The sequence below is a fragment of the Typopeltis vanoorti genome, chromosome 7, assembly GCF_054136105.1.
Source record: "Typopeltis vanoorti isolate ZY-2024b chromosome 7, IOZ_Tvanoo_1.0, whole genome shotgun sequence".
Taxonomy (NCBI): Eukaryota; Metazoa; Arthropoda; class Arachnida; order Uropygi; family Thelyphonidae; genus Typopeltis; species Typopeltis vanoorti.
Window position 1 is genome coordinate 216,294 of NC_143555.1, and position 288,358 is coordinate 504,651.

The window sequence follows — 288,358 nt, forward strand, 5'->3', positions numbered from 1 at the left end:
AGCAGGTGCTAGAACATTAAAGTTATAATGAAGAACTGAAACTTCTTCCAAATATGAATTTTTTTGGTAACTTCATATCTTATAATATTCTGGTCACTTATAACTAGGATAGGTAAATTGAATTAATGTGTGTCCCTTCGATCACTATGAATCATGGTATTTCATAAGTTCATATCCTGATATATGGTATTTCAGGTGTATTTAATGTAGCTTAGTCCCCATAAAAATAATACATTATAAAAAAGTATTTTATACAACATTTTAGCAGTGCATTATACAAAAGAGCTCTTTGGCATAATCTGCATATGCTAAGATTAGTCACATAAGCAATTACATTTAAATTCATTTATTTAATCACAGTACACAAGCATATTTACATACATCATAACATAAAATTAAAATCTTTTTGATATCTTCAGAAATCTTTTAAACAAAGCATGTGGAGTTTCAATCACAGGAATGCAAGGATGAAATCCTGAATAACAAGAAAAATAAGCAAAACATTTAATGATAACTTGGAAATTTTACTTCAAACCAATCATTTTTTTAAAACAATAGTATTTCATACCTAATTTTTTAAATTAAAATTGTGCAAAATAAGTTTTTTTTTAAATTTTAATTACAGAAAAAAAAAAAAAACGAGAAATTTTACATATCTATACAGATGGCAAAACATCCTTAATAAACTAAAACATTCACTGCTGATGTAGTTTTTTTTATTTTTATTTAGACTGAATTAAGAAATTGGTCTTCCAGAGACCAGGTAAGAGGTTTTGGTGTAAAAGAGCAGAAAAAAAAATGGAAGTAACCAAAATGAATGTGTTAATAAAATTATCAAGATAACACTTGGGAAAAAAAGAAAATATCATATCATGAAAATGGCTAAACATTCTGGAAGTGAAAAGCTTAGATATGAGAAAAGAATATCAGAAAAGTAAATTGGAAAAAGCTAACAGTGATATAAAAATCAAATATAATACTCAGGGTGTTGAAATAATGAAATATTGGAAGGGGAAGAAAAACTAATTAACTTATTAGAAAAAATTAAAGTAAGTAACAACTCCCATAGCATGTCAGATGAATCATATAGTGAGAATGAGAATATGGCACATTTAGCTAGATATTGTTATAGAAGGAAAAGGTTAGAATACGAGAATGGTGTGAAAAGTTCTAATGATGAAAAAACGATTTTATAATTTCAAAATTACATTTTCAACATAATCTCCCTTAAGACTAATGCATTTATTCCAGCGATGCTCCAGCACCATTATCCCATCCCTGTAGTAGTTCTCAGGAAGGTCTACAAAATAACCCTCTACAGCTTCAATCACCTCTTAATTCGAAGAAAATGCTGACCAACGAGGAAGAGTTTTAGTTTTGGGAAGAAATAAAAGTCAAAGGGAGCGAAATCTGGAGAATAGGGTGGATGTTCCAACAATTCATAGTGCAGATCCCTTAATTTTCCCACTGCCAAAACACCTTAGTGGGTAGGTGCATTGTCCTGATAAAAGATGATTTTTTTTTCTACAAACCAGGACTTTTCTCATCAATTTTTTCATCTAGTCTGGTTAAAAATGATGGAATGATATTCCCCCGTTATTGTTTTACCCTTTTCAAGATAATTAATAAACAAAATGACTTTAGCATCCCAAAACACCGATGCCATGACCTTTCCTGCTGATGCTTAAAAATTACAGAATTATTATTATTATTATTATTAAACAAGACCTCATGGAGTCAAAGACTCATCTAGGAGGTCCTTTTATCTCACACATATCTCATCATACCGGGTTTTAACACATTCAAACTCCCTGCAGACACCACACTCTCAGGCAAGGCATTCCAATCATTCACAACTCTGCACGAAAAAAACCTGCCTCTCACTCCGCTACTCACACCCTCTTTATACAGTTTCCAGGTATGACCTCTGGTTCTCCCCTGATTTCCCACTATTCTCTGTAGAACTTCTCCACCTTTGATCCTATAACAACCCCTTACCAACTTGTAGGTCTCTATCATATCTCCCCTCTTCCTTCTCTCCACTAGACTCTACAAATTACATCTTTTCAATCTTTCCTCATACTTGACATTCCAGAGGTCAGAGACTACCTTAGTCAGTTGCCTTTGGACCCTTTCCAACATCTCTTCATCCTTCTGAAAATCAGGTGTCCATGTGTGGCCTAATCAAAGCCTTATACAATGGAACAAGAATCTCCCTACTTCTACACATTAGTGTCCTCCTCATCATTCCAAGAAGTCTTTGTGTTGTCTTCACAGTTTTGGCGATGTGTCCCCTAAATTTTAGATCCCTATCCACTATCACCCCCAGATCTCTTATTTCCTCTATTTCCAACAATATATTCTCACCAAGCATAAATTCTGCATCCCATCTTTGTTTTCCAAATTTTAAAACCTTACATTTTGCAACATTGAACTCACATCCCCATTTGCTTGCCCAATCACTCAATTTATTCAAGTCTTCTTCCAAGGCCACAACATCTTCGCTACTCTTTATGGTTCGTCCCAACTTTGCATCATCTGCAAACAACTGAATATCTCCATCCAAATCTTCGCCAATATCATTAATATACAAGTTAAATAGTAATGGCCCTAAAACAGATCCCTGAGGCACTCCACTAGTGACTTTCCTTTTCCTGGATATTGCACCCCCATACACAACTTGTTGATACCTATCAGATAGCCAGTCTCCAATCCAATGCACTAATCTAATATCCAACCCCATCTGCTCTAGTTTGACTGTCAACTTATCATGAGGTACTCTATCAAAAGCTTTTGCAAAGTGCAAGTATATTACTGTGTATCCTTCTCCTCTGTCCAAAGCAGCAGTCACTTTATTGTAATAAGTAAGTAGATTACTAAAACACGACCTCCCTTTAGCAAATCCATGCTGTCCATCAAAGATTATACCATTGTTGTCAACCCAACTCTGGATCCTAGTTCTCACAAGCTTCTCCAACAACTTAACCACAACACCTGACACACAGATAGGCCTATAGTTTGATGCTTGAGTTCGATCACCTCCTTTATGAAGTGGCACAATCTTGCCCTCCTTCCACTCTTTAGGGATTTGACCAAGTGCAAGACTCGTATTAAAAAAATATGTCAAGGCAGGTGTCAACTCTCTGGCACATTCCTTCAGAATACGCGGTGATATATTATCAAGTCCCACAGCCTTATTTACATCTAGTTTACTCAACTCCCCAAACACCTCTTCCTCACTTACAGTCAGTCTCTCCTCCCCATCATCAACTGCTCTTAATCTCTCCATGAAGTCACATTCACAAGATTGAAAGATCTTTATGAACTGTTCATTAAGTATCTCCACCACACATTCTGCAACAGCTGTCGTTATACCATTTCCTCCAATCAATGTCATCCTTCCATAATCATTCTTTCTTTTGCTGGCTACATATCGAAAGAACTCCCTAGGATTCTTTTTAGCTTCATTAGCTAACTGCTGTTCATACCTCTCTTTAGCTACTCTCACCAACCAAGTCACTCTCCTTGCCTGGTCTTTGTAGAACTCATGAAATTGGTTACTTCCACTTCTCTTATGCTGCCTCCACAATGCCCTTTTTCTCTGTATTGCATGCTTAATCTCTTTATTCATCCATCTCACACCTAACTTATTTAACCTTCTCACCCGTGGTATACATTTAGACATTGCATCCACTAAATATTTTTTGAAAATCCCCCAAGCTGCATTGATCTCTTTTCCAGCTAACTCCTCATTCCATGCTACACCTGCAAGCTGTCTCCTGAGCTCTTCATAATCACCCCCTTGTAGTTCCACATATACCCTTTTTTCATAGGGGTCCTTGCACTGCTGGCAACCACCCAAGTAATCACCTCATGGTCACTTTCACCAATTGGTGGATGATTTGATACCTCATTGATAATTACATCCTCCGATGAGATGACCAAATCCAAGACCCTTAATCCTCTTGTGCCCTCTGTTACATACTGTCTGAGGTAGTTATCCCTCAAAAACTCAAGAAACTCATTTTCTTTACTTCCAGTTGCTATCTCTTCATTCCAGTCTATATTGCCATAATTAAAATCACCCATAATAATCACCCTTTTCTTATTTGCTTGGCTTATTTGACTATACATTTCACTATCACCTCCACCATACACATTACCAGGTCTATAACAACATCCCACCAAGCATTTGATTCGATTCACCTCTATCTCACACCATGCTGCCTCAAACCACTGGCCCTATTTCCCTCTTGCATTTCTACCTTGTATGGACATAACTCTTTCTCTATCATCAATAGCACTCCCCCCTCCCTTTTTACCCCATCTATCCTCACAAAACACATCATACCTTTCCATCTCTATTCCTGTCAGGATGTCGTTCTCATCTAACCATGTCTCACTTATTCCTACAATCTCTGGGTGCACAGACGCAATTAGTGCAACCATTTCATCCGCCTTGTTTCTTATACTTCTAGCATTGGTATACAAACACAACAACTCATTTCTGGATCTACAGCTAGTTCCACTGATACCACTCACTCGATGTGATCTCTCCATGCTGGACTGGGGCCATTTCCCTTTCTGCTTCTTCATTTTAGAACCCTTTGCAATTCCATCTGTTTCCTTTTGATCCCTGATCATCCCATTACTTTCCTGCCTACACATTCTCTCACCTCCTCTTGGAGCATCCACCTTTCTCACGCTGTGTATCCCTGTCCAGCCTGAGCCTCGCCGTTTCCCTGCTCCTCTTGCACACCCATTCTCTCATTTTCTATACTCATACCACTCACTTCCACATTCATTTCCACTCCTTCAATCTCTCCTGCTTACGCTCCTGCTCTTCCACATCACTCCCCTCTCGATCTGATTCATTCTCTCTATTCACTTCTCTACTTTCCAGCAGCAGTCTCTCCAAGCGACTCACACCATAACCACTCAAATGCAGTCCATCGCTCCCATACAGCTCACTTCGTCCCTCAAACTCATTCCACACATTAACAAACTGTACTCCCATCTCCTCACACATTTCAGCCAGAATATCATTCATAATACTTGCTCTCCGCCTCATTTCACACCAATCATACCTAGGCAACACACTGACCACCCTTCCTGTCACACTATTCTCCTTTATCTTTCCAAGCAGTCTCCTGACATTCATTTTGACATGCTCTTTGTTCTCTCTCAAATCATTCGTACCAATTAATACAATTAACGCTTTTGCTCATTTCCGCCTCATATTCAATGCCTCAATCACTCTACTCATTTTACCGCCTGGAAAACATACCTTGTGCATTTTATCCTCTAGCACACCTTTAATAATGGAGTCGCCATACAACGCCACTCGCTCATCTTTTGTTATCTCTTTCATGCCATCATGATTTATTTTAATAGTTTTGACCTGAATTCTCTTAATTTCATTCCGCATCCATTTCATTTCTTGCTTCATCCAATCCAGTTCACCTTCTGAACCTCGCGACACATTCACTCTATCATTAAATCTTTCTAACTTTCTAACTCTCGACCCCCTCTTCTCACTTTCCCTCTTATTCATCCTTCTTTGTTTCCGTACTTTCGGTCCAACATACGTCCAACTTTCACTATCATTCTTCTCACTTTCACTCTCACATATCTTTCTCTGTTTCCGTACCTTCGGACTAACATGCGTCCAACTTTCACTATCATTCTTCTCACTTTTACTCTCATTCATCTTTCTTTGGTTCAGTACTTTCGCCATCAGTCATTCTTTTTTCGCTATCATTCATTCTTTCGATTTTTTTTACTTGCGAATTCTGCACCACGCCATTTCTACTTTCATTCGTTCTCTCAATTTGGTTTCATTCCGCCTCACTTTCGTGCCTTTTAACATCCGTTACGGTTGTCAAATCGCTCTTTTTCTTTTTTCCTGATTTTTTAACATTTTTCCGCCTGTCTTTCTCGCCATCCTCCTCTTTCAAACGTGCACTCACGACACAATCGGTACTAGCACTTTCTGTCATCAACTTCATATTCGCATTCATCAATTCCTTGTTCAGGTCACATTTCGCACACACCCTTCTTCCATCCGCACTAAACATCCACAACTCATTTATGTAGTCGAAGGAATACATATAACAGACCTCACACTTAACGAACCGACTGAAATCCAAATTAAAATCATGGAATGACAATGCCGCCGCCATTTTTTTTTTCTCTGCAGGTTACTAGGTCTAATATTAACGTTTTCGTATTTAGTTTAAGCAAGAAAAAAACCCCACACTAATAATATCGGTAGCGTACAACGTTTACAGCCGCTCTTACTTAAACAATTACACATATATACTTAATTATTCCTAGTAAAACTTACTGAATCAGGAGCTCTTGAAAACACGTTCGTTGCGCTTGACCCACTGAATTAGAAGCAGAGTTATCAAATACGTTAAATGAAGAATTGCTACAAGCGATTATTAGTGTCTCAAAAAATTCGGGGATCAAAGCATTTGATAAAAGTAATATTAATCTACATAAAAAATACCTTAATTTGTTAAATCGATCTAAGAAAAATACCAACAAATTACCGACCAAAAAATAGGTTGTCAACTTATCTAACCATCCACTAACAGAAGATGAATTAAATGTTCTAGCAAGAGGTCATGTTTCCCATTTCACCTAAATGCTTTCCATATTTAGATTTTATATATAACATTGAAAGACACATCGCCCATCTTTTTGATACCAAATAATTTGATACCAAACCTTCCAACTTAAATATCCCACCATCAGAATTGAAAGCTCTTACCTCCTTAAAACATAATCATCACCAGATCTAACAAGGGAAATACCACTGTGGTTCTAGATACCAATTCATATGACCGAAAAATGAATTTACTACTCCGAGATCAAAAGACTTATGCTAAATTTGATTATGATCCTACAAAAACACAGCTGAAAAAACTGAACAAGTGACTTAATGAAACCAGTTCCTTAGATGAAGAAACAATAAAAAACTCAGGACATACCATGCTGGGCCTCCTTTTATCTAACCTTCTCCATCCTCCTATAGGCCACTCAGCCTCGTCAATTAAAAATTCCACAGGTTTTCATGCAAAAAGAAAAGGCATTTAACTGTTGGAAACTGACATGCTAATTAACTTTGACATTGTCTCTCTCTACACTAATATTCCCCATAAGGAAACGGTAGACTTGTTAATGCAAAAATTTCATCATCATCAAATTCCTGCCATGTACCCTCAAGGGGTGCACAGGATATGACAGTACTACATGAAAAAATTACATCATTACTAACTTCCTATCTACAATTTTCCTCCAAATCAGTGTTACGTGTCAAGACTTCAACATTATCAGATCTTATATTTCTATTGTCTAAGGCACTTTGAACCGTATCAATCCACCTATATCTTGGTCTTCCTCTGGGTCGTTTTCCTGCCAACCTGGCAGAGAACACTTGTTTTGCTAATCTTTCTTCTCCCATTCTATTTAAGTGACCATACCACCTGAGATTAGCTCTGCTAATGCATTCCTGGATGCTGACAATGTCAAGTTCTTTCCTAATATCCTCATTTTTAATATGATATTGCCATTGATGCCATCTGTTCACGCCTCTAATCTTTCTCAGGACTCTCATATCTGCGGTCTCTAGTCTTTGGTCAAGTGTTTTACTTCTGATCCAGTTCTCAGATCCATAAGTTAAAACTGGTTTGAACACTGTCTTGTATACAGCTAATTTAGTGTTCCGACTAATTTCTTTCTTATCCCATATGAATTTATTCAATTGACTTCCCACCATACCAGCTTTGCTGATTCTGTTGTCTATTTCTATATTTAATTTACCATCTTCAGTAAAAATCATGCCTAAGTAGCTGAAATGTTTTACTTGTTCCACAGGTTCTCCATTCACAACACAGTTGACATTTTCAATGTCTTTGTCTTTTTAATGCTGACCTTCATACCATATCTATTACAACAGCTATTCAATTTAGTCAGAGAATCTTGCAGACTTGTAGCCAATTTATTTAGAAGTATAACATCATCTGCATAAAGCAAAGAGCTGACATTAACATCTCCAATTTTGATATCAGGTTTAATACCACATTCCTTCATAATGTGATCCATATAGATAATGAATAACAGAGGGGATAATGTACATCCTTGTCTCACACCAGATTTAACATTAAACCATCTTCCTGTACTCGAAGAATACCTTGAAGAAAAAATTTCCACGTTTACACCCGAACCAAAAATTTGGCTACAATATGTCAACGACATCTTTGCTGTCTGGGATCATTCCAAACAAGAACTACACCTGTTTCTAGATAAAATAAACCTTCTTCATCCTCACATCAAATTTACGCTAGAAAAAGAATCTCCATAGGCATCTCCTTTCTCGATTTACACATCCAAAGAAAAGAATATGGTTCCATCTCCACTTGTCTATTGCAAGCCAACATTTTCAGGTCGCTACGTTCACAATTCTTCTGCTCATCATCCAACTCAAAAATTTGGCATTATATCATTAGTAACCATACCATGCAGATTCTGCTCCTCTGAAGAATCTCTAAAACAAGAATTGGAAATAATAAAAAATACAGCCATGCTAAATGGATACAATCTTAAAACAACTCAAAAAATCATCAGTCACTTCCCCACACATCAACGTAGACAATAACAAGCACATAGGATTCCTGTACTTAATGTCAAAAGCATCTCCAAACATCTTTCAAAAATTATGAAGAAATACAAACTTACTACTATCTACAAACCCATCAACCAGATCTATAACTTGTTACCTTCTCTTAAAGACAAACTCTCACCTCTGATGCTAACTGGCATGTACAAGGTTCCATGTTCCTGTAAATTGTCTTAATATGGACAGACAGGTAGATCTGTTCATAAACACATTTCAGAGAAATCAAGACCACATCTATCTTATCAAGCCGCAGAAATCTGGCATCGCTTAACACGGGGTTGAAACCTAAACCATAGGATCCATTGAGAAAAGACCAAACTGCTACATAGATCTTTATATAAAAATGAACGTTTACATAAAGAAAGTGCTGAAACTGTACTTCACAGACCAAATCTAAACTGTAATGACGTTCTTGCTATTCCTAAAGTATGGGAAATTGTCATATATAAAAATTAATTTAATAAATTTTGTATGCTATCTTATTTTAATGCAATTTTTTTCCCTCCAGATATATATTTTAATGTAATTCTATAACATGCTACTGCACGCATATTTGGATTCATTGTAATCATGCGCCCTAACTGTATGTTATTCCTAGTATTGTTTGAATTAACTATACTGATAATGTCCTAAAATACTTAGGATGAAATATTTACTTATTAAAGGTTATTATGTGTGTTTGTTTAATGATGTTGTTGTCAAGCTTAATTTATTTTTGTAACCAAATAATAACAGGACTCTAGAACTGATGTAGTAAGGTTTTTGTTTTCACCAGAGGTCAGGCCAGTAGTTTTAATGGTTGATCAAATCTATGTAACTATAGCATACCATGTAGATTGCAGAGCGGCTTGTTTCTTTATATATATATGTATACTCCAGATGACGACCTTAATGTGAAGGAATAAATGTAGAGTGATTATTTTGGTTTATATTAAATGAAGTTTTACTCTAACATGGTAGTTGTTTCCATAATGCCAGCTTGGTTGGCCAAGCAGTTAGGATATCTGCTCTCCAGCCAAAACGCTGCAGGTTCGAATCCTGCCATGGGCATGGATGTTTGTGATTGTCTCTGGAAATACTAGCGGTGCTGGTAGATGGCGTTGGTGCAGTTACAGTTAGTTGTAGTTCGTAGATTGAATGGTGGTGACAGAGAGATGTAGAGTAAGTGTCCTCCCTCGATGAGTCTTTGGACTCCCTGGAAGTGTCATGTAATAATAATTTTTATAATGAATTCTGATCATCGTGTAACCATGAAAGGGGAAAAAAAATTTAAAAAAAAAAGAAAAATGGAAATATTTTCAAATATTTATTAAAATTAAAAAGTAAAATATAAATTTTGATGAATAGAAAGTGTCCCAGTGGAAATAAAACAGTATTCAACTGATTTTATTTGTTTATCATCTCAATTTGGAAAGTTGGAAGTAAATGGAGAAGAAAGGCCCAAGACAGGAATAGCTGGATTCTAAGACCTGCAGTCATGGAGAAATCCTGACTGAAATCACAGGTCGAACAAGGTATCTCAATTTGCAACAATTTATTTGGTCGTTTTTTGCAGTTACATGGATGAATTAAAGGACTAACTTTTCCTCCTTTTTTTGATCTACTATCATTTATTTATTTTTACTTAGCTATCAAGTTGTAAGTGAAATATAAAAATTGTATACTATGACAAATTACATAATGAAGGTTTGTACCTTCATTGTGTAATTTTTTTTGTTTGCAATTCCATTTTTGACAGGAAATCATTTTTTTACATGCTATGGCGCCATTTTGAAGAAGAAAAAAAAAAAACTGAGGGTAAAAAATTTTCTTTGGAAATTATCAATACCATAAACGTAAGTAATAAAAATACAGTACATCTGAAATCACTGCATCAATTTTATAATGAGTGAAAAATAACACATACCACCAGCAGCAACACGATGAATGCCAACATCGTTACATCTGTTAAGCACATTACCAGTTTCGATCAGAGTATCAACCTGAATAAAATTTAATCATTCATTACTTACAGCAGTAAAAGTTCTGTACATAATACTCACTAAAATACAGTCAAATTTTATGTAAACAAAAAAATTATCTCTGAATTTAAATTTGTGATATTAAGCTTAGCATGCGAAGAAGAAGAGTTCTTTGGTTATAAAATGTATTCTTTTTGTTGTGTCCCCTTTTCTTAAATTTTATTGATATATGTACTATACGTTGGGTCCTTCCTAAGGAGTCATGTGGTATCTCTAAAACACAAAGAAATTTGCCTCAGGGTCGAGCCAAAACCAGCATGGCAAAGTCTTTGAAATCTCACTTCTCTTAAAGCATTAGGAATATTTATATTTTTATGCTGTGCCACCTAAGCTATTAGATTAAGCTAAACATGTCTTAATCAGGAAATGATCTCAAAGGTGTACTATAATGACTAATGATTTGCAATTGTGGCCTATAACACAATCTAATTTCTCTCGCTTAGATTCGTATATTTTTGCAAGTGGTGCATCGGATTCTAATACTCAGACACTCGGATTAAAGATAGCAAAGGTTTATTTGACACATTAATACAATTTACAATACAAAGAAATGCAATCCAAAACTTTAATGTTAATCAGAGAAAATTATAGGTATCCTTATTAAGTAAGGACACCAAGAAGCACATCAATATGTCATTTTACAAACAAACAAAACCAGACTCCAATATTCACATTAATCTTCATATCATATCACATTACTCAGCTTAACCTTCTTAATACTTTCAAAGACATTCACATTAGTTTGCCGGTATAGGAGTTGCCTCAATATGTGTTCTAATATTAAGGTGCTACAGTCCTGTCTTAATTATATGAAAGTCCTTAATCTCATTTATAACATCTTAATTTTCTTATACACATTATATAGACAAAGAATTTTCAATGTTAACGTACACACTGATTCTCCATACTTGTTCCTTCAACTTCTTTAGTCGGTGCTGTGGCATGGATTTCTCCAATCAAAGGCAAGTCCACACGATCCCAGCATAACTAGCCCAATCCAGATTTAACGATAGCGTAAGGCAATTCCGCTTCCACGAGGTTTGTTGCCAAGATGATAAGCCCCTTTCCATGGATTACACATCGGTCGAACGGAGATGTGTTCTTTCATCGTACAATTAGGAGCGCCTGATCCTTCCAGCTCATAAGCAGTATATCCTAATACCGCCCTCGGGATTCCTAACAGAACTCTTTGCTGATCCTTCATCCAAGCATTCCTGAACAGAGACGCACCTCCATGCAACCGTCTACCCACCAGAATACACGAGACTCCCAGCCAGGAGAGAAGAGAAAAAAGCCTTGTGTGAGGGGGAGGGGTTCCTCACCCTTTTACATCATCTTCCCTATCGGCAATCACCGTAACTCACATAGCTGACCCAACGTGTATATTTTGTGCAACGTGGGTCTCGTTTTGTATCTTTTGTTTTTTCTGACCACTCGCTTCTGCACATGCCATGGGCACACGACTGCCTGGGGACAACTTTCTTTCCTTCAGCATGCCTGCGCACTTTGAACTTTCGTTCACAGCAGCTTAATGCAAGTCATACTACAAAAACATGTATTATCAATTCTAGCAAAATAATATTAATTTATAACGTATCACTGGCATTATATAATCAAGTAAGTATTCCTTCCTTGAAATATTCACAATCTTTTTCCTTTATAATAACGTAACCTATATTTTACCAGTTGCAAACAGCACATACCTAGAAGCAAGTATATTTCCTACAAGGTTGTTCCTGTTAAACGATGATAAAATTAGAATTCTTAGGAATCTCAATTTATCAAAGTTTAACATTATATACATCCTCTTGCCGTCATCACTGGGATCTGCAAATTACATACACACACAAATATATATATTATCATTATTATCTGACATCACTCTCCTTGAGACTACCTCCCATTCAAGAAGATTAGACTTGTATTTAGTGTTGAATAATAATAAAATATTCAACTTAGTGTTGAATATTTTAACCTTCTTTTCCATGATTGTCATTACCTGAATAGGCAACATGCAGGAGTAGCCTTAGTATTCAACACTAAATACGAGGCTAATCTTCATGAATGGCAGTCAGTCTCAAGTAGAGTGAGGGAGGCCAAATATTGGGGAACTGGACAATGAGACTTATTTGTGCCTATGGTCCCACAGAAGGTTCTACTAAGGTAGAAGTGGAGCAATATTTTAAGGCTTTGGAGAAAGCATCTGACACAATGAAAAAGCAAAAGTTGGTCCTTGTTGGGGATCTAAATAGCTAAGCAGGAAAGGATTGTCAGACATAAAAAAATATATTTGGAATATTTGGAGAAAAGAGCAAAGCTAATAACAATGGCAAATACTTATTGGATTTCTGCTCAGGACATGGACTGGTTATTTTACACAATGTTCCAACATAAAAATATAAAAATGTGCACAAATGGAGAGAAGAGGCAAGGAATAAGAAAAGTCTCATTGACTATGTTATTTTTGATAGTGATGTTTTCTGCCTGGTGCAGGATACCAGCGTACAGAAGATTTGAAATTGGAAGTGATTACCATTTAGTCTTGAGCAGGATAAAATTGAATTTCATATTGAAAAGAAGAATATTATTATTATTATTATTCAGGCCTCCATGGAGTCAAAAGACTCACTGTGGTAGGTCCTTCTTAAGAAACACAAAGTATATTAAGACTCATTGTGGGGAAGACCCCCCCCCAAGAAACACAAAGTCTACCATACCGCTCCTTGAACTCATTGACCATTCTCGCTCTCACCACTCCATCAGGCAATGCATTCCATGGTTCAACCATCCTCCATGCAAAGAAACCATTCCTCACCCTCTTGCTCACAGTTTCTGTTTGTAACTTCCAGGGATGGCCTCTTGTCATCACTCCTTCCCGCTGTTCAACTAAGCGAAAGACCTCCCCAGTGTCAGCTCTATAACCACCTCTCAACAGTTTAAAAGTCTCATCACCTCTATCACCTCTACTTCTATCCACCAAACTCTGCAGTCCACATTCCCTCAGCCGATCCTCATAACTATCATTGTACAGTCCTGAAACCATCTTTGTTATCTGCGTTTGAACCCTTTCCACAGTTAATTTATCCCCTTCAAATCCTGGGGCCCAAATCTGAGAACAATAGTCCAAGTGTGGACTGATCAGGGACTTATACAATGGAATGATAACTGTTTTATCTCTGCAGGTCAGTGTCCTTCTCATTATTGCAGCAATCCTCTGTGTTGCCTTCGCGACCTTTGCAATATGTCCCCTAAGTTTCAGGTTTCTATCAATCATCAAACCCAGATCTTTTGTCTCCCCTACTTCCACCAGTATAACTCCTCCCATAGAGTATCGATGTTTCCCAAACCTCAAAACCTTACATTTTGCTGCATTAAACCAACGCCCCCATTCATTTGTCCATCTATCTAGGTTATTCAAATCCTCTTGCAGTGCTGCTGCATCTGCACTATTACTAATAATCCTACCAGCTTCTCATCATCTGCAAACAACTGAATATCCACTTGCAATCCACTGACAATGTCATTGATATAAAGGTTAAACAATATAGATCCCAGTACTGAGCCCTGTGGGACTCCACTTGTAACCCTCTGTTTCTTTGAAACTGCCCCACCATATACAACTCTCTGATATCTATCGGACAGCCAATCCTCAATCCAGTTGACCAATCTGACTACCAGACCAATGTGCTGCAACTTATATATTAGCTTATCATGTGGCACCGTGTCAAATGCCTTCGCTGAGTCTAAGAAAATGGCAGTATATGCCTTTCCCTCATCTAATGCTCTTGTAACTTTATCGTAAAAGGCTAGCATATTGCTAAAACAAGAGCGCCCCTGCACAAATCCATGTAGACTCTCACAGATAACATTACCCTCATCTGCCCAGTGCTGTATACGGTCCTTCACTACTTTCTTCACTAACTACTGATGACACACGAACTGGTCTATAATTACACACTTCCAGTTTGCTACCACCCTTATGCAATGGCACTATCTTACCTTCCTTCCATTACATGGGCACCTTTCCAACAGCCAAACTTTCATTGAAAAGCCAGGTTAAAGGCACTGTCAGTTCCCTAGCACATATTCTCAAAACTCATTGTGAAATACCATCCAGTCCCACAGTTTACTGACATCCAGAGCACTCAGTATTTGAAACACACACTCTCCTCCTGTACCTCTAAACCTTGAACCTGCTCTATCCCTCTAGCATTAAAACTGACTCCTCCAGGATGAAATACTCCAATAAAGTGTTTCATTGAACAATTCTACTATGTCCTCTGCATTAGTCACTCTATTCTCATTTTTATCCCACAATATCATTCTTCCACAGTCATTTCTCCTCCTACTGGCTATATATCTAAAAAATTCCCTAGGATTTTCTTTGGATCTTAGGGCTAATCTCCTCTCATATTCCAGTTTCGTCTTCTTTACCATACTAGTCACTCTTCTGGCCTGTGTCTTATACTCTTCATGCATCTTCTCTTCTCCCGTCTCCTTATATCTCTTCACAGTTCTTTTTTGCAATTCCTGTTTAATATTGTTTGTCATCCAATTTACTCCAAATTGTGTCCTCTTGTTCACTCCTGGTATACAACTTACCATTGCTGCTAGCAAATATTCTTTCATAATTTCCCAGGCATTAATGATATCCCGGCCTTCCAATTCCTCCCTCCATGAAACTTCCCCAAGTTGACATCTTAGACTATTATAATCACCTGCTGTATAATTCCACATATGTAAGAAAGTTTTAAAGCGAATAAAAGTTAAGCAGCTCTCAGAGGTGAACTGTACACTAAAATACACAAAGATTATTGAAGAAAAAATGAAAGAGTTTGAGAACAGGAACCAAACCTTGAAGATTCAGTGGCAAGCCTTGAAGAAAACCCTGATTGCTTCAGACAGAGAGGCATGTGGTGAGGCTGTCTGCAAGGATAGAAAAATCAGAACTCCATGGTGGACAGAGGAAGTTAAAGAGGCAGTGAAGGAAAAGAAGAAAGTATATCAAAAGTTCCTCACAAATAAGTCAGCTTGTGCTCTTAGAGAATACAGAGACAAATGTAACAAAGTTAATCACTGTGTTAAAACTAGCCAAACAAAAGTCATGGGAGGACTTTGGCAAGAACATAGAAAATAAATATCAAGAAGGTGGTAAGATATTCTGGAGGTTGTTGAAGAAACTCAGAAATATAGGAAAGAATGTTGTAAAAGGAATTAGAGATGATAAAGGTAACATGAAATTTACTTAGAAAAATTGCTAAATGAAACACAGTGATCACAGGACAGTGGTAAAAAAAACACTGCCTAGGCATGCAGTCAGGAATACATATCCATACTTGAAGTAGAAAAAGCCATCAAAAGCCTCAAATGTGGAAAAGCAGCAGGAGTAGATGATAATTAACCAGAAATGCTCAAGCATGGAGGTAGAAAAGTCTTACAGTGGCTGCACTGAACTGCATAGTACAGAAGGCCTGGACAATGGGACGAATTCCAGATGATTGGAGTATATAAAAGGGAAATAAAACTGAATGCAAGAATTAGAGGTATTTCTATACTGAGTGTTCCTGGTAAGATATATGCACGTATACCTGATAAACAGTTGAGAAGAATTGTGGAAGAGATGCTTGGTGAAGAACAAGCTGGATTCAGGCCAAATAGAGGCTGTCACGATCAGATTTTCACTTTACAACAGATAGTTGAGAAATCATGGGAATGTAACAAAGATCTGTATTTAAGTTTTGTAGATCTGGAAAAGGCATCTATTCAATACGCTACAGTTATATGGTGTCAATGGGACACTATATCAAGTAACACTTACTCTTTATTTGAGTTGTAATTCAACATTCTTCAGTAATTCTTCAGCAGTTCTAACTGAAGAAAGTACAGGAAGGGGGTTTAATGTTAAATATGGTGTCACAAAGGATGAACATTACCCCACTGTTATTCATTATCTATATACCGTATTTTCCGGTGTATACGATGCTCCTATTTATAAGATGCACCCAAGAAATTTAATACAATTTTCTGGAAAAAACCTAAACTTTACCTAAACCAAAACAATGCTCACAGGCTACTTTGACTGCATGTGTACGATTCATTTTTGTTGAAATGGCAATGCCATTTTGCCGATTTTTTTGCACCCATTTCAAAACTTCAGTCTCTAGTTCTGGCCACTTCGCAATTTTTCCACGTTCCGCGCACTTTTCATTATGCAAATTGTACAAAACCACACCAAGTTCTAATCATTTTTTTCTGTAGGTGGAGGTGCAAAATGTCTTTCAGCTTCCCTATTCCTATGTTCTTCTGCATATTTTACAACCTGTAATTTGTAATTGAAGTATATGAATGCTGCCTGTTTTTTTCCATCACTAAAACCTACAGGGAAATATCAAACTGAACACAAAAAATCTCAACACGTCAACTCAATACTGATAAACATCGGTAACTGATTACTCAGATAAGATATTATGAAACTTGAATAGGGACTCCCCATTCTTAGCCAATGACGTGCTAGAAGTCACGTGAAGGTCATGCATCAATTTGATTGCACCATTAACTGCCTACAAAGATCTTGGAACATAAGAGGGAGTGCATATGATTTTGAAAAGAGGAAACAATCTTTACCTTCAGTATATAAGACACACTCCATTTTTAAGATGAATTTTTAAGGTAAAAATGTGCGTCGTATACACTGGAAAATATGGTAGATCATATTATAAAGGAGACTGGTATTAAACCTGATATCCAAATTGGAGATGTTAATCTTAGCTCTTTGCTTCATGCAGATGATGTTATACTTGTAAATAAATTCACTACAAGTATGTAAGATTCTGTGAGTAAATTGAATAACTGTTGTAATAGATATGGTATGAAGTCAGCATTAAAAAGACAAAGACAATGAAGATAAGCAGAAACATTGAAAATATCAACTGCATTATGAATGGAGAACCTATAGAACAAGTAAAACATTTCAGCTACTTAGGCACGATTTTTAGTGAAGATGGTAAATTAAATATGGAAATAGGCAACAGAATCAACAAAGCTGATATGGTAGGAAGTCAACTGAATAAATTTATATGGAATAAGAGAGAAATTAGCCAAAACACTAAATTAGCTTAGTCTATACAAGATAGTATTCAAGCCAATTTTTTAACTTATGGTTCTGAGCTGAGTCAGAAGTAAAACACTTGACCAAACTAGAGACCGCAGATATGAGAGTCCTGAGATAGATTATGGGCATGAACAGATGGCATCAATTGCAATATCATATTAACACGTTCGCTGCCACGCTACTTCGGCTTGGTCTGTTCCCCTACGCCGAGCAATTTCACTTCTTCAAGGTCAGTACGATAATCTCGTTACCAGAGGTAAGCGTCCTACGAGTATACTCGTAGTTGGCTTGTACTGAGCATATACAGTCTATGAGAATACACGCTTTTGATGCTAGCCCCACAAGCCGAGCATTTTCACTTCTTCAAGGTCACTACAATAATCTCGTTCCTCGCGGTAAGCGTCATACGAGCATACTCGTAGCTGGCTTGTGAAGCAGGTTTACCCACTACGAGTATACTCGTAGTTGGCAGCGAACGTGTTAAAAACGAGGATATTAGGAAAGAACTTGACATTGTCAGCATCCAGGAATGTATTAGCAGAGAAAATCTCAGGTGGTATGGTCACTTAAACAGAATGGAAGAGGAAGGATAAGTAAAACAATTGTTCTCTGCCAGGTTGGCAGGAAAAAGACCCAGAGGAAGACAAGATATTGGTGGATTGATACAGTAAAAAGTGCCTTCGAAGATAGAAATATAAGATCTGATAATGTCAGTGTGTTTACACGTAACAGACTGATTTAGAGGAAAATTATAGATAGGAAGTTAGTAATGATGTAATTTTTCATGTAGTACTATCATATCCTGTACACCCCTTGAGGGTATATATCAGGAATTTGATGATGATTATTATCTGACACCTCCAGGGAGTCAAGGACTCATTGAGGGAGGCTAAAAAATCACCCAAACCAGCTGTCATATTGCAAAATCTGTCATATGTAAATTATCGTGTTCGCTTTTACATGTTTTTTTAAGAGGAACGCACTTAAAGAAATGTTATTTTGTCTATAATAATCTTGTAATAAAATAACCATGAACTTTTGTTAAAATAATGTGGCCCATGACATCACCATATAATGCTGTTAACTCATGTTGAATTAGTAAGTCTAATTCAGAATAAGAATTATACTTACTAATGTCTAATTCATACAGAGTCTAATTCTAAGAATAGTGAAGAATTCTAAGAATAGTGAAGAATTCTAAGAATTGCCATATATGGCAATTTATAAGGCAAGACATCGAGAAGGACTGTCTTAGGGTTCTAAATCTTCTCTTACCAGGGTCCACCACCACATTAGGTCTGTTGTCGGTCATCAAAAGAGAAGCGATGTTTGTCTTAGAGTTTTCACCTTGTCTTTCCTGGGTCTGCCACCACGTAAGGTCCGTTGTCAGTAATTGAAAGAGAAGTGTCTTAAGTCTTAGGTTCGGAATCTTCTACCTGGGCCTACTGCCAACGTGAGGTCCATTGTCAGTAATCAGGAGAGAAGTGTCATTGGTATTAAACGTTCTCAATGTCTTACTTATGTCCGCCAACGTGAGAAGTACTGTATTGATCGTTGGAAAGAGCTGCACATTGATGCCATGTTAAGGGTCCTATAGGGCATGACATCACCATATAATGCTGTTAACTCATGTCAAATTAGTAAGTCTAATTCAGAATAAGAATTATACTTACTAATGTCTAATTCATACAGAGTCTAATCCTAAGAATAGTGAAGAATTCTAAGAATTGCCATATATGGCAATTTATAAGGCAAGACATCGAGAAGGACTGTCTTAGGGTTCTAAATCTTCTCTTACCAGGGTCCACCACCACATTAGGCCTGTTGTCGGTCATCGAAAGAGAAGCAATGTTTGTCTTAGAGTTTTCACCTTGTCTTTCCTGGGTCTGCCACCACATAAGGTCCGTTGTCAGTAATTGAAAGAGAAGTGTCTTAAGTCTTAGGTTCGGAATCTTCTACCTGGGCCTACTGCCCACGTGAGGTCCATTGTCAGTAATCAGGAGAGAAGTGTCATTGGTGTTAAAAGTTCTCAATGTCTTACTTGTGTCTGCCAACGTGAGAAGTACTGTATTATTGATCGTTGAAAAGAGCTGCACACTGATGCCATGTTAAGGGTCCTATAGGGCATGGAATAATTGACAACTCAGATAAAGAAGAAATTTGGCTAGAAATCAATAACAAGCCAGCAAAAGGAAAGAAGGACAAAAGGGAGAGCACCTGCATGTGAACAAAAAATTCATGTAAGAGGCAGTGCTGAATTGGAATTGAAAGTACTTATATATGTGTGATAATTCCAAACAAGATTGTACATCAAGAGTATCTGTTTATGGGAACAATACGATTATGTAAATTGATGTTGAAATAAGCCTACTCCAGGTATGTTTTATTGTCAGTTTGTGTATATATGACTGACAGGATATTCTAAATCGTGGTTTAGCTTTAAGGAAGTAAATTGGAACTAAGTGTGAATTAGGAATAACTGAAAATAACAAAGAATTGTAATAACTGCATATATATGTTAATGTGAATCAAACTGTAAATATTCCTCCTCTTTGATATAATTAAATGCTTTTTGAACAACACGTTGGACTGATTCTGTCAATGACTATTCTAAAAATTTCGAACCTGCTTAAAGTAGTTTATGTGATCAATTAAACCATGACTAATTTAAGATAAGGATTAGTATAAGTGGGGAATACAAACAATATCTGCTCTATCTTTAGTTTAATCTCACGCTTAATACATAGCCTAACCTGCACAGTTGTAAAGCAAACAAATTTGTTAGACTATAAAGCCTGAGAAATAAGACTGAGTAGAAATAAACAAGAGCCTCCATAGCGCAGTCATCATAGACTAAGCCCTTTGGTCAGAAAGACTTGGGTTCGATTCCCACCAGTGAAGTGAGGAACCTTTATCTGGTCTCTTTTGACGAAAGGTGAATTAGCCAGTCTCATATGTAAGTTGGGGGAGGACCCCAGAAACTCAGGTTTTTCGTCCCCCAGACCAGGCAAACCGTTCCCGTTAACACACATCTACAGACATAGAACACACTGGGAGGCACAGAGCTAACCACCTTATCCTTGAGACGGCTGTGGTTGCAAGAATAAGAAACCTTGATAGAGTAAAATGTAGAAAAGGAGGATTAAGAAAGAAAGAAAAAAATGGTGGCAGTCGACCATTTACAATTCGCGAAGTTTCAAGTACAGAAAATAAAGACAAAGCAGGGTAATATAAAACTGGAATTCCCTTAAATTCATTCACACTAGATGCCCTCACTACTCCTAAAGGCAAGTTATTCCACTCACTTACTGCTCTCTAAGAGAAAAACCTAGCCCTTTCTTGACTGTGAACAAACTTAACTTTCATGGATGCCCTAAGTTCTCTCCTCACCTTACATATAACAAAAAATTTCATCAGATGATATCCTATAACACCCATTCAAAAGTTTATAGACATCATATAATCCCTCTCTCTCCTGTTAACCAGAGTGTGCAATCCACATACTAACAATCTGTCTTCAATCTAAATCCCATAATCCTGATATAATCTTTGTAACTCTTCTTTGCACCCTTTCCACAGCTTCATTATCCCCCCTGGGAATCAGGGAGACCAAATTTATGCACAGTAATGCAGGTGTGGTCTCATCAAAGCCTTATAAAGAGGCAAAATGAATTCCTTATCTTCTCAAGGTTCGCTTCAACATCACAATTATCCTGAGTTGTATTTGCAACTTTTACTATGTGACCTTTGAACCTCAAATTCCTGTCCCAATATGTCAAGATCCCTTGCCTCCTCAGTTGCTTGTAGCATAACAACCCTGCTAATATAATATGCCATTGGAATGCTCATGCCAAAGTACTTTACACTTAGACTTTACAAAAAACTTTACATTTACTAATATTAACCTTCCGACCGGCTGAGGTGGATGAAATATCCAGCCCACCATAGCATTCTGCATGGATCAAAACTTCATTGGCATTGTACCTTTCATCATGCCATTACCTCCCTCTGCCGTTAATTCCTTTATGGCTATTTAAAGCCATTTGTGGATTAACTGTAAGTGCCTGACTAACAGTTTGTGTCACCTGTCTTTACACACACACACTGTTTTACTTGGAATTTTCTTTACTGTCCTAAAATATTTGACTTTTTTGCCTCTAAAATGATTTATTGTGTTTCTTCCCAAAAATTGAAATGAATTTCACATGTGCGAAAATAATCAATCTTGATATGACCATCAATCAGCCTTTGCAATGAATCTGTTTAGTAGTAGCAAATTTGCTGTATTATAAATTTATTCTTCAAATCACTGCAACAGAACAGTTGCACTGGTTGTTCCAATATAGAAACAACTTTTTTCGCAAATTTTCAGATGTTTTGCATTGAACATATTATGTCACATATTTATATTTTTAAATAATATTTATTGAAATAAATATGACCTTTTGCTTTCTTTCCTAGCAAAATACCGTTATATGGATTATCACATTTCAGTTCTAGAAACAAATTTTTTTTTTGTTTTATGAACAACAAACAATGTTATATTGCATAACTCAGTTTCCGATTGTGAATCTTTTTAGTATCAAAAATTTATATCCAATGATGTTTTAGCAGGGATTGTTCGCCTTTTTTTTTTTTTTTTGTAGGATGCACATTTCTATAATATCCAGTGCGTAACCACCGTAGATATGTTGAAAATATAATATGAAGGCTATCGTATACAGAATAATTCAAAATTCATGCTCATTTTGAAGATTTGCTCATGCTTACCCCCCCATCCTCTCTTGGAATTCAATTACATAACCACTCTACCACTCTAAATTTCAACAGGTTTGAAAACGTTTCTAGACAGTATTCAAAATCTATTACTTCATTTTACCATTTTGACAAAAGAAATAAGACAATAATATTGTTGTACCCTGAAAAAAGCTAATTCTGTACTATTTCTTTGCAATCTAAAACCAGCTGTTCTACTGTCTGCTGAAATGATTTCAAATTTTAGAAATACTATGCTATATTTTCACCACATAAAATTGTTTATATGCATACCACACACAAAAAAAAGTTCAGTAGTATTATTTTGGTTTCTTTTTCTTAAAATAATCTAAATATTTTTACTTCTACTTATGCTTCTGGTTGCTATTTCTGAAGTAATCTACGTCTTAGAAATACTTGTAGTAATCCTCTTAGCTGGAGGGAAGAGTAAAGGCTTAGATTACTCCCAGTGCTATTGAGGAAGAAAATTGAGAACGCTTAGCTAGAAGGGACACTAAAGTGCTTCAAGCTATAGTACAAGATACATCAAGAATGTCGTGTTTCATTTTCAATTGTTGATTAGTAGACATCCTAACAGAAAAAAATACAGATTTCTTTTATAGGCTGATACAGTATTTATGCTGAAATAAGTTCTTAATTTATAATGATCAGTTTCATTTTTATTATCGAAAAAATATAAATTATTTCATATAATTAACTTGAAAAAGAGGACTTGAATTATTTTTAAAGAAAAGAAACATATACTTCACATAATCTTATTTCTTGGGGAGTGAAGGAAGGTTATATTGAAGACTTATTCAATTTGCAGATATTTCAGAGAATTTATTTTATAAATCTTTCGCAAGACAACTGTTATGAACGTAAATCACTTGGGGAACATGCCCATTGATTATAGTGCAAATAGTAGCAAAGATTATAGTGTAAATATAAACAAAAACAGGCTAAAATATAGCCATTAATTATATTAGTAGCAAAGGTTTAGCTATTTCAATAATGCCACGTATCTAAACTAGAAGAAAATGTCGTTATATCTGCTGATGTTAGAATTCTTACATAAATAATTTTTCTGGCATGAATTCTCTATCAGCTATAATGTAATCAATCTACAGATTTCTGCCCTCTTGTATTCTACCATCTTATACACAGTGATTTCTTCTTTGTACTACAAGAAAAAAATCAGATAACACAAGAAAAATATGGAGTATTTTCTTTTTCACTGGGTGAATTTACAATGTTCTCTCTTTGTGATTTGAAAAGAAAGTACAAATGAATTTATTTTCTTACTATTCTTGCAAGTATTACAAGCGTGGCATTTTACCATTTTCCTTCCACACGAGAAAAAGAAATATGACAATAATATTGTTGATTCTGTCAAACTTTTGTAGTAGAAATTTTTAATACAAAACTTTGTAATTTATATATATATATAAAGCAAAAATATTGCTTATTATAAAATTGGAGCATAATATCTGAACTAGCAGAAAATATATACATATCAATTTAAATCATAACTATTAATTTTATTTTTTGTAACGACCAATTATAAAGGGAAACCAAGAAGGTGAAAGTGGAAAGAATAGTAGATTACAATATAAAGAAAAAAATTTAGTGATATGTTTAAAGAATTTCATAAAGCAATCTCTATAAAGCAAAGTCGCTCAAGCAGGTCCTTCAGGAAATCTGTGAAGTATTCTTCGAATCATGATTTTGAACAAAAATATAACATAATCACACAATATAATATAACGCAATGTCAGCAGCCGGTTTTTTTAAACAATATTTCAAATAATTATTGTAAATTAATTTCTTCGAGAACAAAGAAAATGTTTTGTGGAGTAAGTGATTAGAAAAATTTAGCAAAAAAATTAAAAATTATATTGGTTCTGGAAGGTAATGCAATATTTAAGTGAAGAAATTAGGCAAGGATCTATATTTTGTCCAGGCATTAAAATTGTATCGTACAATAAAAAGAGAAAATAAAAATAATTTCTATATTTTTAGTTTATCCAACATAACTAAAATGCAGTTACCCAGCATAGATCAAGGAACTGCATTTCTTGTTATGGGTAACTGAGTCACAGCTATGAGCCTGAGATAATCTGATTAAGTACTCTCTTCAGCCTGAGGGATTATCACACCTTCTAATGGACATGCTGGCTGAATTGTACTTCTTATCCACGTTCTTTCAACAGATAGCATGCATCGTATCCAGATTTTGCTGGACGTCTATAGACGTCCTAGCCGGTTGGGAGGTTAAACTGACAGCCATTTTTGTGTGCCCAACTTTCCAGCCTATTCAAATCATTTTGTAAGTGCTAAATATCAATAGCATCCCTGATTGCCTGTCTATTTTTGCATCGTCAGCAAACAATTGCACATCTGATAGTAGAACTTGGCTGATGTCATTAATGTATAGATTGAACAATAATGGCGTAAGGACTGAACCCTGAGGTACACCACTGGTCACCTTAAATCTGGCAGATTCACACACATTGTATACCACTTTTTGATATCTGTCTGTCAACCATCCCATGATCCAAGAGAAGAGTTTATATTCCAATTCCATATTCTCCAAAGTTTATGCAACAACCTTTTGTGTGGTATCCTGTTAGAAAAATCCAACATTACCATGGCATATCCCTTCCATTTATCCAAACTCGTACATAACATTGTCTCAAAATATGAGCAAATTGCTAAAACCTGAACTTTCTTTAGTAAACTATGCTGCTTCTTGCAGAGTATATCTTGTTTGTCTACCCATTTTTGTATGTGAGTTCTTACCAACTTCTCTAAAATCTTCACTACCAACACTAGAGATACTGATAGGTCGTTAGTTAGACACGGGTTTTTGCACCACCCTTGTACAATGGAACTATCATACATTACTTCCATTCCTGTCATTTTATTCCTGAGCTGAGACTCAAGTTATACAAACACATGAAAATTCGAGCCAATTCGGCTGAACATTCCTTTAGAAAATTGGCTGATCCATTTGTCCCTATAGACAAATTCTTATCCAGGTTATGCAATAACTTTTTAACCTCATTTTCATGAACCTCTAAGTCTTCATCATCTTAGCAAAAGTGAGCACTCATTAACTGAACAATCTCATCTTCTGACACTAGAGTACCATCTGCATTCAGTAAAGTTATTCATCCACGTTCATTCTTTCTTTTGCTTGTGGTATAACAATAAAATTCTTTTAGACTGCCTTTAGCTTGCATGGCCAATTTGTTTTCATACTCTAATTTAGCTTTCAGCATAATGGGGCGCTAGTGGGACAAGCGCTGCAGACACGATTTGAAGAGCTCCTGATTCAGATAAGTTTTACTAGGAATAATTAAGTATATATGTGTAATTGTTTAAGTAAGAGAGGCTGTAAACATTGTATGCTACCGATATAATTAGTGTCGGGGTTTTTTCTTGCCAAAACTACATTACGAAATCGTTATTATTAGACCTAGTAACTTGCAGAGAAAAAAAAATGGCGGCGGCATTGTCATTCCATGATTTTAATTTAGATTTCAGTCGTTTCGTTAAGTGTGAGGTCTGTTATATGTATTCCTTCGATTACATAAATGATTTGTGGATGTTTAGTGCAGATGGAAGAAGCGTGTGTGCGAAGTGTGACCTGAACGAAGAACTGATGAATGCGAATATGAAATTGATGACAGAAAGTGCTAGTACCGATTGTGTCATGAGTGCACGTTTGAAAGAGAAGGATGGTGAGAAAGAGAGGCAAAAAAATTTTAAAAAATCAAGAAAAAAGAAAAAGAGTGATTTGACAACCGTAACGGATGTTAAAAGGGACGAAAGTGAGGCGAAAAGAAACGAAATTGAGAGAACGAATGAAAGTAGAAATGGCTTGATGCAGAAATCGCAAGAATAAATGATGGCGAAAGTTGGACGCATGTTGGAACGAAAGTACTGAACCAAAGAAAGATAAATGAGAGTGAAAGTGAGAAGAATGATAGTGAAAGTTGGACGTATGTTGGACCGAAAGTATGGAAACAAAGAAGAATGAATGAGAGGGAAAGTGAGAAGAGGGGGTCGAGAGTTAGAAAGTTAGAAAGATTTAATGATAGAGAGAATGTGTCGCGAGGTTCGGAAGGTGAATTGGATTGGATGAAGCAAGAAATGAAATGGATGCGGAATGAAATTAAGAGAATTCAGGTCAAAACTATTAAAATAAATCATGATGGCATGAAAGAATTAACAAAAGATGAGCGAGTGGCGTTGTATGGCGATTCCATTATTAAAGGTGTGCTAGAGGATAAAATGCACAAGGTATGTTTTCCAGGTAGTAAAATGAGTAGAGTGATTGAGGCATTGAATATGAGGCGGGAGCGAGCAAAAGAGTTAATTGTATTAAATGGTACAAATGATTTGAGAAAGAACAAAGAGCATGTCAAAATGAATGTCAGGAGACTGCTTGGAAAGATAAAAGCGAATAGTGTGACAGGAAGGGTAGTCAGTGTGTTGCCTAGGTATGATTGTGGTGAAATGAGGCGGAGAGCAAGGATTATGAATGATATTCTGGCTGAAATGTGTGAGGAGATGGGAGTACAGTTTGTTAATGTGTGGAATGAGTTTGAGGGACGAAGTGAGCTGTATGGGAGCGATGGACTGCATTTGAGTGGTTATGGTGTGAGTCGCTTGGAGAGACTGCTGCTGGAAAGTAGAGAAGTGAATAGAGAGAATGAATCAGATCGAGAGGGGAGTGATGTGGAAGAGCAGGAGAGTAAGACAGGAGAGATTGAAGAAGTGGAAATGAATGGGGAAGTGAGTGGCATGAGTATAGAAAATGAGAGAATGGGTATGCAAGAGGAGCAGGGAAATGGGAAGGCTCAGGGTGGACAGGGGTACACAGCGTGAAAGAGGTGGATGCTGCAAGAGGAGGTGAGAGCATGTGTAGCCAGGAAAGTAATGGGATGACCAGGGATCAAGAGGAAACAGATGGAATTGCAAAGGGTTCTAAAATGAAGAAGCAGAAAGGGAAATGGCCCCAGTGCAACATGGAGAGATCACATCGAGTGAGTGGTATCAGTGGAACTAGCTGTAGATCCAGAAATGAGTTGTGTTTGTATACCAATGCTAGAAGTATAAGAAACAAGGCGGATGAAATGGTTGCACTAATTGCGTCTGTGCACCCAGAGATTGTAGGAATAAGTGAGACATGGTTAGATGAGAACGACATCCTGACAGGAATAGAGATGGAAAGGTATGATGTGTTTTGTGAGGATAGATGGGGTAAAAAGGGAGGGGGGAGTGCTATTGATGATAGAGAAAGAGTTATGTCCATACAAGGTAGAAATGCAAGAGGGAAATAGGGCCAGTGGTTTGAGGCAGCATGGTGTGAGATAGAGGTGAATCGAATCAAATGCTTGGTGGGATGTTGTTATAGACCTGGTAATGTGTATGGTGGAGGTGATAGTGAAATGTATAGTCAAATAAGCCAAGCAAATAAGAAAAGGGTGATCATTATGGGTGATTTTAATTATGGCAATATAGACTGGAATGAAGAGATAGCAACTGGAAGTAAAGAAAATGAGTTTCTTGAGTTTTTGAGGGATAACAGAGGGCACACGAGGATTAAGGGTCTTGGATTTGGTCATCTCATTGGAGGATGTAATTATCGATGAGGTGTCAAATCATCCACCAATTGGTGAAAGTGACCATGAAGTGATTACCTGGTTGGTTGCCAGCAGTGCAAGGACCCCTGTGAAAAAAGGGTATATGTGGAACTACAAGGGGGTGATTATGAAGAGCTCAGGAGACAGCTTGCAGGTGAAGCATGGAATGAGGAGTTAGCTGGAAAAGAGATCAATGCAGCTTGGGAGATTTTCAAAAACTATTTAGTAGATGCAACGTCTAAATGTATACCATGGGTGAGAAGGTTAAATAAGGTAGGTGTGAGATGGATGAATAAACAGATTAAGCATGCAATACAGAGAAAAAGGGCATTGTGGAGGCAGCATAAGAGAAGTGGAAGTAACCAATTTCATTAGGTCTACAAAGACCAGGCAAGGAGGGTGACTTGGTTGGTGATTACTAGAGTAGCTAAAGAGAGGTATGAACAGTTAGCTAACGAAGCCAAAAAGAATCCTAGGGAGTTCTTTCGACATGTAGCCAGCAAAAGAAAGAATGATTATGGAAGGATGAAGACAGCTGTTGCAGAATGTGTGGTGGAGATACTTAATGAGCAGTTCATAAAGATCTTTCAATCTTGTGAAAGTGACTTCAAGGAGAGATTAAGAACAGTTGATGATGGGGAGGATACTGTTAATGAGCAAGAGGTGTTTGGGGAGTTGAGTAAACTAGATGTAAATAAGGCTGTGGGACTTGATAATATATCACCGCGTATTCTGAAGGAATGTGCCAGAGAGTTGACACCTGCCTTGATATTTTTTTAATACGAGTCTTGCACTTGGTCAAGTTCCTAAAGAGTGGAAGGAGGGCAAGATTGTGTCACTTCATAAAGGAGGTGATCGAACTCAAGCATCAAACTATAGGCCTATCTGTGTGTCAGGTGTTGTGGCCAAGTAGTTGGAGAAGCTTGTAAGAACTAGGATCCAGAGTTGGGTTGACAACAGTGGTATAATCTTTGATGGACAGCATGGATTTGCTAAAGGTAGGTCATGTTTTAGTAATCTACTTACTTATTAAAATAAAGTGACTGCTTCCTTGGACAGAGGAGAAGGATACAGAGTAATATACTTGGATTTCGCAAACGTTTTTGATAGAGTACCTCATGATAAGTTGACAGTCAAACTAGAGCAGATGGGGTTGGATAATAGATTAGTGCATTGGATTGGAGACTAGCTATCTGATAGGTATCAACAAGTTGTGTATGGGGAAAAGGAAAGTCACTAGTGGAGTGCCTCAGGGGTCTGTTTTAGGGCCATTACTATATAACTTGTATATTAATGATATTGGTGAAGATTTGGATGGAGATATTCAGTTGTTTGCAGATGATGCAAAGTTGGAACAAACCATAAAGAGTAGTGAAGATGTTGTGGCCTTGCAAGAAGACTTGAATAAATTGAGTGATTGGGGGCAAATGGGGTTCAATGTTGCAAAATGTAAGGTTTTAAAATTTGCAAAACAAAGATGGGATGCAGAATTTATGCTTCGTGAGATTATATTGTTGGAAGTAGAGGAAATAAGAGATCTGGGGGTGATAGTGGATAAGGATCTAAAATTTAGGGGACACATCGCCAAAATTGTGAAGACAACACAAAGACTTCTGGGAATGATGCGGAGGACACTGATGTGTAGAAGTAGGGAGATTCTTATTCCATTGTATAAGGTTTTGATTATGCCACAGATGGACTATTGTGCCCAGATTTGGTCACCTGGTTTTTAGAAGGACAAAGAGATGTTGGAAAGGGTCCAAAGGCGACTGACTAAGGTAGTTTCTGACCTCTGGAATGTCGAGTATGAGGAAAGATCGAAAAGATGTAATTTGTAGAGTCTAGTGGAGAGAAGGAAGAGGGGAGATATGATAGAGACCTACAAGTTGGTAAGGGTTTGTTATAGGATCACTGGTGGAGAAGTTCTACAGAGAATAGTGGGAGATCAGGGGAGAACCAGAAGTCATCCCTGGAAACTGTATAAAGAGGGTGTGAGTAGGGGAGTGAGAGACAGGTTTTTTTCATGCAGAGTTGTGAGTGATTGGAATGCCTTGCTTGAGAGTGTGGTGTCTGCAAGCAGTTTGAATATGTTTAAGACATGGTATGATGAGATGTGTGTGAGATAAACGGACCTTCTAGATGAGTCTTTGACTCCATGAGGTCTTGTTTAATAATAATAATAATAATACCTGTTAATATTCTGGCCTGAGCTTTACATATTTCATAACTCTTATTCTTTCCACATCTTCCTGTGGATCTCTTGCTTAATAAGGTTGTTGTACAACCCATTTCGCTCCCAACCTATTTATTCTTCAAACACTAGGGATACATTCAGATACCACCTCATTTAAGCACTTTTTCAAAGATTCCCACGCATTGCAGACATTTTTTCCCATTCAGTAACTGTTACCATGGGACCAAAGGTAGTATTTTCCTAAGTTGATCATAATTTCTAGCTTTGTAGTTCAACATGTAACCCATTTTAACCAGAGCATCAATACAATTAGATACTTCCCAAGAAAGCTCAGCATGATCACTGTCACCAATTGGTGGTAAAATAGCTATATTCTTAACAGAGATCCCTTCTGATGCTATCAGCAAATCCAACACTCATTGACCTCGAGTTCATTCTTTCACATGCTGCTTGAGAAAGTTGCCTCGCAACAATTCAATAAATTCCTCTTTGTTATCGTGAGATTTCTCTTCTGCCCAATCAATATTTTGAAAGTTAAAGTCAACCGTGAATGAGTTCAAGGCAAGATATGATAGATACTGTGTGAATGTTGAATAGTTGTTTCAGACATGATGTTAGGGCCTCCCTCGATGAGTCTGTCGACTCCTTGGAGTTTACCGGAACAATAATATTAATAATAATTTGTTGAGTAGCCCATTTTTAACCTCTACCTCTTCATCATCTTTGCAAAGTGAGCACTCATTAACTGAACAATCTCATCTTCTAACACTAGAGTACCATCTGCATTCAGCAAAGTTATTCTTCTACATTCATTCTTTCTTTCGCTTGTGGCATAACAATAAAATTCTTTTGGATTGCCTTTAGCTTGCATGGCCAATTTCTTTTCATACTTGAATTTAGCTTTCGGCATAATATCCGTTACTTTTCTGGCCTGGTATCATGTAATCATCAAAAAGGTCCTTTTTTGGACCTTTTTTGGAACAACTTATAGTTGACAATTCGAGGTGATAGAGGTGAGACCATAGCAATATCATATATTTGATAGAAAAACATTCCTTTCCAAGTGAAGCATGAAGATTTTAGGTATTGAGAAAGACATGTGATGTCCGAACAAAACAGATTTAAGTATATCTAGTATATCTATTAATTCTTTAATAGAAACAGTGGTAAATAACAAAACTACATGTAAACTAGCTAATATATCTGATGGGGAAATTCAATTGTTTGGAAGATTATCTATAAAATGCTTAATGATCAGTGGTGCCTAAGGTCAAAGGTGTATAACTGGGAGAAGATCCCCACATAGCCTTTTAAGGAATGCAGAGATCTGACCAGTGCTTCTAACCAAATGTACAATTCTCACCTTCTAGCAGTGTACTCTGTTAGGTATCTACTCAGATACTGAACAAATGAGGATGAGCATGCAATTGGGGATTTAGCCAACTAAATTGTATTCTTATTGGATTAAACCAGAATGCAAAATGATGGTACAACATGACAGATTATGATGCATGCTGAGACATCACCCAGTTATAATCGCCAGCTTTGTAGTTTTGCATAAATCCTTTCTTGACTGAAATTTTCACATGTTGAGCAACCTCCCAGGACAAGACTGCATGGTCACTTTCCCTGATCGGAGGTGGAGTTGCTACCGCATTTATAGATAGATCGTTAGATGCTATTACTAGATTCTACATTCAAACCCCTGGTCCCCTCCAACTGCTGTTTCAGATAATTATCCTTTAGTAACTGTATAAATTCCATTTCCATGTGCCCTTTCCTCCTTCCAATCTATATCACCATAGCTGAAGTCTCCATTGATAATTGTTTGGTTTGCACTCATTGTGCTAATGCATGTGGTCCACATCTTTTTCTGGGCCTCCCCCTAGGTCTATAGCAGCAATCAACAATATATTTTGTCATAGTGACCTCTATCTCACACCAGACAGCCTCAAATGAACCATTTCCATTAGATCTATAGTCTTCCTTAACTTCTGTGTTTGTTGATTGAAGTTCTCCAGCTATCCTTAATAATACCCCTTCTTCTGTCTTCTCTGAAAATACAATATCCATTACATTCTACTTCTGTTACTATACGATTCTCTGACAACCAGGTCTCACTGATGTCAATAACTTTTGGCCAAGTTGAACTGACCAATTCTATAAACTTCTCTCCTTTATTTCTGATGCTTTGGACATTCATATACATGCATTTCACTGGGAATGTGCATTTCACTGGGAAAGTTAATGTTACATTTCACATGTAACAGTAACTGTGGGTTCCCCTTGGAACCCACAGTTACTGTTACATAATCAATGCCTGCCCATTTGAAACATGGGAAACTGCATCCAATTCTTCATAATCATTCCTGCACTCATCTATCCCAGGGATTGCTAGACACATGCTTGATTTCCTCCCCCCCCCATAATATCTAAAGTTCTCCTGGTTTTGCACTTCCAATCTCTCACTGAACAACATTTTCTCTAAGCACCTAACACCCAAACAATTTAAGCACAGTCCATCAAAATAAACTTCAAAACATATTTAATCAGTTCCTCCAAAACAGCTACTCAAACAAAAAAAAAAAAGATACTAAAGAAATTTTATTTTCTGACAAACCATCCCATAATAACCCAGAAATCCATTACAAAGGCATGGTATCCATACCATATGTTGGCAATGCCTCAAGAAAAATAGCCAAAATATTAAAGCTAGTCAACATCAGAACAGCCTTTTAAGCTAGTCAACATCAGAACAGCCTTTTAAGCTAGTCAACACCATACAAAGCTTTCTAAGCTCCCCTAAAGAAAAAGTTTAAACATCCAGGCATATACAAGAATGTGTGTTTTTAAGGAAAGATGTACACAGGTCAAACAGGGAGAAGTTTCAAAATCAGCAACAAAGAATATATTGGCAATGTTCAAAATGAAAGGGAAGAAAAAGTTATTTGGAGACTGGAGAAGTGTTGAATGAAGTGAAAGTGGATGTGCAAAATCAGGGAAACTCGAGATTTTAGGGGTGTGTGTGTGGGGGGGGGGGAGAGGCTGTTGAGTGGATATGCAGATATCAGTGAGTCTATTGAATATAAGAATGCCTAAGTACTACTGGCAACTGACCAAATGGGGTAGTTAGTATAAGTGTCAGGATAGTGGTGGGGGCCTAAGGGGCTTTTGCACTTTATATACACCAATGCCAGGAGCATTCGAAACAAGCAGGAGAAATTTTTGGCATTGGTTGGCTCATCCTGACCAAAGGTTATTGGCATTAGTGAGACATGGCTAACAGAAGATGATATAATTAGTGGGAAAGAATATGAAGGATATAATGTGTTCAGGGAAGATAGAGAGAAAAGAATGGGGGGAGGAGTGTTATTGATAATAACCAATGAACTGCAACCAAAGAGTAGAAGTTCAACTGCAGGCCAGTGAAAATAGCGCATTTGAGGGTATCTGGTGTGTGAGTGAGGCCAGCAGAACAAAATATACAGTTGGATGCTGAAATAGACCAGGAGATGGAAAAGATGGAGATAGTATGTATCACCAAATAGACGCAGTGAGTGGAAGAGAGGTAATTAGGATGGGTGATTTCAAATATGGGAACAGAGAGTGCAAGAAGGAGAAGACACACGGGAGGAAGGAGATAGAATTTATGCAATTACTAAGGGATAATTATCTGAGACAGCATGTGATAGAATACGTTGTATACTAGTGGTTCGAGTGCTCAATCTGGTAATTGCATCTTAGCATTTATTATAACGAATATCACCATGTTTTCACCAATTGGTAAGAGTGATCATGTCTTGACCTGGGAGATGGCTACATGTGTGGAATTTTCCATTAATATGGGGTGTATATGGATTTACAGGGCTGGTAAGTATGACAAGCATAGGAGATTGCTTGGATCAGTGCCATAGCATGTAAAAACTGCAAGGGCTGATAGTGCACTGGAAGTGGTAAAGGAATGTTTGAGGGAAGTAATGACAGACTGCACACCTATAGTCAAGAGAGTAAATCAAATGGGAGTTAAATGGATGAATATCATCCGTTAAGCCAAAGCTGCAAAAATATGAAACAACTGTTGAGGGGATTTAAGGAGAAAGGTAACCAGCAGGCACATGAACAGCATGAGGCACAGACCAGAAGGGTAACTAGTGTGGTAAGAAAGGCAAAAGCAGAGTATGAAAGGAAATTAGCAATGCAGGCTAAAGATAATTCCAAACAGTTCTTTCGATATGCTGCAGGTAAAAGAAAGAAAGAATATTTATGGTATGGTGTGAAGGGCAGGTCAAACATCAATAACTTGCTCATATTTTATAATACAGTGACAGCTGAGTTGGATAAAGGTAATGCGTTTACAGTGATACTGATGAACTTTGCAAAAGCCTTTGACAAGATACCACAGGAAATTCTAATCAGCAAACTGCAGCACATAGGGATGGATATAAGGTTAGAGAGGTGGAGAGGAAGGTGGTTGATGGACAGATATCAGAGAGTAGTTTATTCAGGAATAAAGTCCAAAATAAGGCCTGTGATTAGTGCTGTGCCACAGAGTTCTGTTCTTGGAATGCAACTGTTTAATTTGTTCATTAATGATATAGGAAAGGATATGAGAGGAACATTTTAGTTATTTGCTGATGATGCAAAGTTGGGTAGAACTATAGTTAATACAGATTATGTCAAAATTTTTCAGGATGATTTGGATAGATTGGCTGATTGAGAAAAGGAGAATGGATGGCAGCTTAATGTGGCAAAATTCATAACCAAAATTCTAAGGTTATGAATATTGGAGCGAAAAGATTACCAGTGGTATACCATATCGGTGGAACAGTACTCCAGGAAATTGATGAAGCCAGATACTTGGGAGTGTTAGTGGATATGGAGTGACCCTTGATAAGATTCGATCTTGACTACTGCATGCAGATCTGGTATCTAGGGTTTCTTGGTGATGAGAAGGAGGTGGAGAGGATCCAGAGGTGAGTGAAAAAGATGGTAGCAGGTCGAATGAACCTTAAAAGAACATATTGAAGATTTGTGGGTAACAGAAACTGGTTGATAGGCAGAAAAGGGGTGAATTTATTTGAGACATACAAATTACTAAAGGACTTTTACAAGATTAATTCAGAGGAAATTTTTAGAACAGGTCTGGTGGTGGGGGGAGAACTAGGAGCCATGGAAACTAAGGATGCAGTTAGCAAGGGTGTTAGAATGAGGTTTTTTGCTTCGAGAGATGTGAATGAGTGGAAAAGGTTGCCAGACTCTGTTTGTGAATGAGTTCAAAACAAAGTATGGTAGATACTGCACAAATATAGGATAGTTTTTTACATATTGTTTAGGACCTCCCTTGATGAGTCTAAGGACTCCTTGAAGTACCTCATAATAATAATAATAAAAAGGGGACTTGTTGCACACATCCCCAAAGAACATCACACAAAAAATTGGTAATAATTCTCCATGTCCTACTTAGAAGAGAATTACTTCAACAGGTTGTTCAAGGTCCTTCGAGGTGATTCACTTAAAAGGCACCGAGTAAAAACCAAGGAATGATATTTCATGATACTTGGAAGTCATTAATTACTACGTGAAACACTGAAGAACTGTCTTATGCCAGCAATCATACACAAAGTTTATACAACAATGTTTAGCAACCTCTTTAAAAGTTGTTACTTGTAAAGACAGTGAAGTGTTAGGAAATACTACTAATATAAATAAAAAAACATCATCATCATGAAATTCCTGACATTTACCCTCACAGGATGTACAGGATATGATAGTACCATGAAAAATTTACATTATTACTAACTTCCTATCCACAATATTCCTCCAAATCAATCAGTTACCTGTCAAGGCACCAACATTGTCAGATCCTATATTTCTATCTTCTAAGGCACTTTTTACATTATCGATCAACCTATATCTTGGTTTTCCTGTGGGTCTTTTTCCTAGCAACCTGGCAGAGAACACTTGTTTTGCTAATCTTTCCTCTCCCATTCTGTTTAAGTGACCATACCACTTGAGATTAGCTCTGCTAACACATTCACGGATGCTAACAATGTCAAGTTCTTTCCTAACATCCTCATTTAATATGATATTGCCATCTGTTCACGTGTCTAATCTTTCTCAGGACTCTCATATCTGCAGTCTCTAGTCTTTGGTCAGGTGTTTTACTTCTAACCCAGCTCTCAGATCCATAAGTTAAAATTGGTTTGAACACTGTCTTGTATACAGCTAATCTAATTTAGTGTTTTGACTAATTTGTCTGTTATTCCATATAAATTTATTCAGTTGACTTCCTACCATACTCTTTGTTGATTCTGTTGTTTATTTCCATATTTAATTTACCATCTTCACTGAAAATCGTGTCTAAAGTAGCTGAAACATTTTACTTGTTTCACAGGTTCTCCGTTCAAAACGCATTTGACATTTTCAACGATTCTGCCTATTTTCATTGTTTTTGTCTTTTTTTATTGCTGACCTCCATACCATATCTATTACAATAGTTATTCAATTTAGTCAAGGAATATTGCAGACTTGTAGCGGATTTATTTAGAAGTATAATCGTCTGCATAAAGCAAAGAGCTGACATTAACCTCCAATTTTGATATCATGTTTAATACCACTTTCCTTCATAATGTGATCCATATAGATAATGAATAACAGAGAGGATAATGTACATCCTTGTCTCAATACCAGATTTAACATTAAACCATCTTCCTGTACTTCCTTCAATTCTAACTGCTGACTTACAACTCAAATAAAGACTAAGTATTGCTTGATATAATGCCCCATTGACACCATATAACTGTAGCATATTGAATAGCTTTTCTCTTGGCACTTTGTCATATGCTTTTTCCAGATCTACAAAACTTAAATACAGATCTTTGTTATATTCCCATGACTTCTTAACAATTTGTCATAAAGTGAAAATCTGATCCTGACAGCCTCTATTTGGCCTTAATCCAGCTTGTTCTTCACCAAGATTCTCTTCCACAATCCTTCTCAAACTTTTCTCAAGTATACTAGCATATATCTTACCAGAACACCCAATAGAGAAATACTTCTGTAATTCTCACATTCAGTTTTATTTCCCTTTTTATATATGGATGCTATGAGAGCCCATAGTACCCATATATAAAATATATATAATAAAAACCCATATTGGGGAGGATTAGCTGTATTCTCGTACTAGGATCTTGGCTGATAGCCACCAGTCATGCTTGTAGCATGTCGAGCACAGTTAAGCCTGGATGTTAGAACGATAGATTTCTGTGGTGGGCTGGCAACCTACAACATAGTCAAAAACATTGATGGAACTGATACAGATGGCAGTGCCAATATTTTAGTGAAGTCTGGAGGGCCATACACAGGAAGTCTTAGTATCAGGCCAGCATGGGAGATTAAGCCACAACCCCTCCACCACAATGCTAATAAGAGGAAGAATAAAGAAAGGACGTAAAGTCCATGGCCAGAATGGACAAACATTGGATGCGACTAAATTTCCCTCACTATATGACCACTCTGACAGAAACCATTTATGGAGACCAGAGCGTGATGCAGTGGGGAAGCTTTCCCAAATAATAAGCAATGCTGGAATAGCCCAAAGAATTCATAAATATAAGAGTAATCAATATAATCCACTTTTCTTCTATATAGGAACATTTAATTCTTGAACACTTAAAGAAGAGGAAGACTTTATCAGCTTACAGTAATAACTAAAACATATTAAATGGTACATCTTAGGTTTAAGTGAGGTTCACAGGCAAGATGAACCTTTAATAAAACTAAAAATGGAGACTATTTATACTATTATGGGAAAATTAAAGGACAATACAGAGTTGGATTTCTAATTTAGAAAACAATTGCACACCTTATAGAAGAATCTAATTATACAGATGAAAGAATAATAGAAATCACACTTAAAATCAGGATCATTCAAATATATGCTCCCATCTCATTCCACACTGATGAAGAGATAGAAGCATTTTATAACTCATTGCAGCACACTCTAGACAAAAAAAGAAACAGCAATCAAAACCTTACTATAGTAATGGGTGATTTTAACACCAAAGTAGGTCATCCCATTCACCAAATAGACACAATAGGACTACATGTACATGGTACAAGCAGCAACTCAGGAATGGTACTTACAGAATTCTCTATTAGTAACAAGCTTTATATTATGAATATATTTTTTAAGAGAGCCCTCAAATGAAAATGGACACAGAGAAATCCAAATGGAGAAATTAAAAATGAAATAGATTATATACTGTGTAATAATAAATAAATAGTTCAAAAATACCTCAGTAATAAATCAAGTAAAAACAGGAAGGGACCACTGACTGATGAGAGCCAAAATTAAAATAAACCCCAAATTGAAAAGAATAAAATTGCTAAGCAACAAAAAAAACAAGAAGTTTTGACTTAAAACCTATTGAAAACAAGAAGGATTATGAGTAATTATATTAATGCAATAAAGCACTCCAGAATCAGGGAGTTACTGGAGAATATATGGACCTCCTCCAGAAAATATACTACACTGCAACAGCAACAATCCAACTTTCCATGAGTAGCAATAAAATATCAATTGAAAAAGGTGTCTGACAAGGAGGCTTTCTATCACCCCAAAATCTTTACAGCAGTCCTTCAAGAAATATTTAATAATATAAACTGGACAAACCTTGGCATAAAAATTAACAACAGAAACTTAACACACCTAAGATATGCAGATGATATCATAATTTTTGCAAGCACTCCAGAAGACCTCAATATAATGATACAGGATCTATATCATGAAAGCAGAAAAGTTGGTCTAAAAATAAAACAGAGAAAAAACTAAAATCATGTTTATTCATTTTGTAACACCAAAAAAACATAATAATAGAAAACAATTTCTTGGAAAGAGTCTCTTACATAATTAGGTCATCTTATTGATCTAAACTGTGGACTTCAAAAAGAAATAAATAGGAGATTTCAACTTCCCTGTGGTGCATTCAGAAAATTGAAAAGCAATTTTAAACAATGATGTCTCACTCGGTTTAAAACGGAAGACATTTAGCCAGTGTATACTTCTGGTCATCACATATGGCTGTGAAACTTGGTTGCTAACAAAAGCACTAGAAAATAAAATAACAATAACTCAAAGAAAAATGGAGAGGTTGATGCTAGGCATCACATTAAAAGATAAGAAGCAAACACACTTGGATAAGAAGCCTGACTCACATCACTGACACCAATCTTCACCATAAGCAACTAAAATGGAAATGGCCAGACATCTATCCAGAAGAGAAGATGAGTGATGAACCACCATACTAATGAACTGGATTCCAAAAGAAGATGGAGTGATGAACTGTTGAACTTTGTTGGGAAATATTGATAAACCATTGCCAAGAACAGAGAAAAGGGAAAGAATTGGAGGAGGCCTTCGTCAGAGTCATCTTCTTTTCAACCATTTTCTGTCCAGCAGTGGACAGAAAATGGTTGAAAAGAAGATGACTATGAGAGTTCTACTCCAATCATTTGGAATTCGTACCTCGCTCCAGGCTCTGAATGTAGTGCAGCCATTGAAAGACTTTTGTACCTCCATACTTGAGCATTTCTAGTCGGATATCATTTACTCTGCTGCCTTTCCACATTTCAGGCCTTTGATAGTTTTGTCTACTTTGAGATTGGATACGTATTCCTGACTGCATGCCTGTTGAGTGCTTTTTTATCACTATGCTATCACTGCTTGTTTCATTTATCAATTTTTCGAAGTAATTACTCCATACTTCTAGGATATCTTTTCTCGTGTTTTCATGACACCTTTATCATCTCTAATTCCTTTTACAGCACTCTTTCCTCCATTTCTGAGCTTCTTCAACAACCTCCAGAATATCTTGCCACCTTCTTGATATTCATTTTCAATGTTCTTATGAAAGTCTTCCCATGACTTCTGTTTAGCTAGTTTTACTATAATAAATTCCCTAAGTACTTGACCGTTCTCTCACTTTCAGGCAACATCATTCAAACTTGGCATACAAACTAAGGACATGTAATAATATCTTACAGAGACTCTGTGGTACTACCTGGAGTTGAAGACCTCTACTCTTTGGACAACAGCCCTTGCTTTGGTATTCTCAAGTGCTGAATACTGTGTTCCTGTGTGGCTAAATAGTCCTCACACGAGGATTATCGATTCTCAATTGAATAATACCTTAAGATTAATTACAGGCTCTATTATAGCGACTCCAACATATTGGTCACCTCTTTTAGCAGGTATTATCCCTACAGAACTATGTAGATTGAATTCTTTAGTGTATGAATTTAAAAAAATTGCTGGTAATCCGAACCTACCTATTCATCAGGATCTCCCAACTCTTAACATCAATAGATTGAAATCTCGTCATCCATCACTATGAGCAGCAGAACTAGTGCTAAATAATTTTAATCTTTTATCAAAATGGGAGGAAACATGGAAGGAAAATATGAAAGAACATTTGCATAAATCTTTAAAGGTGATCAAATCATTACAGGATCGGATCTACCTCGTGAAACCTGGACAGTACTAAATAGGATTCGGACAAACCATGGCCTGTGTGCAGATACTCTCTATAAATGGAACAGACAAACTTCTCCAGAATGTGACTGTGGTGCTCCACGACAGATTATGCAACATATTGTAAAAGAATGCACCTTCTGTGCTTATTAGAATGACTGGAATGACTTTTTAAAAGTGGCTCCTGAAGCTGTGACCTGGATTATGAACTTAGATCTGAATTTATAATGATATGTTTTTTTTCCTTATTATAACATATTAAGACTTTTACTTTTAACTCTTATTTTATTTTTCCAACTCCTTGGATTAGATCTACGTTTTCCTTCAAAGTTTTTAACTTATAATATATTTTAAATTCTTCAATCCTGTTAATATATAATGACATCATGATTCTCTTTTAACATCATGTTTGTGCCATGAGCAATGTATGTATGTAGCTAGTTTTACACAGTGTTTAGCTTTCTTACATTTGTATCTGTATTCTTTAAGAGATCAAGCTGACTTATTTGCCAGGAACTTTTGATATGCTTTCTTCTTTCCCTTCACTGCATCTAACTTCCTATGTCCACTATGGAGTTGTGATTTTTCTATCCTTGCAGACAACCTCACCACATACCTCTCTGGCTGAATCAATCAATATTTTCTTCAAGGCTTGCCAATGAATCTCCGAGATTTGACTCCTGTTCTCAAACTCTCATTTTTTCTTGAATAATGTTTGTATATTTTAGTCTACAGTTAACATCTGAGAGCTGCTCAACTTTTATCCACTTTAAAACTTTCTTACATGTTCTTCTTTTCCATATGAAATTCAATTTTATCCTGCTCAAGACTAAATGGTGATCACTTCCAGTTTCAAATCCTCTGTACACTCTAGTGTCCTACACCAGAGAGAAAGCATCACTATCAACAATAACATAATCAATGACAATTTTCTTATTCCTTGTGTCTTCTCTCCATGTGAATTTGTGCACATATATAAAAAAAAACATAAAAAAAAAAGTTAAAACCTGATTATCTATTATTGAAGCAAATCTGTTCATAGTGAATCTCAGACAAATATCTAACAAACTTCTCATCTTCTCCCTTAATTCCATCCACCTCTATTGTTTGTAAACAACCTCTAACTCTTTAAGAAAGATATCAATAGGCTATTTCTTTCTTCTTAATCGCTTACCCACACATGGCAATGTAGTGTTACAAGTCCTGCTAACTTTCATGTGTGAGTTATCATTAAAGTAACAAATCAGTTAGAACTGAATGAGATACAGGGTTTATTCATAGAATCAGATGTAAGACACTGATGAATATTATCTCAGCTGATGTTGTTTATAATCTATACATGGATTTCATTTATGAAGGAAAGAAGCATTAAGTCTAATATCAAAATTGAAGATGTTAATCTGAGTTCTTTATTTTATGCATATTATACTTTTAAATAAGTTTGGAGGAAGTTCTAACTATATTGAATAACTACTGAAACAAATTTGGCATGAAAATCTGCAATAAAAAGAACAAAGATTGTGAAAGTGGCAGAACACCGAAAACATTTCCAATATTTAGGCACCATATTTTAGTGAAGATAGCAATTAAATATAAAAACAGACAAAGAATAAGCTTATTTGGAACAATATAGAAATAAGTCACAACACCTAAGCTGCATAAAGACAACTTATGAATCTGAGAACTTGGTTAGAAATAAAACAGTTGATTTAAAACTAGAGATCAGATAGGAGAGTTCTGAGAAAATTTAGGATAGTGAACAGATTTCACGAATGGCAGAATCATATTAAAAATGAAGATATTAGGAAGAACCTGACATTGTTAATGTACAAAAATATATACTCTCAGGTGATATAGTCACTTAAACAGAACAGGAAAGGAATGGTTAACAAAATATAAGTAAGGAATAGGTGTTTGATGCCAGGAAAAAACTCAGAGGATGACCAAGATATATTATTATTATTATGGGCATCTTCATAGAGTCAGTAGACCCAAATTATCAAAACAATATCTGTCATATCTCTTCTTGAATTCATTTACAGACGAACTCACAACTGAGACAGGCAATGCATTCCACTCATTTGCCACCCTCCAGGCAAAAAACCTTGTTCTCACACCCTTGTTAACCAAACTTTTCCTTAATTTCCAGGGATGACCTCTTTTCTTCCATCACTATTACACAGCTGAAACATTACCCTGCCTTTTAGTAATTTAAATGTTTCTATCAAATCCCCTCTTCTCCACCTATTAACCAACCTCTGCAATCCACAAGCTCTCAATCTATCAATGTAGGGAGCATTTTTTACATCACTCACCAACTTCCTCATCTCCAAGGAATCCAGATGACCAGACCTGAGCACAGTAATCCAAATGTGCAAGTATCAATGCTTTATAAAGGAAAATAATAACCTCTTTATCTCTGGATGTTAGTGTGTTCCTCAATAACCAAGTAATCCTATGTGCAATCTTGGACAACTTAGTAATGTGTCCCCTGAACTTCATCTCCCTATCCACCAACACCCCTAAGTCTCCAGTCTCATCAATCTCTTGGGGATACCATTCCATCTATGTAGTACACAGTTGGTAATCTTTTAATCCCAAAATGCATAACTTTCCACATCGAACAATCCATAACCTTTTGCCCATTTCGCCAGCTTATTTAAATCATCCTGCAAACTCTCAACATCAGCTTGATTTTTTATTGCATTACCCAACTTTGCATCATCGGCAGACAACTGAATATTAAGCCATTTCCTACATCATTTATGTACAAATTAAACAACAATGACCCAAGCACAGAGCCCCTGAGGCACACTACTGGTCACCTGCCCCATCCTGTTCTCTGCTCCTCCATATACCACCTTCTGGTATCTCTCCATGAGCAATTCTCCTATCCATATCACCAGTTTAGTATCCATCCCCATCCGTTTCAATTTGCACAACGTGGGGTATTCCATGGGGTATTCTGTCAAATGCCTTAGTAAAAATCCAGACGTACCACTGCGTAGCTATTTCCTTTGTCCAAGATGTCATTCTATTATAAAAAGTTAATAAATTGCTAAGGCAGGATCGACCTTTAACAAAACCATGTTGGCCCCCTATAGAATATCATATCCTGTCCACCAATTCTTGAATTTTGTCTTTAATCAACTTTTTCAATACTCCTGCCAATCCTGAGATAGTGATTGGTCTGTAATTAACTACCACAGTTTTACAGCCACCTTTATGCAGAGGAACTACTTTGCCTTCCTTCCACTCCCTAGGGACCACACCAGAGTTCAAACTTAAGTTAAATAACCAAGTAAGAGACATTGACAATTCCTTTGCACATTCATGCAACATCTGAGCTGATATTCCATCTAAACCTACAGCAGTGCTTGCATTTAAATTTTGCAATATACTAAGTACTTCTGATTTAACTTCAATTCTCACATTAGTTACTGCTACAGGTCCAGAGATATCCTCACTTGGGTGACAGATTTTTGAAAAGTGATCACTCAGTAACTCTACTATTACATTTGAATTTGTCACCTCAATACCATCAACACCCACTAAAGTTATCCTTCTGAAGTCATTCTTCCTTTTACTTGCCACATAGCGGAAGAACTCTTTGGGATTACCCTTGATCTCCTTCGCTAAGGTCTTCTTATAATCTGATTTAGCTCATTGTACTGCTCGTGGATGTACTGATCGCCTTTCTCCTTGTAAATTCTCCATAACATTTTCTTTTTCTGCAGATCAAGCTTGATACTACTACTCATCCATCTAACGCCTACCTTGTTTGTCTTCCTGACCATGGGGACACAATCTGATATTGCCTTCCTCAGATACCCACTGATTTTATCCCTTGCACTGCTAACATATTTCCACTGCAATATGTTTTGCCATGGGACAGCTGCAAGCTCACTCCGAAGCTTGTTATAATTGTCTAATAGTTCCTTATAAACCCTTTCTTAAGAGAGAGAGATCCACAAACTTTGCAACATCCCAAGTCAACACCACATGATCGCTCTAACCAATTGGAGGTAACGAGGACACCTAATGCATATATCCTCTGAACCAATGACCAGGTCCAACACTCTCACATTCAGTTATGTGCTGTTTCAAGTAATTATGTCATAGAAGATGTATGAATTCCGTTTCCTTTTTGCCACGTGATATTTCCTCCTTCCAATTTATATCACCATAATTAAAATCCCCCATGATAATCACTAACCCTGCACTCATTGCACTAATTTGCTGACATGAATCCAATATCACCCCCTGTACCCCGTGGCCTATAACAGCAACCAACTGCATATTTGGTTGCATTGGTCACTATTTCACACCAGGACCACCTCAAATGAACTATCATTCACATGTCTATCATCTTGATATACTACTTTCTTTGGCTGCACCTCATCAGCTATCATCAACAGTACTCCTCCCCCAGTTCTATCTTCTCTATCCTCCCTGGAAATACTGTACCCATCACATTAAATTCCAGTGACCACATCTTCTGTTGACAGCCATGCTTCACTAATGCGTAGAACTTTTGGTGAGATTGCACTGACTAATGCCAAAAATTCTTCCCTCTTATTTCAAATGCTTCTTGCATTAGCATAAAAAAATTGCCGATCCCCTTTGTTCTTATACCAGCTTTACAATTACTGCTTAAGTTTCTCCCTCTTACACCCAACCTTTTCCATTTTAGTTTCCCTGCCCAATTACTTCAACTTGTTCAGAAAACAGTAACTTCTTCAATCGCTTATGACCTTCCATGTTCAGACGGAAGGTCCAGACCTCTTTTTTTGCACATTCTTGCAATCATATGATTCATTATCATCGCTCGTCTACTTAACTCATAATTGTCAAAACGAGGCTGCACACACACACTATCTTCCCATTCAGGGCCAGCAGAAGCGCGCATTCAGAGCATGCGGGAACCTCTATGAAGGGCGCACTGCCGCCGGGGTATAGTTCATAAGTTCATTTTTAAGAAACAAAATTTTTATCATAAAAACAAAAAATTCTTAGAATGATCAATATTAAAATAAGGCCAGATACACCGAATAAAAATTAAAAAAAAATTGTATGTTTACAATTTTACATTGTTGCCTGCAGAATGTTGTGTCTACTGCAGTCTATCTAAAGTGAAACTGTGAACAGTTTTTATGCACAGAAATGAATTTTCATACAAAACATTTGCTACTAGTAAATTTTCATACAAAACATTTGCTAGGTAACCAGTCATATGATATGACTGGTTACCTAGCAACAACAGCCTACTGACAGTAGTGCAGTGGGAACTATTATTTCGTCTCTGTGTGGTGTAATAATTTCTTTTGAGTATAAAATAGAAATGGAATCAAAAATTAAAAAAAAAAAGTTATCTGGGGCACAAAATCATAAGTGTCACACTGCGAAAGAAGCAGATATTAAGAAACAAACTGGGGGCTCTTAATAAATTTGTTAAACTATTCTGATTCAGATTGTAACCAACTCAATACATCTGAAATCAGAGTTGACGAACCATGCACATCATCCAGTTTGCATGAAAGTACTATTGAACAAGACAACAAGACGCATGATTTAAGTGAAAAACAGGAGAAGATTTAGTTGTAGTTGACCACGACACTAACATATTGTTATTCTCTGTAAATTTAGAAGATCCAGGTGAATGGGGAAATATTGATGAAAAATTAAGAGTTGTTTTAATTGAAATGGGGCCTGTTCAAAAGAAAAATATAATATATCCCAGAGATACATACGGTCGAAAATTTGGCGAAACATATTATAAGAGAAAAATGGAAAACGAGGAGCTCATGCCAAGAACATGGCTCATTTATTTTGGAACTTTAAATTCTGTTTTTTGCTTTTGTTGCAAACTTTTCGCACCTACTGAATCAAGTAGTCTTGTGGAAGGTTATAGCGATTGGAGAAATGTAAAGTACAACTTTGCATAGACATGAGACTAGTTTAACTCGCATGAAAAATTTCTTAAAATGGAAGGAACTCGATAAAAATTTAAAACACAAAACTATTGATTACCAGACTCAAAACATGTATGAAATGGAAAAGGAACATTGGACGAGTGTTTTAGAATGCTTGATTGTAATTATAAAATTGCTTGGTGGCCAAAATTTAGCTTTTCCAGATCATCTGATAAATTATATGAAAGGAATAACGACAATTTTTTAAAATTAGTCAAACTGTTTGCAAAGTTTGATCCCGTTATGGAAAATCATGTTGAAAGGGCCCTACAACAAAACAGTAGAGTACACTACTTGAGTAAAGACAATCAAAATGAAATATGGAAACTTTAAGTAACACAATCAGGAATAGAATTTTATTATCAATCAGAAAATCTTAAATATTATTCCATAATTTTAGACTGCACACCTGATGCAAATAAAACAGAACAAATGACCACTATTATTCGCTTTGTTTCCTGTGACAATGGAATTGTCAAGATCAGGGAAAACTTTTTAGGTTTTGCAGATATATCAGATTCCACAGGACATGGTTTATGTGCAACAATAATGGAACAACTGGAAAAATGGAACATTCCCATTGAAGACATGCAAGGTCAAGGGTATGACAATGGGGCAAATATGAAAGGGAAAAAATGTGGGCTCCAAAATTGGCTTTTGAACAAAAATCCTAGAGCTTTTTTACGTACCATGTGCTGCTCATACTCTAAATTTAATCATTAACAATGTAGCCAAAGCAAATGCAGATACCATTAGTTTCTTTGCAATTATTCAAGAAATATACAATTTCTTTTCATTCTCTCACAAACGTTGGGAAATCCTTTTAAAGTTCGTAAAAAATTTGACATTGAAACAGCCATCAGAAATCTGATGGGAAAGTAAAATTAATGCAATCCGCCCTCTACGATATCAGTTAGGAGAAATTTACGATGCACTTTTTGAAATTTTAAATAATGAAAATTTTAATAAAGAAACTCAGCATGAAGCACAAACATTATGTTCTAAAATAAAGGACCACAAATTTATTTGCTCTCTTATAACTTGGTATGATTTACTTAATAGAATAAACCTTGTGAGTGAAATGCTTCAAGACAAAAATATGAACATTACACTTGCTTTAGTATCAAAAACTTTAAAATATTCTTACAAGAGTATCAAACAGATACAAATTTTAAAGAAGTTCTAAAAATGGTAAAAGAACTAACTGAATGAAGAGGTAAATGGAGAACGAGAATTTAAAACTGGTACGGAAATTCGATAACAAAAGTAGACACGACAATATGACTACGAGCATCATGACGAAACGCCACAATCGCCAGAAGATAAATTTAGTGTGAATGTGTTTTATACACTTCTAGCCATTGCAATGTGTTCATGAATAGAACATTTTGAACAACTAAAAACATATTATGATAATTTCAATTTCTTGGATAGATTACTATAAATTTCTGGGATATTTTTCGGAAGGATAATTTAAATATTCAAAACCCTTTCAGTATTCTTAATTTTATTGTGTCCAATAATTTATCTTTCCCTAACTTATCAATTCTTTAAGAATACTATTAACCTTACCTGTTACTGTAGTGAGCAGTGAACGTTCCTTTTCCAAGTTGAAATTGATTAAAACCCTTAAGAACAAGTATGTCACAAAAAAGCTTGTTAATTTGCAGTGGCATTAATAGCTATTGAAAATGATATAGGGGAGCTAACGGGTCAAAGCTGTATAACTGACAGGTGATCTCCACATAGCCTTTAAAGGAATGCGGAGAACCGACCAGGGCTTCTGACCTAATGTCCAATCCTAACCTTCTCATGGTGCACGCTGTTGGGTATCTACTTAGATACTCAAAGAACGAGGATGGGCTGGCAATTTGGGATTTAGCCGAACAAATTGTATTCTTATTGGCTTAAACCAATATAGAAAATGATGGTACAACATGACAAAATTACATGCTGGCTGGGCCATCGAAGGTTAAACAAAGCCCCCGCTGTTTTCCCCAGGGAATCACGGCAAACAGCAAAAAAGTCAGCTACTGGAACAAATCTGAAAGCACACCCCAACTTAACATCACCAGGGTTAAAGATCGGTACAAGCAACATAAGAAGCCTGAATGGCAAAGAAATGGAGCTAGCTGAGGAATTAGATAAGTACCAGATCGACATAATAGGGGTGACTGAAACAAAAAAGACAAAATCTGGTGAGATCTTTCTGAACAATAAATACAAAATGTTATATTCAGGAAATGACAATCAAGGAAAAGAAGGAGTAGCCATAGTATTCAACACAAAACACGAAGCTAATCTTCTTGAATGGCAGGCAGTCTCAAGAAGAGTGATGTGGGCAAATATCAGAATGGGGAATTGGACAATGAGAAGATTCAGTGGCAAGTCTTGAAGAAAACCCTGATTGATTCAGCCAGAGGTTGTCTGCAAGGATAGAAAAATCAGAACTCCGTGGTGAACACAGGAAGTTAAAGAGGCAGTGAAGGAAAAGAAAGTATATCAAAAGTTCCTCGCAAATAAGTCAGCTTGTGCTCTTAGAGAATACAGAGACAAATGTAAGGAAGCTAAACAATGTTTAAAACTAGCTAAACAAAAGTCATGGGAGGACTTTGGCAAGAATATAGAAAATAAATATCAAGAAGGTGGTAAGATATTCTGGAGGTTGTTCAAGAAACTTAGAAATGGAGAAAAGAGTGCTGTAAAAGGAGTTAGAGATAATAAGGGTTACATGAAAACAGAAGAAAAATATATCCTTGATGTATGGAGTAATAACTTCGAAAAATTGCTAAATAAAACAAGCAGTGATAGTACAGTGATAAAAACACTCGACAGGCATACAGTCAGGAATACATATCCATACTTTGAGGTGGAAAAACCCATCAAAGGATTGAAATGTGGAAAGGCAGCAGGAGTAGATGATATTCGACCAGAAATGCTGAAATATGGTGGTATAAAAATCTTAGAATGGCTGCACTGCATAGTTCAGAAAGCCTGGACAGATGGACGAATTCCCGATGACTAGAGTAGAGCTCTAATAGTACCCATATATAAAAAGGGAAATAAAAACTGAATCTGAGAATTACAGAGATATTTCCCCACTGAGTATTCCTGCCAAGATCTATGCAAGCATACTTGAGAAATGGTTCAGAAGAATTGTGGAAGAAAAGCTTGGTGAAGAACAAGCTGGATTCAGGTCAAATAGAGGCTGTCAGGATGAGATCTTCACTTTACGACAAATAGTGGAGAAATCATGGGAATATAACAAAGATCTGTATTTAAGTTTTGTTGATTTGCAAAAGGCATATGACAAGGTGCCAATAGAGAAGCTATTGAATACGTTACAGCATATGGTGTCAATGGAGCATTATATCAAGCAATACTTAGTTCTTATTTGAGTTGTAAGTGAGCAGTTAAAATTGAAGGAAGTATATTATCCCCTCTGTTATTCATTATCTATATGGATCACATTATGAAGGAAAGTGGTATTAAACACGATATCAAAATTGGAGATGTTAATGTCAGCTCTTTGCTTTATGCGGACGATGTTATACTTCTAAATAAATCTGCTACAAGTCTGCAAGATTCCTAGATTGATGACTAAATGACTAAATTTTTTAACTGTTGTAATAGATATGGTATGGAGGTCAGCATTAAAAAGAAAAAGACAATGAAAATAGGTAGATTTGCTGAAAATGTCAACTGTGTTGTGAACGGGGAACCTGTGGAACGAGTAAAACATTTCAGCTACTTAGGCACGATTTTTAGTGAAGATGGTAAATTAAATATGGAAATAGACAACAGAATCAACGAAGCTGGTATGGTAGGAAGTCAATTGAATAAATTCATATGGAATAAGTGAGAACTTAGTCGGAACACTAAATTAGCTGTATACAAGACAGTGTTCAAACCAGTTTTAACTTATTGATCTGAGAGCTGGGTCAGAAGTAAAACACTTGCCCAAAGACTACAGACCACAGATATGAGTCCTGAGAAAGATTATAGGCATGAACAGATGGAATCAATGGCAATATCATATTAAAAACGAGGATACTAGCAAAGAACTTGACATTGTTGGCATCCAGGAATGCATTAGCAGAACTAATCTCAGGTGGTATGATCACTTCAACAGAATGGGCAAGGAAAGATTAGCAAAACAAGTGTTCTCTGCTAGGTTTGTAGGAAAACGACCCAGAGTAAGACCAAAATATAGGTGGATGAAACGGTACAGTGTGCCCGAGATGAAAGAAATATAAGATCTGATAATGATAATATTGGAGTCTTGACAAGTAACAGACTGATCTGGAAAAAAATTGTAGATAGGAAGTTAATAATGATGTAAATTTTTCATGTAGCACTATCATGTTCTGTGCATCCCTTGAGGGTACATGTCAGGAATTTGATGATGATGATGATGAAAATGATATATGTGCAGAATTAAACGTTAAGACCATTATTTCTAATTCTGTGATTATGAAATCAAGAACCCTAAAATTTTAATTTAAAAAATTTCAAGTATATTTATGTAATTTAATTTATTTTCTGTTATTCTGTAAAGATTGTATTTTTTGAATACTTATATTAAATGTTCTAATTATTTCTGAATTCTTTTCTTATTTTCTCATCTATCTTGAGTTTCTTTTATTTTCCTAAAAGATAGTTCCACTTATAAAAATTAAGAAATTTTTACAAGTTACTAAGAATTTAGTAATTGTTAAATGCAAGAATTTTTTAAACTTTAGTTCAAATAAATTTTAACTTTAATTAAAATTCATTCTAATTTTGTTAGTGATTCAGGTTGGTGAGAAGGCTATAATCCCTGTATTATTATATTCAATGATTAAAGTGAAGTGGCTTTATCAAAATTTGCTTTAACTTTTGAGAATTTTTTGAATATTCCGGTGTTTAATGATTATCCTGCCTAGTCAACACCCCTTTGATTTTAGTTCGGTGAATTTAGTAAACCAACGTGTGGCTGTTCTGTCCAAATTTATTTAAGAAATTTCAAATAATTAAAATTTTTATTGTCGTAAAAGAACCACACACACGCCCAGATCATTACAGGGTTGCTTAGATAGAAATTGCATGCGGGGCGACAAAGACCCTAGCTCCGGCACTGCTCCCATTGACACTTTTCTTCTTCACAATATCTAGCAATGGTCTTAAATCTTTTGCTACCCGATTTATACTACCACTCAGGTCATTTCCTTTTTGCCACGTGATATTTCCTCCTTCCAATTTATATCACCATAATTAAAATCCCCATGATAATCACTAACCCTGCACTCATTGCAATAATTTGCTGATGCATGAATAACTATCATCTTTTCTGCATCATGCCCTCTCTTTATTGCTAAAGCCACTCTCTATTGTTCCACCAGCCAAACACTCCTCAAGCATATGTGCTCCATACCCTTAATCATAGAATCACCATATATTTTACCACTCATAACTTCATTCAAGTCCAAACAAGCGTCACTCACGGCCTCATTTTCTACGCTATTCACCATGACTCTCTCATTTTCATTACTCAACGCTCTTTTACTTACTTCCTCACTTTCATGACATCTCATTTCTTCTAGACCTCTTGTGCTTTCATTCTGTTGACACCCAATAACTCCCATACTATTATTTACTTTCTCAATCACCAAAGACTCTCCCATACTTAATCCTGTTCTAGTTACTTCAGCGAAAGTAATCTCCATAGTCCTAATTTCTCTATTCAAATATATTTAACTCAGTTTTAATTTCCAGAACCTCCTTACTGAGCACTTCCAATTCCTCTTGCAGAAGATGGTCACTTTTCGTTTTCAGGAACTCCTGCCGAAGTTCTTCCACAACGGTCACGACGTCTGCTTCCATTCCAAATCGTTCCAGCCTATCCTGACACTTCTCACATAGGTTGATGTTTTTATTCTTCTCATTTAGCCAAACAGTCTACAGATCCTTCACATTCTTTGGCGCATATATGTAGCAGTTTCTGTAGCACAGCCAGTGCAAAAAATCCAACGCAGAGCCCGATTTTCGTATAGAAGCACTCCTAGGAGCAGTTGATGTACATCTTTTGTTGGATGCCATCTTTAGACATTGAAGTAGTGAAACAAACAGCAACAAAAACACGGTATATACCACAGAGTTTCAAACAATAACACTGCTGAAGGACACTTGTATCCAAGCACAACTGCAGCACAATTCGAGACAAAAAGCCACACTGTGTTGTTTCAAGGATACTTGTGACATTAGACTGAATGATATAATCACGTAATCAAAAGAAAGATATATCTGGTTAAATAAATATCTTTCTTGTGATTACGTGATTATATCATTAAGCCACACTATACTTTACTTTAAAATCATGTTTTCCAGCACAACTCAACACGACCTCCACATTCACTAGCGACACTAGTGCCACCCCAAATATGTGAACCAATAGTTACAATCATTTTGGAAGACTGAAATATTAGATCTGACAATAGTGAGTCATTAATGATAAGACTAATTTGGAGGATAAACTGCCAGTTGGATATTAGTAATGTGAATTTTTCATGTAGTACTATCATAGTATCTTGTAAATCCAACAAGTGTACATATCAGGAATTTCATAATAATTTATACAGTCGACTCGTCCTGTAGCAGATGTTATAACTTCCAGCACAGGTTACAGACTCACAGAACAATATTATTCTAAAAGAAATTCACTAGTGCAAGCCGTTGTTGCATTCATTGATTTCTTCCTTATGAATTTCCTAAATTCATAAGGAAGGTATTATACTCTTGTATTATACTCTTCATTTTCACTGAAAGATTTATTAGACTAATGAAAAATAAAATTTTCATACCGATCCAAGCCTAGGAATAATGGTTTTCGAATAAGTTCATGGAATATGAGAAGCTTGTACAGAGTTGAAGCATTTCAAGAAATTATGCATGAATTAAATATATCTAAAATGGAGTAGAAAGTAATACAGAGACACAATGGACAGGAGAAAATAATATGAAGATAATATGAGTAAACCTTTTACTACTTTTTGGTGGAAACAACTCTGAAAAACATGAATTTGGAACAGATTTATGACACATCTACAGGAGGTACAGAAAAGGAAATAAAAGATGAATTCTATGAAAAACTGGAACTAATCCTTAAAAAAAATTCCACATCAGGATATAATCATTTTATTAAGAAATTTCAATGTAAAAATTGGACTGTACCACACACTCAATGCTATGTTTATGAGGAAGAAGATACATAAACAACATGGAAATCTAATTGACATACATCTAATTACGTTTCAAAAGAGCTGAGTGTGATAGCAACCATTTTCTAATTGGTGCTCTTCTTAAGGTTAAAATAAACAGTAGATATTTTTCAGCACATGCAAATCAACGGGATACAATATTAACAAACGAGATAAAACAGAAGACAGAAGAGAAGAAAAAAAAGAGAGAGAGGAGTGCGAATTAAAACAGAAACTGAAAAATATGCAGCTGGAAAATAATTAAAGCATCTGTAATGGTATCAAGGTTAGCATAAATAATAGCAGAAAACTCAATTGGAATTCAAAGTAAAATACAGCATAAAAAATGGTTTAATGAAGAATGTGAACTAGCAGTAAAGAAAAAATAAAAAAGATAAAAGCATTTGGCTTGATAGCCCAACTGATATTAAAGCTGCTCAGAGATACAAGATAGCAAGGAAGACAAAATAATCAGACAACAGAAAATAAGCTTTTTTTTTTTTTTGTGAACAGATTGAAAAAATCCAGAAGTAGTTTACACTAAATAATCCTAAATTTTTTTTCCATAAAATCAAAATATATAAAAAAACAGATCCACATATGAAAACAAAATGTGGATCATCAGCAATAGCAATGGAGAAATACTAGCTACTAGAGATGAAATAGCAGGTGAAGACCGTACTTTAACAAACTCCGAAATTGCGATAAATTTTGATGAAAAACTAGGATTACAAATCAATCAGGATAAAACTAAATATTTAAAAGTATGCAAAAATTCTAATCAAAGGAAAATTAACCAGTTTCCCCTTGATAACCTGAAATTTAAAATTGCTGTTTCCTTAAAATAACTTGGATCATTATAAGAGAATATATAAACTGGGTTTAATAGGCAAAAGATTTTGATACAGAAATGTCAGCCTACTAGTTTTGCAAGCCTTAAATTACAACTAATACATAACCAAAAATATCAATTTGATATCATTACACGAACGTGTGAAGCGTGTATGTTAGCAGTTGGCCAGTCATTTTAAGCAGGTGTGTCCTATAAACTGGCTGTGAAGTTGAACTCTGATATGCTGAGCAATCTTATGAATGATTTCCAGATGTCACCTAGGGTCATCCCTTGGTTTCTGTTTAGGTTACCTCTTGAGCGGATCACTACTGCAGCTTCTTTTACTAAGTGGTAGGTTTAGTCATCTTCTATGTATGGCATAGTACTTTTATCTCATTCAATATTCAAGTTCACCTTAGAACTCTAAAAATGAAGGAAAATTATCTTTTTTAGACATGTTAATCAAAAAACAAATGTATAACAGCATTTGGTCTAAATGCATACTGCAATCTGACTCACACAAGCCGTTACCTGCATTTCGCCTCTTTGCACCACATTTCACAAAAGTTAAGCATTATACATATGCTAAAAAACAGAGCAGTCTATATCATAAGAGATGGCAGAATTTTAACAGACAAATTAGATCTTAGATCTATTAAACCCAGTTTATATCATCTTATAATATATAGTGGTCGAAAAAACACCTTGGAACATTGATTACTTGAAATAATAAAAGAAGTCCAGAAATAAAAGCTAGAATAAATGCCTCCAATAAATCTCCTCATTCACCATCTTCCAAAATTCTATCAAGCAGAGTTAAAACAGAAATATACAAGACAAACATTAGACTTATTGTTTTATATAGTGCAGAAACCTGAAGCATAACAAAACAAGATGCAAAAGCTTTGCAGATCTTTGAAAATAAAACCCTCAGAAAAAGTCTAAGGAAGACTTGCAAGATACAACAAAACAGGTGAATGGAGAAGACATAATCAAGAACTATATGAACTCTACAGATCCCCACTTCAAGCTGATGAAATTAGAGCTTACAGATTGAGATGGCTTCGACATGTGAAAATTATGGATGAGGAGAGAGAATGGCTAAACAAGCATTCCAGATGAAGCTTGATGGAAAGTGAACTAGAGGTAGATTGGCTATGCTGGGAATCTAGGACTAAAATGAAAGAGCTCAAGACAGAAAGGAATGAAAGAATTTGGTATATGCAGCAAAGAACCTCAGCGGTTTAGCAAGCTAAAGAAGAAGAATGAAAATTCAAATTCATAATATGAATCTTTAACAAACAAAACATTTAGTCAAAGTGAAATTAAGTCTCATTTACACCTTTAGATAGTGTAATGCAGCGTGCTTGAAAATCGAAATTTTCAGACATTCTGATTTTATATAATTTTCTACTGAGGTAAACGAAAGAGTTTAAAAAAATTCAAGTGAGTTATGTTATTTTAAAAGCTGGCTGCTATTATTACACCTTAAAAAATTGTGTGAATTATTGTTGAAAATGACAGTACCTAATCCATGCTGATCATATAAAATATTATGACTAATTAAGAAACTTCATGCTTGTTCCAAACATTTTTTCAAGAATCTACCTGCAACTGCACATTAGTCTTTATTTTCAAAACATCTTTCAGCATTTTACAGTAATCCACTCCGGTTTCTTCATCTTTTACAGGAAATTCATCAATTTCATTATCACTATATTTAGAATTAGAAAAAGCCATTATGCTCAGATAAAGGGGAAAAAAATATTAAGAAACTGAATGAGCATAGTCATCTTAGAGTACAAGAATAAATATGCTTCATAGATATTAGTTTGATATAATAAAACTGCTGCTTCAAAATAAGAATACAATAAGCATTTTTTTTTTATTTCAATCTCAAAAGACATATTTTTAACGGAAATAAAACTGCCTAAATAACCAAAACTGAAATGACCAAAATATTTGTCCCCAGCAGTATGTAGAGGATTTTTGTAAGACAATGGAGGATTTTTGTGTGTGTGTGTGTGTGTGTGGTGGGGGGGGGGGATTTTCCTCAAGATAAGCAGTAACTTTTTTTTGTACTGGAATCCATAAATATGCTATGATTTAGTAACAAAAATTCAATATTACAAATTTTAGTAGAGAGTTAAACATCCTTTTATTTTGAAAGATAGTATCCATTAAGTGACACTATTTAAGATATCTTAAAATTCCTTTTGGAGTATGGCATTATTCAGAAAAAAAAAAAAAGGCTCTAATTCTTGCTACGTCATTATATGTGCATATATACCACAATCTGCACATATGTGCAGGATGTGGTATAACTGAATGTTTGAGTATTTCTTTGTGTTATGGGGGGGGGAGGGTCTGCAGATAGTGACTGAATGAGAGAGACACCTCTGGGAATCTAGGGAGCAACTATCTGAGAAAGGTAAGTAAAGGTTGTTCTCAATTTCTACTGTAAAAATTTTTACTCTAGAGTTTAAGCTGGTTAGTTGTATTAATAATGTATCTAATGTGTTTTGGTTGTGTGACATATTTTAAAGGGAAGGAGCTCAGTACATCTTCTTCTTTAAATTCTTTATAAGAAGCAATTCTGAAGTTAGTAAGAGAAGATGAAAGCAGATATCCCCATCATATCTTTCATTTGGAAGTAGATTTTTTTTTATACCACTTGACTGCATTACTAGTTTCAACAGTGTAATGGTGTAGGGTACGAAACTATAGTACATTTGTACCGTGGGTGGGCTGAGGATATTTTCCCTGCCATTTTTATCAATTTACATATACATACACACACACATATATGATTACTCAGAGTGCATGTATAGTCTTACAATATCCCTGTAAAACTGTCTTCAAAATCTTTTACTAAGCAAGAAATGTTCAGTTAGTTCTAAAATACATGGGCATCCTATAATTGTAAGCATCTCATCTGGATGTGTCTTAAGCGTGTAGAAAAATACTTGAATTGTTACAAAAATAAATAAACATTCTTAAATTTCATGTTCCTATTCCATATCCACCTTACCACACTTTTGCCAAATATTAATAGCTCAACACCCAGCAATGAAATTCATCTCCTACCTAAAGACAATCACAAACATCCATGTCCACAGTGGGATTCAAACCCTCAACCTGTTGGTTGGAGAGCAGGTACACTGACCACTTGGCCAACCGAGACAGAACTGACCACTTCTTGTAGTTCATCTGCCGAGTTGCCTAAAAGGAAAAAAAAATCTAGGAGACTGCTATATATAGTTTAGATAAAACAGTATCTCTTTGTATCCTCCCTCCATTTTTAAATCAGGAATTTCTCCTTATTTCATAAATGCAGTTGCATTTATATACATGACTAAATATAAAATTATTTCAACTGATTTTTGTGTTTTTAATAATTTGTCTTATTAGATAAGATATCATCAACAGTGGTGCATGTTTTCTCTCTCTCTCTCTCTCTCTCTCCTGAATCATGCTTGGATTCAGAAAATCTACTAAAAGGTTTGAATTTTTTTAGTTTTCATTTCTCTTGTTAATGCTTGGAAATAGATTAATAGATTAAGTTTTTAACATATAACAGAGCTACTACTTGTACTAACTTATCTGACTAATTTATATATATATATATATATATATATATATATATATATATATATATATATTGAAGAAGTTATTGTTTTCTGAACAGGTTGAAGTTATTGGGCAGGGAAACTAATATTGAAAAGGTTGAGTGTAAGAGAGAGAAACTTTAGCACTGATTGTGTATTTATTGATCCTTATAGGCTGAATAAATTGCAGAAGAGAGGGGATAAAAATCGGCATAGGACTACGGTAGTTAATGACTTATATATCAGTTCTAAAGCCGGTACAAGATCTAGAGGGAATCTGCAATTTTTGTATACCAATGCTAGAAGCATTCGAAATAAGAGAGAAGAATTTTTGGCATTAGTCAGTGAAATCTCACCAAAAGTTGTAGGCATTAGTGAAACTTGGCTGTCAGCAGAAGATGTGGTCACTGGAATTGAATGTGATGGGTACACTATTTTCAGGGAGGATAGAGAAGATAGAACAGGGGGAGGAGTACTGTTGATGATAGCTGATGTGTTGCAGCCAAAGAAAGTAGTATATCATGATGATAGACATGTGGATAAGAGTTCATTTGAGGCAGTCTGGTGCGAAATAGCGACCAACGCAACCAAATATACAGTTGGATGCTGCTATAGGCCAGGGAGTACGGGGGGAGATATTGAATTCATGCATCAGCAACTTAGTGCAATGATTGAAGGCTTGGTGATTATTATGGGGGATTTTAATTACGGTGATATCAATTGGAAGGAGGAAATATCACGTAGCAAAAAGGAAATGGAATTCATACATCTTCTACGAGATAATTACTTGAAACAGCACGTAACTGAAGGGACACGTGGTGTGAGAGTGTTGGACCTGGTTATTGGTTCAGAGGTTATATGCATAAGTAAGGTGTCCTCGTTACCTCCAGTTGGTGAAAGCGATCATGTGGTATTGACTTGGGAGGTTGCAAAATCTGTGGATTTTTCTATTAAGAAGGGGTATGTACGGAACTACAGGTTAGGCAATTATAACAAGCTTCGGAGTGAGCTTGCAGCCATCCCATGGCAGAACATATTGCAAGGGAAAGATGTTAGCAGTGCTTGGGATAAAATCAGCAGGTATCTGAGGAAAGCAATATCAGATTGTGTCCCCATGGTTAGGAGGTCAAACAAGGCAGGCATTAGATGGATGAGCAGTAGTATCAAGCTTGAACTGCAAAAAAAGAAAATGTTATGGAGAATTTACAAGGAGAAAGGCGATCAGGACACCCATGAGCAGTACAAGGCTCAAGCTAGGAAAGTTACCAGCATAGTAAGAAAAGCTAAATCAGATTATGAGAAGACCTTAGCCAAAGAGATCAAGGGTAATCCCAAAGAGTTCTTCCGCTATGTGGCAAGTAAGAGGAAGAATGACTTCGGAAGGATAACCTTAGTGGGTGCTGATGGTATTGAGGTGACAAAATCAGATGTAATAGTCGAGTTACTGAGTGATCACTTTTCAAAAGTCTATCACCCAAGTGAGGATATCTCTATACCTACAGCAATACCTAATGTGAGAATTGAAGCTAAAGAATCAGAGGTATTAAATATATTGCAAAACTTAAATGCAAACACTGCGGTAGGCTTAGATGGAATATCAGCTCGGGTGTTGCGTGAATGTGCAAATGAATTGTCAACCCCTCTCACCTGGATATTTAACTTAAGTTTGAACTCTGGTATGGTCCCTAGGGAGTGGAAGTTAGGCAAAGTGGTTCCTTTGCATAAGGGTGGCTCTAAAACTGCGGTATTGAATTACAGACCAATCACCATCTCAGGAGTAGTGGTAAAAGTATTGGAAAAGTTGGTTAAAGACAAAATTCAAGAATGGGTGGATCAGGAAATGATACTCTATAGAGGCCAACATGGTTTTGTTAAAGGTAGATCCTGCCTTAGCAATCTATTAACTATTCATAATAGAATAACATCTGAGTTGGACAAAGGAACTGGCTACACAGTGGTACTTCTGGATTTTGCTAAGGCTTTTGACAGGATACCCCATAGAACACTGTTACGCAAATTGGAGCAGATGGGAATGGATATTAAATTGGTGATATGGATAGGAGAATGGCTCAGGGAGAGATACCATAAGGTGGTGTATGGAGGAGCCGAGTCCAGAATGAGGCAGGTGACCAGTGGTGTGCCTCAGGGCTCTGTGCTTGGGCCAATGTTGTTTTAATTTGTATATAAATGATATAGGAAACGGCTTAAAGGGAGATATTCAGTTGTTTGCTGATGATGCAAAGTTGTGTAGTGCAATAAAAAATCAAGCTGATGTTGAAAGTTTGCAGGAGGATTTAAATAAGCTGGTAAAATGGGCAAAAGAAAATGGATGTCAGTTCAATGTGGAAAAGTGTAAAGTCATGCATTTTGGGATTAAAAGATTACCAGCTGTGTACTACATCGATGGAAAGGTACTCCAAGAGATTGATGAGGCTAGGGACTTAGGGGTATTGGTAGATAGGGAGATGAAGTTCAGAGGACACATTGCTAAGGTGTCCAAGATTGCACATAGGATTACTTGGTTGTTGAGGAACACACTGACATCCAGAGATAAAGAGGTTATTATTCCCCTTTATAAAGCATTGATACTTCCACATTTGGATTACTGTGCTCAGGTCTGGTCACCTGGATTCCTTGGAGATGAGGAGGCTGTGGAGAGGGTTCAGAGAAGAGTGACCAAGTTGGTGAGTGATATAAAAAATGCTCCCTACATTGATAGATTGAGAGCTTGTGGATTGCAGAGATTGGTTGATAGGCGAAGAAAAGGGGATATGATAGAAACATTCAAATTACTAAAAGGTTTTTATAGGATTGATGCAGGGGAAATGTTTCAGCTGTGTGAAAGTGATGGAAGAACAAGAGGTCATCTCTGGAAATTAAAGAAGAGTGTGGTTAACAAAGGTGTCAGAACAAGGTTTTTTGCCTGGAGGGTGGTGAATGAGTGGAATTCATTGCCTGACTTAGTTGTGAGCTCTTCGTCTGTAAATGAATGCAAGAAGAGATATGACAGATATTGTTTTGCTAGTTTGGGTCTCCCGCGATGAGTCTACTGACTCCATGGAGATACCCGTAATAATAATAATAATAATAATATATATATATACATATACTATATAAATACAAAATCACTAGTTCACTATTCCTGTTATTTACTATAGTGCAAAGTCAGCTGTATATATATATATATATATATACAGCTGACTTTGCACTATAGTAAATTACAGGAATAGTGAGCTAGTGATTTTTCCTGTTTAGAATAGAACTGTACTTACATGCGAGTTAGTTATAATGATGCAGGTACTGTATGCCCACAGATGCAAGACCCTTCGATACTTCTGCGCATGTCAGAAGAAAGAAAATCCATTCCAATATTAGGGTAATCAATGTGTTTTGTGGGAGGAGTTTATTACTATAATACATTGGAAACTAAAATACGTTGGAATATTTACGTATAAAGTAAGTGATTTTGCATGCTGGTGATCAATTTGCACATCCTTTATCTTTCTCCCCCTTTAGCATGAACTGACTATTCTTGGCACATTCCCAACCCCAGTTCTATGAACTGTTGGCATACAACAATTATAAGTATCAACCAAATAGAGAATTACTTTTATTATCAAAATACGTGTAGCAGTAGTGTACTTTTTTTTTTTTTTTTTTTGGATTGCTGGCAATCCATATAGAAATGTGCGATAATGACAGCTCCACACCCATATATCAGTGAAAACGTTAGTTCTGAACAATAAAATTAAGAAAACATTTTCTATTATGATAAAAAAATTGATCCACATTTTGGAAAATGAGAAAGTTCATAAGACACGACTGAAAAGCAATAGACAAATTTTAAAAATGATATATAATAAGTTGCAAAACCGTTTTGAGTGCTAAAAAATAATAATAATAAAAAATAAAATAAAATAAAATAACTGGTTATCAGACAAGACCTGGAAACTCATACAAAAAAAATCATAAAGCTAAAATGTTTGAAAACCCTAAAACCTCAGAAATAAATTCATTTGTGCAGTTAGAGAGACAGTTAAGAGATCTGCAAGGGGAGATAAGAGGAATTATGTGAATAGTTTGGCAGAAGAAGCACAAAAGGCTGCAACATTAGGACATATTGGAAGGCTGAACGAGATGACAAGGAAAATATACTCTGAAGGAAACAAACAAGTAAGTGCTATAAGGGATAAAGATGGTTTGCTGCTAATTGAAGAGGATATGACTGTTAGAAGATGGAAAGAATGCTAATGAAATTTTTAACGTAGAAATCAACATAAATGACATGATTAGAAGTTCAATACCTCCTGTGAGCATAATTTAAATATTACATTAGAACCAATATCTAAACATGAAATAATGAACATAAGAGAGAAGATAAAAAGTAGAAAAGGATTGGGACAATGATGATAGAGTAATAGAAATGCTTAACACAACTAAAGAAATTGTTGTTGATAAATTGAAACTGATCTTTTAACAATGTGCTAGAGACTGAAAATATACCTAAACAGTGGAAAGAATCAATGATAATTATAATCCTAAAGAAAGGAGATCTCACTAGATATGCAAATTTGAGAGAAATTATTCTACTGTCAGTACCTGCAGAATTTTTCTGTAAAATATTTATAAAAAAGGATCAAAATGAAGCAGAGAAAATATTAAAGCATGAACAAGCTGGGTTTAAAACAGGTGGGAGAACTATGCATCACATTTTTACTTAAAAAAACATCATGTGCCTGCTAGTCACCCTTCTCCTTGAATTCCCTCTACATTTTTTTATTTTTTTTGTAGAACCAGCTTGATGATGGTATTCATCCATATAACTCCCACTTGATTAATTCTCCTACATCTAGGTATGCAGTCTACTATTACTTCCCTCAAACACATCTTCACCATTTTCATGCACTATCAACACTCATATCACCTCACCTTCTATCAGCCTTTGCAGTTTCACATGTCATGGGGACTGATCCAAGCAATATCCTAACCCCATCGTCTAATTCCACATATACTCCCTCTTAATTGAAATGCATGTTGTGTGATTTGGATTAGGGATATTACAGCAAATGATATGCAATCATTAGCCTCTAGATAGAAGTAGCCCAGTCGTGAAGATTACTATTATTATTCAGGCCTCCATGCAGTCAAAAGACTCATCGCAGGAGGGGGGCCTTCCTAGAAAACACCAAGTCTATCAAGACTCATCATATGAGGTCTCTCCTAGGAAACACAAAGTCTATCATACCCCTCCTTAAACTCATTGACCGTTCTTGCTCTCACCACTCCATCAGGCAATGCATTCCATGGTTCAACCACCCTCCACGCAAAGAAACCACTCCTCACCCTCTTGCTCACAGTTTTCCGTTTGTAACTTCCAGGGATGGTCACTTGTTATCACTCCTTCTTGCTGTTCAATCAAGGAAAAGAACTCCCCAGTGTCAACCTTGTAACCACCTCTCAACTGTTTAAAAGTCTCAATCATATCATCTCTCCTTCTATCCACCAAATTGCAGTCGACATTCCCTCAACTGATAATCATAATTAACACTGCACAGTCCTGAATCAATCTTTGTTATCTGCCTTTGTAACCATTCCATAGTTAATTTATCCCTTTCATATCCTAGGGACCAAATAAGTGTGGTCTGATCAGGGTCTTATACAACGGAATGACAACTCTTATCTCTGCAGGTCAGCGACCTTCTCATTATTTCAGCAATCTTCTGTGTTACCTTCACCACCTTTGCAATATGTCCTCTAAATTTCAGGTTTCTATCAACCATCAACCCCAAATCTCTTATCTCCCCTACTTCCTCCAGTATAGCTCCAATAGAGTATGCAGCATCCCATCTATGTGTCCCAAACCTCATGACCTTACATTTTGCAGCATTAAACGGATATCCCCATTCGTTTGCCCATCTGTCATCCTCTTGCAGGGCTACCACAACTGCACTATTAATAATAACCCTTCCCAGCTTCACATCTGCGAACAACTGAATATCCCCCCTGCAATCCACTGACAACGTCATTGATATAAAGGTTAAACAATATAGGTCCCAGTACGTTCCCTGGGACCCCACTTGTAACCCTCTGCCTCCTTGAAACTACCACACCATACACAACTGTGATATGGTTGATATCTGATATCGGACAGTCAATCCTGAATCCAGTTGACCAACCTGACTTCCAAATCCATGTGCAGAAACTTCAATATCAGCTTATGTGCCACCCTGTCAAATGGCTTCGCTAAATCCAAGAAAATGGCCTTTACCTCATCTACTGCTCTTATAACTTTATCATAAAAGGCTAGCATATTACTACAACAAGAGTGCCCCTTCACAAATCCATGTTGACTCTCACAGATAACATTACCCTTATCTGCCAATTCTGTATACGATCCCTCACTAATTTCTCCAAGATCTTAACAACTGCTGATGACACACAAACTGGCCAATAATTAGACACTACCAGTCTTCTACCGCCCTTATGCAATGGCACTATCTTACCTTCCTTCCATTCCCTGCGCACCTTTCCCATAGCCGGACTTTCAGTGAAAAGCCAGGTCAAAGGAGCTGTCAGTTCTTTAGCACATTCTCTCAAAACTCTGGTGAAATACCATCCAGTCCCACAACTTTACTCATATTCAGAGTACTCAGTATTTGGAACACTCTCTCCTCCTGCACTTCTAAACCTTCAACCTGCCCTGTCCCTCTAGTATTAAAATTTACTCCTCCAAGATAAAATACTCCAATAAAGCGTTCGTTGAACAATTCCACTATGTCCTCTGCATCAGTTTTCCCATATTCCCATTTTTATATCATTCTTCCACAATCATTTCTCCTCCTACTGGCCACATAGCTAAAAAATTCCCTAGGATTTTCTTTAGATCTTAGGGCCATTCTCTTCTCATATTCCAGTTTCGCCTTCCTTACCTTACTAGTCACTCTCCTGGCCTGTGTCTTATTTTCTTCATGCATCTCCTCTTCTCCTGTTTAATTCCTGTTTAATATTGTTTGTCATCCACTTTTCTCCAAATTGTGCCCTCTTCTTCACTTGTGGTATACAGTTTACTTTTGCTGCTAACAAATATTCTTTCACAATTTCCCAAGCACTAATGATATCGCAGCCTTCCAATTTCTCCCTCCATGAAACTTCCCCAAGTTGGCGTCTAAGACTATTATAATCACCTGTCTTATAATTCCACATACGTTCCTGTCTCTTTGATACTCCTGCATGTCTATTCATCTCCTAAGTCAAAACCACATGGTCACTCTCTCCAACTGGTGGGAGAGATGTCATCTCAGTTATTATGAACTCTTCTGATGCTATGAAAAAAACTTTGTTCCATCTATTACATGTTGCCTAAGACATTTGTCCCTCGAGAATTCTAGACATTCTATTCCCTTATTGCTATATGCATCTTCCTCTCCACAATTTATACTGCTGTAGTTAAAATCTCCCATAACAATCATTCTTCTTGCACTTGCCAAGCTTAACTGTCTAAATATCTCCTGGTCCCCACCCTCTGTGCTCCTTGGTTTGTAGCAATAGACCACTAAATATCCCGTCTTGCCTATCTCTACCTCACTCCATATGCTTCCAAAATCATTAGTGTCACTGCCTTCCAAACCTGCCGAAAAATGCTGTACCCTGCTACTTCTATTCCTGTTATTGTACCCTCTTCTGTCAACCACGTCTCGGTGATCCCAATAATCTTTGGCCAGGTTGATGCTATCAGTACCACCAATTCTTCTCCTTTATTCCTGATACTCCTGGCATTAGTATAAAGCATAAAAATGCCACTATTTCTATACCTAGCATTATCCCCTCTGGCTTCCACTGGGCTCAGAATTACCTGATGTCATCCCCCCCCCCCTGCTCCCAAGTACCCATTCCCACAAGAGGCCACCTCTGCTACCATCCACCCTGGGCATTCTAGTTTCCCTGCACTGACACACCGACTCATTCGGAACAGCAATCTCTCTCTCCAGATGCCTATGTCTTTCCTCATTCAAATGCAAGCGGTCTCTCGCATACAATTCCTTTCTGTCCTCAAACACCCTCCAAGCATCCACATATTCCAATCCTCTCTTCTGACACATTCTTCTAGCTATTATGTTATTGAATATTACTGCTCTTCTGCTCAGCTCGTCACTATCATACCTAGGCAACACACACACACTATCTTTCCTCTCTGCATCTTCTTTTGTACAACCTCAAGCAAGAATCTATTTCTCACTGCCCAATTTACATTACCTCTCAAGTCATTTGTTCCTACCATCACAATCATCTCATCCACCCTGTCACCTCTCTCTTAACTGCCATAGTCACACTTTCTATCGTTCCTCCAGGCAAACACTCTTCACACATCCTATCTTGAACCCCCCCCCCCCCACAGATCATTGAGTCCCCATACATTACACCTCTTACCACTCTGTTCCTCGATTGCTCACATGCACTCTCTCTCCTCTAACACTTTCTCTCTGTGTTTCCCTACTTACCGGCCTTCTGACATCGCTATCCCTGGTTCCAGTGCTCCCTTGCATTCTTCTCATTCCCTCTCTCCTACTGTTTCCATTCTCTCTCTCTTCCACTGTTCCTATTCTCTCCTCTTCTACCATTCCCATAACTCTCTCCGATTCCCTCTCTACCACTTATCCTATTCTCTCCTCTTCTATCATTCCCATAACTCTCTCTCTCTCTCTCTCTCTCACTCCTACTCTGATCTGCCTTGCATTCATTTCATCTCATTTTCTACATATTCCACCTGCTCTTTCAGCTCATTTGTCTATCTCTGCATGTCAGCCACTTTTATTTGCCATTCATTCCCCCACAATTGAGACCATCTCCGAAAACTTCAATCATTTCATACTCCCCACTCTCATTATTTTATTCATATTTCTCTTGCCATTCTCGCCCTCTATCACATCACTCATCTCTCTATGTGGAGAATCTCCTGCCCCTGACTCAATGAGGTCAGTTATAGTCATCTCTAACTCACAAAGTTCCTCCCATTGCCTGCATTTTGCACATATACGTACTTCCCCTTCTCTCACCTGTCATATATACAACCACCAGGATGCATACATTCCACAAGTCCCGCATACTACAAAATCCTGCATGATATCACGCGAAATGGAGTCCTTAAATGGGGAAGGACTTGGTGATATGACATTTGCAATTTTAACTGCCACTATTATTCAAAATAATGTCGAGGAACTATTATAACTAAATGCTAAGTAAGTATAAGGGGGTATAACTATATAAGTATAAACATGAACTAAGATAGTTCATGTACAAACTTTGTTTGCTTACACTTGGACAAAGGATTAAATCAAGAATATAATTTCTTGGCATCTTTAATTTATAGTTTAACCAAATGAAAAACTTTCAATAGTAATATCAAGTAGAGTCAATTTAGGAAATAACCAACCTTCGATTATCAAGATAGCACAAACTGCTGACCCACCAAGGTTGGTTAACTGCAGATTACTATATTTTCATGGATAATGTTCTGCTGAACTGATCAACACTGATCCTCCATTTTCTATAAAACCATAAGAACATGAGAGGCTGCAAGTCGATATCTGTTTACTGTCCAGCTTTAACCTACAGAACCAACTTATTATCTTCCTCTTTCATTCCAGTTACCACTGTTCATTGTAACAGCCTCCCTCACTATATCTTCTCTAAAGATTACAACTTTCAGGTGTTCAAGAAACACATTGAGAACCTTCTGTCTTCCTATTTTCTTGCCTACACACAGCATTAATTCAGTGTAAGTTTTACAGCCTTCGGTTGATTCATGGAAAAGTCTTCATGAGAAAATTGAAATAATATTTTAGTGATACGCATACAGGAAAAACTAATACAATAAATATTTTTAAAAATATTGTTTCCTTCTGTAAAAAAAAAATCAGCTAATGCCTTTTTATTCCTGTATGGGAGTAGGCGAGGCTGTTTGCCCTATCTCACTTTTGAAGACTGAGTGGGCAGTTCAATCTCCACTGGCAGCCAATCAGAGATAGCTGGCCCAAGGCTATCACTAATTAAGCAGCATGCAGTGAAGAGAGAATAAGTTCCATCTGTAAGTTTTCTGGCACATTATTTACATCAGCATCCATCAGACGAGCAAATATAACAAATGTGGAGTCTGTTTTTGAAATCGGCAAACCTTGTATCAAATTGCTCTATTAGTGCTTCAGTCCATCTCCATAACAATTATAAGAGATATTTTTGTGAGTTGCTAGAGTAGGAAAATTATAACAATTTTTAGCTCTTATCCGACTTTCCAAAAATCTTAGTTTATTAAAAAAAAGCTGACATGTCCATGCAGTTCATGAACCAATTGTCCTTGTTTTTGCACTTTAAGATTCAGTTCATTTAGGTATCTGGTGACATCTACAAGGAATGCTAAATCACACACCAACTCATCATCTTTTATTTGATTAATTGTGCTTCCTTTTATGTCCATAAAATCTGCAATGTCTTGTATCAGATCATAAAATCATTCTAATATTTTACCTTTACTCAACCACCTCACTTCACAATAATAAGACACAACTTCATGATCCGAAAATAGGTCTGCCAAATACTCCTTAAATTGGCGGTCATTAAGTGCATGTGACTTAATAAAGTTAATACTGGCTACTACAACTTCCATAACATTTGTGAATTTAATCGATTTTGCACACAGATTTTGTTGGTGGATAATGCAGTGAAAATTTGTTAAATTTTCCGGATGGATCTGTACTTCTATTGCTCTTTCATGAACTATTCCAATAAATCCTTTCTGTGCACCAACCATTGCAGGGGCTGCATCAGTGCATGTGCCAGATAGTGAACTCCATTTAAGCTCAAATCTCTCGAAGACTGTGTTGACTGCTTCAAATATATCTTCACTGGTAGTTGTTCCTTTTAACGGTTGAAGCGCCAATAATTCTTCTGTGATGTTGAAATCCACATCAACTCCTCGAATAAATATTGTTAGTTGTGCATCGGAGGCATCGGTGCTGCCATCCAAAGCAATTGAAAATGCTTCCAATCTAGCAATCTTCTCTTTTAAACTTTTTTTCATATCATCAGCCATAATTTCTATCCATCGGACAACAGTACATCTCGACAAAGGAATATTCTAGAAGTCTTTTTTCTTTTCAGAACATATTATACTTGCAACATCCAGCAGACATTCTTTGATAAATTCTCCTTCACCAAATGACTTAGAATGCTTAGTGATTTTTTCGCTTAGCTTACCACAAAGCTGGCTTTGACAATAATGTGGTGCTACGTTCTTTGCTTGTTGAACATTTGCTGCTGGGTATCCAAGTTCTTCAAATTCTGTATTTCATCTTTTAATAGTTGTCCATCAATTTTTGGGTGATCCGCATGTCTAGAAGTAAAGTGTCTCTTCAAGTTGTATTCTTTGTTGACGGATACAGATTTGTTGCACAGCAAACATACAGGCAAACCTTTATTCAGAATAAAATAATAAAATCCGTCCAGTTGTCTTGAAATTGATGATTCTCTGCATCTTCTTTTATTTTTTGCAATAACCCCTGACATTGTCCCAATTTATAAGCGATATTCAGAAATGTCAAACAAAACTGTCTTCTACACTGCAGGCACTGAACAGAACACAACATCAACACAGGCATTGAACAGAACATAACATTAATGCAGGCACTGAACAAAACACAACACCAACGCAAGTACCGAACTGACATGTTGTAACACGTTCAAACACGCTGCTAGTCAAAGTGAGAAAGAGACCTTGATGGGAGAAAAACGGTGTTTTTGCACAAGTCATATGATGTCAGCTTAATCTGAGTTAGTAGAACACAACATGTTTTTTCCCACCATTAATTAGACAAACTTTGCTGAAATGGCTGGATCAAAAGTAGAGGGCCGGATCTGGCCCACGGGTTGCCCATTATGTGCTTTAACAGTTACTTTTGTCAGTTTCATTCGCAGGATGACCACAAAATTATATTTCAATATGTAATTATTAATGCAAGGTAATATAAAGAGTACACAGTATAACAAAACAGAAAAATAAAAAAAATGTTTAATCTGGCCATTTAAATTTTCAACAATAGCTAATAATTTTTCCATGTCATAAATAGTGCCAGAACATTTTTTTTTAAAAAATCAGTTTTGACTTTAAAGAGTGAGATCCTTTCACACGTTTTTATTTGGAGCAGCATTCTTCACAGTGTCCGTACAGTTAGCCTAGTGGTTTGTCCTTCGCAACCATGTGCCTGGGGAAGAAGTGTCTTAGGTTCAATTGCCGTCGCTGATGTGAGAAGCTGAAGGATCTTCCGCAGCCATAGTCAAGTTAGCCGGTCTTGGAAGCAGGTAGTAGGGTTTTTTTCCCCTGCTGCCCGCAGCAGGCAAACGGCCCTGTGAACACACAGGGATACAGACAGGAATACTTAGAGGCATAGGGGGGGGGGAGTGACCATTCTATCCTCGTACTTCTTCGGTTACGAAATCCAAGCATGTTTGGAAGGTTGTGGGCCTTTAAAGGTCTGTTAAAGCCATAGGGATAGTATTCTTCACAGTGGTATTCACCGTTGATGATGCAAGATATGATCAAATCCTATGACAATTAAGCTTTGTTCACCCACACATTTCTTTATAATTTTCATTTCAATTCTAGATCAATTTTGGTGGGTTTAACTATGTGTTCATTTTTCCACTTTTTTGTTTTCATTGGGGAACCAGGGCAAACAGCGCAAAGTCAGATACTAGAACAAATCCCAACTCATCAGCAGAGTTCAAAATTGGTATTATCAAGATAAGGCAGCCTAAAATGCCAGTAGGCACAGAAAGACTTGATGATGACTATCAACATAAGAAGCATCAAGAAAAAAGAAATGATACTAGCAGAAGAATTGAATAAGTACCAGATTAACATAACAGGTGTGACTGAAACAAAGAAGACAAAAACAGGCGGGATATCTTTCTAAGTGACAAATATAAAATGTTATGGTCAGGCAATAACAATCAGTAAAAAGAGGATATAGTTATAGTATAGTATGAGGATAATCTTCTTGATTATCCTCAACATTGGGCAAATATCAGATGGGAAACTGGAAAATGAGACTTATTTGTGCTTATGGTCTTGCTCCAACAGTAGGTTCTACCAAGGAAAAATAGGGGAATTTTTTGAGGCATTAGAGAAGGTGGCTGGCACAATGAAAAATGAAAAGTTGGTCCTTGTTGCAGATCTAAACAGCTGAGTAGGAAATGATTATCACACATAGAAATGTTTTGGGAAAATTTGAGAAAAGCACAAAGCTAATAATAATAATAATAATAATAATAATAATAATAATGGTAAATGCCCGCAGATTTGTGTTCAGGGCGTAGATTAGTTATTACTAATACCATGTTCCAACATAAAAATGTGCACAAATTCACATGGAGAGGAGATGCAAGAAATAAAGAGTCTCACTGAGTTTTAACTATTTTTATCAGTTTTAACTATTTCTATAGTTAAAACTGATTTTTTACACAACGTTTCCACAGGGATATCACCAGAACATAATTTCTTAACAGTTTTGGAAGGTTTTGCCAGTCCTAAACCCTTTTAAATAAAGATGCGTGATATTTTCCCTATTGACTTTTCACCTGTTACATGTACCAGTGATCATCCATACTAGTATCATATCTTTTGTTTTTTACTTCTGTTACCAAATGCTGTATCTATAAAATCCGTACTTGGTTAGGACGTTGTTAGGGCCCCAAAAATGTTTGAGGATGAAGAATTCATGATCAAGGAGTTTTTGGTTCAGCACCAGAGCTCCCTACCCACCACAGAAACACACATGAATGCCCACTGATTGGCAAGCAATTACTGCACTTGGGAGTGGAATGCTAGTGCTACCATGGACACTATACCAGCACAACAACAAGCATTCGACCCCCAACCCCAGACCGGGGTGAGAGACTTACAACACTGCTGATCCTAGCAGATGAGTCCACTAGCCGAATGATCCTGGCTGGGCCATCCAAGACCACCTGTCCTGCCAAAGAAGAGGCCAAAATAGTGCAAGACCACCAGGATCACTCTTCCCCCTTTTTGGATGTTAACATGTTGCACCACACGGCAACAAGGTGTCAGATCCCAGTGATGGTGGTCTTGAAGAAAGGATATTAAAAAAAAAGACTCAGAAGAAAAAGAGCAAAGAATATGGGAAGGAAAAGTAAAGAAACAGAAAAGGGCCAGTGCTGTCACTGAGAGAGGCTCATGTTTGGACTGGTGCATCTAAAGCAGCCTCTAAGAATTCTTGACTGTAGACAGAAAATGGGCAATCTACTTAATATGTGACTCTTCTTTCACAGATATCCTGCAGTTACTTTCTCATAAGTGCTCTGTTTCTGCATTGTACTTTTTTTAAAGGTACTTTCAGGGAAACTGCTCAACTGAACTGGTCCCTACCATTTCAGTTTCTAATCATGTAAGAACTAGAGCAGCTACTGATCAACATCAGAACTAATGTTGCATCTTCTTCTTCCCTCTTGAATCCATCTCTATTCTTTGGAACAGCTTCTCTGAATTGTTTTGGATCTGTTTTTCTGAAGCAAATAAAATAAAATAAAATAATGGCTGTGCACTTCACAACCATTTGCCTTGGGAAGGAGTGTCCTAGGTTCAATTCCCGTCGGTGACGCGAGGAGCTGAAGGATCTTCCTCAGCCATAGCCAAGTTAGCCGGTCTTGGGCATGGACAGTAGGGTTTTTTCCCCAGTTTATCCTGTGGGTTTTCATCCCACAAAGCTGGCAAACCGGCCTCGAGAACTCAACATTACAGACATAGGGGTAGGGCTGACGACCTTATCCTGTGAATGGTTTGAGGTCCAATGATTAATAAACCCTCAACATCACAAAGTAAAAGAGGGAAAAGGAGGATGAGATGAGATAAAATAAAACTTCTCAAAAAACTTATTAAAAGATTAATTCATTCTCCTTAACCTCTTCCCCACGCATGGACTGTTGTTGGCTTCTCGTGTTTGGAAATACTTGTGTGTGGAAAACTTCGTGTGTGAAAAGCATGAAATAACTACCATAAAAGGATACTGTTTTTGCCAAACTCTTTGGAAATGGATCCCATCATCATCAGAAGGCAAGTTTGAACTGACCAGTGGAAGCTATAATACTGCACTACATCTGTCCATAATCGTGAATATAAAGAAAAGGACTAATTAATGAATATACCATGGACTAGAAATATTATTCAATGAATCTTTTTTGTTTTATAACTTGACAGAATGTGTCATTCATTTCTTGCTTGCATTAGTTTTTCTTCCTAGATATTACAGCTGAGAAGAAATAATTATATACATCTTAGACAAATAAATTTCCATACATTATCAGATGTAATTTGAAATTTGGTATTTTATATTTTTAAATGAAAATACAAATAAATTATGTTAGAAATTATTTTAATTAGAAAATATATAGAAACTGGACCTGTTGGATTATGTGTAAGTGATGTGACTGGCATGTACACACTCGCTAATCAGTCAGCCACATCAGTTCTCTTTGATTCATATGGCATGTGCAGTGTAAGCTGTTGCAAATTATTTAGATTTTCTATGCCATTATAATGCTAAAAGTAAAGCAATATTTCAAAATAAAAGTTCAGAAGAGTATGGTTGACAAATTATTTATTAAAAGAATGGTTATAAGAAGTATATCACAATCTTAGTAAATCTTATTGCAAAAATGTAATGAATCATATGAAATCCAATGAACACATTAAATAATCATGACACTTTGCATCCAGTTACTGAGGATGTTCAGAAGGGTAATAAAATTTTTGAATCAAGTACTGCCAATAAAGCAGAGCTTCTAGATGATCTCACTCAATTCTTATAAAATCAATTCCAGGTAAACTGATGCTTCTAACTACTAAAGTTGATCCTCTTACTTTGAATATGGAATTTCTAGATCCAAAGCCTTATTTGGAATATGGATTTGGATCTAGAAATTCCATATTCAAATTTTATCATATCCTTTTAATCAAAGAATTAAAAGGATATGATAAAATTACAAAAGGATGAAAGAAGATTTTTAAGAAAAAGATGTCAAAATTTTATTTAGGCTTTATTTAAACTAAGTCAAGACTAGAGCCTCTTTAGCTCAGTTGGTTTTGACGGAGACTTTTGGTTTGAAATTTCAATTGGCAACCCTGATTTCACCTTCCACATAAAAAGAGGAATAAAACATACTATCTGATTTGCTAATCAGCCAATTTTGTTTATACAAGCTCAAGCTTGTATAGCATACACATTTTCTCTTGAAACAAGATCTGTAATGATATTCTTCTTCTTAGCCTTTCTTTGTCCAGTGTAAGACATAGGTCCTCCTCCCCTCAACTTCTTCCATTTTTTCCTCTCTTTTGTGCCCGAAAACCATTTCACTCCTCTCCATGTCTGGATATCATCTCTCCATCTACTTCTTTTCCTTCCACTCTTGCTTGGTTGCCATTGGAAAATTATCAATCTTGTCCACCCTTCATTTCTCATTCTCCCTACAAGACCAGTCCATCTCCATTTTGAATTTATCACTTCTATTATATCTCTTACTCCTGTTTGTTTTCTTATTTCTTCGTTCTTAATTTTATCTTTTTTTAGTAATTTTCAGCATTCTTCTTTCTAGTTTTCTCTGTGCTATTCTCAGATCTTCACACTGTTTCTCTGTTATGCTGCATGTCTCACCATCATGTTTAAACACAATGGCAGTTCTCCTGTTATATATTCTTTCAGTATATTAAAGGCTGTGTTACCCTGAATGATTCTTCTGTTGATTTTTTTTTGTCTTTCTTTAAAATTTACTGTTTGTTCAAGATAGATATATTTGTCTACTTGATCTATTTCTTTTCTGCCTATAGTTATTTTTTCCTCTTCATTTTCTTTTGTCACATACTTTGTTTTTTTCAATATTTATTTTAAGTCCCATTTTTAGACTTTCACACCATAGGTCCCCCTATGGTGCGAAAGTTTAATTTTTCTCTATTTGAATGAGAAATGTGTCATATGAATAATCTACTCATATGACAAATGAATGATTAGATATTCATTTGCCATAGATAGTAGTTCTTTACACTTTGCAATGAGTACTATGTCACTGGTAAATCTTAGATGGTTGAGGTGCTTCCCATTTATATTAATTCCTTTCTCTTCCCAATAGTGTTTAAACATTTCTTCCAATGTTGCACTGAATAGTTTGGGTGAAAGTGTATCTCCCTGTCTTATTCTTCTCTCTGTATTCGGAATGGTTTTCTTGTAGCTGTTGCTTTTTTGTATAATTTATTTATTAGCTTAATATATTTCTTTTCTATATTCTGTTTTTCCATATTTCAAGAAAAAATTCTTGAAATATGGAGTCAAAACATTTTGTGTAATCTATAAACATCATATGAAGGTCTATTTGGTATTCATTAGTTTTTTTCTGTTAGTTGGTTTATAGTATAAATATGGTCTATTGTAGAAAAGTTTTTTCTAAAACCAGCTCTCTACTGGTTGAGCTTCATCCAAATTTATCATTCATCTATTTAGCAATATTTTTGAAAACAGTTTATATACTTGTGATAATAGCTTATTGGTTGGTAATTATTTATTTCTTCTTTATTTCCTTTTTGGTGGATTAGGCATTGTTGTAAAGGGTGTTTTCATGTTTGATGATGTCATTAAATAACATCCTTTCTTTTAGGCTAACACGGTGATCCAAATGCATTTTTGAAAATTATGGAGACAACTACCGTGTTTGAATAAAAACTTTAGTTTAATATAACTAAAATATGCATTTGACGTTTCGACCTTTATGTCAAGGTCATCTTCTGGAGCATACAACTATACACAGGCAACAAGCTATACTACAATCAAACTGGTTTGTTAAAGACACTGACCAACTGCTACAACACGGTAGTTGTCTCCATCATTAAATAACATATTCAGTTCCTTCCATAATGTCCTTCCTCCTGCCTTTAGATGTTCATCCAGTATCCCATCTTCACCTGGGCTTTTGTTAAATTTCATTTCTGCAATTATTTCTCCACTTCTTCAACCATTATTTCTGGTATTATCTCAGTTTCATTTTCAGTGGGTCAAACACATTAGAATAGAATATTAGCATGGATAAGAGGATAGCTGACTGACAGATATCAAAAAGTGGTATACGTGGTATGTGAGTCTGCAAGATCTAAGGTAACTAGTGGTGTACCACAAGGACAAGTGCTTGGTCCACTGTTATTCAATCTGTACATTAATGATATTCGCAAGGATTTGACAAGCGACATACAGCTATTCACTGATGATGCAAAGATAGGTAGGGTAATCAGAAATGTTGTTGATATGCAGTACTTGCAGAATGATTTGAATAGGCTGGAATTGTGGGCATGGGAAAATGGGTGTCAGTTCAATGTCAGTACATGTAAAGTCATTCACTTAGGCATGATTAGATATCCAATGTCATATTATATTGATGGGATTAGGCTAGAAGAAACCAATGAGGCTAGGGATCTTGAAATGTTAATAGATAGGGATTTGAAGTTCAGGGGTCATGTGGCAAAGATTGCAAATACAACTCAAAAGATAACTGCAATGCTGAAAAACGAATGTTCACACGTAAAGATAAGGATGTTATTTTGCCTCTTTACAAGGCCTTGATAAGACCTCACTTGGACTATTGTGTGCAGATCTGGTCTCTCCTGGTTTCTCTTGTGATTCTGATTTATTGGAGAGAGTACAAAGGAGAGTGTTAAAATGATATCAGGATTGTTGAATACTGATTATGAAGACAGACTGAGAATTTGTAGACTGCAGACACTAGCAAACAGGAGAAAGAGGGGGAAATATGAAGGAGAGTTAAACTTCTGAAAGGGTCATACAGGATTTCAATTGATGAAATTTTTCAATTTATGGAGTGTGAGGAAAGGACGAGAGGGCATCCTTGGTAGCTGAGAATGAAGGCTGCTAAAAACGGGATGAGGACTAGATTTTTCTCTCAGAGGGTGATGCATGATGAGAATAGATTGCCATTGGATGTTGTGAGTGCAAGCAGTGTGAATGAATTCAAGAGTTAGTATGATAGCTGGTATGTGTGTAGTATGTGGCCTCCCTCGATTAGTCTCTGACTTCCTGGAGGTCTCTCTTAATAATAATAACATATTTTCATTATTTCATTTCATTCATACTTTATCTCGTTGTTTTTATTTTTGAGACATGTAAGCCAATTCTTTCCCTTATTAGTTTCCTTTCTTAGTATGATAGGAGCGAATGAGAAAATAATAGTTGATAGTGTGGAAGGTGTGAGTGACTGTGGAAGTTTAGGAGATGGTTTTGTATGGGAGAGTGAATTTAGATTAAGAGTGACTGACCTGCAGAGGGAGACAGATGAGTTGAAAGAGGAGGTGGAATGTCTAGTGAATGAGAGCAGAAGTATGAAAGATAAGATTAGGAGAATGGAAGAGATAAATGCAAGGCAAATCAGAGTAGGAGAGAGAGAGAATTTAAGGAGTATGAGTGAGAGGTATGGGGGTGCTAGAAGAGGAGAGAATGGAAACAGTAGAAGAGACGGAATGAGAGAGAGATATGGAAGTGCTAGAAGAGGAGAGAATGGAAACGGTAGGAGAGATGGAATGAGAGAGAGGTATGGGAATGCTAGAAGACGAGCGAATGGAAACAGTAGTAGGAGAGACAGAATGAGAGAGGGATATGGAAGTGTTAGAAGTGGAGAAAATAAAAACAGTAGGAGAGAGGGAATGAGAGAGATGTATGGGAGTGCTAGAAGAGGAGAGAATGGAAACAGTAGAAGAGAGAGGTATGGGAATGAAAGAAGAGGAGAGAATGGAAACAATAGGAGCGAGGGAATGGTAAGAGGTATAATGTATGGCGACTCAATGATCCGTGGTGTTCAAGATAGGATGCGTGAGGAGTGTTTGCCAGGAGGAACAATAGAAAGGGTGGCTATGGCAATTAAGAGAGGTGAAAGGGTGGATGAGATGATTGTGATGGTAGGAACGAATGACTTGAGTGGTAATGTAAGTCGGGCAGCGAGAGATATGAGATTTTTGCTTGAGACTGTACGGAAGAAGACAGAGAGAGGAAAAATAGTGTGCGTGTTGCCTAGGTATGATAATGATGAGCTGAGCAGAAGAGCGGTGATATTGAATGGCATAATAGCGAGAATGTGTGACAAGAGAGGACTGGTATATGTGGATGCTTGGAGTGCGTTTGAGGAAAGAGAGGAGTTGTATGCGAGAGACCGTTTACATTTGAATGAGGAAGGGCGTAGGCATCTGGAGAGATTGCTGTTCTGAACGAGTCAGTGTGTCCCAGGGAGGATGATAGCAGGGGTGGCCTCTTGTGGGAATGGATACTTGGGAGAAGGGAGACAATGTCAGGTAACACTGAGCCCAGTGGAGTCTAGAAGGGATAAGGCTGGGTATAGAAACAATGGCATTTATATGCTGTATACTAATGCCAGGAGTATCCGGAATAAGGGAGAGGAATTGGTGGCGCAGATAGCATCAGCCTGGCCAAAAATTATTGCGATCACTGAGACGTGGTTGACAGAAGGGAATATAACAACAGGAATAGAAGTCGCTGGGTATAGCATTTTTCGTCAGGATAGGAGGGGAAAGCGTGGTGGTGGGGTGCTGCTTATGATAAGTGATGACCTATGTCCTCTAAGAGTGGAGAATTTGGAAGGAAGTGAGACAAATGATTTTGAGAGCGTATGGTGTGAGCTAGAGGTAGGCAAGACAGGATATTTAGTGGGGTGTTGCTACAGACCCAGGAGCACAGAGGATGGGGACCAGGAGATGTTTAGACAGCTAAGTTTGGCAAGTGCAAGAAGAATGATTGTTATGGGAGATTTTAACTTCAGTAGTATAAATTGGAGAGAGGAACATGCATGTAACAATAGGGGAATGGAATTTCTAGAATTCTTGAGGGACAAATGTCTTAGGCAACATGTAACAGAGGGAACAAGAGGTTCAAAAATTTTGGATTTGGTTATAGCATCAGAAGAGTTGATAATAACTGAGTTGACGTCTCTCCCACCAGTTGGAGAGAGTGACCATATGGTGTTGACATGGAAAATGAATAGACATGCAGGAGTATCAAAGAGACGGGAACTTATGTGGAATTATAAGGCAGGTGATTATAATAGTCTTAGACGTCAACTTCGGGAAGTTTCATGGAGGGAGGAATTGGACGGCCAGGATATCACCAGTGCGTGGGAAATTGTGAAAGAATATTTGTTATCAGCAATGGTAAGTTGTATACCACGAGTGAAGAAGAGGGCGCAATTTGGAGTAAAGTGGATGACAAACAACATTAAACAGGAACTGCATGCGAAAAAGAGGCTATGGAAGAGATATAAGGAGACAGGTGAAGAGAGGATGGGTGAAGAATATAAGACACAGGCCAGAAGAGTGACTCGTGTGGTAAGGAAAGCGAAACTGGAATATGAGAGGAGATTGGCCCTAAGATCCAAAGAAAATCCTAGGGAATTTTTTAGCTATGTGGCCAGTAGGAGGAGAAATGACTGTGGAAGAATGATATTGTGGGATAAAAATGGGAATAGAGTGACTGATGCAGAGGACATAGTGGAATTGTTCAATGAACACTTTATTGGAGTATTTCATCCTAGAGGAGTCAGTTTTAATGCTAGAGGGATAGGACTGGTACGAGGTCTGGAGGTACAGGAGGAGAGTGTGTTTCAGATACTGAGTACTCTGGATGTCAGTAAAGCTGTGGGACTGGATGGTATTTCGCCACGAGTTTTGAGAGAATGTGCTAGCGAATTGACAATACCCTTAACGTGGCTTTACAATGAAAGTCTGGCTTTGGCAAAGGTGCCCAGGGAATGGAAGGAAGGTAAGATAGTGCCATTGCATAAGGGTGGTAACAGACTGGAAGTGTCTAATTATAGGCCAGTCTGTGTGTCATCAGTAGTTGTTAAGATCTTGGAGAAAGTAGTGAGGGACCGTGTACAGCATTGGGCAGATGAGGGTAATGTTATCTGTGAGAATCAACATGGATTTGTGAAAGGACGCTCATGTTTTAGCAATATGCTAGCCTTTTATAATAAAGTTACAAGAGCATTAGATGAGGGAAAGGCATATACTGCAATTTTCTTAGACTTGGCGAAGGCATTTGACAGGGTGCCACATGATAAGCTGATATTTAAGTTGCAGCACATGGGTCTGGATGTCAGATTGGTCAACTGGATTCAGGATTGGCTGTCTGATAGGTATCAGAGAGTTGTGTATGGTGGAGCAGTTTCCAGGAGGCAGAGGGTTACAAGTGGGGTCCCACAGGGCTCAGTACTAGGACCTATATTGTTTAACCTTTATATCAATGACATAGCCAGTGGATTGCAGGGGGATATTCAGTTGTTTGCGGATGATGCGAAGCTGGGAAGGATTATTAGTAATAGCGCAGATGTGGTAGCCCTGCAAGAGGATTTAAATAAGCTAGATAGATGGGCAAATGAATGGGGGTGTCAGTTTAATGCAGCAAAATGTAAGGTCTTGAAGTTTGGGAAACATCGATGGGATGCTGCATACTCTATGGGAGGAGTTATACTGGAGGAAGTAGGGGAGACAAGAGATCTGGGGTTGATGATTGATAGAAACCTGAAGTTTAGGGGACATATTGCAAAGGTGGTGAAGGTAACACAGAGGATTGCTGCTATTATGAGAAGGACACTGACCTGCAGAGATAAGAGGGTTATCATTCCGTTGTATAAGTCTCTGATCAGACCACACTTGGACTATTGTTCTCAGATTTGGTCCCCAGGATTTGAAGGGGATAAATTAACTGTGGAAAGGATACAAAGACGGATGACAAAGATGGTTTCAGGACTGTACAATGATAGCTATGAGGATCGGCTGAGAGAATGTGGACTGCAGAGTTTGGCGGATAGAAGAAGGAGAGGTGATATGATTGAGACTTTTAAACTGTTGAGAGGTGGTTACAGGGTTGACACTGGGGAGTTCTTTCGCTTGGTTGATCAGCGGGAAGGAGTGATGACAAGAGGCCATCCCTGGAAGTTACGAAAGGAAACTGTGAGCAAGAGGGTAAGGAGTGGTTTCTTTGTGTGGAGGGTGGTTGAGCCGTGGAATGCATTGCCTGATGGAGTGGTGGGAGCGAGAACAGTCAGTGACTTTAAAGAGTGGTATGATAAACTTTGTGTTTCTCAGGGGGGGACCTCCCCTCGATGAGTCTTGACAGACTTTATGTCTTAGGAAGGACCTCCCTCGATGAGTCTTTTGACTCCTTGGAGGCCTGAATAATAATAATAATAATAATAATAATAATTACTTTCAATGATTTATTCTTTTCTATCATTTCTTTTACTTTATTGATGTTATAGCATCTGATATCCTGTATTTCGGTTCTCATCAGTTTTTTAAAATTCAAAAAATTCTATTTCTTCCCTAGTACCTCTGTGTCTTTTCCTTCTCTTTTCTTAATTAAGTCTATTTTTCTTAAGTATTTTGACTTAATCTATTAGTTCCTACTTTACTTTTTTGCCATGTTTTTATCATGTTCACATTAGATTTCTCTGTTGATGATATGTTTTCCATTCGTTGTGTAGGATTTTGGTGTTCTTCGTTTGAAACAAGTTTTTCTGTCAAAATCTTTTCAAATTCTTTGTGCTGTGTTCTAATCATTTCATTATCTATTTTAACACCAGTTCTTTTTGTTTCTGTCCTATTTCTTCTATTGTTTAATTTGATTTTAGCCCTGACCATTCTATGGGCACTATCAAAATCTATCTTATTTATTACTGATATATTCTATAGTAATTCTTTTCTGTTACTCAAAATAAGGTCAATTTCATTTTTTGTAGCATCATCAAGGTAACTGCCATGTCCATTTTCATGCCTTTGTCTTTTTATAAAATGTATTCATTATAAATAGACCCCGACTTTCTGCACATCTTACTAGTCTTTCTCTTCTTTCATTTCTATCTCCAATACCAAACTCTACTATACTTGTTTTGTTATTGTCCTTCGTTCCAATCTTATAGTTAAAATCTCCCATTACTATAGTCCATTTATTTATTCTGATTTAATTTTAAACGATCTAATTCTTCATAGAATTTTTCTATCTTCTCTTCCGAATGTCTATAGGTGGGTGCATAAATTTGTATTATTTTTAGGCTATAACTTTACAAACTAGCTATTAGCATATGCATTTCCTATAAACAATCTTCTGCATCCCTACTGGTTTTCAGCTAAAAGATGATCTATTGGACCCAAGTTAACATTTGACATTGACAGAAAGTCATAACAATGCCAAGTACTTCTTTATATTATATAGTTAAAAGTGAAAAAAAAAATAGTCTTTTTTTCATTTAAATATAAAACATACTAAACAAAACACTTCAATTTGAACTTACCCAACAGCAAGCTCCAGATATCTTCTCTGTAATTCTAATATTGAATCCCATTCCGATGATTCCCGTTTCAGTCTAAAATATAAATTGATAGGTATTCCTGAAATACTTTCAGAACTGATAAAAGTGAAAAAGAAATATATAACAGATTTTGAGGTGAGCTATTGAAAAATGGAATTTCAGAAATATGCTAAATATACTTCCTAGAAGTTTTAGAAACATAGGATGTTCTTTCTCAGTGGAGTAAGATAATAATTCCCAGTCATTTATGATTTACATAAAGGTTGCTGTTTTCTTCAGCATGATAAGAAATATCATGCTGAAGAAAATTTTATTAAGACTACTTTGAATAGGCTTTTTCTGAGCTACTTTCTGATGAGATGCTAAATAACCCTAAAATAGTCTATAAGGTATATGGAAATATGACTTCTGAATTACTTCCACCTTAGTATCACCAGCTCTGGGACTGGCTCCCCACTGATGAGACCTCAATAAAGGTCGAAACTGGTCTGGGTAGTGACCCTTCCCATAATGCATAGCATTATACATACCATAAGGATATGTGACTTGCATTATGGGATACTAAGGCAAGTGATGTGAAATTATACCACCGTTCCCACGAGTTTCTCCAGTCCTGAAATTACTTCAGGTGCAAACTTTGTTTGCTCACACTTGGATAAACGATTAAGCCAAATATATAATCTCATCTAAGTATATGATCACTGTCTTTTGGTTTAAGCTAATACAAAGCAGTGTGGTCAGCTAACTCCAAAATTGCTAGCTGATCATCCTTTGATCATTATTTGGAATACCTACTAATGGGGTGCACCATGAGGAGGAGGTGAGGACTGAACATTAGGTCATAAGCTCCAAGAAATCATAACTTAAAAGATTGTGTAGTCATTTCCTCCTGGTTAAGTAGCTCTGAACCCTCCCCCCAATCACCAAAAAAAAATATCCATATAACTTATTAATGTTAAATTTAATCTTAAACTTAATCTTTTATGATTCTAAGTATTTCTTAAGCTACTAGTGCTAGTATATTTTCTACTATAATGTTTGTTTGGAACAACTCTTAAATCACCTCCCCCCCACATACACATACTCAAAAAAGTGAAGCTGTGAGAAGCATAGGCAGGACAAGAAAGATAAGTAGCAAAGGGAGAGATATATAATTAAACACTATCTACTGCACTTTCATAAAACTTAAATTATAGCAAAAAATTCAAATGATAAAAAGGTTTTATACTTCATCAAATTCTTGCCATGTACCCTCAAGGGGTGTACAGAATATGATAGTACTACATGAAAGATTTACATCATTACTAACTTCCTATCTACAATTTTCCTCCAAATCAGTCTGTTACTTGCCAAGACTCCACCATTATCAGATCTTATATTTCTATTGTCTAAGGCACGTTATATAATATCAATCCACCTATATCTTGGTCTTCCTCTGGGTTGTTTTCCTGCCTACCTTGCAGAGAACACTTGTTTTGCTAATCTTTCCTCGCCCATTCTATTTAAGTGACCATACCACCTGAGATTAGCTCTGCTAATGCATTCCTGGATACTGACAATGCCAAGTTCTTTCCTAATATCCTTGTTTTTAATATGATATTGCCATTGATGCCATCTGTTCATGCCCCTAATCTTTCTCAGGACTTTCATATCTGCGGTCTCTAGTCTTTGGTCAAGTGTTTTATTTCTAACTCAGCTCTCAGATCCAAAAGTTAAAACTGGTTTGAACTGTCCTGTATAATCTAATTTAGTGTTCCAACTAATTTCTCTTATATTCCATATGAATTTATTCATTTGACTTCCTACCATACCAGCTTTGTTGATTCTGTTGTCTATTTGCATATTTAATTTACCATCTTCACTAAAAATCGTGCCTAAGTAGCTGAAATATTTTACTTGTTCCACAGGTTCTCCGTTCAAAATGCAGTTGACATTTTCAACGATTCTGCCTATTTTCATTGTTTTTGTCTTTTTATTGCTGACCTCCATACCATATCTATTACAACAGTTATTAAATTTAGTCAAGGAATATTGCAGACTTGTAGTGGATTTATTTAGAAGCATAACATGGTCTGCATAAAACAGAGAGCTCACATTAACCTCCAATTTTGATATCATGTTTAATACCACTTTCCTTCAAAATGTAATCCATATAGATAATGAATAACATAGAGGATAATGTACATCCTTGTCTCAACACCATATTTAACATTAAACCATCTTCCTGTACTTCCTTCAATTCTAACTGCTGACTTACAACTCAAATAAAGACTAAGTATTGCTTGATATAATGCCCCATGGACACCATATAATGGTAGCATATTGAATAGCTTCTCTCTCTTGGCACCTTGTCATATGCCTTTTCCAGATCGACAAAACTTAAGTATAGATTTTTGTTATATTCCCATGCTTTCTCAACTATTTGTCGTAAAGCGAAGATCTGATCCCGACAGCCTCTATTTGGCCTGAATCCAGCTTCGTGTGCAGAGGCTTAAGTGCTGTGAGGACATCATATTGGAGGCTTAATGGATTTTTTACAACACTCAAAAAGAATTAAAATAGAATTTAATACTTCCTATATTTCGTCCTAGTCACTAGGCCATCTACGGGGATTACAAAAACAATTAATGTCATATGCACACACAAATCTTATGATACTGAGCCCAACCACGTGGGTGATACTAAAGTAATACCTAGGCGAAGCGCTCTCTAAGGGTGGTAGTAGGTGGCCTGGAATGTAAGGCGGGATCTCTGGTGATGAGTGTTTCCCAAATCTTCAGAAGCTTGATGCAACCGTATTTATTAAGATTTGGTTGATTTCTGAGAGAGCACTTGTTTTTCTAATCTTTCCTCGCCCATTCTATTTAAGTGACCATACCACCTGAGATTAGCTCTGCTAATGCATTCCTGGATGCTGACAATGTCAAGTTCTTTCCTAATATCCTTGTTTTTAATATGATATTGCCATTGATGCCATCTGTTCATGCCCCTAATCTTTCTCAGGACTTTCATATCTGCGGTCTCTAGTCTTTGGTCAAGTGTTTTACTTCTAACTCAGCTCTCAGATCCAAAAGTTAAAACTGGTTTGAACTGTCCTGTATACAGCTAATTTACTGTTCCAACTAATTTCTCTTATATTCCATATGAATTTATTCAATTGACTTCCTACCATACCAGCTTTGTTGATTCTGTTGTCTATTTCCATATTTAATTTACCATCTTCACTAAAAATCGTGCCTAAGTAGCTGAAATATTTTACTTGTTCTACAGGTTCTCCGTTCAAAATGTAGTTGACATTTTCAAAGATTCTGCCTATTTTCATTGTTTTTGTGTTTTTATTGCTGACCTCCATACCATATCTATTACAACAGTTATTAAATTTAGTCAAGGAATATTGCAGACTTGTAGTGGATATATTTAGAAGCATAACATCGTCTGCATAAAGCAAAGAGCTGACATTAACCTCCAATTTTGATATCATGTTTAATACCACTTTCCTTCATAATGTGATCCATATAGATAATGAATAACAGAGAGGATAATGTACATCCTTGTCTCAACACCAGATTTAACATTAAACCATCTTCCTGTACTTCCTTCAATTCTAACTGCTGACTTACAACTCAAATAAAGACTAAGTATTGCTTGATATAATGCCCCACTGACACCATATAATGGTAGCATATTGAATAGCTTCTCTCTCTTGGCACCTTGTCATATGCCTTTTCCAGATCGACAAAACTTAAGTATAGATTTTTATTATATTCCCATGCTTTCTCAACTATTTGTCGTAAAGCGAAGATCTGATCCCGACAGCCTCTATTTGGCCTGAATCCAGCTTCATGTGCAGAGGCTTAAGCGCTGTGAGGACATCATATTGGAAGCTTAATGGATTTTTTACAACACTCAAAAAGAATTAAAATAGAATTTAATACTTCCTATATTTCGTCCTAGTCACTAGGCCATCTACGGGGATTACAAAAACAATTAATGTCATATGCACACACAAATCTTATGATACTAAGCCCAATCACGTGGGTGATACTAAAGTAATATCTAGGTGGAGCGCTCTCTAAGGGCGGTAGTAGGTGGCCTGGAATGTAAGGTGGGATCTCTGGTGATGAGTGTTTCCCAAATCTTGAGAAGCTTGATGCAACCGTATTTATGAAGATTTGGTTGATTTCTGAGAGCTGCTGCTGCTTCTTTCTTGAATTTGTGTGGTGGAGCATGGTGGTTTTCTTCCATGATACTCTGTGGGTGGTGTCCAAAACATGGTCAGCCAAGCCTGAATGGCCATAGTTGTGTTTACAGATGTAAGACTTGTGTTCCTCCAGGCGGATGGATGCTGATCTGCCTGTCTGTCCAAAGTACGCCAGCTTACAGGAACAGGGTACTTTGTAAACTCCAGGCAGCGAGAGAGGAGGGAGCTGATCTTTCGTAGAATAGATAAGGGTAGCAAGTTTGCGGTAGGGCTTATATGTTGTGTGTAGGTTGTACTTTTTTAGTATCTTGGCTATTTTTTTTTCAAATGTGCCACGGATGTAGGGTATGGTGATAGCATTTTTAAAATCTTGTTGATGAAAAGGATGGGGAATGGGGGAGGAACTGATTATTTTTTTGATACTGTGTTCGCTGTAGGCATTAGAGAGGAAAGTGTTGTGTATGTGGTTAAGCTCAGTAGTAAGGGCGGTTCCACTGGAACAAAGATTGTGGGCTCTCTTAGTAAGAGTTTTGATGATGCCATATTGTTATGAGGGGTGGTGGGAGAGTTTGTGAATGTATCTGCCTGTGTGTGTGTGTGGGTTTTCTGTATACAGTGAAGGCAAGTGTATCATTAGGCAAGCGTGTGACTAAGGTGTCTAGGAAGGGTAAACAGTTGTTCTTTTCCTTTTCCATAGTAAACTGGATTCTTGAATGTAGGATATTAAGATGACTGAGGAAGGAGTCTAACGTGTCTGGGGCATGAGGCCAAATAGAGAACACATCATCTACATATCTTAGCCAGATAGAAGGTTTGAGTGGTGCTGAGTCTATGGCTTGTTTTTCGAAATCTTCCATATAGAAATTGCAAAGGGGGGGACCGCAAACTTGCTACCCTTATCCGTTCTACGAAATATCAGCTCCCTCCTCTCTCGCTGCCTGGAGTTTACAAAGTACCCTGTTCCTGTAAGCTGGCATACTTTGGACAGACAAGCAGATCAGCATCCGTCCACCTGGAGGAACACAAGTCTTACATCTGTCAACACAACTATGGCCATTCAGGCTTGGCTGACCATGTTTTGGACACCACCACCAGAGTATCATGGAAGAAAACCACCATGCTCCACCACAGCAAATTCAAGAAAGAGAGACTTTTCTCAGAAGCAGCAGCAGCTCTCAGAAACCAACCAAATCTTAATAAATACGGTTGCATCAAGCTTCCGAAGATTTGGGATACGCTCATCACCAGAGATCCCACCTTACATTCCACGCCCCCTACTACTGCCCTTAGAGGGCGCTCCACCTAGATAGGACTTTAGTGTCACCCAGGTGGTTGGGCTTAGTATTGTAAGATTTGTTTGTGCATGTTACATTAATTGTTTTTGTAATCCCCGTAGATGTCCTAGTGACTAGGATGAAATATAGGAAGTATTAAGTTCTATTTTAATTCTTTTTGAGTGTTGTAAAAAATCCACTAAGCCTCCAACATGATGAATCCAGCTTGTTCTTCACCAAGCCCTTCTTCCACAATTCTTCTCGTATACTTGCATATATCTTACCAGGAACACTCAGTAATGAAATGCCTCTGTAATTCTCACATTCAGTTTTATTTCCCTTTTAATATATGGGTTCTATGAGAGCTCTACTCCAATCATCATGAATTCGTCCTTCTGTCCAGGCTTTCTGAACTATGCAGCCACTCTAAGACATTTATACCACCATACTTCAGCATTTCTGGCCGAATCTCATCTACTCCTGCTGCCTTTCCACATTTCAGGCCTTTGATGGTTTTTCCTACTTTGTTTTATGCTTTGGTTGTTAAATTAAAAAAAAAAAAAGCCAAATGTTTTCTTTTGCAACTTGTTCTTTTAAAACAAAATAAAATCCCTTCTATGGAATCGCAGTTTATTAACTCGATGACTAGTGCCACACTTTTAATGACTCAGGTGAGGTGCTTTCCCTGTAAGTAATTTATTTATTTATTTTTTTTTTTTTTTTAAGATGAAATTCTTGGATCATTTTTGTAATTGCTTTGGGTGAGTGGATGGGGGTGGGGGAGTAAAGTTGCTTCACAGATTTTTAGAGAGAAAACTAGGAAACTTTCCTATTCTTCTGACATTGTCATCTGTATACAACAAATGGTAAAAAAAAAAAAAAAAAAAAAAAAACATTTGGATGGCTCGTGTTGAGATTCTTTGCAGCCTTCTGAAAGAGGAAGGAATAAGTCATCATTGCCATCTTCAAAAGGAACTTACAAAAAGGCACGTGCATGTAGGCACAACAACACAGTAACTGAAAATGAAGTGAGGAAGCTATTGTTCTCCTAAAAGTCCTGATGGTGCCCTGCCCCATCAGGACTTTTAGGAGTTACTAGCAGATTAAAACCATTTAACTCTATACCCCCCCCCCTTGTATTTATGGACTCCCAAAAATACATAAAAAAATGTGGCATTACGTCCCATAGTGGGTGGCATTGATTCCCCCACATAAAATTAGCTAAACATTTGGTCAAAGTGCTCTCACACAATACTGGCAACACACCATCACACAAAAAACTCAGACCACTTCAAAGCCAGCATAGAAAACCTTGCACTCAAACACACTGACATAATGGTTAGCTTTGAAATCTCCTCCTTATTCACAAATGTCCCACTCAAGGAAACTTTAGAGCTAATCCAAGCTAAATTTCCTCCCGATATCTCAGCCCTATTTCAGTTCACAATGAACTCAGGCTATTCTGATTGGCAGGGAAAATTCTACAAACAGAGGGGGATAGCCATTGGCTCACCACTCTCCCCACCCCTGGCCAATTTCTTTATGGAGAACTTTGAAGAAAAAGCTTTAACCTCTGCCCCTCAAAAACCAACCATATGGCTTTGCTACGTCGATGATGTTTTCGCTATGTGGCCACATAGCTCTGATACACTCCTCTCCTTCTTAACACACTTAAACAACCAACATCAAAAAATCAAGTTCGCTCTGGAAAAAGACAACAGCCTCCCTTTCCTAGACACACTAGTCACCTGCCAGACTGATGGAACCTTGGTTTTCTCAGTTTACAGAAAACCCACTCATACAGGCAGGTACATTTACCAACAATTCCCCCCCCCCCCCCCACACACACACAACAATATGGAGTGGTGAAAGCACTAAACAACAAGGATAAACTAATCTGTTCAAACGACATAGCATTAAACACTGAACTTAATCACATGCTCAACACTTTCTCAGTCAATGGCACCCCCCCCCATAAAATCCAAAAAATATTGAAACCAACAAACCACAATCCCCCCCACCACCACCACCACACCTTCACAACAATCATCATCATCAAATTCCTGCCATGTAACCTCAAGGGGTGTACAGGATATGATAGTACCACATGAAAAAAATTACATCATTACTAACTTCCTATCTACAATTTTCCTCCAAATCAGTCTGTTACTTGTCAAGACTCCAACATTATCAGATCTTATATTTCTATTGTCTAAGGCACTTTGTACCATATCAATCCACCTATATCTTGGTCTTCCTCTGGGTCATTTTGCTAATCTTTACACACCCATTCTGTTTAAATGATCATACCACCTGAGATTAGCTCTGCTAATGCATTCCTGGATACTGACAATGTCAAATCTTTCCTAATATCTTCGTTTTTAATATGATATTGCCATTGATGCCATCTGTTCATGCCTATATTCTTTCTCAGGACTCTCATATCTGTGGTCTCTAGTCTTTGGTCAAGTGTTTTACTTCTGATCCAGCTCTCAGATCCATAAGATAAAACTGGTTTGAACACTGCCTTGTATACAGCTAATTTAGTGTTCCGACTAATTTCTCTCTTATTGCATATGAATGTATTCACTTGACTTCCCACCATATCAGCTTTGCGGATTCTGTTGTCTATTTCTATATTTAATTTACCATCTTCAATAAAAATCGTGCCTAAGTAGCTGAAAGATTTTACTTGTTCCACAGGTTCTCCATTCACAACACAGTTGACATTTTCAATGATTCTGCCTATTTTCATTGTCTTTATTGCTGACCTTCATACTATATCTATTACAACAGCTATTCAATTTAGTCAGAGAATCTTGCAGACTTGTAGCGGATTTATTTAGAAGTATATCATCATCCGCATAAAGCAGAGAGCTGACATTAACATCTTCAATTTTGATATCATTTTTAATACCACTTTCCTTCATAATGTGATCCATATAGATAATGAATAACAGAGGGGAAATGTACATCCTTGTCTCACACCAGATATAACATTAAACCATCTTCCTGTACTTCCTTCAATTCTAACTGCTGACTTACAACTCAAATAAAGAATAAGTATTGCTTGATATAATGCCCCATTGACACCATATAACTGCAGCGTATTGAAATAGCTTCTCTCTTGGCATCTTGTCATATGCCTTCCGTATGAGGCATATGACAAGGTGCCAAGTCAAATCGACAAAACTTAAATACAGATTTATATTCCCATGCTTTCTCGACTATTTGTGATAAAGTGAAGATCTGATCCTGACAGCCTCTATTTGGCCTGAATCCAGGTTGTTCTTCACCAAGCTTTTCTCCCACAATTCTTCTCAACCATTTCTCAAGTATACCTTGTATAGATCTTGCCAGGAACACTCAGTAGGGAAATACCTCTGTAATTCTCACATTAATTTTTTTTTTATTTTCCTTTTTATATATGGGTACTATGTGAGCTCTACTCCAATCTTCGGGAATTCGTTCCTCTCTCCAGGCTTTCTGAACTATGCAGTGCAGCCACTGTAAGACTCTTATACCACAATACCTCAGCATTTCTGGCCAAATATCATCTACTCCTGCTGCCTTTCCACATTTCAAACTTCTGATAGCTTTTTCTACTTCAAGTATGGATATGTATTCGTGATTGCATGCCTGGTCAGTGTTTTTTACCACTGTGCTGTCATCTCTGCTTGTTTCATTTAGCAGTTTTCAAAGTAATTACTCCATACTTCAAGGATATATTTTTCTCCCGTTTTCATGTCACCTTTATCATCTCTAACTCCTTTTACAGCACTCTTTCGTCCATTCCAAAGCTTCTTCAACAACCTCCAGAATATTTTGCCACCTTCTTCATATTTATTTTCTATATTTTTGCCAAAGTCCTCCTATGACTTTTGTTTAGCTAGTTTTACACAGTGTTTAGCATTTTTGCATTTGTCTCTGTATTCTCTAAGAGCACAAGCTGACTTATTTGACAAGAACTTTTGATATGCTTTCTTCTTTTCCTTCACTGTCTCTTTAACTTCCTGTGTCCACCAGGGAGTTCTGATTTTTTTTATCCTTGCACACAACCTCACCACATGCCTCTCTGGCAGAATCAATCAATGTTTTCTTCAGAGTTTGCCACTGAATCTCCAAGGTTTGATTCCTGTTCTTAAACTCTTTAATTTTTTCTTCAATAATCTTTGTGTATTTTAGTCTACAGTTCACATCTGAGAGCTGTTCAACTTTTATTCGCTTTAAAACTTTCTTGCATGTTATTCTTTTCAATATGAAATTCAAAATTTTATCCTGCTCAAGACTAAATAGTGATCACTTCCAATTTCAAATCCTCTGTACACTCTGGTGTCCTGCACCAGGGAGAAAACTACAATAACATAGTCAAGGAGACTTTTCTAATTCCTTGCTTCTTCTCTCCATGTGAATTTCTGCATATTTTTATGTTGGAACATGGTGTTAGTAATAACCAGCCATGTCCTGAGCAGAAATCCAACAGGTATTTGCCATTATTATTAGATTTGCTCTTTTCTCCAAATTTTCCCAAAATATTTTTGTATGTCTCACAATCATTTCCTACTCCGCTATTTAGATCCCCAACAAGGACCAACTTTTCCTTTTTCATTGTGTCAGTTGCTTTTTCTAAAGCCTCAAAAAATTCCTCCACTTCTACCCTAGTAGAACCTTCTGTGGGACCATAGGCACAAATAAGTCTCATTGTCCAGTTCCCCATTCTCATATTTGTCCACATTACTCTACTTGAGAGTGACTGCCATTCAAGAAGATTAACCTCGTATTTTGTATTGAATACTATGGCTACTCCTTCTTTTCCTTAATTGTCATTGCCTGAATATAACATTTTGTATTTATTGCTCAGAAAGATCTCACCAGTTTTGGTCTTTTTTGTTTCAGTCACCCCTATTATGTCAATCTGGTACTTATCTAATTCCTCAGATACCTCCATTTCTTTGCCATTCAGGCTTCTTACGTTGATAGTACCGATCTTTAACTCTGGTGATGTTGAGTTGGGGTTTGTTTTCAGATTTGTTCTAGTAGCTGACTTTTCACTGTTCGCACTAGTTCCCTGGCGAAAACATTGGGGGCCTTGTTTAACCGGGCGAAGCCCCAGCTGACATGAAATTTTGTCATGTTGTACCATCGTTTTTTATTTTGGTTTAACCAATAAGAATACAATTTGGGTGGCTAAATCCCAAATTGCCAGCCCATCCTCGTTCGTTGAGTATCTAAGTAGATACACAACAGGGTGCACCACGAGAAGGTGAGGATTGGACATTAGTTCAGAAGTCCTGGTCGGTCTCCGCATTCCTTTAAAGGCTATGTGGAGGTCTCCTCTCACTTATACAGCTTTGACCGTTAGGCACCCTCCCCTTCACAACAAGGATTACTCTAAATCCATCACCATTCCCTACATACGAGGCACCTTGGAAAACATTACCAAACTCTTAAAAAAATATGACTTGACCTCCTGTTACAGACCATACAGAAAATTGGCATCCCTTATTCGCTCCACTAAAGACCAACCACTTTCCCTAGACCTATCTTCGGTGTATACTAACTCCCTTCCAGCTGTAAACTGTCTTACTTTGGCCAAACAGGCAAGACAGCGAATATCAGAAATTCAGAACACAAGGACTACATCCAGTTTCACAAATACAGCCACTCGGGTCTTGCATACCATGCTCTGGATACACGCCACAGAATACGGTGGAAGAAAGCTACAATAATACACCATAGCAATTTCAAATTCAAAAGACTATTCATGGAATCAGCCTCAGCCCTAAGAAACTCTCCACACCTCAACAAATTTGGTTGCATGAGACTGACCTAAATTTGGGAGGCTTACATCAGCAGACCTTCAGCCCAACAGCCAAGAACAACTACATAGCTGCTGGGAGGCACCATCATGACTTTTAGGAGAACAATAGCTTCCTCACTTTATTCTCAGTTATTGTGTTGTAGTGCCTACGTTCACGTGCCTTTTTTGTAAGTTCCTTTTGAATATGGCAACGTGACGTTGCCGAAATATCGAAATATTTATTAAAGTGTACCGTATATTATCGCGTAGTGATCCACGTGCAATGCGAACTAGAAATTTTGTTTGAAAACTAGCCCTGAAATGCCACGCCCATGTATAATGTGATCTGTTAATCTTGTTCCATAACATTATAAATAATACAATATGAATTAACGAAAGAAATATTTATTTTAAAACAAAATATCAAAATCCTTTAAATTCTTCTTCATCTTTTGAGTCAATCAAACATTTCATTTATAAATTCATCTGTAGGCATTGCGTCATCAGTGTAGCAGTTGTCGTTGCCATGCTCTCCATTTTGCTGTGCGTCATCTTCGCTTTCGTATATGACGTCATCTTTGGATTCACCCATTGAATTACTCATTCCACATTTAAGGAATGAGTGTTGAATCATTTCAGATGGTATCGAATCCAATGCTTCTTTAACACAGCTTGTGACTAGGGTGATCTCAGGCTTCTGAAAATTCCCACCCTTTGTCATCTTCACCAAACCAGATGACATCCATTCTCTCCATTTTTCATGTAAGTGATCTTTAAATGGTTTATTTGAGCTGACAATAAGCAGCTGCAAAACGGAAGTTAGATCAACAGGAAGTTAGCATGCTTTGTTGACATAACAAGCTACCTGGACGTATGTTCCATACTCGATCCAGCCACAATTGTACACCTTCTTCATCCATCTAACCTTTCTGATTGGCACGAACAATTATACCTGGTGGAAATTTCATGTGCTTCGGAATTTTCTTCCTTTTAAATATCACTGTCGGCATTAATTTGGTTCCATCTGCCATGCATGCTAGAACAGTAAAATGTGTTTTTTCATGTCCCGTTGTTTTTATGAAGACACCCTTTTCACCAACTGAGTTTACTGTTCGATTCCCAGGCATATCAAAGTACATGGGCATCACATCCATATTGCCAATTTGGGAAAGTTCATATCCGTAACACTTCTGTAATTTTATGATAAATTTATGGAAGGACTGCACTTTTTCTTCAAGCTGCTTTGGTAACTTCTGCGCAATTTTTGTTCGGTGTCATAATGTTAATGCTTTGCGTTCCATTATGAATGTTCCATAATGGAATGCAAATGCAAATCTGTTGCACCACCCAGCAAATTAAGAAAAAATGAATATCTGGTGTGTCCTTGAATTTACCACTCTTGAGTTGTAGAGCTCGAAAACGAATTGCATTTCTTGTTACTATAATGCAATCTTGTCGTTGCATCAAAATCCGTTCATTTAGCTTTCTGAGTTCTGGAAAGGATGCTACATCTACACGACAGGCAAGGTTCTTTTTGGGGATTTTTTCAAGACTGTCTTTTTGCTTACGCCAAAGTCTAATATTACTCTCTGCTACACAAATTCTCTCATAGCAACACTCTTATTATGTTCTTCTGCAAACTGCATGACATGCAATTTAAATCCTGCTTCAAAAGCTGAACGTTTACATTTCTGTTGGCACAATTTCAGGCTAGGTTTGTTTAATGAATAATATTTTAAATCGTAACTGCGCATAAAGCCATGTAAGTAGCTTAATGTGGAGATACGATGCGCTCAGTTGCCAAATGCAAGTGGGTCAAGTAGATTTGGTTGCATAGGCATTAGGTAGTATATATCGTGTGTGCAAGTCTAATAAGATGTTATATTTTTTAGGATCTGATATAATGCGAACCCCTAACTTTAAGTAGTATTTTTTACCATAAATTTTTTGCATTATACGCGATAATATATGGTAATTTAATTTATATTCTTATATACGTTGTCAATTCCTTAAGTGATTTAAAAATACATAACCAACGTATAAGCTTGTCTACGAGAATTAATGAGATGTAGTGGCTCTAAAGTTAAGCACTGAGCTGATGCATGATCATCAACAAATAGGATAGCATTCTCCTGTGAGTTCTTAGAGTGAACATGTCGCTCTACTGCTCGTGTAAAATAATTCACAAGCAAATCTTGAAAAATTTCACTGGTCACCCAATCTTTTCAATTAACTCTTGATTCACTGGAAGCATAGACAATAACATTCTTTAATACTCTGCAGATTTTCAGAATGACAGATAATGAGTGCCTTCATTTTGCAGGTGCTGAAGGCACTTGATCTCAACATCTATGCTGGACTATTTTTGATGGCTAGTGTCATGGCAACTTCTGTGTTAACAGAAGCTGCCATGATGAGCATGGAAGTAATGAAATCATGGTTGTAATGAGCAAACAGAATGATTTTAATTTACACATATTCCCATACAACTGCTCACTTTTATAATGAGCATACTGCATGGATACACCATATAAATTTGGTAACTATGCAAACTTTCTTAATTGCTCAGGTAGTTCTTGGAATACACAAACCTTGGATTAGACTAAAATGAAAGGAATGATCACCTGAATCGGATTACGAGCCAGTTTATAACCAAATCTTGTCCATGGCGACCAACCCCTCACTACCTACCTCTCCAGCGTCTAGCCTCTGGCCTTCCTCCATCACTACTTTACCTAAACACTGTTATGACTGAAAATCAGTTAAAAATGAACCCTTGCATCAGAAACGTGTCTACTAAAAGAAAGAATCTCTTGGTTTTGCAAAGGTATGAAAGATGTTGAAGCATGTAAAAATTTTTCTTTGTCCCTTCAACAGTATCAACATTGTGGAAGAATAAAAGATGTTTACATATCAGCATTGGAAAACAGCCAACTTAACCGAAACAAAAAAACTTTGAAAAGCATAGAAATGTTGAAGCATTGCTTTAATGGTTCACTACACAAAGTGCTGGATTCTCAATATATGGTCCACTGTTGAAGGCTCAAAAAAAAGTTGCTAAAAAATTTGGATGTACAATTTTATATTTAAGAATGGCTGGCTGAATCTATTTAAAAGCTGACACAAATATGTTATGTTGGTTTATAGAAAGATTAATTGAAATCATGTTTATTATCAATTAGTATTGTTTTTAATTACAGAGAAATAAAAACTGTTTAGGTTTTAAAATTATGGACAAATAAATTGTGTTTAATATTAAGTGCACTGTAGTTTATACAAGCATATTCATATAAATAATATCTAGGTATGCAATTATATTGTTTTCTCTCTCTAATACTTGTTTTTTTTTATCTATTTTTTATTGAGTTATTGAGAATTTAAAAATAAACACAAGGTAGATTAAATTCATCACTGATAGAGTGAGTAATGGTTATAATGGGGAAATTTCAGTCCCCATGGTGCTTGTTTATATAGATTCATTAAATAACAAAGTTCAACTGTATTTCATAATGCATTGTCTTTTAGGCATCTTTTTCCAGAAGAAACCAATTTCATCAAAGTTGAATACTTAGGGAGATGAATAACCTAGATCAAATTCTTCAACCTCTTCCACAAATTTGTTATCTGCATCTTTATCTTTGTATTCTGCCATCCCATGCCTCCTGAATTCTGAGAATTAACTGTTTCCTAAGTCATCCCCAACTAAGTTTAAATTTTAATGTGCAACGTTGTTCTTTTTTTTTTTTTTTAAGGTCAGAAAAGTGTCCTCCTCCTCATAAGTTACTATTGGCAACACACCTATCTTCATCACATCTTTACAAACCACTTTGGCAGTTTCTTTTCAAGAAACAGTAAAATTACCTCCCTTGACTTAACCACTTTTATGGAGCCGTGTGAATACTTTACAATCAAACAGTATTTGATTGTTTCTCATTGTATCTCATTGTCACATGTTAAATCAGCACATGTATCAATCACATGCTCACCTCCTTCAGCTTTTCAATGATACAAAGCTTCTTATTCAAATTCATAAACTTCTGGGCTTCAATTTTGCTTTTGTCTGAAACAGATTCACTAGCATCACTTCTCCTTTATTATGCATCATAACTAGGAAAATGGTTCACCAATTCAAAAAGTTATATTGAATCATTAAGCTTTTATATAGCTATCATAATTATATATGAAAATAATCAAATACAAACAAGATTAAATCATGAGCTATCATATATGAGAGAAATAAACCAAGGGGTCTGACAGGGATGTCCCCTCTCAGCAACTCTTTTTAATATTTACTTAAATGAAATAATAATAAAATGAAATAAAAATTTCCATCAAGGTATTAAACTTTCTCCTACTGTGAACCTAAAAAATAATTACAAATTCTGAAGATAACCTACAGAAAGCTATTTTAGATCTAAATGAGATAGCCAAAGATTATGGTATGATAATTTATATCATGGGCTGGTTGGCCGAGTGGTTAGTGTATCCGCTTTCCAGCCAAAAGGCTGCGGGTTCGAATCCTGCCGTGGGCATGGATGTTTGTGATTGTCTGTGAAAATAATAGTGATGGTGGTGGACAGTAGATGGCGTTAGTGTAGATGATGAGGTTGAGTGATGGAGATGGAGAGTTGTAAAGTAGGTGCCCTCCCTCGATGAGTCTTTGGACTCCTTGGAGTTGTCAAATAATAGTAATAGTAAATAGTAATAATATCAACAGAAAAATCAAAAACTATGGCCTTTAAGGGACAAGATCCAGCAAGAACTAAAATAGTAATAGATAACAAGATCTTAGAACAGGTGAATTCATTTAACTACCTAGGATGTACGATCACGTGAAAATGAAAAAGATATAAACGTAAAAATTGCAAAATATTTAAAAATAACAGGTGTAATTAACTCTATATTTAAACCAAACCTGGTTGAAAAACAAACCAGACTAAAAGTATACAATACATTAGCCCTACCAATCTTATTGTATGGAAGTGAAATCTGGATAACAAAACGAAAGGACAAAGATTAATAACAGCAGAAATGAAGTTTATGAGAAAAACTGCAAAATATACTCTATTTGATCACAAAAGAAATGAAGAAATTATGAAAGAATTAAACCAAGAATCAGTAATAAAAAAAAAATTAAAATATATAAACATAAATGGATGGAACACGTTCAAAGAATGAAAATAGAAAGATTACCAAAACAAGCCATTAGGAAAAAGAAAACCAGGACCTCCTCTTAAAAGATTCAACGATGACTTCTAAGGACGGAACAGGCCACACTTGGCCTAAATCCTTGATATGCATGCTGATGATGACTAAGCTTTTATTATAAATTTATAATAAAGAAATAAAAATTATTGCAATAACTATAGGGGAATTAGTCTGCTAAATGCAGGGTACAAAACATATGCAGAAAAACAGAATGGATTATAAAAAGGCCAATCTTGCAGTGATAAATTTTCACTCTCAAAATATTAATAGAGAAAGCAAAGAGAATTTCAAAAAGAAACACATTTGGCCTTTGTTAATTATGAAAAAGTCTTTGATAAAATTAACAGAGAAAAAGTTTTTTAAAATATTGACTGATCTAAATATAACAACCCAGCTCTTACAGTCTATTCAAGAAATATACACAGCAAATAAAATAGCATTTAAATTAGAACAAAATCAAGATGGAAAGACATATCAAGAGGAGTACAGCAGGGATGTACCCTATCACCTCTGCTTTTTAATATAATTATAACAATCTGGAAACAGCATAACCTATTTTGTATACAAATAAAGATAGTCTCCTGTCCTTTGGCACTAGAAGGGTATCAAATGGGAGGACCTCTGTAACTTCTATTCCTCCTTCCCATGGTCTGAATATTGCTTCAGTTCTTCTGATCCAAACAGAAATCACCCTCACAGAAATGATGGCTTTCATTCCTCATTCCACTCCAAATTCTCAGCCACCATACAAGCCTTGGTTCTCAAAACAGTGTGCCAATGCTGTAAAAGAAAAGCCTCTGCTTACCACGAATAGTTCAAGCCCAAAACTCCAGATGCCTACTCTGCAGCTTGCAACTGTTGTAAAAGAATCATCACCAAGTTCAAGTCAGACTTTCAAAGGATGAAATGCTGCAAACTCACTTCCTGCCCAAATGGCAGTTGCTCCTTCTCATCCCTTGACAAAGCCATTGGGTGCAACTTCTGCTCAACCAGGTTACCACCACTCTTTCACATCCTGATGGTACTGTAGTTACCTCACCTAAAGAGAAGGCCAACATACTGTCGGCCTTCTCTTTAGGTGAATCTCAATAATCTGAACACGAGGCATTTGGTCATGATGATATCCCACCTGTTGTATTCAGGGGCACAAAAATTGTGTCCCAGAACTAATACCTATTACATATCGCTTCTTCAATCTATTCTGTTCAACTGGCATCTACCCCTACAACATGGAAGCAGGTTCACATCCAGTCCATCCCAAAAAAAGGTGATAAAAGTCAACCAACGAATTACCATCGAATTGCTCTCACTTCTGTTCTCTCTAAAATTATGGAGAAGGTCATCAACAACCAACTCCTGAATTACCTAGAGTCATAGTAACTTATCAGTGACCAGAAGTATGGATTCCACCACTTGCAATCTACAGTGATCTTGGTGCTTTCGCCACCCACCTCTGGACTTAAGCCATGGAGAAATTTGAAGAAACTCACGTGGTTGCCCTCGACATTTAAAGGGCATTTCATTGGGTTTGGCACAGGGGCCTACTCAACAAACTGCCATTATATGGTCTGTCTTCCTCACTCTGCAACTAGATCACCAACTTTCTCACTTGGATGTTTTACTTGTCACAATGGATGTTTTACTCTCCTCAGATTTCCCCACCAATGCAGGAGTACCCAAGAGTTCTGTTCTTTAACCCACTCTCTTCCTCTTGTATATAAATGATTCTCTTAGACTTCCAATCCTATCCAGAGCTTTGCTGATGACAGTACACTTCATTCGTCTTTTTATGACAAATCTTGTGGTGTTCAAGTATTTGAATCCTCAAGATCTACCACGAACAGTGACCTGAACTCATCTCTTAACTATTTCCCAGTGGGGCAAGAACAACCTTATAAACTCCAATGCCACCAAAACCCAGTCCTGTCTAATGTCTTGCAAGAAACAGCTCACATCTCTCCCTCTTACCTTCAGTAATACTGAGATATCCAAACAGATTTTTCTTCTTGGACTGATCTGCACCTTCGATCTTTCTTGACACAACCACATTTCAACTATAGCTTCTGTAACCACCAAAAAGCTGTGTACTTTTTTGCACAAGACACTACTTCACACCTTCACAGCTGCTAACTCAATACAAAGCCCAAATCTGCACAGTCATGGAATAATGCTCCCATATTTGGAGTGAAGCACCAAAATCCTCTCTAAGATAGCTCAATTCTATCGAGAAAAAAGCAATCTAGCTAATTAATGATCCCTCTCTCACATATCCAATTCAATCCCACTCTAACAGACGTTTAGTTTCTGCTTTGTGCCTCTTCTACAGATACTTTCATGGAGAGTGCTCTGCTGAATTGGCCACTGTTATTCCTCCACTCTCCTCCAAAATGGAATGGCAACCCATTCCATTCATTCACAATCCTCCATACAAAAAAATCTAGTCGTCACATTCCCACTAACCACACTTTTACTCAACATCAAGGGATGACCTCTTGTTCTGTTCACTCTAGCCAAACACTGAAACAATTCTATTGCATCAATCCTATAAAACACTTTTAGTAACTTAATATTAATAAAGATTATCAGTAAAATCATTAAATGAAATTTAGGAAGAATATAATATGAGAATATCAAAAGTAAAGACGAAAATGGCTTTCAAAGGAGAAAACCCGATAAGAAGTAAAATAATGATAAATAATATTAGACCAAGTAAATACTTTCAAATACTGGAGATGCAACTTATATGAAGAAAGATACTGACATTCAAATATCAAATTTTGTCAAAGTAAAGAATATAAAACAGCATAATAAATAATATATTTAAGCCATCGTTAGTACAATACCACACCAGAATCAGACTTTATAACATACTGTCTAAACTAACTTTATTATATGGAAGAAAACATGCACCATAAAAAATAAGAATGAAAAATGCATTCAAACAGCAGAAATGAAATTTCTCAGAAAAATAGTTGGATATAGCAGCCTTGGTTGGCAGAGTGGTTAGTGTATCCAACTCCCCAACCAAAAGGCTGCAGGTTTGAATCCCACCGTGGGCATGGATGTTTGTTATTGTCTGTGAATATACTAGTGGTGGTCAGGAGTAGATGGCGTTGGTGTAGATGATGAAGGTAGTTGTGGTGGTGGAGACTGAGAGTCATAGAGCAGATGCCTCTCTCAATGAGTCTTTGGACTCCTTGGAGGTGTTAAGTCATAATAATAATACCAAGTGGGACCATAAAACAAATAAAGAAATTTTACAATCCCTGAATATAAAACCAATTAACCACTATATAAATAAATATAAACAAAAATTGTTAAAACATCTAAATCAAGTGCACAATAGCAGACTGTCAAAAATACTATATTTTTGACAGTCTATAGCCAGCCTGGTTGGCCAAGTGGTTAGCATATCCACTCTCCAACCAAAAGGCTGCGGGTTCGAATCGCACCGTGAGCATGGATGTTTGTGATCGTCTGTGAAAATAGTGGTGGTGGTGGTGGCAGATGGTGCTGGTGTAGATGATGAAGGTAGTTGTGGTTAGTGGAGTGGTGAAGACAGTTGTGGAGCAGATGCCCTCCCTGGAGGTGTTATGTAATAATAATAATAATATAAAATAAATGAAAAAAAAAGAATTGGAAGACCAAGAAAGTGATGGCATAATAGTGGAACAGGCCACTTGCAATAAAATCCATGATAGGAAGAACACTAAGTTTTTAACAATAAAAATTGTTTGAACGTTCCAAAATTCCAAAATAAGTCTTTGGCATAGTTGCTGGTTAAAAGCTCATTGTATTCTCGATGATGCCACAGATATAATCAGGAATACAATAAACCTTAACATAAATCCTTAGAGGGTGCTATTGTGGTAGGCAGCCTTGGCTGTTTGAGTGGAAGTCTAAGAATTAACTGTCTCCCAAATCTGGAAGTTTCACACAAACGTATTTATTAAGATTTGATTGGCTTTTTTAAATCTGCTGCTGATTCAAAAAATCTCTCGAGTTTGTACACTGGTGTCCAAAACTTAAGGACAAACACTATTTCTGAAGATTACAATCCCAAATTCAGACAAATCAGCTTGTGGCAATTTGTTAAACTGACAATTTAGTAGAAAGCAGGTACACTTTCAAATTTTTGAATCGCACGTAAAAGGTGCTAAGTGGTAGCATTCGACAGGATAAAAGGCAAAAGGCTGCACCAAGTAAATTGTGTTTGGAGGAAGCTCTTTTCATAAAGGAATAAAGTTGCAAACCTGGATGTCTTGTAATGTTTCAAAAACATCTAGATGGGGAAGAATTATTGTAAATCGCATGGGGAAGAATTATTGTAAAACTTCAAGGCCATAGAATTACTGATATTACCAGAGTTTAGAATCTCACATAGGGTTATATCCAGTTATATCCAGGCTTTGGACAACGTTTCCAACCAATGAAATGTGTTTGAGATGTTTGCTAAGAAGTTGCCCAAGCTCTATCATGGCACTTGAAGACATGTTTGGTTATAACAGCAAAACATAATTGACACACCACAGCAGGTCAGCTTTATTCAAGCACAGATATAGATATCTTGACAAATGTGACAAGAAGTCTACAACTCTGATACTAAGAAATACAGCTACTATATGCTCAAAGGCCTATAGTAGTTTGTATTCCTTTATCTACAGATCATTGTAGAGTATGTTTTCAGTAGTGTTGTATCCATAAAAATTGGACACCAATGGGCTAATGTACTCTTTACAGATGACTCATTTTAGTCTTTCTCCAATTCTATATGACACTTGATCTGGCGTGAAAGTGGTACTGCTTATCATTGCAAGAATGTTCTTGAAGGGGACAGATATGGCAGTGATGGGGTCACAGTGTGGGGGACGCATTGATGGTAAAAAGGGACTATGACTGGTGAATGATATTGCAATCAAGTTCTTCAGCATCATTTGATTGTTTTGTGGTGCTGTAGGTGACAAATTCATTTTTATTGATAACAATGCCACATCACATTGTACACAATCAGTGGAGATGCTTCTGGAGACTGAGGATATTAATCTAATCAAGTGGCCAGCATGCTCCCCAGATCTCAACCCAGACACATTTGGTAAGAAATATAATGCACTGCTACTCGAAATTCCCTTCCAAAAGTCAAACAAAGCCTTATCCTTGCTCTGAAGGAGGAGTAGGCCAGTTTGCCTCAAGAATTACTGAATGATTTTGTGCTAAGAATGGTATGACATTGTGAGTGCTGCATTGCAGTTCAAAGTGGACATGTCTGTGCCATTGTAAACGTGGGGGGGGGTCTTTTATATGCTCTTTAAGCTATACTGCCTTCCGTACTTGCCTTCTCATTCCTTGAACACAGAAAATTTATTTGATATGCTGCTCCACTGATGTCCGTTTTCTAGTAATAACAAGTGGTAAATGCATCCAGTAGTTTTCCCATTACATTCAAATTATCCCTGATTAATTAATATCTGCAGTCGTGGTCTACTATCTATCCTTTACTATCCTTTCTCCTGGGTTCATGCTTATAGGCTTTAATATTTTTTTTCAGAACAGTGCTCAAAGAATTAAATATCAGGCAACACTCTATTAACATTTAAACAACACATTCATTTACCATAAAACAATTTACACTATTATTCATTTAAAGAAAAATTTGCCTTAGTTTAACTTTACATAAAACAATTATGTTAAAATGCACTTTCAATTCGTGAAAATCATGTCACATAAATAATACATATCATTTATGTGACATGTATTATTTATGTGATCAATAAATAATAATCCTTTCCAATATCAAGTTTCTATTCTAAGCAATTATACTATTAACAAACTGTTGCTCCTTAATTGTTATACACACAAGAATATCATTACACATAAAAGTACAATCCCTCTGATACTAAGATAATACTCTAGGCAAGATACACCATTAACAAACAGTTACTCTCTGACTGTTACACAGACAATCTTCTATTACATCTTTAACATTTTAAATCCAACCATTAACTTTGCTCAAATTCTGCAGTTTAATCTTAACAGTTCCCTAATAAAGTTCTCCTATAATTCACAAAACTGAAGAAAAAAAATGAACTCACTTTAGGGCTGCTACCCACTGCGTATTCTCAATCCCTGGCTTCGGATCGAAGTCCTAACCTTTTCTTCCCGTACCAGTTTTTCTCTCTTCTTACACTGGCAATAGAAGAGAGAAAACCTGATACAAATGTAAAAATTTGCTGTAGCTTAATAATGCCAGAAAGCCTTACATCAATTTTTACAGAAGTCAAGCCCTGTAAGGATGTTATAAAAAAAATAACCTGTATATCTATGTAAATTTAAAACAGTTTGTTAATGTAAATAATCCCTATGGAAATGATCTGTACTTGCTGCCCTAAAACAGAAAATATTAGAATGTATTGAACAAAAGCAATATCTTGCCACCAGAAAACTTTGTATGTTAGCTCCGTATAAGGACATAAAATTTTTTTGTGAATTCCACCTGTAAACACTCAAGGTCAGTGTCAGAAGGACCGACAAACTTCAGACACACTTCCACTGCCCAAAACAAATAGGATTAAAGAAGTGTAGAAGAAGATCAAAGAAAGGGTCAGTGTCGAGGAAAGAACAAGGGATTGTACCGAAATATGTGGGGTCTCATGTCTTTGTGCAGGGATCCGAAAGAAGGTGGATAAATGGCATTGGCTGGAAGATCGAGTATCGGTTATACATAGGTCATTATCGGTTATCCGTAGGATGTAAGCCATCGAGGACACGACTTCAAGAGAAGTCATACCAGTGACCTGAAAGAAAGATGAAAGGAACCGATCCACCAGGCAAAGCATTGATCTGATGTCAAACCTTCACCAAGAGCTGTTGTATGGAGAGAGGGAATTTTAGAGCGGGAAGGAATTGCTCCATTAGTTCAATGCGCATGCAAGTACTCCTCAAGTTGTTAATCTTTGCCGGATGTGCAGCGAGGAAATGTGTTGTTTAAATGTTAATAGTGTTGCCTAATATTAAATTCTTTGATGCACTGTTCCAAAAAATTATTAGAGCCTATCAGCGGGAACCCAGGTGAAAGGATAGTAAAGGATAGATAGTAGACCACAACTGCAGATAATAATTAATCAGGCATAATTTGAATGTAATAGGAAAACTACTGGATGCACTTACCACTTCTTATTACTAGAAAACGAACATCAGTGGCGCAGCATATCAAATAAATTTTCTGGTGTACAAGGAATAAGAAGGCAAGTGAGGAAGGCAGTATAGCTTAAAGAGATATTATAAAATAATAAAGATAGAGCGATAGGATAGAAACCAACACGTTTAAAGACATATTCCATACTGAAATGTTTCTCTGCATAGTTATCTGTAAGCACTGAACATTAATTCCTTAACTATGTTCTTAGAAAATTTGTAACTTTTGCCAAAAAATATATTGCAATTTGTATGAAATTTATAACACATTTTTTGTGTAATATAATTCATTAGAATGCTGGCAATAAATTTAAGCCCACATTTGACTGTAATCATGAAATTTTTTTCATATAAAGGTAAAAATATAGTTCATTCTTAGCTTTGGACACCGTATTTGCTTTGGTGAACAGCAGTCTTTTTTCCATTTACAAGCTGTCCAAGGCATGATCAGCTAGACCTGACTCACCATAATTGGTGTTAGTTCTGTCTTGAACAGAAATATATTAACCACCACAATTATGGTCAGTCAGGCCTAAACAACTACGCCTTAGACATTTGCACAGGATTGAATAGAAAAAAGACAACTATACTTCTGTTCATATTTATAAATTTAGGGAGACAAAAAAAAACACGTGTTGAACAGATTATTTTATTAATTAGTGGTACCTTGGTTTGCGAGCATAATTCATTCCAGAAACGTAATCGTAATCCAAAGCACTCGTATATCAAAGCAAATTCCCCCATAAGAAATAATAGAATTTCAGATGATTCGTTCCAAATTTCAAAAATATTCATATAAAAATTATTAATACAAAATACATAAAGTAATCGAATTTATTAATTACATTACAATTACATAGTACAGTAAATACAATTAATTGCACTGGGTAGGATGCCTTTCATTGTCACTAACGGAATCATTGCTGTCTCATCGCAATTAAAAACTTGCTGTGGCTGGTAACACTCAGAAACCACGAGCTTCTGAAACTCGACAAGGATCATCACAGCTGCCTTTGCGTCCGAACTCGCAGCCTCCCCGTGCCTCACAACACTATCGATGCCACTTCTTTCAACCCTTTTCTTCATCGGGGGCATTGTTGTAGTACAGTTAATAAAGAACAGTCACTACATTTGGACACAAAATGAAAAAAATGCTTTATGCACACACACGTGGTCACAACGCTAGCACGAATGTTGGCTATAAGAATGAGATATGCCAACTGAGACCGCACATGCGAGACGATTACCTGCAATCCTGAGCGGCTTTTGATCACATGACGCTCGGCAGGCAAAGCGTATAGGTAATACAGTACTCATATTGCAAGACGTCGCTCATTTATCAAGTTAAAATTTATTAAAAATTTTTGCTCATCTTGCGAAACACTCGCAGACCAAGTTACTTGCAATCCAAGGTACCACTGTACTAATAAAATAAAACCTGACGTTTCAACCTCTGTATCGAGGTCATCATCGGAAGGATACAAGTGTATACGGAACCAATCTACATGCTCTAGCCCTGTATACCAGTAAACTAAATCTATGTAGTGAATTAATCCTCTTCCCTGGCCTGACCTCTCATGATAAAAAACATTAATTAATTAAGTAAATAAAATAACATAAAATGAAAAATAAATAAAAATATAAAAAATTAAAATTAAAATTAAACTAAATAAAAAATAAATACATAAATTAAACAAAAATACAACTACAACATGTATTAATATACTTCTGGATTTGTACAGTTCAGATTGCTATAATATGATTTCCTTCAGTTTGCTGGGATTCTTGTAGTGGGATTTTTCTCATCTTTATACAACTTCCAAGGATGGCCTCTTGTTCTTCCCCTCTTAACATCCACTCTTTTTATAATTCCCTATGTATTAATTTGGTAGAATACCTTATTTACTATGGTATCTGCGACATTACAAGAAATGAGCACACAGAATCCCTTAACTCTAAGGTCTCTATCATATCTCCTCTTTTCTTCCTATCCACCAAACCCTATAATTCACATTCCCTCAACCACTATGCAGAACCAACACTCCATAGCCCCATTATCACTTTGGTCATTCGTCTTTGGATCCTCTATAGTGTTTCTACATCACAATGAAAGTCAGATGGCCAAATCTGAGCACAGTAGTCTATGTGTAGTCTGACCAAAACCTTATATATAGAAGAAACATCACTTCCTTATTTCTACATGTTAATATACTTTTCACTAACATGAAAAGAAAAGAAATTCTCAGTTCATTTCACCTTACCATTACTATCACTACAGTAAAAATGTGCTGGGAGTTTGGTTCTTCTTGTCTGGGGTTGTCCCCATATAGATGTTTAAACTCCCAGCACATTTCTACTGTAGTGATTCCCTTCATCAAGTCAATTTCTTATCAAATAGCCAGAATACTAAAAGCCAACAACATCAGAGTGATGTTGTGGGCTTTTAGTATTCTGGCTCACAACATCAGAGTGATCTTCAAACCAACCACCAGTATCAAACATTTTTTAGGATCACCAAAAGACAAGGTGCCATTCTACAAATATGCAGGAGTATATTACATTCCTTGCTCCTGTGGTCTCGCCTACATTGGACAATCTTCACGGAGTTTGGAGATCAGACACAGAGAGCACGTTGGTGATGTAAACCACAACAGAAGTATTTCTTCCGGCTTAGCACATCATTTCTATACGTCTAACCACACGATAGAGTGGCAAAATAACTCCATCATATTTAGACGACGATTATAGCTATCGTTTATTCAAGGAAGCTACAGTTCATGGAAAAACCTCATCCTCTCTCTAAATCCATCTGAACTGTAGCTAGCTAGTAATCACATTATGCATTTACAACAAACACTCATGCATGATAATGATTAAGAACAATAAGTCCACTCAGTCTCTGTCACGCACAACCTTAGTTACTAGAGTGTTTACAACATTTTTAATGTTCCTTTCAATTTGCATTTACTAGTATTTTTTATACTTTTCCATCAACACCTTGAAAAAGCTAGACAGTTTGCTAGCAAAACTGGTAGGCAAAGAATGTTAAAATATTTGTATATGGTCAGTATTAACGATAAGTTTTTTATGCTTAACTTTCAAACGACCAAATATGTTTAATTTGATTAGTTGTTTTGAAAAGCTAAACCAGATCTTTCTTTTTGGCATCTTTAAAAATGTTTTAACATGCAGATTTCTTCAGAGCACTGTGTAATCAACATAATAAATGCCGCACAAACAGTAAATGTTACAGGTATTTGCATTTCTCATTAAGAATCCAGAAATCTTGTATGGTGCAGTGAAAGTCATTTTTATGTCATGATTTTGTGGAAACCGAGAAATTTTGTCCATAACATTGTGAATGCACCTTTGAGTTATTTGTCAATAATGAACATTAGCTGTTTTGTCAGAAAATTCAAAGAAGCTTCCTAAATCCTAAATGCTATGCACCCTCCCCTCAACAATACGAATCAAGGAATGCACCGAGTTTGTTTGGTTTTCAATCATCGAAAATTCTAACTTTATCATAATACCAGCTAGTACACCTACTTTCACACATTCAGTGTTTATTTTAATTTTCATTTAATTTTTTTTTATTGTTTAATGTGATATATTTTACATTTTTAGCTATTTACTTTTATAATAATAAAAGTAATAATATTTTATAATAATAATAAGCACACGTCTAATGAAGTGTCAGCACAATGAAACTATTCAAGAATTTGTCAATTGTTATATTATTTGTCAATTAGGTTTTATTACATTAGTTCTCATCATGTGGTTATTATACCTGAATTTTGAAAAATGCTTGATGCTATCCAGAAGAGAGCAATCTAGTCAAAATCCCCATCTCTCAGTGATTCACTCTAATCATTTTCTCACAGATGTTCTTTCTTATGCAAAGAACATCTGTGAGTTGACTATCACCATTTTTCCATCTATCTTTCAAGTTTTTTCAAAATTCAATGCTGATTTTTGTGTGGTGAATTAGCACTCTTTAAATACATCCAATTTTAATTTGTTCCTAAAACAAATGAACACAAAAATCCTGTCACAAACTAATACACTACTAGTATAAACGATATATCTGCACCATTTCAGAAATGAACTTTTCTGTTGGTTGTGGTTTTGGAAAGTTATCTTCCTGCATTTTTATACATGGCCCACCATATGGATTGTGTCCACATGAAGATATGTCCAAATTACAGTGCACATGTCACATCTTGCCTGAAAAACCCTTTAGACTATGCAAAATGAAAAATTATAATTAAATTAAATATGATTCTATATAGAACTATTTTTAACATTTGAGAAGAAATCTAAGAGAATAAAATGTCACAATGCATTGCTCCATTTTTTTTTTTCATTTTTCTTTTAAATTACAACTAGATTGTATCTTTCATTATGCAAAAACCAGTAATAATCTTCATTTAAAATAAACTTAATTACACCTACTCAAACACATCACTACACAACAGAGAAACATTGCTGACCTATCAAACATTCACAAGAGCTGTTTAATCAAACAGTTTAGCACCAGTCCTCCATTAGAGTTTTATAATGAACATTGTGTAACATAAATGAAGCAAATTCTGTCTTAATAATTGTTGAATCCAAAGAACTACATATGCAGATCATTTAGCTCACTTATTTGCTGCTTTGCATAAGCTCAAATAAGAATCAAAATGATCTTCAAATCTCTGTCAGATTGAGAGCACAGAAACATTACCTAACTACCGAACATCCACAAGTCATAATTTAATCAATTAGAAATTTATTAGGGAAAAAAAAATTACCTTTCTGCATATGCTTTACATCCAGCTATCTCCAAATCTTCTATAGTAGTGCTGGCAGCACTTTCACAACTAAATTGTAGAATTAATTATAAAACAATATTAAAAAAACATGTAATAAGCAAGTCGGATGTCAATAATATTAGAATAAATATTTTGCTGAAAATATTTCAAGTAGCAGGGATGCACAAGTGTTTTATATGAAAACATTTGGTAATCTTCAAGTTATGGAAAAAAGTTTTCGTGTTAGCAATTATTCACAACTTGAACATATATACACAATGCCACAAAAACAAAATATATAACTCATTTCAAACCACCATCTGAAGATGGTTTGAAAGGAGTTATGAATCTAGGAGTTGTGGAAGCTGAACAGTAAGGTTGGATTTAAAAAAATTACAGCCAATAGTTTTTCATCAAATAATGTCTCTGTAATTTTTGCAAAATTAATGCAGCCATACTTGAAATATGAGTGCTTCATTTTTGCTGCTATTCCAACAGTCTCAGAGTGTAACAAATTCTATGACATACTGTAATTTTCTCCTATTTAATCCTGTGTAATGATGTCCTTTGGATAAAAAGATCTGGGTTTGAATCCTGTCTAGTAAGGAAAGAACCTCTATAAGCACTTTTCAACTGAGGGTGTGCTAGCTGGTCTCAGAGAAGAATGGTAGGGTTTTCCCCTCCTGGAAACTCGGATTTTTCATGCTACAAAAACATACAAATCAGCCAAGAAAATATGCAACCGACAGACACAACGCAGCATACATTAACCACTGTCAGAGCATTAATTAGGTATGTAAGAAACCTAATTAATTTTTAGCTTCTAAAAAACCTACTTTTATATGTAGGGAATTTAAATGCCCAGCATCCTAAAATACACTTCATAAAAAAAAAAAAAATCAAATAACTGTCTGCCCTTTTTAGACACATCAGTTATACATCTTTCGAATGGTTCTTTAACTTTTCTGTTTATAGAAAGGTCAAACATACACATACTTAGACAATATCTTCCAGTGTATATGAGTGTGTAAATAACTACATAAACAATCACACCATTATATTAGGTGCATTATGAATCATAACACACCTAAAACACTAACACAGAGACTAGGTTTAATGATCCAGCATCTACCACAGAAGTGAATTATCTTCATCCCACATTTTCAGCCAATGAAATGGCTCCACGTACAGCCATTATTGGCAAAAAAATAAAATAAAATAAAATGAAATGAAGGGGTAAAAAAAAATTATTCCTGTTCTTGCATAAGACACAAGAACAAAACAAAATCACTGATATCCCTTATATCTGGAGTATATCTGAAAAGTACTAAATAAATATATTCTCCACACCAGACATCAAACTGACAACCCTCCACATAAAGACAAACTTCTGTAACATATCCAGGAGTGCATATATTGGCCTGCACTTGCAGCTTGACCTGGTATCCAAGGATAGGAAGAACTGTAAACTGCCTTGAAGAACATTTGAAATACATTTGATACTCTCATTACAGCAAATCAGAATTGGCAAACCACACTTTGGATATTAAATAGAACAATGCTATTATACAAAGTCTAGCAGAAAAGTAATGAGTTTTTTTTATTGTAACAATTGGCAGCACTGTCAAACCAACAATGATGTGGCATGTTAGAGCGATTTCTGCTCTTTCCATCAGTACTGATTTCTTGTCAGTAGGTTAAACACCTGTCGAATTATTGTTTTTAGTAAGTATGTCTGGCGTGTTCAGCACAAAACTGAAGAAGAAAAATCTTCAATGTTGTGCAATTAAATTTTGTGTTAAACTAAACAGTGCTACTGAAACATTTAATAAAATTAAGTAGGCATATAGTAATGATTCTGTATCACATGCTTAAATGGGACAAGATGTTTCTGAAGGAGAGAGAGAGAAAGCATGAGCAAGTCCAAAACAAAAACCACGATTGTCATCTTTTTTAATAGCCATGGCATGATCCACTAAGAATTTGTATCTCCTGGAGTGAGTGTCAATGAAATTTATCACAGAGAAATCCTTAAATGGTTGCAAAAATGCATCTGAAAAATGGATGTGTTCAGAAATTGTGTTTGACTGGATCTTGCATCATAATAATGTGCCTTCTCATTCTACACTGTCAATATGCAAATATTTAGACAAGTCTAAATACTTGGATATTGACAGTTCAAAAGGGTTCATCTTGTTCTTGAGCTTGAGGAAAGGAAAAACGTCACAAGCTCAAGAACAAGATGAACCCATTTTGATACTATAGAAAACATCCAAAGAGCCATAAATGAGCTAACAGAAGAGATCTTCCAATCAGATGTACTGCATGGAAGTGGAACTGGTGCATTTTGTGCAGGGAAGAGTTAGAGTGACTATGACGTATCAGACAATTAACTGGATATACGATTTTATATAAATTTTGTCTCATTTTTCTGCAAGACCTCGTATACCTGTTTTACATATTATAACACACTAATAGTATCTCCTATATTAAATAGTACAGGAGATACTATTTTTAGAGTCAGCAACAAAAAGGAAGCACTCTTCTCCCCAAACCTTAACAAGTGTGGCTGCATTAATTGGTAAAAATTTGGATTTCAGATAGTTATTTTTAGACAAATTTAAACCTATCAGCTGTAATTATTAGTGTTATTTGAAATCCAGCCCCAGAGGGTGCACAACAGAACTTTAGTTATTTGTGTGTTATAATTTTTAAATCCTTCCATATAAACTAGATTGCTTAGTGTATAGTGACAAATTCTTGTATTTTGAAGATGCTATATTTGAAAGAGGAAATATTAGCAGCTTAATAAATAATCTTATTATGTTATTATGGTGTTGTGAGAATGCCATTAAAATTAATAAGAACATTTAGCAATCTATAATCAATGTGTGCACAGTGAACCTCATTCTTTGAAAAAAGAATACTCATTAGATAAGTACAAACCCATCTGTCATGAAACCACTACTGTCTGGACCTTGAGCATGTAACATCATTAGACAGAGTCATCAATTTGCCAAATGTGGATAAACTATCAGTCCATCACAAACTAAGTTCATATATTAATTTATATACATTAAGAATTTTATTAAAATAGCAATTAACTCCTGACAGTCCAATTTAATTCCACTACTTTTCCTCTGTATAAAACTTCATTTCAAGAGTGAACCATTTTCAGTGGGATCATCTATTACTAACTTCTCAAGCTGGTGATCATGGAAAACAGTGTTCATCATGGAGCCTTCCTTTCTCGTAGTTTTCCTAAAATGCTAACAACTAAGACTACCTCAATTCAGCATACATTATTAGTCAAGTTTTTGTGATACATTATTAATAATTAAGTAACATCATAGGTGGAAGATGAAATTCATCGTTCAGCAAGCCCTGATTATTGGATGCCTCAAGTGGCTCGGATAAAATTCTATGTTTGATATCTAGAGTAAGGTTTCCAAGATTAAGGTAAAAAAATAAATTTAAAATATATACAAAATACTTAAAATATAAATAAAAACCACAGCCTACCTACAGTACCAGTGCATTACAGGTTCACAACCTTTCATGGGAGGGAGTTATATAGAAACAAAATATAAAATAATTGTTTGCAACCTTTATTGTTTTCATTCTCCATGCCACTATGGGTGAGATCTTCAATGCTATATTTAAAACTATATCCAGCACTTTTAATGGTTGCTAAGTCCACAAGAAAAGTATGGGCTCCTATTACAAATTGACATTCACTATATAATCAGCTTGAATTTCTGTGCATACATGCTCAAGTTTGGTTTTGATTTGCAATGAGGTTTTGGCAAGGACTCTTGCCAAAAGGATGCTATGAGGTTTTGGCAAGGACTCTTGGTATAGCAAACACCTTTTTAGGCAACCATTCACTACAGCAAACACCTTTTTAGGCAACCATTCACTACAGCAAACACTATTATAAAGTCACTCACAGTAACAAAGCAATACAGAGTCCTTGCCAAAACCTCACAGCATCCAATTGAGTGAGGTGGGCAAATATCAGAATGAGGAATTAGACAATGAGACTTATTCGTGCCTATGGTTCAAAAGAAGGTTCTACTAAGGAAGAAGTGTAGAAATTTTTTGAGGCATTAGAGAAGGCAGCTGGCACAATGGAAGTGTTGATCCCTGTTAGATATCTAAACAGCAGAGTAGGAAATGATTACCAGAGACAGAGAAATATTTTGAAAAAATTTGGAGAAAACAGAACTAATAATACTGTTGAGTACCTGTTGGATTTCTGTTCAGACCATGGAAGAGTAATTACTAACAACATCTTCTCTCCATGTGAATTTATGCATAAAAATATGCACAAATTCATATGAAGAGAAGATGCAAGTAATAAGAAAGGTCTCACTGACTATGTTATTACTGATAGCATGTTTTCCCACTGGTTGAGGATACAAGAGTAAACAGAGAATTTGATATGGAAGTGATAACCATTTAGTGTTGAGAAGGATAAAATTGAATTGAGAGTTTATTTTTCACTTGGTTAGACTATAATAAGTTTAGTTTAATCCTTTATCCAAGCGTGAGCAAACAAAGTTTGCACCTGAAAGTATCTTCAGGACTTGGGTAAGGTAGTACAATACCAGGCAACTCATTGAAAAGGTGGAGAAAGCTCTCATCACACCTATCTCAGTATCTCTCATAATGCAAAGCACAACTCCTTGCAGATATGTGTAATGCTATGCATTAAAGCAAGGACCACTACCCGTACCGGCTTTGACAGTGGGAGCCAGGCCCAGTAGTGGAGACACCAAGGCAGAAGCAATGAGAGGTCAACCCAAACCTATAGGAGTTGCCAAAGGGTGTACAACCTTATTATTAAATTACTCCGAATTCCACTGACGAGACCTCAATAAAGGTCGAAACCGGTATGGGTAGTGGCCCTTGCCTTAATGCATAGCATTACACATATCTGCAAGCAGATGTGCTTTGCATTATGGGAGATACTAGGATAGGAGTGATGAGAGCTTTCTCCACCTTTGTAATGAGTTGCCTGGTATTGTACTACCTTACCCAAGTCCTGAAGATACTTTCAGGTGCAAACTTTGTTTGCTCACACTTGAATAAAGGATTAAACAAAGCTTATTATAGTCTAACCAAGTAAAAAATAAACTCTCATTATCTTTCTCTGAATCCGGAGTAATTTAATAATAAGGTTGTACACCCTTGGCAACTCCTATAGGTTGGGATGACCTCTCATTACTTCTGCCTTATTGTCTCCGCCTGTCTCCCACTCACGAGACCTCAATAAAAGTCGAAACCGGTATGGGTATTGGCCCTTGCCTTAATGCATAGCATTACACATATCTACAAGGAGATGTGCTTTGCATTATGGGAGATACAGAGATAGGTGTGAAGAGACTTTCTCCACCTTTGCAACATTGCCTGGTATTGTACTACCTTACCCCAGTCCTGAAGATATTTTCAGGTGAAACTTTGTTTGCTCACACTTGGATAAAGGATTAAACTAAATTTATGATAAAATTGAATTTCATATCGAAAAGAAGAGTATGTAAGAAAGTTTTAAAATGAATTGAAGTTGAGCAGCTTTCAGAGGTGAACTGTAGACTAAAATACACAAATATTATTCAAGAAAAAATGAGTTGGAAAACAGGAATCAAACCTTAGAAAACATTGACTGATTCAGCCAGAGAGGCATGTGGTGAGGCTGTCTGCAAGGATAGAAATATCAAAACACCACAATAAAATCAGGAAGTTAAAGAGACAGTCAAGGAAAAGAAGATCAAAAGTATCTAGAAAAATAAATCATCTTGTGCCCTTGAAGAATACGGAAACAAACATAAGAAAGCAATGCACTGTGCAAAACTAGCTAAACAAAAGTCATGGGAGGACTTTGACAGGCAACAAGAATGTAGAAAATAAATATAGGAAGGTGGTAAAATATTCTGGAGGCTACTGAAAAAAGTTTAGAAAAGGAGGAAAGAGTAATGCAAAAGGAATCAGACATGATAAAGGTGACATGAAAAGTGAAGATAGAAATATCCCTGATGTATGGAGTAATTACTTTGAAATATTGCTAAATGAAACAAGCAGTGACAGCACAGGGGGTAGAAAACACTCAGGCATGCAGTCAGAAATACATATCAATACTTGAAGTAGATAATTCTTGTAGATACGTTGGTTAGACATAGCTTCTAAATTTTTTAGGAAATGACAACATAAACTAGATTATTAATTATAAAAGCTTTAATTAATAACTACAATAGAGGGGACAGCCATGGGTTCTTCACTCTCTCCACCCTTAGCCAACTAATTTATGGAGACCTTTCAAGAAAAATCCTTAAACTCTGTCCCACATAAATCCACTGTCTGGCTACGCTACATGGATGATGTGTTCTCCATATGGCTGCATGACATGGATACACTCCACAATTTCACAAAACATTTAACATCTTCGCTGCCAACTACGAGTATACTCGTAGTTGGTAAACCAGCTACACAAGCCAGCTACGAGTATACTCGTATGACGCTTACCACCGGCAACGAGATTACCGTACTGACCTTGAAGAAGTGAAATTGCTCGGCGTACGGGAACAGACTATGCAGAAGTAGCGTGGCAGCGAACGTGTTAAACACCTCAGGATCCAGTTTACCATGTCAAAGGAAAACAACAGCAGTCTCTCTTTTCTAGACACTAATTACAATCTAGCCTAATGGATCCCTGGCTTTCTCTGTTTACAGAAAAACCTACACATACAGATAGATACATTCACCAGTCCTCTCCCCCCCCCCCTCTCCCAACAATATGGGATTATAAAAATTATATAACAGGGCAAAATTAATCAGTTCAGATAACAATGGTCTGACTACTATACTTGACTCCTCAAGTACTCCTCAACTACAGACTCCTAACAAAAACCATGGATGAGTCAATAAATATCATACTTACTCACTGAAGTCAGAGAAAAACCTAAAAGTTGTACTCAGGGGAGTAACAGAAAACATCTGCACAGATGAAATTACCGAAGACCTGTGCCTCCACAATCTCCCACCTGTCAAGGTTAGCAGAATGCTACAGGCTGACAAGAGTCCAATGCCCCTAGTACTCGTTGAGATACCCAACACATACAAGAACATATACAACTTAACAACGATCTGTGGTCTGAAAATTACAACAGAACCACCAAGAAAAAGAGCTTCGTCAGGCCAGTGCTACAGATGTCAGAAGTACGGACATGCAGAAAAACTCTGCAGAGCAGACTACAAATGCCTCAAATTGGGCAAAACCACCCCACAGCAACCTGCTCAAAACCCAGGACCTCACCAGCCAAATGCAAGAACTGTGGGGCCCCCCCACCTAGCAAACTACAGAGGCTGCAGTCACTACCCTAAGAATAAAACAGACAACAAAAGGAAACATATCTCTCAACCCTGCCCTGACACCCAACAAAAGACAACAAAATACCAGCTCTCACAAATGGAAAATACCAACAGTCTGGAAAGCCACTGTCGAAGCAGGACATATGCCTAAGTAGCCCACTCATCCAAAGATATCCAGCAGGACCAAAATCTTCCAAACATGACAAAGTCATCACAGCTTCATTGGCAAACATGCTTCAAGACTTCAGTAAGTCAAACCCTTCACCAAACTCCACAAAAAGATTTCTAAAAGAAACTCAGACCATATTATCAATGCTTGTTAATGAATAAAACTAGATCACTCCCAGACTCGCTACAGATCGCTGCTTGGAATGCCAATGGCCTAAAAAACAAGACACTGGAGCTTCAAGAATTCTCTCACAGATACAACCCTGACGTCATCCTAATTAATGAAACTCATCTAAGACCTGCAGACAATCCAAAACTGAGAGGCTACACACTATATAGAAATGACTGACTGGACTACAGAGGTGGTGGTACAGCCATATTTATCAGGAACTGCATCAGGCACAATGGAATACTTACCCCCCCCCCCCCCCAACCTAGAACTCACCGGTGTCGAAGTCCACACAAATTCAACTTGAAGACTTAAAATCTACGCCGCCTACAACTCCCCTGCTAAGACCCTGCTATATTCTGACTTGGATGCTGTACTAGGCACAAATGAATCCATCATCGTCGCTGGGGACTTAAACTCCAAACATCCATCCTGGAACAGCAGAACCATAAATAAAAATGGCCATATCCTCTTCAGCTACACAGGATTAAACAATGCTGTTGTAACAGGACCCACTGAACCAACCCTCCACAGCCCAACTGGCACAGCCAACATCCTAGACATCGCCATTCTACACAACATCAAATACCAGCACAGCATTCAAGCACTGAATGAATTATCATCAGACCATAACCCAATCCTACTTCACTTAGGGAACAAAGACCAGTCACCTCCCCTTCCCTCCAAACCTCCATCATCTGGGAGAAACTTAGGAAAGTGCTACCAGAACACATTGGTCCGGTTCCCCATATAAAAGCAAGGAAGAAATAGACACAGCAATAAAGAACCTCACCAATCAAATCAATAAAGCCATAACAGCAGCCACAGTATCCACGATTACCCACAAACAATATCGTCTCCCGGAAGAAATCATGGACTTAATAAGGGAAAAAAACAGACAAAGAAAAAGACATCACAACACTCGTGCTCCCCAGGACAAAACAGCCTTCAACATATTAAACAAATCTGTCTGAGAAGCTCTCCAGAACCACAGGAACCAACAATGGGACAACAAGCTCACAGCTCACATCCATCTCCACAGCAGATCATTCTATATGGAAATTCCTAAACAACCTCAGGAACAAGCGCTTAATGATGCCTACCTCACCTAGTGAGGTAGGCATCATCAAGTCCTACCTCACCTACCGAAATAATCGGCATCATCAACCATCTCAAGATCAAAAAAGCCCCAGGTCCTGACGGCATCACTAACCAAGTCATCAAGGCACTACCACGCAAAGCCATAGCACATCTGGCAAACATCACAAACTCCATCCTCAAATGGCAACACTTCTCCCAGTAATGGAAAATAGCTGACATTATCCCAATTCACAAACCAGGCAAAGACCCACACCTACCTAAAAATTACCGCCCATCAGCCTGCTATCCAATTTAGGGAAAATAGCTGAGAAAATCATCCTCATCAGACTCCAAGATCATGTCAACCAACTAAATATCATTCCAGAAGAACAATTTGGCTTCTGTCAAAATCACAGCACCACCCATCAAATCCATAGACTGGTAGAATACATCACCACAGGATTCAATTGGAATCAACACACTGGAGCCGTCTTCCTAAACATCTCAAAGGCCTTCGATAAGATCTGGCACCAAGGCCTCCTCTACAAACTTATCATCGCTAACCTTCCACTAAACATGATACACCTGATCAAATCATGCCCCTCCAACAGGAGGATGCAAATCAAAATCAATGAAACAGTCTCAACCCAACGGAAAATCCTCACTGGAGTTCCTCAAGGATCACTGCTAGCACCGATCCTGTTCAACATCTATATGGCAGACATCCCTCAAAATCCTCTCACATCGACTATCGCCCTTTATGCAGATGACACGGCTATTCTAGCCAGATCTCACTAACCACATCTCGTTACTAAAAAACTATAAGACACCATCCTGAATCTAGAAAAATGGTTTAAAGACTGGCGACTACAATTAAACCCCCCAGAAAAGCATAACGATACTCTTCACAAGAAGACGAGCATCCCCCCAAAGGAGACATCACCCTGTTCAACTCTAAAATTCCCTGGAAAACTGAAGCAAAATACCTCGAATACTTCTCGATAAGCGATTGTGCTTCAACAGCCACATCAATAGCACATGCACCAAAGCTTCAAAAGTTATCGCCCAGCTATACCCCTTGATCAACAGACACAGCAAACTAAGCTCAAGAAATAAAATTCTACTGTACAAGACAGTAATCCGTCCCACAGTTATATATGCCTCCCCAGCCTGGAGTCAAACCTCCAAGACAAACATCCTCAAGCTACAAAGACTACAGAACAAATGCCTGCGAATGATTCTGGATACCCCGTGGTTCATCAGGAACACCCAGATCCACCGGGACATAAATATCCCCTGCATCTCTCCACTGCTACGCTCCCTAGCAGAAAAATACTTTAAGACATCTAGGCATCCAAAACCAACTAATACAGCAAGCCAGAAACTATGACGGTAATGACAACTGGAAACATAAAAGACCGAAAACCATCCTAACACTCAACGACGAATAACCACTTCACAACAGGGAATATGAAAGCGTCAAGCTTCATCCTCTGCGCCATATATGTCCTGCATCCACATTTACAAATAGTGAAACATAACTTCTGCATTACTTCACCCGTGATACCTCTTCTGGGTTTGGTTCCCACTGATGTGATCTGAAAAAAGGTAGAAAGCACTCTGTGTAGTGGCCCTTCCCATAATGCATAGCATTATACATATCTCTATGGATCTGCGCTTACAGATGCGTAAGGATAGTATATAAGGATGTGAGTTTTGCATTATGGGATACTAAGACAACTGATGTGAAGTCGTTAGCATCTATATAAGTAGATGTAGGCCAATTGTGAAGATACTTCATTTGCAAACATTGCTTACACTTGGATAGACTAAACCAAGACTATAATTTATATTCTTGGTTTAATTGGCATCTTTAATTTAAAATAAATCATACTGATTTATAATTATATAATTCTTGGAAGTTTGCTAAATTTGACTGTATATCTGTGAGACCGTTCATAAAAGGGAGCCTACATGCAATGCATTCTATATACTTCCCTAGCTGAATAACATAATCAATGTTTTCTTCACAGTTTGCCACTGATACTCCAAGGATAATGGATGTCATCTTTTGCAGCACAAATAGGAAAATATTGTTTTAGTACTGGTTTAGTATGCAGTATGTAAGTGGCATTTATCAAGTGTTTTTTTTATTTTTTAAGATACCTGTTAATATAAGAAACTACTACTGTTTTGAAGTGATCTAACAGCTCTATTAGTTTCTGCTATTAGGTGCCAGCACCATCTGTTTATTTATTTTAGGACTGCGGCCATTATAGGTAAAATTATTTAAAATGTATTATAAACCTACACAAATTAACAAATAGCCAAACATTAATTCACACCACAATCTGAACAGGATGTGGGATAATAAAAATATTAACATTGAGCTAGAGCAATTTACTCAAATACCGTTCATAAAAATTAAAATTACATTTTTAATAATCTTATTGATAATGACTACAATCCTAAAAAATAAACCCAGCACCTAGTAGCAGACAAACTAATAGAAATTCCAGAGCAAAAGTACTTCCCCTTATTAAAAGACAATGAGAACACAAGCAATTTACAGACAACATATATTGTTGTCAGTGGTGAGCAGTAGATGGTGTTGATGTGTGTAATTGATGAATTGAGCAGTAAGGGAGACAGTGTAGTGAGGTAAAGTGCCCTCCAGCGATGAGTCCTTGGGCTCCTTAGATGTGTCATGTAATAATATGCCTATCTGAAAAAATTAAAAACTCAATAAATACCAATTACAAACTGTATATTTCTTATGTGACCTCCACTCACAAAAGGTTGTAATAAGTCTATGGTTCATTAGTATCATTAGTGAGATAAGGATTGTGTCTATTTCTATTAATTTTATATTTTTATTTTTTTGTATTTTTATTTATTTTTTACATAGTCTGAAAACCCTGCTCTAGATTCCAAACACGAAATTTTTTCCAAGCCATTTCAGGCCTAGAAGCACGATAAACAGGATAGTGGTGTCACAATAGAAGCAGTTCATCTCCCACAACAATGCACTAACAAACATTCTGATCCACAGCAGAATTCAAACCCACAGCCTACTGGTTGGAAAGCAGACACACTAACCACTTAGCCCAATGATGCTGGCAAACCACTATAAACCTATAGCCTAGCAACCACTCTACCTCATACACCACTGTTCTGCCGCTGCTTGTTTCATTTAACAGTCTTTCCACATAATGCTCTTTAGATATCTAGTTATTTCAAGTTACCTTTATCATCTCTGATTCCTTTTGCTGTACTATCTCTCTCTCCTCCATCTTCTAAAGAACATTGTCACCTTTCTGATATTTAGCTTCTATATTCTTACCCACCTTCCTATAACTTTTGTTTAGTTGGTTTTACAAATAACCTAACTCTCTTATATTGCACTCAAAGTACAAAAGCATTTGCTGACTTACTTGCTAGAGACTTGCAACATGATTTCTAATTTTCCAGGCCTGTCTCTAACTTCTTGCATCCTCTGCAGAGTTCTTATTTTTCTATCCCTGCAGACAACTTCCCTAGCTGAATCACAACTAATGTTTTCTTCACAGTTTGCTGCTGATACTGATACAATCTAAATACATCCCTGAAATTGATAAAGTTCCCATCATTGATTTCCAAGATTAAATTAAATTATGTTGTTACAATTTTTTTTTCCAGTGGTGTAATTTCTAGTGTTAACCAATCAGGATGTGCTAAAAACACAAAAAGACCTATCTAATTTGGTCTTCTTGGCAATTAAACATTATACATTACTCCCTGTTAATCTCAACCCACCCAAACTCCCTATTAATCTCAAACAACCAACTAAACTCCTCTTAATAAAGGGTGTCCCAAAATTCATGCAAGATTTAAATTTAGCGCCATTTGTGTGGTAAAGTGTTGCCAAAGAGAAAAAAAAAAAAGACAGCGTGACAGCTGACAGTTCAGGGTTATTAAAAATGGAGCGCTACACAAAAGACCAACGCATTTTCATTGTTGAGCAATACTTTAAAAATAATGAATTTGGCAGCTACAGTTTGCAATTTTTGTGCGAAATATGGTCGGAATAGTGATTTAACTTCATCAACTGTGAAAAGATTAATTAAAAAATTCAAGGAAACTGGATCAATTAGTGATCTTATACACTCTGGCCGTCCTTCAACAAGTCGTTCAACAGAAAACATCGAAGCAGTTTGTGAGAGTGTTGCTGAGAGTCCAGGAACATCAATTCGGCACCGTGGTCTTGAATCGGGCAATTCGAGAAGCTCTCTACAGCGTATTTTCACCAAAGATTTGCATCTTTATGCTTACAAAGTTCAATTGACTCAAGAACTGAAGCCTACTGACCACACACAGCGAAGAAAGTTCGTTGAATGGATTATGGAACAACAACAAGTGGATGCTTATTTTTCGAACAAAATCATCTTTAGCGATGAGGCTCATTTTCATTTTGATGGTTTCGTTAATCGACAAAATTGTCGCATTTGGGGTTCAGAAAATCCACGAGTGATTGTTGAGAAATAAATGCATCCACAACGTGTCAATGTTTGGTGCGGAGTTTGGGCTGGAGGCATCACGGTCCATTCTTCTTCGAAAATGCGGCTGGTAAGGCAATAACAGTTAATGGTGCTCGCTATCGTGACATGATAATCCAGTTTTTTGTGTCTAAATTGCAAGATATGGATGTGGACGACATGTGGTTTCAACAAGACAGTGCCACATGCCATACAGCCCGAGAAACAATTCAATTATTGCATGAGTCATTTCCTGGTCTTGTAATTTCCCATTTTGGTGATCAGAATTGGCCGCCCAGAACATGTGACTTAACACCGTTGGACTTTTTTCTTTGGGGTTTTTTGAAGGCTAAGGTTTATGCCAACAAGTCCACGACCACCCACGCCTTGAAGGAGGAAAGTAAGCACTGCCATCAACGAAATTTAGCCACATTTATGCAAAACGGTCATGGAAAATTTCGACAAAAGAGTGCGTATGTGCCAGCAAAGCCATGGAGGCCATTTACCTGATATGCTATTCCATGCATAACCCTATACTGTATACTTTATGAATCAATAAGAAATTACAATTTTTAATTGAGAGCATGTGTAGCTCAGTGGATGTGACGTTTGCACACCATGCGCTTGGCCGTACGAAGGAAGACTTGGTTTCGAGTCTAATCGGGGACTAGAGGAAATTTTTCTAAGCCTTTTTTCAACCAGTTCCCGAGTAATTCGATCTCTGGCACGGGCAAGCGGGTTTTTCCTCTCAGAAACTCGGGTTTTTCGTCCTGTAAACTCAAGAAAATCGACCGTAGAACCCACATTATTTCAGACATTAAATATACTGTGTTAGGCTTAGGGACCACGAGATGGCGGCACATTTGAGCCGTCTCTCTTCACTGTGTACTGCTTAATTAGTGATAGCCTTGGGCCATCTATCTCTGATTGGTACCAGGAGATTGAACTGCCCACTCAGTCTCCAAAAAGTTAGCTAGGGCTAAATGGCCTCGCCTACTCCTGTATACGGGAATAAAAAGGCGTTAGCAGATTTTTTTTTTTTTTAATTTTTAATTAAAAACCTGTGTTTTCTATCAAAATTACTTCTTGCGTGAATTTTTGGACACCCTGTATAATATCTTAAGCTGCACAGTAGCTCATAGTTAGCTTTGTACTGTGTATCATCTGACAATTCTCAAGAAATGGCCAGCACTACTAGTTTTTGCTCCTTTTGGTCTTTTCAAAATTTATAGTCCATCTGATTCATTTTCCTTGTTTACTGATCTTATTTATGCATCATTATCAACACCATTCTCTAAGCAGATGTTCTTGGCTCAATCAAGTTTGGATCCAAATATTTTGCCATCCTCACCTTCCAAAAATATAAAACTACCATATTTTTCGCGTATAATACGATCCACGTATAATGCAAACTAGAAATTTTATTTGAGAGCTAGCCATAAAATGCCATGTCCACGTATAATGCAATCTGTTAATCTTGTTCCCTAACATCATAAATAAAACAATATGAATTAACGAAAGAAATATTTATTTTAAAACAAAATGTCAAAATCCTTTAAATTCTTCTTCATCTTTTGAGTCAATCAAACATTTCATTTATAAATTCATCTGTAGGCATTGCGTCATCAGTGTAGCAGTTGTCGTCATCATGCTCTCCATTTTGTTGTCGTCATCATGCTCTCCATTTTGTTGTCGTCATCATGCTCTCCATTTTGTTGTGCATCATCTTTGCTTTCGTATATGACGTCATCTTCGGATCCACCCACTGAATTACTTATTCCACATTTAAAAAATGAGCGTTGAATCATTTCAGATGGTATCGAATCCCATGCTTCTTTAACCCAGCTGGCGACTACAGTGATCTCAGGCTTCTGAAAATTCCCACCCTTTGTCATCTTCACCAAATCAGATGACATCCATTCTCTCCATTTTTCACATAAGTGATCTTTAAATGGCTTAATCGAGCTGACATCAAGCAGCTGCAAAACGGAAGTTAGACCACCGGTATGACTGCCAAGTCTGCATGTAGCTCACGTGCTTTTCTGTTGGCTCATTTTCAGGCTAGGTTTGTTTAACGAATAATATTTAAAATGAACTGTGGTTAAACCGATATAACTGTGCTAATATCCCGCCAAGGGGGCAGGATATTAGATTTACTTACATTACTGACTTTATGCACAAATACGATGCGTGCTCAGTCGCCGAATGCGAGTGGGTCAAGTAGATTCGGCTGTATAGGCATTAGGTAGTATATATTGTGTGTGCAAATCTAATAAGATGTTATATTTTTTAAGGTCTGCATATAATGCAAATCCCTAACTTTAGACCATAAATTTTAATCATTTTAACAAATTACTCTTCAGTAATTTCAAAGTACAAGACCAAAGTACAGTGCAACAAATACTTGCACTAAGACTAATAGCAGAGAAAGCGTGAAGAAAGAACAAAAAGATATATTACTGTTTCGTGGACTTCCAAAAAGCATTTTATAATATTGACCAAAATATAACATGGGCTGTCTTGGAATCCTATGGTGTGTGGACAATAAATTGATCTACCTGCTGAAAGATATAAACAGCCAAGCACCAGCAAAAATCAGAATAGCAGGTGAGACTGGAGATTGGTTTGCTACTAGTCAAGGGAACCCAATATCACCAATCATCTTCATCACACAACAGGGAAGAACACTAGATAAGATTAAAGTAGAAGGTGGAGGCTTTTCAATAAATGGCATGAGAATAAACTACCTCTGCTTTGCAGATGACATCGTCCTGACTGAAGAAGATGCAACAAGGCTGGAACAGACATTGCAAACGCTATAAACAGAAGGAAAAAGATACAGAATAAATGTCAACTTTGAAAAAACTAAAACAATGATATTCGGACAACAGGAATGACTGAACAGAGTTATGATAGACAGATTTCAACTGGAAAATGTGGACCATTTCACATATCTTGGATGCCACATGACGCATGACCAGGACCCCAAAAAAAAGAGATAAAAATTAGAATAGCCAGAGCAACAACTATATTAAAAGCCATGGACAAAAAAAGGAAGAGCCGAGCTATAAAGATGCAAACTAAACTGCGCATTGTAGAAACCTGTATCTTCAGCAGCATGCTCTATGGATGCAAGGCCTGGGCACTCCTGAGAGAATCTGAAAGGAGGATATTGGCATTTGAGAGGAAGTGTTATAGAAAGATCTTGAGAATAAACTGGATACAGAAAGTGAACAATGAGGAAACCTTCAGACAAATGCAAACAAAAGAAAATCTGATCCAGAAAATAATCAAAAGGAAACTACGTCTATTTGGCCATAGATGAGAGAAAATTAAAAACGTTGGAATGATTGAAGGAACGAACAAAAGAGGAAGACCAAACAGAAAATGGGGCGATGACATCGTCAAATGGTGTGGGAACTCTATACACAAATTGAGTCATCTTGCACAAAACAGAATGCAAATGGAAGAATCATATCAAGATGGCAGCAGACACCTACGGGCATTGGACCCATGATTGTTGATGATGATGATTAATTAAAATTTTATATTAGTCTTTAAATTTAGCCTTTAATTGGAGCAAGGGGTAGCTCCATTACCTACTATGCTCTGTTATTTTTATATTATATAACATCATATATTTAGCAGTATTTCACTCTGTTTTAGTCCTTTTCTCAGTAACATTATGTCAAAGTTGTACTTCTCTAGTTCTTCTGTTGGTTCAACTTGTTTACCATTTGTATTTCTTGTGTGGACATTCCCTACCTTCAATTCTGCTGACATTGAATTTGTTCCAATAGCTCCCTTGTTTCCTAAGGAAAAGAGCCAAACCCCTTGTTTAACCGGCCAATGTCCCAGTCAGCATGAAATTTCACCATGTTTTACGCAATCATGTTTGTTTCTGGTTTAAGCCAATACAGAATACAATTTAGTCAGCCAATTCAGCCCATCCTTGTTCATTCAGTATCCAATGAATATCTAATAACGAGGCACACCACGTGAATGTGAGGACTGGATATTAGGTGAGAAGCCCAGTCAGTTCTCTGCATTCCTGAAAAGCTATGTAGAATTCTCCTCCCAGCTATCTAGCTTTGACCCTTTATGTGTCATATTAATATGACACATATATTGGCAATACGTACCTTCCTCATCCCACAACTTTTACCTCAATTTGAAACCAAAAATGTTATCAAGTGGATCAAGTTTAAGACAAAAGCTTCGTTCTTTTCTTCTCTGGGGAAAAAAATTCTGGATGGGGAGACATTTGGAAGTCAGTCATTTCTCTTCTTTGAAATCTCACTTGAATAAGTCAGTATTTGTATTTTTTGTTGTTGTTGTTGTTTTTAATGCAAATTTCTTTAAATTCTGGCACTTCTGCCTTATGGTAATGTTGACATTTAAATAACTCTGATTTGATGAGAGAGAGAGAAGATAGACCATACCTGTCCTTCTGAATAACTGCAAAAGTACAAATATTTTTTTTCTTTAATTCAATCTTCACATCTTCAAATGCATCTGTTCCTAACAAAACAAAGGCATGATTGAAATTAATGAAACTCTTAGACAGAACAGATAAATTAAATTTGACCAAACACACACATAACTACAGTGATAAAATTTTTCACTAAGTAAATATTTCGTCCTAAGTATCATAGGACATCTTCAGTACAGTTAATTCAAACAATACTAGGAATTAACAGTTAAGGCACATGCTTACAATGGAATCCCTCTATGCTTGCAATAGTGTGTTATAGAAATAAATTAAATATATCTGGGAGGGAAAAATCATGATTACATTAAATTAGAATATATAGAATTATGTTATGCAATTTAGGATGACAATTTCCCAGACGTTAGGGATAGTAAGAACATCATTACGGTTCAAATTAGGTCTGTGACGTAGGGCTTCAGCACTTTCTTTATATAAATGTTCATGTTTATATGAAGATCTATGCAGAAGTTTGTAATTTCATGTTGTGCAAGGCTAGATTTCTGCACTTTGATGAGACAGATATGGTCTTGACATTCAGAAATGCATTTTTTGAACAACATTGTCCATAGGAGGCCAATTTACAGGAGCAAGGGACCTCGTACACCCCAGCTAGCATAAGAGGTGAAAACTTGTTTTTAGGAGAAGGTAACCAATTGTGGATTTGGTTGAATAGTTTGTAGGTAGCAGCCAGTTTATAATTTTTCAAGATTTTTGAAAGAAGTTTGGAGATGCCTTTGACATACAGTATGGGAATCCTACGGGTTTGTTGTTATCTAGATTGATGTGTGGGGAAGTGACTGATGATTTTCTGCATTGTCCATTTTGTAAGGCAGTATTTTTGATTATTTCCAATTCTTGGTTTAAAGAACGTTCGAAGAAGCAGAATCTGTGCGCTCTAATTACTAATGATGCCAAATTTCTGAGATGGATGGTGAGCAGAAGAATTGTGAATGTAGCGACCTGAAAATGTCGGCTTGCGATAGAAAGAGGTGGAGATGGAAACATCTTCTTTCCTTTGGATTTGTACATCCAGGAAGGAGATATCCTGTGGAGATTTTTTTTCAAGTGTGAATTTGATGTGTGGATGAAGGATGTTGATTTTATCTAGGAAAAAAGTGTAGTTCTTGTTCAGAATGACCCCAGACAGCAAAGATACCATCAACGTATCGTAGCCTTATTTCTGGTTTAGGATTAAACGTGAAAATTTTTTCTTCCAGGTGTTCTAGAAAGAGGTTGGCTAGGTTTGGTGATGAGGGAGACCCCATTGCTGTTCCTTACTCTTGTTGTAAATTTTCTCTTTCCAGGTGAAGTATCCAGATGTAATAACAAATTTTAATAATTCAACAATGTCAGATGGAAATTTCTGAGTTAGCAAGCCTCTGTTTCCTTATGGGGCATGTTAACTTGGTTTCATTTTCAGCACACCAAAATTCATTACTACTGTAATGATTCTCCAATATCACCAACTCTGGGAGTTGGTGATATTGGATTATATTTGCTATTTAATATTTACATGTAAATATTCTCCTTGTTTGTGATATCACATTATCATTATGACATGGATGAAATTACACTAAATTTTTTGAATCTTTCAAACTTGTAGTCTCTGTGGTAATGTTTTTTATACCCCATTCATGGCCTTAAACATAAATTATGTGCACCACTTGCATTCATCTAAACCAGATCTCACAGAACCTAAATGGTAGATTCAATAACTATCATCTACCTCAACTATCTGAATTTCACTTTATATGATTCTTTCCATAAAAAAAAAGATGCTCTATGGGATTTGAGAGATGACATTCTCTAAAAGAGAATGCCAAACCTAGAATTATGTCTAGAATTATGATCTGCTCTGGATCAAAACTTCTTTGCAACACTATATAACATTATTTGCTGTCCTTACTGCTTCCAAATTCTGATAATCTATCTAATTATTTATACCTGAAGCTTCATTTACTGCAATTTAATTACTTAAAATAGCAAACTTGTCTTCCTTGATCACTTCCCCATTCAGAACTCACATTGGCTTTTCTTCTCTATCTCTCCTGATCAAGCTAAAAGAGATGTAATATACCAAAATATTTGATGTCATTTATGATCCAACTAGAATACCATATAATCCTTACCATTCTCCCAATATTCTTGATGTTTTTTTTTAAATGAGTTCTCCTTCCAAATATTCCTTGAAGTAGAGATTAGCTACTAATCTCTGCAGTTAATCTTTTGCTGTAAGCAATGACTTAAAACAGATCATCTCCACTACCAGCATTCTTGACAATCCTCTTCAATCACCCAACTCTGTATCTCTTAACTAGTTCTCCTTCCATGTACTCTGTTCAGTGACTGCTGCTCTTGGTAATTCTGATCAGTCTAATCCAAGTTTCATCTCTGGTGGAACATCCTTCCTTCAGCCATACAGGAGGTTGTGAATGACTGAAGGATGTTCAGAGATGAAACTTGAATCTGATCACAATATGATCCAAGTGGGAGGACTTAGGTGACTTTTACTCCTCCTTTCCATGATTAGACTACTGTTTACATTCTTCTTATCCAGATACCCATTTTGATCTTGTTACTGAAATAATCCATGCTTGAATGGAAGCTTTTATTCCTCACTGTTCAAATTTGCCAACTTATATCTAAACCATGATTCTCCAAAAAGTGTGCCAGGGTGACTCAAGACCAAAACATCAGCTTCCTTCACAGCCTACACAACTGCCAAAACACTTAAAATCATCACCAAAAAGGCAAAATCTAAATTAAACAAAGATAAATGTAGAAAACTTATTGCTTGTACCACTGGTAGTCATGCCAAAGCTGTATATTTTTATGTTGCACCCACCCATGAAAGGTTATTTGCAAACCTATAGTATATTTTATACTGTGAATGGGTTAACGATTTTTTTCCCCATTTTTATCAATTTTAAAATAAATAAATAAATCAGCTAACACCTTTTTATTCCCTTATAGGGAGTAGGCAAGGCCTTTATACACTATCTAGCTTTTGGAGACTGAATGGGCAGTTCAATCTCCACTGGGTAGCCAATCAGAGATAGCTGGCCCATGTCTATCACTAATTATAGGGAGCTACTGATGAAGAGACCAGCAAACAAGTGCTGCCATCTCTTGGTGCCTAACTCTAACAGGATATGTTAATGTGTGAAATAATGTGGGTACTATAGTCGATTTTCTTGATTTTATGGGATGAAAAACCAGTTTCTGGGAGTAAAAACCCGCTTGCCTTGATCGACTAACTTGGGAAACGGTCTAAGATAGGCTTAGAAAAAGTTCTTCCATTTGGCGACTTAGACTTTAACCTAAGTCTAACTTTAAGCGACCAACCGCAGCGGATGCAAGCACACTTCCATTGAGCTACACAGGCCGTATCAATTTTATATATTTTGTATTTTTTAATTTATTTTTTACATAGTTTGGAAACTACATTTAGAGACCAAACAGAACTTTTTTCCAAAACATTTCAGGTCTCCAATAAGCAGGACAGCGGTCTCATACTGGACGATGAAATTCTTCTTCCATGTTGGGTGCAACTTTGGTCTATCTGCACTACCTCCTCTACCTCACCCTAATGGTATCGTTGGATTCTGGTATCTTTTTGGCAGAAGGTTATTCTTCATCCTTTCTTGAATAACTTGGATACCATAAAGGCAGCTGGTCCTGATGGGCTTCTACCCATTGTGATCAAGAGATATGCTCCCAAACCAACACCAGTTCTTCATCATCTATTCACTCAAATGTACTCAGCTGCCATCCACCCTACAGCATGGAAGAAAGCCTATATACAACCAGTTCCCAAAATAGGTGATAAATGTCTGCTATTAAACTATTGACCTATTTCTCTCTCATCAGTTTTGTCTGAAGTAATGGAGAGGGTTGTCAACAGTTGGATGTTTTAGAAGATTCTTCAACATTTGGAGACCTGCCATCTAATTAGTGACTGTTAGTATGGATTTTGCCAATCTAGATCCACAGAGGCACCATGCACCTCTGGACCCATTCCATGGAAAGGTTTGGAGAAACCTGTGCCATTGCTCTTATCTTCAAGGCTGTTGATAGAAATAGAGGGCTTCTCAATAAGTTATCGTCATTTGGACTGCCTTTGTCTTAACATAAATGGAATGCCATTTTCTCTCAGATCGATCCTTACATGTAATATTCTCTCTTTAGACTTTCCTATTAATGCTGGTATCCCTCAGCTGTCATTTCACTCATTCTCTACCAGATTTATATAAATGACCTGCTCTCATTGACTGCAAACCCAATCATTAGTTTTGCTGATGATAGTACACTCTACTCATATGACAAGCCTTGCAATGCTCGGACATCACAAGCCTCAAGATCATTTGTAATGAGTATCCTGAACACTGATCTCCATAGTAGCTTTAATTGGATGAAAACAACCAAGTCGACTTTAATGCTTCCAAAACGCAGTTTTGTTTTTCTTTACAAATAAAGACCTTAGATCTTGTCCACTTATTTTTAATAATTCTCAGCTCAACTGTTAAGACTAAATCTCTCTTCTTGGACTGACTCACTTCAAACCTTTCCTGGCATAATAATATCACTTCTATAGCACCATCAACTTCCAAAAGATTTGACATCCTTTTTAGTTCAAGACAGTACTTCTCTACTGAACAGTTACTCTGTATAAATCCCAAATCCGACAAACATTGGAATACTGCTCTCGTGTTTGGGATGGCACACTAAGACTTCCATAAAAATTCTTTATGTTGTTCAGCAAAGGACAATTTGGTTGATGAATGGCACATCTCACTTACAGACTATCTTCAGCCACTTTTCCATAGAAAAAACAGTTTCTACATTATGTCTCTTCTACAGATATTTCCATGGCCGTTGTTCAGCAGAACTAACATTCATTATGCCTCCCAGTTCTGCCAGATCTACAGAAACTCAAGCAACAGCTACTCAACATCCCTTTACACCAAGCTGCATACTCAATGAAACTACTACGCCCAATCATATTTCATTCCACCTACCTCAATTCTGTGAAACAGCATCCACCATAAAGTTCAAGAAGAATATCAACAGATTACTCCTGACTCCTTCCAAAATATGGAATTTATTTGTTATAGACTTTTTGTGTATGAGAGTAATATAAAAATATTAAATAAATAAAAATGGGATAACCTGCGATTTTTGCAACCATGAACTGATTATTGTTTCTATTCTCTGTCCAAAACCTGCTCCAGCCCAATGACTGAAATAATCCTTGCTGGAATCAGGACCTTCATACCCAGCTCATTCAAACCTCTCTCTTAAATGTTCCAAGCCTAAGTTCTCCAACTAGTGTGTTCAAAGCAGTTTAAAAAAAAAAATTGACATATCTCAACTTGCTTAGTCTGTTTCATGAAGTGGATAGTGTATCAGTTCTTCAACAAAACAAGAGGCTGTTCATGGATGTTTGTGCCTTTAGGTGTAGTAGATGAATTTCATCACTTTACCTGTAACCACCCATTCCTGCTTAGTGTGACTCGAAAAAGTTCAAGTTTGGTTTGTAACATAGGATTCCAGATTATCTAGTCCTTATAGCCTTTCATGGGTGAGATTTGTCATATTTTAAAAAAGCAGCTCAATCAATAAACCTATGCTACAATTTGTAAAACCATCAAGAAATACAAATCTGACTTTGAAAAGTGCCAAACACACACAAATTGCCAAATGCATTTTGCTCAAACAAAAGGCAGTCAAGCCTTAATATCCTTTCCAAGTCTACTAGGTGCAAGTTGTGCCCTTCCATGCTCCACTACGCTCCTCTCTCTCTTTCTCATATACAAATGCACACTAAAAAGCACCATTCTAACATAAACCAAATATAAGGCTTAGTTTATCTCCAGGCATCAGTGTTCTGTTCCAACTCTTGTATAGATAACCAAAATAAATCACCTAACACTACTAAGACCATCTCATGACATCAGAATTCTTAATAACAAGGCTCTTTGTCCAGATGGTAATTCACTCAACAGTGCTCAAAATCTGTGCTTCAGAATTACTGTAATACTAATCCTATATTGTCTTCCATGCTTACATGCTGTGAGCATGAAATAAAAGCATAAATTTAGTCCAACACAGGAAAGGATGATAAATGAGTATGCTGTTCTCATCTCAATTCTCTTGAAAATAATGGAGAAAGTTATCAATACTAACTTTTCACTACTTGGAAGCCTACCAATTAATTATTAATAATTAACACCAATCAATTAAGCCTGCCAATTTCCAACTCCTAGCCAACCTTATCCACCTTTAGATACAATGAAAAGATTGGAGAAAATTGTGTGGTCACTCTTGAGATTTCTAGGAGACACCTGATCACCTCTTGCATAAAGGCCTACTTACCAAACTTACAGTATACCTTCTGTCCTTTGAAACTGGCCCACCAATTTCCTCTCTGGTTGTAACCAGAGCAGATGGTTTCCTCTTATTCCTTTGGTTACTCTCTCAACAAGCTAATGAATTGTCTCACAGCACTGTGTGTACCCAAGAGGATTTTAAATTTTAATATTTTATAGAGGAGGACTGGGAGCTGTTCAGAACAGCTGTCACTGTCTCTGCACTCTCATGCTGTGGCAGAAAGTGGCTCGGCATGGCAACGGGCAGTGAGAAAAGGACACCGTGGTGGAACCAAGAAGTCCAACAAGCTGTCCAGGCAAAAAAAGGAGGCCTACCTTACATGGGAAAGTGCATGGCTTAGGGTCAGGTCACCTGAGATGCATTTCCAGTATGCTGAGGTGCAAAAAGCTGCTGCTGAGGCAGTAAAGAGCAAAGCAGAAGGCTTGGGAATCCTATGGAGAAAGATTAGACTCATCCTATGCAAATAGGAACAAAGTATTCTGGCAGACCATCCGCCACCTTCGAGGGAGGAAATCATGCACAGCAAGGGCAATTAAGGCCTCTGATGGTGCAGGATATCCTTCTCAGTTAACAACTGAGAAGGATATCTTCCACAAATGGAGGGAATACTTTGAGAGCCTTCTTAACCCAGGTGGCCCAGCGGTTGTGGACATCGAAGAGGTGCAGATCGGGGTTATGACTAGTCTCACAGCAGAAGAGGTCCATTTTGCAATAAAATTGGGCAAGGCTGCTGGTGATGATGAAATTCGGCCTGAAATGCTAAAAGCCTTAAATCGAGACGGTGTTCTCTGGTTGACTCGAGTGTGTCAGGCTGCTTGGATATCTGGGAGAGCACCAAAGCAATGGTAGACAGGCATAATAATACCAATCTTCAAGAAGGGAGACCAGATGGATTGCAGCAACTATCATGGCATCTCTCTCTCTCTCTGCTCAGTCTGCCTGGGAAAGTGCATGCTAGGTGCTTAGAAAGAAGGTGCAGGCACATAGTTGAGTCAAAGTTCCAGGGAGAACAGTGTGGCTTTCGTCCTAGTAGAAGCACAACTGTCCAAATCTTCACTTTAAGGCAAGTCTTTGAGAAATCTTTGAGAAATCTACACATGTTTTGAAGACTTGGATAAGGCATATGACTGGGTTCCTCAGGATAAACTTTGGCAAGTAGTACAGGCATATGGAGCGGATGGCCAACTATTAGCTGCCATCAAGTCCTTGTATGAATGCCTGGAGTTTTGTGTCAGGGTAAACAGCACAAAATCTGAACCTTTCGCAGTCTCCATTAGCTTCCGCCAAGGGTGTGTTCTGTCAACCCTCCTTTTCATAAAATTTATGGACTGGATTTAGGTACAACCAAGGCAGTGAGCATGTCAGAATTGGAAGATGTAGCATTGGACGTCTGCTTTTTTGCAGACGACCTAGTTCTGCATAGCTCTTCCACAGATGATCTTCAGCAGACCCTGGATAGGTTTGTAGCTGTTTGTGCAGAAGCCGGAATGAAGGTCAGTGTGGCCAAAACTGAAACATTTGTGGTTTCAAGACAACCATCCCAGTGCACTTTATGTGTGAGCAGAGTCCCACTGAGGCAGGTGGCGAAGTTTAAATACCTTAGGTCCATATTCACGAGTGATGAAAAGTGGGACGTAGATTGGCTCAGCAAGAGCAATATTGCGGGAGCTTTGCCGTTTGCTGTATTGAAGACAGCAAAGCTGGCTGTCTTCAATACAGTCTTTGTCCGCCATCCTCACCTATGGTCACGAGAGTTGGGTAACGACCGAAAGAATGCGGACACAAACCCAAGCAGAAATAAGGTTCCTTCGAGGGGTTGCAGGGCTGACATTACTCGACAGTTAGAAGCTCTGCAATTCAGAAAACCCTCGATACTCAACCGCTGCTTCTCCGTTTTGAGAGATCAGTTTCGTTGGTACGGGCACCTGGTCAGAATGCCACAAGAGAGGCTCCCTCAGCAGGCCCTCTTTTCCAAGCCAGAGGGTGGAAGGCCAAGGACTCACTGAATAGATTATATCCAAAACCTTGGGTGGACACGTTTGGGAATCCCACCAGAACACTTGAGCTTGGTGGCGGAGGATCGTGACCATTGGAAGTTCCTCTTGCAGCTGCTGCCCCCACAACCCAATTAGGAAAGGTAGACCTTGAAGATGTATATATTTTATAGAATTCTAACAGCTCACTGATTTCAAATTCATCTAGGAATAGTAATTAATTTCATTTTAATTTTTCGTATCTTCACAACGCCCCCCTCCACGACATATGAAGAACATCAAAGAATATACTTCTACAACATATGTAATAAATTATTTTCAAGTCTTCTTCTTATTATTGTGCTATCTTCTATCGAAGGTCAGCGACCATCTTGGCGAATAAACTGCACTCTTGTGCTAATCTGAGCAGTTGTGCACTGCTGTTTCCTGTCCACGTCTTGATGTTGTCAAACCATGATATTCTTTTTCTTCCCCTAGTTCCTTTGCCACCAATTCTTCCTATCAAAATAGTTTGTAGAAGTTGGTATTTGCTGTTTCTCATGATGTGGCCAAGATATGATGTTTTTCGTTTCTTGATTATTTGTACAAGATGTTTAGCTTTGCCAATGGATTTTAAGACATCTTCATTGGAAATTTTTTCTGTCCATGATATCTTTAGCATTCTTCTGTATAGCCTTCATCTCAAAGGCTTCGATTTTCTTGATGGCTGTCGCCTTCAATGTCCATGTTTCCACTCCATAGAGCAGAATAGACCACACGTAGCATTTCAGCATTTGGCATCTGACTTCCATGTTTAGGTCTTTATTGCAGAATAGTGTTCTCATTTTCATGAAGGACTGCCGTGCGACTTCAATCCTTGTCTTTATATCTATTTCTGGATCCCACCATTCATTAAGCCAGCAACCAAGATATTTATATCTTGACACTTGATCAATATTTTTCCCATTGAGTGTCAGTTTCATTGATGAGGCTGGATGTTTGCTGATGATCATGTATTTTGTCTTGTTGATGTTTATATTTATTCCCATTCTTTGGCTTTCTATGTATACTCTGTCAACGAGTTTTTGGAGATCCATAATATTATCTGCAATTAGCACGGTGTCATCTGCATATCGAAGATATGTGTCATCTGCATATGAATAACATTTATTGTGATTCCCTCTGAACATTCTTCCAATGCTTTTTTAAAGATTACCTCTGCATATATGTTGAACAGGAGTGGTGGGAGCACACATCCTTGTCTCACTCCTCTTTTGATGTTAATATCACTGGTGGTAATGTTGTCTAATTGAACGGTAGCTGACTGATTCCAATACAGATTTGTTATAAGTCTTATGTCTTGTTCGTCTAGCCTTATTTGTTGAAGGACTTCTATTAAGTTAGTGTGTCTGACTTTGTCGAATGCTTTTTCAAAATCTATGAAACATAAAGACAGATTTCTGTTTTTCTATGCATTTTTGTATCAATATTTGGGTACAGAAAAGGGCCTCTCTAGTACCAAAACCATTCCGGAAGCCGAATTGTGTTTCACTTAGAGTTTCTTCACTTTTTCTATAAATACAATTCTGAATTATTTTCAAAATTATTTTTAATGTTTGGCTCATTAGACTAATAAGTCAGAAGTCACCACAGGAATTCGCTGTTTCTTTGGGACAGTGATAAATGTAGATTTGAGCCAATCTGATGGAAATTCATCACTTTCATATATTTTATTAAATAGTTTTTCAAGAAGTTTGATGCTATCTGGTTCTATTAATTTTAAAAATTCTGTTTGCACACCATCTGGTCCACCGGCTTTTCCTGTTTTACTTGTTCATATAGCATTCTCTATTTTGCATTTCATGATTGCTGGTCCTTGAATGTTATCTTTTATATTTATAGGCTTCTGTCTAGTATCATTGAAAAGTTCTGTTACATATTTTATCCAAATCTGTGCTTTATTCTCTTCTTCTAGAACAATTTTTCCATTTTTGTCTCTTAGAGACATTTGCTTTTTCCTCAGTTTTCCAGAAATTTCGTTGATTTTCTTATACAGATTGAAATTATCATGTTTCTTCTGAAGCAGTTCAATTTCAGTACATAAATTTTTCATCCAATTTTCCTTGGCTTCATTTTTTTCTTGATGATGTTATGTGTTTCTGTATACCTGGCAAGGTTTTTGTTTTTGTACATTCTTCTTGTATCAATAAGAGAAAGAATCTCATCTGTCATCCATTCCTGTTGTTTTATATTATTCACATAACCTACTTCTTCAATACTTGTTGTTACGATGCATTCTTTAAGCTATTCCAAAGAGATTCCACACTTTTATTTTCTTCAATGTTAATCTGTTATAATCGCAGGTTAAGCTGTGTCTTGGCACTTTTATTTATGTTCGGGTCTTTCAGTTTTTCTACATCAATTTTCTTTTTCTTCTTTTGTGATTTTTTAGCTAATTTTAATCTAAGACGTACTTCTGCAACTATGGGATTGTGGTCTGATGAGATATCTGCTCCAGGATAAGTCTTTGCACTCTTTATACTACTGTGGAATCTTTTATTTATCAGTATATAATCAATTTGATTTCTGACAATGTTATGTTGGTTATCTTGAGGCGATTTCCAAGTGTACAGTCTTCTGGGTGGAAGTTTAAACCAGGTATTTGCTATTGTTAGATCTTCTTCCTGACAGAACTGGCTAGGCGATCTCCTCTGTCGTTTCTTTGTTAGGTTTTTAATCTCTTTTAGGTGTTCATAAAACTCTTCAACATCTTCACTTTTGTCAGCTGTGGGTGCATAAGCTTGGATGATTTTATGTTAATGGGGTTTCCCTTAAGTTGCAACAGCATTATCCTTTCAGAAAATGGAATCCAATTTATTACTGATTTATTGATTTCTTCATCTACTATTACAGCTACACCATGTCGATGTTTGTTCTCATCATTCCCCAGAGTAATACATTGTCGTATTATCTTGTTAACACTTTCCAGATCCTGGCCATCTTGTCTCGCAAATTCCCAAAATCCGGATGCCCAGCCTCTTCATTTCTCTTGTGGCATTTCTTAATTTGCCAGCTTCATACAGAGTTCTGACATTCCAAGTTGCAATTTTAAAAGTGGACACCATTTTGAGCCCGGAGATTCTTCGCACCCCTGTCCCATTTAAGGGACACCGGGAACTTGGGGCCAATTGTAAGGGTTTGCTCGCCATGGTGGTTGTTCTGGAGATAAGGTAGAGAAGTAGTTTCTCCTTTTGCTTTAGACGTACACAATATTATCATATTGCCATCTGCAAATCTCTGATCACAAGCTTTTCCGTCATCATTTGGCTTCAACCTTGTGTCAGTACTGACAATGCTGCTTCCCAATGTCAGGGGCAGTGACCCCAGCAGGTGCTTATTTAATGGCGGAACTACTCGCCATGTCACCGAGTTGTCATTGGGCTTTGTGAGGTTTTAAGTGAAACTTAAAACCTCACCAAGGTTTTAAGTTTCACTCGCTCAGTGGCTCAGTCACTGTTGGTCCATGGCTGCTTATTCGCCAGATTGCTCTGCTTATATCGCAGCTAGCCTCCATATCTGAAGGCTGTTCCCCGATTCGCCACGTGGGGACGCACCCGGTAGTAGTCAGCTCTGCCCCCTTACTTGAAAATGCTTACCATTTTCAAGTAAGACTAGTTTTATCAAGAAAAATAACTTCTAAGAATTCTGTCACTATTTTCAGATAAGTTGAATTATAAGTGAGATCTCCTTTCAATGCAGTAACTTTTAAAAGCATTTGTGTAATAAAATACATTTAAAATCCTTCAATATAATCTTAGTTCCACCTTATTATCACTCCTGCCCAACATTTAGTGGGGACTGTATTCCTGTGGACAAACTTCTTGTTAATGTATTTGATAAAACATCACATTTGCAAAAACCTCATCAATGACAGTGAAGAACTTCTGATGGAGTGGTTCTTTAAATTTGGGAACAAACTGAAGTCTGGAGGCTTCATGTCTGGACTGTACAAGTCGCAAAGTAGTATTTGCTATCCAAACTCTTCCATAAGATCATCTAATTTGTGTGAAGCATGTTTTGATGTATGAACAGTGGTCATTGTACAATATCCAACCCAAGTCAGATTCTTGCTTCATTACTGAATTTTGTTATGTGTTATATTGTTTTGTTATGAAAGAGAACACCTAAAACAGAAATTAGCACAAAATGTTTTTACTCTGTGCTTGTTTGTGCAAAACGTTTGAAATCCCTCATAGTTTCAATAATATAACTGCTTACTAATATTTATATAAGGAATTTTTAAGCAGATGTAGTTAGGTTTTTTTTTTTTTTTTTTAAATATATTCCATATCCATGTCTAAACCTAGAAAGTGGATATTAAAAAAAGCCGTGTATGGAAATCATGTAACTGACCAGCTTCTCTCCTTCATGCGGACAGCCATGATAACATAGACAAGGTGAGCTAAATTTTTTTTGTTGTCTGCAGCTGACAAAATGACATTTTATATTCACTGTCTTGGATAGATTAAAAGACATAGTTAATATATTACTACTATGGGAATGATTTGCTCAAGTCAGCATTATCAGCTATAGTTTATCATTAGTAACAGATAGTAAAGATAAGTGAGGAAAGTAAGGATTAATAATTTGTTGGCTTGATATTACAGCCTCTCGAGTGATTACATGATATATAAAAAAAACAGGTAATTACTTAAAAAAACAATGCTTACAATTAGTTTTGATTAGCCTAGTAAAATATGTCTACAACTGATAAGAAAATATATCAGTGCTTATATAATATCAATGATAATCATGTGTAGTGGTCTTTTTTTAAAAAAAAACTATTAATCTCTTGATGACCTCTAGAGACATCAGACATATTTCTTACAGATCTATAGAATTTTTTACAATAATTTAAATATGTGTACATTATTAAAATATTATACGTGGCTGTTTGTCACATAACTGAAAAAAAAAAGACAATTAATTATTGTGACCATTTGCTTCAAATTTTAAATGCCTATGCTATTTGCATTATATATGCATTTGACTTTGCATCAAGTTGAAACTTGCCTCACTTTCCACCAGTATGGAAAGTGATCCATCAAGATGCAATACAATATACATATCCTGTGACATGCAAGTAATTTTTTTTATGAAGGTAGTTCACATTTTCTCCTAATATAAGCACATTTCCTTACACTAGGAGAAAATATACATAAATAATCAAACTATGTAAAACTGAAAACAGGAAAAATTTGAAGCCACTATGGAAGTTGTGCAGGAACTATAATGTGCAGGAATTCCCACTATGAGATAGATGTGCTGCAAAGTTGTGATAATCACCATGAAGGAATTGAGGTAGATCCAACTTGCACATTATTTTACATATTCTCCAAGTAGAGAATATGTAAAATACCTGCTGGATCATTTGCAATCCTCTGAGAAAAAAAAGTCTTTCCCTTGTTCCACAAACTAGTCCTCAATTACAGATATGACTTCATCCTCCATGATAAATTTTGTTCCTTTCGAGTGTTTCTTTAAATTTGGGAACAGGAAATGCTCATGAAACTGTTGGGTTTTGTGAGCATTGTGAGCAGATGCACTGTCTTGCAAAAGCAAAATGCCTCTGCTCAGTTTCCAACAGCATATTTCCTTCAGCACCTCTTTCAGAGTTCTATAAACAGCTGCTGTTAACAGTTTTTTTTTTTTTTTTTTTTTTTTTTTTTTTAAGGTACATGGTAAGGATTACACTATCTATATCCCAAAAGACACTTTTATGTTCGAAACTTCTTTGGCCATGGAGAACCTTTGTGTCCTCACTCCATTAACTGTTATTTGATCACTGGATCATACTAATGAAGCCATGTTTCAACAGTCACAATATAAGCCAAAGCAGTTGCATCTGATTTCTCAAAATGACCCAAAATTCCCAAATCCTTATAACTAAGTGAAAAAACTTTTGACATTGATTTCTGATCCAAAGTAATTTAATAATAAGGTTACTCCTTTTCATTTCTGTACATCAACCTACATTACAATGAGAGAATTAGTGACTTTTATTTAATTAATGACCAAATTAGTGACTTTAGCATACATAGTATGCTAAAGTCACTAATTTGGTCAACTATTAACACACGTTCTCTCTTTTTGTTAGCATTCAAATGTTTGGGGACTCGAACATTTGAACGCCACTTCACTGGGAGCATCTGCAGTCCAGATGTTGGTGAATAATGACCCCAACTGTTCCCTGGGTACTATGTAGTTTCACGCAAAGTTTGGTGAATCTCAGTGGCACACGTTTCTTGCAGCACGAAGAACTATATGACGGCCTGCACCTCTGTGTCTTTGAATTTCTTCAAAACTTCTGACATATCTTCTTATATATCCTAAAAGAAAAGAACAAATAATTACAATTTAATGAAACATGGGAGTTAAAGGGTTTTAAGATATGTTCTTTCTCATAATTTATCAGTTGCTTTAATATAATTTTTGTTCTAGGTGTTAATCAGAACTTTTCAACCCTCTCCCTCATAAAAGCCTTGTTTTCCCCATTACTCTTTAAATTTAATTTATGCGAATCTCATCCATGAAAAGGTTTGTAAACTTATACATTAGTGAAAAAGAGAGCCAAAAAGGCTTCACTTCGGCGACACAAAATTATTCAAATTAAGTGGATATTGAATCCAACATTATTTCATAGCCGAATATATAGTCTCTATAGCCTTTTATAGTTTCTATATTTGGCATGAAACTCTTGTAGTTTCTATATTCTGCTAATCTGAATCCAACATCTGAATCCAACAATTCAGATGTTGGATTCAAGATGGTGGATATTGAATCCAACATCCGAAATAATGTTGGATTCAATATCCACTTAATTATACATTAGTACTGTTGGAGGGCAAAGGCTTACACAATCTGGAAAAGCTTACTGTAGAGAGAAACCAAATGTGCAATTTAGAGGCATGAAATGAAATTTCATACCTCCAATAAGCAGGATTAGTCCCACACTGGGCAATGACATTCATCTACTATACATTCTATATCAATAAATAAATCATGTAAATATATATACAACTAAATTTTTCAGGAAATGGCAACATATACTCAAATATTAATTAAAAAACTTTAATCAGTACCTTCCAATATTTTGGCAATGTTACAATGCCATCTTCTGGGAACATAAAACTATGATATGTGCATGCAGGCACTAACAACGAGCAAATGAGGCTGAAGAAGGCACATTGGTCCTAGAGTCCTAAAGGTGCCCCTTTGTAGGCTAAATTGGGTTATCTTGGCTGTTGGGCTGATGTAAGCTTCCCACATTTGGGGCAGTCTCATGCACTCAAATTTGTTCAGGTTTGGGGAGTTTTTTTTATATTTGCTGTGATGTAGTAAAGTGGCTTTCTTCCAACATATTGTGGTGGGTATCTAGTCATGGTCTGCAAGTCCTGGGTGGCTGTATTGGTGAAATCGGATGTAGTTTTTGTATTCAAGATATCCTGATATGAGCTGTCCCGTCTGTTTGGCCATAGCAGGACAGTTTACAACTCCAAGGGAACTGGTATACTCCAGGTAGGTCTATAGGAAAAGTGACTGGTCTTTGTGACCCGGACATAAAGAATGGTAACAGATTAATCAAAATCTCTGTTATGAAGGGGGAAGTAGGTTGTGGTTAACTGGTTTTAATATTTTTTGGCTAAGGTGTTAAAGATATGGTTAAGTTCAGTAGTGAGGGCATTCTTATCTGAAGAGAATTAATTTAGCCCTGTTATATATGGTTTTTATAATGCCATATTGTTGTGAGGGGTGGTGGTGTGATTGTTGGTGAATATATCTACCTCTATGGGTTGGTTTTCTGTAAACAGAGAAAGCCAGAGATCCATCAGGCTGGCATGTTTCAATGTGTGGTATGTTTGCGAAAGGGCTATTTGTAGGTAAAGGCTAATAACCTCACATCAACTGCCTTAGTATTCCATCATGCAAAGCACACATTCTTACAGTTGGATAAAGGATTAAACCAAGAATATAAATTATTGGCATCTTTAATTTATAATATAACTAAGCGAAAAAAGTTATGACATGTTTTCTGATCAAGAGTAATTTAACAATAAGATTACCCCTTTTCATTTCTGCATTAAGTCAACCTACATTACAATCTACATAATATGCAAAAGTCACTAATTTGGTCAACTATTAACACTACTGGCCTAACCTCTGGTGGGAGAAAAAAAAAAAGACTGTATCACATTAAAGCTCAAGTGTCCTGATATTTGTTTGGTTAGAAATCACTAAGAGATAAATGAAGCTAGAGATTACTCAGATAAATTAGTACTGATGGTGACCAACAAAAATTGATATTATTGCAATGCTTGCAATTGCAAAAAAAAAGTAAATTGAAATTCTGGTTTGAAAGGCTTATAAAGTTCATTATCATCAAAATTCTGATATATACCCTCAAAGGGTGTGCAGGATATGATAGTACTACATGAAAAATTTACATCATTACTAACTTCCTGTTTACGATTTTCCTCCAAATCAGTCTGTTACCTGTCAAGACTCCAATATTATAAGGTATTATATTTCTGTCTTCTAAGGCACATTTTACTGTATCAATCCACCTATATCTTGATCTTTCTCTGGATCTTTTTCCTGCCAACCCGGCAGAGAACACTTGTTTTGCTAATATTTCCTCTCCCATTCTGTTTAAGTGACCATACCACCTCAGACCAGCTCTGCTAATGCATTCCTTGATGATGATAATGTCTAATTCTTTCAAATAACCTCATTTTAAATCAATGACAATATCATTTTAAATATGATATTGTCATTGATGCCATCTGTCTCAGGAATGTCCCATAATCTATCTCAGGATTCTCATATCTGCAGTCTCTAGTCTTTGGTCAAGTGTTTTCCTTTTAATCCAGCTCTCAGATGCATAAGTTAAATTGGCTTGAATACCGTCTTGTGTACAGCTAATTTAGTGTTTTGACTAATTTCTCTTTTATTCCATAAAAATTTATTCAGTTGACTTCCTACCACACCAGCTTTGTTGATTCTGTTGCTATTTCTATATTTAATTTAACATCTTCACTAAAAATTGTGCCCAAGTAGCCGAAATGTTTTACTTGTTGCATAGGTTCTCCATTCACATCGAAGTTAATATTTTCAATGATTCTGCCTAATTTCATTGTCTTTGTCATTTTAATGCTGACCTTGATACCATATCTATTACAACAGTTATTCAATTTAGTCAAGGAATCTTGAAGACTTGTACCAAATTTATTTAGAAGTATACCATCATCCACGAAAAAGCAGAGAGCTGAGATTAACATCTCCAATTTTGACATCAGGTTTAATACCAGTTCCTTCATAATGTGATCCATATAGATAATAAATAACAGAGGGGATAATGTACATCCTTGTCTTACACCAGATTTAACATTAAACCACCATACTGTACTTCCTTCAATTCTAACTGCTGACTTACAACTCAAATAAAAACTAAGTATTGCTTGATATAATGCCCCATTAACACCATATAACTGCAGTGTTTTGAATAGCTTCTCTCTTTTGCACCTTGTCGTATGCCTTTTCCAGATCTACAAAACTTAAATATAGATATTTGTTATATTCCCATGATTTCTCAACTATCTGTTGTAAAGTGAAAATCTGATCCTGACACCCTCTATTCGGCCTGAATCCAGCTTGCTCTTCACCAAGCTTCTCTTCCAGAATCCTACTCAACCGATTCTCAAATATACTTGCATATCTCTTACCAGGAACACTCAGTAATGAAATACCTCTAATTCTCATTTCAGTTTTATTTCCCTTTTTATATATTGGTACTATGAGAGTTCTACTCCAATCACCTGGAATTCTCCCTATGTCCAGGCCTTCTGAACTATGCAGCTCAGTGCAGCCACTGTAAGACTTTTATACCACCATACTTGAGCATTTCTGGTCGAATATCATCTACTCCTGCTACCTTTCCACATTTCAGGCTTTTTCTACTTCAAGTATGGATGTGTATTCCAGACTGCATGCCTGGTCAGTGTTTCTTACCACTGTGCTATCATCACTGCTTGTTTCATTTAGCAATTTTTCGAAGTAATTGCTCCATACCGCACTCTTTCCTCTATTTCTGAGCTTCTTCAACAACTTCCAGAACATCTTGCCACCTTCTTGATATTTATTTTCTATGTTCTTACCAAAATCCTCCCATGACTTTTGCTTAGCCAGTTTTACACAGCATTTAGCTTTCTTACATTTGTCTCTGTATTCTCTAAGAGTACAAGCTGACTTGTTTGCCAGGAACTTTTGATATCCTTTCTTCTTTTCCTTCACTGCCTCTAACTTTCTGGGTCCACCACGGAGTTCTGATTTTTCTATTCTCGCAGACAACCTCACCACATGCCTCTCTGGCAGAATCAATCAGTATTTTCTGCAGGGCTTGCTATTGAATCTCGAAGGATTGGTTCCTGTTCTCAAACTTTCATTTTTTTCTTGAATAATATTTGTGTATTTTAGTCTACAGTTCATATCTAAGAGCTGCTCAACTTTTATTCGCTTTAAAACTGTCTTACATGTCATTCTTTTCAATATGAAATTCAATTTTATCCTGCTCAAGACTAAATAGTGATCACTTCCAATTTCAAATCCTCTGTACACTCTGGTGTCCTGCACAGTGAGAAAACATCACTATCAACAATAACATAGTCAATGAGACTTTTCTTATTCCTTGCCTCTTCTCTCCATGTGAATTTTTGCACATTTTTATGTTGGAACATGGTGTTAGTAATAACCAGTCCATGTCCTGAGCAGAAATCCAACAGGTATTTGCCATTATTATTAGCTTTGCTCTTTTCTCCAAATTTTCCCAAAACATTTTTGTATGTCTGACAACCATTTCCTACTCTGCTATTTGGATTCCCAACAATGACCAACTTTTCCTTTTTCATTGAGTCAGTTTGCTTTCTCTAAAGTCTCAAAAAATTCCTCCACTTCTACCTTAACAGAACCGTCTGTGGGACCATAGGCACAAATGTCTCATTGTCCAGTTTCCCATTCTGATATTTGCCCACATCGCTACTTGATACTGACTGCCATTCAAGAAGATTAGCCTCATATTAAGTGTTGAATACTATGGCTATTCCTTTTCTGAATTCCATATAACATTTTTGTATTTATTGCTCAGAAAGATCTCACCAGTTTCTGCCTTTTTTGTTTCAATCACCTCCATTATGTCAATCTGGTACTTAACCAATTCCTCAGCTATCTCAGTTTCTTTGTCATTCAGGCTTCTTATGTTGATAGTACCGATCTTGACTCTGGCGATGTTGAGTTGGGGTTTGTTTTGGGGTTTGTTCCAGTAGCTGACTTTTCAATGTTTGCGCTGGTTCCCTGTCGAAAACAAATGGGCGCTTTGTTTAACCAGGTGATGTCCCAGCTGGCATGAAATTCTGTCATGTTGTACCATTATTTGAAATTTTGATTTAAGCCAATAAGAATACAATTTGGTCAGCTAAATCCCAAATTACCAGCCTATCATCTCTACTTTTATTCTCTTTAGGTATCCAGGCAGATACCTAACAGGGTGCACCATGAGAAGGTGAGGATTGGATACATTAGATCACAAGCCCTGGTCAATTCTCCACATTCCTTAAGTCTCAGAAAGTCAATGCTCAGAAAGATCTCACCAGTTTCTGCCTTTTTTGTTTCAAAATAAATAACTAACTATATTTTTCAGGAGATTACAATGTATACTAAATATTAATGATAATAACTAATTAATACTTCCTATATTTTGTTAACATTCCATTTGGATCATCAGAGATCACAAAGCAATGATATATGCATGCTGGCACTAACTCTAGGTAAATGAGATTGAAGAAAGGCAACCCAAGTCAGGCCTAGAGTCCTAAATGGAGTGTCTTGGCTAATGGGCTGAAGAACTGAGGATGAGTGCTTCCCAAATTTGGGACTGCTTCATGTAACCAAATTTGTTGAGATTTGGAAAGTTTCTCATATTTGTATTTGCTTTAGTATACATTGTAATTTCCTGAAAAATAAGTTATGAAACTAAAATATGTGGCAATTTTTTTTTTTTTCCCATCAGCATTCAGGCCAGTAGTGTTAATGATTGAACAAATTAGTGTGACTTCAACATTTTTGTATTGTATAATATTGTGATGGAGGTGGTGACGGAGGTGGTGAGAGAAGATGTGCCTTGGACAATGTCGTATTCAGATGACATCTTGCTGTGTGTAGATTCAAGAGAAGAAGTGGAAACTAAACTGGAAAGATGGAGAAAAGTACTGGAAGAGAGAGGTATGAGACTGAGCAGAAGTAAGACAGAGTATATGTGTTGCATAGTAGGCAGCAGCGAGGAGACAGATCTGGAGCTGGAAGGTAATGTCATCAGGAAAGTGAGGGACTTTAGATACTTAGGTTCGACAGTGGAAGAAGATGGAGGAGCTGAGAAGGAAATGGGATGCAAGATACAAGCAGGTTTGGAGGAACTGGAGGGAGATGGCTGGAGTGTTATGTGATACGATGGTGACGATCAATCTGAAAGGCAAAATCTATAGGACAGTAATGAGGTCAGCTATGACGTATGCTATAGAAACTGTGCCCCTGAGGAAAAATAACATCAGCAGGATGGAAGTAGCAGAGATGAGAATGCTCAGGTGGATGTGACCAGAAAGGATCATCTGAGAAATAACTATGTGAGGGGAACAGCGAAAGTTACGAACTTAGGAGCGAAGATACAGGAGGCAAGGATGAGATGGTTTGGTCATGTGATGAGGAGGGAGGACGAATATGTGGGAAGAAGGGTCATGTAGATGGATGTACAAGGTTGGAGGAAGTGTGGGCAGCCAAAGAGGAGATGGATGGAGCTGGTACAAGAGGACATGATGAACTGGGATGTGGCGACAGCCCAAGACAGGATGATGTGGAGGAGACTAATCAACAGTGACCCCACTTAAGTGGGAGAAGCTGCAGAAGAAGTCTTTGTGTGTGTGTGTGTGTGTGTGTGTGTGTGTGTGTGTGTGTGTGTGTGTGTGTGTATTTGAATATATATATATGTAAATATATATATATATATATACACACATGTATATACACACTCACACACACACACATATATACTCCACATGATGACCTTGATATAAAGGTTGAAACATCAGATGATTATTTTGTTTACATAAAATTGGAATTTTACTATAACATGGTGGTTGTATCTATATTTTTTTTAAATGTAAATCTTCTAATATTACTGTTATTATTTTATATCTGTCTGTAAAGAAAAGTTAACATGTTCCATCGATATACCCAATATCTACAGTCCAAGAAAGTTAATTAATCTGGTCTTTAAATTTCTGAATGCAATTCTAAAACTTAAATAATTCGATTCTGTGAAGTTTTCTCAAAAGAGATAGAAGATGGCAACAGCCATATCTAAAAGACAATGTTAACTATAACTATTTTATTTTTTTAGATTCAGTCATTGTTTATTTAAGCAGGAACCAAATGGAATAATGATTTAATTCGTAAGCCTCACTTAACACAACTACTATGGAACATTTTGTTTATACTTGACAGATATCAAGTCCATAAGCACATTGTATGGTCTTCCTTTGGTCTTTCAATCTCCAGTCACAAAGTTCGCTACACATTTACACTAAAAGTACATTAATTTTTCAATAGGAACATGAATAATAATGAAGATACAGATAAGCACTATTCATTCCTAGTTCTTCATATGGATCATCATCAACTCCCCTTTTCTTTATTAATACAGGGTGTCCACATTGGACCTCTCTACTTTGAAAGAACAGATGTTCAAATGTTTCAGAGACTCTACAAGTTTCATCCAGAACTTTTTCCTGCATCGCAATACAGTAACACTGGTAATGTTTGCAGCTGAAATTCTAACATGTTTATGAGAATCCAGATTTTCTTTCCCAGATGTTGCTTTTTGGACGAATCCACTTTCGGCAGTAGAAAAGTGAACAGGCACCATCTCAGGATATGGGGCAGTGAAAATCCTCACTGTGTCATGGAACACATCCATGACAGTCCCACGGTGTGTGGTGAAATGCAAAACGTTATCATGGACTCATTTATTTTCATGGAAAGCAATATCGATGTAATGATTTACCTCAACATGCAGGAAAATTGTCTTTTCACAACTTGAAGACTTGCAACTGAACATCCTCTTTCAACAGCATGGTGCCCTGCCACACTGTCATTTGGAGGTCAGTGAAATTCTTGACAGGGTCTTCTCTCGGCGGTGAACTGGATGTGGAAGACCAATTCCCTGGCCACCACGACTGCTGGATCTTACCCCACTTGATTTTTTCTTGTGGGGGGGTATGTGAAGGACACAGTCTACGCAACTAAAATGGACAGCCTAGAGAACCTAAGACATCATGTTTCTGCTGCTGTGTCCTCCGTCATCCTTGACGTGCTTCAGGAACCTAGTCGGAGAGACTATCGACTTGACATTGTGCAATGCAACTTAGTGTGCAAAGGAGCACACGTGGAAATGTACTACTTTTTTTTTTTTTTTTTTTTTACAAAATCTTGGTGAGTGTTCCTTCTTCTCATTTGTACAATTTTGACACCATGATCCATACACTTAAGTATTAGTAACACGATGAAACTAAGAAGATCCAATGTGGACACCCTATACATCTGTTCCTTGCTAATTCTCCTCAACATAGTCTTTTTCTTATGTCCATGAGTTGTTCATATCACAGTATAGCACATTCTGTATTTTCAATTACTGCATCTGTATAAGTGATGTCATGACAGCCTGCTATTGCAAATAGTAAAGAGCAATATAATCATTGCAGACATAGTACATTTGGGAACAGCATAATCACGCCAGTTTATTTTTGATGCTTAATTTATACAGGTGACAGGAAAAAAAACTCTTTCTTTATCTGTCTCTTTCTCTCTCTTTTAAAATTGTGGCTTCCACCCACAAAAAGTTTATTTATAAACTATAGCACATTTGTAGCATGGATAGGCTAAGAATTGTTTCTATTTTTATTGATGTTATAGACTAAATGATTAATACGGGCATTATTTATAATGGCCAGTCATTATGAATAATGACAAACAAAATCGAGCACTATAATAATTTTCACATTGTTTATCATAATTTATCATACTGACAGGTCGGGTAAAGATGATAATGATACCTTTATTCACAACAAGTGAATCAAGTTCCTACTGCTGTTGTGGAGCAGGCCATGAATAACAGCATTGGTTCCTGCAGTGCACTTGCTGTATCAAAGGTCAGTTAAATTTTTAAAAAATCAGCGTATTTGACAATGACAGAAAAAGTGACTCAAAAACCAAAGTGACATGGCCCATAACATATAAACATTAGATACAGGTATTGTTAAATATGCGTTTATTTTAAATGTTATCATAGTAAAATATGTTACCAAATCTTCAAATATATCTTGTCTTCTGTGCCTTTCTAACAACTATGGTTATCTCGTTTAAACCTTTCTTCTTTACCTTTACTATATTTCTGACTTATGGCTGAAAATAACAAAAAGCTCTGTGCAAAACTTACAGAACAAAGAAATCATCTCAGGCTGGAGCCAATCTCTTCGTCTGACCCACTGGTGTGTATTCTCAACTGAATTTGGAAAGTTTATTTAGTTTCTAGCTGCGCCACCAAATTCGTGGGTGGAAGGTGAATCTCCCTCCAAAGAATAACACATGGAACTTTTCTCTCTCAATTCTAAGTAAATCTATCAACTTAAATTTTCTGTTATGCAGTCGTGACAATATCTATTTTTTTAAGGCTCACACAGATTCGAATTAATGAGTAGTGCATTGGAATAGAAATCAGGCAGGTTATTTAAACAAGAAAACAATTTATTTACCATCAATGAAATGTACAATGGGTCAATTTTAAGTATTAAGTAAATTAGTTTCTATGCTTCAAATCGCAACTAATGACTAAGTTTACAATTTAGTTCCTTATCATAATCAATTCTAGTAAAACCAAGTGTCTATAATTTTCTCTCGTTAAACTTGGTAATACTCAGATCAAATTTTTCATAACATTCCGCAGGTTTAGGCAAGAGCTATAACATTAAATACAAAATGTTTCACCTTAAATTTTAGCCAGACCTTCTCTCGCATATAAAATACTTCAGATATCAGCATAAGACCTAAAGTTCTCAAGTATCACCATACAACAAGTTCCTTAAATAAATCACCGTCACAATCTTCCCATCTCTAGCTAAACAAAGGAAAAATCTTACTTTAAACAGATGTCTGGTCTTTTTTGAATGATCCCTGAAATCACTTCTTTTTCCATCCGACTTTAGTACTGCACTTGGATATCATATCTGGGATTTCGTGAGATCTCCTCTTAATATCGATGAATATTTGGATCTTGCCAACATGAAAACTCGACATCTAATTTCTTCAAAAACCGTTTATCTTAGTCACATCACTTTCTTGGCATTTTCTATCTGGAACGCATATCTCCAATGGCAATTACAAATTACCTCTGCCGATATTAGCAAAACTCCGCTGCCGTAGCGTACATTGTAACTTCAGGTCGGAACCCACGTGACCTCAAAACTCCTCGCTGATCCGAGAACAGGAACGCACATTGGACCGACTCGAACTCTTACTCCAAGAAAAAAAAAACAAGCCAAACCCCGTTTCGACATAGCAAACTCATATTTATATAATCCAGATGACCTTTGTTTTTGCTTACATCATCGTCCCCCGAGTACTTTGGTGGTTTCCACCCGTCACCCTTGTCGATCGGTGCAATTAGTCGGGAAAACCTGGCCAACTATTGACCCTTAAGGTTTGCAGTTGCCCTAGGTCATTATATAATACCTTAATCTGTCAAAATTACTGGTAACTAAGAGGTTTCTTAAGATTAATCTTACACTTATTTTTCTGTTCATTTACAATATTCGGTAATATACAAAAATTATTTCCAAATTAAAAGATATGAAAATATCTCTATTAACCCACAAGTAACTTTTCAGTGAATTTTGTTTATGAGTAAAATTGGGATACAAGAGGTTTTTGAAAAAAATTCCTCATATACACGATTTTACAGTATTGATATAATATAATTGACATCTTCTTATTGTGCTATCTTCTATCGAAGGTCAGCGACCATCTTGGCAAACAAACTGTGCTCTTGTGCTAATCTGAGCAGTTGTGCACTGCTCTTTCCTGTCCACGTCTTCCTCTAGTTCCTTTGCCATCAATTCTTCCTACCAAAATAGTTTGTAGAAGTTGGTATTTGCTGTTTCTCATGATGTGGCCAAGATATGTTTTTCGTTTCTTGATTATTTGTACAAGATGTTTAGCTTTGCCAATGGATTTTAAGACATCTTCATTGGTAATTTTTTCTGTCCATGATATCTTTAGCATTCTTCTGTATAGCCACATCTCAAAGGCTTCGATTTTCTTGATGGTTGTCGCCTTCAGTGTCCATGTTTCAACTCCATAGAGCAGAATAGACCACACGTAACATTTCAGCATTCGGCATCTGACTTCATATAATGACATATAATATGAATATAGCAATTTGATTAAAAATTACATTCACACTGAAGAAACATTTCAGATATTGTATGATACCCATATCACTATTGGCCATGGCAGCAGAAACTGCATGAAAAAAGAATAATCATCATCGTCATCAAATTCCTGCCTTGTACCCTCAAGGAGTGTACAGGATATGATAGTACTACACGAAAAATTAATATCATTGCTAACTTCCTATCTGCAATTTTCCTCCAAATCAGTCTGTTACTTGTCAAGACTCCAACATTATGAGATCCTAAATTTCTATCATCTAAGGCACTTTGTACTGTATCAATCCACCTATATCTTGGTCTTCCTCTGGATCGTTTTCCTGCCAACTTTGTAGAGAACACTTGTTTTGATAACTTTCCTCGCCCATTCTGTTTAAGTGACCATACCACATGAGATCAGCTCTGTTAACACATTCCTGGATGCTGACAATGTCAAGTTCTTTCCTAATATCCTCGTTTTTAATATGATAATGCCATTGATGCCATCTGTTCACACCTCTAATCTTTCTCAGGACTCTCATATCTGCAGTCTCTAGTCTTTGGTTGAAGTGTTTTACTTCTGACCTAGCTCTCAGATCCATAAGTTAAAACTGGTTTGAACACTGTCTTGTATACAGCTAATTTAGTGTTGCGACTAATTTCTCTCTTATTCCATATGAATTTATTCAACTGATTTTCTACCATACCAGCTTTGTTGATTCTGTTGTCTATTTCCATATTTAATTTACCATCTTCACTAAATATCTTGCCTAAGTAGCTGAAATGTTTTACTTGTGCCACATGTTCTCCATTCACAACACAGTTGACATTTTCAATGATTCTACCTATTTTCAATGTCTTTGTCTTTTTATTGCTGACCTTCATACCATATCTATTACAACAGTTATTCAATTTAGTCAGAGAATCTTGCAGACTTGTAGCGGATTTATTTAGAAGTATAACATCGTCTGCATAAAGCAAAGAGCTGACATTAACATCTCCAATTTCGATATGATTTTTAATGCCACTTTCCTTCATAATGTGATCCATATAGATAATGAATAACAGAGGGGAAATGTACATCCATATCTCACACCAGATATAACATTAAACCATCTTCCTGTACTTCCTTCAATTTCAACTGCTGGCTTATAACTCAAATAAAGACTAAGTATTGCTTGATATAATGCCCCATTGACACGATATAACCATAGCCTATTGAATAGCTTCTCTCTTGGCACCTTATTATATGCCTTTTCCGGATCTACAAAACTGAAATAGAGATCTTTGTTATATTCCCATGCTTTCTCCACTATTTGTTGTAAAGTGAAGGTCTCATCCTGGCAGCCTCTATTTCGCCAGAATCCAATTTGTTCTTCACAAGCTTTTCTTCTCAGTTCTTCTCAACCGTTTCTCAAGTATACTTGTATATATCTTACCAGGAACACTAAGTAGAGAAATACCTCTGTAATTCTCATATTTAGTTTTATTTCTCTTTTTATATATAGGTACTATGAGAGCTCTACTCCAATCATCGGGAATTCGTCCCTCTGTCCATTCATTCTGAACTATGCAGTGCACTCACTGTATGACTTTTATACCACCATACTTCAGCATTTCTGGTGGAATATCATCTACTCCTGCTGCCTTTCCAAATTTCAAGCCTTTGATGGTTTTTTCTACTTCGAGCATCGATATGTATTCCTGACTGCATGCCTGGTTCAGTGTTTTTTTTTATCACTGTGCTGTCATCACTGCTTGTTTCATTTAGCAAATTTTCAAAGTAATTACTCCATACTTCAAGGATATCTTTGTCTCCCATTTTCATGTCACCTTTATCATCTCTAACTCTGCTTACAGCATCTGTCCTCCATTCCTAAGCTTCAACAACCTCCAGGATATTTTGCCACCTTCATGATATTTATTTTCTATATCTTAACCAAAGTCCTCCCATGACTTTTGTTTAGCTAGTTTTACACAGTGTTTAGCATTCTTGCATTTGTCTCTGTATTCTCTAAGATCACATGCTGACTTATTTGACAGGAACTTTTGATATGCTTTCTTCTTTTCCTTCACTGCCTCTTTAACTTCCTATGTCCACCACAGGGTTCTAATTTTTCTAACCTTGCAGACAACTTTACCACATACCTCTCTAGCTGAATCAATCATGGTTTTCTTCAATGCTTGCCACTGAATCTCCAAGGTTTGGTTCCTGTTCTCAAACTCTTTCATTTTTTCTTCAATAATCTTTGTGTATTTTAGTCTACAGTTCACATCTGAGAGCTGCTCAACTTTTATTCGCTTTAAAACTTTCTTACATGTCATTCTTTTCAATATGAAATTCAATTTTATCCTGCTCAAGACTAAATAGTGATCACTTCCAATTTCAAATCCTCTGTACACTCTGGTGTCCTGCACCAAGGAGAAAACATCACTATCAACAATAACATAGTCAATGAGACTTTTCTTATTCTGAGCCACTTCTCTTCATGAATTTGTGCATATTTTTATATTTGAACATGGTGTTAGTAATAACCAGTCCATGTCCTGAGCAGAAATCCAACTGGTATTTGCCATTATTATTAGCTTTGCTCTTTTCTCCAAATTTTCCGAAAACATTTTTGTATGTCTGACAATCACTTCCTACTCTGCTATTTAGATCCCCAACGAGGATCAACTTTTCCTTTTTCATTGTGTCAGTAGCTTTCTCTAGAGACTCAAAAAATTCCTCCACTTCTACCTTAGTAGAGCCTTCTGTGGGACCATAGGCACAAATAAGTCTCATTGTCCAGTTCCCCATTCTGATATTTGCCCACATCACTCTACTTGACACTGCCTGCCATTCAAGAAGATGAGCCTTGTATTTTGTGTTGAATACTATGGCTACTCCTTTTCCTTGATTGTCATTGCCTGAATATAACATTTTGTATTTATTACTCAGAAAGATCTCACCAGTTTTTGTCTGTTTTGTTTCAGTCACCCCTATTATGTCGATCTGGTACTTATCTAATTCCTCAGCTAGCTCCATTTCTTTGTCATTCAGGCTTCTTATGTTGATAGTACCGATCTTTAACTCTGATGATGTCGATTTGCGGTGTTTTTTCAGATTTTTTTAGATTTGTTCCAGTAGCTGACTTTTCACTGTTCACCGTAGTTCCCTGGTGAAAACAACGGCAGCCTTGTTTAACCAGGTGCCATCCAGCAGGAAACTTTGTCGTGTTGTACCATCATTTTGTAATTTGGTTTAAGCCAATAAGAATTACAATTTGGTCGGGTAAATTCCAAATTGCCAGCCCATCCTCGTTCATTCAGTATCCAGGTAGATACCTAACAGGGTGCACCACAAGAAGTTGAGAACTGGACATTAGGTTAAAAGCCCTGGTCGGTTCTCCACATTCCTTTAAAGGCTATGTGGAGGTCTCCTCCCAGTTATACAGCTTTGACCTTTAAGCACCCCTGAACAAAGAATAAAGTAAGAAATATGAAAATATTACAAGGGAAAATGAACAAAATTTAGATTAGGTTATTTTATTTTATTTATTTATTTATTTTTTTGAAAATTAAATTGCCCAAAGCTTTATTCATAATGTCTGATGAAATTCTTAATGAAAAAAGTGTAGCTTTTTTTTTTTAATCACATTGCCCAAAGAGAATGTAGTTTTATTCATAATGTCTAGTCAATTTAATAAATTAATCAACATTTATCAAGCTGCATGGTCAAATTCTTAATGAAAAAAAAGTGTAGCTTTTTTTTTTAATCAAATTGCCCAAAGAGAATGTAGCTTTATTCTGGCAATAAATTAATCAACATTTATCATGCTACACAGCAGTTTTAGTCATTATTTATAATGGCCAGGCATTATGAATAGTCACTTGTCTAATAACATACGAGGGTGGTCTGAAAGTTCTCGGCCTCGATCATAGATGACAACACTATCAGCACGATTTTTTTTTTTTTTCTAAATTAGTACATCTGCCGTACACATCCATGCGAAATTCAGCTGTCTGAAACAAAAGTGTTGTCAGTATCCCTTGAAATAGATAAAATTAAGTATCTTGCAGTTATATAATTCTTTGTAAAGGAAGGTTTAATGCCAAACACAAATAGCACAATGTTCCAACATATCAATCTGCACAAATTCACATGAAGAGAAGTGGCAAGGAATAAGAAAAGTCTTATTGACTATGTTATTGATAATGATGTTTGCCTGGTGCAGGACACCAGTCCACAGAATATTTGAAATTGGAAGTGATCACCATTTAGTCTTGAGCAGGATAAAATTGAATTTCATATTGAAAAGGAGAACATGTAAGAAAGTTTTAAAGCAAATAAAAGTTCAGCACTTCTCAGATGCGAACTGTACACTAAAATACACAAACATTATTGAAGAAAAAATGAAAGAGTTTCAGAACAGGAATCAAACCTTTGAGATTTGGTTCCTGTGGCAAGCCCTGAAGAAAACACTGATTATTTCAGCCAGAGAAGAATGTGGCGAGGTGGTCTGTTAGGAAAGAAAAATTAGAACTCCATGGTGGACACAGGAAGTTAAAGAGACAGCGAAAGAAAAAAAGAAAGCAACCCAAAGTTTCTGGGAAATAAGTCAGCTTGTGCTCTTAGACAATACAGAGACAAATGTAAGAAACCAAACACTGTGTAAAACTAGCTAAACAAAAGTCATGGGAGGATTTTGATAAGAACATAGAATATAAATATCAAGAAGGTTGCAAGATATTCTGGAGGTTGTTGAAGAAGCTCAGAAATGGAGGGAAAGAGTACTGTAAAAGGAATTAGAGATGTGTTAATAATTGTGTTAATAATAAAAGTTATTATTAACACAATGTTCCAACATAAAAATGTGCACAAATTCACATGGAGAGAAGAGGCAAGGAATAAGAAAAGTCTTATAGAAATAAAACAGGAGAAAAAAAGATATCCTTGAAGTATGGTGTAATCACTTCGAAAAATTGCTAAATGAAACAAGCAGTAATGACAGCACAGTGGTAAGAAACACTGACCAGGCATGCAGCCAGGGATACATATCCATTCTTGAAGTAGAAAAAGCCATCAGAAGCCCGAAATGTGGAAAGGCAGCAGGAGTAGATGATATTCGACCAGAAATGCTCAAGTATGGAAGTATAAAAGTCTTGCAATGGCTGCACTGCATAATTCAGAAGGCCTGGCCAGAGGGAGGAATTCCAGATAATTAGAGTAGATCTCTCATAGTACCCATATATAATGAGAGAAATAAAACTGAATGTGATAATTAGAGGTATTTCATTAATGAGTGTTCCTGTTAAAATATATGCAAATATACGTGAGAAACGGTTGAGAAGAATTGCGGAAGAGAAGCTTGGTGAAGAACAAGTTGGATTCAGGCCAATGCTGTCAGGATGAGATTTTCACTTTACGACAGATAGTTGAGAAATCATGGGAATATAACAAATATCTGTATTTAAGTTTTGTAGATCTGGAAAAGGTATACGACAAGGTGCAAAAGAGAGAAGCTATTCAAAACACAACAGTTATATGGTGTTAATGGGGCATTATATCAAGCAATACTTAGTTTTTATTTGAGTTGCAAGTCAGCAGTTAGAATTGAAGGAAGTACAGTATGGTGGTTTAATGTTAAATCTGGCGTAAGACAAGGATGTACATTATCCCCTCTGTTATTCATTATCTATATGGATCACATTATGAAGGAACTGGTATTAAGCCTCATGTCAAAATTGGAGATGTTAATCTCAGCCCTCTGCTTTTCGTGGATGATGGTATACTTCTAAATAAATTTGGTACAAGTCTTCAAGATTCTTTGACTAAATTGAATAACTGTTGTAATAGATATGGTATGAAGGTCAGTATTAAAATGACAAAGACAATGAAAATAGGCAGAAACATTGAAAATATCAACTACATTGTGAATGAAGAACCTATATACTAGTGGCCAAAATTGTGGAAACCTTTTGGAATAAGTGTATTTTTGAGGTTTGATGGCTCATAACATTTTTTTTTTGTGTAATACCATAAAATTATATATCAATGGAAAGATAATTTAATCAAGAATGTAATGTAATAAAGCTTGTTCAATTATCTGTATTGTATGAAAAGTTATAGCCAAATAACCAGAAAAAAGAAGCACAACATGCTTCACAACTTGAAGAAATTTGATATGAAGTAGCTTTCCTTCATTTGAATGTAGCCAATGAGCATGAGTGTTTAGAGAATCAATCAGGTGTCATTTTGTTTTGGCAATAAGCCAATAAGGTCATAGTAGGATTCAGCGCTATTGATGTCATGTATTGGAGCTGAGAGGAGGACATTTGTCAGTGTGTTATGTGATTATTATCAAGTTGATTGGGTTTTTTTGTGTTCTTTCATTTAGTGAGCTTGTAGAACGTAATAAAATTAAAGAAATGTCGCAAAGAGTTGACTGGTCACCCAGAAAGCGATGTAAAATAGTACTATTAAGTGAACAAGGCTATAGTTATGAAGAAATTAGAAGAAAAATTGGTGGGTGGAAACTTAACCAAAGGTAGCATTTCTAAATTTTTGAAGAGGTATAAGGAGGCTCAGTCACTACAAAACCAGACTGGTAAAGGCAGGAAAAGGTGCACAATAGCAAGTGATGATAGAAGAATTGAGAGAGACTGTGCCTATGTGACAGAAGAAAATCATCTAGGTGTATACAAGATGAAATGGTGCAATACAATGTGAAGTTGAGTGCAAGGACTGTTTGGCACAGACTGAATGAATTTGGTCTAAATGCTAGAATTCCACGAAAAAAGCTATTTTTATCTCTCAAACAAAGGTTGAAAAGATTACATTGGGCTAAAACCCATGTTAACTGGAGAGCGGAACAATGGGACAGTGTTATTTGGAGTGATGAGACCAAAATCTCCCTGTTTGGTAGTGATTGCATAAAATACATAAGGAGAAGAATCGGAGAAGATTTGCATCATGATTGCATTACACCTACCGTGAAACACCCACTTAGTGTTATGATCTGGGGGTGTATGACATCAAAAGGTATGGGTAGAATTTGCATGATTAATGGGAATATAAATGCCCAAAAATATATAAATGAAATACTTGAGCGCAAACTGAAGCCTTTCGCACGTGATCTTTTCCAAGCATTTATATTTCAACAGGATTCAGCTCCATGTCATGTTGCTGCTGTGTGCAAAAAGTGGTTTCAAGATAATCATATTCCACTACTGGAATGACTTGTTAGTCAGAAGCAACCCAGCAATAAAACCCAATTAATAGAAACAATAATTCAATCTTGGTTTCACATTATAACAGCTGCAGAACTAAAAAACTTGATTCACTCCATTGGAAGTCGTTGTAAGGCCGTAATTAATGCTAAAGGTTACCCAACTAAGTATTAACTCACATTGTGAGAATTTTTGTATATCTCATTTTTTCTATCTGTTTCATTTTTCTTCTTCATAACTGTTGTTCTAATAAAAAATCCTTCATAAAAGTTATTGCATTACATTCTTGATTAAATTATCTTTCCATTGATATATAATTTTATGGTATTACGCAAAAAAAAAAGTGGTGTTATGAGCCATCAAACCTCAGAAATACACTTTTTCCAAACGGTTTCCACAATTTTAGCCACTAGTGTAACAAGTAAAACATTTCAGCTACTTATTCATGATTTTTTAGCGAAGATTGTAAATTAAATATGGAAATAGACAACAGAATCAACAAAGCTGGTATGAGAGGAAGTCAACTGGATAAATTTATATGGAATAATAGAGAAATTAGCCAAAACGCTAAATTAGCTGTATACAAGCCTTTAACTTATGGATCTGAGTCAGAAGTAAAATAACAGACCAAAGATTAGAGACCACAGATAAGAGTCCTGAGAAAGATTAGAGGCTTGAACAGATGGCATCAATGGAAATATCATATTAAAAACGAGGATATTAGGAAAGAACTCGACATTGTCAGCATCCAGGAATGCGTTAGCAGAGCTAGTCTCAGATGGTATGGTCACTTAAACAGAATGGGAGAAGAAAGATTAGCAAAACAAGTGTTCTCTGCCAGGTTCGCAGGAAAAATCCAGAGAAACACCAAGATATAGGTGGATTTATACAGTAAAAAGTGCCTTAGAAGATAGAAATATAAGATCTGATAATGTTGGAATCTTGACAGATAACAGACTGATTTGGAGGAAAATTGTAGACAGGAAGTTAGTAATGATGTAGTTTTTCATGTAGTTTTTATCATATCCTGTATACACCTTGAGGGTATATATCAGGAATTTGATGATGATGGTTTAACATCAAAAGAAATTCATTCGCAGTTCATAAAAGTTTATGGGCACTCTTCTTCGTTTTTGACAAATAAGAAATGGGCTGCCGAGTTTAAATGTGGCCATACGAGCCTTGATGATAATCCACGTGAAGGACGTCCAAAAAGTTTAACACCACCAGGAATCATTAATGAAGTGCACAATATAGTATTGGATGGCCAACAGTTCAAAGTGTGTGAAATTGCTGAGCTATAGGCATTTAAAAAGAACATGTAGAATATATTTTGCATGAAGAATTGCAAATGAAAAAGCTTTGTGCAAGATGGTGCAGCGCTTGCTCAAAGCATATCAAAAACGCACTCACGTGAAAATCTTTGAACAGTGCTTTAAGCGTTTGAACAAGAATAATGTGCATCGAATAATGTGCATCGATGCAAGAATTTTGTGCATCGATTAATTATTATGGATGAGACTAGGATTCACCATTACACACCAGAATCCAAAGAGAAGTCAAAACAGTGGACAGAAGTCAGTTGATCAGTGCCAAAGAAGACAAAGTCAGTTCCATTAGCTGGAAAGGTAATGGCATCGGTGTTTTGGAATGCTAAAAGGCATTTTGTTTATTACCGTATTTTTTGGACCATAAGACGCACCTTTTTACATAGAAAAATCAACTGAAAATTGTGGTGCATCTAATCGGTTCAAAGGTAACATTAAAATACGAATCTTTACACTGTACCGAAGCTGTCAGCGAAGTTCAATTACTGGAGCAATATGTTAATAAAATTAGTAAGTATGCCTCTGAAGGTAGGTACCTAAGTTATCTCGCAGCATGTGGGTGAATCACCAATGCTGGGCTGACTATGAAGTTAAAATTATAGAATTCCATAGATATTTCATATCAGAGAGAAGGAAATTTAACTTTCAGCTTAATCAAATTACGAACATGGATGAAGTGCCTCTAACTTTTGATGTTCCTTCAAATCGGACAGTAGATTCAAAAGGCACCAAATCAATAGTGATCAAAACAACAGGTCACGAAAAAAACTCACTACACTGTAGTTTTAGCTTGTTGTGCGGACGGAACAAAAACCACCCCGTATTAATCTTCAAGAGAAAAACGTTACCGAGAGATGAAAGTCAGCTTGGCATTATTATCTACATTTGGATGAAACAGGAATGAAATTATGGATACAAAAGAGATGGGCAAAACGTCCTGGTGCATTGTTTAAAAATGCCTGCGATGTTAGTGTGGGATCAATTCAGAATTAGCTGTCATTCCTGGAGGCCTTACAAGTCAATTACAACCCTTGGATGGATCTATTAATAAACCATTCAAAAATTTGATGCAGTAAGAGTGGAACAAATGGATGGCAAAGCCAAATCACGATGTTACGGCAACTGGACGAATGAAACGGCTGACAATTTCAGAAGTATGTAGTGGGTGAAAAATTCATGGGAAGCTGTGAAAGAAGAGACAATTATAAAGTCATTTAAGAAATGCAGGATAAGTAATGTGATGGATGGTACCAAAGATGACGCAGTTTTTGAAGGGAGTGACAACAATAGTTCAGACGACAGTAATACGAATGGTGACATTAACAAGACGAGTGATAGTACCAAGAGTGAAGATGAAATGAATATTGCTAATATAATCATTGTAAGAATAAATCAAAATTAAGTAAGAATTTGTAAATATCTTTATATAATAAAATATTTTTTTCTAAAAATCTTCTCATAAATTTGGGGCGTGCCTTATCATCCGAAAAATACAGTAATTATCTTGAAAAGGATAAAACTATAACCAAGGAATATTATTTCGATATTTTAACCAGACTAGATGAAAAAATTCGTGAGAAAAGACCCGGTTTGCAGAAGAAAAAAAAATCATCTTTCATCAGGACAATACACCTGCCCACAAAGGTGTTTTGGCAATGGGAAAATTAAGGGATCTGAACTATGAATTGTTGGAACATCCACCCTATTCCCCAGATTTGGCTCCCTCTGACTTCTGTCTCTTCCCAAAACTAAAACTCTTCCTTGCTAGTCAGAGTTTTTCTTTGAATCAAGAGGTTATTGCAACTGTAGACGGGTATTTTGCAGATCTTACTGAGAACCACTACAGGGACACGATAATGGCATTGGAATAAATATGTTAGTCTTAAGGGAGATTATGTTGAAAAACAGAAATAATTCTTAAATTAGAAATTCGTTTTTTCATTGTTAAGCTGAGAACTTTTCAGACCACCCTCGTATGTGTATGTCTGTGTGTATTATATATATATTATTTTTATTATTTTATTTGCATAGTCCAAAAATCCTGGTTTAAAGACAAAAAATTAACATTTTTCGGGATACTTCAGGTTTCCAATAAGCAGGATGGTGGTCTCATACCTGGTGATGAAATTAATCTCCCACCTAAAATCATCTACGAGTATCTTATTTCCAATGACACAAGAAATATATACAATTCACTGATTCTTCTTTTTGCTGCTAAGTGAAATGTTGCTTTCCTTCAACAACTAATATGAAGTGTGGTTAGGCTTAACAGCTTTACTAGTCTTTTACCAACAGTAAAAACTGCAAGCAGCACTATTGCTACATTCTACTTGCACCGCAATATCATTTAGAATGCAAACTAAAACCTTATCAACATAACACTATCCATATATACCTTTCATTCAATCTTTATAGGACTTATAGCCAATTGCTATAAAAGTGTTGCAAAAGGTATTTAAGTTCATTAGCAAGGGTGGTATCATTTGGAAATCAATCACCCAATACAGCTACACATAAACCAACAGTTCGGCTATGCTAGTTAGATGTGTTTGCTATCTGGCCTCACCTCATGGCCTAGACATATCAGATCATATTCAGAATACATAAAAAAGATGGCCAATTTATAGACATTGCTATAAAAGTGTTGCAAAAGGTATTTAAGTTCATGGCCTAGACATACCACTCATATTAAGAATACATAAAAAAGATAGCTAAATTTCCTGGCAACTTGAATCTCCATGCTACTTTCAAACCAACTATCAGCTTTCATCCTCTTGTACATCTACATCTTGGAGTATTAAATTTCCCCATGTCTGCAATATCTATGATTGACTGTATAACAAGTCAGGAATACCATGCTCTCAACATTCCTTCATACAGGATTACATATAAGAAAACAGTTGTGCTTTCTTATAGCTCTGAAAGACTTTTAGAATGATATTCCTCACCTCATCCAAGTAGAGAAGCATTCATTTACCAAAGAAGTGTGTGACCGTCATTCTTCTAATATCACATTTAGCCCCATTTTTCTGAATTAATTTTGTGTCTTTCGTAGCAGAAATGTAAACATTAATGGTGTTACTCTATGGGCAAGATCTGAAGAATAGTAAAAACTTCAAATATCTGGTAAGTATACCTTCTAATGATGGAAGTTTAGAATAGGAGATAATGAGGAGGATTTCACTAGGTCAAACTTTTTTTTAGCAATGTAAGCAGTCTATTTTGGGAGAGCAAGAGTCTGTTTAAGTGCAAGATCTTGATTAACAAAAATTATTTTTTTCCCATTTTGACTTATGCAGCAGAGACATGGAGACTGATAAAAAAAAAGTAACAAAAACAAAAGTAACAAGAGACATGAATAGAATAGAATACAAGCAATGGAAATGAAAGTTTTAAGGACAATGTTGGCAAAACAAGGAAAGACAAAAAATGTGGACATTAGGAATAGGTTAGGGCTTTAAAATGTTGAAGAAATGTTCACAAACTCTTGCTTGAAGTGGTCTGGACATCTAATGAGCATGAACTTAGAAAGAATATAGAAAAATTTAAATTGTACATGTTTTGGTCATATAGTATTACAAAATAAAGATTTATTGTTACATAGACCATATATTTACAACGTACTTAAGCTCTTACAAATTGCCTTGCTGAGTAGTTATGTCACGCGAACGGGTCACCCTAGCTACCTAACAGGTACTAACGGTTCTTTGTATTTTGAAACCTTTTTTGCATTTACCTCTTTTTTGTACTATGCAAGCCTTGAGAAAGCTGGTCAGTTACTAGCGAAACCGGTAGGCAATTTGTAAGAGCTTAAGTACGTTGTAAATATATGGTCTATGTAACAATAAATCTTGATTTTGTAATATAGAAAAATGTATGAAATGAAATCTGAGGGGAAGAGCCCAAGAGGAATACCACAGAAAAGGTGGAGAGACCACATAAGAGAAGATCTAAAAATGAGAAACCTGAACCATCACGGTGTTTTGAAGGAAGAATTTGGGAGGACAGAAAGAAATGAAGAGATTTGATCTGCCTCACCAGATAGTTTCTGTCAGAACAGTTGCAGCTAAAGAAAGTAGAACTTCGTTAATATCTGGCTCCTAGAAGATGTCTCATTAGGACATTAATTCCTTTACAGTTACAATTTGAATTTACCATAATCGTAATCTGTGCTCTGGAGTACTGGAAATCCAGTGAAATATTGGTGAACTCAAATTAATTACTGATATTCCTCAGTGCTGTTCATAATAGTATTTCATGGTGTAAACAAAACACCTACTTAATCTGTAATTTGATATTGCTCTAACAAGCCTATTGCTACCAGCATGTATTTTCTTCTAATGTCTAGCAGATATACTACACACTTGGCCTGGTTGACTGAATGGTTAGCTTATCTGCTTTCTAGCCAAAAGGCTGTGGGTTTGAATCCTGCCATGGGCATGGATGTTTGTGATTGTGAAAATACAGTGGTGGGCAGCAGACAGCATTGATGTAGATGAGGTAATCATGGTTCGTTGTAGTTGGTGGACTGAGTGGTGGAGATGGAGAGCTGTAGCTTCCCTCAAATGAGTCTTTGGACTCCTTGGATATGTCAATAATAATAATATCAAACTGTGGTTCAAGTAATACTGACTGTTATACTTGATAAAACTATATTCATAGCATGTAAAATAATTAAAATAATGTTTAGTAGATAAAATCTCATTGTATTACATGGAACTCAATATCTGCTTTCTTTTTAGTCTGCTGTCATAATAGTCAACAAGTATACAAATCTTCTCAAATATTTCCTAGTATCCTTAAACACATTACCCAATTTGAAAACTATTGGGATATTCAATGCAAATGAAATTAAACATGAAAAAAATTCCTTAAAACCACAGTTATTTTTAATTGTTATTAGTTATAACAATTATATTGAATGCTTACCATTAATGATAAAATCATGATCAGATGCACCATCTTCAGTAAAGAATTCCTTTCCTATAACATTCAGAGTATGCTGAAAACACAAACATACACAAAAAGGTTTCTTTTCAAGATTCTTTTAATCTTATATTTCATATGAAGTATAAATTCATCAATAAAATTGAAAAGCTTTAAGGAAACATATAAAGAATTTTTTCCCCAAATTCACAGACTAACATGAATCATCAAATACAAATGTGTATGGGAAAAAATATTTTATTTGGTAGTATAAATAATCAAGAACAACACAAAGAGAAGGCATTTTGCTTTTGTGTGTGTACCCAATTTAAAAGCAGTGTGCATTTTTTTTTTTTACATAAAAGATTTTTTTTTACAGGTAAAATCACTGTTTACTGAATATATAATAAGATAATAAAGATGAATTGCAAAATATTTAATATTCTAAAATAATGTGCTTATACAGTAAACCCCGTTTTTACATTCCCACAATTTACGTTTTCCTGCCATTTACGTCATTTTCCGTTGGTCCAGGCCTATTTTTACTATATATTGTTTTCCTGCCATTAATAACTTGATGTGGAAGTTATTTCCCGTGATTTGTGTTTTTTCTCGGGTGGCAATACTGATTTTTGAATCAATTTCCTCTCATTCAAATCGATTTCTGCAGAAATCTGTGCATTTCTGTTCCTAGATGCCGTTGCTTTTGGCTGTAGTTTCGTTTCTGCCATCACAGTGACTTGCATGCTTGCAGCAGTGATGTAGTGATGAGCGATACAGTGATTTTTCAATCACAGTACGAATTGATATTGCAGAATTTCTGCTAAGTAATTTAGCATGTGATAGTTGCTTTCAAGTTGCGATGCTCCACGAAATAGAAAATGTATTTCAGTAGAAGAAAAGATGGCAATTCTGCGATGTGTAGATTGGCATGCCGGAACACGTGTGCATTTAGCAAAAGATCTTTGACTCTCTGTGTTCACTTTGAACACGATAGTAAAAAACAGGTCAAGCATTGAACTCAATACAAAGCAATCTGGTGCTATGTCAAAAAAACGAAAATATATCCAGACATCAACATACGATGAATTGGATAAACTTGTGGCAGAGTGGTTTGTTTCTACGAGAGCACTAGGTATTCCAGTCGATGGTACTATACTGAAATTGAAAGCCCTTGAATTTGCTGATAGGTTGGAGATTAATGGTTTTACTGCATTAAATGGATGGATTGATCATTTCAAGAAAGTAACAGTGTTGCAGGGGAAACTGTAAATCAGTGGGAACATGAACTAAAGATTATTATTCAGGACTACGAACCGAAAAATATTTTCAATGTTGATGAAACTGGGCTCTTTTATAACATTCTGCCAAGTAAAACATTGTGTTTTAAAGGAGAGACGTGTCATGTTGGAAAACTCAGCAAGCAGAAGGTAACTGTTTTGCTCGTGGTAAATGCTGATGGATCAGAAAAATTACCTCCACTGGTAATTGGTAAATTTAAAAAGCCCAAGGTGTTTTAAGAACGTGAAAAATCTGCCTACTATGTATGATGCCAACAGCACAGCATGGATGACCAGCAGCATCTTCACATCCACCATGCATGTTCTCAATGCTAAAATTGGGAAAATCACAGCAAAATACTACTGCTGCTAGACACATGTGCTGCACACCCTAAAGATCTGCAGCGCAGAAACATTAGATTAGTTTTCTTTCCCCCTAATTGTACAAGTGAGCTTCAGCCATTAGATCTGGGCATCATCCATGCATTTAAATGGAAATATAGAAAAATGCTTGTTGAAAAAGCTGTGTTTATGCATGATTATGGTATGGACCTAAAACAAATGATCATTTCACTCTTTGAGGCCATGCATTATGTGGCCAAAGCATGGGTGCATGTTACTCCTGAAACCATATCCAACTGTTTCCTTTGGAAACAGTTGGATAAGGTTTAAGGATTTACATTTGTAGAAGAGAAGGAACAAATACGGGAGGAAGAAGAATATATGTCAGAGCCCAACAACTGGTATGTGATGGATGAGTTTTCCTCATTTCAAGACTATGTTGATGCTGGTGTGATCACATCAATGGTACAAAGTGTAGAAGACATCCTTTGCAACCACCTTGGTGAAGAAGTGGTTGAAGAAGACTGTGATCAAGAACCTACCATCTCTACTAGTAGTAAAGAAGCAATGGAAGCTATCTGTTTTGAGGCGGTATATTGCAAGTGCATCAGGAGACGATGGGGAATTTAATGGCATGTACACTGTGGAGAGGCAGGTGGAACTTATAAGAGTGCAGAAAAAGCAAAAACAATCAACAATTAAAGATATTTTTAAATAGATAAATGTAAGTAATTGTAAATTCATTTATTTTCACTTATTAAATTTTATAATCTAGTATGTAGAGTCACATACTAGCAGTAAGTCATCTTTTAGCCTTTTTTTAATGTTTTTTGCATTTCCTGCTATTTAAACTTTTTTCATCAGTACCCAGGAAAGTGTAAAAAAGGGATTTTACCTGTATTTATGAAATATCATGTTTGCTTTTGAACTGTATAATTTTCTATCAAAATGATCTCAGTTTGCATCCTTTACTACTTCACTACTTTTTGTATAATATAGGATTATCATTTTTTTTTTTCTCTAATCATCATCATGTATATCATGGATTTAGGACTAGCATGCCCTGTTGCCTTAGAAGTCATCGTTGAAACGTTTACGAGTTCTCTAATTATCTGCAATGTATCAGGCACTAAAATTAAATTGAATACTTCTTCTGTTGGCACATTTGTAAAAAGAGAGACAATGTCAAAACTTACCATTGTGTCAGAATCCTCGAGTTTTAAATTTTTTGTCTTCGAAATGAAATCTTCAGAGTTTTTGATATAAGAGGAGGAATTACCAATTACAGACACACCTTTAAGACCAATAGTTGAAGGTGCTGACTCACCTACTTACAGCCTGTCTAAACACCTTGCTGTTTCCTTAAAACATCTCATTGGTAATTCCTCCTCTTATATCAAAAACTCTGAAGATTTAATTTCGAAGACAAAAAATTTAAACTCTAGGATTCTGACTCTGACACAGTTATTATTTACACACCTGAAGAAGTCGGCGTTCTGACGAAACTAGTCGTGTTATATTAAAGTTTTCTTACCTTTCTCTGTGTTCTTAGTCAGTATAATTATTAATTTTTAAAAAAATCTACAAGCCAAATCAATACTGGTCACAATATATATATATATATATAATAACTAAAAATATTTAATTATCAGTTCCTATATTTCACTGAGATTGAATCGGCATCTTCAGGAATTAATTCACTGGTATTAAACACATGCAGGCAGGCGCACACTTCAATAACAGGAAGACCTAAAATCCTATATTACGTCACCTATTAGCTATGGTTGGGTGTTCTTGGCTGTTGGGATGACTCTCTGCCCATGAGGGTTCCCATATGAGAGGCAATTTGATACAACCTAGGTTGGGATAGTTGGTAAGCACTGCAGCAGATTCAAGGAAACCCTCTAGAATTTTAATTTGCTTCAGAAAAGTGGCTTTTTGTGGGAAAGTTTCAGTATTGAGACCACATTGTAATATAAATAAGGAGTTTATTAAAAATAAGCAATTAAAAACCCAACAACTTTCGTGTGTCATGAGACTTACATCAGGGGTAGTAGTATATGAAAGTTTTATTATTATTATTACGGGTATCTCCATGGAGTCAGTAGACTCATCGCGGGAGACCCAAACTAGCAAAACAATATCTGTCATATCTCTTCTTGAATTCATTTACAGACGAACAGCTCACAACTAAGTCAGGCAATGAATTCCACTCATTCACCACCCTCCAGGCAAAAAACCTTGTTCTGACACCTTTGTTAACCACACTCTTCTTTAATTTCCAGAGATGACCTCTTGTTCTTCCATCACTATCACACAGCTGAAACATTTCCCCTGCATCAATCCTATAAAAACCTTTTAGTAATTTGAATGTTTCTATCATATCCCCTCTTCTTCGCCTATCAACCAATCTCTGCAATCCACAAGCTCTCAATCTATCAATGTATGGAGCATTTTTTATATCACTCACCAACTTGGTCACTCTTCTCTGAACCCTCTCCACAGCCTCCACATCTCCAAGGAATCCAGGTGACCAGACCTGAGCACAGTAATCCAAATGTGGAAGTATCAATGCTTTATAAAGGGGAATAATAACCTCTTTATCTCTGGATGTCAGTGTGTTCCTCAACAACCAAGTAATCCTATGTGCAATCTTGGACACCTTAGCAATGTGTCCTCTGAACTTCATCTCCCTATCTACCAATACCCCTAAGTCCCTAGCCTCATCAATCTCTTGGAGTACCTTTCCATCGATGTAGTACACAGCTGGTAATCTTTTAATCCCAAAATTCATGACTTTACACTTTTCCACATTGAACTGACATCATTTTCTTCTGCCCATTTTACCAGCTTATTTAAATCCTCCTGCAAACTTTCAACATCAGCTTGATTTTTTATTGCACTACACAACTTTGCATCATCATTTTACACAACAAAAGTTCATACTGAACTCAAACAGTATTGAAATATTGGGAGGAGATTTTGCTTGGCTAAGTGCCAAGACGTCTTTAAATAGGAAATTTGTGAATAAGGAGGAGACTTAGAAACTGAATATTAAATCAGTCTTACGAAGTGCGAGGTCTCGTACTGCCTTTCTTATTGGAAAGGCTCATCAGCAGACAGTCAGCCCACCAGTCAAGAACACTCAACCTAAGTCAACAGGTGGCATAATTACAAGACTTTAGATAGCAGTGTATTAATCCCTGAAGATATCAATTTAACTTTGGCAAAATATCCTCATCATCATCAAATTCCTGCCATGTACCCTCAAGGGGTGTACGGGATATGATAGTACTACTACTACATGAAAAATTAGTATCATTACTAACTTCCTATCTACAACTTTCCTCCAGATCAGTCTGTTACATGTCAAGACTCCAATATTATCAGATCTTATATTTCTGTCGTCTAAGGCACTTTGTACCATATCAATCACCTATATTGTGGTCATCCTCTGGGTCATTTTCCTGCCAACCTGGAAGAGAACACTTGTTTTGCTAATCTTTCCACTCCCATTCTGTTTAAGTGACCATACCACCTGAGATTAGCTCTGCTAATGCATTCCTGGATGCTGACAATGTCAAGTTCTTTCCTAATATCCTCGTTTTTAATATGATATTGCCATTGATGCCATCTGTTCATGCCCATAATCTTTCTCAGGACTCTCATATCTGCAGACTCTAGTCGTTGGTCAAGTGTTTTACTTCTGACCCAGCTCTCAGATCCATAAGTTAAAATTGGTTTGAACACTGTCACATATACAGCTAATTTAGTATTCCGACTAATTTCTATCTTATTCCATATGAATTTACTCAATTGACTTCCTACCATACCAGCTTTTTTGATTCTGTTGTCTATTTCCATATTAATTTACCATCTTCACTAAAAATTGTGCCTAAGTAGCTGAAATGTTTCACTTGTTACACAGGTTCCCCGTTCACAATGCAGTTGACATTTTCAACGATTCTGCCTATTTTCATTGTCTTTTTATTGCTGACTTTCACACCTTATCTATTACAACAGTTATTCAATTTAGTCAAGGAATCTTGCAAACTTATTAGCGGATTTACTGATAAGTATAACATCATCCACGAAAAGCAGAGAGCTAAAATTAGCATCTCCAATTTTGATATCATGTTCAATACCACTTTCCTTCACAATGTGATCCATATAGATAATGAATAACAGAGAGGATAACGTACATCCTTGTCTCACACCAGATTTAACATTAAACCATCTGCCTATACTTCCATCAATTTCAACTGCTGACTTACAACTCAAATAAATACTACGTATTGCTTGATATAATGCCCCCACTGACACCATATAACTGTAGCGTATTGAATAGCTTCTCTCTTGGGACCTTATCATATGCGTTTTCCAGATGTACAAAACTCAAATAGAGATCTTTGTTATATTCCCATGATTTCTCCACTATTTGTCGTAAAGTGAATATCTGATCCTGACAGCCTCTATTTGGCCAGAATCCAGCTTCTTCTTCACCAAGCTCTTCAATTCTTCTCAACCGATTCTCAAGTATACTTGTACATATCTTACCACAAACACTCAGTAGAGAAATACCTCTGTAATTCTCATATTCATTTTTATTTCTCTTTTTATATATGGGTACTATGAGAGCTCTATTGCAATCATCAGGAATTCATCCCTCTGTCCAGGCCTTCTGAGCTATGCAGTGCAGCCACTGCAAGACTTTTATACCACCATACTTCAGCATTTCTGGTCAAATATCATCTACTCCTGCTGCTTTTCCACATTTTAAGCCTTTGATGGCTTTTTCTACTTCAAGTATGGATATGCATTCCTGACTATATGCCTGTCGAGTGTTTTTTTACAACTTTGCTATCACTGCTTGTTTCATTTAGCAATTTTTCAAAGTAATTATCAGTGCCCTTGAGGCGAACGGTCGTGTTTTCAGGGAGCTCCCGAAAGATAAGTACAATTTTGAATGGAAATTAGAATATATGTTAAAATCATAATGTAATATTGTCTAAATTTGGTAGCTTGTTGTGTCTGTGTGATTTTAGTGTAAATTCTGTTAATTAATTCAGTATTTAACGATACATTTCATAGATTTGAATATGGCGCCAATGCGACATAAGATAATGGCGTCCAAAAATACGACGGCATTGTTCAAAAACTATAACGTGAGAGAATTTGTCCAATGTGATGTGTGTGGAATGTATGCATTCCCGAATGAGGCTGGAGTTTGGATTGAAAGTGATAGTGGTGGGAGAATGTGTAGAAAGTGTATGCAAAGTGAGGAGTCGAAGTATGTGTCAGGTTGTGAGACAGTTATGGTTGAAGAAAGCCAGAATGCGAGTGAAAATGGTGGCATGATAAGGAATTGCGGTGTACAAGATGGCAATGTGAGCAGTGATCTAAGAAAGAGTGAGAGCAATTATACAGAAAGAGAAAATGGTTTGAATGATAAAAAAAATGAGGAATTATTTGTAGGAAGTGAGATCGCTAGGTTGCGCGCAGTGATACAAAATGGGCAGCGGCAATTAGAGAACCTGCAAAACTCTTTCCAGAGTGATTCGGCTAACGTAAATAAACAGCGTGGGAGAGTTTCCGAAATGAAGGAAAGAGTGTTGTATGGTGACTCGTTATTAAGAGGAGTAATAGATGGGAGTGTAACTAAATCATACTTACCGGGTGCGAAATTTAAGGATGTAAGTGAGAGTATTAGAGTGCAAAAAACAGAGGGTGAAAGAATTAATAATTGTGGCGGGTACGAATGAATTGAAAGGTGATAAATTTTTTATGAGAGAGGACTTGAAAGTATTGTTAAAGGTAGCGAAAGAAAAGAGTGACAGAGTTAGAATGGTGAGTCTGTTACCGCAGTATGACAGAGAGGAGTTTAGAAGGAGGGCCATAATCGCAAATGACATTATGCGCAGGCTGTGCGGACGGTGTGGTGTGGAATTCGTGGATGTGCAGAATGAGTTTGATGGGCGAAAGGACTTGGTGTGCGGAGACTGGAAAAAGTGTTGCTGAATGAAGTGAAAATGGATGTGCAGAACCAGGGAAGCTAGAACTACCAAGGAGTGTGGGGAAAGTGGATATCCAGACATCAGTGAGACAGTTGAGTGTAAAAATCTATATAATGTACCTGAGCCAGCACTAAGGACAAAAAATGGGAATGGGACATTTAGAATAAGGCATCAAGATAGGGGTGGGATAAAGGGATCACTGTAATTCATGTATACTAATACCAGGAGTATTAGGAACAAGAAGGAAGAATTTTTGGCCTTGATTGGCGCTTCCTGGCCTCAGGTTATTGGCATTAGTGAAACATGGCTGACGGAAGATGACAGTTAGTGGGATAGAATGTGTAGGTTATAGTATGTTTAGGAGGGACAGAGAGAATAAAATTGGGGGAAGGGTGTTATTGATGATAGCTGATGAACTGCAGCAAAGGAGAATTGAAGTATTGCAGGATAGTGAAATTAGCTCATTTGACGCTATTTGGTGTGAGACTGACACTGGCAGAATAAAATATACAGTTGGGTGCTGCTATAGACCAGGTGATGGAATAGATGGTGGAGATGGTATGCATAAACAAATTGATGAAATGAGTGGAAGGAGGGTAATTATTATGGGGATTTCAACTATGGTAACATTGATTGGAAGGAGGAGAGGACACATGTGAGGAAGGAAATGGATTTTATTCAATTATTAAGGGATAACTATCTGAAACAGTATGTAATTGAAAATACTAGGGGTGTGAGAGTGCTTGACCTGGTAATTGCATCTCAAAATTTGACTGTAATGAATATGACCATGTTGCCACCTATTAGTGAGAGTGATCATAAGGTCTTGACCTGGGAGGTGGCTAAAGGTGTCCAATTTGTGATTGACAGGGTATATGTGGAATTGCCATGCTGGCAAGTATGACAAGCTTAGGAGATTGCTTGGATCAGTGCCATGGCATGTACAACTGCAAGGGCTGAATGTCGATAGAGCATGGGAAGTGGTCAAAGAGCATTTACAGGAGGTTATGGCTGATTGTATACCTAAGGTCCGAATAGTGAAACAAGTAGAGGTTAAATGGATGAATAACACCATTAAGCTTGAGCTGCAAAAAAAGAAACAACTATGGAGGGAATTTAAAGAAAGGGGTGACCTGCAGGCACACGAACGGTATAAAGTGCAGGCCAGAAGGGTAACGATTGTGGTAAAAACAGCAAAAGCCAATTATGAAAGGAAACTAACTATACAAGCAAAAGAGAATCCCAAACAGTTCTTTCAATATGCTGCAAGCAAGAAAAAAACTGTACATGGCAAAATAATTTTAAGGAATGACGATGGTAAAGAGTTCACTGAACCAGTCGATATAGTGGAGTTACTGAGCGCGCACTTTGCAAAAGTATATCATCCAAGTGGTGACGTTGAAAAAATGAAGGAACCATTAGTTTATACGGGAATTGTGATGAATGAAGTGGAGTTGAATAGCCTATTACAGAACCTTAATGTGAATACATCTGTGGGATTGGATGGTATACCGGCACGGGTCTTGCATGAAGCGGCTAAGGAATTATCAGTGCCCTTGACCATGTTGTTTAATCTGAGTCTCGGGTCTAGCTTAGTCCCGAAGGCATGGAAAGAGGGGAAAATAGTTTCACTGCAGAAAGGAGGATCCAAGACAATGGTTGCAAATTACCGACCGATCAGCATATCAGGAGTCGTTGTCAAGGTCTTGGAGAAAGTAGTCAAGGGAAAAATACAGGAATGGATTGATGAAAATGAGATACTGTACAGAGGATAGCATGGCTTTGTGAAGGGTAGATCATGCCTCAGTAACTTGCTCAAGTTTTATAACAAGGTGACGGCTGAACTGGAAAGGGAAATGGGTTTACAGTGATACTGCTGGACCTGGCAAAGGCGTTTGACAGGATACCACATGGAATTCTAATCCGTAAACTACAACATATGGGAATGGATATAGGGTTGGTGAGATGGATAGCTGGGTGGTTGATGGAGAGATATCAAAGAGTAGTTTATTCAGGAGTAGAGTCCAAAAGACGGCCTGAGACTAGTGGTGTGCCACAGGGTTCTGTTCTTGGACCACTGCTATTTAATCTGTTCATTAACGATATAGGGAAGGGTCTAAGTGGGACAGTTCATTTGTTCGCTGATAATGCAAAGTTGGGTAGGGCGATAGTGAATGAAGAAGATGTCAAAGCCTTGCAAGATGACTTAGATCGATTCGAGTTCTGGACTAAGGAGAATGGATGTCAATTTAATGTGACAAAATGTAAGGTTATGCATTTCGGAGTGAAAAGATTAGCAGCAGTATACCACATTGGTGGAACTGTACTCCAAGAGATTGATGAGGCCAGGGACTTGGGAGTGTTGGTGGATAGGGAGATGAAGTTTAGGGGGCACATTGCGAAAGTAGCTAAATCAGCTCATCAACTCACTTGGTTGTTTAAAAATACCTTGACGAGCAGAGACAAGCAAGTTATTGTACCTCTGTACCGAGCCCTGATAAGATCTCATCTCGACTACTGTGCCCAGATTTGGTCACCTCGGTTCCTTCTTGATGGGGAGGAGGTGGAGAGGATCCAGAGGCGAGTGACTAAGATGATAGCAGGTCTATGGAATGAACCATTTGAGAACAGGTTGAAGATTTGTGGGTTGCAGAAACTAGTTGATAGGCAGAAAAGGAGAGATATGATTGAGACATTCAAATTACTAAAAGGATTCTATAGGATTAATTCAGAGGATATTTTTGAGATCAGGACTAGTGGTGGGAGAACTAGGGGACACCCATGGAAGCTGGGCAAGAGCGTGGTTAGCAGGGGTATTAGAGCTGGGTTCTTTACTTTTAGAGTGGTAAATGAGTGGAATAAGCTGCCAAAGTCTGTTGTGGGTGCCATGACAGTGAACGAGTTCAAGGCAAGTGATAGATAGTGTGAGAATGTTGCACAGTTGTGTGAACACGATGTTTAGGGCCTCCCTCGATGAGTCTAAGGACTGCCTGGAGTAGCCCGTAGTAATAATAATAATAATAATTACTCCATACTTCAAGGATATCTTTTTCTCCCGTTTTCATGTCACCTTTTTCATTTCTAACTCCTTTTACAGTACTCTTTCCACCATTTCTAAGCTTCTTCAACAACCTCCAAAATATTTTGCCACTTTCTTGATATTTATTTTCTGTGTTCTTTCCAATGTCCTCCCATGACTTTTGTTTAGCTAGTTTTACAGTGTTTAGCTTTCTTACATTTGTCTCTGTATTCTCTAAGAGCACAAGCTGACTAATTTTTCCAGGAACTTTTGATATGCTTTCTTCTTTTCCTTCACTTCTGCTTTAACTTCCTGTGTCCACCATAGAGTTCTGATTTTTCTATCCTTGCAGACAAACTCACCACATGCCTCTCTGGCTGAATCAATCAAGGTTTTCTTCAAGGCTCGCCACTGAATCTCAAAAGTTTGGTTCCCGTTCTCAAACTCTTTCATTTTTTCTTCAACAATCTTTGTTTATTTTAGTCTACATTTCACATCTGAGAGCTGCTCAACTTTAATTCGCTTTAAAACTTTCTTACATGTTATTCTTTTCAATATGAAATCCAATTTTATCCTGCTCAAGACTAAATAGTGATCACTTCCAATTTCAAATCCTCTGTACACTCTGGTGTCCTGCACAAGGGAGAAAACATCACTATCAACAATAACATAGTCAATGATATTTTTCTTATTTCTTGCCTCTTCTCTCCATGTAAATTTGTGCACATTTTTATGTTGGAACATGGTGTTAGTAATAACCAGTCCATGTCCTGAGCAGAAATCCAACAAATATTTGCCATTGTTAATAATTTGTGTATATATAGAGAGAGGATTCATAGATATTATATCTTAATATTTATCCTGCCATAGAGATGATCTCTGTTTCTAACATTTTTTTTTTATTCTGAGTGTACCTATATGTTATTATATGCACAAGGGTTCACTCTAATTGGTGTAATAATCTTAACTCTTTCTTTCAGAATCCAAATAATCACTGACTCAAGACCAAAATACAAAATAAACACATTTAATATAACAAAAACAATATATATACACTTCAAACAAATATTACATAACTAACTAGAAATTAATTGGATCCAAGACCTTTTAAAAATAAACTTACACTTAAGACTAGACTAAACACTTTGTTTGCACAATCACAAAATGTTCATAGCCAGTTTCTTTCTCTGTCAAGGCCCTTTTCAATAGATATATGATTCTATTCTTCATTTTTACACGATCCTTTCTCATCACTTATGTAACACACATTAATTCTTCCTGACTTAATTCTGTCTCTTTTCTTCAGTAGAAATAATAGTCAGATCTGGCATCCTTAATACGGATGAAACTTCCTAATCAGAGTTTTCTCGAACATTCCTTTAGATCGTAAATAGCAAATTCTTCTTTTATTCACTAAATGCTTATTGATAGTCTTAACTCTTCCAATAAAAAAAACTTACAGTTCTACAATTCCCTTTTCAGAATCTACTATTAATCTTTCAATTAGTGTTTCCTCCAATATTCTGTTTAAAACGCATATAGCAATATTTTCCTTTTATTCATCAATACTTATTCCACTTTGAAACTTAATAGTTCCACGATTCCTTTTTCGGAACATACTATTAATTTTCTTCCGACTGTCACATAAAAAAACTCGGGTTCCTCCGAACCTAAATATCTGCCGGCCTGTGTTCTAAATTCCTTCCGAACGCTCTCTTGTTTACAGCCGTTACTCAGATACCGAACGCCTTCTTGTCAGCTGTCAATCACTGATCAAACTTCTCGGCGAGCATGTGCACGCCATGGCAAGCGAGAAACTAAGTACTGTATAATGGCTGACACGTTGTCTCTGTTAGCAACAAGAGAATGTCCTCATAAAACACAAAACTTAATATTTCAAACCATAATAAATTTGTTTAAAGTAACACAACTATTCAAATCTGGTAAGTACATTAAATTTTTAACTGCTTTACATATCACTTTTAACAACACAATTTCCATAACGGGCAAATCGCAAGTGCCGACAATGCGTGTTATGAAAACAAAACTAATAAACATTTTAACATAAATAATACGTAAAAATATTCAGAATTTTAATTATGATTATTTTTACACCATTATTATTAGCTTTGATCTTTTCTCCAAATTTTCCCAATATATTTTTGTATTATTATTATTTTGACACCTCCAGGGAGTCCAAAGACTCATTGAGGGAGAGTGTGCCGACAGCATCGAACGATTGGCCCCCTTTCAACTACTAACCGCGCTCAAACTTACTTAACTGAGCCATTAGTTGCAGAGGCTCTACCAATCGACCAAAAGTCGTTATTTTGCCTTTAGCATTCCAAAATGCCTTTAGCATTCCAAAAGATTGATGACATGACCTTTCCTGCTGATGGAACTGACTATGTCTTCTTTGCAACTGAACAACCGACTTCTATCCACTGTTTTGACTACTGTTTGGATTCTAGTGTGTAATGGTGAATCCAAGTCTCATCCATAGTAATAAATCGATGCATAAAATCAGTTTTATTCTTGTTAAAACACTCCAAGCACTATTCAGAGATTTTCATGTAAGTGTGTTTTTGATCCGCTGTGAGCAAGTGCATGCACCCATCTTGCACAAAGCTTTTTCATTTGCAATTCTTCATGCAAAATACATCCAACACATTCAAAAGAATGTGTTGGATGTAAATGCCTATAGTCTCAGCAATTTCACACACTTTGACTTGCCAGTCATCCAATACCATATCATGCATTTGATCAATGATTTCTGGTGTTGCTAAACTTTTTGGACGTCCTTCACGTGGATCACCTTCAAGGCTGGTATGGCCATGTTTAAATTCAGCAGCCCATTTCTCAATGGGCTGCTGAATTTAAACATGAGCACTCTTCCTTTGTTGAAAACAAAGGAGAAGAGTGCTCATACACTTTAATGAATTTCAAATTAATTGCTTTTGCCGTTAAACCTTTTACAAAGAATTTTATAATCGCACGATACTCAATTTTATCCATTTCAAGGGATACAGACAATACTTTTGCTTCAGACAGCTATAAAACAAACTACTTGATAGAATGACTTGCAATTTCATACAGATGCTTATGACAGATGTGCCAACTTGGAAAGAAATAAAAAATTGTGCCGATAGTGTTGGCATCTATGGTCAAGGCCGACAACTTTTCAGACCACCCTGTTATTTACTTTGGGTGTTAGAGAAAATAAATCAGATATTCCACTGCCAAATTCCTCATGACAAAAGCCAATACACAGATACAAATGCTTTTTCCAATTCATAAAGCATATGTGCAAATATATTATTATTAAGAGAGACCTCCAGGGAGTCAGGAACTCATCGAAGGAGGCTGCATACTACAAACACCAGCTATCATACTTATTCTTGAATTCATTCACACTGCTTGCACACACAACTTAATATGTCAATCCATTCTAATCACGCCACCCTATGAGAGAAAAAATCTAGCTCTCATCCCCCTTCTTAACAGCATTCATTCTCTTCCAGGGATGCTCTCTCTCGTCCTTTCTCGACCCTCCATAAAATGAAATAGACTGAAATCCTGTATTACCATTTCAGAAGTTGTAAGTCTCGATATCACCCCTATTTCTCCTGTTTGTTAGTGTCTGCAATCTAAAAATTCTCAATCTGTCTTCATAATCAGTATTCCACAATCCTGATATCATTTTTAAAACTCTCCCTTGCACTCTCTCCACTGTATCAGACTACAATGTAAACCAGGAGACCAGACCTGCACACAATAGTTTAAGTGAGGGCTTATCAAGGCTTTGTAAAGATGCAAGCAAAATGACATCCTCATCTTTACATCTGAAAGTTTGTTTCAGCATTGCAATTATCTTTAGATTGTATTTGCAATCTTTGCTAGATAGACTGATCTTCTTCTAGCATAATCCCACCAATGTAATAACACTGGATATCTAATCATGCCAGTGTGAATGACTTGGCATTTACTGACAGTGCACTGATATCCATTTTTGTATGCCCACAATTCTAGCCTATTCAAATCATTCTGCAAGTGCTGCATATCAGCAGCATTTCCTAATTACCCTACCTATCTTTGCATCATCAGCAAATATGTTGCCTGTCAAATCCTTCCCAATATCATTAATGTACAGATTGATTAGCAGTGGACCAAGGACTGATCCTTGTGAAATACCACTAGTTACCTAAAATTGTGTATACTTCTTTTTGATATATCAGTCAGCCATCCTCTTACCCACGCTAATATTTTATAATCCAAACCCATATTCTCGAATATAATATATGGAACAGTCTTTCATGCTGTATTCTATCTAAAGGCTTAAGGAATAGCCAGTTCAGCTGAATACTGTTACCACCCATACTGATATCCCATCAGTCCCTATTGCTGAATTGTTATTCAGTTTGTGCAACTCTAATACCTCCTCTTCATACACTTGAGTTTCTTCATTGAGTGAAGAGGTTGCAATGAACTCAATGTTCCATGTGCAAGGTTGATATCTTTTAGCAAAACAGGCACTCATTAATTGAAAAATCTCTTCTGCATCTGTCACACTCTCACCATCTGCATTCAGAATAGTTATTTTTATATATTTATTCTTTCCTTTACCCACAGCATATTGATAGAATTATTGTGGGTTGTATTTAGCTTGCAAAGCGAGTTTCTTTTTATATTCAAACTTGTCTTTCCATAGTTTAAACTATTCTAGTATGCTGTTTATAATCAAATCTAGCACTCTTTGATGTTGAGTTCCTTCTATCACATGCTGCTTGAGGAAGTTGTCTCGCAACAGCTCAATAAATTCAGTTTCATTCTTCTCATGAGATTTTACTGCTATCCAATCAATATTTGGATAATTAAAGTCTCCCATTATGATTACTCTTTTTGCACTCATCTTGTCCATTTGGTGATGTATTGCTTCATCACTAGCAACATCCACCAGGTCTGTAAAACACCCTGGTAAGTAATTTATCCTGTTAGATTCCATCATATACCAGATGGCTTCAACTTCACTGCCACATGAAATACCGTTAGTAGTAGTAGTAGTACTACTACAATCATAGGTATCAAACTCTAACTGGATTGAAGTCGTCCGATATCATTAGCAGCAGGCCTGCCTTCTCTCCTATCCTTCCTAAAAATAGTGTAACCTTTACATTCAAAACCAGTTAGTATATCTGATTCTGGTAGCCAGGTCTCACTAAGGTCTACAATCTGTGGTCCCAATATATTGACCAAGGCAAACAAACTCTACTCCTTTGTTTCTAATAAATTTAGTTTAATCCTTTATCCAAGTGTGAGCAAACAAAGTTTGCACCTGAAAGTATCTTCAGGACTCAGGTAAGGTCGTACAACACCCCAGTCCTGAAGATACTTTCAGGGGCAAACTTTGTTTGCTCACACTTGGATAAAGGATTAAACTAAATTTATTATACTCTAACCAAGTGAAAAATTCCTTTGTTTCTAATACTCCTAGCATTTTGTGTATAAACATAATCTACCCGCATGTTCTTTTGTATACTCTTGTCTGTAGTCTGGATGACATGGTTGGGCAACTTGCAGATCTCTATTCTCTAGTGCTTTAGAACTGTAGAGATCTATGCACACGTTTGATGGTTCCAAACCAGATGAGCACAAAGTCTAAATCGTTCTCTCCTTGTGATCATTTCCATGATAATGCCCATTCCCAACATTAGCACAATTATAAAACATTATCGCTCTTACACTTTGTATTCTCACCATTCCTTCCATTATAATTTAGTCTCCCTGAGTCTGTGTTAGGTCTCATACCAGTTATTAATTTTTCAAGACTCCTGATATCAAATGCATTCAGTTGTAGGCCATCCTTCTTATACAAATCTAATCTTCCCTCACACTCGCTCCACACATCCAAAGACTCTTATCTATTCCTTCTTCACAGCCAACGCATCGAATCATTTGCCATCATAGCCCTTTTTAATTCATTATCATATTGAGATAATATACTTACTTTAACTTCATTAATTAATAATGTACTTCATTCCTGTTGGAGAATGACATAGTTTGATTCTGGGAAAGAATTACAAAATGTGCAAGAAAGAAAAAGTAAGCAGAAATATTTTCTCTTGTATTATCATGTCTTCCACAGGGAGAATTAAATCCAACTAGTGTAATGATGGCATTAAACCCACAAATTCAGTGACTTAAGTACCTAGGAAGTGGCACCTAGAGCAATGACAGGGAGGGATTGAAGAAAGAAGGGGGGGGGAGATTTGATCCGTTCTGGCAATTCATATATTACTATAAAGTAGGTGAGCTGAGATATAAACCAAGTTACCCTCATCTCATTGAAATATCAGTTGTGTACCAAGTAGTTTATTAACTAATTTTAACAAGTTAATAATCTGTTTTATTAAAAACAGATTCATATCCAAGATTCTTAATAATAATAATACTTATTATTATATGCAGGGTGTCCAAAAAAAAAACCCGGGGTTTTCAATGAAATTTATTTTATGACATTTTGAAGTAGAAATGTATGCAGCAATGTTACAAGTTTGACTACCTGTTAGTGGAACTCAATGTGTGCACCATTTACAGCCCTACAGATATCAAAACGAAATTCCACCTCACACGACACTCAGATAAGCATATCCATAGGAATTGCTTCTATGGTTGCTGTTATTTTAAGTGTTAATAACATGGATATGCTAGAGAACTTTTGTGTTTTCCCAGATTGAGAATGTGGAGGGCCTCATTTTTCAACAAGACGCAGCCCTGCCACATTATGCAGCAATTGTGTGGACTGTACTCAACAACTGATTCCCAGGAAAATAGATAGGCAGAGGAAGTCTCATTGCTTGGCCACCACACAGTCCTGATTTGACTACAGTGGATTTCTTCCTCTGTGGCTATGTAAAAGGCATTGTATATCAAAGAAAAAAATTCAGTCCCTTGCCCACTGCACCATAGAATAACGGCAACCACAGAAGCAATTCCTATGGATATGCTTATCTGAGTGTCGTCTAAAGTAGAATTCCATTTTGATGTCTGTAGGACTGTAAATGGTGCACACATTGAGTTCCACTAACAGGTAATCAAACTTTTAACACTGTATTTTGATAATATATGCTACATACATTTCTGCTTCAAAATATAAAATAAATATCATTAAAAACCCTGGAGTTCTTTGTCAGACAATCTGTATTTTTATATATTACAGGTGTCTAAGTTTATGAATGTTCCATGCAAAAAAGGTTACAAATTATGATCAACTGAGGAATATGCTAGGTTCTGTACCATGGATCAGTTAGTGGATGGGAAGGAAAACTTAAATGATGCCATTTCAGAATGTGTCCCTAGAGTTCAAAGAATAAATAGAGGCGTGAAATTGATGTTTAATCAAATTAAGCAAGAGATTCATAAGTAAAAGATGATGTGGAAGGAATACCGTGTGCATAAGGATGATGTCAGTTATCATAATTATAAGCAGCAAGCTAGAAGAGTCAAGTGTTGTACGGAAAGCCAAGTCCGCGTATGAAAAGATGGTTCTGCAAATTATAAAGATAACCCAAAAGAATTCTGTCATTATGCTAGTAAAAGAAAGAATGAATCTGAAAGAATTACTAGTGAATGCAGAAGGTATGTGAGTGACTGATGCAGAAGTGACTGTTCAACTAATGAGTGCCCATTTTGCTAAAAGATATCAACCTTGCATATGGAACATTGAGTTCACTGCGACCTCTTCACTGAATGAGGAAACTCAGGTGTATGAAGAGGAGGTATTAGAGCTGTTGCACAAACTGAATAACAATTCAGCAATAGGGACTGATGGGATATCAGCATGGGAGGTAAAAGAGTATTCAGTTGAACTGGCTATTCCTTTGACCAGGCTATATAATTTGAGTCTCAGAACAGGGATGGTTCCATAGAAATGGAAAGAATGTATGGTAATCCCATTGCACAACGGCGGTGCAAAGACTCATGCATCCAACTATCAACCAATCAGTATCTCAGGAATGGTGGAGAAGATTTTGGTCCTTGGTCCACTGTTATTCAATCTCTACATAATGAGAGTGTGAAGGATTTGACATGCAACATACAGTTATTTGCTGATAATGCAAAGATAGGTAGGGTAATCAGGAGTGCTGCTGATATGCAGTACTTGCAGAATGGTTTGAATAGACTGGAATTGTGGGCACGTAAAAATGGCTGTCACTTCAATGTTAATAAATGTAAGGTGGTGTGATTAGATATCCAATGTCATATTATATTGGTGGGATTATGCTAGAAGAAACTGATCAGGTTAGGGTTCTTAGTAGATATATTAGTAGGTTCTTAGTTAGAGTTTTAGTAGATAAGAAGTTGAGGTTCAAGGGTCATATAGCAAAAATTGTAAATACAACTCAGGCAAACAGATTGAAACAAACCTTGACATGTAAAGATAAAGATGTCATTTTGCCTCTACTAGGCCTTGATAAGACCTTACTTGGAGTACTGCATGCAGGTCTAGTTTCCATGGTGATTTTGATACAGCAGAGAGAGAGAGTAAAGGAGAGTAACAAAAATGATATCAGGATGATATCATTTTTGATACTCTTGCAATACTGGTTATGAAGATAGATTGAGAATTTGTAGGTTGTGGACACTAGTAAAATAAAATAAAATGAAGTATATTTTGTTTTATATAGTTTGGGAAAAGAAGAGGGGTATCCTTGGAAGCTGAGAACGAATGCTGTCAAAAAGGGAGTGAGAGCTACATTTTTCTCTCGTAGAGTGGTGTGTGATTGGAATGTGTTACTGTTAGATATTGCATGTGCAAGTAGCATGAATGACTTCAAGAATAGGTATGATACCTTGTGTGAATAGCATGACATCCTTCAATGACTTCCTGACTCCCTGGAGGTCTCTCTTAATAACAATAATAATTACTATTGTAAGTTTATTAAAAAAGGCAAATGTGATTGAGTGAGGGACAAAATAATTTAAACTAATATCTTTATTTACAAATAAATAACACTAATGTAATTGATATCTGTTTCTTTCAAAAATTTTTGTCTCTTGCAAGTGATATATATACTTCAACTTTAAAAATAAAGTTAAATTATCTAAAAAGGGGGGGGGGGCACTGACTTCACATCAGAAAAATACAAACACCAAGATATTAATAAAGCAAAAAACTTCCAATTTCTCTCTACATTATCACAGAATTTTTAATCAGAAAAAATAAATTTTCACAATAAATTTTTTTACATTTAACAAGCACTGTTGATTTCTCCCTCAGCACTAGTTCACTGAAATTGAATCAAGTAAGTCATACCTGCTTTTTTTTTACTTTTTTTTTTTTTTTTGCATTACATTACATACATACAGATCATGTACAATACTCAAATCTGGCCTGATTCCTGTATATCTTGAATATGACAATCTTTCTTCTTTAATATCTCCTTTAAATATATATTAGTTCTTCTAATACTTGTTTCCTATGAAATACAGCACAAAGTTAATTTTAAATTTCTTTTCTCTTCTAAAAACTTTACTCCGAGTATAAAAAAGTTTGTTTCTTCTTTGTTTTAAAAGATTTAACCAGAACAAGTTTGTTGCTGCTCAACATATTTTAAAAAGAAATGTCCATTACTTTAGTAAACTACATAAACCCTTCGTAACAGTTTTATCCACATTCTTAACTCAGTTTTAACTTAGCAGTTGAAAATATATTCATCAGTTAATTTGGGAAAATTGTTCGCGACCCCTTTTTGTGATCTTATCCTGCTTTCTGATTTAAAAAACATCCTATCATCATGATATGTGTCTCTCCCAAAACCTCCAACTTGCAGAATGTACAAACTCTAATCAATAGCTATTCTCTTACGCTCACTATATCAAATTTTCTATTTGGATATGTACAATCTTTGTACAAGAACAAAGATTGTACAAAGATTTTCTTTATTCCCTCAGAAACCAAAAGACCAACTCTAAGCAAAGTAGTCAAGATGCAGTCAAGAGACAAAATAACATCTTATATGTCAATGTTCATTTCAGCATTTTAATTATCCTCGAAGTAGTATTTGCAATTTTTGCCATCTGACCTTTGAATGTCAAACTTCCTATACATCATAACTTCAAGATCTCTAGCCATACTACTGCTTGGCATATCAAAACAACATGGCAATGAACATGAAAGTAACATCTTCACTTGATGTAAACAAGGTTAAGGTTCTTTAATGGCATAAAACTTAGAAAGTTCACGTTCACATTAGATATGATGTACTCAATATTTCAACAAGCAAATTGTTCTATTCACTCACAGCACTGTGAGAAAAAAATCAAGTGTTCTCATCCCCTCTCTCAATCAGCACACAAACTAACTTCCCATATTTCATATGACAGAAAATATCAACCAATGTCCTTCAGCAGCCTTCTAGAAGTTTATAGGCCTCAATCATATTGCTCCTCTTTCTTTTATTTACCACTGTAGGCAGCCCACATATTTTCAATCTGTCCTCATAATCTACATACAATAATCCTAACATTTCTTTCTTTTATTTACCATTGTCTGTAGTCCACATATTTTAAATCTGTCATCATTATCTACAATAATCCTAATATCATCTTTAACTCTTTTCTCTTCAGTTTCTTTATTCCCTCAGAAACCAAAAGACCAACTCTAAGCACAGTAGTCAAGATGCAGTCAAGAGACAAAATAACATCTTATATGTCAATGTTCATTTCAGCATTTCAATTATCCTCTGAGTAGTACAGTAAAACCCCTTTTTTCCAATTTTCAGGGGACTGATGGAAAAAAGTGTATAAAGCAGGAAATGTAAAAAAAAAAAAAAAAATTAAAAAAAAAAGGCTAAAAGATGACTTACTGCTAGTATGTGAGTCTACATACTCAATTACAAAATTTCATAACTAAAAATAAATGAATTTACAATTACTTTACATTTATCTATTTAAAAAAAATTTTAATTGTTCACTGTTTTTGCTTTTCGTTTGTTTCTTTTTGACATAGCGCCAGATTGCTTTGCATTGAGTTCAATGCTTGATCTGTTTTTCACTATCGTGTTCAAAGTAAACACAGAGAGTCCAAGATCTTTTGCTAAATGCACACGTGTTCCGACATGCCAATCTACACGTCGCAGAATTGCCATCTTTACTTCTACTGAAATACATTTTCTGTCTTTTTTCTCCATGTTACTGACATGGATAATCCACCACCGCAACTTCAAAGCAACTTTCACATGCTAAATTACGTGGCAGAAATTCAGCAATATCAATTCGTACTGCGATTCAAAAATCATGGTATCGCTCATCACTAGTGCAAGCCACCGTGATGGCGGAAGCGAAACTACAGCCAAAAGCAATGCCATCTGGGAACAAAGGAAATGTGAAGATTTCAGCAGAAATCGATTCAAAAATCAGTATTGCCACCCTAGAAAAAAAATGCAAATCATGGGAAATAACATCCACATCAAGTTGTTAATGGTGAGAAAACAATATATCGTAAGAATAGGCCTTAAGATTGGACCAACGGAAAATGACGTAAATGGCAGGAAAATGTAAATTGCAGGAACGTAAAAACGGGGTTTTACTATATTTGCAATTTTTGCCATGTGACCTTTGAATGTCAAACTTCCTATACACCATAACTTCAAGATCTCTAGCCTCATGAGTTTCTAAAGGCATAATCCCACCAATGTAATATGACATCAGAAATTTCATAATGCTAAAGTGCATAACTTTACAATTACAAATGCTGAACTGGCAGCCATTATCATTTGAACACAGCTCCAGCCAATTCAAATCATTCTGTAAGTGCTGTACATCAGGGGCATCCCAGCTTACCCTACCTTTCTTTGTATTATCATCAGAAATCGAACATCAAGTAAGGTCCTTCCCAATATCATTAAGGTAGATTGAACAACAATAGTCAAAAGACTGATTGCTCCTTGTAATAACTTTTCTGGTCACCTTAAATCTACAATGTAAGATTCCTTTTGTCTGAATATAAATTTACTGTGTTGGAAATTGTGTTAAATAATTCCTGTTAAAATATTTTACTTAAAATTAGAAAAATGGATTAAGTGATATTAACATTGTAAGTAAGCTATAAGAATAGTGTGTCAGAAAAGTTCACAACAACTTGTAAGCAAATTGATCGCCTAAGGCAAGGACCTTCAGAGAGTAAACCAGAGTGACATCACCGTGCCAACAGGTAATTACGGATTCGAAGGGTGAGAACAAAGAGCAGGGAGCATATAAAAGGGGGGGGGAGCTGAAAAGAAAACAAAACTGTGCTGAGGAGAGCAGAAGAATTACAATGACTACTGCTGCTGCAACTGCTAGTGTTCAGGTTCCCTTATCAGCTGAGTGGAAGTGAAGAGACGATGATGCAGAGTATGCAACTGGAGACCATCGTTGGAGCCACTTCGTTGGCAATTCCTCTAGAATGTTCCGGAAACCTTTCAAGGAGTGTCGGGTAACAGTTGCCCTACCACCACCACTCGAGACATGCTGATAGGTCAAGTAGATGCACATAAATTTTTGCACCCTTGTGCAATGGCACTACGTAAGTTTTTTTTTTTTTTTTTTTTTTTTTTTCCCCTGTAGGATCTTTCCTGAGCTGAGACTCAAATTACACAAACATATCAATGACCTAAGCAGTTCGGCTGAACATTCCTTTAATATGCGTGCTGATATCCCATGACTCAATTGCTGAATTTTTATGCAGGTTATGCAATAGCTCTAGATCATTCTCATGCACCTCTATCTCTTCATCTAATGTAGTGTTAGCATCATGTTGATAACATGATGCTAACACTACATTAGATGAAGTGTTAGCATCATGTTGATACATCTTAGTGAAGTGAGCACTCATTATCTGAACAATCAGATCTATTTCTGGCACATGGATATCACCTGCATTCAATAAAGTTATTCTTCCACATTCATTCTTTATTTTACTTGCAATATAAAGAAAAAATTCTTTTCGTTTGCCTTTAGCCTACACAGCCAATATCTCTTCATACTCCATACAATATCTGTAATAACTTTTCTGGCCTGTGCTTTATATGTTCTATAATTCCTTTTATCTTTATTCTCATAATATTCCTCCACATTATCTTCTTATGGATCATTTGTTTAATAAGGCTGTACATCCATTTTGTTCTCTCTAGTAACTTTGCTTTGGAGCAATATGACCTTTGTTGTCCTTGTGCAGAATCAAATCAATCAATCCATTTCATTCCCACCTAATTTGTTCATCTAACTCTAGAGACATTCAGATAGTGCATCATTTAAACATCTTTTCAAAAGCTTCCAATTTAGTAACTGCAAAATTAGCCATCCTAATTTTGCAGTTACTGAATATGGAACATCCATATACTTAGCTACTACCTAAATCAGTAATGCATGATTACTGTTACCATTTGGTGGCAAAATAGTCACATCCTTAATTGAGATACCTCCTGACACCATGATCAAATCTAACACCTTTTGACCTCAAGTTATCGTTTATTTTCTGTTTTGCAGTTGCATTCTGTTAAATTGCCACTTTTCCTAATATTTTCTTTATTATACTTGCCTTCCTACACTAAGAATAAAACTTTTCTAAGTCTCAACTTACCTTAAGACATAAATCAATTCTTATCTATCGCACTCTGTGTAGAAAGGCAATCTATATTTTTTGGGCCGTTTCCTAGATTAGTCACATGTATCCTTTAACGGTTCAAGGTTTTTCCTTAGTTAGGAACGAATCCTTTAAGAGTACGATCTGAGACTGTCTCCTGATCAGATATTGACAAATTTATTTGATACGCTGCACCAGCCAATATCTTAGGATAGAAGGAATTCTTATCCAGGGAGACCTTCTCAGAATATTGTAGAGGTGAAAATCTAGCACTTATTCTCATTAACAATCTACTCTACTTCGACTATGTTTAATTTAGATTGCAGTCATTGCTTCTAAAATACTTTATTATACTTTCAACCTCCCCCCCCCCCTGCTTAGGTTCAGATTTATGAGTGGTAATTTGAATTCATATCTCAGGCCAGTTCCAGGTATAAAATACAAAGCATGTTTATTGAGGTTTTAATTCACATACAATCAGATATATCATATACACTTAGTTAATTCATTATCATTCTATGTTAAATTGGATAAACCAACACTTGAATATGAGCAATAACTCGTTCTATGAGATTAATCATTAATATATACAATATGCAAGTCTAAAATTTATCTGTTCCATCTCCTTCTAGGTATTGTTAATCTCTCACATTAAACATTGTCACAATTCATTTATAACCCTTCTCAGACAAATTAACCAGTTGAGATAGGCCACGGCCAATTATGGTAATCACCTAAAAGTTATCTATCAAAATGCCCACACTCAACAATTACATAAGTTTTCCTTTCTTTACTCTAACTGGGAACATAACAAAATTCTGTACATTACCATCTCTTGGCAAGATTACCAGGTCCGTCTATTTTGTTCACAGCTTTGTCTAATACAGCTCCATCCTTCCTTTGGCTTTTGTCCACGTGGTCACTTATGGCGGTCACACGATATGGATTTTCCGAACGGCTGCCGATATGCCTACTCTGGTCTCGCTCCATTGCCACTTGTTCTCATCAGCACTGCCGGATCTTTGGTCACGGTCAGCTATTCCGCTTTGAAGAGATAGCTATCCAGGACTCTGGAACTACGGGTACTGACACACAACATCCAAGAGTGATCCGGAATCCATCAGGAGGCGAGAGAGAGAGAGAGAGACCCAACGTCCAAGAAATCATGAACCAGGAACATACCGAAAAAGAGTTGAGAAAGGGGAGCTTTTATTGTGCACCCTTGGCGCAGTCTCTTTGCTATGTTCTTCCGCATGGCACTCATCTCCTTTTGCCTGTGAGATCATCCAGTACATTACGTCGCCTTGTGTAGCATCTTCACGGGAAAACGAACTAGAGCCGCTTTCCGTGTAAATGCCTTTGCCACCAAGCTACACGTTCAAATGAATGGTTCGCACGCGACTTTTGGATTGTTTACATCTTATCAATCCACTCACATTACATAGAATATTCTCTTTTTAAATTCTTTACATGATTTTGGATAGACAAGATTATTTTTATAACTTTACATCAAAGTATTTACAGCCCTACTTATAGTTAATATATACATTTTCTTTCTTGCCCAAGTACAAGTTTTCTCCTTGTAGGCTTTTAGACTTGTTAGATCTTGAATTAATAGTTTCTTTTAAAAGTTCTCCATTCATGATCCAACAATTCATTATCCTTCAGATGCTTTTCCAGAAAGTTGTCTCACAACAGCTAAATAAATTCTCCTTCAATCTTATGAGTTTTCTCTACTATCCAATCTATGTTCATAATAATTTAAGTCACCCCATAATGATTACTTTTAGTACCCATTAAGACAATCTGGTGATGCATTTCATCATTTCATACTAGGTAGGTAAGTATAAGTAAAATCCTGCCATATATTTCATCCTGTTAGCACCTCCACTTCACACCAGATAGTCTTAAACTCAGTATTATAGGACATTATTAGTATTCTTCATTTCATAAGTTTCTGGCCTAAATATACTCAAATCATCTGGTCTCATTAATAACTCCCCTCCCTCTCTCCTATCTGTTCTGTTTCTTCTTCTAAGGTTCTTAATGAGTCCTTAAGTGCTCATAACCATCCAAGGTATCTTTGGATTTCATAACCATGATCCCAGGATAGTGTGGTTAGCCCTATCCTATTAGTATAGTATACTTTGTATATAAATTGTGTGTGGTCTGGCTGGTTTGCCTGTATGCAGGATGAAGAACCCTTCCACCTCCACATGAGATCAGCTAACTCACCAAGCGCTAGCCGGAGTTGCTTTTGTACCGTCATGGTGCGAAATTGTAGTGTAATTCTATGATTGTAGTGGCCTCATCATCAGAGCAATGAGGCCACTACAATGGAAACATCAAGGCAGCCGTTGAGACTATGCGGCAGCTGCTTCCTAAGCCGCACCATTCAGGTGTGACGTGCAGGCACCAAATCCGTCTGCAGACGACCTAGGTACTGGTCTGGATGTCATGCTTAGAAGAGCAGCCACCATACTGCGATCTATTGAGACTCATCCTCTGATGAGTAGGGAACCAGTCTTTATTTCCCAACCTCATTGGGTTTCTCGGTAGATTGTGGATCTTGCTAAGTCGATATGTCTAATAATGAAGAACTCTGTATTGAAAGTAGAATCGAATGCGATGATTGATTTGATTTCATTCCAATATTGAAGTAAATTAGAAGAAAGATATGAAGTTCACTAATAGGAGTAGGGAGAATTTAGCTGTTAGATGTAAACTAGTATAAGTTAGTCTGTAAGCTAGTCAGTAAGTAAGTTTGTAAGATGTGAACAAAGTAGTCATGTGCTTGGTCAATAAATAAGAGAAAACATGAATTAAATTCAGAGTAGGTGAAAATGAATAAAGGAGAAAAAGTGGCAATGAGGCCACAATGGAAGCATCAAGGCAGCCGTTGAGACTATGTGGCAGCTGCTTCCTATGCCACACCATTCAATGTGACGTGCAGGCACCAAATCATCCGCAGACGACCTAGGTACTGGTCTGGGTGTCGTGCTTAGAAGAGCAGCCACCATATTGCGATCTATTGATGTTATATGCTCATAGCCACTGGTAATCCTGTCAGTGGCTCATAGCCATTGGCAGGATTACCAGTGGCTTGGTACATGTGCTTGGTCAAGTGGCCAGTGGTGCGAAGCTACCATCTGTGGGATTATGACTAAACGCCTCTAAGTCAGAATCCAGTCTAGTCACTGCAACGATACTGTTCGTGCCTAGTGCATTAAAAAGGCAGCGCTAGTCGGAGTTGCTTTCGAACATCCCTGATAATGATTCTTTGCATCCTAGATGGGATTCAAACTAAGGGCATTGTTGAAACTGAGTGAACTATGGACTCTCCTATCTCTTCTATGCTTCATAAAAATATCACATCCTCGACTCTGGGATCAAAGTTCCAACAATCTTAGACCAAAACATTCACCAAGGCAACAAACTTCACATCTTTATTCCTGATGCTTCTGGCATTGTGTATAACATAACAAGTTTTCTGCTTGCTGTTTGATATACTTACATCTGCAGCCTGCTTGGCCCAGTTGGGTAAGTTTCTCTTCCCATCTTCATACACTCAAAAAGTCCATATCCAAAGCATATAGATCTACGTCTATGAGATTCATAACCATGCTTATTGAAATTCATATCATTATCATGTTTGCATTTAGCTGAGCTTACACGCATATTCATACCATGCCTCCCATGCCTCATATCCAAAAACTGACATCCATTTCTCTCTACACAGCTTGTGCCTGCACAATGAATCATTTGCTCAGTATTATCATATCTCAGCAAGACTCTAACAAATCTCTCTCTCTCTCTCTCTCACTCTTTTCATTTCTTCCAGAAATCCGTTCATATTCTCTCAGTGTATTTATGACTACTTAAATCATTTTTTCTTACAAGCGACTGTCTCTTATTTTCTATTTTGCAGTTGCATTCATTATCCTTAATTTTCCCTCCAAGAGCAACAGTCCTTGTTTCTTCAAACCTTTCCACAGCACATGTCCAGTGGTGGATGATGTTCACTAAGAGATTAGCCAAGGAGATAGAGTGGAAAAATCTATACTGGTGGTTTAATTGGTAGCCTATATATAGGTGGCAAAATTGACTGTTAATAACTTTCTCCATTATTTTGGAAAGTAGTGAGGTAATGACAACAGGATGGATAAGTTTCTCTTCCCATCTTCATACGCTGAAAAAGCCCATATCCAAAGCATATAGATCTACCTCTTTATGAGATTGAGATATGAGATGCTGCATGGAGAAAGGGGGGGGAATGGACAGAAACCAGAACATCTGCTTTGGAGGTCAAACATGGCAGTTCAAACTGCAATAAGCAGGTTGGTGGTGTTTCACTGGGTGATGAAGGTTGTCTACTACTTAGCAGGTGTAGATCACATTTCCTCCAACATGAAGATATTCTTTTGCAGTGGGAATGTTCCCTGGATGTTCCGGAACCCCTTTTGAGAAAACAGGCCACACCATGAGCAGGCAGAGTTGACAGGGAGAGGCTGTATATTGTCATCAATTGCTCATTAGTATCAAATAGGAACTTTTTTTCTTATAAGTTAATGAGAATCAGATGATTTTAAGAGTAAAACAAGAACAATCAACCTAAAAGGGGTGAGAACCAGAAAATGTAGAAAGCAACTATGAAATTAACATAAAAATTTCTTCAATTTCACATTCATAAAATACTGAATTCAGTGAAGTATTAAATTTAAAAGGGTTTGTTGGAGAAATAACATCCACATCAAATCACTTATTTAAATAATGGTTAGTTGTGGTTAACAAGAAATAATTAATCCAGAGTTGAATTTCAATATACCTAATTCAACATTAAAGATACCAAGCTATTTTAATTGTAAGCTTGGTTTTAATCCATTTCCCAAGTAAGCAAACAGACAAGTAAGTCAAGTTTGCACCTGCAAGTAGTGCAAGTCTTAGGCAACTCATGGTAAAGGTGGAATAAGCTCTGATCACTATTCTTAGTATTTACCCTTAATGCAAAGCATATCTCCTTGAGGAGATGTATGATGCTATGCATTATAGGCAAGGGGCCACTATCCAGATCGGTTTCAATCTTTATTGAGAAATGACAAACGTGACTTCTCTGTTTGCTTACTTGGGAAATCGATTAAAACCAGGTTTACAATTAAAACAGCTTGGTATCTTTAACGTATATTATACCCAAGGTAAAAAACTTTCTACATCTATCTCTCATCCTGAGATTTTTACTTAATAAGGTCAAAGCACCTTATGGTAACTTGTTTTGGTAAAATAAAATATTTATAAGCTCTGTATTACTTAAACCTTGGTATTTCTAAGACTGGCTCCCACTGATGAGACCTCAATAAAGGTTGAAACCGTTCCGGGTAGTGGTTCCTTGCCTTTAATGTGTAACATCATGCATCTCCTCAAGATGTGCTTTGCATTAAGGGTAAATACTAAGAATAGTGATCAGAGCTTATTCCACCTTTACCACGAATTGCCTAAGACTTGCACTACACGCGGGTCACCCAGACTTGCACTACTTACAGGCACAAACTTGACTTACCTGTCTGTTTGCTTACTTGAGAAATGGATTAAAACCAGGTTTACAATTAAAATAGCTTTGTATCTTTAACGTATATTATACCGAAGGTAAAAAACTTTCTATACCCAATTCAAATTCTGAATATATTACTTCATAAATAAATATGGTGTGAATGAATGGATTTAAATTATCCAAATCTTAAACTACAAATCATACCTGGAAACACTTTCCTAATAATTCCAATAGCCGATCAGCAGGTGAGAGATTCAAAGGAATACTTGTATGCAACTCTGAAGTAAAATTTATGAAGAAAATAATTAATATAACTTTATAACTCTTTAAGATAAAGATACTTATGTTTAAAGAAATCCACTATATCAAAATGATGATTATTTGGAAATTTGAAAAAAGAGAATTTAACTTGTGTCTTAAACTAGTGTTGGTGTGTATTTGTTTTGAATGCTTAATGCTAAAGAAATGACAGATGCCATGAGTTTATTAATAAATTGGTTTAATTAATACTGTATACAGTAATCCCTCAATTAATGCACCCCAGATTAGTGAGTCATTTTTTTTCGATACCCAAATTCGATTAGTGGGCTTCTAAAATTCGATTAGTGCATCTATATACATCTAAAAAATAAATGTTACAGATTTTAAAAATTTTCTATCTATACATTTTTATGGCTAACTATTTTAAAAAATCACTCACCAGAATGAAATAATTTAGTTACTGATTTAGAACATTTTACAAAGTTATTTTTAATGGCATACTACACTACTTCATGTACACTATGTTCCAAATTTTTACACCAAAATTTATGTCATCTGTATACGCCCACAGTTTCGAGACCCTTCGACGCTTCTGCACATGTCACAAAAAGGAGAATCCATTCCGATAATAGGGTAATCAATCAGTCTTCTGGAATGGGTTGTTTATTATTACACGGTGGAAATTTAACTTCTCTTTTATGATCATTGTAATTTTTAGAGTCATAACTATTTTGTTGGGAAATTTTATCTACACGTGATTTCGCATGTTGGTGACCAATCCGTATGTTCTTCCAATTATCCCTGAGAGATGATAGGAAGGTAACAGAGATCTGCAATGAAATTTTGTAGATGAGGTGCAAAGAGAAAAGTTCTTCAAAATGCTACAATTATGTGTAGTAAATGGGATATTATACTGAGTAATATACACTGCTTGGAAAGAAGTTAACAGACCCCCCCACATGGGTAAGGTGCATCGTGCCATATAACAAGTCATGTGTTTGTAGCTGGCATAAATTAGAGCAACGTTTCTCAACCTTTCTAAGCCCAAGGACCAGTAAAATGCCTAAAATAATTCTACGGACCACTGAGTTATGTAATTTTTTTAAAAAAAAATCTATGTGGGGATTACCAGCAGTTAGGAAAAACTGTGCCATTTATAACATAATAAATCTAAAAGCATGTTTTGAATATATATGGAAACATAATTAATTAAATTGGAAGTAAACGATTAAAAGTGTATCATCATTGAACAAAATTTTAATTTTTATTAAACAAATAAATAATATGATAAAATTATGTTACTACTTACTTTTAATGAGACTTGGCCCTTGCAGAATTGCTGTATAGCTGGCTCAATATTGGTCAACTTCAGTCGAAGATCAGCACACCACACTAAGGCGATTTTTGTATTTTGTTTTTATTTGAAGGAGCAATGAAATCCGTTCTCACAGTCATGCAGTTTTCTACTGTATGACTGTGAGAAAGGCAGAAAACTAGAAAAGTAGAAAACTGCATGACTGTTTTCAATACTTCTTCATATAATTCGAGAAATTCACTTCTCACTGAAGGCGAGATCCAGAATCGAGCCAAAACCAAGATCACGGAATTGCATTTTAAGCCCACTCTCACTTGAAAGCTCAGTTAATGTTCTTTTTCTTGATAACCAAAGTTCTTTCTAGTGACTGCAAGCCTTAAATAGATCGCAAACCCACGGAAATTTCTTATAAAAGTTATTATTATTATTATTATTATTATTTTTATTATTATTATTACGGGTATCTCCATGGAGTCAGTAGACTCATCGCGGGAGACCCAAACTAGCAAAACAATATCTGTCATATCTCTTCTTGAATTCATTTACAGACGAACAGCTCACAACTAAGTCAGGCAATGAATTCCACTCATTCACCACCCTCCAGGCAAAAAACCTTGTTCTGACACCTTTGTTAACCACACTCTTCTTTAATTTCCAGAGATGACCTCTTGTTCTTCCATCACTATCACACAGCTGAAACATTTCCCCTGCATCAATCCTATAAAAACCTTTTAGTAATTTGAATGTTTCTATCATATCCCCTCTTCTTCGCCTATCAACCAATCTCTGCAATCCACAAGCTCTCAATCTATCAATGTAGGGAGCATTTTTTATATCACTCACCAACTTGGTCACTCTTCTCTGAACCCTCTCCACAGCCTCCTCATCTCCAAGGAATCCAGGTGACCAGACCTGAGCACAGTAATCCAAATGTGGAAGTATCAATGCTTTATAAAGGGGAATAATAACCTCTTTATCTCTGGATGTCAGTGTGTTCCTCAACAACCAAGTAATCCTATGTGCAATCTTGGACACCTTAGCAATGTGTCCTCTGAACTTCATCTCCCTATCTACCAATACCCCTAAGTCCCTAGCCTCATCAATCTCTTGGAGTACCTTTCCATCGATGTAGTACACAGCTGGTAATCTTTTAATCCCAAATTGCATGACTTTACACTTTTCCACATTGAACTGACATCCATTTTCTTTTGCCCATTTTACCAGCTTATTTAAATCCTCCTGCAAACTTTCAACATCAGCTTGATTTTTTATTGCACTACACAACTTTGCATCATCAGCAAACAACTGAATATCTCCCTTTAAGCCGTTTCCTATATCATTTATATACAAATTAAACAACATTGGCCCAAGCACAGAGAATGTTTCAAAGTTTACAAACCCTTTCCAGAAACTCAGAATCAACAAAATTATCATTTTCCACTAAAATGGATTCATGTTGGAAATTGTCTGTCTTTTACATAACTAATCCATTATTGATGTTGTAGGCATCAATAATAGTTAAAGAATTTCCCTAAAGGGAGAAGTGCAAGAATAGTGCAAGAGGAATCAGAGTCAAAAAGGTGGAATAAAAACTGAGATGTGGTTATGATTTAGTTCATTTATTTTCGAAAAAATGTCTGAAAGATGGGATAGTGTTGATAACCATGCTTCTCCAACAAGGAATGATGCAAATCAGAATTATGTTCATTTACAAACAATAAAACTTTGTGCCTTAATCGAAATAACCTTTCAATTAATTGAAATAACCACTTGCCACTTTGCCCCTGGAAATCCAGCGAATTTCAGCTTATAGCAAAAGTTGTATATATATTCACTGCCCATTTCATCGCAGAGTACTGAAAATAACCTGTTATTTAGTGGTCGCGCCTTAATAAAATTAACTAGCTTTAGAGCATTGTATAGCACAGTTTTAAATTCTGGTGGCATTCCTTTGGAGGCTAACACTTCCCTGTGTATAAGACAATGTACCCAGTTCATATCCAGAGCTACTTCTTTGACCTTAGAAACAACCTAGATAAGCCTGACTGTAAGGGTGCGAGCTCCATCCAAACAGAAGCCCATGCATTTTTCCCACTGGATCCCTTTCTGTATTATGTAATTATTGAGAGAATGAAATATTTCTTCTCCAGTTGTTCGGGATGACATAGTTCTACAAAACAGAATATTGTGCACATATCTTAGGTAGCATATTAACTGTGCATCATTTGTAACATCAGTAGTCTCATCTATTTGTAATGCATAATAATGGCTCTTCTTAACTCTTTCGATTAACTGAGATTCTACGTCACCTGCCATATCATTAATTCTGAGACCAACAGTGTCATTTGAAAGAGGAATCAAATCAACTTCTTTTAGTAACTTGTTGCCAAACATAGTTTTTACCACATCTTTTATAGCTGGAAGTAGTAAATTTTCCATGACAGAATAAGGTTTCCCTGTTTTAGCTATGTGCAAACTTAGGAGCTAGGATGCTTCCAGTGCCTTGCTATTAATCGAACCCATGGCCGAAACTATATCTTTCCCATGACGTAATGTCCCTAAGTGTCGCTGAAAAAATTCAATTCGCGTATTTTCATATCACAATATTTAGTTTCTAAATGTCAGAGTTTCTCAAGTTTCATGCATTCGTTTGACAACACTTCATAACACAAAACATACTGAGGTTTCTGTTCACTTTCATCTCCACACCAATTAAAACCAAATTCCAAATATGAACTGTTATATTTCCTACGGTATTTTTTCCTTTGAACTGCTTGTTTCTTCTACTTTAATAGTATCAGATTTACTCGCCATTACAACACGTGTATCACAATTAGGGTTAGCACCACCTGTTTCATTTGCTGTTCTATTCAAAGTCCTAGTTCTAAGCCACTTTTCCATTATTAAAAAACGCTTCTGAAAAATATATGAATACTGGAGTTAACTCACGACACACTTTGTACAAGTATATACACTTTGCACTTCTCAAGATATACTGAGCTTTGGTTAAAGGAGGAAAACCTTCGGTAATAAATATCAATAAACAAGCAATCATCATCAAATTCCTGCCATGTACCCTCAAGGGGTGTAAAGGATATGACAGTACTACATGAAAAATTTACATCATTACTAACTTCCTATCTACAATTTTCCTCCAAATCAGTCTGTTACTTCTCAAGACTCCAACATTATCAGATCTTATATTTCTATCGTCTAAGGCACTTTGTACCGTATCAATCCACCTATATCTTGGTCTTCCTCTGGGTCGTTTTCCTGCCAACCTGGCAGAGAACACTTGTTTTGCTAATCTTTCCTCTCCCATTCTATTTAAGTGACCATACCATCTGAGATTAGCTCTGCTAACGCATTCCTGGATGCTGACAATGTCAAGTTCTTTCCTAATATCCTCATTTTTAATATGATATTGCCATTGATGCCATCTGTTCACGCCTCTAATCTTTCTCAGGACTCTCATATCTGCGGTCTCTAGTCTTTGGTCAAGTGTTTTACTTCTGACCCAGCTCTCAGATCCATAAGTTAAAATTGGTTTGAACACAGTCTTGTATACAGCTAATTTAGTGTTCAAACTAATTTCTTTCTTATTCCATATGAATTTATTCAATTGACTTCCCACCATACCAGCTTTGCTGATTCTGTTGTCTATTTCTATATTTAGTTTACCATCTTCAGTAAAAATTGTGCCTAAGTAGCTGAAATGTTTTACTTGTTCCACAGGTTTTCCATTCACAACACAGTTGACATTTTCAATGATTCTGCCTATTTTCATTGTCTTTGTCTTTTTATTGCTGACCTTCATACCATATCTATTACAACAGCTATTCAATTTAGTCAGAGAATCTTGCAGACTTGTAGCGGATTTATTTAGAAGTATAACATCATCCGCATAAAGCAAAGAACTGACATTAACATCTCCAATTTTGATATCAGGTTTAATAGCACATTCCTTCATAATGTGATCCATATAGATAATGAATAACAGAGGGGATAATGTACATCCTTGTCTCACACCAGATTTAACATTAAACCATCTTCCTGTACTTCCTTCAATTCTAACTGCTGACTCACAACTCAAATAAAGACTAAGTATTGCTTGATATAATGCTCCATTGACACCATATAACTGCAGCGTATTGAATAGCTTCTCTCTTGGCACCTTGTCATATGCCTTTTCAAAATCGACAAAACTTAAATACAGATCTTTGTTATATTCCCATGCTTTCTCGACTATTTGTCGTAAAGTGAAGATCTGATCCTGACAGCCTCCATTTGGCCTGAATCCCGCTTGTTCTTCACCAAGCTTTTCTTCCACAATTCTTCTCAACCGTTTTTCAAGTATACTTGCATAGATCTTGCCAGGAACACTCAGTAGGGAAATACCTCTGTAATTCTCACATTCAGTTTTATTTCCCTTTTTATATATGGGTACTATGAGAGCTCTACTCCAATCATCGGGAATTCGTCCCTCTGTCCAATCTTTCTGAACTATGCAGTGCAGCCACTGTAAGACTCTTATACCACCATACTTTAGCATTTCTGGTCGAATATCATCTACTCCTGCTGCCTTTCCACATTTCAAGCCTTTGATGGCTTTTTCTACACCAAGTATGGATATGTATTCCTGACTGCATGCCTGGTCGGAGTTTTTTTATCACTGTGCTGTCATCACTGCTTGTTTCATTTAGCAGTTTTTCAAAGTAATTACTCCTTACTTCAAGGATATCTTTTTCTCCTGTTTTCATTTCACCTTTATCATCTCTAATTCCTTTTACAGCACTCTTTCCTCCATTCCTAAGCTTCTTCAACAACCTCCAGAATATTTTGCCACCTTCTTGATATTTATTTTCTATATTCTTGCCAAAGTCCTCCCATGACTTTTGTTTAGCTAGTTTTACACACTGTTTAGCTTTCTTACATTTGTCTCTGTATTCTGTAAGAGTAAAAGCTGACTTATTTGCCAGGAACTTTTGATATGCTTTATTCTTTTCCTTCACTGCCTCTTTAACTTCCTGTGTCCACCAGGGAGTTCTGATTTTTTTATCTTTGCACACAACCTCACCACATGCCTCTCTGGCAGAATCAATCAATGTTTCCTTCAGAGTTTGCCACTGAATCTCCAAGGTTTGATTCCTGTTCTCAAACTCTTTCATTTTCTTTTCAATAATATTTCTGTATTTTAGTCTACAGTTCACATCTAAGAGCTGCTCAACTTTTATTCGCTTTAAAACTTTCTTACATGTTATTCTTTTCAATATGAAATTCAATTTTATCCTGCTCAAGACTAAATAGTGATCACTTCCAATTTCAAATCCTCTGTACACTCTGGTGTCCTGCACCAGGGAGAAAACATCACTATCAACAATAACATAGTCAATGAGACTTTTCTTATTCCTAGCCTCTTCTCTCCGTGTGAATTTGTGCACATTTTTATGTTGGAACATGGTGTTAGTAATAACCAGTCCATGTCCTGAGCAGAAATCCAACAGATATTTGCCATTATTATTAGCTTTGCTCTTTTCTCCAAATTTTCCCAAAATATTTTTGTATGTCTCACAATCATTTCCTACTCTACTATTTAGATCCCCAACAAGGACCAACTTTTCCTTTTTCATTGTGTCAGTTGCTTTTTCTAAAGCCTCAAAAAATTCCTCCACTTCTACCTTAGTAGAACCTTCTGTGGGACCATAGGCACAAATAAGTCTCATTGTCCAGTTCCCCATTCTCATATTTGCCCACATTACTCTACTTGAGACTGACTGCCATTCAAGAAGATTAGCCTCGTATTTTGTGTTGACTACTATGGCTACTCCTTTTCCTTGATTGTTATTGCCTGAATATAACATTTTGTATTTATTGCTCAGAAAGATCTCACCAGTTTTGGTCTTTTTTGTTTCAGTCACCCCTATTATGTCGATCTGGTACTTATCTAATTCCTCAGCTAGCTCCATTTCTTTGCCATTCAGGCTTCTTACATTGATAGTACCGATCTTTAACTCTGGTGATGTTGAGTTGGGGTTTGTTTTCAGATTTGTTCCAGTAGCTGACTTTTCGCTGTTTGCCCTGGTTCCCTGGCGAAAACAACGGGGGCCTTGTTTAACCGGGCGACGCCCCAGCCGGCATGAAATTTTGTCATGTTGTACCATCATTTTTTATTTTTTATTTTATTTTCCTTCAGACTTAACCCATGTTAAGTCTGAAGGAAATGTAAATTAATTTAATTTTTGTTTAATTCAGAACTTAACGACACTGTATCGAGCAGATGGACAGGTGTAGGAGTGGTAAATCACTGATTACTGTTACCACAGTGCGTAATCACAACTAGGAATTTCAGAGGTTGAAGTGTGATGATGGTATGGTCCTGTTTTTCCTGGTTTCACTTCAAACCATACCATCATCACACTCCCACCACTGAAATTCCTAGTTGTGATTATGCACTATGGTAAGAAACATTTATCGGTGATTCACCACTACAGTGGTGCAACAAACACTGAACTCTGAGAAACAGTGTGTAGCACAATTCATCGCACCATAACAGAGCTTTCCAAGCTTCTATGTCCCAGTGTGCACTCTTTATCATATCTCAATGCAATGCTTACTATTTTGTGACATTTCTATGTAACCGATCATTGTTTCTTTCAGCAAGACAATGCACCATGTCATAAGGCTGTGGCTGCTGTTGGAACTGCTTGATTTGTGAACATGAGCATTGTTATACTTGACTGCCCTTAACAGAGCCCTGATCTCAGCCCTAATTGATCATCTATGGGATGAAATAAAGCATCAGATGAAGTCAAGGGATGTCTGCATTACAACAGTCTAGGACCTTATTACATGCCAACAGGAAGAAATGGAATGTATTCCCTGTAGGATTACTGCCATCATCACAGCAAAAGGAGGCCTTACATCTTATTAACGTAGGCCCCATGCTTGTTCCTCACACTATGGTGTCCACTGACTTCTTTCGGAGCAGTGCATGTATAGTTTTACTCTAGAGAGACACTTGTGACATTATAATTAGGAATTATCGACACGTTAACACAAGAATATTTTAATATTTGCCAAATATTTCAATCTGAAACTAACAGACTATCTTCAGAGGCTACATAGGAACAGTTTTTAACAAGGTGGAATACCAACAATTGATCATTCAAAAGTAGAACGAGTCGCGTGATGTTGCATTGCTAAACATTAAAGAGAGGAAAAATTTCAGTGATGACTAAATTATACGTATTAATTCACATATAATCTTAATTTATAAATAAGATTACACTAATGTAGGAATTAAAAGTCTCAATTTAAAAATAAAAAAATAAAAAATGTAATGTGTTATCCGGATTAAGCTTTCCCATATTTTTGATAAGGATATACAGTCATTTCGATTCAAGTTAGGGCATTGAAGAACAGCCTCAGCACTCTCTTTGAATAGGCGTTCGAATTTATAGCAACATCTGTGTAGAGGGAGAGTCTCGGACCAGAGGATGTTGTGGTTTGTTTCTATCCCATGCTGAGCCAATCCAGACTTATCAGATTTGTTGCAGAATATATGACTGATGTTCTTGAATTCTTTTTTCTATAGAATGTCCTGTTTTATCCAAAGTAGAACAGATTGCAGCTACAAGGAACTTGATATACACCAAGCAGAGACATAGTTGAGTGTTTATCTTTAGAAGAGGAGAAATTGGTGGATATTTTGTTAATAAGGATATAAGTGGCTGTTAAATCATATTTCTTCAGAATTCTTGAAATTCGTTCTGAGATCCTGGAAATATATGGAATTCGAACTCGATGTATTGATTCTTTGTTGTTCTGGATTGGACTGTAGGAATCCAACAGATGTGTACTTTTTTTCAGAGAAGCAATTTAATTTCATGTGATGTTTGATAGTTGAAAGTTCTTTCTGTAATTCAAGAAGAGTTGAACAATTACTTTCAGCTCGTCGAATTAAACATTTTATGATTCCTGTTTTTTGATAAGGATGATGAGCAGATTGTTTGAGAATATAATGTCCAGTGAAAGTGGGTTTTCTGTAAACTGTTGTTAGAATACCTGAAGGTGAATGGTTTGAGGAGGATGTCTAGAAAATATAACTTATTGTCTTTTACAATCTCCACGGTAAACTTAATACGAGGGTATAAGGAATTGATTCTGGTTAAAAAAAAGAAAGGTAAGGAATCTCTGTTATGAGGCTACACTGAAAAGATGTCATTCATTTTAGAAATTATGGACTTTACAACCACGTTATAAATACTTATTTTAATATCCTGAAGTTTCGACCTTCATATTAAGATCATCATCTGGAGCATATACAAATATACAGGACAAGCTGAGTTACATTACATACAGTAAGCTAGAGAAACAATGAATTGATCACAAGTTATTCTACTGGCATGACCTCTAGTGAAAAAAATAATAATAAAAATATAAAAAAAATAAATAAATAAAAATAAAACAAAAAAATTTATAAACTACATGAAGCTAAATTCAATTTAACATAACATGAATAAACATTATTTCTTACAGATAGTTTTCTTTCAGTAACAATGATGTCCTATTTTTAGCATTACAATTGTTATTTTTGATTTAGGATCGTGGATTTTCTACAGTCCCGTTTATAGTTGCTCTTAGAGAGGAAGGTTCTGTGGGTCAAATACAGGGTGTTCGGGATAAATTTGACAGTTTCGTAAGGAAAAAGAAAATCTTCTTTGTATCTATTAAATTTAATGAATTGACAAAAAAACATTACAGGCAGAGTTAATTACAATACTATCAACAAGATTTACTCAAAATAACCACCATTAGCATCGATCACAGCTTCAATTCTGCTTCGGAACCTCGAACAAGCTGATGCTACAGTCTCCCTGGGAAGGGCCGCAAAAACTGTTTTAATTTTATCCATTAACTGGGCTTTTGTATTACTGGAAGTGCGATTGGTGTCTTTTTCAACTGCGCCCCATACAAAATAATCCATGGGGTTAAAGTCTGGGGAGTTTGGAGGCCAAACATTTGGACTGGTGAAGTCGTAGAAATTTTCAGACAACCATTTTTGACTTTTCCCAGAGGTGTGGCAAGGGGCCGAATCCTGCTGCCATACATACGGCCTACCATTGGCTACCCTTGTTATCCAGGGCTTGACTACAGTTAGCAACTCCACGAACAAAGCCCGAATTCCAATGCCAGGGTTCTTCAACACCTGTTCCTGCAGATTTGCGAGGAATTCTGCTGTACGAACGCAATCAGATCGTCTGCTAGGGATCTTTCTTCTTGCTACATCCTTGTAGTCACCATTGCAAGTCTCTAGTTCATGCCTGATTGTTTTTACTGTATTCAGGGAGCATTGGGCAGCAGTCGTAATATCCTTATGTTGATGGAGGGCACGAATCATCATGATACAAGTTATTCTCTTCCATGATTCAGGTGGGTTCTAGCTATCCATCCTTTCTGACATCTTGTATATGAATGAAGAAGGGTCCAAACTTTTAAATGAAGAGAAGTGTGTGTTAATACATGTAACTTACGGAAAAATATAATTAATTATAAATATGTCAAATTTACCCCGAACACCCTGTATATGCCTTCCATATGTTTGGGATTTTTAGACCATCATTATTGTTTAGATTGGGGTGGTTGGTAATAATCTCACAGGCCTCCTTAAATTTGCATTCATACCATGTTTTGGTGTGATGCAGACAACTAGTGCTTTTCCAGTCAATTCTATATAAGGTGTTCAGGGCATGATCAGAAAGGTGTCGTTTATGTTAATGTGTCGTTTATGTTCTTTTCGTCTGATAGGAATTGTGCATCCTGTTTCTCCTATATGTGGTATGTTACAGGTGCAATAAATACGGTATACTCCAGGGTGGATCTTTGGATGAGTTGAGGAAGCTTAATTTTGCAGGAGGTTGAAAGGTGGCTTTGAGGTTGTCTTTTTGTATATTCTGTTTATTTTATCTGATGTTCCTTTAATGTAAGGAATGGTTATAGTTTTATTATAGTCTGGTTTGTCTTTGTTTTTTTTATTGGATTCTTGTAGAGAATTTTGTTAATAGTGTTTTGGCTGTACCCATTTTTTTGAAAAGTATTGCTGGTAACTTTAAATTAGTCTTTCAGTGCCTGTTCACTGGAGCAGAACTTCAGAGCCCTGTTTTTTAGAGTATTAATGACACCTAGTTTTTGTGTTGGTGGTAGGAGTTTATGTGTATATATTGGCTAGTATGTGTCGGTTTCTGGTAAACAGTGAAGGAAAGATTGCCAGAAGGAAGACGTGTGACAAGTGTATCTAGAAATGGAAGTGTGTTCTGTTTTTCAATCTCACTTGTGAACTGTATGTGTTTGTGTTGTTTGTTTAGGTGACTAAGGAATGTTTCTAGCGGCCATGGGACCAGATCGCGAAAACATCGTCAACATATTTAAACCAGACTTTGGGTTTTAAAGGAGAGGAACCTAAAGCAAGTTGCTCAAAATGCTCCATCATATAAAAGTTAGCAATGGGGGGGGGATAATGGGGAGCCCATGGCTGTGCCTTCTTTTTGTAGGTAGAAAGCATTTTGCCATACAAAATAACCAAAACGCAATACATGTGCAAAGAGTGCCGTGATATCTGGAGGGAATTTGTTCTGTAAAAGAAGGATTGTGTCATTGATTGGGACATTCGTAAAGAAGACAGATTCATCAAAACTGACTAATAAATCATCTTTTTTCTAATGTAACGTATTTGATGATGTTTATGAAGTATCATGTGTTTTTGATATTTTGGAGAGGGAATGACCTACCAACTCCTTGAGTGTTGCCGCTAATTTCTTGGCTAAGTAATAATTCGGGATATTTATCCCTTCAACTATAGGCCGGAGTGGTGTGTTTACTTTGTGTATTTTCGGCAGCCCGTAAATTCTTGGGAAAAGAGCATAGTGTGGAAATAATTTTTTGACCGTATCTTCGGGCCATGTGGTAATTGACTCAAGTAGTTTCTTGATTTTCTTTTTTATTCTATTGGTTGGGTTGTAGTTAATGAGTTGGTATGTGTTATTGTCTGTGACTAGCAGATTCATTTTTTCTACATAAGTGGTTCGGTTTAAAATAACGGCAACACTTCCTTTATCGGCTCTAGTTATTATGATGTTCGGATTTGACTTTAATGATTTCACTGCTGTTAATTCGCGTTTTGTTAAGTTGCTTGTTATTGTTTTGTTATGATTTAAAATGTTGGCAGTTTCTAAACGTATTTTGTCAGCTATGTTATTTGGGATGAATCTTTAGCCTTTTTCTATGTTACAAATAAATTCAAGTTTGTTTATCGACTTGGGTGCTATGGCAAAATTTAGACCTTTATTAAGTACAGAGAGTTCGTCTTTGTTTAAAGCATGGTTTGATAGGTTATCTACATTATTGTTACCTATAGGCGATCGGTGGCTCATGTTGTTTCTTGTTTCTGGTTGGTTGTTATCGTTCACTGAGGAGAAATTTTAATATAGCCGTTGGTTTTGTCGATCTTTTAGTCTTTGAAATTTGGAAATTAGGTTTTCTTTCTTCGTTTGAAGGATATGGTTCACTGTGTTGTCCATAATATTTTCCAGGATCATCCAGATAACTGTGTTTAAGTAGCTTGAAAGTGCCGATTTTTCATTTTGTAACTGGTTTTGCATAACAGCTAAGTTCTTTCTGGTAGCTTGGATCTGTTCTCTGAGTAGCGCTTTCTCCATGCAGTGGTATATTCGTTGAACCTTTGTTGAGGTGAATTTTCTCTTTAGTTTGATGCAATTCGGAATGATATTGCCGTCCCTACACCATTTTAAAAAACCCAATCGAATGATCAAACTAGAAACATGATTCTTCAACTTACCATATTGATTGCATCGCTTGTGGGTCGAATCGCCATGAATTATCATAATCCTTTCTTTTAGTGTTACACAGTGATCAGCATTCAGTTTAAAAATTATGGACTTCACAACCGCATTATTAACTTTAACATTCCGACGTTTCGATTTTCACGTTAAGATCATCCGGAGCATATACAAATATATAGGACAAACTGAGTTACATTACATAAAGTAAGCTAAAGAAACAATGAACTGATCAAGTTATTCTACTGGCATGACCTCTAGTGAAAACATAAACAAATTTAAATTTAAAAAAAAATAAAATAATAAAATAATAAAAAAATTGATAAACTAAATCAAACTAAATTCTATTTATGATAACATGAATAAACATACTCTTACCATTACTATTCAACCTTTACAGCAAAACTATAATGAAAAGATCTCTAAAAAAGTGGAATGGAGGCATTAAATTAGATGGCCGAACAATCACTAACCTACAATATGCAGATGACACAGTGATAATAGCAACAAGTGAACAGGAATTAAAATCCATCCTGAATCAATTAGAATAGGAAAGCCTAAGCCACAATTTAAGAATAAATGGATAAAATGAAAATAATGATTTTAAACAACACAGAAGGAATATTGATTTTGTTAAGTTGCTTGTTATTGTTTTGTTATGATTTAAAATGTTGGCAGTTTCAATTCCTTCTAGTATTCTTGAAGGAATTGAAAGTCGACCATTTAAAACTACCTTGGAGTGATGATAAAAAAAAAAAAAAAAAGATGGATGTAAAAAAGAGATAAGAAGAAGAACAGCACTAGCTAAAAAAGCAATGACTGATTTAACCAAGATCTGGAAAGATAGGCACATCTCCAAAAACACAAAAATTAAGCTTGTAGAAACCTTAGTTTTTTCAATCTTTCTCTATGTTTCTGAGTCTTGGACTATGACAAAAGATGACAGAAGAAGAATTGGGGCATTTGAGCTCTGATGCTGGAGAAGATTGTTAAGAGTGTCTTGGACAGAAAACAGAACAAACAAAAGTATTCTAGAAGAACTGAATATCCACACAGGACTGATAAGCATAATTCAAAAGAGATTACTGCAATATTTTGGACACATATGTAGCAGGGAAGGCAATTGCCTAGAAAAAGTAATCATCCAAGGCAAACCATGTGGGAAAAGAAAAAGAGGAACCCCCCCCCCCCAACAGGTGGATTGACTAAATATTGTTATGGCTCCTTTTTCCATATATATTTGTTATTTATTTTACCTCAAAGGAATCTCTTGTGTGTGACACATGATATCTCTGGTTCACAAAGAAATAGCCCGAGGGTCGAGCCAAAACCTATGTGGATGATTCTTCCTAACCAACCTCTCGTTAATCCCTAAGAATATTCATTTTTTACTGCACCACTTAGGACCCTTAGATTAATTGAATTGTTAATCAAGTTGGTAGAGAGCTTTGCCAAAGTATCACAAAAATTGAAATCGTGACCGGAAATTTACAATAAATGAGTTCCTCGCTTAGATCCGTATTATTTCACAGGTGGTGCATTAAATTCCATACAGACACAGGATTTAGTTAAAGAACAGCAAAATCTATTTAACATAAGACATACAATACAATTTATACAAAGAAAGTTTTTTTATCCAATAAGGGTTAAGAGTTAAGTCAAGTCTAACAATACTAAGTCACTCAAATGAAAATTCACACGAAGTTTCAATTAACCTTATATATCTCTCTTATTACAACTATTTAACACTATAAACCTTAATTAAACAATCTCTAATTATATATCCTCATTCTAGACATCTTATTAATCCTTTTATAAACAGGTATGAATCTAATACATATTTCATCAGATTACTCATAATATTCCACACACGGCTCTCTTTGTCCTAATGTCCTCATAATAATTGTCTCTGGGTTCTTTGTTACAATAATTCTATGTGAGATTAAGCTCTTAATTCATATACGTGCTATGGGATAATCATACATTCTTGGTCATAAAGGATCATACAGGCACCATTCATTTAACCTTAATTATTCCATACAATATATCCTTTATGCACTATTAGTTTTTGAATTAACAATTTTAAAAGCATTCACTCCTAGGATCAAATTTCATTCTAATATTCCTGGACAAGTTTAACATTTTCAACTATACACTGCCTATTCATTTAATACTTTCTTTAGATCAAATTAATCACTTTCCTACAGTCCTTATTTTTAACTATTCTTAGAGTTCTTCACTAATTGATTCTTTTACAATTCTTAGATTCTGCTTTCACACACAAATCAGAGAACAAAATTTTACTTATGTATATACCGTTTTCTTTCCCTCCAATCGACGATATGCCAACATGATCTTCTTTATGGGACTCTAATTTCTTAGCACTCCAGGTACGAACTTTCTTGGGCACTTCATGCTGTATAGCCTGCTACTATGTGGTGGAAGTTTGGAATCAGAATCTTCGCTGACAATCGTTCCTTCCGCATGTTAGCGATGGAATCGGCACCTAGATACGCGGGTGACCACGAGGTAAAAACCCGGGACATCCACAAGAATCTCAGGAGCACAACCCAAAAGACTTCGAAGGGGGGGAGGGATTCCAACCCTTTTATATCCCTCTCCTATCGGCCGCTACCGTAAACTTGGCCTTTCACCCGAGGCGCAAACATCGTTACTATTATTACTATTATTACGGGCAACTCCAAGGAATCATTAGACTCATCGAGGGAGGCCCCAAATCATATTCATCACAACTATTTGACATTCATACAGTATCTATCATACCTCGCCTTAAACTCGTTCACTGTCACAGCATCCACCACAGACTCAGGGAGCGCATTCCACTCATTCACTACTCTAAAAGTAAAGACCCCAGCTCTAACACCTTTACTAGCCACACTTTTGCCCAGTTTCCATGGATGTCCCCTAGTCCTCCCACAACCAGCCCTGTTCTCAAAAATATCTTCTGAATTAATTTTATAGAAACCCTTCAGTAATTTGAATGTCTCAATCATATCTCCCCTTCTCTGCCTATCAACCAATTTTTGCAACCCACAAATCCTCAACCTGTTCTCATACGGTTCATTCCACAGACCTGCTATCATCTTGGTCACTCGCCTCTGGATCCTCTCCACCTCCTCCCCATCAAGAAGAAACCTAGGTGACCAAATCTGAGCACAGTAGTCTAGATGGGGTCTTATCAAGGCTCGATACAGACGAACAATAACCTGCTTGTCTCGGCTTGTCAACGTATTCTTCAGCAACCAAGTGATTTGATGAGCTGTTTTGGTCACTTTTGCAATGTGTCCCCTAAATTTCAATTCCTTATCTACCAACACTCCTAAATCTCGTGCCTCATCGATTTCCTGGAGCACGGTTCCACCAATGCAGTAAACTGCCGCCAATCTTTTCACTCCAAAATGCATAACCTTACATTTTGCCACATTAAACTGACATCCATTCTCCTTAGCCCAGACCTCCAATCTATCCAAATCATCCTGCAAAATTTTGACGTCATCTGCATTCACTATTGCCCTACCCAACTTCGCATCATCCGCAAACAAATGAACTGTTCCTCTCAGATCATTTCCTATATCATTTATGAACAAATTAAACAGCAGTGGTCCAAGAACAGATCCTTGTGGCACACCACTAGTCACAGGCCGTCTTGTGGACTCTACTCCCGAGTAAACCACTCTCTGATATCTCTCCGTCAACCACCCTCCTATCCATCTCACCAACCCTATGTCCATTCCCATATACTGCAATTTACTGATTAGAATTCCATGTGGAATCCTGTCAAAGGCCTTGGCAAGGTCCAGTAGAATCACCGTAAACCCATTACCCTTATCCAGTTCAGCCATCACTGTGTTATAATACGTGAGCAAGTTACTGAGGCATGACCTACCCTTCACAAAACCATGCTGTCCCCGATACAGTATCCCATTTTCTTCTATCCAATCTTGTATTTTCGTCTTGACTATTTTCTCTAAGACCTTGACAATGATTCCTGATATGCTAATCGGTCGGTAATTTACAACAGCAGTCTTGGAACCACCTTTATGCAGTAGAACTATTTTCCCCTCTTTCCACCCGCTCGGGACTAACCCAGACCCGAGACTCAAATTAAACAAAATGGTCAAGGGTACTGACAATTCTTTAGCTGCTTCTCGTACAACACGAGCTGGTATACCATCCAATCCCACAGATGTATTGACATTGAGGTTATGCAATAGACTACTCACCTCCACTTCATTAACCACAATTCCCGTATAATCTACTGGTTTATTCGTTTCTGCAATGTCACCACCTGGATGATATACTTTTGCAAAGTGCTCACTCAGTAACTCAACTATCTCAACTGATTCAGTTACCTCCCTACCATCGGCATTCTTTAAAATCAATCTGCCATGTACATTTTTCCTTTTACTTGCTACATATCTAAAAAATTGCTTAGGATTCTCTTTAGCCTGCATGGCCAATGTTCTTTCGTAATCCTTTTTTGCTTTTCTTACCACACTCGTCACCCTTCTGGCCTGCGCTTTATACCGTTCATGTGCCTGCCGGTCACCCTTCTCCTTAAATTCCCTCCATAGTTGTTTCTTTTTTTGCAACTCAAGCTTAATGGTGTTATTCATCCATTTAACCCCTACTTGATTTATTATTCGGACTCTAGGTATACAGTCAGCCATTGCTTCATGCAAGCACTTCTTAACTACCTCCCATGCACTATCAACTTCTAGTCCTTGCAGTTGTACATGCCATGGCACTGAACCAATCAAACTCCTAAGCTTGTCATACTTTCCGAACCGATAATTCCACATGTACCCTGTCTTAATTGAAAATTCTGCACCTTTAGCCACCTCCCAAGTTAAGACCCTATGATCACTCTCACCGATTGGTGGCAATGTGGTCATATTTGTTACAGCCAAATCCTCAGATGTAATTACTAGGTCAAGCACTCGCTGACCCCTAGTATTTTCCATTACATGCTGTCGCAGATAGTTATCCCTTAATAACCGCATAAAATCCAGTTCCTTCCTCCCGTGTGTCCTCTCCTCACTCCAATCAATGCGACCATAGTTGACCCCCCCCCACCCCCCCCCCCCCCCACCCCCCCCCCCCCCCACCCCCCCCCCCCCCCACCCCCCCCCCCCCCCACCCCCCCCCCCCCCCACCCCCCCCCCCCCCCACCCCCCCCCCCCCCCACCCCCCCCCCCCCCCACCCCCCCCCCCCCCCACCCCCCCCCCCCCCCACCCCCCCCCCCCCCCACCCCCCCCCCCCCCCACCCCCCCCCCCCCCCACCCCCCCCCCCCCCCACCCCCCCCCCCCCCCACCCCCCCCCCCCCCCACCCCCCCCCCCCCCCACCCCCCCCCCCCCCCACCCCCCCCCCCCCCCACCCCCCCCCCCCCCCACCCCCCCCCCCCCCCACCCCCCCCCCCCCCCACCCCCCCCCCCCCCCACCCCCCCCCCCCCCCACCCCCCCCCCCCCCCACCCCCCCCCCCCCCCACCCCCCCCCCCCCCCACCCCCCCCCCCCCCCACCCCCCCCCCCCCCCACCCCCCCCCCCCCCCACCCCCCCCCCAGTAAGCGAGATTATAAGAGCACAGAAGCATAAGGTGAAAGAAATGGTTGTAGTCGCCAGAACGAATGATTTAAAACGTGAAAAATTTGCTATGAGAGAGGACTTGAAAGAATTACTAAAGGGTAGCAAAAGAAAAGAGTGAGAGTTAAGATATTGAGTCTGTTGCCACAGAGTAGAGTTGAGAAGGAGGGCCATAATTGCAAATGACTATGCGCAGAAGAAGTGGTGTAGAGTTTGTCGATGTGTGCAGCGAGTTTGACAAGCGAAAGGACTTATACAAGGATGGTTTGCATCTGAATGGATTTGGTGTTCGGAGACTTGTTGCCGAATGAAGTGAAAGTGGATGTGCAGAATCAGAGAAACTACAGCTTGGGGGGGGGGGGGGGGAAAGCAGTTGAGTGAATATGTAGACATCAGCGAGGCAGTTGAATGTAAGAATGTCTATAATATGCCTGGGTTAGTACAAAGGATAACAAACCAGAATGGAACAGTTAGTATAAGACATCAAGATAGGAGTGGGACTAGGGGATTTTTCCCACTTTATGTACACTAATGACAGGAGTATTAGGAACAAGGAGGAAGAAATTTGGGTCTTGATTGGTACTTCCTGGCCACTGGTTACTGGCATTAGTGAGACATGGCTAACAGAAGATGATATAGTAAGTGGGATAGAATGTAAAAGGTATAGTGTTCAAGAAGGACAAAGAAAAGATTGGTGGAGGAGCGTTATTGATGATAGCTGATGAACTGCAGCCAAAGAGAATAGACGTTCAACTGAAGATAGTGAAAACAGCACAACCGAATCTATTGGGTGCAAGATTGAGGCCAGCAGAACAAAATATACAGTTGGGTGCTGCTATAGACCAGGTGATGGAATAGATAATGGAGATAGTATGCATAGACAAATACTCAATGGGAGAACAGGTAATTATTATGGGGGGATTTCAACTATCATCATCATCATCAAATTCCTGCCATGTACTCTCAAGGGGTGTAAAGGATATGATAGTACTACATGAAAAATTTACATCATTACTAACTGCCTATCTACAATTTTCCTATAAATCAGTCTGTTACTTGTCAAGCCTCCAACATCATCAGATCTTATATTTCTATCGAATAAGGCACTTTGTACCGTATCAATCCACCTATATCTTGGTCTTCCTCTGGGTCCTTTTGCTGCCAACCTGGCAGAGAACACTTCTTTTGCTAATCTTTCTTCGCCCATTCTGTTTAGGCGACCATACCACCTGAGATTAGCTCTGCTAAGGCATTCCTGGATGATGGCAATGTCAAGTTCTTTCCTAATATCCTCATTTTTAATATGATATTGCCATTCATGCCATCTGTTCACGCCTCTAATCTTTCTCAGGACTCTCATATCTGCGGTCTCTAGTCTTTGGTCAAGTGTTTTACTTCTGACCCAGCTCTCAGATCCATAAGTTAAAACTGGTTTGAACACTGTCATGTATACAGCTAATTTAGCGTTTCGACTAATTTCTCTCTTATTCCATATGAATTTATTCAATTGACTTCTCACCATACCAGCTTTGCTGATTCTGTTGTCTATTTCTATATTTAATTTACCATCTTCAGTAAAAATCGTGCCTAAGTAACTGAAATATTTTATTTGTTCCACAGGTTCTCCATTCACAACACAGCTGACATTTTCAATGATTCTGCCTATTTTCATTGTCTTTTTATTGCTGACCTTCATACCATATCTATTACAACAGCTATTCAATTTAGTCAGAGAATCTTGCAGACTTGTAGCGGATTTATTTAGAAGTATAACATCATCCGCATAATGCAAAGAGCTAACATTAACATCTTCAATTTTGATATCATTTTTAATACCACTTTCCTTCATAATGTGATCCATATAGATAATGAATAACAGAGGGGAAATGTACATCCATATCTCACACCAGATATAACATTAAACCATCTTCCTGTACTTCCTTCAATTCTAACTGCTGACTTACAACTCAAATAAAGACTAAGTATTGGTTGATATAATGCCCCATTGACACCATATAACTGTAGCGTATTGAACAGCTTCTCTCTTGGCACCTTGTATTATGCTTTTTCCAAATCGACAAAACTCAAATAGAGATGTTTGTTATACTCCCATGATTTCTCGACTATTTGTTGTAAAGTGAAGATCTGATCGTGACAGCCTCTATTTTGCCTGAATCCAGCTTCTTCTTCACCAAGCTTTTCTTCCACAATTCTTCTCAACCGTTTCTCAAGTATACTTGCATAGATCTTGCCATGAACACTCAGTAGGGAAATACCTCTGTAATTCTCATATTCAGTTTTATTTCCCTTTTTATATATGGGTACTGCTGAATGAAAAAAGCAGTGATGACAGCACAGTGATAAAAAACACTGACCAGCCATGCAGTCAGTAATACATATCCATACTTGAAGTAGAAAAAGCCATTAAAGGCTTAAAATGTGGAAAGGCAGCAGGAGTAGATGATATTCGACCAGAAATGCTGAAGTATGGTAGTATAAAAGTCTTACAGTGGTTGCACTGCATAGTTCAGAAACTCTGGACAGCGGGGACGAATTCCCGATGATTGGAGTAGAGCTCTCATAGTACCCATATATAAAAAGGGAAATAAAACTGAATGTGAGAATTACAGAGGTATTTCCCTACTGAGTGTTCCTGGAAAGATCTATGCAAGTATACTTGAGAAACGGTTGAGAAGAATTGTGGAAGAAAAGCTTGGTGAAGAACAAGCTGGATTCAGGCCAAATAGAGGCTGTCAGGATCAGATCTTCACTTTACGACAAATAGTCGAGAAAGCATGGGAACATAACAAAGATCTATATTTAAGTTTTGTCGATTTGGAAAAGGCATATAACAAGGTGCCAAGAGAGAAGCTATTCAATACGCTGCAGTTATATGGTGTGAATGGGGCATTATATCAAGCAATACTTAGTCTTTATTTGAGTTGTAAGTCAGCAGTTAGAATTGAAGGAAGTAAAGGAAGATGGTTTAATGTTAAATCTGGTGTGAGACAAGGATGTACATTATCCCCTCTATTATTCATTATCTATATGGATCACATTATGAAGGAAAGTGGTATTAAACCTGATATCAAAATTGGAGATGTTAATGTCAGCTATTTACTTTATGCGGACGATGTTATACTTCTAAATAAATCCGCTACAAGTCTGCAAGATTCTCTGACTAAATTGAATAGCTGTTGTAATAGATATGGTATGAAGGTCAGCAATAAAAAGACAAAGACAATGAAAATAGGCAGAATCATTGAAAATGTCAACTGTGTTGTGAATGGAGAACCTGTGGAACAAGTAAAACATTTCAGCTACTTAGGCACTTTTACTGAAGATGGTAAATTAAATATAGAAATAGACAACAGAATCAGCAAAGCTGGTATGATGGGAAGTCAATTGAATAAATTCATATGGAATAAGAGAGAAATTAGTCGGAACGCTAAATTAGCTGTATACATGACAGTGTTCAAACCAGTTTTAACTTATGGATCTGAGAGCTGGGTCAGAAGTAAAACACTTGACCAAAGACTAGAGACCGCAGATATGAGAGTCCTGAGAAAGATTAAAGGTGTGAACAGATGGCATGAATGGCAATATCATATTAAAAATGAGGATATTAGGAAAGAACTTGACATTGTCACCATCCAGGAATGCATTAGCAGAGCGAATCTTAGGTGGTATGTCACTTAAATAGAATGGGAGAGAAGAGATTAGCAAAACAAGTGTTCTCTGCCAGGTTGGCAGGAAAATGACCAAGAGGAACACCAAGATATATGTGGATTGATACGGTACAAAGTGCCTTAGACGATAGAAATATAAGATCTGATAATGTTGGAGTCTTGACAAGTAACAGATTGATTTGGAGGAAAATTGTAGATAGAAAGTTAGTAATGATGTAATTTTTTCATGTAGTACTGTCATATCCTGTGCACCCCTTGAGGGTACATGGCACGAATTTAATGATGATGATATATGGGTACTATGAGAGCTCTACTCCAATCATCAGGAATTCGTCCCGCTGTCCAAGCTTTCTGAACTATGCAGTGCAGCCACTGTAACACTCTTATACCACTATACCTCAGCATTTCTGGTAGAATATCATCTACTCCTGCTGCTTTTCCACATTTCAAACCTTTGATACCTTTTTCTACTTCAAGTATGGATATGTATTCCTGACTGCATGCATGGTCAGTGTTTTTTACCACTGTGCTGTCATCAGTGCTTGTTTCATTTAGCAGTTTATCAAAGTAATTACTCCATACTTCAAGGATATCTTTTTCTCCCATTTTCATGTCACCTTTATCATCTCTAATTCCTTTTACAGCACTCTTTCCTCCATTTCCAGCTTCTTCAACAACCTCCAGAATATTTTGCCACCTTCTTGATATTTATTTTCTATAATCTTGCCAAAGTCCTCCCATGACTTTTGTTTAGCTAGTTTTACACATAATGTTTAGCATTCTTGCATTTGTTTCTGTATTCTAGGAATGTTTGATATGCTTTCTTCTTTTCCTTCACTGTCTCTTTAACTTCCTGTGTCCACCAGGGAGTTCTGATTTTTTTATCCTTGCAGACAACCTCACCACATGCCTCTCTGGCAGAATCAATCAATGTTTCCTTCAGAGTTTGCCAGTGAATCTCCAAGGTTTGATTCCTGTTCTCAAACTCTTTAATTTTTTCTTCAATAATCTTTGTGTATTTTAGTCTACAGTTCACATCTGAGAGCTGCTCAACTTCTATTTGCTTTAAAACTTTCTTACATGTTATTCTTTTCAATATGAAATCCAATTTTATCCTGCTCAAGACTAAATAGTGATCACTTCCAATTTCAAATCCTCTGTACACTCTGGTGTCCTGCACCAGGGAGAAAACATCACTATCAACAATATCATAGTCAATGGGACTTTTCTTATTCCTAGCCTCTTCTCTCCATGTGAATTTGTGCACATTTTTATGTTGGAACATGGTATTGGTAATAACCAGTCCATGTCCTGAGCAGAAATTCAACAGATATTTGCCATTATTATTAGCTTTGCTCTTTTCTCCAAATTTTCCCAAAATATTTTGGTATGTCTCACAATCATTTCCTACTCTGCTATTTAGATCCCCAACAAGGACCAACTTTTCCTTTTTCATTGTGTCAGCTGCTTTTTGTAAAGCCTCAAAAAATTCCTCCACTTCTACCTTAGTAGAACCTCCTGTGGAACAATAGGCACAAATAAGTCTCATTGTACAGTTCCCCATTCTGATATTTGCCCACATCGCTACTTGATACTGACTGCCATTCAAGAAGATTAGCCTCATATTTAGTGTTGAATACTATGGCTACTCCTTTCACTTGATTGTCATTGCCTGAATGTAACATTTTGTATTTATTGCTCAGAAAGATCTCACCATTTTTTGTCTTTTTTGTTTCAGTCACCCCTATTATGTCGATCTGGTACTTATCTAATTCCTCAGCTAGCTCCATTTCTTTGCCATTCAGGCTTCTTATGTTGATAGTACCGATCTTTAACTCTGGTGATGTTGAGCTGGGATTTGTTTTCAGATTTATTCCAGTAGCTGACTTTTCGCTGTGTGCCCTGGTTCCCTGGCGAAAACAACGGATGCCTTGTTTAACCGGGCGACGCCCCAGCCGACATGAAATTTTGTCATATCGTACCATCATTTTTTATTTCAACTATGGTAACATTAATTAGAAGGCAGAGAGGATACATGGGAGGAAGGAAATGGATTTTATGCAGTTACTAAGAGATAACTACCTGAGACAGCATGTAATGGAATATACTAGGGATTCAAGAGTGCTTGATCTCTTAATTGCATCTGAGAATTTGACTATAACGAATATGACTACGTTGCCACCAATTGGTGAAAGAGTGATCATAAGGTCTTGATCTGGGAGGTAGCTAAATGTGTGGAATTTTCAATTAAGACAGAGTACATGTGGAATTACCAGGCTGGTAAGTATACCAAGCTTAGGAGATTGCTTGGATCAGTGCCATGGCATGTAAAACTGCAAGGGCTGGATGTTGATAGTGTGTGCACAGGGTTCTGTTCTTGGATCACTGCTATTTAATTTGTTCATTAATGATATAGGAAAGGATCTGAGAGGAACTGTTCATTTATTTGCCAATGATGCAAAGTTGGGTAGACAATAGCGAACATATGATGTCAAAATTTTGGGATGATTTGGAGAGATTGGCAGAACGGTGCTAAGAAGAATGGCAAAGTGTAAGGTTATGCATTTTGAGGTGAAACCATTAGCAGCAGTATACTACATTGGTGGAACTGTTCTCCAGGAAATTGACGAACCCAGAGATTTGGGAGTGTTGGTGGATAGAGAGTTGAAGTATAGGGAGTACATAACAAAAGTGGTTAAATCAGCTCATCAGATCACTTGGTTACTGAAGAATATTTTGATGAGCAGAGATAAGCAAGTTATTGTCCCTCTTTATCGAGCCTTGATAAGAACCCATCTTGACTACTGAGCCCAGATCCGGACACCAGGGTTTCTTCTTGATATGGAGGAGGGGTAGAGAAGATCCAGAGGCGAGTGACCAAGATGAGAATGGTCTATGGAATGAACCTTACGAGAACAGGTTCAATCTATGGGGTACAGAAATTGGTTGACAGGAGGAAAAAGGGTGATATGATTGAGACAATCAAATTACTGAGGGATTTTTACTAGATTAATTCAGAGGAAATTTTTCAGAAGAGGTCTGGTGGGCTGATAGAACTAGGGGTCATCAATGGAAACTGAGCAAGAGTATTAGCCAGCATCTGTTGTGGGTGCCATGACTGTGAATGAGTTCAAAGCAAAGTATGATAGATACCATGCGAATGCTGAATAGTTCTTGACATTATGTTTAGGGTACCTCCCTCGATGAGTTGAAGGACTCTTTGGAGTTGCCCATAATAATATTGTGATATTAAGTTCTTTCGTTGAAGAGCAAGTTCTATAAGTTGCTCGACTCCTGGAACAAGGTGTATGATAAATAGAGTGAAATTATTGAAGTTTCTTGGAATAATAAGGAATGGTCTGCTTTTTCTTACAATATATATATATATATATATATATTGAGAACGAATTGACTGATTTTGATGATGAGGCAGTGATCATTATTTATTTTTTTACCTCCCTCCACAGCCCACCCATGCATGTTCATTTATACTGACTGAACTGTACAAAATAGGTACATAATATGTGTGAAAATATGCAAAACATTATAGTGTGTGTGTCGAGGCGTGATGTGCTATTGAAGCAAATGAAGCAGCCGAGGGATACTGGTAAGTGGGAGATGCTCCATGAGCTTAACAGTGCACTTTCTTAACTCTCATTTAGACTATTGTCCTGAGAATCTGGGAACTGTGCTGATCAGTGCCATGGAGATAGTATGCATACGCAAATATTCAATGGGAGGACAGGTAATTATTATGGGGAGATTTCAACTATGGTAACATTGATTGGAAAGCAGAGCGGACACATGGGAGGAAGGAAATGGATTTTATGCAGTTACTAAGACATAACTACCTGAGACAACATGTAATGGAATATACTAGGGATTCAAAAGTGCTTGATTTCTTAATTGAATCTGAGTTAGGTTTCTCGCCTGAGCAGGGCTAGCCCTGCTGAGGCGAGAAACCTAACTCAATGGAAGCTTCTGAGTCAGAAGCATCCATTCATGGTGTATGTGCGGTGAATACTCATCTTACTACACTGCAGTTAAACAATATCTGGTGAAGTTTTTTAATTTGCGAAGTTATTTTGTTATTATCATTCTTCTTATTATTACACAGGCCTGCAAAATTTAAGTCATGGAAAGTTGTCTGGAAACCATTAACTGTTTCTAATTTATTTTTGATTGCTGATTTAAAATATCTCTTCCATTTTTCTTTATCACATAAGATTTTTCAAAAAATGGATCTCGATATTACAGTAAAAGAGCTTTAAAACACATTATATTAAGTAAAATAACAGTATTTAAAATTTTTCCAAGTCCGCGCAGTTAGCATAGCGGCTGTGTGCTTCGCAACCATATGCCTGGGGAAGGAGTGTCCTAGGTTTGATTCCCGTCAGTGACGTCAGGAGCTGAAGGATCTTTCTCAGCCATAGCCAAGTTAGCTTAGACATAGGCTTGGACAGTAGGGTTTTTCCCCCAGTTTATCCTGGGGTTTGTCATCCCACAATGCAGGCAAACCAACTTTGAGAACTCAACACTACAGGACATAGGATACACTGGGGCGTAGGACTGACAACTTTATCCTGTGAATGGTTTGAGGTCCAATGATTAACAAAACCGTCAACACCGCAAGGTAAAAGAGGGTAAAAAAAAAGAAAGATGAGAAAATTTTCCGTAAACATTTTTGGAAAGTATTGGAAATTTTTTTTTTTTAATTAAAGATTAATCTTTAGTACATACTTTATATTTCGTCTTTTTCTTTCAAAGCTTCTTTTTGAACTTTTTCTGTGAAATTCTTTTCCAGGGTCATCTCTGTGCAACATCCAGCAATAGTCTGCCATCATTTTGACATTCCACCATCCCTGATACCTTCTTTCCATCTCCTTGATGTCTTGGTGGAATCGCTCTCCTTGCTCTTCCCTGACAGTTCCAAGATTCTCAGGAAAGTAGTCTAAATGAGAGTTGAGAAAGTGCACTTTTAAGCTCATGGATCATCCTAAATCCTTGAATTTCAGTAGCATATCTTCCACAATCATTTTATAGTTGGGGTCCTTGTGATTTCCTAAAAATTTGGTCACCACCTCTTTCAAAGCTTTTCAAGCTTCTTTTTCAACAGATGACATTATCTGTTCAAACAGTTTATCCGTCATAAGTTTCCTGATGTCCGAACTGATAAAAATATCTTCTTTCAATTTTATAGTTGCGGTCCTTGTGATTTCCTAAAAATTTGGTCACCACCTCTTTCAAAGCTTTTCAAGCTTCTTTTTCAACAGATGACATTATCTGTTCAAACAGTTTATCCGTCATAAGTTTCCTGATGTCCGAACTGATAAAAATATCTTCTTTCAATTTTGCTGTAGATATTCCAGGAAATTTTGCACAGATGTACTTAAAACACTCTCCTTCTTTCAAAAAAGCCTTGACAAACTGCTTCATCAATCCCAACTTTATGTGAAGCAGGGATAAAAGGATTTTTTCCCAAGTACCCAAACTTTTGTGTAACACATTTTTACTTCCAGGTTCTAATGTGACTCTTTCTGTCCATTCCTTCTTGATTGAATGTTGCTCTCAATCTCGGCTGTCCCACTAGTATAAAAAGCACAGGTATATGGTGTATCCTCTTTGTTGTCCCAAAATTATAGATATGACTAAGATCACCACAAGTTGTCCATCTATGATCATTGCACTTAAGTTTGCTGAGAATGAAGGCTAAATTTTCATATCATTCTTTCAAATGCTCGGAATGTGCTACTGGTACTGAACATACCTATTGTAATTATGGAGAAGCATAGCTTTGAGGCTTCTTTTTGAGGAATCGATAAGCAACCTCAAATTGATGACTTCATTTTTACGTTGAATTTGCTTATCAGTCCGGGAATATCGCTACAGTAAACTAAATCAGTTCCTCTGAAAAATGAGGAATTAAATCTCTCTCTATATCTAAACCATGACAAAGAAGTGCCAGGGGCTAACAAATTCTTATCGTTTAGTCTTGAGCCCAGCAGTTCTGCAGATTCCTTAGGAAGACCCAAATCTCTGACCAAGTCAATTAAATCGGTCTATGAAAAAAAGTTCAGGTGGTCCACTATCTTTGTATTTGTCATCATTGAAATCTTCAGCCTTCGCTTGAATCTCTGCTGAGTGGTTCTCCTAAAATTTGTGGAGATGTTAGCAAGGGTATTTCAGGGCATATTGCAGATGGTGGTAAATTAGAATACGAAATGTCTTTATTTTTCACATTAAAACCTCGAACATTCAAAGAACAGAAGTAACAATCATCATCATTATGGTTGTGGGGTTCATGCCATACCATGGGAATTCTAAAAAAGAAAGATTTTTGTTCTCCCTTCGACCACCTAAATTCTTCTACACAAATGAAACATACTATATGCAGCACCCATGGCTTATCTAAGTCACCAAGTTTCATCCAAAAATATGCATAGTACACTTTTTCATGAAATCTGTAATGTTTCTTTGTTGTTGCTTTTTTACCACTAACTCCCCACACATGTAGCAGAAAATATTAGGTGAATTTTTGCAACCTCTTGAAGCCATTACAAACACCATTTAAAACACAGTTAAATGAATTTTAATAAATGACATTAACACTATTACATGATACTATGTAAAAATATTAAAAATCCGCAAACACATTAAATTAAATCTTTACACTAACTTAGAAAATATGCCAACTTTCAGAAATATGATAACCTTAGTAGTCAACGACTAAAGTTCAACTAAAGAATCACACAGGAAAATGTGTCTGTGATAACAGGAAAGCCATCCGTTATCTTGGTGAATCAGATTCAAAGTAGCCACTTGCACTTTCATCTGCATTCTTCCCTCCCCTCTCATATCTTAAGAATGAGAAGTTTCGTGGACATTTCTTTATTTGCCATAAAAAGGCATTTCAAAAAGCACTTATACAACGAATTAGCTGTATATAAAGGAGAATGAAAATAAATACCAATGCATTGAATTTAAATCCAAATACTACTAATAAAAACGATAAAATTAGAAATCGGGTAAAATTGGTGAGTGATTTTTACTACTTTTTCTGATCTCAGCACCTAAAAATCTATAAGAATCAATTATTACCTCTCTGACAACTTATCCATCACAGGCCTGTGTTATTATTACTATCATTATATTAATATCAAATTTCGTCAGTGTTTATTAGTAGTTTTCATTATTTATAATATTTTTTTATTTTTAATATTAATATATATTTTAATTATTATTTATAATAAATTATAATTTATTATCAATTATAATTTTAGTAGGTAATTTTTTTCCCCATTGTTTTGGACACAGGCAGTTATATGTAGCATGTTCTTGAGTTAGCAGTCTTGAGAATTTAATTATTTTTGTCGAGGATGATGAAACTTCAAATGTTGTTTACAAAGAAGTGTTATAATGCTCACAATTCTACACCATGACAAAAGCATCAGAACCAAATACTGAAGTAAATACATTGAAGTGAACCACTGGCAGCCTAAGTTCACCTCGGTGAAGCGTTCAGCTAATCTATATAGAAAGCAAAGTCCATTTTCGGCATTTACTTATAATCGAGAACGAATTGATTGATTTTGATGATTTCTTCACCAATAGATAGAGGATGTTTGAAAGATGTTTTATGTGCATTTTCATCAATGTACACCTCCAGATTATGGAGCAGTGATTACTTTTTTTTTACCTCCCTCCACAGTCCATACTGCATTTTAATAATATCTGGCCACAAAATAATGGCCAGATATTGTTAAATTCTATTGTAAGATACTGTAATAGGCCAAATATTGTTACATTTTTAAAATATTATTAAATTCTATTGTTAGATGCTACGATGAAGAGCAAGTTCAATAAGTCACTCGACTCCTGCTGTAAGAGTCTAAATAGACAGAGTTAAATTATTGAGGAATGAAGACAATTTCTCGGATACTCCTCATTCCTTCAGACTATCTATTTGCATACAAATGGTTACAATTTCCAATAAGAGTTTGCTTTGCAATGACGATTAATAAAGCCCAAAGACAGGTATGCAAACTTAGATATGCAGGTTTAGATTTAAGAGGCAAATATATGTAGCATGTTCTCGAGTTAGGAATCTTGAGCATTTAATTATTTTTGAATGCTCACAATTCTACACTATAACAAAAGCACCAGCACCAAATACTCAAGAAAATACCCTGAAATGACCCACTGGTAGTATAAGTTTGCCTCGGTGAAGTGGGAGGGCTCAACTAATATAAAGGGAAATAAAAGCACATGATTACAAGTGCACTGTATGATATTTAGAAACATTAGAACAATACCTGAAATCAGATTGAAATTTAAACCTTCATTTGTCTTCCTTCCACATTTAAAACTTGATTTTCTTCTTTTTGTTGCAGACTTTGAGTGACGTGCCATTCTATGAAGCAAAAAATTAAGAACTAATATTAGTTTCCAAAAAAATTTGTTAATTTATGTTCAATCTCCATATGTAAAAAATTTGAAAATTATCATAATTTGGATATTTTAACACTTCAACCATAACAAAGAATGAAAAGTCAACTGCTGAAATAAACTCAGCATCTGGAGAACTGAAGATGACCACTATCAACATAAGAAACATCAACAGCATAAAAGTGAAACTGGCAGAAGAATTAGAAAAGTACTATATCGACCTAATTAGCATTACCACAATGAAAACACAGGAGAAGAAATTCCTTCAGACAACAGTGATTTGGTTTATAGTTTCTTTGGCACAAAAACTACGAAAAGTCATACTGTGCCATATTAAGTTTACAACTATCCATAAGCAGTTAAAGAAAATTGTAAACAATATGCCTGTACAAAAATTAGGTTCCACAAAGCAGCATCAACATAGAAACAGAATTGCTGCAGAAGGCACAGCAACACACAAGGTTAAAGGTTACAGTAGTACAAAAGTTGTCAATAATACAAGTTAAATAAACAAAATGTATGTACAAGACACCAAGCTAAGGTATGCAGTATTTACATATAGTTAAAATTATAACAATGTTTTTACAGCCATACATAAATAGGCAAAAAGGAATTATTATACAACATGCATGCATAAAAATAAAATTTGGCGATGTGGTATCTACATATAAACAAAAGTACAAGAAGGTTACACAAATATACAAGGTGTCCTACAGCAATACATAATTAGTATTGCTGTAGTAAATAATATGTATATAATATAATATAAATAATAATAAAAAAAATAGTAAATAATATGTATGCGCAAAAGTTAAGTTGGGCAATGCAGTATCTACATATAAACAAAATTACTGCAGCATTTAAGGCAGTAATTAGACAACAATACAAGTTAATAAACAAAATGCATATACAACACCAAGCCAAGGAATGCAGTATCTACATATAAGATTACAACAAATGTTATTACAGTAATATATAGTTAAAGAGGAATTATTATACAATATGTATGCATAAAAATTAAGGTTAGCAGTGTGGCATTTACATATTAACAAAATTACAACAAGGCTACAGAAATACATGATTGGTCAGAAATTAAATTAATGAATAATATATACATTAGTTTCTCAACTCATGCACATATACATAACAAAACATTACATATTTTGTAATATATACATATAAAAGTTAAGTGAAGCAATACAGTATCTACATATAAACAAAATTACAGTCAAATGTATTTGTATAAATTAATTCTTTGTAAAAAATTAAAAACATCGGGCAATCTGCCCGAGTCTGTCAGCATCTGCCTGAGTCTGGCCAGGAAGGCAAAAATTTCATTCCACTCTTGTGCAATTCCTCACTCCCAGTATATGATAAATAGTGAGATATGTATTGCACTTTTCACACTTGAGAGGGTCATTAGCTCTCAATAAACTAGAATGTGTAATATGACTGTTACCTATGAGGAGCCTAGCGAGAACAACTTCCTCTCTTCGCTTTATGCATTGACTAGAATGCCAATGCTTAATTTCAGGTTTGATGTCATATAAATTGTTAATGCTTCCTACCATGATGACTGCCATTGATCAATTAGCTTTGATCATATAAACTGTCTGTAGTCTGTATATGGTACTGTCAAACAGTATATGAAGAACGTTTGAGCTGATTTAGCAGCTGCATCTGCAGCCTCATTTCCCTTAATTCCAATGTGCCAGGAATCCAGCACACTGAACCTCTGCTGTATAATTACTGCAATCAGGTGGGATCTGGTTGGAGATAATGTCAGGAAACACAGCAGCACAGTCAACAAAAGTATTAGTTCTTGAACCATCAGTATAGATAGGCAAGAAATCAGTGTGCTGCTCTGTGTGCATTAAACAATTGGAGGTAGACAGATGGAGTATCAGATTTCTGTAGCTGACAAAGTGAGAGGTTGCAGGATGGTGTGCAAACTGCCATGTAAGGATACTGTTAAGTTTAGTGTAGGCAATGTTGTCAACATTTTTACCAAGAGCGTGCAGAGTCTCTTTAACATGCATACCAAAAGGATGTATGGCAGTTTGAAGTGTGTGGTATTGAGCTTCCCAGTGCAGAGAAAAGAGACTAGTCCATGTAGGATGATCTGAGAGAGACTATCTTTAGGGCATAATCAAAGAACAACTGTTTCCGTCGAAGTGATAGAGCTGGTTCATTTGCTTCAACATAAAGACTGAGTTGGTGATGTGCGAAAGGCACCAGTAGCTATCAGTATACCCTGATGATGAATGGATGGAGTAACTTGTGATGGATCCAACCATTGCAGGTTACTCACTGTTGCAGGACCATAGACTTGAGACACACATAATCCAGCTTTGGACGTATAAGTGCATGATAAAGATGAAGCAATGAAGCGTGATCAGCAATCCACTCATTAAGAGGATAGTGCGAAGAAGGTTCAATGTTTTCTTGCACTTTTCTCTTAGTTGACGATGTGTGCTAGAAATGCAAGTTTACTGTCAAAGATCAGTCCCAAGAACTTGGCTTCTGTAGCTACTGGAATAATAGTGCATCCAATTCTTAATTCAGGATCTAGATGAAGAGTGTGTATTCAACAGAAGTGTACACAGACACTTTTTTCTGTTGAAAACCTAAACCTTACTAAGAGTCCACAGAGCAACATGATCAATTGCTTGCTGAAGTTGTCTTTCAATTACTCTCATGTTACAGTAGTGGCAGTAAATCGTGAAGTCATCAACATATAGGGCATTGTCTACAGTGGGAGGAAGCTGTTCTGTGATTGAGTTAATTTTAACAGTGAAAACTGTCACACTTAAGGCAGAGCCTTGGGGAACATCCTGTTCTTGATGATATGATCGATATAGCATATTTCTCACTCTGACTTGGAAAATTTCCCTGGAAAGAAAGTTTTTAATAAATACAGGAAGGTGTCCTTTAAGACACAGGTTACAGAGCTGTATTAATATGCCATATCTCCATGTCTCCATGGCTGTGTCATAAGCTTTTTCCATGTCAAAAAAAAAAAAAAATGAAACAAGGTTTCTTGCTTCAGAAATGCATCTTTTATACAAGTTTCTAAACAAACCAAATGGTCTAAAGTTGAGCGATGTCTACGGAACCCACATTGTGTATTGGAGGGAAGATTGTTGCTTTCTAAATACCAGAGCAGTCTGGCATTAACCATTTTCCCTAGTATCTTACAAAGACAGCTGGTCTGAGCAATGGGTCGATAATTATCTACTTGTGTTGGATCTTTTCCTGGTTTTAGGATAGCAATGACAATTAACTTATGCCAAGAATTTAGAAATTCTTCCTCTGCAAATATTCTGTTGTATAATAAGAAAAGGAGATCCATAGAAGATGATGGTAGATGTTTTATCATTTTGTAATGGATGTCATCAGGCCCTACTGCACTAGGAATCTCTAGTAGGAGAGCTCTTTTTAGCTCCTCCTTAACAAATGGCTGATTGTATGGCTCAAGAACATTGGTAGAAAAATTTAGCCTTTGTTTCTCTTGCTGTTCTTTCAGAATTAAAAATTCAGGAGGATATGAAGTTGTTACTGAGTTTCTGGCAAAATTTTGTCCCAGAGTGTCTGCAATGGGATCAGCAATAACACTTCCATTATGGTCGAAGGTAGACAAACAATGTGTTCTATATCTGCCTTTCATTTTCTGGATTTTATCCCAAATTTTTGGACTGATCATTTGATTAATTGATGTAGTAAATTGAATCCATGATTGTTTTTGACTCTGACACCTTACATAGCGTGCTTTGGCTTGAGCATGCTTGAAAGCTATAAGGTTTGATGTGGTGGGATATCTACAAAATATATCCCATGCTCTGTGTTGATTTTTGTTTTTGAACAGTTGTTTTTGGCTGTCTGACATTCTGAGTTCCACCAAGGCTTTGGATAGAGTGGAAACCGAGATGATGTTTTTGGGGTGGAGGCTGTTGCTGCCTGGACAATGAAATCTGTTATATATTTTACAGCTTCATTGATAGGTGTTTGCTGGCATCAGCATTAAATTTTGCAAGATGAGAGAAAGTGTTCCAGTCAGCCTGGTCCATTTTCCATACAAGTATCAGTGTGCGTGAACATGGTTCCTGTGAAGACATTGTGCAGAGAACAGGAAAGTGATCACTTCCATATATGTTCTCTTCAGCGTTCCATGTGAGCAGTGAAAGAATGGAAGGAGAGCAAATTGTAAGATCAACTGCAGAATATGAATGGGTAGGCATATGGAAGAAAGTATTGAGTTTATTAGTGTTGGCACTCCCCATAGGGTATTGTGGCCATTAAATCACCCATCAAAGTATGGGTTCTGGCAGTTATGAGATAAGTTTATCACGATCAATTTCATTTAACTCACTTGGTGATAAATAAATTGAACATAAGAAATCCCATGGAGAAGCAAATCGCTACTGCTTCCAGAGAAGTATTAAGTTGGACCTGATGGAAAAGAACATGACTGCCCACTAGAATAGCTACTCCTCAATGAGCAGGACCACCTCCAGTTCTATCCTTGCATACAATAGTGCAATTCCTAAAGGTAAGATCCTCATTGGTCTTAAGTACATTTCCTGTAGACAGAAAGGTTTGTGTTTCTGCAATAAAATCTTGATATCATCGATATTCTGGCAAAATCCACGACAGTTCCATTGTACAAATTTTCCTATTGTTTTAGTTTTATAGACGTGTCTGGTTTTCAGGAGATTGAGGACTTTCCTTTGTCATATTTATATTTATCAATTGTTTTGGGGAAGTATGGACAGCCAGTGTCCATCTCTTCCTCTGGTAGAGTATTCAAGACATCTGATGTGTTAGAGTTAGTTGGTAAGTTTAGGTTACTTTCACTGGGTACTGAAGTATCCATTTTTTTTGTGGGAGTATCTGGTGGTTTATCTTGAAGTGATATCTCTGCCATAATTTTTTTGACAAGTGGGTTTTCATTGCGTGGGATCATTTTTGGAGTTGTCTCTAAAGTATGCCATAGGTCATGTGATTGATGCACTCAACAGAGAAGTACTTGTGATCATAAGGTGCATTTCTTTTTCATCTTTCCATTTCTGACGTGCACGAGAGTAAGCTGGATGATCTCCCTGACAGTTGACACATTTAGCTTTATTTGCACAGCAAGATTTGTTATCATGCTCTTTACTACCACACTGAGCACAGGTGGTAGAACCACAACAGGCAGTTTGGGCATGTCTGTATCTCTGAAATTTAAAGCATCTCAGTGGGTTATGGATGTACATTCTAACAGGACAGCTGAGATGCCCTGCTTTTACAGATGTTGGAGGCTAAGGTGTATCAAACGTAGATGATGTTCTTGGTTGGAATTAGACGACCATCCCTATGTATCAGGATGCACCTCACACCTGTCACTCCTTGATCTTTAAGTTCTGAACATTTCTCCTCATCAGGAACATCAAGGAGATCCCATTCTGATATCATTCCTCTACAGGAGTTAAGTGTAGAGGAGTGACAGGGGTGACTGTAATTTTTATTCCACCCATTGTTGATGCTCTCAGTAGTTTCTCAGAATGTTGCTGACACAATGTTTCCACAAGGACATCACTAGAACACAATTTCTTAACAGTTTTGGGAGGTCCTGCCAGTCCTTCTAAACCTTTTTGAATAAAGAAGGATGACATTTTCCCTATTGGTTTTTCACCTGTAGCATAAATAATTATAAATGTTGGTACATTTATGTTAGCATCATATATCTTTTGTTTCTTACTTCTGTTTCTATATGCTGTATCTACGGTATCAGTACTTGGTTGGGACTTTGTTAGGGTCCCTGAAACATTTGAGGATGAAGGATTCATTCTCAAGAAGTTTTTGGTTTGATGCCAGACCTCCCCACCCACTACTGAGCCACACATAGACGCCCACTGCTTGGCGAGCAATAACTGCACTCAGGAGTAGAATGCTAGGGCTATCCCGGACGCTATACCAGCACTACAGCAAGCCTAGGATCTCGATCCCAGACCATGGGGTGAGAGACTTACAACACCATTGACCCTTGTAGACAAGCCCACTAACCAAATGATCCTAGCTGGGCCATCCAGGACCGCCAGGCTTGCCAAAGCAGGGGCCAAAGTAGTGCAAGACTACCAAGATCCCTCTTTCCAGATGTCCACGGGTCACACCGCATGGCAAACACATCAGCAAGGTGTTGGATCCCAGTGATGGTGGTCTGGAAAAGTGATGGTGAAAAAGACTAAGGAGAAGTAGAGCAAAGAATACGGGAAGAAAAGCAAAGAAAAAGAAGAAGAAGAATGAAAAGGGCCAGTACCATCACTGAGAGGTCCCCCTCCACCACGAACAGGTGTCCCATAGTAATCAGGGAAAGGAAAGAGTAGCTATAATATTAAATGCTAACTTCTCGAATAGCAGATAATTTCAAGTAGAGATGTGAGCAAATTTCAAAATGAGGAATTCAACAATCAGACTTATTTGTGCATATGTTTCCAGAGAATACCCCTTCTCTAATGAGAAGCTTGAAAAATTTCTCCACTTTTGCAGAATTTTTCAAGTCATTAGAGAAGACAGCTGATGCAAAGAAAAAAAGCTGGATCTTCTTGTCAGAGATCTAAATAGAAGAAGAAAATGAATGCTAGAAATGAAAGAGTTTGAGAAATGGAGGAAAGAGCAAAAAGCATAACTTAACTATAATAATAATGTCAAGTGTCTGCGTTTTTGCTCAGGATAAGGACTAGTCATTATGTTCAAATAGATATGTGCACAAATAAAGAGAAGACAAAATGAGAAAAGAATTACTGAGCACATTATTCTTGATAGCAATATCTTCACAATAGTTCAGGACAGGACAAGAGTATCTGAAATAAGGATCTGAAATAGAAAGTGATCACCATTTAGTTTTAAGATAAAAATGTATTAAAAAGAAAAAAGAAAAATCTGAAAAGTTTGAAAACAAGAATCAAACTTTGGAGACTATGTAAACTAATTTGTTTACCTAGGTAAACTACTTCAGCCAGAGAAGCATGCAGTGAAGGTGTTTGCAAGGATAGAAATAACTAAACTTCACAGTGGGTGGACTCAAAAACTTATATTGGTCAAAAAATTATATAAAAATAGGATTGCAGACCATAACCTAAATGCTACCAGCATTCCTAAGCAGTAACAATTCCTAAACAGCTTAAATACCAACAGGTGGTTCTAACAACTGTCTGCCAGAATTAACATCCATCTTGTATCTTCTTTATCACACTTATCCAACATCTACCATGTAGAATAGAAGCAAGTTAATATTCAGCCCACCCCCCCCCCAACACACACACACACACACACACACACACAAAATGAAAGATCATAGTTGGCCATCAAACTGATATCCCATTGCAGTTATCCTTAAGTTCTCTAAAACATAATGAGAAAGTGATTAACAATCCCTTCTTTCACCATCTGGAAGGTGACCAATTAATCAGTAACTATCACTATGGATTTCACCACTCTCGATCTATAACAGATTTTACCCTACCAACTTTTCAAACCCTACTCACCTTTGAACACAGGCTTAGAGAAAGCCAGCATCTCATTGGATTTGACAACCTATTTACCAAACTACCATCTTATAGACTGCCTTCTGCTGTTTTCAACTAGATTACCTCCTTTCTGGTCATTTGCTACATGCTCTAAATGATGGATGGTCTAACTAAAATACTCTATTAGTTAATTTAGGATTACTCTATTAATACTGGAGTACTCAGAGCTCTGCATTTTCACCTTCATTCCTCTTATACCTTAATGACTACCTCTAAGTTAAGATACTGAAGATAAGAGAAAGTACATTTCATTTCTGTTCTATTCATGTGACAATCCTTGTAGTGAATAATCATTTGAGGTTGGTGGGGTGGGGGTAGACAACTGACTTTAATACGACAGAGTTCTGTCTTATTTCTTGTACAAAAAATAATAAATAAAATATTCTCAGCCTGGGCACTACTACCAAGGAATTGGAAATAGGACAAAAATATTCTTATACATAAGAATATTTTATTAGTAACAAATATAAGTAACATATATAATATGTTAACATATATAACAAATAAGCAATATAAGTAACAAATGAAAGACAAAGAATATCCCTTGAGTGGTCAAATTCAGGAATGGATGGACAAATATATTCTATGAAAGACACTTTTCATAAATCATAGACCAGTCAATAACCATGCAGTTGGTTAAGGTCCACATGCTGAAATGGGTGGGCAGGAAGATGACACTATATGAAAGATGACATGGTTTTGTGAACGTCAGGTCTTGCATTAGGAATTGACCCAGTTTTTAATATAAACTAACACGTGGTTTTCCAGAGCCTCCGTAGCTGAGTCAGTATAGACTAAGCCCTTTGGTCAGAAAGACCTGGGTTCGATTCCTGTCATTGACGTGAGAAACCTTTATCTAGTCTCTTTCGACTAAAGGTGAGTTAGCCGGTCTCATACGGAGGTGGGGGGGGGTCACCCAGAAACTCAGGTTTTTCGTCCCCAAGAACAGGCAAACCGGCCCCGTGAACACACATGGATTACAGCCATGAATATGTCCCAGCCATATGCCGGTACTGAGCCCAGATAAAATTGGGGGGGTTCGGGAAAGCGATGGTGAGCTAACCTGCAAAAATCTCACCTGGAATACTTGGTGGGCAATACCTACAAAGTCACCTATGGTCAGAAACGACTGAAAGGGAAAATCAGATCAGATCGTGGTTTTCCCATAAATAATGCTTTAAACACCAATTTTCTTGATATTCTTCAGTCTAGGAGGCTGGGGGGGGGGTAGACAACTGACTTTAATGCAACAAATACAGTTCTGTCTTATTCCTTATTATTATTATTCAGGCCTCCATGGAGTCAAAAGACTCATCATGGGAGATCCCTCCTAGAAAACACAATGTCTATCATACCACTCCTTAAACTCATCGACTGTTCTACCTCTCACCACTATCAGACAATGCACAATGCATTCCATGGTTCAACTATCCTCCATGCAAAGAAACCATTCCTCACCCTCTTGCTCACAGTTTCCTTTCGTAACTTCCAGGGATGGCTTCTTGTCATCACTCCTTCCCACTGTTCAACCAAGCAAAAGAACTCCCCAGTGTCAACCCTGTAACCACCTCTCAACAGTTTAAAAGTCTCAATCATATCACCTCTCCTTCTAACCACCAAACTCTGCAGTAAACATTCCCTCAGCCAATCCTCATAACTAACATTGTACAGTCCTGAAACCATCTTTGTTATCTGCCTTTGTACCCCTTTCCACAGTTAATTTATCCCCTTCAAATCCTGGGGACTAAATCTCAGAACAATAGTGTAAGTGTGGTGTCTGATCAGAGTCTTATACAATGGAATGATAACTCTTATCTCTGAAGGTCAGTGTCCTTCTCATTACAGCAGTAATCCTCACCACCTTTGCAATATGTCCTCTAAATTTCAGGTTTCTATCAATCATCAACTGCAGATCTCTTGTCTCCCCTACTTCCTCCAGTATAGCTCTTCCAATAGAATATTCAACGTCCCATCAATGTGTCCCAAAACTCAAGACCATACATTTTGCTGCATTAAACCGACACCCCCATTCATCTGCCCATCTGTCTAGCTTATTCAAATCCTCTTGCAGGGCTACCACATCTGCACTATTACTAATAACTCTTCGCATCATCCGCAAACATGATATTCTTTCCATGCTAACGTCATTAGAAGAGTCCGATTTTCGAAATTCTTGTAAAAAATAATAATAAATAAAATTTCTCAGCCTGGGGAAACTACTACCAAGGAATTGGAAATAGGACAAAAATATTCTTATACATAAGAATATTTTATAAGTAACAAATATGAGTAAAATATATAATATATTAACATATATAACAAATATAAGCAATATAAATAACAAAGAATATCCCTTGAGTGGTCAAATGACCAGTTACATGATGCAGATGGACTTGTAAAGACACCTAACAAGTTACTACATCGAAGGGTAGTGAATGAACTGAAACAAATTAAGTTGAATTAGGCTGATGACACATATTTGTCTTCTTTTATCTGTGTCATCAGCCTAATTATATATATCAGAAAGTTATATGAAGAAGTCAAGGAGAATTCAGTTGACTAGTACCCCACAGTACTCTAAACACTGCATTTCAATTTATATATTGTAATATTATTAAAATGGTGATGAAAAATATAATAAATAATAACATGTTTAAAAGGAATTATTGGCTGATGACATTAAACTGGGAAGGGCAACAGCAAATGAAACTGACAGAGTACCTGTAGATGGGTTTAAATACACTGATACTGTGACTTCTAGATATTTTTGTGAATGCCCTTCCACCAAACTGGCTACCATCATTCCTCCACTTTTCTTTATGCAAAAACAACAACAGCTGCTGATCAATATTCATACAGTTCAGGCTTAAATTTTCAAAAACTCATCCTTCAATCTGTTTCCATTCTTTAAAACAGCCTTCCTCAAACTGTTTTCCATAAGAACTATTTCCTTCAGCCATTCAAACATCAAATCAACAGCTTCGTTCATACTTTCTCCTCAAATACTTGTCCATATAATACATTGTGGTAAGTTTGTAAAACAGTTACTCATGAGAGGCTGCAATGTTTTGCACTCTCTCATGAGTGAAATTCATATAAAAAAAAGGGGTAGAAAAATGATAATTTATTTATTCATTTCCCTGTTTTTTATATATAATGCTAGTTTTATACTGAAAAGTGTGAGGTTATGTATTTTGAATTGCAGACACAACAAGACATTGCCTACTCCCTATAAGGGAATAAAAGGCATTAGCTGATTATTATTATTATTATGCATATCACACTGAATATTGCTACACTACACATAACTGATAAAACTAGGAATCCAGGAGTGACAGATGATAACAAAATGAGGTTCAAGGGACTACAAAAGTAGTAAAGCCTAAGGATTACTGCAACACTGAGAAAGATGCAGATGAGTAGGCACATGGAGGTTATTATCCCTCATTATAGAGCTGTGATGTGGCCACTGTACTGAGATTTCATAGCCATGGCCTGAGTTTTGTGGGAGAGATGAGAAAGGGGCAAGGAGAATTTCAGAGATGGACAAACAAGATGATATTAGCATACTCAACTATATGGTCACACTAAGGGTTTGTGATTTAAAAAGAAGAAAAAAAGATTAAAAAAAATATATATATATACACACACACACACATATACACAAGGATGGAGGGTCTAGAAAGTTCTGATAAACACTTAGAACAAAAATGATTTCAAAGCAACTGATATAACCACAAGAATGAACATATCTTAAAACCCTTTAACCCCCATGTTTCGTCAAATTGTAATGTCCATGAGGTTAGCCTATGCTAACCACGCATAGCCTGGCTATGCACTTCACAACCATATGCCTGGGGAAGGAGTTTCCTAGGTTCAATTCCCATTGATGAGGTGAGGAGCTCAAGGATCTTCCTCAGCCATAGCCAAATTAGCTGGTCTTGCGAGTGCACAGTAGGCTTTCCCCCTTCCCAGTTTATCTGGGGTTTTTCAAGCAGGCAAACCGAACCTGTGAACAAACAAAAATACATATTCTTAATCCCTCATTAGGAGAGATCAACCAGTCCTAGGGGGAAGTTGAGGAACGGGGGGGGGGAACCCCATGAATAAATAAATAAAAGTCAAATTGTAATAATTTGTTCTTTTAAGATATATATGAAGACATAAAATTAATTAATTTTTGTTCTATGTGTTAACAGAACTTTCCAGACCCTCCCCCCATATAAATATATATATAATAAAAGCATATAACTACCACTAAAGGTAGCAATATATAGATCACTTCCTTGAATTTTTATGTGTGTGTATATGGTGGGATGGTCCGAATATACTGAATAAGGACTTGTGGACCAACAGGACCATACCTAGTTGATTGTCCACTAAAAGGACTTTATAGGACATTTGCAGGACTTTTTTTTTTTTTTTTCAATACAGTTAAAGAGTTGCTGCTTTTTCATTTTACTCAAACATAAAAAAGTCGAATTTAGAGGGGGGTTGTTTTTTAAAAATTTTTTTACAAAAACATTATGTTACAGAGCCACCATAACCACAGATGCATTAATAGTTAAGTGTATGACAGAACTGTATTTAAAGTGGAGTGTGCAATGACAAATAAAATGTAAGTAGTTCAAATAATCACAAACATTTTTTTAATTCTTAAAAAGAAAGAAACAAAATAAAATAAATTTAATCTAGCCACACCATCTTATCCAGGAAAATTAGTGAAATTGTGTTCAGGATATAACATCTAAAACCCAGACAGGTAGCAATACTTGATAGGAAAGGAAAGAACAAGGAGTTACTTCAGAAAAATGAGCAAGCACAAGTGGTGACAGTTTGGATATTATATTTTGGAGTGGCAAATGGTGAATGAGCCAACTGAGTGGTTTTTTGAACCGATGACTTTAGTAAAAAAAAAAAAAGGATATGAAAAGCATTGTGATTGTAGGAGCTTCATGGGTTTGATGAAATAAGAATATGTACATACTATAAATTACGATTGAGATATGTGTATATATATTGATTTTCGTTGTACTAGCTGTTACAAGTTAAAGACACTACTATCAAACTCCGGAATTTCACAATACATATTCAGAAGATTCAAGCATCGTTTCTTTAAACTGAAGTAGTATTAGTCCTGCCTCTTTAAATCTATTGAGTAATTTGTATTTATTAATAGAAGTTTCATGAAGGGTCTACCGAAATATTTACTAACTTCAAAATTAGCAAAAGATGTAGTTTTCTTGTGCTTTCATAGATACACTAGCTAAAACTGAAATGCTATATGCATCTTTAAACACGTAATAATTGCAGTTTTACACTGGTATAGAGCACATCAAAAGCAAGAGCTCAATTTATAGTTCTAAAAAAGTACTTTTTCATTTCCGTATTAAATTTTATTACATTAATATTGGTGTATTAAAGTTAATTAATTACGTAAACGGTGAATTTGCATTTAGTAGCGACTACATGTACGCTCACAAATAAAGTCCATAGACTCCTTGCATGGTTTTCAAGAAACAATCTTGATAACAGCAAAAATTTGACAAAATTACATCTTTAGCATCTTTCATTGAATTATTAACTTATATAATATTATTTAAAACATTATTATACTTTATACCTCAAAAATACACAAATTTCTCCTAATTTCGCTTTCCGACACAGCTCACTCTATGATTTATGTTCTTTTTAGAAATCAAACTACGCGCGATCGCCTACTCCCTATATATACGGTAATAAAAAGGCATTAGCTGATTTTTTTTTTTTTTTAAATATGAGCAATATGTAAACTTCCTGTTACCATTAGATATGAAATCAAAACACAAATGGTAAATCGAAATACATGTTTGCATAAAAAATAAATAATAACAAACAATAATAATTAATCAATATATAATTAATTCGTTTAATTTGATTTAAAAAAATCCGCTAACTCCTTTTGTTGCATTATATTGAATAATGAATAGGCAAGACCATTTTAGCCCTATCTAACTTTTGGAGACTGAGTGGGCAGTTCAACCTCCATCGATAACCAATCAGAAATAGCTGACCCAAGACTATCACTAATTTTAAGTGACATCTTGGTCCCTATTGCTAACACTATATTTAATTTGCAATATTGTAGATTCTACGATCGATTTTCTTGAGTTTCCCGAACGATTAACAGAACCACAAATTGATTAACTCGGGAACTGGTCGAGGAAAGGCTTAGAGAAAGTTTCTCAGCTCGGAGTGTGGACGCATATGCACGGCTGTACAAGGCCGGTGAAGCCAGAGGCGTTAGAGTGCTTGGGGCCCTTAAATGGGCCTTAATTCTTCGGAGCCCCCCACCTAGAGCTTCGTGCGCCTGTACGGCCCTGCGCATAAGCCACTTCTACTAAGTTAGTAAGAAATACATTATTTATATATTTAAAAAAAATCCTCTGAGGCCTTTTATCCCCCAAAGGGAAGTAAAATTTTGCATCAACTAGATAAAGCACTTCTCTGAACAAATCTAATTTGCATATCTTTTATTGTTTTAGTTACCTATTAAAAAAAAAAAAACTACATGACTTCGACTGGGCAATAGATTTCATTAAGTGAGCAGGTAATGAATATCCATTTCTTTCTTTATACCACTGAGCAGATTTGGTCTATCCACATTGTACAACCTATTGTAATACCTGAAGCTTCTAATGCACGAGATCAACTTCCAGTAGGCGGTACCGTCGACAGGGGTATAGCCTAGAGCCAGCCTGCCTCACGGCGCAGCTTAATAAGGGCGTATTTGCGGTAAGCACCGTCGCTACGCTAACAAGAACTACGCTAACAATTCCTGTTAGTGTAGCAAGTGGGGAAATGAGTTCTTCCAAGTTTAAACTGAATAAAAATTATTGCGAACAGCAATGACCCAAGAAAGATTGGTTGGTGTAGCAACTATATCGATAATGGGGAACATAACTTATTAGCTTATAATTTAAATTTAGAAGAGCATATGAACAGTTTCATTGTGCGATATCCACGTAGAGCAAACATTTAATTAATATTATTATGTAATCGTTTTGAATTAATATTTCTCTTGTAATAAAAACAAAATAGTAATTGGAGATTTTCTTATAGTTTTGTCGTATAATCCATCAGGGGTGATATTTAATTGTTTGCTTCGGGGCGCAATCTAATCTAGCTACGGCCCTGCCAACAGGCATAAGTTTACAGCTTCAGTCCCCATGCGAACAAGCAGTAGCGTGAGAACGGTACGATAATAGGAGAATTGCCAGTAGCGTCGGTGACAGATGCATGCCATTGATGGTATATTTTACCAATTATGGACACTATTACACCAAAAGGGCGTAGGCACGAATTTCCAAAGAACACCGAGAAGACTAGCTCTGCAACTGCGAACAAGCTAAAACTACAGTGTCCAGAAGATGTCTATTCACCAAATGTTTCACATTCCAGTTGTTCTGTCCACATAAATGCAGCAAACCCATAAAGCTTAAAGAACCAATTTTTCTTTAAGTGTTAGTGTTTGTACATATTCATTCAAGGATTCTAAAATATGTGAACAGCATCTATATAACAGGAATCGGTTTAAATTCACCTCTTCTTGACTAAGTTCATTAATGATCTTTAAAATTTTAAATGAATGCTATGTTCTTACTGGTATTTACATTTTGTTTTATTATTTCACGCCTGGTTAGCTCAGTGAAAGTAGCACATGCCATACTCTGCACTAAACTGAACGAAGAAAGAGCATCGTAAGTTAAATTCTAGTCATCGACTAAAGGAACTTTACTAAACCTCTTTTTCGACGGTTCCCGAGTAAGTTAATCTCTGACACCCGCAAGAAGTTTTTTCTCCTTGAAACTCGGGTTTTTTTTCGTCCAATAAACTTAAGAATATCGACCATGGAATCCACACTATTTTTAGACAGTAAACATTGTGTGATGATTAGGGACCATGGAATGGCAGTACTTGTTAGGCACCTGCCTTCGCCGGATGCTGTGTACAATTTGTGTGATAGTCTTGGGCTAGCATCTCTGATTGGCTACTGGTGGAGAGTGAACTTCCCCTTTAATCTCCATAAGCTTGATAGGGCTAAAATGACTTTGTTTAATCCCTATAGAGGATTAAAAGGCGTTAGCTGATTTATTATTATTTCATCCCTCAATGCATCATCTATATTTTTAGTTTTATCATTTTTTCTTGGTGTCCATGAAGTCATCTGACAAAGTTTCTAGTTCCATCATGTCAAGAAAGACTATTATGGATTCGATTCCTGTCACCGAAGCGAGGCATTTTTTCTAGCCATTTCTTGGTGTTATTTAATCTTTAAAGCAAATTGGAATTCTTCTCCATAAATCTGTTTCTAACTGCTCAAGTGAATCATTCAACAGTAAATCATTATTGCCAATAATAATAATGATAATACCATTTAGGATTTAGTAACATTAATTTTACAACATGCATACAACAACTCATTATGTATTAAAAAAAAGCAGAACTAAGAGGCCTATCAGATAGTGATAAGGGCGAATTTGTGAGAGAGAAGATGCCAATTCGTAATTAATCGAATTGGCATCTTCTAGACAGTATAAGTATTCGAATGGAGGGTTTAATTCAACAACTACAATTGTGTGAACTGCATCTGGGAATGTGAACTGTATATCAAAGTTGGAAGTATTTGGGATTTATACAATGTTAGTAATATATACCAGTGACAAGCAAGTTTTGAGAAGAATACATTCCTAGTTTTTTGAAGACTATAAAAACAATTGGTGAGATCTGTTTGCGCCAGGAAAGACTAAAGTCCAAAATGAGAAGACTCTTCAAGTTTGCAGCAATGCCATTCACAAAAGTAATCCTACCTCAGTGAGATATGGCAAGTACCGTATTTTCCGGCGTATAAGACGCACTTTTTTTTTTTTTTCGAAAATAGATCTGAAAAATATCATGCATCTTATACGCCGATACTCAGTTTTTTATTATTTTCATTTCTGTAAATTTTTTCTGTTCCGAGTTACGCTATTTCTTTATTGCGTGTGTGAGAGCATTTCAGTTACATAGAGCAGTGTTTCTCAAACTTCAGACATCCGCGTTCATATGATTGGTGCGGTATTAACAAAAACTAATTCTCTTCAACCGAATTTCTTATATAATATCTGAAACAGATTCACTATATATTTCTTCGTTTTAACACGTTCACTCAAACAAAACCATACGTTGCCAGTGCACCATATGGTTTGTGCCAGGAAAAACCCCTTCCCACAGGAAGGGGTCGTGCGATTCATTAGTTAATGCCGTTTTTATCCCAGTTGTCTCTAATTGCATTGTTTGTTGAGAAACATATTGCACAGCCTGCAGATGTGTCTGTACCTTATTCGGTGATATAATAGGAACGTTTTACGATCTCGAACTTCACGGATGCATTGAATTATATTCTATACGTTAATGATGCATAGCCGAAAATTGCCACAGGCCCCCCATGAAGACCTTTCATGTATCCCGCGGGTTATGCGTACCACATTTTGAGAAGCACTGACGTAGAGTTCAGTGGATGCGCATGCGCTATCATAGACAATCACAGCTGTGTACTGTTCCTTTAAACTTTCCAATTATTAAATTTCTGCTGTTAAATTTTCTCTAAATTTCTTGACAAATTATGGCTGAAAAACGTCAGCATTGTTACAATATTGCATACAAGCTACGTGTGATTGCGTATGCCAAAGAACATGGGAAACAGGGCTGCAGAGAAGCATTTCGGACCACCCCCAACTGAGAAAATGATAAGAACTTGGCGGAATCATGAAGAGGATTTAAAAACAGCAACTCACAGTAAACATAACCTACGAAGTGGAGCTGCAAAATGGCCAGAACTTGAGGCAGAACTGAATACTTAGATTTTACACCACGGAAAAGCAAGTCTTCAGTGTCTACAAAAATGATTATTCATCAAGCGAAAGCGATAGCCAATAACAGAGGGATCTCCAACTTTACTGGATCAACATCATGGTGTTCAAGATTGATGAGGAGAAACCAGCTATGTATGCGGACGAAAAGAAAAATATCACAAAAGATGTCAGCTGAATATGAAGAAAAATGATTGAATTTCATCGATTCGTCAATAACGCAAGGAAATGAGAAAATTTTGAACTTGCGCAAATAGGAAACATGGACGAGGTTCAGCTGACTTTTGATGTGCCCTCAAACAAAACTGTAGATTCCAAGAGCACTAAAAGTGTTACCATTAAAACTTCGGGGCACGAAAAAACTCACTACATGGTTGTTTTATCCTGCTGTGCTGATGAGACAAAATTTCCGCCACTATTGATTTTTAAAAGGAAGACGCTACCCAAAGAAACACTGTTAAAGGAGTGTTTGCATGTTCAGGCAAAAGGCTGGATGGATGGAGGAGGAATGAAGTTATGGATAGATAAAATTTGGTATAGGTGCCCTGGTGGACTGTTGAAGAAGCCTGCCATGCTAGTATGGGATTAGTTTCGTTCTCACAGAACAGACGATGTTACAAATAAACTCAAGGAATTGAAAACTCGGTTAGCTGTAATTCCAGAAAGTCTAACTAGTCAGCTTCAACCTTTAGATGTCTGTATTAATAAACCATTTAAGGGATTTATGAAGGAGAAGTGGAACAGCTAGATGCAGCCTTCAGATTTTGAGGTTACGCCATCAGGAAGAAGGAAGAGGCCTAGCATTTCGCAAGTTTGTGAGTGGGTCAAAGCTTCATTGGATGCTGTGAAAACTGAGACAGTGGCTAAATCATTTAAGAAGTGTGGAATTAGTAATGCCTGGATGGTACAGAGAACAATTTGTTGTATGAGGACTCTGATTCTGATTTAGAAGAGGTTTCAAGTGTCTCTTCATTTAACTCTGGAGATGAATTCTGAGTTTTGACGATTAAAAGTTGGGTACGTTTTCCTAGTTAGATTAGGAATTTGTTGAAAGTAGACCTACTTATTACTTTATATTTGAAATATTGTAAATTCATTATAATATTCAGTGATAAAGTTTTTTTCCAAAAAAATTTGCACTAAAAGGGGGTGCGTCCTATACGCAGGTGCATCTTATGCGGCAGCAAATACAATAATTACAGCTGAAAGCATTCACTATAGAATAACTGAAAGCTTCAAACGGCTGTGAGCTACAAGTTTGTCAAATGGTGAAGTGGAATGATCATACGATCATTAACATAGCTGTGGATGGGACCTTGAATGTCGATGAATAAGGTCATTTATGCATAGAAGATATTGACGTCAAATCATTTTATTTACGAGCTCGTATGGATGAAAACACAATGGTTTAAACTACATATCTCTAAGCACTCGAGTATTGATACTATTTAGAAAAATGAATATACCTGATATTGAATAATTAAGTATTTTAAGGTCCACATTTTGCAATAGAATAAAGTAAGCGAAGATCAGTGAAACTGACTCAAATATGTGAGACTGACACAATTGTAAAGCTCAATAATTGACGTCACCCTCACATTCTAGAAAAATCTTTGAACGGAAGTGTTAATAATGGCAATCCCATAAATGTTTTCAGAATAGTATGCCATCGATTTTCACGGAAGAGATTCAGCGTACAAGTTAGCCAAAAGCTTTTCTTTATGAGAAACGCATAGATGTAGTTGATTGGCAAGGCAAATCACAGAGAACTGAGCTGTGAAGCAGTGGAAAATGAACCTATGAATCTCTAATTTCCTCTACATGTTTCGTACCATCAACCTGATGGACATATTTGGATATGTCTTTTGCTTTTTTTCTTCCAAATATGCAGTTTAATGCTTTCATCACAATATTGTCCTAAAGGTTAATTGTACTGGTCTATTACATGGAATCCTAGCTACTGAATCATGCTTTCATTTTCTTAAAAATTATACATAAGATAAATCATGAAATTTTATGGTACTACTACCATTACCATCATAATAATTAGTCTAAATGCTGCAAAGGATTTTTTAATACCAATAACACTGGATTATGAAGGCCTGTGTAGTCCTGTGAATATGATATTTGCATCTATCGCATTAAACCTATGAAAGTCTGTTTTTAAGTTCCATGTTCCATTCTATTTCCCGACTGGAATGATTTTTTTTCTTTTTTCCTTTTCGACTGGCCGATTTACATGATCTATGGCATGAGAAAATAGGGTTTTTAGTCACACAACCCAGGAAAATCGAGCGTATAACCAACACTATTTTTGACAAAAATGTGCAGTGTTAGGTTTAGGAACTACAACATCACAGTAGTCGCAAGCAACTACTGTGATGGTGTCTCTATTCCACTCTAATCCTATCTACGATTGGATTAGAGTAGAGATTGGCTACTCTCCAGTTTCCAAAATGTTAGTTATGGCTAAAAGGCATCATCAATCCCATTGGAGAATGAAATATGTTAGCTGATATATTTCATTTAATGTTATTTTTACATGTAAACATAATACGATGTTTCTTGAACCCAGTAGAACACTTGAATGGACTGCTTCACAAAACTAAGTCACTGCTTTTACAGGGAGGTTCATTAGTGAAAAATGATACCCAAAAAGTGGAATGCAGTGCACTACTATCAGAATTCTTTTAGAAACTGAAAAGTTGATTTAATAAGAATTTTGTTCATGTCTTCCTATGGTCTGTCTTTTTTTTTTCTTTATTGTAAGGTTTCCATAATCATTCGCAATATTATTCCAAGCATATAGCTTGTTTACTTGGCAAAATTGCTTTTCTATGTAATACTCTTTAACAGCTGTCAGAAAACCAGTCATTTCTTAGTGCAATCTGTCACTGATTATGCAATCTCTTTCATTATGTTGCAATCAAATATATGATTTATAAGAATGAAGAGATATAAGAATATATGCACCTTCCTCCTGACCAGTAGCCAAATTATTAATTTTCTATAAATATGAACAAGATTACTAAGTAAAATATTCCCTTAGCTAAACATGTTGGCTCTATATGTATATATACACTGCTCTGAATGAAGTTAATGGACACCATAGTGTGAAGAACAATCAATCATGGCACCCACCTTTACATGATGTAGCGCCTCCTTTTGCTGCGATGACGGCATCAATCTACGTGGAATACGTTCCATTTCTTCTTATCAGCAGTCCTGGACTGTTGTGGGGGCAGACGTCCCTTGACCTCATCCGATGCTATATTTCATCGCACAGATGATCAATAGGGTTTGAGATCATGGCTCTGTGAAAGGCAGTCATGTGTAGCGACGTTCATGTCCACAAACCACGCAGTTCCAACAGCAGCCGCAGCATTATGACATGGTGCATTATGTTGCTGAAAGAAACAATGATCATTTCCGTAGAAACGCCAGAAAATAGTAAGCATTAAATTGTCTAGAATATCGAGATACTTGTAAACAGAGCCGGCGGAACCGGGCATTCAGAGCATGCGGTGCATGCGGGCGCCGCTACGAAAGGGGGGGGGGCGCCGCTGCCGGAAGACGTCCCCTTCGTGCCTGCAGAACCACACACGCCCTGATTGTTACAAGGGAGCTTAAATAGAAATTGCATGCGGGCGCCAAAGCCCCTAGCGCCACTTCTGCTTCTAGAGGTTCAATGTTCGTCTTATCACTAACAGAAGCTTAAGGAAAAACCAGGAAATACAAGACCATCACATTCCATCACATTGCCACCTGCAAATTTCATAGTTACAATTACTCCATGTGGAAAGAAACGAGACTGGTGGTCTGCGACGCCACATCGTCCATCTCTCCGATGATATGTGCAGCGTGATTTGTCGCTTCATAACACAACTTTACAAGCTTCCACTTCCCACTGTGCAAGCTATTCGCACTACTAAGACGATATTGCATGTTGCTTCGGGTAATGTGTGGCTTTCATATTGCAGTCCTACCATGGAAACCATGTTGTGAGCATCGGTTCTGAATATCCTTGTACAGACTTCTGTTCCAATCGACGCATGGAACTTCGCATTCAACGTGTCGGCCGATGAATGGTAGTATTACATATATATATATATATATATATATATATATATATTTGTCTTGATGACATTTTCCAAGCATCACTAGCCACTCAAACGGTAGAGGTAAGTTTTGACAATTCATTATTTAAATAAATAATAAATCCCCTATTTATTTTCCGAAAGGAATAGAAAAATACGATTTCTTGCCAACCATTCCATCCGAATTCGAAACTCAGAGTCGCAGAGGTGCTGGTTAAAGTGTCTAGGTGGTGTCGAGTTGGACTGGCCCGTTGCTCTGTTCATTTGTGGCTGAATTCGCTTGAAAAACTTCCAAATTGTCTGTAGATTAAGTTCTCCAAATCATCTAATTCATAACTCTCTTAAAGTAGCTTATAATGTATTAAAAGCTTTTGTAAATGGGAATCTATCATCATTCTCATCCGTTCAGCATGGGGTGAGTGATTCATAAATTCTTTTCCTTCTTTGTATTCTGTTCTCTGCCAGCGTTGCCATCTACTGAATGAATTCCTAATCTGATCTTAATAGTTTTGCGCCATGTTCTCTCATCAATAGTCGCTTCCATCCTTTCGGGAAAGAAGGGTGTATGGCAGACTTTTTGAAACATCATTAGTATGTGCCCATTTAATATAACCGCCTTATTTTGTAGCCAAATTAAGATGCTATCTGTATAGCCCAACTCTTTTGTTTATCATTAATCTTTTTTTAGTCTAATTTGTGCCGTTGATTGTTTTTAACGCTATGAAAAATATAAAAATATTTCTAGCGCCTACAAAAACACATATAAACTGGATTTAACTAGGCGAAGGTTTATTATTATTATTGTAAAGTAATAGCCTACGTGTTTCGCCGACTTGAATGTTGGCTTCGTCTGGGCATACAAAGTGACAAAACTGCTTTAAAAAGATCAAAAACAAATTAAGGATATCAGTTCAAAACATAAACAAATGTTAAATATTATCTAAATTCGAATAGAACGCTACATCAAATTCATGGAGCGTGTATGTTGTCAGTCATTATTATACGTGTACGATCTATAACTGGCAGCAAAATTGAACTCCGATGTTTTGAGCGATCTTATGAGACTTTTAATATGTCAACTAGGATCATCCCTTGGTTTCTGTTCAGGCTAACTCTTGAATGGTAACTACTGCAGCTTCTCTGATATTAAGGTAACGAATATCTTCTTCCAAGTACTGGAATTCCTAAAATGCTCAATTTCTCCATTACAGAAACAGATATTCTTGCTAGCCTGGATGTTGTGTCCTTATTTACCAATGTCTCAGCAGATGAAGTCATAACCATCATAGACAATCTATTTCCTCAAGATGTTACTCATCTTTATAGATATTCTCTCACTTCAAACTACTTCAGATGGAATGAAAAGATCTATAAACAACTATCGGGTCTTGCGATTGGTAGTCCTCTATCTTCCCCATGTTCTCATTTGATATTTTCATCTATGGAAACATACAGAATATAAGCAGAACTACTGGAATTTTTAACTAAAATAAACTCATTTCATCAAATATCAAGTTTATCTTAGAACTCGAAAGAGAAAGAAAATTACCGTTTCTAGATGTGTTTATCACAAAACAAACTGATGGCAATATTGACCTAAAGGTTTACCACAAACCGACCCACACTGGCCATTACCTGCATTTTTCTTCATCACATCACATTTCACAAAAGTTGATTATTTTGCATATGTTGAGAAAGAGAGCATTTTGCATCACAAGATATGACAAAACTTTTAAAGATTAATTAGACATTATCTTCGAAACTCTAATAAACAATGGCTATCCAAAACTTTTATAAATAAGATTCTTTTCTTCAACCCCTTCCAACATCAAACTCAAGATACCCACTACAGATCCTCAATTTCCATTCCCTTTGTTGGATGTGTTTCACAGAAAATTGCTAAAATGCTCAAACCTTATGAGATCCGAGTGGCTTTCAAACCGATAAAGACGCAACTTGTTAAGATCACCTAAGGAAAAAAATGATTCCTATAAACATCCTGGTGTTTACAACATTCCCTGCTGTTGTCGTTTAAATTATATAGGACAAACGTCTAGAAATATAGAGATAAGAAAAAAAAGAACATATCGGTGACGTTAATAACAACAGAGAAGACAATTCTGGCTTGGCGCTCCCTTTCTCTAATACTAATCATTGCATCGAATAGGATAAAAGTACTATGCTGTAATTGGAAGAAGATTTTCGTTCCCGCAGTATCAAAGAAGCTGCAGTATTTATCCGTTCAAGAGGTAGCCTGAACAGAAACCAAAAGATGATCCTTGGTGATCAGTACCGTCGACAGGGTGTAGCATAGAGTCAGCCTGCTTCACGGAGCAGCTTAATAAGGGCGCTCGTTCAGCCATGTTGGGGTAGGCGCCGTCACTACGCTAATAATTCCTGTTAGCGTAACAAGTGTGGAAAGACATTTTTTCCAAGCTTAAACTGAATGGAAATTATTTGCAAACAGCAATGACCCAAGAAAGATTGGTTGGTCTAGCAACTATATAGCCGGCCTGGTTGGCTGGGTGGTTAGCATATCCGCTATGCAGCCAAATGGCTGTGGGTTCGAATCCCGCTGTGGGCATGGATGTTTGTGATTACCTATGGAAATAATAGTGGTGGTAGGCAGTAGACGGCATCGGTGTAGTTGCGGTTAGTTGTAGTTGGTGGAGAGTTGTGGAGTAGGTGTCCTCCCTCGATGAGCCTTTGGTCTCCCTTGAGGTGTTACATACTAATAATATTCACTCACTTCAACTGATGGGATTTAGTTAGTACGAGATGTTTCTTCGCCGGTCTGGTTGGCCGAGTGGTTTGTGTATCCACTCTCCAACCAAAAGGCTGCAGGTTCGAATCCCGCTTTTGGCATGGATGTTTCTGATTGTCTGTGGAAATAATAGCGGTAGATGGCATTGGTGTAATTGTGGTTACTTGTATTTGGTGAACAGTTGTAGAGAAGGTTCTCTCTCGATGAGTCTTTGGACTCCCTGGAGGTGTCGGGTAGTAATAATAATATCGGAAGAGACGGACATAGCTTATAATTTCAATTTAGAAGATCTTATAAACAGTTTTATTGTTCGATATCCCGTAGAGCAAACATTTAATTAACATTACTATGTAATCGTTTAGCATTAATGTTTCTCTTGTGATAAAAATAAAAACAATTAAAAGAAACACACGTATTAACCACAGTGAAAATTATTTAATTGTAAATATTTCATCCTAAGTATCTTAGGACATCATCAGTACAGTAGTTTTAAACAATAATAGGAATAACATACAATATGATTACAATAGAATCTCATTAAACGTGCATAACGTGTTAGAGTAGTAAAAAAAAAAAAAAAAATAATAATAATAATTATTTAACACAATTTTATATGACAATTTCCCATACTTTAGGAATAGTAAGAACGTCGTTGCGGTTTAAATTTGGTCTGTGTAGTAGGGCTTCAGAACTTTCTTTGTATAAACGTTCATGTTTATATAAAGATCTATGTAAAAGTTTAGACTTTTCCCAATCGATCTTATGGTTTGGATTTTGAATTCCGTGTTGAGAGACGTCAGATTTCTGCGGTTTGAAAAGACGAATGTGGTCTTTATGTTCCGAGATGCGTTTCTGAACAGACCTACCTGTCTGTCCAAAGTAAGATAATTTGAATGAGCATGGAATCTCATAAACGCCAGGTAACATCACAGGTGAGAGTTTCTCCTTATGAGAAGGTAGCAAGTTGTAAATTTGGTTGATAGGTTTGTAAATATAGTGGCAAAATTGTATTTCTTCATATTAGAAAGACGTTCTGAGATGCCTTTAACGTAAGGTATGGGAATCCTATGGACTTCTTCCTGTCTGGTTTGATGTGTGGAGAAGTGACTACTGATGATTTTTGAGTTGTTTTAGGATTATATCCATTTAGGATGGCTGTATTTTTGATTACTTCTAATTCCTGGTTCAAAGATTCTTCAGAGGAGTAGAATTTGTGTGCTCTGGAAACTAGTGATTTAATAATGCCAGATTTCTGAGATGGATGATGAGCAGAAGAATTGTGAATGTAGCGACCTGAGAATGTAGGCTTGCGAAAGACAGACGTGGCGATGGAACAGTCTTCTTTTCTTTGGATGTGTAAATCCAAAAAGGAAATACCCTGTGGAGATTCTTTTTCTAATGTAAAGTTGATGCGATGATGAAGAAGGTTAATTTTATCTAGAAACCGTTGTAATTCATGTTCGGATGATCCCAGACTTCAAGTACGTCGTCGACATATCTTAGCCAAATTTTTGGTTTGGGTTCAAAAGTGAATATTTTTTCCTCAAGGTGTTCTAGAAACAAGTTTGCTAGGTTTGGTCATAAAGGAGATCCCATTGCTGTTCCTTCTTCTTGCTTGTAAATTTGACCTTTCTAGGTGAAGTAACCTGATGCAATAACAAACTTGAACAATTCAGCTATATCAGACGGAAATTTTTGAGTTAGTAATTCTAGTGTTTCTTTATGGGGAATGTTTGTGAAGAGGGAGACAATGTCGAAGCTGATTAATAAGTCAGTTTTTGATAGTTGAATATCTTTAGTTTTTGTGTGAAACTCAGTAGAATTTTTGATTGAAGAAACTGAGTGGCCTATGTGAGGGCGGAGAAGGTTAGATAAGAATCTTGATAACTTATACGTTGGACAGCTGATACAGTCTACGACGGGTCTAAGTGGAACATTAGTTTTGTGTAGCTTAGGTAAGCCATAAATTCTAGGAGGTCTTGCATGGTATGTCTTAAGTTTTTTGATTGTTTCTTCATCTAAGGAGGAAGTTTCATTAAGTAACTTATTTAATTTTCTGAGTTGACGATTCGTAGGATCATAATCCAATTTGGAATAAGTATTACGATCTCGAAGAAGTAAATTCATTTTTCGGTCATATGAATCGGTATCAAGAACCACAGTGGTATTTCCTTTATCAGCTCTAGTAATGATTATATTTTTGTTACGTTTTAAGGAAATAATAGCTTTCAATTCTGATGGTGGGATATTTAATTCTGAAGGTTTGGCATTGTAGATCACTTTAGCTACTTCGAATCGAAGTCTGTTGGCTTCATTACTGGAGAGATGTTTGATGTTTATTTCTATATTATGTATGAAGTCTAAATATGGGAAACACTTTGGTGAAATCGCAAATTTATGGCCTCTTGCTAGAACATTTAATTCATCTTTTATTAGTGGACGGTTAGATAAATTGACTACCCATTTTTCCGTTGGTAATTTCTTAGTGATCTTTTTTGATCGATTTAATAAATTAAGGTATTTAATATGTAGAGCACTATTGCTTTGATCAAAAGCTTTTTTTCCTGAATTTTTTGAGACAGTTATAATTAATTGTAGCAATTCTTGATTTAACGTATTTGACAAGTCTGTTTCTAGTTCTGTAATATTTAAATTGTTTGTTGCTAGTTCATGCTTAGACATTCGTAACTGATGGAGTAGTAAGGAATGACTTGCTTTTTGATAGATTGTATAGACACCTGGAGATTTGATGGCCTCCTTCAGTTTTGCAAAGGTTGGAATAAGATTATCGCGTCTGCACTTTTTTAAAAAAGATATTCTAGCTCGTAGCTTACCCTGTTTTAATTGCAGTTTTCCTACTAAGTTTGTCTTCTGCGCTGTCATTTCCCCGTGAAGGAATAAAACTTTTTTAAATAACGAAACCTGTGGTGCGTTCATAATTAAAAGAAACATACGTATTAACCACAGTGAAAATTATTTAATTGTAAATATTTCATCCTAAGAATCTTAGGATATCATCAGTACAGTAGTTTTAAACAATAATAGGAATGACATACAGTTAGGGCGCATGATTACAATAGAATCTTACTAAACGTGCATAATGTGCTAGAGTAGTAAAAAAAAAAAAAAAAAAAAAAAAAAAAAAAAAAAAAAAAATTAATTAATTAACACAATTTTGTATGACAATTTCCCATATTTTAGGAATAGTAAGAACGTCGTTGCGGTTTAAGTTTATACAAAGAAAGTTCTGAAGCCCTACTACACAGACCAAACTTAAACTGCGACGACGTTCTTGCTATTCCTAAAGTATGGGAAATTGTCATACAAAATTGTGTTAAATAATTAATTTTTTTTTTTTTTTTGTTTACTATTCTAGCAGGTTATGCACGTTTAATGAGATTCTATTGTAATCATGCGCCCTAACTGTATGTTATTCCTATTATCGTTTAAAACTACTGTACTGATGATGTCCTAAGATACTTAGGATGAAATATTTACAATTAAATAATTTTCACTGTGGTTAATACGTGTGTTTCTTTTAATTATGAACGCACCACAGGTTTCGTTATTTAAAAAAGAAATAAAAATAAAAAATAGCAATTGAAAATATTCTTATATTTTTGCCTTATAATTCATCATGGGGAGGGATATTTAATTGTTCGCTTCAGGGCACGATCTAATCTGGTGACGGCCCTGTTGGTGATACATGGAAAAGTCTCATAAGATCGCTCAACAGTGGAGTTCAATTTTTCTGCCAATTATAGATCGTACATGTATAACAATGACAGATAACATTACGTTCAATACGTTTGATGTACTGTTGTATTTGAATTTAGATAATATTTAGCATTCCTTTATGTTTTAAATTGATATCCTTAACTTGTTTTTTTATCTTTTTTAAGCTGTTTTGTTTGCCCAGACGAAGCCAACAGTCAAGTCAGTGAAACTAGTAGGCTATTACTTTACAATAATAATAATAAAACAAAAAACATCCGACTAGTTAAACCCAGCTTATGTGTGTGTTTGTAAGTAATCAGTGATCGAAACGAACATTACAATTTCTAGCGTCTTATCTGACTTGTGGAGACAGAGAGGAAAGTTTAATGTCCACAGCATAGCTTGCGCATAACGATCACTAACAGCATCAGATGAAGAGAGGCAGACAAATTCGTGGTCCCTAACCAGACACGATATATTATTTGTTTGAAATTCTATTGTTTCTATGGTCGATATTCTTGAGTTTATAGGAAGAAAAAATGTAGTTTCTAGGAGAAAAATCCCGCTTTTCAGTGCTCCATAAAAGTTATAAAAGTTCCTCTAGTTGGAGAACAGTTTTGAAATGAGAACGATTTTCTTCAGACTGCCTAGCACTATTAAGCAAACACCATTTCCACCGCTCAAAACAGACCTAAGTATTTTGATTCCAAACCTTTAAATCCCTCTTCTTGTTGTTTGCGAGTGAACCAGCTCTGTGCTCCATTCAGAACGACCAGAAGGATCACTGATTTAAAAAGTTTAGTCTTTAGGCCGTATCGAATTTTTTTCTCCATATTTCGTTTAACTTGTACATTACTGACCATCCTAGAGATATTCTCGGTTTCATTAATGACCCAACACAATTGAAACTGTCCAACTGGTGTATTATTATTATTATTATTAATTAAATTAAACAAATATTTAAAATAATTTAAAAAATAAAAAAACATTAAAAAAATACCGGTGAGTCTTATAATTTGAGTTCCGTAAATTTATTACTAGAAAAAAAAGGTTTAGAAAATATAAAAGCCAGCTTGGTAGATCTTGTCCAAGAACTATTTGATAAACAGAATAAACAAATAACCAAAAAAATTAGCGAATATGAAGAGTTTGTTAAATTTAATAATTCAAAAGTCGAAGAAGTCTTACAAACGGTAAAAGACATTAAAACCAGCATTAATGAACTAACTGACAGGCAGCACAAATTGATAAAAGACACATCGGAACTCCGTCAAGAATTTAATTTCCTGAAACTACAATACGAAGTTTTAAACCAACAACAACATAAAGAAGACCTTGTCATAAACGGTCTTCCAGAAACTGAATCCATAATGATATTCAGACCATAAATTGGATTCCCAGGAAGAACAAAAAACAAGACTTGCCACGACCCGCACTGGTAATAATCCGTCTGACAAGCAAGGTTACAAGAGACAATCTTATAAAAGCCAGCAGACTGAAAAAATCAGTTGTAAAAGATTGAAATGCATCGCAAGACAATACGCCAATCTTTCTATCTGAGTATTGAACACCTTTCAATCAGAATCTTTTTTTAACCAAGCAAGAAAAGAAAAAACAGAAAAAGAGTATCACTTTTTATGGATCAAAGACGGCAAAATATTCTTGAGAAAGTCACAGACTTCAAAGTATATACAAATAAAAAGCTCGGAAGACAGGTTGTCAGAGTGAAACAAAAGACTCTAACGTAGTTCAATAGGAAGATCTCAACACAATAAAAATGAATGTGAACCATCAGATGGATATAATTACACAAGAATACATCAGTAATTGTACTTTAGAATCGCTTGTTGCATGGAAACAACACACAGTACAAGCGAGAGGTCTATCAATCTTGCATATTAACATCAGAAGAATCCGAAAACATTGGTTACTGTTACAGGCTTATCTGAGGAATTACACTGATATTATTGATATATTGATTCTAACAGAAGTATCCATAACTAATGACGGAGCGACTGCTTTCCAAATTTCAGGCTTCCAACAACATAGACCATGCTGCTAAACAAAAAGAGGGGATGAAATATTAATATTTATCAAACAAAAATTAATAGCAAAAGAAACGGCCTATCAGTTTGAGCATGCCGAAACCCTTGCCTCGAAATCACTAATACTACCAATAGACAGCACGCCATAATACTAAATGCAATTTACAGGCCACCAAACCTAAACATGATAAAATTCTTGCACGAACTCAATTGCTGATTTTCACGCCAAGAAATATGTTCAACCGAATACCTAATGATAATTGGCGATATAAACATAAATATTGCAAACGAAAACTAGAAAAACACTGTACAATACCTAGAAACGCTATCCATGTTTAATCTAATACCAACAATAACATCATATACTAGAGAAGAAATAAAAAATAGCAATTGAAAATTTTCCTATATTTTTGCCTTATAATTCATCAGGGGGAGGGATATTTAATTGTTTGCCTCATATTCGGAAATACTATCACTGTCTCCTGTCTAGATCATATAAACGTCCGAGAACCACCAAACAGTTACACTGTATCAGTCATAAAGTGCAAAGTAGCAGACCATTACTTCACCGCTCTAAACCTGCACACGAAGACAATATCCATGCAATATCCCACAGAAGAAAAGCGACAGAAAACAATAATAGACGAAGAAATAGTCAACCACGAAATAAGAAAAACAGACTGAGAACACCTGGCATCAGATTCAGCAGATATCTTATACAACAACAACAACAACAACATTAAACTCACACTGGAGGAAATATATAAGAAAACTACAAAGAAAGTCAGAATTCGTACAACAACAACAAACACAAAATCCTTGGATAAAACAAAACTTAATCCTACAAATACACAGAAAGGACGCTTTATGGAAAGAATTAAAGCGATATCCAAATAACACAGCTTTAAAAACCGAATATAAGATAACAAGGAATCGTCTTACAACACAAATCAGAAATGCAAAAAGAAGCTACTACAGAAAACTACAGAAGCTACTACTACTACTACACAAAACAACATGAAACAAACCTGGCATCTGATCAATGAGATGTTAGATTGTGTTCCCAACACCACCGCCTCCGAAACCTAAAACACAGCTTCATGAAAGACGCAAAACCTATGCAACAACTAGCAAATGATTTAAACCAATACTTTGCAAACTCCATCCAAGAACTGCACAGAAATATTCCCCCATTCAAAAAACGTGACCCTCCACTTGGGCCACAATCAAAACTGATATTATGGTTCCCAACCATAAAAGAAGCAGAACTTCCAAGTCCCAGGAATTCATGGTATAAGACCTAAAGATATAAAGCAACATGCAACTAGTTTAAGTCCTATCCTACTAAAATTAATAAATAAAATATTTAAAACAGGACAGATACCAAGTATGCTAAAGACCGCCATAATCACACCCATATACAAACATGGAAAAAGAAATTTAATCAGCAATTACAGACCGATAGCAACATTACCAATTATCAATCAAATTATGGAGCGGATCATACTGAAGATACTCACAGCATACACAGACTTTTCATATTATCCCCAAAACATAATATGGTTTTCAGAAAAATAAGGGAACAACATCTCTCTTGGAAGACTTCGCAGATGTAATTAATACCGCCTTAAACAAAAACAAAATTGCAATGGTAGTCTTTATTGATCTAACTAAAGCATTCGATACACTCACACATCAAACCTTGTTAGAAAAGTTGAGGCATGTTGGAATAGACGGGTCTCTTCACAGGTGGTTTACAAACTACCTTCAAAATAGAAAGCATATCACATGTATTGGATCAAATCGAAGCGGAGAACTACCAGTAACCTGTGGAGTACCACAGGGAGCTGTACTCTCTCCCCCCCCAACTCTATTCAACATTTACACGCATGATATTAATCAGCTGCCACTCAAAGGTAAGATATTCCAACACGCAAACGATACAGCAATAATATCCATCCACAATAACGCAAGAATAGCCCAAACAAATATGCAACATGACATAAATCTGATCATAGACTGGCTCACGAAAAACTCCATACACCTAAACTCAGAAAAGACAAAATTGATGATATTCAGAAATCCACTGACGCGACCAGTTGATAACAAATATATAACCATCCAACTTCCACTTTCCAACATAAAAAACACGCAGAACAGCAAAACCACTACAATCACTCAGGTTGAAACAATACGATACCTTGGAATTTACTTTGATGCAGATATGAACTGGAATAGCCACATAAACCATCTACACAACAAATTCCGAACAATAAGTGGCAAACTCCACAGGTTAAAAAGACACAGTTCCCATACGCCTAAAAACACTAATATACAAAGCACTATGCCAAAAGATACTAAGATACGCTATAACAACGTATGCTTTCTGTGCACCCTACAAATTAAATAGATTAATGTCGCTACAGTACATAATGATAAAACTGATCTTTTGGGAACAAAGAGAAAATAACGACTTTTGGTCGATTGGTAGAGCCTCTGCTACTAATGGCTCAGTTAAGTAAGTTTGAGCGCGGTTAGTAGTTGGAAGGGGACAACACTCTCCCTCGATGAGTCTTTGGACTTCCTGAAGGTGTCAAATAATAATAATAATAATAATATATACTGCAATGTCAGAACAAAATACTGACAGCAAAACATTTATGTCACTATGCAGCTTTGCTAAAACATTATTTCGATGCCAACTACAGAACAGTTAGAAATGCATACCGTATAACAAGACCTCAGACTACTAATTATATCACATATAAATATAATAATCACTACGGAAAGGCCACGCGAAATTTCTAAATACCAGACATGATAAACAAATTACCTTTTGAATACAGAAACCTTACAAACTACAATAGCCTGAAAAGAGCTCTAATATGGACATACTACGAACAAGAAACACGCACCCAAAATACCATACAAACTTAATGAAACACAATATATTCGTTCAGGCTTCCAGTTCAGCGACGCATCAATATATTCCAAGTTACTGTGTGTGTGTGTGGATACGCTAATCACTCGGCCAACCAGGCCCGTAATAATATAGATATAATATAATATAGGATATTGCTAAAACGGATTGCAGATCCTCATTAGCCATTTTTATTTCTTATAAAGATGTGATCGGTACATCTCGCTGTATTGTTCTCATCTTTCGTATTACCGTTTCTGTTTGCTAAAACACAAGGGAAGATGATGCACTGTTTGTTATTCAGCCTTGATACATTTTATATAAAACCACATTTATTAGATAAAATATCACTTGTGCAGTCGTGTACGCGTAAAAAGGAATACATCACAGATTCCAGTTTCAGATGAGCATTTCTCCGAGCATACAGGATTAATCTGCCTGAGCGATTCTAACCGCAACAGTCACGAAATTTATAATAATTAGGGAGGTAAATCGATTTATTTAAAATCGTTTGATCCATCTACATATCGTTCGATTTCTGTGAACAGCAACATTATCGAAATTTCATCTTAACGATTGAATCTTTATATTTTAGATGAATCTGAAGTAGTATTAAACTTTGTTTTTTTTTCTGAAGTCAGATTATTATATTAGTATTACACCCGTGAAGGATTCAGCAGGCTCATCCTAGGAGGAGATTCCTTCAACTGACAACATATTTATCGTACTGAATCTTAACACCCTTAAAACTTCTTGCATTAAACTATTCCGGTAATGCGTTCCATCACTCACAATTATCCATGTAAAAAATCTACTCCTCACACCCTTCTTCACCATACTTTTACATAACTTCCAGGAATTACCTGTGGTTCTTCCCCTCTCACCTTTTACTCTTTATATAATCCTCTCAATAACTTAAACATCTCTATCATATCACTGCTCTTCCTCCTGTCGACCAAACTCTGCAATCCACATCTCTTCAACCTCTCTCCATAGCCAGCATTCCAAAGTCTGGATATTGCCTTAGTCACTTGTCTCTGGACCTTCTGAAATGTCTCCACATCACATTCAAAACCAGGTGACCAAATCTGAGCTCAATGGTCCAAGTGTGGTCTGACCATTGCCTTATACAGTGGCACAACCACTTCCTTATCTTTGCATATTAGAGTAATTCTTATCATAGCGGCACTACGATTTGCAGTCTTTGCAATGCTTGCAATATTCCCTCTAAACTTCAGTTTACTGTCAAATATCACTCCCAAATCTCGGATGTCATCCCATTCCTGCAGTACAGCACCAGCGATATAGTACTACATTATATTTCTGCACTCCACAATGCAACAACTTGCATTTTTGTAAACCATAACCTTACTCCTTTGTCGAAGTCAAAAGTCAGTCTATTCAAATCTTCCTGAAGGGAATTCATCATCAACATTAGTAATACTCATTAACATCAAGGTGTGTTATGGCTTTTAAGTCTGACCAACTTTCGTCATCAGAAAACAACTGAATATCCCCATTCAGTCCACATGGCACATCAATTGCAAACAAGTTAAACAGCAGGGGGGGGGGGTCCAAGGAGAGTACCCTGGGACACACCAGTGGTTACCCTTCTTTTTCAGATACTGCTCCATCACACACAACGTGATGGTGTCGTTCAGATTATAAATTTTTTAACAGTAGAACATTCGTGTTTATTAAACACAAAGTATCATCAGTGTGTGATACAGAAAAATGAAAATCTCACCCAAGTTCTCGTAGCACGTTAGGCTGAATGGGCTGTCGCTGCCAATCAGCTTGACTTTCTTTGAGACCTGTCAATACTCGGAAAGGCCAGTTCGTTTTTTTCTCTGGGTTGTATTATGGCTATCAGTTGCGTGTATTCTTTTGGGAGGTTTGCTGTTTTTACGTGAAATTCCCGACCGTTCTGAAGGGAAAACTCTGCCCCCGCCGTGTAAGGAGCCTGGTTAACGCACCTGACTTGAAAATCCCTACTAAAGGTTATTCGAATCTAGACTGGGTTCGAATCCAGGTTTTTTTAAAAAAAAGGGCACTCAAATCCAACTGAGCTACGTTGGCTAAGAACATTAACTGAAGTTTGAAATTCGAAGAACAGAAAAATGCATTCGTCACGATAGAATCTTTGTATGCATGCAGTCACTCATCAGCTAGAATAAAAAAAAAAAACGGGAATGGAGCAAAGACCATTGTTTATGCTCTATTGGCATTGCTTGAATTTAAGGGGAAAAATTTCCCAAAATTATTAGTTAACGATCTCTAGGAAATATCGTCAAGATTCAGTTGAATAATACGACCTCCATGGGGATCTGAAATTTCCATTTTATCTTAATTTCTTTAATGGGTACCTTAAACAAAAAAATAAAATTATTTCAAATCTGGTCGAAAACGTACGAACTATATGAGCGTAGAGGAATGTGCAGAGATAAGGATTCTTAGGTGTCCCCTTCATTTTGATCCTATCGAAATAAACACCAGCACTGCTCCTTTTAATTCTTTGCATCATCAGAAAACAACTAAATATCCCCATCCAGTCCACATGATATATCATTTACAAACAAGTTAAACAAGAGGGCGGGAGCAAGAACAGTACCCTATTTAAAGTTGCTAATTTAATCGGGAATCAATTGAGCGCTGAGAATTTTAAAGGTGGGGGGTACTCTTAGGTAGCGACTTCCCTTCCGTTCATCTTTTAATTCCGCTCGGGATGAAGTTTTCGATCTTCTAAGAAGATGATAGTTAATTTATAATTTTTTTATAATTTTTTTCAGCAATCCACTGGCTCCGAAAAATAGTCCCTCCATGTCTAGAAAGAGAACAACATTCATCACGAAGCAAAAGGAATTCTGCGCGCAAAACTGCGTAATTTTTGGAAATAGATGTCTACTCCACTGTATTCTTTTAAATTTAGTCGATAGAAAATGTTGAGCTGTCTTGCAGTAAACTCGGCAGTCTATTATTATAATTAAGCACTTTCCTTAAATGGGTTAATTAAGATTGAATGCATCACTGGAGTTGACTTTGATATAACTTGGTTTATCAGGCTTCAGGATTGTATTCTATTTTTACATTTCCGTACTTGTTACGCAATAACTAAGAGTACCCGCACATCCAGTAGGATTTGACAGAATACATGACGACACTTTCTTAATTATTTTTGTGTTTCTCTTCGGCTACTCTAGAGTTCCCTCGTGTTTCGCTTCTGTTGCCACCGGTGTCCTCTCCCGCTTTGTTATAATTATTGAAAGAACTCTTACTCCAGTCATGTATACATTCACTGTGGGCGCTATTTAGCAATTTCAGTCGTGAAGTTTCGACAGCAAATGCAGGCCATTTTATCAACCGCGTAACACGTCTGATTTTCTACCTGCTACTGTGAAATAACAAATGTCCTGATTCGCTTCTTAAATGCCGGGAAATCATTTGTTTCAGTTACGTCATCGGCGTAAAGGCAGTCGTCATTTTATTTCCCGAAACATTTCAACAGCCAGCATATGAAGATCTTTCATTTTTGTGTTTTCGTGTGAAGTGGATCAAAAACAATTTATTTGAATGAAGATGTCCTTTTTTTTTTTTTTTCAAATCCTGGAAATCTTTCATTACCCCAACGAAGCGCTCGAAAGTTGCTTTTCTGATTGCCATTTTTGCTGCTAAATACTTATATTTTGAATTTCACATTTGCTACACACACACACACACACACACACACACCATTCATTTCTTAACTTAAAATAAAGGCAAATCCATAAATGGGAAGTAAAACATTTCTATAATTTACTGTACGAGGTGAGCGACACAATTTTTATGATCTTCAAATGAATAAACTTCAGATATTATCGATCGGAAAGGAAAAATGTAGGTTTATTTACAACACACACACACACACAGAGGTTGCATTGACTTTCTGCCAAAGTAGCCGAAACTATAAGAGGCGAGTGCGTTAATTGTCCTCACACCAAATTGCTTTTTAGTTATTACTATTAAGAGAGTCCTCCAGAGATTCAGTGACTTATCGAGGGAGGCCACATACTACCTGCATCAGCTGTCATACCTGTATAACTTAAATTCTTTCATTCCACTTGCACACACACACATCTAATAGCAATCCATTCTAATCACGCCCACTCTGCAAATGTCATGCTTTCACTCCTTCTTAACGGTATTCATATTCTAAACTTCCAAGAATGCCCTCTCATCCTTTCCCCACAAGCCATAAAATGAAAGATTCCATCTGTTTGTATGTTATAGAACTTTCAGTAGTTTGAAAGGCACAATCATATCACCCCTCTTTCTCCTGTTTGCTAGTGTCTGCAGCCTATAATGTCTCAATGTCTTCATAATCAGTATTCCACAATCCCGATATCAGTTTTAAAACTCTCCTTAGCAATCTCCGCTGTACCAGAATTACCATGGAAACAAGGTAATCACATCTACGTGCAGTATTCCAAGTGAAGTCTCATGAAGCCCTTGTAAAGAGGAAAAATGACTTCCTTATATTTACACGTGAACGTTCGTTTCAGCATTGCAATTATCTTTTGAGTTGTATTTGCAATCTTTGCAACATGGTCCCTGAACTTCGACTTCCTGTCTACTAAAGCTCCAAGATCAATAGCCCGAACAGTTTCTTCTAGCATAATCCACCAATATAATGAGATTGGATATCCAATCACATCAAAGTGCATAACTTCATTTATTAACACTGAACTAACCCCCATTTTTAGCCAACTGATTCCAGCGAATTCAAAGCATCCTCCAAATGCTGCATATCAGCCACACTTCTCATTACACTGCTTATCTTTACATTAGCAAACAGATGTATGCCTCCAGTCAAATCTTTCCATGCCATTAATATACAGATTGAATCACAATGAATAAATGACTTGTCCTTGTTATACACCATTGGTTATCTTAAATCTTGAAGACTGATCTTCCATACATGTTTTGATATCTGTCAGTTTGCCATCCACTTACGTATGCCGATATTATATAATCCAATCCCAAATTCTCCAGTTTATGCAACAGTCGTCCATGTTGTATTCTATCAAACGGTTTAGCATAGAAGCCGCAGTGTATCCATTCTCCCTTGTATAACTCAAAAGTAACATGTTAAGAAGCCAATTAATATGAAAAAATTAAGGACAAAGAAAAAGAGGTAGTGAAATGAAAGCAAATGAAAAATATATAATTTCATTTTTTTTTTTTTCAAATTCAAATTTTGTTGCCGATCTTAAGGGAGCCAAATTGAATGATTCCATTGAATACGAAAATGTAGTAAAATTCTCGATATACGTCATGTCTTCAGTATATCAGACATATCACGAATGATCTGCACTAATCGAGAATAGGGGCTTCCGCATGCACACTATAATGGGCGGTATAGCACCAAGTAAGGGATGTTGAAAATAAATGTTCAAATGCTCAGAATAATGGAAGATAACAAATATGTCATCGCAAAACTGATGAACGGGAAAACAAATTATAAAATCAATTTTTATAATTTGTGTTTCGGTTAACACGTTTCTCTTTAAGAATGCGTAAACCTACTCCTAACTTCGTTAACATGTTCATTGCCAATCACGCGATATTACGCAATGCTAGTTCTCACCAAACGGCCGATCACGCGTTATCGCTAACTAAATAAAAAAAATTAAAACAAAATTTGCCACCACACGAAATTCCAATTTTCAGCTTGTCAATGAAAGTGTTAAACGACAAAAGGAAGATGTTCATGTTGAGTAGATGACTGAATGGAACAAAAAAAAAAGTGCCAGATACGTCAAAACGAATACGCCATTAATCAGTTTCTCCTGATGGAACGAGACCATTTTTATTTTCAAATTTCGTGAAATGCAACTGTAGCTGAGACTCTGCGTTTCAGATTCACTTGTTTTGTATTGATTGTTTTTTTTCTTTGTCTGTGCACCCATTTTTCTACTCGAAAATATTTAATATCAGACGAGGATTCGGTTAATATTCAATCCGACTTTATACAACCAACAACGTTTTCTCTGCTGTTTCCAATTTCACTGTGGCATGGACCACTGTGAAAGTGTTAGGTGGTGGAATGAAGAGTACTGCCATGTGCGAGACAATCTTCCTTATTAGAACCTCAAATGTCCGGTTGGTTACCCTAGTCGGTATGCACTTCGCAAAGTAGCAGGGTGATCACTTCTGATAAGATCAAGATAAGATAAGGAATCGTGACATGATTGGTTGAAAAGATGATGACGCCATTGTGTGCATGACGTCATGAGTTTGGAATGTTTGGAATTTTTCTGGTGAGCATCTGCGTGAGTAACGTCACGTTGTTTGTTTTGTTCACGTATGGAATTATGTGTGATCATTAGAGATAAGGATTCGTGTCTGATTGGTGGTGCACTTCTGACAAGATTATGATCAAGATAAGATAAGGAATCGTGACGTGGTTGTGTGCTGTTATGAGATGTAGATGAGTGACGTAATTTTTTAGTTGTAAAAAAGTGATGCATTTGTTAGTTGTAAATAAGTGACGTTATTGTTTTGAATGGAAAGGAAGATATATTAGTGGACAAGGAATCGTGTCGTGATTGGTGGGACACTTCTGACAAGATCAAGATCAAATTAAGATAAGAAATCGAGTGGTGTATGTGTTGTTGTTTTCAGATGAAGATAACTCACGTTATTTGTTAGTTGTAAATAAGTGACATAATTGATATTTGTAAAAAATGACGTTATTGTTTTGAATGGAAAAGGAAGATATTATTTTTGTGTCCTGATTAGTAGGATACTATGACCAAAATAGGGGTAGGGTGAATAGTGAGAAGCGACGTCAGTGTCTTGGATGTGTATTGTTATGAGTTGTAGAAAAGTAATTGGTTTGTGTATGGCATTATGGATGATGGATAGTGATAAGATAAATTTTATAATGTTTGGAATTTCGCAGAGGACACCCCCCCCCTTCTGTCAGGAAAATCACTTGGTGTGATGGGTTCGCGTAAAGCATGGTGGGTTTTATTTAGAGATAAGCAATCATCACGTTATGTGTTTGGAATTTCTGGGGAACATATGTCTCTCTGTGATATCACATGGTGTTTTGCTTTGTCTATGGAATTGTTGGCGATGTGTTTGAGATAAGATATCTTGGAAATTTCCCAGGGTGACATGCATCCATCATTGTCATCAGGTTTTGTCTTTGGTTATCTATAGATTACTGTACTAATTTTCCAGTATATTTTAGAGTATTTATTTCCTGTTAAAGGGTGGGAATTCTTAGAGTATAGTAGAGTCTAGTGGCGGCAGTGATTAGGCTTTTCTGAATAATTTAATTATAAGCTGATGTCCCTCAGACACACACTTCATTTTCCATACCTCATACCTATTTTATCCTATATTCATATTCGAATTCATATTTTATTCATAATTCATCCGAATATTTTGATTTGTTTAAATTTAAGATCTTAAAGTTCAATAAATAAATAAATTGTGTGTGAATTCACTGAGATTTCAAAAGTGATCTTACTTAAATATGCATAACACATCAAAGAAACCGTTTGTTCATTTACGTTTACACATTTTATTTCACAGATATTATTTACGATGTAATATGCAGAAAAATTAATTACAGGTATCACCAATGTGGTGTTTTTCTTGTCGTAACATTTCATTGATGAGACATGTACGATTGGATGATTTTGATACTGCTTCCCTGATGAGTATGGCAATTTTCATATACACTAATATTAGCAGCACTGCTATTAAAGCAAGTATCTGCCACTTTTTCGATGATTCTTGATTTTCACCTGCAAAGAAAAAAAACTTATTGGTAGTAATGGAAAAGTTGTCAGATTACTATAATCCTAATACAATAGTTAGTTTTGGGAGTAGCAAGGCTTTACAGAAACGTACAAATTTGTCACATGAAACCGTGAAAAGTTGGTCAGCAACACAGCCTACTTATGTGAGACCAGAAAATATTCTACCAAGCAAAGAAGGTAAAAACTGAAAACAATTATCAGTTTATATGGATAAGAGACAGCAAAATAATTCTAAGAAAGACGCAAGATGCAAAACCAATCGAAATAAAATCTAGACGACCTCAACAGGCTGCCACATTGAAAGGAATATGGACAACTCGTAAAGAAGGAACAGCACACCAACCAACATGAATGCAGACCATCAAGCAGACGTAATCACCCCGGAATATGATAACTGCCACATTCTGAAATCAATAACAGAATGGAAACAACTGACAATCCCCAAAAAAGGACTATTTGTTCTCCACATCAACATCAGAAGCATTCAAAAATACTGGCTGACTCTTCAAGCTTATCTGAAGGAAGATATAGACGACATAGACATTTTAATACTGACTGAAGTATCCACGACAAACGAAGAGGCATCCACCTACCAAATGCCACACTTCCAACAACACAAACACTGCAGACAAACAAAAGGAGGCTGTGGTATAATAATATTTACCAAACATAAACTAGAAGTAACAGAAACAAACTATAAATTAGAATACGCAGAAAACATATGCATCGAAATTAAAAACACCAAACAAGAAAACTCCCTGATATTAAACGCAATATACAGACCACCCAACTTAAGCACCACAAAATTCCTAGAAGAACGAAATAAATGGCTTTCAACCATGGAAATAGGCACCTCAGAATACTTGATAATAGGAGACATTAATATAAACATTAGGAACATAAATAACAACACAGAACAATACCTAGACCTATTATCGGCATATAACAACCCCATCCATACAGTCGTATACACGACAAGAGATAGTCGGAAACACAACCTCATCCTGCATCGATCATATAAATATAAGGGCCCTTCCAAACAGCCACACAGCAGCCGTCATAACATGTAAACTGGCAGACCATTATTTCACAGCATTACAGTTATACACTGAACCAGAACCCATAAAAATCACTGAGACTACAAAACAGTATTATAGCATTCTAAACGAAACAACAGTAAACAATGAAATCAGAAAAACAGATTGGATGCAGATAGCATCTTTAGACTCTGCTGAAGCTATATATAATAATCTTAAACTTGCATTTAACAAAATATATAACAAAGCATTAACAAAAATAAAAATACGTCCCCAAACGAAACAAAATCCATGGATAACAGACAACATACTAACAGACATACAAAGAAAAGATGCCCTATGGAAACAACTTAAGAAGTCGCCGAACAATATCGCTTTAAAAGCTGAATACAAAAGAAAACGGAATCTCCTAACACAGATAAGAATGGCAAAAAGAAACTATTACAGCAACAAATTAACAACAGCTCAGAATGACATAAAGGAAACCTGGCACCTGATTAATGAAATGCTGGACAATATACACAGAACCACTGCCTCAGAAACAATAAAACACAGCTTTGTCTGCGACCCCAAATCCCTCAAACAATTGCCAAACAAATTTAATCAGCATTTCGTGAACTCTGTCCTAAAGCTACAAGAAACAACCTTTACTCACACAAACGAACATTCTCCACTAGGTCCACGAGCAACCCAGTCGATGTGGTTCACCACAGTAACAAAAGAAGAACTATCACTGGCAATTCAACAAATTAACCCTAACAAAGGACCGGGGATAGACGGAATCAGACCAAAAGACATCAAGAAACACTCAACCAACCTACTTCCAGTTATTCAAAAACTGTTAAATAAAATCTTCGAAACGGGACACATACCTGAAACACTGAAGACTGCATTAATCACACCCATACACAAACAGGGAAAAAGAAACATTATAAGTAATTACAGACCCATCGCCACGCTGTCTGTAATCAACCAAATCATGGAGCGCATCATGCATCAGAAACTCTCCACATAGGTTGAAAAATTTCAAATCATACCCAAAACACAATATGGCTTTCAAAAAAATAAAGGAATGGCAACACTCCTGGAAGATTTCACAGATCTAATAAACGCTGCATTGGATAAAAACAGAATAACATTAGTGATATTCATTGACCTAACGAAAGCATTTGACACACTAACACACAAAACCTTGTTAACGAAACTAACCAATATAGGAATTGGAGGTCGTTTACTCCAGTGGTTTAAAGCATACATGAAAAACAGAAAGCACACCACACGTATAGGATCAGCATACAGCAAAGAGGTACATGTAACCTGTGGGGTACCACAAGGAGCTGTCCTATCTCCCATTCTATTTAACATATACACACACGACATAAGCGAACTCCTCCTAAAAAGTAAAATCTTCCAGTACGCAGACGATACGGCCATAGTATCCATTCACAACAATGCAAATATCGCTTACACAAATATGCAACATGACATCAATCAAATCACTAACTGGTTAACTGAAAATGGCATATATATAAACCCAGGGAAAATAAAGCTAATGGTATTCAAAAACCCCCAAACCCTGCCCATAGAAACTAAATATCTCACTGTCCAACATTCATCCTCCTATACACAAAGCATAGAACCTAAAATCACAACCATCACACAGGCGAAAACAACACGCTATCCTGGACTTCACTTCGATGCTGATCAAAGTTGGAATAGCCATACAAACTACCTACATACCAAGCTTAGGATAATAGCAAGCAAACTATACAGATTAAAAGACATTGCCCCAACCCACATAAAAATACTAATCTATAAAGCATTATGTGAAAACATTTTAAGATATGCAATCACATCATATGCATTCTGTGCAGACTATAGACTTAACAGGCTACAATGTTTGCAGGATAAAATGGTAAAACTGATATTCTGGGAACAACCCACTCTTATGCAGGAAGCATGGACAAAATACAAAATATTTAAAGTGAAACACTTATGCCACTACACAGGTCATGTTAAAACACTACTACAGCCCAACATATAGAGTAACCAGAAGAACATATCAAATAACAAGACCACAGTCTTGTTATTTGATATGTCGAAATATTTGAATATTTCGCTGTGTATTTTTGGACAGTAATCATGCCTCTGGCTTATCACCAACGTCAGATATCGCAGACACCTCGTGTTCCGGGCTAAGAGAGTTTCACGACAGGAGGAACGACAATACTCGACATTGAATTTCCTATCTTTTTTGTGAACGCGTGGGTGCGTCTCACCGTTTCTTTTCAGGTCGTGTTTTCATGCTTCATCATATGAGCCACAAAAGATCTAAACAAGCTGAAATCACACAAACTGAACGATACGTAACGTAAAGATGGCCAACGATAACAAGGAATTTTGTCGGCTCTTAACCATCTCCAGTATGCTATAAGAAGAAACAGTCATTCATCGTGCAAACTGCATTCTTTACCTCAAATTAATGTGTATATTATGAGTCACCTACATACGAAATTATGTTTCGTAAAGTTTCAAGGAACGCCTAAAATATCTTTGCACAATCAAAAGAAAACTGGCGAATAAAATTCATTTGCAAAGGAGAAGCCTGTGCCGATGAAATAGTTACGACTGTCTCGATATGATAAGTAGTTTTCGCCCAAAAATAACATAGCTGGGAGAAGATGAACTATTGTCTTTAACTAGACGATTCAGCACGCATTCCTCGTTAGGACCTCCGTATTAACGAAAGGAAATTAATGCAGAAGTTCTCCACTGAATTAGGAATTCCACTTATGGTACGTGCTTCGAAAATTGACTGATTGGTGTGCGTGTTTGAATATTTCTTTCTACTTTCTGAATATATCAGCCTGTGAGGATGGAGTCTTGTATGACGCCTTCACTTTGAGAAATATGTCTGTTGCTAAGGGCAATGTGGACGAAAGCCACACTGTTCATCACATGTTTAAATACTTTTAAAAAACTTAAGTGGTCCCCCCCCCCCTTAACAAATCCACCTAATCGGGACTAGTATCATCGAAACAGATATCCCGAAGATATTTCTATTTGTTTCGAGATAGAGCATGACACTTCTGCAAGCCATCACATGGGAGGGTGCGAAGATGAAGTTGGAGGATATCTCTGATAACACCGGCAGATAAAAATTGCTTTTTTTTATGCATTTAAGCTGCGTTCCTTCTGACCATTGCCGAAGAGGTGGGGGGGGGGGGTGGCCAACATAATATACATGGTATTCTGAGAAAAATTCTATCTCCAGAATCGCCGCAACTGTAACGCAAGAGGATTTCGCCTTTTCCGTTCTCCTTTAGAGAGGGGAAAAGGTTAAAAGTTGCAGGGACATATCAAGAAAGAATTCTTTATTGGAGTTGTTGGCCGCTTAACGGATTTAACTATGTATAGCCTTATACAACACAGCAGGAAAACTCTTGGCAAATATCTTCTTTTAAAAAGCTTTAAAAGGCCATGGAACACAGTCGCTATACTCAAAATTTAATTCGTTATCTTGAAAGTGGCGATTAAAAATGTTCGGCATGTTCTTGAAATTTAATGTTAAATTCTCAACCTTTTTGGAAATAGCAGAGAAATGTGCACTGACGTTTTATCGTCACTGCTGTTTACAGCGAAAAGAAGTGCTATTGAACAGCATGCTGTTCATTAAGAAACCAAATTTCCTCGACCTTGCGAAGTGAGGTATCCAGCGAAGCCAACCGCGGAAGAGTCACCTGTTGCTTTAACCTAAGCGTTGGCTTGTCACAAATGCACATTCCAACCGCCCAGTACAATGAACGTAAATTATTCGACTGCTGCAATCTTACCTCGCTCCACTGTGGTCTCGGATTGCTAGCATTACTGATTATGACGGTGTCTGTCCTTTGTTTCTATTCCCGTTCAAGCGGTGTGGGGGGGGGGTATATTATCGTCTTTTAACACAGTCGCCTCTAGCTGGATCAAAGCCTTCGTTAAATCTTCTTAGGTGTTACCTTTTTTTTTTTTGGCATCTCCAGGATAAATTTTTAACAAGTGTACCAAAATCATTCCACTTCCTTGTGGTTTCCTTCTATTTTTCTCATTTGTCCCATCGAAAAACTATCATTTGCATTAAATTTTCTTAATTACTACAAGAGCCATAAGAGGCATAGCAAAATTGCAGGCTTGGTGTTTATTCAGGAAAAGTGGATTTTTGCTGTAAGAACCCACAAAAAAAGACACAACATGACAGGCACTTCACATCGATAGTTTTTCTAATGAGAACTACGGACGTTCAGCAGTCGGTTTGGCCTGCCTGCACGCACGCGAAACGGTGCTCCGAGTAAAAACACTTGGATAAAACAGTTTGAATGCAGAAGTTGAAGTTTATGTCTTCATGCACTAAGAAATCGGTTTCTGTTGAAGAGTCTACAACATTTGCGCAGGGAAAAACACTAAAAAGAATAGTTTTGTAAGAGAGAAACACCATTATAAGGATGTTGTTGCAGTTTGTTAGCAGTCGCAGTGGCATCGACATTTCCGGTTATCACAAAGAGGATTTTCATCAGCACACACAACGGATGCAAATAAAATGCAAAAAAGAAATGTGCTAAATGAGTCTTTTTGCTTTTTCTGGTGGGATTCACATTTATTAAAAGCGGTAAAGAACTCGCAGAGCGATTATAAAAAATGAAAGCCAATATTCAGTTATTTACAGTATGGATTCCTTAATATCGGTGGGGCAAAGTATTTAATAAATATTTAATTTATATTTAACAAAGTATTTAATAAATTTAATTAAAAAGTATTTGATAAACTAAATACGGGAAGGCAAAGCGCTTCTTTCCGATATTCCAATATTTCCAGCAAGAAGGCGTTTTCATCAGATGTAACTAATGAGAGACTTTTCCTTCTTTTTTCAAGATGTAAAAAAGATAAAGAAAGCATTTGGGGATGCTTTTATTCTTGAAAAAAATTTGAAGAACGAAATTACTACTATGAAAACGGTGAGGCTCCACTCTACTTAGTTTGTCTTTTTGTCTTCCGTACGAACGCAAGAAAGGAGTTCCCAAAAACCGACGAATAGAACCTTGACGTTAGCAAATTTTCATTTTTTTTTTCTATCTACGGTTGTTTAACTTGCTACCTGTGTCTTACTTAAGAGATTTTCTGTAGACACTCGCCCTCTCGAGTGAATCGAGTTGCTAATTTTTCAGTTTTCTTATTAGCCGGTTTCGCTTATGCTTCGACAAGAACTTCCCATCTTTCTTATTTAGGCAGACGTCATGCAGCTTCTTACGGCTTTCGTTGCTCTTTCTTTATTTTAGCTTGTGACTCGTGTGAGTTGCTTTCTTCTCATGTAGCTTACTTCCCCCATCTTACTTGCCCCGTCTCGTGGCTTCTGTCCTTCGAGATCACGCGATTCAGATCGTGTCTTCACGCTATTACCTCTTCGTTCTATAGTAATAAGCGTAGTCTTTCTATATGTGGGCAAATATTCTTTTTCCATGTCTCCGTCATATGAGTGCTCATTTGCTTTGTCATCGAAGAGCATTTTGGAAGCTGGATCTCGTTGGGTCTTCCTCACGCACAAAAATCATAGCGAAGGAGCTTCCTCTGTCTGCACTGGATAACAGATTCGAAGTTAATTCTCTTCAGAGACAGACTAAATGCTTCTATTTCCTTCCATTTGCAATTTTCTCTCATCTCTAAATGCTTCCGTTAACTGATCATCCAGTGCAGTGGGTTTTAGCTAACAAACTCTTAATGGTCCTGCGCAAGAGAAGGTAATGAATAGGAGATTTCAGTAAAAACATGCTTTCGTGCAGACAATAACTTCTTTCTTCACATTTTTATGATGCGGTTTATGACGATGTTTCAGCAGTTTCTTAACCACAAAGAAGGGTGAAATTGGGGTGCATGTCAATACCCTTGAGAAAAGTCACAGCCTTTCATCTTATAAATGGAGCTGAAGCATGAATAGTCAGGACAAAATCGAAAGTGGTATGAATTATATAAAGTATCATCAACTCCCACACGATCATCGATTGGAATGTAAATCAAAATACTTAAATATGCAGATCGCAATACGATAAAATGAAAGTAATGGGGAAAATGATCTTCCCACACACACACACACACACACACACACACACACACTACGATAGAGATGAAATTAAAAACATACAAAAACAATACAATAACCATGGAAAGAATCTCTAGAGTTCAGTTTTGTTTTTACTATAACAATTTCGATATAACATTTAAAATTTTCCTGTTTATAATATAAATAGTTTACTTTGTGGCCAGAACTTTCTGGTAGCTCCTAAGGGAAATATATATTTCATAAATCTTCTGAATAGTTAGCAATAAGCAGGTACAATAAACTACCTGAGTCAAACCTCAGAATACGCATTTAGAAAAGACTGAGGGGTCTACCTCATGTGACGAAAGAATGTTGACTTGTTTTGCTTGCTTCGCAACCATATGTCTGGGGAGGTAGTGTCCTAGGTTCGATTCCCGTCTACGACGTGAGGAGCTTAAGGATCTTCCTCAGCCATAGCCAAGTTAGCCCATCTTGGGCGTGGAGAGCAGAAGCCGCTGAACACACAGATACAATCAGGATATAGAACGACAAAGAAGGCAACGGGAAACCACCTTGCTCGTAGTGAACTCCCTAGTATGGTGGCGTGTATATAGCTGCCCCTGAACAGCCGAAAGGCTATAACCACAACATATGATAATGTCCTAACAGATCTAGCCGAGTTTATACGTTCTGTGTTGTGCGCCCTAATCAATGCATGCATTTAATTTTACAGTGAATGATCGCTTACATTTGTATTTTACTAGTACCCGTATGACTACGTTCAGGAGTCTAGAAGGAACTGTGCAATGTATGCAACTATTTCATTTTTATATTCTTTATTCTTCTTTCTTTCTTTAACCTATTAAGGAAAGTTAATTCATTGGGTCGTGAATGAAATCGCTTTGGTGATTATTTTTACGAATCATTAAAGAATGTGATTCACTTGGAAGCTTCGAATTGTGCACAGTGTTTTCACCATACGATAAAATAAAATAAAACACTAATGTTGGAAAACGTGGAGAAAATAATGTTAATTATTTTCTCCACGAGACTGCAATATTCGATAACAAAGCGACGATACTCTTATCGAACACCCCTAAAGAAGACCGAATGACTTGAATGGCAAAATATCTGACATTGCGAGTAAGCCTTTTAACGTACTCAGTAAGAAATGTGGGGTAAAATCGCGCGGTTAGCCTAGTGGCTTCGCGCTTCGCAACCATATGCCTCGGGAAGGAGTGTCCCAGGTTCGATTCCCGTTGTAGAAGTGAGGAATTTGAGGATCTTCCTCAGGCATAGCCAAGTTAGCCGGTCTTGGGCGCGGGCAGTGGGGTTTTTTCCGCCAGTTTATCTGGTGTTTTTCATCCCGCAAACAGGCAAACCGGCCCCGTGAACATACGCCTCTACAGTCAAAAATATATCTCCCCCCCCAGCGGCAGACCAGGCGACGTGTCGGTTGGGAGTAGTACTAACAAGAAGTCGCATCTAAAAGTAACACGCGGACCCTGCATAGGAAGCGGGAATAACGCGTAGTAGAAGAAGAAGAAGAAGTAAGAAATGTGGGGTAAGCAGTTCTTGCTTGGAGAGCATTTTTAATCTCTTGTGAAATTTTGCATTCCGTATGAGTTTGCATTTCGCCCTTCGTCGTCTCCTTTTGCCCTTCAAAATGGAAAGGTGAATTTACGCGGGGGCGAAGAGGGAGACATCACTCGAAACGGTATTTATAGATGCCAGAAAATGGAACGTTTTGCAATTTAGGAGCTACTTAACCTTAGAGTTAAATTATTAATCGGAGATTCGGTTGTCTTTCCTCCAGCTGGTACTCTCCCAGATTGCGAATTGAATGCACTGCCACCTTATCAAGTGCAAAACATGTGTTATAGCACGTTATACACGAATTGCAATCCTCATGAGCATGTTTGCCGAAGTTGCAATGCTAATTTATTAAAATATTTCAGTAATGACATCTCTGTAAATGGGCACCCAAGAACTATTTTTCAAGTTACGGCTGAGTTTAATGTTTTCCTCATAACTGCAGCTGTTTGCTATCTAGAGAAATTAGGCGCTGAGTTAATTAAACCTCCGCGACGCAACCCCTCAGGTGAGATTGTGGATGAATTAATATCAAGGACGAAAAGAAAATTTTAAAAGCATCTCACGATAGGTGGCATTGCAGTCCGGTTGAGAAGGGAAATGATAAACAATCTTGCAACACAACTGTAGAATGTCAGTTTTCTTTTCTGTTATTTAATAATTCAGAATACGATTTACATTTTAGGATTTTATTCCAGGAAGTATTTGCTTTTTCCCGAGAGTTGGCTGCACTTCTTTTGGCTGTTGAAGTCACGTAGTTGATTAAAGAAAATCGGCTTTCGATGTGCATTTCAATGCCCACTCCCCCCCCCCCCCCACCCAAACAATACCCAATCGACATTCACACAGCCTACACCACAAAACGTTTTCCCTTCGTTCTAATGACGGTTCAACCGAAACGGCCTCACTCCACCCCGTAAACGATTTCATCTTCATCATATATTTTGTTTTTTTACAATCTTTTTTATTATTTACAGCTTTTACGTTCTAATTGTTTAACCTTTTAATATTTAATTTTATATTTAATAATATTTATATGTATTTATCAATAATATCGCGTCATTCCTTAACTACTGTATTCTCATCTTTACTGAGAATTAAAGATCTTTAATGTTTATTTTTATGCTTTTAACTCATTTTCATATCTCAGTTTTAATTTTTTTTAAAATCATAAAGATCCATCTTACTACATTTTATCTGAATTTTACTTCTCGTTAATATCACACTCGTGCATCACCGTCACCCATCTTGCAATCTTCTCGTTCATTTTCGCAGATCGTTATTGCGAAAAACACACGAGACATATATGATAACTTCATGAAATTTTAATTTGTAATTAAAGCGGAATTGTAGTCAAAAGACATGTCCTGATCTAAGGGTGCTAAATAAAATAAAATTTAGTTATCTTTTATCTACGCTATTTTCGAAAGCTATCAAATCTCCTTCACCTCATGTCAATATAGATTTTTATGGGGGGGGGCGGAGTGATTTCAGCATGTTAGAGAACAAGGATGGCTATTGACAGTCGTACTGTTTTTGCTCACCCCTGTAGACAAAAAATGAGAGCTACGTCGAGCATTTCATAATGAACTACCCAATCTCCATTACGCCAGCTCTCGGTCCTTTTTCCAAAACGCCTTCATCCAGCCTGAATGGTCGAGTGGATGATACGTTTGGCTTTTCAGCCAAAGTCGTAGACGTGAATGCCAGCCTACAAGTCGATGGTTTCTGGTAAGTGAAATTCATCTTTTGGTGTGACGCTACCACGTCGCCTATTGGAGGACTGAAGTGACATGAAAGCATTTTTCTTCTGCCAGAGTATTAATGCTAATTAATACTGTGGCAGAAGAAATCTTCTACCACAGTATTAATTAGCATTAATACTGTGGTAGAAGATTTACACAGTATTAATTAATACAGTATTAATGTACTAAGAACTAACAAATTTTGGTAGGGGAGACTCACATGAAATAAAAACGACGAACAAGATCCAAATAAGAAGAAGAGGGATTCACAAATTGATTTTTGCGAATAAATAATAAATTCCCTGTAAACAGATCCATCTACGTTGAAAAATAAATAAAATTTGCTTCTAGTTGAAAAAAAAAAATAAATAAAATAAAAGAGCCGCTTAATTTCTGCTCAGAGCCCTGATCGGATGGAAAGTTGTAACATCGCCAGACAGTTTCTGTAGCAGTTTCTCTTTCTCTCCTTCTCCAAAGGAGAACTTGACGTATATAATATATTCTGTTCTTTGAAGTTTCTAATATTATGTCATAAATAAACACAATTAGCAAAGTTTTGGAAGCGAATAGCGTATAGAAAATTGGTAAACTTTTCATGTAAACACTTCCTGAGGGTATCACGAAATTTCTGTTCATTTCGATATTCTGAACTCTTATCGTTAATCTTTGCGAAATTATGTACTTAAAAAATACCAAATATGAATTAAATATTGCGGAAGTTTCAAAACTTGTGCGTCGGACAGTATTCGACTTCATTTCCATCCAGGAGGTGTAGTAACTTCAGAAGGAAGAAGTAAACTGATCTCATTTCTTATGCGAACCGCATTTTCGAATGAAAATTTGATTAGCATAATCATCAGAGAATGTGGCTGAAATAATCACAATAGAAATCGCGCCTTTAAATCTACAAAGTGAGGAAGCAGATAACAGGAATGTTTAAATTGCTTTTTCTTTTGTAAACTCTTTGCCAAAATGTAAGTCGCATGATTAATAAATTAAAGAGATAAGCGAGCGATAAGTCAGCTGCTCTGTGGATTGCAGATAAATAAGACCCATTTAACAGAAATCTTGTCGTTTCAAATCGGCCAATTACAGTGTTATTCGTTCCCATGAGACGGAGTTTCTGTATTAGCAGCTGAAATTTGTAGGCACATTGCGGATTGTGTGTCTGAATCCAGAATTACTTCTTTAAGTTTATGAGTCGGACCCGAGAGGGGAGTTCGTTAACGGTTACGCTATGTGATCGTATCGCCATCATAATTTGTTGAAACTGTTCAACTGTAAATTCTAATCTTCAATAGCTATTGTAAGATTTATTATTCAATAGCTATTGTAAGATTTATAATTGCTACCTCAATAATATTCCGATTCCTTAGAAATCGGGATATTATTGAGGTAGCAATTGTATACAATGCAAGTGATTTTTAATGTGCTCAACCAGCCTGATACCACTTTCAAGGACAGTGATAAAAGGCGGTGTAATTTTGGAGCAGCTCCGCTTTTTGAAAATAGGATTAACTGTGTGTATTCCGGGAGAACTAAAAGTGAACTTTAACGTGAAGATCAAGACGGTTTGCGCGGGAATGTTCGGGGGCCTCGACTCTTCGTCCAGAGAAATTGTATAAAGGTCATCGAAGAATGAAAAAGGAGGAGAGGAAGAGAAGAGAAAACTTCAGATTCAGTCGATTCGTCGGTCCGATTGAAGGCAGTGAGAGACAGCCACGAGAGCCGTGAAACTATCCGAGGGGGGAAGAAAAGAAGGACCAGCATGCACTGCCAGTAGGACAGTCTGCTAAGTGCCTCGACGTCGGACCCTTCGGCTGTTTCAGAAACATTGGAAAAATGCGCTCCAATCCCAGCGAATCATCCATGTGAGACGAGTGACGACAGAATATTTGCGTGGAAGTGAAAACCTGAAATGGATGGGAAGCAAAAGGAACCTATGAGGGAACTAGGAACGGGTGTACAGTAGCGTTAAAGAAGATATGTGAGTAACGTTGGTTCTGTTTGCTTGAGATATGTGAAATTGACTGAGAATCCACGGGACATTTGTTGTGCTTAATATAGTTCAGGACTGGAAAGTTAATCTAAGAATAATTTGTTCACAAATTACAATTCATAGAGCGTGGTAATCCTAGAAATGAGAAAGGCTGATAGTTTCCTTCTAGTGTTGATATAACATGTTGCATGACTCCCTGCATATTCTAAATTGCTGAAGTTTTAAGCTTAGAGTGGAGTTAAGAGAGAACCTTTCCCTATTGTATGATTTGAATAATAATTGCCTTTTAGTTTAAATAAACATGTTTCTTTTGTTTACGAAGTGTGCCGCCTGATCTTTACGCAATGTACTGTTTCTAAATAAACACGAACCTGTGAGCGAACGAGACTAATGTTAGCCACGACTGATAAAATGGGCTTTAGGATAATTTCAGATTGAACTCTACTGGAAGTGTAATTATATCAAATACCACAAGGAGGTGGCGCAGTCGATAAATATAAATAAATTTCCAGAGTTTTCCCGATATCGAGAAAATACTAATCCGTAGAGTAGAGTTATTAGAGGATATAGAAGGATGAAGTAAGAGAAACATAGAAGGGAGAGAAAGTAAAGATAAAGTAGTAAAGTAGAGAAATTAATATAAGTAGTAAAAGATAAAGAGTAGAGAATAATAATTAATATAATAGAGAACCATTAATAGATAACATATAAGAAAAGATTACAATTAAATTAGAGAAAAGATTACAAATAAATAGAAAGAGAGAAATATTACTTGTTATCGCTAAATCGCGAACTCCTCTGTGTGATTTATATTTGTTTAATTTGTAATCAGGACCTTTAAAGCATGATTATCCTGTGCTTATGCTCATTGGCAGAATTTAATTTTTTTTTTTTTTTTTTTTTTTTGACGACTGAATCACAAGGAGATACTCGAAAATCTCTCGTAAACCGAAGCGCTTTTGTTTGCTAACGACAGACTCCAAACGAAAATCTAATTTATGCTCATTCATAGCATCCGATGTAGTTCCTTGAAAGGGGGTGCCATTTGGCAAAACAAGCACGTGGCAAAGGGTGTCTGGCAACGAATTGGATGAGATCCATCGCCGTAGAGGTTAAATTGAAAGTGTCTTTGCATCTCCTCCCCCTTTCCTATTAAATTAAGTTGCACATCTTTAAAAAAAGAAAGAAAATTAAAGTAACATTTTCTGAATTACATTTGATCAAAGGTTGCTTTGCTACAGAAGAAGTCGAAGCGCATCTTTGAAAGCTTCCTTTCTAGAGCAACTGCGCAGGTTCTTTTCAACCACACATTCAAATCTTTTTAGAGCAACGCACTACTTACGAATTCCACTTTATAATTTCAAAACATATAACCTGAATGCGATCGTATATAATTACGAATCCACCAAAGAAATAACTTTACCGAAAATTTAAATTTAGAAGCTTTTTTTTTATCGCACCGTTTATTTAAGAATTGAGAAAGCGATGAAAAAGTTACAAAGAAACTTTAAATTATTAGCCCTTTGCCCGCTAAGTATTAATACTTTGGCTTCTGGAAAACTTCAAGAATAAAGCACATGCGAAATGGGGACACATTTAAGAAAACAAAATGAAAATTACCCAATTTACACCGATTTGGTATCAGCAGAAAATCTTCCGATCCGGAGAACACTTCGTGCTACGTAAGCGTCAATAAGAAACTGCTGACGTCTTCCTGTCAGTAAAGTATTCTCTTCATCCAGAAAAATAAACACTTCAGAAATGTCATAATACGAGTGTAAAAGCAACATCGAATCGGCTGTTACGCTTGTGAATATGCCGTCTTCAAACATCGTATGAACGATTATATAATTCGGGTTTCTTCGTGTACGGAACACAATCGGAGGCGACTGCATTTTCCTGTTAGGCGTTGGCGAAGGGCAAAAGTAAAAGCAAACGGAAGCGACCAAAGAATGCTTTAATCTTTTGGTAGTTCGCATTCATAGTTAGGTAACCCGGATTACAAATATCGCAGCTATTAAAAATAAATGAATTTTTAAGCGCTTTCTCAACGCCATACATAACATAGATAGAATGTTTTTAACTACATTTGTTTTTCTAGGCGAATCTATGGCAGTGATTCACTCGCATCGCTTCCTTAACAAGAAGCACGGTTTCATTTTCATTTATCAGAGGGTTTATCCGCTGACTCCAAAGAGAGGCAACTGAGACGTGTCATGCGTCAGAGTAGTATTTCATTTACATGGCTTGGCACTGGAAAGTTTTATTTGCTAATTTTATTTCTTTGCATTAACATTTTTCATTTGTTCAGCCGCCAGATAGCGAAACTAGCGGGATTTGATTATTTCTAATGTATTATGCAACGATTAATAAAAGTAGCCTAATGCATGCGTACAGCAAAAGCTTTCTTCTCCAATTTTTTCCCTCAAGTTTTTTCGAAGTGAATCGTTCTTTGTTATTTAATAAGAACCAGAAATATCAAGCAAGTATTCTTTGGTTTTATTCTGAATTCTACCCTCTAGGGTAGAATGAAAGAAAACAAACATTCCAAGAGAATGTTTCTGTTTTCGTGAAGAATGAGTAGCAGATAAAAGAACACGCTAAACAACCGAATGAACACAGTTATTTTAACTTTCCAGTTCTCCTCAGCACGATATCCGTCAGTTTTGCTGAACTCTGTTTGAGAAAAGATCTTCATATTTCGCAACATCGCCATAAAATTGATCGATCCAAAAGTCAGATTAAATGCTTATGGAAGACAGGTTCAAACAGAATGTCTAAATTGTCAGCATCATTTGGTTCTCTTTTAGACTGGGGGGAGGAACAATAACTGCGCTGCCGATTAGCATTTGATGAAATTGGCAGATCGTGGGTTCACTTTTATATACAAGGAAATCGTAACAACTTCAAAATCAATTCAACACAACAAACCTGAGAAATCTGGATTAGCTCAGCATGGAGTAGAAACAAACCACAACATCCTTTGGTCCAAGGCTCTTCTCCTACACAGATGTCGCTACAAATTTGCACGTTTATTTAAAGAAAATGCGGAGGCCTTACTTCAACGTCCTAACTTGATTCGTAATGACTGTATATCTTTTATATACAAGGAAATCGTAACAACTTCAAAATCAATTCAACACAACAAACCTGAGAAATCTGGATTAGCTCAGCATGGATTAGAAACAAACCACAACATCCTTTGGTCCAAGGCTCTTCTCCTACACAGATGTCGCTACAAATTTGCACGTTTATTTAAAGAAAATGCGGAGGCCTTACTTCAACGTCCTAACTTGATTCGTAATGACTGTATATCTATATCAAAAATTTGGGAAAGTTTAATCAGGATAACACATTAATTTGTTTTTAATGTTTACTCTTCTAATACTTAGCGATATGACATCACGCGGCGCGTTCTATGTATGAATGATCAATTGTTCTATTCCACTTTGTTTTTTTAAAATTATTCCTATGTAGCCACTGAAGATGGTCTGTAATATTCAGACCAAAATATTTGGCAAATTAAACATTATTCTTGTGGTAACGTGTACATATTTCTACAAGTAGACAGAATGAAAGAGGAGGCAGTGAAATTTGTTCGGTGAGTTTTGAGGTGGACTGTAAAAGGATGTTGATTAGCAGGGGGCTCTTGTTTTATTCATTTTGGAGAAGAGTGGAAGAATAAAAGTGGCCAATTCAGCGGAGCACTGTCCATGAACGTATGTGTAGAAGAGGCACAACGCAGAAACTGAACATCTGTGAGAGAGGGATTGAAGTGGGTTTGTGAAAAAGAGGGAACATTAATTAGCCGGACTGTCCTCTTCTGGACAGAATCGAACAATCTTAGAGGATTTTGGTGCACCCCCCCCCAAATATGAAAACAATATATCATGGCTGGGTGAATTTGGGCTTTGTATAGTTAGGAGGTGTGGTGCGAAAAAGTACAAGTTTTTTGGCGGCTGCAGAAGCCGTAGTTGATATCAGAGGTGCAGTCAGTCCAAGAATAAAACTATCGTGTTTGCATATCACTCACCCCCTACTACCTTCAGTATTACTGAAGGTAGTAGGGGGTGAGTGAGCTCTTTCTTGCGAGAGATCAGACAGAACTGAGTTTTGGTGGCATTCAAGTTTACAATGTTGACCTTGCCTCACTGAGATATAGGAGATCTGAATTCAGGTCTCTGGTTTCGGTGATTGTTTCTAAAATTCAGAAATAAAATAAATTTTGAACAGTCAAGAAAGGCAGACAAGGGTGTGGGAGAGTGACATTTGGATTCGGAGAGGGGTGTAATATCAGTGTTGATAATATACAGAAAATGACGGGAAAGAGGGTAGGAGAGTCATATCCGAGACTTTGGGACTTGTTACAGTAACAGAAATAAGCTAGTGTGTACGTTTACAAATGCTAGAAATATTCGAAACAAGACAAATGAAATTGTAGCGTTGATAGAATTCATTCGCCCAAAAATGGTTGCCATAAGTGAGATATGATTGAACAAGGATGACATTCTGACAGGAATATATATGGAGGGATATGTAAGTCTTTCGCAAAGACCAAAGCAAAAAGAGAGGACGAGTGTTATTGATGATAGCAAAGGAGTAGTGTCTATCTATGGTGGAGATCCAAGGAGCAAATACTGACAGTGGGTTTGAAGCAGTATGGTGTGAAGCGCAAGTGGACAGCATGAATGTTTTGGTAGGGTGTTATTATAGACCTGGTAATGTGGAAAGCAGTGAGAAGGAAATGTTTAGACAATTGGTCCAGCAAATAAGAAAAGGGGTGATCAGTATGGGCGATTTCAATTAGGGTAATATAGACTGGAATGAAGACACAGCATCAGGAACCAGAGAGAATGCATTTGAGTTTTTAAGGGATAACTACCTTAAGCAGTATGTAACAGAGGCCACACGTAAATGATATTCATAACAATATCATTTACGATATTGTTGTGTATGAAGTGTCACATCATCCTCCTCCTCCAGTTGGTTAAAGTGACCAGGAAGTGATCAATTTGTTGCTGTCCAGCAATATCAGCACTTGTGAGAAAGAGCTCTATGTGGAAATATAAGGGGGGGGGGGGTGATTACGACAAACTCAGGAGGCAGCTTGTCTTGTAGCGATATCATGAAATGAGAAATTGCGTGGGATGGAAATCAAGGATGCTGGTCTCTACTCAGCAATTATCTGAGTGTATTCCAAAGGTACAACATGCCGGCTCGGGCGTCGCCCTGATAAACAAGGCCCGCGATACCAATCGAGCGATCGGGGTTGGATCTAAAAGTGGGATATCGAAAGGAAACAGAAACTAACAGACCTGTTATCAGTAGGAACATGGAATATGCGGACACTCTGGATGTCAGGAAAATTTGAACTACTTTGTGAGGAAATGAAGA

General features: G+C 36.7%; 1 protein-coding gene across 1 annotated transcript; it reads right to left on the reverse strand.

The window, feature by feature from the left end:
• Positions 1–341: 341 nt before the first annotated feature.
• Positions 342–242,948, reverse strand: LOC150104442 (uncharacterized). Its single transcript, XM_090395648.1, has 10 exons — positions 242,900–242,948; positions 229,576–229,673; positions 198,741–198,814; positions 168,716–168,788; positions 129,249–129,327; positions 111,508–111,576; positions 83,020–83,091; positions 56,600–56,705; positions 10,593–10,668; positions 342–475 (listed from the first exon to the last, which is right to left on the reverse strand). Exons 2-10 carry the CDS (start codon positions 229,670–229,672, stop codon positions 396–398), a joined length of 726 nt encoding a protein of 241 aa, XP_090251774.1. The 5' UTR covers position 229,673; positions 242,900–242,948; the 3' UTR covers positions 342–395.
• Positions 242,949–288,358: the final 45,410 nt, after the last annotated feature.

Bases quoted from the DNA above. Each gene is read 5' to 3' on its own strand.
- LOC150104442 (XM_090395648.1), bottom strand. From the start codon at position 229,672: ATGGCACGTCACTCAAAGTCTGCAACAAAAAGAAGAAAATCAAGTTTT. The intron at 198,815-229,575 runs GTATTGTTCTAA...ATTTTACTTCAG, and splicing joins AAATTTCAATCTGATTTCAG to AGTTGCATACAAGTATTCCT. The intron at 168,789-198,740 runs GTATGATTTGTA...TTGTGTTTTCAG, and splicing joins TATTAGGAAAGTGTTTCCAG to CATACTCTGAATGTTATAGG.